A 288,358-nucleotide genomic window follows, 5' to 3' on the forward strand; every position below is an offset into this window, starting at 1 on the left:
TTATATAACCTATTCCACCTTTAGAATGACCTCTCTTTCAGAAGGGGTATGTCTAGAAAACTACTAGATATCTCCATACAACCATTGGTTATTTTTTAATTTCATCATAGGCAATGCAGTACCAGCATATTTGACAGGAATTAGTTTTCTTTTAAAGTAAAGGAATAATAGGTATGTTTAAAGTACTATATTTTAGTAAATTACAAGGACTCTTTGGTGATGTAATGCAGACACCTGGTTCATAACTCGGCCCTCACATCTACAGTTTGGGCCGCTACGGGGCTCTCAGAGCCAAGTCACACCGCCGATCCGACCAATATGCCCATATACTGTATGGGCGTATCAAAGGCACCCAGGGGAGAAATCGGTGGTTCATCAGCAGCAGATACTGCACTGGGGGTACTCTGTAACAATGGGTACAGCCAGTACTCTGACAACAGGTACAACGGTACTTGCGTGGTCCAAAGTAGGCCTTTGCCCAAAGGACAGAGAGAATGTGTACTGATTTGTGAGTTTTGGACAAAATCTGTTGGAGTAGTTTTGAAGAAAATGATAAGTGGCGGAAAATCTAATCAGGCAGAAATGGGCGTGGCCTATATGGGCGAGTTGTGTCATGATCCAAGTAATTTTTGATTGGGCGACCTACAGTTCAAGAGTTCTAGGCCAAAATGTGAAGCAGCCTGTTATAGCACCATTATCAGGCCGATTTGAAAGATTTGGGGTAGAGGTTCTTCCTTGGCCTACTTGGAGTGTGCGTGCAAAGTGTCACAGAGATTGGTCCATTGGTGACGGAGATTAGTTGCTCACAAACAGACACACATAGATGGACAGGGTCGGAAACACAATGCCCGCGCTAGCCCGCTCCCGGCTCTAGCCTGGCGGAGACAACAAAAAAGGAAGAGGCCAAACACATTAACGACTTTCATTAGATAGCTAGATTTAATCAGCGACTTTTAATGAACAAATATAACTGTACTTATGAAACTATAACTTCTTCAGTAAACAGCAAAGAAAGCCCCATCTCCTCCCATCTGAGTGGTGTGTAACATGATCCATTTGCTGTGCCAGACAGCTGTTCCAATTCCATTAGCCATTTTCAACCATAACCACTTTAACCCTATATACAGGTACTTCGATGATTAGGGTCCCCCAATGGGCGCTGTACTTGATCCCCTCCTTTTTTCCATTACACCAAATATCGTCTGCGAAAATAGCCGATCTACAAGTTCACAATACATTGCAAATTAACTTGTAGATTGGCTATTATCTCCCCCAGAGTAGGGATGCTAGATGACATTGTGATGATGTCACAATGTCAGAGCCTATATGACCCCAGCCAGGGCCACTCCAGAGCCCCCATTATCTCCGCCAGGAGACGGGGATGTTTAAGAAGCCACTTTTTGGCACTGAAATCTCAAGGCAGCATTACTTTAGCTTTTTTTTTTCTCCAATACTGCTTCCAATATTCTTAATACATATATTGATCCATTTATACACGAGAATATACAAGCTTTAAATGATTGAGTTTATCTATTACCCATTAACTCATTTATTCATTAAAGTTATAAATTATTAACAAAAGCCAACTGGAAAAAAAAGAAAGAAAGAAAACATCCATTCCAAGCTTGAGTATCGATATAAAAAGATGTATCAAACATGGTTTGGGTATAAAAAAGGAAAATGGATTTTAAAACAAAACAAAAAAATACAAAATAACAAATGGGCAGTTTTACTTCATTATACAACACAGACAGTGACTTCTTTTTCTATACCCTTTCATTTCTGATATGAACAAAATCAACTCATCTCATAACAGTGTGTATATTTTGGTATGCAAGGCTGGACCAGTTCTGCGCTTCTGGAGAAAAACATTTTAATGAGGTATTCAGATTATATGTAATCGGAATATATAACAACATATTCAGAGTTTAACTGCTCAGCACTTGTCTGGGTAACACTGAAATTACTTAAATTACACTGCAACTTCTGTAGGGAGACAATGGGACAACAAATATTCTTAGAAAAGTATTACACTAGACTCACAATCCTTGTGCATCTAGTGGTTTCCAACAGTCCTGAACACACCATCATGTTAGTAAACAATGTCACGTTATCACTTTTTCCTCCTTAATTTTTGCCGTTAAACATTTTATAGTATCATTTCAGCCCCCTATTATCTTGTATGCAGAGATTTTCATTCTTTTCATAAGAGCAAGAGGTGATAATGTATCAATGCCACCTTCTTTATGCAGGCATCTCACTCATAACCTGTGACAACCACTCTACTCTGGTGTCTCTATTGTTAATTTACCAACTACTCACAGTACTTTTCTCGTTATGTTTTGTTGTAAGAAACCTACAATTAGCCATATTGATTTGAACCAGAATTGTCCTTTTGTTTAGTTATACTGTAAACTACAACTTCCAATAAGGTTCATGTGAGTAAAATAATAACTAAATAATAGCAACCAGCCTGTACTCACAGTTTATGTTCAAATTGTAGCCCTGTTTTTATTAGAGTACTATGTATAAATCTGTTATGTTAAATTCTCTTCTTTATAGAGAAACCAAGCATTTCTCAGTCAATTGTGAACTGAACCACTCTGGGGTGAAATCTTGGAGTTTCCTTTAATGTACAGCGACATCTAGTATTTCTTCTTTTCATTCTGCTGTTGCGTGTTCAGGCTGTGTGTCTGGTGGTGACCTGGTGGTGCACCCGGTAATCTTGCAAGCTGTGCAACACAACTGCCAAGAAAAACGTTGAAGTGAAAGGGCACAAGATCATGTGAAGCACCTTGACTTCTTGAGGTCAACTCACTTGGACATGTGGAAAGAACATCAGTCTATGGATGTCCCACACTAGAGAGATCAATGCATTCATCTGTAGTCTCTTGTTAAGCCCTCAGTGCTTCCTCTCTCTGTGTCTGTGTGTGTGTGAGAGAGAGAGAGAGAGAGAGAGAGAGAGAGAGAGAGAGAGAGAGAGAGAGAGAGAGAGAGAGAGAGAGAGAGAGAGAGAGAGAGAGAGAGAGAGAGAGAGAGAGAGAGAGAGACAGACAGAGAGACAGAGAGACAGACAGACAGAGAGACAGAGAAACACTTGGGGTAATAACTTAGTAGGCTTGATGAATGAAACCAAGAGGCTAGAGGAATAACATTTATGCGCTGTCGGACGGTCCACCATGAAGAAAAATGACATGCCACACAAACGTATCAACAATAGCACTCCCACACAAAGACAACCTTCAGCAGTTCCGATTGATATCCCACCCCTGCAATACACACATATACACAGGCTACTGGCTAGACAGACCCACAAGAAGCAGAGAGGTCCCACTGAATGGAATAACTCGGAAGCAGGAAGTGGCGTGTACCTCCACATTTGCCGATGTCTAGACTTTACAAAAAACATTACAGAGGAGAAACTCGTGTCTCTTTGCAGTAGAGGTTGTGGTTGTTGTTGCCATTGAAGATGGTTTGGCTGTGTCCGTTTCCTGCCCAACCCCCCACCTTGCTCACACAGATATCTCGTAGGTGGTGCCTCCTACCCCAGTGACCTTCTTGACATTACTGTGGCGACCAGGGCTGAGTGGGGTGCCCTGGGCACTGGGGTGACAGTCCATTTGCCCATTAACTTTAATGGTCTCTCTGAATGGGAAGAAAAAGACAAAATGAGTTAATACAAAGAACCAGTACTTGAAGAGTAGATAATATTGCATGCACATTGAGAACAGATAGAGAAAGTATTAGTGGGTTGGTTGGTGTCACATGCATATTCGGGTGTAAGTTAAGCACAGAAGAGCTACGTAAGTCTTGTGAAAAGAGACAAACATGCCAAAAGCCTGTGATTCGTTAATGAAGTCTGGAGGAGTGCATTGGATGAGTGGGTTGAAAAAGCATGCAAGGGAAAATAATATGAGTGTAGTCAAGTAACTTTATTTTTCTGACAGCAGATTTAGAAAACAGTACAAATGTTTTAATCTTTTCCTATGAAGGCAAACGTTTAAATTCATTTGTAATACACCAAGTAGTTCACAAATCACACCAGATCGAACTTAACTCTTTAACTGCCAATGACAAGATTTCTCGTCATATTTTGCAAAAGCTCAGACTGCCAATGACGAGAGTGACGAGATTTTGTGTTTTCAGTGGTTTTACACTAGATGGCGCTGTTCTCTAACCTATGAGTCACCATTTGACTCCCAGTGAAGCAAAGAAGCAGCAAATCACGTGATGGCAAAAAAACAGCCACACTCACTTCCATGTTAATTAGGGGTGTGCCGATACACTAATTTCACCAAACGATACGATACGATATTTGGCTCACAACTTCGATACGACATCGATACGATACGCACTTTTTTTATTATGAAAATATATGGGGGAGGAAAAAAGTAAATGCAAACAAATAATTCTGTTTTTGCATTATTCAGACATGCAAACTTGTAGCTTTTCAGCTACAATAGCCGTTTTCAATCCAAATAGGGCAATAGTGTGACACCTGACCCGAAAAAAAAACAACATGTTGTCACCCTTTTCACCTCGGGGCTGTTTGCATGCCTGATTATAATGATTGTAAAAAATAAAAAAAAACGTAGAAAAAAAAAAAAAAGTTTTTTTTCAAAACGATATTTTTTTCCCCCAAAACGATACATATCGTCACGAAAACGTATTGCAATATATCGTGGGACGATATATCGGCACACCCCTAATGTTAATGGATTTGGAAAAATGGCTGTTTCTCTGCTTTCTGTTGCTTTTTGGCAAAAACAACCTACATTCAACTGCCAATAATTATGGATGATCGCGACGGCACGCCCCTGACCCCCCCCCCCCCCCCCCCCCCCCGATTCTACGAGACTCGGATACGTCTTTTAAAGCGATCGGGGGATCGATCATACTGGAGATAAATATTCTATGATTTTTCAAAGGTTAGTGAAAAAACTTCAAAATCGCTGGCAGTGGCTTAGCAAGTTTTATTTCTGGCAGTCAAAGAGTTAACAATGATGGTCTGGGTATGATGGTCTGACAAATACTGTACACATAAGTAGGTTACAGTATGTATACTGTGGACATATTATACACGGCTATGCTACATGTGGACTAAACCAAAGTAGACTAGATGCCCACAACTCCCCGGCTCCACTCCACAGGGAACAGAGCTTCCAGCTGGAATTTAATGCCCCCCCCCCCCCCAAGGTCTCCCTCTTCTGCCCAATACGTTACATGCAGTCCGACAGAGAGGTATGTTACGATTCATACCTGGGACCCCCCAGGTGGGGTGAGTCTGTCCTGTCGAGGATGTAGGAGAGTTTCTGATGGGTGTAGGATGGGGATCGGGGCATGGCGGGGGAGTGGTGAGGCTGGTGGCCTGGGGAGCGGTAGGGGGGCTCGTGGCCCTGAATGGCCCTGCCCTGGCTGCTGTTCGAGCTACTGTGCTCCGTGTGCAGTGAGCTTGAGGAAGTCCTGGGGGCTCGGCCCAGAGCGGAGCCCGCATGGCGCAGCACAGGGGTCCGCTGGCCATACCCTACCAGCCCAGCCCCCATCAGATTGTCCCTGGATCCTCCATAGGCTGGAGGTGTGGGGCCCCTGGAGAAGGGGGGACCTCCAACGCGGGGCCCGTCGGCGTAACAGACACTGGGGGGCAGGCCGTAGCTCCCAGGGCTGTCAAACACTACGCCCGAGTCCTGGCCGGCGTAACCATGCGAACGGCCATGCAACATCTGCATCTTCTCCCTCTCCTCTATCTCTTTCCTCTCCTGGATGGAGGCCATGATGGTCTGGGAGAGGTTGTCGTAGCGCACCGGGGAAGGGTCCCTGTCCCTATGGTGGGGCGACTGCCTGCCCATCCCCCTGGCTGACATTACTGGGCTATAGGCTGGTGGCACCTGCTGCTGCCTCTGCAGTTCGGGCCCCCGTCTGTGGCACATTTTGGTGGGAAGGTAGGGTGAGTGGAAGCCCATGGAGGGCATGCTGGGGTGGGCCATACACTCGGCGGCAGTAGCTGGAGAGATGGTGGGGTTCAGTAGACTGTCATAGGACAGGCTACCGTTACGGTTGGAAAGTGTGTTGGGGGCAAACACGCTCTTGTAGGGGGTGGATGTGACTGTCTCAGGCTGTAAGGCTGACAGATGGCCCTTCTCTAGCCGGCAGTGGCTCTGCTTCAGGCTGAGCGAGCGGGAGTTGATCGGGTAAGAGTCCAGCTGGAAAGGCGAGGACTGGAAGGTGCGGTGGAGCGGAACGTTGCTGTAGTCAGGAAGGTCCAGATTCGGTTCCGAGCGATAGTCGTGACCGCGCACGCCCTCTTCCAAAATGGCTGATGTCTTCCGCTCATCTGGCATCACGATCTGAGGGGCAAACAACGCAACAGACATTGTACACACATGTTTCATTCAAATGTCTGGGTGTGTATTGCACGTATTAATGTATTCTGAAGTCACATTAGAGCAAGTAGAGGAAGAAGACTGCATGTTTTTTCCACAATTTTTGAAGCTTAATGTTTTTAACGTGGCAATTTCTTTTATCATTCAAATTTAGCTGGTTGGTTAATAATCCATAATTCTGTGATGTGACGAACTGAGATTACGTAATTATTACATACTGATTTTTACAGCCACTTTAAGACAGAAAACTCTGCAGTCTTGGGTGGGAGGGGGTGGATAGTATGTGCTAAAAGCCTAATGTTCTTCTACTGTGTATCCTACCTTCTCTCCAGTTACGTGGTAATGGACTTTCGGCATGGTGCCGAACGATGGTCTGAACTTGTACATGGCCGGGGTGGACGGGTGGGTTTTACCTGATAGAGAACTCTCTAGAACACACAAAGAAAAGAGGGACAAAGGAATAGAAGAGAGAGAGAGGCAAATTAATGATCATACATAGGATGAAATGAGTAACAATTCCAGGTTATTCCAGGTCTATCATTTCATTGGTTTATTTTGAAATGCTTTTAGTAAGAAAGGCCTAAAGGAGGCCTTTTCTGAAATGTGGGCGACCTTTTAGCAGAACATTTGGTCTGCTGCTTAGCTCTAATAGCGGAAGTCACACATAAAGAGGTTCTAGGTATTGTATAGAAGTATTTTAGTTTTTGTTCTGGCTAAATGACCAGTAAGTGGGGAGAATTAAAGGACTACATGTGTACAATTTAATACTAAGCAGCAGATTAGAGACTCCTCCTGGGACTGGATTAAAACACACTTCTCAAAAAGATGAGAATGAGACTTGGCAATGTTCATCATTAGGTACTTGATATGCATACTGTTTTAATAAGGCATATATACTAAGAAACTGAATCAAAGTTTCATGGTGGCTAATATGGAGAGAGTATTATAAAATACAAACAGACAGTGGTGAGAAGTGAAGTAACCCAGCTAGCGTTCTCAACAACTGCAGTACTGTACACTGCCACCAGAGAGCAGTAGTATTTCATAGAAGAAAAGAGTGTTCCCTCCCTGACATAATGCACCATGACAGTATATATCTTCTGTATGGACCTGGCTATCATAGGTTCTATAGGACATGTTATACACATGTCACACTACCTAATGCAACAGTCGATTGCAGCCGTTCTCAACCAGTGGGTCTTGACCCAAAACTGTCTCGCAAAATATTCACACAGGGTCACAGACTACGAGAAAAGGGATCTTTCAGTTTTTTCACACACAGGATCAGGATTTAATGGAGAAAGTCAAATTTTGGTCCTAAGAAAACGCAACTGAGAACTCGTGGTCAAACTCAACACACTAGCAACCAAGTGAAATGGCCCTGGGCCATCTAAAAGCAGCCCAGTCATTCATTCGGCATTAAACACCAACTCCTAGTTCATATTCCTCTCCTCTCACTCCCTATTTGGCAAAGCTCCAATGGTACACATCAGAATGCAATAGGCATTCATTCATGACAATTGGAATTAATTTCCTCTGTTGCTCCACACAACCTCTGTCGCTGATTCAATGTGAAGGGCCCACATTGCTGAGGTCTATGGCCATCATTGATGGCCATAGACCTCCCCATAGATTTAGATAGATTTAACGCATACTGGCACGCACAGTGATTGAGAAGAGAATTTAGAGACAGACAAATGGTTTGGTGCAGACGTGTCAGGTGAAAGAGGTAGGGGATGGAGCGTTGCGTGTGTGTGTGTGTGTGTGTGTGTGTGTGTGTGTGTGTGTGTGTGTGTGTGTGTGTGTGTGTGTGTGTGTGTGTGTGTGTGTGTGTGTGTGTGTGTTTGTGCACGCGCACGTGTGTGTGTGTGTGTGTGTGTGTTTGTGCACGCGCACGTGTGTGTGTGTGTGTGTGTGTGTGTGTGTGTGTGTGTGTGTGTGTGTGTGTGTGTGTGTGTGTGTGTGTGTGTGTGTGTGTGTGTGTGCGTGCGTGCGTGCGTGCGTGCGTGCGTGCGTGCGTGCGTGCGTGTGTGTGTGTCCACTTTGAGAGAGACTAAGATGGAGATAGAGTGAGAACAGATGAAAGACAGATGGAGAAATGAGAGGGACCTTGTGTATGCGGGTGAGTGCAAATGTGCATGTGACGTCACGTGTGTGTGTGTAAACATGTGTGTTATGTATGTGTGTGGATGAGAGAGAGAGAGAGAGAGAGAGAGAGAGAGAGAGAGAGAGAGAGAGAGAGGGGGGGGGGGGGGGGGGATTAGAGAGCACAAAAAGAGAGGGAGGTGTAAAAAAAAGATATTTTTGAATTAAATCACTGGAGAGAAGGGGCAGACAGAGATGGGGAGAGAGAGAGAGAGAGAGAGAGAGAGAGAGAGAGAGAGAGAGAGAGAATAGAGAGATGGTATGTAGATTCTGTTTATCTGTGTGTGTGTGTGTGTGCGTGCGTGCGTGCGTGCGTGCGTGCGTGCGTGCGTGCGTGCGTACACGAGAGGGGGAAAATGCCAGTGAGTGAGTGGGGGATGGAGGACGGTGAAGGCTGCTCACACGATGGCAGAGGGCTAGTTAGCTAATTCCTGTATCTCCTCCTTACCTTCACTGGATGTCAGCTGGCTTTTCAGCTGGTTATACCTGTCAGCCTTGGGAGGCAGCGGTGGCTGGGTGTCTTTATCGTCCAGGCCTTCCAAACTGCTCTTTGACTGCAAGGGGAAGAGACATAGGAAGAGGTTGCAGTGGGGAGATTACAAATGAAGCATCGCGTTAGTCCATGCAGAGCACAGGAGTCATACACGCCTCAGCTGTAATCAGCTGTCAGTCTGCTCCTGAGGAGCTGTACCGCCTGTACCGCCCCAGTTGAGAAACACTAGTATACATCTTTGATGTACATATGGATCATTTCAGTCTTCTACTGTTACAATCAGTAAAGGTAAATGGTAGAACTCCCCCCCCCCCCAAGCGCAGGTACAAGTGTCTCCACGCTCGTGCCCACATGGTGAGGATGGTCCCGACACACACACACACACACACACACACACACACACACACACACACACACACACACACACATACTATGGCGCTCGATCCGTGCCACGTCAAACCTTGACGCGTCACATGAACGCGTGATTTTTGTATTGCTCTGCACTGTACCGTGTGAACTTGTTATTATTTTCCCATTGACTCACAATGGGTACGCGACGCGATGGGACGTGCATGCGTGCACGCGTACCCTTCCCCCGTGCCCTACGCGGGTTACACGTTAACACTTAGTTTATGCGTTTTTAGCGAACGCACGCATCAACGCATGCATTTTTTTTTGGGGTCACGCGACTACAGGAGGCAGGCAATGAGGGCTGCACAAAATCACACGTGAATATTGTTGATGCACAGCACCGTGCGTGCGTGTGTGTGCATGACAGATGACTGTCAAATAAACCGTCATGGTGATTATAGCGTGTGTGTGTGTGTGCAGTGTTATCAAAATAGACCGTCACACGTGATTGTTGTTGTTTCACAGCACCGTACGTGCGTGTGACACGTTCTATATAAAGTAGCTACACTTTAATACGAATAATAAAGATCATCTCTCATCATAGGCCTACCTCATGAATGAGTTTGTGCGCAGATCCAGGCTCCATTAAAGGCTTGCATTTATTCTATGATGCTTTTTGTCCCCATATAGAAGCTATTAACTGTATTCATCTTTAAAACTCGTGTGAAACTTTCATCAGAAGTCCATCATTTGGGGTTTATTGGTCAGTCAAAGAGACAAGGGCCACATGGGCAGACCATGAAGTGCTGTGGGCATATAACTGTCATTGCGCACGGCGGCCTCTCCAGCACCTCAGGTTGACACAATTATAAATAATTATAGCCTATAATGAAAAGCTATGCAGATGGATGGATCATGGATGCTCTATTGATAATCAAAATGCGGGAAAACTTGCGACCAGCGGTGTCCACAATCTCCACATTATCCCCCCTCATATAAACTTGGGTGCAAAATATGGCATAACTGACCGGTGATTAGCCTACCAAGTCCGATCCAATTCAAACATGTCTGCGACTGCAACTTAATTTGGTTCATAAAAACACAGTCTAGGGGAATTATGAAAATGTACTTAAAGTACCAAAAGTAGGCTAGAAGTAGGCTACCCATTTCACAAGTTTTCAAATAAAATATAAAAATCAGCAGATCTACAAGCGGAGGGTCACTGGACATGAACGCGGCTCCTGCCCGCAACAAAAAAAAAGACGAGAGAGAAAGGGGAAGAGAGAGAGAAAGATAGAGAGAGAGAGGGGGAAGAGAGAGAGGGGGGGAGAGAGAGAGAAAGAGAGAGAGAGAGAGAGAGAGAGAGAGAGAGAGAGAGAGAGAGAGAGAGAGAGAGAGAGAGAGAGAGAGAGAGAGTCACGGCCCTCTCAATCAATCAATCTCGAAAGCAGTCCAAGTTCATGTTCAGTTCAATACCATTGCTGTTGCAAATTCCAAGCCATATTGAAGTATAGGATAATCCACAATGAAATGATCGTCCCGTGGTGATTGATCACAGAGTAATATTGTGGCTTTTCCAACAATCTAAAACTAAAGCCACAGTTTTTGATCAGGGGGCAGGCTGGCAGGGGATGTATGTATAGTCTCGTGTCTCGCTTTGTTTAGGCTATACAATTAATCGCAGAAATCCAAGAAGTTGCATCAATCACTCCACAATGCGTCGAATCGCCATGCATTGTGAGCTTGTAGATCGGCTATTTTCAAATGGCCGAAATGTGTATAGGGCTGAAGTTAGCCCTGAAACATGACTGTCATACCATGACAGTCATGGTGCCATGTCCCCCCAGTTTATAGCGGTGTTCGGTTTGTTTTTACATTGCCAACTCTCACATGTACACAAACGTTCAGATTTCAAATATAAAGTGCTTACCCCTGAGCCACGGATGTTACAGGGCGATCCGGACCGCGATAAGTACCCGTATCTCCCGTATTGTTAAATAAAAAGCATTTTATCCCATCGCCAGCCTTTTCCTTTTTTTTTTGGTAATGTATCAGAGTGCAATACACCTCCCAACCATTAGTGTCGCATGGTTGAAAGTATCGGAGAAGAATTGGAGAAAATGGCTGGCGATCGGATTAAATTTTTTATTGAACAATACGGGAGATACGGCTACTTATCGCGGTCCGGATCGCCTTGTAACATCCATGGCTCGGGGTTAAGCACTTTATGTTTCAAATCTGAACGTTTATGTTCATGTGAGAGTTGGCAATGTAACAACAATCGAACACCGCTATAAACCAGGGGGACATGGCACCATGACGCTTGCGTCATGAGAACCATGGCGAGGGCTGAAGTGTGTTTTGTGATAATAACCAATTACCAAGATATAACAAGTAGGCTACTAACTAAAGTTTTCAAATAATTATAGTGGAGTAGGCTAAAAAGTACAATATTTGCCTCTAAGATGTAGTGGAGTAGGAGTAAAAGTATTGAAAATTGGAAATATTCTAAAGTAAAATTACCTCAAGATTGTACTTAAGTAGGCCTACAGTACTTGAGTAAATGTACTTAGTTAGTTACTTTACACCACTGCGAGAGAGAGGGGCTCGAGTCGCAAAGCGAGTTAATTCAGCCAAAATCTGTCACTTGCGTTTCAAATTGTATTCTTTGATCGGCTGGTGATATAACGTAACTGTCACAACTTGGTATTTATAAACATACTTGTGTGCGGATTACGGAGAAATTTGAATGAAGTCTTGATCGGGGAGGCTCTATATACGCACTTATGTTATGGATATCTTTATGTCAGTCCGTGCAACGTACGGTTCGCGGCCCCGGCCGGAGCGGCTTGGAGCGGCAGCCGGTCATTGAGTAAATGTAGGCTACTTTATACTTTACAGGAGGAGGAGCAGTGGTGAGCTGTGGATTTTTGAACTATGGGTACTCTATTTTATGACGTCACGTGCGCGCGCACACGCGCGGGCACGTGCGTGCGCAAGCATGTGCACATAGCCACTCAGCTCAGTGCTAGTTGAAATACTGTATTCAACATGTGATTATTAATGTATTTATATTTCTTATTATTTTGTTGCATTGTTAATTTGTTGTTTTTATTTTTGTTTCAATTAATTAATTATTTTATTTTCCTTTTAGTTTTATATAAATGCCCTTTACATAGATTCACCCACACATAAGTGCTTAAAATAATCAGTCAACTTGTCTTTACTTGAATTACTTTTTTTTAAGACTTACATTGCTTTCAAAACAGTGTTTTTTAAAACACGTTTAAAAAAAAAAATACCCTTTTGCTACTCACCAAAACAAAGACGGTTTTATGGAGTTGAAAGCCTACTTTACTAAATGGGAACACTGTGAGCCCCCACCTCACGTCTAAAATACACTTTTTGGACAGAAAAGAAAATATTTCACCGGAATTAAAACCTGTTTTTGGTTACTCCACAGTGCCCTCTACAGATCTGGTCAATGGAATTTTCCTATTGACCAGATTCTTCCTTCCGGTGAAATATTTTCTTTTCTGGCCAAAAAGTGTATTTTATACGTGAGGTGGGGGCTCAGAGTGTTCCCACTTAATAGAATAGGCTTTCAACTCCATTAAACCGTCTTTGTTTTGGTGAGTACCAAAAGCGTTTTTTAAAATTTTACTACAGACGAGAGGCTGCGCTACCGCGGTACGAGGGGAAAGAATCTAAAGTACCATAGCGTTAAGGAGAACTCCTTCTAACGCTATGGACCAGAGCTAGATAAGGATGCATTTGTGAGTGTCTGGTAGGCTACCAGCTCTTGTTATGCAAAGCAGCCAGGTTGAGGCCATTGTTTAAGGTGTTAAAAACGGCTGTTGTGTTAATGATTGACTTCTCGCGGGCGGCTGACGTGTGTGCTCGCGAGTCCAGCCCCCACAGTCTCAGAACTAAGGGTACGCCGTACCCCCCCGTACCCCCTACAGCTCAACCCTGAGGAGGAGTACTTCCAATTTTCAATACTTCTACTTCTACTCCACTACTTCTCAGAGGCAAATATTATACTTTTACTGCACTATAATTATTTATTATATATATAATTATTGTTTACAAAACTCACATTAACCACTTCACACCCCATATAATATACAAGATTTGTATTTGTGAAATGGGACATTCTGCATAATGAATATTAGCCTACTTTCTACTTTTGGTACTTTAAGTACATTTTGGTGCTCCGTGGCGGGGCGGGTTATGAAAAAAACCTGACCCGCGCATCACTGCCCCCCAGAGGTGTCCCCGGACCCCACTTTGAGCACCAATGCGCTCATCTTCAACAGGAGTTGGATGGGATGAATACATAATGAATACATAAACGCATTTTGATTGGTCAAAGGTCTAGCAGTCACCAGCGAATTTCCGCAAAATATGACTGCTGTCCGAATAAATAAAAGACGCATTTTCGAATTAATGAGGCCATAACATAACATAAATAATGGGAACAAACGATACCGAACAAACTTCAGTAATATTGCTCTGGCGGAGCTGCAGCTGATATAGATATAGAATGGCCACTCCGGTTGGGTCTCAGAAGTGTGTGAGTGATAAACGTAAATTATATAATTAATTTGGCCTGCAATTATCTAATGCTGCCAGAGAGAACCACAATGTTCTCTATTTCTCGCAAAAGTCTAGAAAGACATGTGTCCATGGCACGTCAGTGCGCCCCAGCCATGATTTTTTATTGTATAATAGAAGGCATGGGCATTTTAGCATTTTTGGTTGTGCATGTTATAGTGCCCTTGATATCAAAACGTTTCCCCGTTAGTGGTGCGTAAAAGTGTGGTTCTTTTCGGTGAAATGACAATTGTGCGCATCGGGCGCATCTGCTTTCGGGGATTTGAGTCAAAAATTATGATTCTGGCATTTTAGGGATGAGATCTGATTTGACAACTGTTTGTCTTATATTAGGAGGATGTTTGTAGACAACTCTGGGCATGTCCTTGAAAGTAGTGGCCAATTTTGGGTCGCTACTGAGGATATACCAATGTTATTTTATTGTGCGTTCAAACTCCTTACCGGGCTGAATATTGTACAATGCATAAGGGAGCGTTACATGGGGAGGCGTCCCGTTCGGACTGTAGGGTATAGTCCGAACGAGTCTGTTTGGTCTGGAGTCACCTGAATACAGGAAAATTAACTAGAGAGTTCACAGAATAAATACAATTTTGAATTAGAGCAATCTCTTGAGAAATGACATGGTGTCGGGGAACTGAGGCAAGAGGAGGCATCATAACATACACCGGACCCGACATTGGTATCATAGGCCTACTGTAGGCATAGGCCTATAGCTTTGTATTGCCTTGAAATAAAATATTATTTGACAGACATGGCTATAGCCTACATGTTACTGATTATTTGGAATGTTATATTATTGCAACCGCTGCAATATTGATTGTAATGGATGCATAAAACTCAATGGAGGGAAAGGGCGCGCACAGTGCACCATGCGTAATGGAGGGAGTGCTATGACATATAACAATGGTAATAACAACGGTTATAACAACGGACTAATGTTAAAGTCCGTTGTTACTCACACCATAATCCTCTCAGGAGCATTGCATGTAAAATCCAAGACATATACAGTCAAATAGGCTGCTTTTAAATCTACAATAAAATGACAACGGATTGTCCCCTCTCCTGCTTGTCGTTCCGTGATGATTTCTACTTTTTTCTCACCATCATGCACTCTTATAATATCAACCATTAAGCACAGTCAGCCTATACTCAATGACAGCTGCATGGAGGAGACTCAGGAGAGTAGACCTCAAAACAATAAAATAACCAAATAAATATCCTAGGCTAAATTTCGTATATCGGGCAATTATATCAATGAGAGAGCGAGAACGAGAGAGAGAGAGAGAAACGGAGCGAACGGAACCATTCAACACCATACAGGTTCGGTTTAGCTCAGGATAGACAATTCATATTTTTTTTCCTGCCCTTTGATAGGCTATACTGAGAGAACATTAAATTACAACTAGATAGATACAGTGAGTGTGTCCAATCCTACTACAACAGCACTACAAGGGACATTCATTCCAATATAAAATAAAGTTGCAGCGGGGATATCATTAGGCCACATTAGAGCCAGCTGCGCATCATTGTTAAAGTAACACATTTAACATAAGCCCAGATGATTCCAGCCAGGAGGAAAGAACTGGAGAGTAGGAGAGAGGAGAGTGAGATAACAATGGGAGAGAGAGAAGGTATCAAATGCTTTTCTTTTCTTTCTTTCTTTTTTGCGTGTTTGCGCAGCCCGCACCATCCCGCCCCGCGATAAGTGCGGGTCCAACCCGCGCATCACTAGTGCCGAGGAACACCTCGGTATATGGCGCAGGGTGGATGGACCCATGAACTTCGATGCTGTCTCTCCCTCTCTCTCTCTCTTCTTTCCCCCGACACGGTCGAGGCAGAAGGCCCCCACCCTAGAGCCTAGGGTCTGCCTGACGTTTCTTCCTGTTGAATTAAGAGGGAGTTTTTCGTTGCCACTGTCGCAAAATTGCTTGCTCAGGGTGGGATGTCGGGTCTCTTCTCTACATGTAAAGTGTCTTGAGACAACTTGTTGTGATTTGACACTTTAATAAAATTGAATTGAATTGAACTGACGGCCCCAACGGAGGTTGCACCCTCCGTTTTTAAAAAGAATCCTGCAAGGATGACAGACCCTGCATTCAACCCGTGTGTGCACCGTGCGCTACTCTGCGCAGAAAGAGGGTTATCGTCACAGTGAATGAGTTACAGCATGTTTCAAAGCTTTTTCATAATAATACAAGAACAACGTGACATTCGGCATAATGAGTAGCCTATACGTTCTACTTAAGTATATTTTAATGCCAATACTTTTGCCATAAATGAGCGTGCCTTCTTTCATAGACTGTAAGTGTTGCGCTCTCTCTCTCTCTCTCTCTCTCTCTCTCTCTCTCTCTCTCTCTCTCTCTCTCTCTCTCTCTCTCTCTCTCTCTCTCTCTCTCTCTCTCTCTCTCCATTTATTATAATGACCATGAGCGGTCCGGTGTTTATGTATTATTATTTATTATCATAATGACCATGTGCAAATGCGCAGTGACGTCATCGTACCTACATGAGAAATGTGACAAGTATTATAGGCTAGTTTTACCGTGTCTGGTACCAATACAAAAAAATAAACTGGTCTGAAATAGATAAATATATAGCTTACAATGGCGAAACAATATTATTTATTATTATTAGGCTATTTAGTTAATTTAATGCGGGGTATTTAGAAACAAATATTAATATCTAAATTGTATCAATGCCACTAACCTGGATACATGCATGTGATAATAATTTTATATTTTTTAGGCTACACGATCACACAACGCGATGCAGCACATATATCAGGCCTCAGGCGTTCACATGATGCGGTGCAGCACACCACAATAATCACGCCTGCTTTCTGCGCTGAACGCACGCACACATGCACGCACGCACGCATAAAAAAAAACCAAGTCACATTACACGACACGTTCACACGCTGATGCAACACGTCACGCTTGCTTTCGTGTAGTGTATGCGCAGAACGCACGCACACACGCACGCACGCACGCATTAAAAAAAATCACACGTTCATGTGACGCGTCAAGGTTTGACGTGGCACGGATCGAGCGCCATACACACACACACACACACACACACACACACACACACACACACACACACACACACTGATTCGCACACTGATGGCGGGAGGAAACCATGTAAGGCAATTAGGGATTAAGTGTCTTGCTCAAGGACTCTTCGATATGCATCAAGGAGGAGCCAGGGATTGACCCCGGAACCTTCTGATTCCAAGACTCTAGTGTACCGCCTGCGAGTCTACCTCCTGAGCCACTGCCGCCCCAGTTTTCTCTAATAAATCAGGTATTAAATCAGGGAGTCAGCAGAAACAACAGGGTGCAACTCTCTGACATTAAACAAGAACCTGACCACATTAACCCTCGAGTCCCTAGTTTGGGCATGTCATTTTAGGCAACATTTTTAAATCTTATTAACCCATTCAATATGGGAATGCATACTGTGTCATTTTAGATTTTTTGCTATAACCATTATTTTATACTTTGGGCTATTCAAAAACAGCAGATATACAAGCTCGTAGCCCGTGAAAGATTTGTGCACATGTTTGAATATATATATATATTTTGAATATAATATTTTTTTACTCAAATCTTTGCTTCTGGGATTCCACAAATGTCTTCTAAATCCTAACAGTTTTTTTGCTATAATATCAGTGGTTCTCAAACTTTTTTCATGTGAAGGACCCCCAAAATGATTAAAAAAAAAATGTTCGCTTTAAAAATATTTATATATATTAAAAGATTTGCACAAATTCTCACGATTTAAAAATAATAGCAGATCTACAAGATCATAGCTTGTATATCTGCTATTTTTTAATAGTCAAAGTATACAATAATGCATATAATAATTGCACAGATGCGTTCCCGGTTTTAATGGGTTAAACAACCTTCAAACGTTGTGACACATTGTTGTGAGCTTGTAGACTGGTTATTTTCGCTGTGCGACACTGTCATACAAAGTATAAAATAGGGCTCAAGTGGAAGAGCAGATGATAAGATTGGACGAGGCAGAGAATTGATGAAACGGGGACCGTGCTTCAAGCAAAATCAATGTTAAAGCAAATTTTGCTGGAGAGGATGCCAAATCTTAGAGACGGCGTGGACTTTGAAAAGCCAATCACTGGCATATACTGTATGTTGGGAGTGTCTCGTGATAAAAACCTTTCCGGGCAGAGTTTCAAAAAAGCACTGAAAAGCATATTTAACACCGATCTGGTCTTCCAATTTTCCAATATTTATTTATTTATTTAGTGTGTGTTGCCTTTTATGCTTTATTCCAGACGGATACAGTAATTAGAGAAACGGGAAAGGTGGGATAGAGATGGCGGTATGCAGTAAATTGCCTTTGGTTGGATTCAAATTACGAGCTCACAGTGCAGATTGTGAGCTTGTAGATCAGCTATTTTTGAATATCCTAAGTATAAAATAGTTAAAGTGATAACAATTATTTGCTATATTAACTGATTCTGTCAAGGGCCCTAATTCCCTCAATGTCCCTTGGGTCCACACACCCCACTTTGGGAACCTGTGTTCTACAGTATAAACATCCACCTGTGAGCTACTCACCTTAGAACGAATGATGGTGCCATGGATCCCATTGTCACTGACTTTGATGACGATCTGTCTGTCAGAGAGATCAGGTCTGATGAAAGGAGGCTGGATTTTCACTGAGGGTTTCTTCCTAGGGTCCAGTGTGTACCTGCACAGGAGGAGTTCATTTCTGTTTTTACTTGAGACTCATACTTCGTCTTTAAAGACCCTACATACCAACATTTTCAGCCCAAGGACCCCCTAGCTGAGAGAGAGATGAAACAGGGACCTCCACTACATATTGTATAAAATGGTGTTGCAGATTAAACTTTTTCATAGATTTCATCGACAGCTTCATAGACTTGTCTGACAGCACTGCCATCAGTGTATGTTGGATTCATGTTAATGTGTATTTTCAGGATGAATACAGGCCATTATAACCACTGACAATGAATTGTTCGTATTAATCACAGTCAGAATATGTAACATGTATTTCTAATGTTAGTTATATACACTGGATTGTTCAATTACATTTATTTATCCACAGTCTCGTGTAAATGTGAAAACATGAAATAAATAAGGTTACACAAACCTAATACACATCTGCACATGAGCATCACATTTCAACTTGTAATGAGCGATCAATATATATATATAGTTATATATAGATGTAGTCATAGTTGTATCTTTGTTATTAGAAATATGTGCCTACAGTATATAGCCCTTAGTGTTAATTTAACTCGTTAATCTGCTAATGGAACCAACTGGACCCATACTGGTCCATTTGGTGACTCTTCAAACACTGGGATTTTACTGTGTGACAATACATGGTGAGTAAACCCATCACATCACAAATGTCCATTCAATATATGGGCATATACATGCACCCACTGCAGAGGTGCAACTTGACCCTGTCTGAATTATGGTCAACTAGACCATACCCGGTGAAGGGCGCATACGAAAGTAGTAGCAAAGTCGGGGTTAATGCACGTCCTGTCGCGCGGTTTCTCCCCCGCGCGCGTCCCGTTGTGGCGGCCCCCCCCCTCCCCCCCGTCGCTCCCGTCGCGGCCCCCCCCCCCCGACCCGCGGTCAGCCCTCCCCACGGGCGTATATATATATATATATATATATATATATATATATATATCAGCACGGAGAATGGCGTAGGCATGTTACTCGCCCGCCCCGGGTCCGTCTGGTGTGTTTACTGTCCACAGAAAGAATTGTAGGCAGAGAGTGGGCGGGGTCTCGGTGTTGCCATGTCGGCGTACTGTAAGCGCTGTAGGGCCAATGTTGGTGGTATAGGGTTCGTTTGGTTTGGCCTCGTTTTCATAGACCTTGCTGCTTGTTTCTCTCGCGAAACCTGGCAACGACGCATGCGCAGTTTGATGAAGAGTCCACCCAACCAAGTCACCACCACCACCACCACCGTGAGGTTACTAGAATTATAGTAGGATTGGAGTTGGATTCCGCAAAAACCTGACATCTTAAAAAGAAGAAATAGAAAAATGACATATTGTCCTTTCCAAGTAGATGTCTTACCTGGGAGCCAGGGGAGCACATAAGACATACTCCACATTGCCACAGCAACCCCTGGTGAAGGGATTCACTCCTCCACGGAACTTGCCTGTCACCTGAGAAATACAGACACTCATTTAGCGTTGTAGGGAAAAGATATGTAAGGACATCGCGTGCACGCACGCGCGCACACACACACACACACACACACACACACACACACACACACACACACACACACACACACACACACACACACACACACACACACACACACACACACACACACACACACACACACACACACACACACACACACACACACACACACACGATGGTTTAAGGTGGTGTGAGTGAGTGAGTGAGTGAGTGAGTGACAGACAGACAGACAGACAGACAGACAGACAGAGAATGTGTGTGTGTGTGTGTGTGTGTGTGTGTGTGTGTATGTGTGTGTGTGTGTGTGTGTGTGTGTGTGTGTGTGTGGGGGGCTTAAAATGACCAGTGCACTTAGTCTGAAGCAGTATAGGATTCAGCAGCTGTCCTCCAAGCTTCCAAATGTCTCACCTGTTCGTTTGTGGTGCGACCTCTGGTCACCAGCACCATATGAAAGCCCGTCAGGCCCATGACTGGGATAAAAAACAGGCCTGCTATACACATCACAACCAGACTGGACACATGCAGGGTTAAGGAAAACTAGAGCAACATGTACATCTTTGGTTTACTCCCCATCACAGAGTCAACCAGCATCCAGGTTTATTTACCAAGCACTTCTCAATCGTGCATGAACATGTATATCTGACTAGGCAAAGAAATAAAACACGCCCAAGGGGCAGTTAATATCCATGTTGTGTTGAGCTGAAGCTCTCTACTATTCAGACTTTGGTAATCTTCTACAAGGTGTCCCATGAGCATATGTTTGGCAGAGACAGGGCTCTAGAATTCGCTCATTTGGCCCAATTTAGATTTTTTGTAATGGTGTCAGTAAAATATTTAATTACGGTTATGCTATTTTGCCTCCATAAATTATTTAACTAACATGTTATGGTACTTGAGGACATAACCTTGAATGCTCTCCTGGTGTAAGGGATTTTGAGTGTTAGCAACAGCTGTAGACACGGCCAGACTCAGGGGGCACCTTTACTGGGTGATAGGTCACGTTAACGCTTAACATTTTATTGTATTTGATTAATATTAATATGACGCTGACACAACCTCCTCCAGAAAAGTGTCCTGACTAAGGAAGCTTGCTGCCAAAACATTGGCCTTACTTAGTATGTATAAATATCCCCCATTGTTTTTCTGTAAATATACTTTTGTTATTGATATCAATCAAAAACCGCTGCATAAGGGATAGGCTACTTTGTATGTAGTCTTTTATATATAAAAACATATTTACAAAACTTGACTAGTAATCATTTGTCCAAGTTAGAAGATATGTCACCAGACCAGTCCTTTGGGCTAGTGCCTAAAATCCTTAAATTCCACTCATGAGCTGACTATATAGATATCTTACACACTTGCTCTGTGCACAAACACTCACACAATACCCCAACTCATATCATTTACATGCAAGTTAAAGACTAGGCTTGTCTAGTTCGACTTGTTTACTTCAACCAAAATGAATAAAGAAACACAATTTAAATCACGAGCAGCAGCAGCTCAATCTGTGGGTGGTGGAAGGATACGTGACGGTGGTGTGCAAGGCGGCCAGCCGCTCCCGGTGATGGAGGACGAAGAGGAGGCCAAAGGAAAACACACCCACCATGTGGATGCTCAGAGACAGCAGGAAGAGGAAGAAGTAGCGATAGTTCCTCCTGCCGATGCAGTTGTTCACCCAGGGACAGTGGTGGTCAAAGTCCTGGGGACAGACGGATCAAGGTAATTATAGTTAAAAAATGTTTTTAGAAATGTATAAAACATTTGGTTGACTGAAATAAAAATGAAAACAAGGCTGGGAGGAAAAGATAATTAGCTGAAACTGTATTGTGTGTTTACAAAACAAGTTTTAGTCTTTGTAAATATTTCATACTTAAAGGGATTGTAGGCAAGTTCAGAGATAAACAAAGAAAAAAACTGCAGTTCGTTTCCCCGACCACCAGGGGATGACGCAGGGGGGACTTCCATAGAGTTAAGGGGACTTCTAAACGGGCCATGCCGAAAATAGGTTGCTTTATTCGGATACAATGCGTATTACTGCCCGCCCCTGCTGGTTCTCTGAATTTTTATCTTTAAATAGGCTCTTTCATGATAAATTGACCACATATATGAAGTTAAACAACTAAATTCTATCCAAACGCTATCTTAAAAGTACATTCTGTGACTCAAAAAAGATGTTTGAGAGCGTTTTAAAACCAAAAGTAAAAAGTTCACACGGACACGGACGCGCACGGACGCGCACATGCGTGCGTTAATTTACGTCCCAACAAACATAACATAAACAGTAGGGAAAATACGGATTTCAGAAAGAGGACTGTGTTTCAATGCAGGAAAACACCCCAGCATCATTATATAGTGGCTGATAGAGGGGAAAAAATGCAAAAAAATATATATATAAATATTTTTTAAATTTAGGCTTAATGTTGCCTAACATACCTTTAAGCCTAATATTTTGGAAGGATGTGAAACCTTCCAATGTTTTTAGCTCTGCCAGTTTTAAGCCTTTGTGTTAAAAACAAATCGAAAGTAAACTGAAACTGAGACATAAAAAAGAAAAAGAAAGAAACAATGCTAAACTATAATAACCTTGAGATGGATGAGCGTTGGTTGGAGGAAGGGATGGAGGGAGGAAAGCAGGCAAGGAGGTTAAGGGGGGGAGGGAGGGGAAAGAGGAGGTAGGGAAGTTTGTAGGGAGCCGGCCGGACGACACAGAATGGAAGGGGAGGGAGGGAAGGAGACATGGAGAGAGAGGGAGGTGGAGGAAGGCAAGATGGACAGGGAGACAGAAGAAGGAGGAGTGATATTTGGAAGAAGATAGGGAAGGGAGACGAAAAAGATGGATAGAAGAAGTGAGATGGGGGATAATGGGGTGCAGGGATGGGGTGTAAAATTATAATGGCTGAAATATATTAGTCTTTTCTATTTTTGTTGAGACTTGTATACTTTCTGTTGTTACATTTACGTATACATATTGGCAAACCAAATTTCCCTTTAATTACTTTTTACCTCACCTACCATAGCGTACGTTATTGCACCTCAACTTACTAAAGATCTGAGTACCACTACACTACCTCGTGGTTAGTTCAAAGCCATATATATATATATGACCCCTTTCATACTGGGATGTGTGGTGTACATGAAAGCTCTTAGGCAGCTTCAAGGACAGCAGCCCAGCTGGAGCGAACAGCTTCAAACGCCACAAACCAAGTAGGGAAAACTAATATTGAGTCTCAGTGGTGTGCAGTCATGTGTCACAGAGGGCCACATACTGTATGCGCTTGTTTTCATTCCAGCCAAACGGTACACCCATTAATTAGTTTACACCTCTGTGGTTTTAGATGTGTTAATTAATTAAATCACCTGGTGCAGAGTTAATTGGACACCACACCATCAGTGGTCATGATAAAAATAACAAGGATCATGTGTGATGTGATGAGAAATATATAAAAGGTGTCTCAAAGACTGTATCTGTATCTGAAATCTGTGTCTGTTATTTTGTTTTAAAATACAAAATATGGCAATGGGGTGTATGGCCATCTCCAGAGGACCAGTCACTACTCCTTAGCACACAGTGTTAAAACACTATCCCTCTGCTCTTGCAATGAGTGTGTTTACTGTTGAAACACCAATCCTACCTGTATTACTTGTCTTAAGGCAATACACTGGTTATTGAAATGGTAAACACCATTGTCTGGTTTCCGAAATAATCAGATGAATTGGGGAAAGCCAAACCTAAGTAATTATAAATGCTTTATAATGTGTTGTGATTATTGTTATAAAGCATTATGAGTATTTATGAGTTTTTATAACTATAATTAAACAGTGTTATAAGCTTATTATAACGTATGTTCATAATGCATTATAGACATGGGATGCATAACAACAAGTGTTAATGTGAGTTTTAGTTTGAATGCATTTGTATGTGTGATTATTTGTGTGCTTCAGTATAAAATGCAGCTGTGTATGCATTACTACTATGTGTATTTAGTAGTAATTAAGAATGGCTTCACACTGGGACCCAATTTTTTACCTTTAACATAAGGTTGTATTGTATGCTAAAACGTCAAAAAAGATTCCTCTATCAAAGATCTTATTCATGATATCCAGTGGTTCTCAACCTGTGGGCCAGGGCCTAACCCTAAACCATTTTTAAAATATATGATATATTTTCTTTCTTTCGACAAACGCTTTTGAGATTTTCAAGTGGGCTCCGATCCACAAAAGGTTGAGAACCACTGCCCCTATCCAAGCATCTTGTTGACCACATTTTGGCACCAGCAACACTGGTTGTGTTCATATTGGTCCTTAGGCACAGTGTGAATGTCTTTCTCACCTCCACACAGTTGTCACAGACACTGCAGTGGGAGCAGCGCGGTGGCCTGTAGAAGTGACAGGTGGCGCACCACTTCATCCGAACCTGGATGCCTTTGATCTCCACATTCTTGTAGAGAGGCGCCCGGAAATCATCGTCCTTGTCCTCGTCCTCGTCCGCTGTAGAGGGGACACACAGACAGACAACATTGTGGTGTGGACGCTTACACATAGACCACTAGACCAGCAAACAAAATGATAATTTGACTAATGTAATTACACAGAGAGACGCTCACACATTATGTGTAAGGACATGCACTTTCACTCCATCTCTTACTCACTCAAACACACATACAGAGTGGTGATTTATAACTATATGAGAGAGGAACAATGGGGAACCGCATTAAATTAAGAGCAACAATCAATTAAATGGAAATTTTATAAATAACTTCTGTGTAATTTTAACGATGGGACTTACTATTAAGCAAGGTGAATATCTTAACCCAGGGAAGAATCTGCAGTCAGGTGTAATACAAACTATTGACATGGACATGGTGAATCCCCTACCCATTGAGTCACTGAGGAAAGGAACCCCAACCCCTGACATGTAAAAATAAAACTCTCCCAATACAGCAGAGCACAACAGCAACAAATACAATTGACAGTATTCTTGGGCAAGGGATTGTATCCTTGCACTAGCGACCCCTGCTGGTTGGGTTGCAGTCCCCTGTTTAGCAGGGAGGGGATCTTGGGGGAGATACGCTCTCGCTGTGAAACTGAAAAGTGGGACTGGGACTGGCAACTCCATGTGTATCGGAGGAGGCTCTTCCCCAGGCCAACAGTGGGTGGTAGGGGGAAGATTAAACCGAAATAAACATGAAACAAAAAGTGGAGAATCTTGCCTTATGTGGAAAATATTCTTATGTATGATGACTGGTGAGAATAATGACTTTCCCACGCCTTTACATGTTGCTACACTAGTTTTTTTGTGGATGTTTGCACGCAGCGCCACAACACAGTGAGGGCCGTGTTGTTCTGTTGAGACCAAGGAACAAAACCTTCTTTCAGCTGATCAAAGAGCTCATTCAAACTGAGAAAGGATCAGTGTAGGGCACCATCTTGAAAAATTATTTCACACTCCCTCAGTAAAATACCTGGAGGGAAACAGAGGCAGCTAAAGCACAGGTGGAGAGAGAGAGAGATACAGAAAGACAAGGAGAGAGAGACACACACACACAGATGGCAAGAGGAAAATGGGGAAAAACACATCAAGAGAGAACGAGCTTGAGATAAAGAGAGAGAGAGATTTAAGGCGGCAAATAGGGCAGGAAAACCGACAGAAATGGAACGAATGAGAAGAAGCAGAAGGAAAAATGAAGGAGTGGCAGAAATATATAGATATAGACAGTAGGAGAGAACAGAAAGAGAGACCACAGGAATACAGAGTCCCATAGTCTGAGAGAGATTACTCTGTCATTATGGCACTACAGCTTCTATAAATAGATTTCAAAGGTACACCAGCTGAAAAATGCCAAAAACATATGCACTCGTTTGACAGCCCCTGGTCTACAATCTTTTCTTCCCTAAATGAGAGATGGCAGTCCACTGAACCCTGCTACAGTGTATTATTTTATTTTATTGAGATTGGCAATGGGAAAGCGGGAGATTGAATATGACAGGCATAGGAGAGAAGGATCAGCTGGGACTCAATTTAAGGCCCACAAGAACCCTATTCATGGGCAAATGCACAGGCAAAACTAATTTAATAATAATCATAATAAATCAATTGTTATTATTATAACTGATCATAGCAAGTAACTGAGATACTGGGCCAACATACTGGATAAGGGAGAGGGAGCATCTGCTACACAGTGCATTAAAGTAGATCATTTCTGTTATTAAATCATCATAATCTTTATAAGAATAATTATATAGCACCGGCTTGTCTGTGTTCCAAGTACCTAATGAGTACCTAATATGATTATTAACCATCCTCTACAGTAAATTAGCAAATCAGACCTGAGTTGCACTTTGGTACACTGCTTTTTCACTCTACACCAAATCTTTTCACCAAAATTAGCCAATCTATAAACTCACAACGTGTCTCAACACGACACGTTGTGAGCTTGTAGATCTGCAGTTTTTGGCAAACATTCCCCCCAGAATACGGATGCTGGGGATCAAGTGGTTAATTACCATTTCTTGGTACCATAGAAATATTTCCAACAGTCCATGACTCAATTTTAGTACCTGACTCACTTGCAAAGGTACGGAACACTATTTCAGAAAATATAATCCCCTTGTGTTACAGAAAATACGACATCTAGCATGAGATCACCACCTAATCCGCGGTAACGCCAGTGTATGACGTCCCAGCATGATGTCATATCTTTATATATATGTACATAGTGAACCCTGAACCCAGCATACAGATACAGAACTACAGTTATGAAGATAACCAGAGATATAAGAACAGAACACATACAATAGAGTAGCGAAAGCAGCTATAAGATCATCCTCATATCAGAGAAGCTCCTCAGACCACAGGGATACTGAAACTTAGCACAGTCAATCATATCTCCATGGCTAGAGGACAACTTCCTACTATTATCCACAGAATCTTATTCTTCTATCATTGTTCTGAATATTATGCATGCTATCTTTTTTTAAACATCTGACATTGAGTACTTAAGTGACAATTCACAACCCAAACCAGTGCCTAAACGCATTCTTCATTACACCTTGGATGTTAACATCTTTAAGGTAATTCTTTCCACTGATTATGTGTGATGTACCAGACATTTTGTCCCATGACAAACATTTATTTTCTCTCTCACTCAGTCTCCAAATCTCTCTCGCTCTCTCTCTGCTCGTTTCTTCATGACTTAGTGTTCGTCTCTCTATCTGTCTATTTCTCCGAAGCTTTGACATGAATGTCTTTCTTCATCATGTCTCTGGATATGTATGTCAGCACGTGCACTGGCAGATCACGAGGACTGTATTGACAGAGACGACAGAGATGTAGTGAGCCCCACCAGAGGGCATATCTACTAGAAGGAGGGATTAGACTGCATTCATTTCCCATACATCAGTGTGAGTGCACGTCCCATTTGTGTGTGTGACACACACACACACACACACACACACACACACACACACACACACACACACACACACACACACACACACACACACACACACACACACACACACACACACACACACACACACACACACACACACACACACACACACACACACACACGAATGCTTGTATAGCGTGTGAATGCTTTAAAGTGGGTTTAAAGATTAAGACAGCACAGCACAATACTGATAAAAAAATAAACAGATTGTTTTCCCAAATATTAAGTGTAAATGTGCTAAACGCCCCCCCCCCCCATGAGTTGCATGGGGGGGAATCATTTTCAGTGTTTAGGGCTCACACATTATATATACTAACGGATTTCATTCCTGCTACACAGTATGTAGGGCAGAGACACGCACAACACCAAATACCTTGTTTTACCAGGCCGTTGGAAACACCTTTCACTATGATGAAATGTTATGCCAGTAATCTGGAGCCACACTTAACCCACCTGGACTAAGATCAACTCACACCAGAGCCTCCTCTCCTGACTCTACTTTCCTTGCTCTATCTCAGCTTTCTTAGACAGTAAAATTGAGTTTTTCAAAAATATATTTTTGGAGCTTTTTGGGCTTTATTAATAGTTTTGTTTACAGTAGAGACAGACAGGAAACTGGGAGTGAGAGATGTGGACAGACATGCAGCAAAGATCGTCGTGAACGGGACTCGAGCTTTGGAGCCTAGGTGCCCGGACCTCTACGCCAGCAGTCCAGGCCTTCAGAGTGTTAATTTAACTTGTGAGAGTCAAAGTTACTTTAACACTTCCCACTTACAGATTTTGCTGTACGGTTTGCAAAAAGTACTAATACCAATAAAGGCTTATATACTGTCATAGTACAGTAATCAGTATTGCAATTTTGAATGTTCAGTATGCAATAGCTACAACTCATGCTCTGCTTACTGTCCCTCCCTCCTTTATGAATTCCCCTGTTCCTCCATAAAACTCACAGCGGGAAGGGGCAGAAGGTCTTCATTATCCTAGGCCATATGCACTGTAAAGATAATTACTCCTTTATGGGGGCCGGAATGCACTTCCTAAACACAGGCGCTTATCATTTACAACCATCAATACAAACACTAACCTGGAAATTAGTTCAATGATTGTTACTAAACAATCAGCTTGTGGTTCTGGGGACCCTGACTACCATTCTGCCAGGCTAGAATGAAAACCAACAGTATTAGTTGAGAACCTGACATAAAAGAAAATCTGCAGAAATGGAGCTATGAATCTGGTAGAATGACTTACTGGTGTCCTGGGCTGAACCCCAAAATATGTGGTATGGTGGATTGTGCAAAGTTTTAGAAGGACAAACAGTTGAGCGATCCTGAATACATGCCCACAAACAGTAGAGCTTCCAGCATGGCTCCATGGAAGACCTGGGGGTAAATCCCAGCCTAGATGTATGGAGGTATGGATTTGAACAGGCTGATGAGGGGAGATAATGGGATGTTGAGAAACAGCTTTGTTGTGTGGTGATGTGAGCTCTGGTGTATATACAGTACATACGATTACATTGCCAAAGCAAGTGTCAAAATATAAGTCACACAGAAATACAGACACACGCACAGTCGCACACACAAGTGGACAGGGACGAAAACAGAATCTCCCCCTCCCGGCCTTCTGGCCTGATAATAGCACATTGTCAGCCCTATAGGCACCCTATAGGCGACATAATAGGGCGCCATCTAGAGGGGGCGCCGAATTGGGTGGTGTAATATTTCGATATGAATGATGACACTTGCGCGATCCGTATTCTATCACTCGTTTGCGAGTCACATCACTGTGTGCATGGGTGAATTAACCTTGTGATACTGCCTGTCTGTCTGCTGCCTGGAACTGGGAGCCTATGCAGCCTGGCTGAGCTGCGGAGGGAGGGAGGGAGGGGCGGCTGTTAGACTGACAACGTCACAGCGCACCTCTACCACATTGTTGAACAGCTAATGTAATTAGTAAAACCAGTCTGTCCCACACACTACAAAATGTTACCAAATAAACCACCATCAGTGCTGCAGTTTAGAGGAAAGAAGGTGAGAAACGTGTGCTATATTTTGTTATAGCCTATGTATATAAATGATTAAAAATAAAGACTGTATGGCACATGATTGATCATCACAGTCATTGATTGAGCAGCGATGTGACAACGAGCGAGAGTGGAGTAGGTAGGCCATGTGTTTAGACTCAAGTGGAGACTGACTAGACTAAAAGAAAATGAAAAGGCAAAAGCCATCTGAGACATTTGTGAAACATTTGTGTGTGATGATGATCCGTGGTGAGCTTGCATAGAAAGGGATGGAATGCCTTGGTGTTGTCTATGCTGAGTGTTTTTCTTGAAGGCGGTCGGCGGGGCCACCGTGGCTCCGCGACGCTGTCAATCTCAGGCTTGAGACACCTGGCTTGATATTTTGAGGGAGCTTGCCTAGGGCGCAAATTGGGCTAGATCCGGGCCTGCATATTGATAAGCTGGCAGATGATACTACAGTGATACATTTGGGCTAACGCTACTGGGACACAAGCCGGGGTCTGATCAACCCTGGTTGGGTCACCTGAGGGAGGATGTATGATGTTGAAAGACCCGAAACGTCCGGTGATCTCAGGCACACATCACTGATGATGTGTCCCAGTGCATCGTAAGATGTATCTTTCATTCAAATAATTTGGCAGTATGATAATACTGACTAGACACTAAAGAAATTCAAACAAAGCCTTTACTTCTTGTGCAGCACTATTAGCAACAGAGAGTGGCTATTTTCACTACGGTACACTGTCATACTATGAAGAATATGGTAAAAAAAATATGGAGATACAAGGTTTCTACCTGAAAGCAATATTATTGTATGCCGTTTGTCATATTATATGTAACCCAAGCAGTAGCTGCATTTGAATACACTGCACACACACACACACACACACACACACACACACACACACACACACACACACACACACACACACACACACACACACACACACACACACACACACACACACACACACACACACACACAAACACACACACATAAATATTTCTGCATTAGTTACTGCAGCCAGAGCAAGATCAGCTCCAGGACCCAGTAGAGTACCCTATAAGGTGTACAAGCGCTGCCCTGAGCTCCTTAGAATCCTCTGGAAGATCCTGCGTGTGATTTGGCGCAGAGGAACTGTAGTGGACCAGTGGAGGCAGGCGGAGGGTGTCTGGATACCCAAGGAAGAGAATTCCACCAAGCTGGATCAGTTCAGAACCATCTCGCTTCTTAGCGTTGAGGGGAAGATCTTCTTCAGCATTCTTTCCAGAAGGTTGACAGACTTCCTCCTTAAGAATGCCTACATTGACACCTCAGTCCAGAAAGGTGGTATCCCTGGTGTGTCAGGATGCCTAGAACACACTGGAGTAGTTACCCAGCTGATCAGGGAGGCGCGGGAGGGTAAGGGAGACCTCGTTGTGCTTTGGCTTGACCTTGCCAATGCCTTCGGCTCCATACCCCACAAGCTCGTGGAGACTACCTTGGACCGACACCATGTACCCAGGAAGATCAAGGACCTCATCCTGAATTACTACGGGAACTTCAGGCTTAGAGTCACTTCTGGGAGTGTAACATCAGACTGGCACCGGCTTGAAAAAGGCATTATAACTGGGTGTACAATCTCAGTTAGCCTCTTTGCCCTTGCCATGAACATGGTAGTCAAGGCAGCGGAAACGGAGTGCAGAGGCCCTCTGTCCAAGTCAGGCATCCGGCAGCCCCCCATCAGAGCCTTTATGGACGATCTCACTGTCACCACAACATCGGTGGCCGGTGGGAGATGGATACTCCAGGGCCTGGAAAAGCTCATCTCCTGGGCAAGAATGAGCTTTAAACCAACTAAATCTAGGGCCATGGTTCTGAAGAAGGGAAAAGTGGCAGACAAGTTTCGCTTCTCTGTGGATGGCACGGCAATCCCATCTATCACCGAGAAACCGGTCAAGAGCCTTGGCAAGGTCTTTGATTGTAGTCTCAGGGATACTGCAGCAATCCAAACTACCATCAAGGAGCTTGAGACGTGGCTATCGGCTGTAGACAAGTCTGGCTTACCCGGCAGGTTTAAGGCGTGGATTTACCAGTATGGCGTCTTACCCCGGGTACTCTGGCCGCTGTTGGTGTACGAGGTGCCCCTGTCGACAGTAGAGACGCTGGAGAGGAAGATCAGTAGCTACCTCCGTAGATGGATGGGCTTTCCACGCAGCCTATGCAGTGCAGCACTGTATGGGAAGACCAACAAACTCCAGCTCCCTTTCAGCAGCCTCGACGAGGAGTTCAGGGTCTCTCGCACAAGAGAGGCTTTGCTCTATCGGGACTCCAAGGACTCGAAGGTCGCATCAGCGGGCATCGTGGTGCGAACTGGCAGGAAGTGGAGGGCTCAGGAAGGTCTGGAGGTAGCCGAGTCTCGGCTGAGACACAGGGCTTTGGTGGGCACGGTGGCAACGGGTCGTGCAGGGCTCGGTGCCTTTCCTCAACCTCGCTACGAGAAGGCACACGGCAAGGACAAACGCCAGCTAGTCCTGAAGGAGGTGCGGGCCGGGATCGAGGAGGAACGTACCAGCAGGATGGTGGGCATGCAGCAGCAGGGAGCATGGACAAGGTGGGAGGGTGCGCTGGAGAGGAAGTTGACCTGGTCTGAGATCAGAGAGGCAGAACCCCAGCGCATCAGGTTCATGGTTCGTGCTGTTTATGATGTCCTACCCAGCCCAGCCAATCTCCATCTCTGGGGTTTGGTTGACTCTCCAGCTTGTGCTCTGTGCTCCAGGAAAGGCTCTCTGGAGCACATCCTAAGCAGCTGCTCGAAAGCCCTTGGGGAGGGCCGCTATAGATGGCGGCACGACCAGGTGCTGAAGGCAGTTGCTGAAGACATCTCCAAAGCTGTGGCCAAAAACAACAGCAGCAAGCAACAACATGGCAAGAGAAATATCGCCTTTGTCAGGGCTGGAGTGCAGCCGCAGTCACAGCCCAAACCAGCAGCTGGCCTTCTCACCTCAGCGGTGGACTGGGATCTACGAGTTGACTTGGGCAAGCAGCTCAAGTTCCCAGACCACGTTACAACAACTTCCTTGAGGCCGGACATTGTGCTTTCGTCAGTTTCTTCAAGGCAGGTGCTACTGATAGAACTGACAGTTCCTTGGGAGGATCGCATAGAGGAGGCGAACGAGCGGAAGCGGTCAAAGTACCAGGAGCTGGTCGAGCAATGCCAAAGAGGAGGCTGGAAAGCACGCTGCGAGCCCATTGAAGTGGGGTGTAGAGGCTTTGCTGGCCGCTCACTGTGCAAGGTATACACGCTACTTGGCATCACGGGGGCTGCAAAAAGGAAAGCCATCAAGTCCACCATGGAGGCGGCAGAGAGAGCCTCCAGATGGCTTTGGATCAGGAGGAGCGATCTGTGGGCTAACGCTACTGGGACACAAGCCGGGGTCTGATCAACCCTGGTTGGGTCACCTGAGGGAGGATGTATGATGTTGAAAGACCCGAAACGTCCGGTGATCTCAGGCACACATCACTGATGATGTGTCCCAGTGCATCGTAACACACACACACACACACACACACACACACACACACACACACACACACACACACACACACACACACACACACACACAAACACACACACATAAATATTTCCACAATCATTTCAACACAAACCTCGGGGGAAGACTCCAGGGTCCATGAAGGTAGCCATGCTGAAGTTTGCCAGAACAAAGAGGAAGACGACGCCATTATAGAGAGGCACTGCAGCGGATATGGCCTTGGTCAACCAGGGACACCTGGAGAGAGAGACACAGAGAGAAAGATTAAAGCAATCATCAAATTTAAAGATTCCCTTAAAGAATTATGACTCTGTCCTGGTGAGACAATCTATTTAAGATTCTAAAGTGCTTATAATGTGTCAGTCCTGCACACACTCTCTTGCCTGTAGCCATATCTACATGTACACATCATTATGTGCAATGCATGTGAGCTGTGTTACATTTAGTACAGTACAGTAATGCACATACTGTGCAATCAAATTGCACTGCTGGCAAATAAATACCCACTTTTTACACCTTCTTTCCACATGCCACGCACACACAGTGTGTGCGTGCGTGCGAACACACGCACGCACGCACGCACGCACGCACGCACGCACGCACGCACGCACGCACGCACGCACGCACGCACGCACGCACGCACGCACGCCTCTCAACTAGGCTGATTGATAGCACAGAGCAATGAGGATATGGCTATACTAGGGCCAGCAACACTGAGCTATATTACAATGTATGCTAGCCAAGGCATTTCCTGGAACAAGCTGGAGGCTTTCAGGAAGACTCGGCATACAAACAAATGCATAGACACAGACAGACACACACACACAATTTAACTATGAGAGTGAACAAATTGAGTTACAAATGGATAAATTAACATTTCACTGTGTATAGATGTATACCAAGTTTCTTCTCTCTGTCGCTCGTTTCTACATTAGTAATGTAAAGTACTAATGTAGAAACGTAGAAACGTTCGTCTAGCGTGACGCGTCGTTCACTTTGCAGTGCCGCCTTACAGGATCTGACGGCATCCTAGAATTTATATAGAATTTATAGGTAGGATGTGATGTCATATTTATAGGTAGGATGTGATGTCATGCTGTCGTGAGATTACGTCACACTGGCGTTGTGTCCATATTCGGGACGACCGTCTCATCGTGATGTCAGATTACGTCACACTGGCGTGATGTCAGATTACGTCACACTGGCTACATACAACGTTACAACGTACATACTGACAACCGACATGGCGCAGGATTCAAATTGTATACTTTGCAGTGCCGCCTTACAGGATCTGACGGCATCCTAGAATTTATATAGAATTTATAGGTAGGATGTGATGTCATATTTATAGGTAGGATGTGATGTCATGCTGTCGTGAGATTACGTCACACTGGCGTGTAAAGTATGTTTTTATGTCCCAATGGGCAATTTGGTTTGCAACAGCAGTAAAAGAAAATGAAACAATACATACAATATAGATGTACTGTGCACACATGATTCAAATAAAGCCTTCCAATGGTTATGTACATTTTCAAGCTCACAGGGATCAAAATGTAACCATTTATGCCCTATTTCAAAGATGTTTTTTAGAAATTGTTTGATCATTATAGTATATACAGTAATGACATGTCCAAAAAGGGACACCAGTTTGAAATGAATCAACACAACTACCTGTTGATTCATTGGTGAGTATTTATAGACAAAAAAATTACCACACTATGCCTGATGTAGCTAAGTATAGGGGACTCTAATGCCAGCTAGGGTCAACCTTCCCTACAGTGCACGAACGCCCTTGTTGTTGCATTTACCAATACACAGAATGCGACCCAACTCTTCCTTGTACTATTTACCAGTTTCAACCGGGTGTCCCTATTTTGGGTATGTCATTATTGGTGAGAATTGTCAATAATGGTCTATTTCCAGTCTAGTTAGAAGGCTTTTTTTTGTTGTTGCTCGCCCTCAGTTTGTTGTGTGTGTGGCTGTGTGCATAATACACCAGGGTAGCAACTAATCTTGTATGTGTGCAGTCCCTCTAGAATAGATAAAAGGGGGAAAAACGCTATAATGAAGCTGTGTTAATGAATAAAACTGGAGACAATGCAGATGTCCAGGGGAGAGACTGACAGAGCTCATGAATTAATAAAGAGTCTCCAATGCAGCTCCCTCTGCCTGGAATAATGACAGATACATTTTTCACACATGCACATGTACACAAACACGTACATGTGCACACACACGTTTGTATAATGCTTGTGTGGAAATCAACATTTTTTTATTAATTCATTTTTACACGCAACTACGCATAAATCAGACGTAACTCGTGCGTGCACGTGCGTACACACACTCGCGCGTTCACGCAAGGTCTGACGTCAGTCGATTTCCTGGTACCAGTACCCTGAAATGATCTTCAATCTTTGTCGCCCCGTTCCATCCTGCCATGGGTGCTTTGTTGAATAATTCAGAGCAGTGGCTGTAGAGAGCTGGACTGCTGTACTTACAGGCCTGAGCTAGTGGGACAGTTAAAGAGGACATTTTGAGAGCTCGTTTAGGCCTGAAGATATTGAACTTGGGCTCAAAGCTCAGCCTTAATCACACCAAACCTTCTCACTGGCTAGACCATGAGATGTTGCCTGATGAAGACCGACATGGTGGAAACGTTGCATTTAAATATTTGTTTGGGAGCTTTAACTGTGTGCGGATATTTTAAATTCTCTTAGACTCTGAGAAGGCAATAAATATGACTTATGATACTGAAGTGGAATGATCTACTTTAGCACTTTGAGCTTAAATTAGCGCTTTTCTAATCTCATAATCTTTACAATCTCAGAATTAAATTTAAAGATATTACCTGAGCACTATGGTTCTGACATTGTACTCCTTATTATCGGCTACTAGGAACCATGATAAGACCCTACAGTACTAGGAACCATGATACCAAGACCCTACAGTAAGTGCCTCTAAGGAACAGTCTTGATCCTTAACTTAAACCTTTAGCATGCACGCTCCACTACAATCCCTAGACTGTCTTTAACGCCATAATCCTCTCTACAGATTATAATCCTCAACTATACCTCAACTTCTGAACTATGACCTAGCTGTGACCTAACTCACCCAGCTCCGAGCCAGCTGAGAGGGTAAAACGTTGAGTGGTGGCCAATGCTGGTCTGGGTGAAGTGATACAAACTATGGCCGACAGCCAAGAGTAAGAGAGGCAGAGAGAGACACAATCTGGATCATTGTTTGTGAGTAGAGCAAGGCACTGGAGACATTGGAGAGACATTATTAAGGAGGAGAGGTTAACCCAGGGGCGCAGCCATGGGTGGGCCTGGGTGGGCCGTTGTCCACCCACATAGAGAGCTGGCCCACCCAATCGATTTTGCAAAAACATTTTTTTGGGGGAATTTATTTTTTTACATTTTTTTATAATTAATTTTTGGATAAAAAAATCGGTACAATCAGGCAAAAATAAGAATTAAATAACATAACCCTAACCCAGCCCTAACCCTAAAACCGAAATAAAGTAACAAAAAAACGCCCCAAAACGCCCAATATCCGTGCAATAACCGCAAATTTGGTTGAAAACCACTGGGATTTTCCACTGGGATTCCACTGGGGCACGCATGCGTGCCCACCCGCTTAGCTGCTCAGGCCCAGCCTATACAGTACTAGTGTTCAGGGGGCCCGGTCAATGAAGTATATAGAGTTTAAGTGATTGGTTGTATTTAAAGTTCTTGTAATTTCATCATCGTCTTTTTTTGCTTTTCTCCATTTCATTCCCAATTTAAGATGTTCCCCCATTTGTACTGGTGCTGTTGTGGCCAACCCCACGACTGTTGGTCTAAGGAGGGTGTAGACTGCCATATGCCTCCAGTGATACACATGGAGCTACCAGACGCATATTTTCACCTGACCATGAGGAGTATCACTGGGAGAGCATAACACAGAGGTTCACACCATCTCCCCACTGTGTCCCCAACCGACCAGCAGGGGTCTCTATTGCAGTGACAAGGACAAGATCCCTCAGCGGCTTCTCATCCACTATAATGTCACTTTGTTGGGAGTGTCTGGCCAAGCCAGCAGCACCGCTGCCAGGAGTTGAACCCAGGTCTCTGCGGAGGCGGGAGAGTGTTTTACCCGCAACAGTTGATTCACACTCAACTGACCAGACTGATGCTCTTCTACAGCAGTACCCTGCTTCACACTCACATCTGGGAGATCCCCCAGTCCAACCACAGTGTTCTACTGTTTCAACCAGGCTACTGAGTGAGTACAGCTGAGTACAGGCTACACACTACAGTGTAGCTCAACTGGTGTAAGTGAGCACCAAGTGTTTTGCTGAAAGACACCTGTCCTTGACAGTTGTTGAGGGAGGATTTTCCAAGCCAGTCCAGGTATTCAGAGAGGTCAGAAAATTGCTCCTCTAACCATAACCCTACAAATAATCCTTTCCCTTGATATTCTGTTAACCCATTCAATCCGGGAAAGCATCTGTGTCATTTTAGATTTCATAGTGTGGCACTCTGTGCCGCGCTATGAGCTTGTAGATCTGCTATTTATTTTTTACATCTTGAAAATGTTTTAAAAATATATTCAAAGATTTGCAAAGTGAACATTTGTAACTCAAATCTTTGCTTCAGGGGGGGTCCCTGGAACAAAACATTTTGAGATGGGGGTCCGCGGACAAATACATATCTAAAAATGATTTCTAAATCCTAACAGTATGTTGCTATATCACTGTTGCTCCAACTTTTCCATGTCAAGGACCCCCAAAATGATATGCATTTGGCCGCGGAACCCCATCTCAAAATATGTTGTTCCAGGGACCCCCAGAAGCACAGATCGGAGTTAAAAATTTTCGCTGTAAAATAAAAAAGAATCACGATTAAAAAAGAAATAGCCAAATAAATCTTGAAATGACACATGCGGGATGTGTTCCCGGTCTTAATGGATTAAGTAAAATATTGTCTACCTCTACACTGATCTCCATTTTGAGATCACAATGTTAGCTGTCACCAACTCAATTTGTAACATTACTTTACACGATATTCAAACTAATCTAAATCTAGTGTAATCTAATCCAATGTACTCTCATTTTATTTCTGGACTGATAGTTCTTCCTATACAAATGATGAGCTTTTAGGTTTATTCCCACTACATCAGAGTGGTAGGCCTACATCCACACTGACTGGTACATGCTTGATGAAGATTGTGTATTCATATTGCACAGGTTTTGGAGACATTTTCTATTAGATAAATCCCACCCAAATAGAACAAGAAAGCAATCAAAATTATTACCATAGTTAATTACCAGTTGATGAATCCACTACCTTACAAAATAGCAATTTTAACATCTGTCAGTGAGTGTGGCAAAATGATGCGTTGAGCTAAAGAGAGAAACAAATGCAGTATAATTGACAGCAGCCATTTGCAAGATCTATAAGGGTTCATTTGGGTCTGTTTTCACACTTCAATTAACACAGGATTTTACAGCGTGGGAGCAGACAACATGGGAGGGAGAATGTGACAGGGTAGACTAGGGTGATATTGGCCAATTGTGTGGGAACAAACAAATAACCAGCGGCCACTTATCATGGCCGTTTTACAAGTCACTTTTACAGCTTATGTAACCGTGATACTATGGCGGGGAGGGGAAGCATATAACTCGACAAAAAAAGAAGGAAAAAAGTTTGGACAAAAGTTTCCTGACTCTTAGTGAGTGAGCCAAAGGGCCAAAGGGCCTCTTGCTGCCAAACAAGCAGTAATGTAATGAATTTGGTTCTTTGTTGGATTCTTGCCCCAAAGCTGGCCACCAAAAGGCCTGGAAACTCTGTAGTAATTAAAACTGCCGAAAAGAGGCGTGTGTGTGTATGTGTGTGTGTGTCTGTGTCTGTGTATGTATGTGTGTGTGTGTGTGTGTGTGTGTGTGTGTGTGTGTGTGTGTGTGTGTGTGTGTGTGTGTGTGTGTGTGTGTGTGTGTGTGTGTGTGTGTGTGTGTGTGTGTGTGTGTGTGTGTGTGTGTGTAGCTACAGTAGGTACTGTAGAAATCCTTCAGGCCCACGAGCCAGCATTTGGGAATCGTGCCACAAGTTTTCACCTTCTTTGAAGAGTCTGCATGTTTGATCTCACAACAAAAGAACAATGATACAAATGTTTCAAGCTGTTCTATATTCTCCCCCAGATGAGTTTGAAGCTATCAGAGCTTCTATTAAATAGAAGCAAAACAGCACTCAGCTATAGCTCCTCAGAGCTGTCAGAGTGGGCACTCGTGTAACCACACATACCGTACATTACATTTACACAAACACACACAGATACACAGGCATACACACACGGCTCCCCACACAGTCAGACAGACCCGTTCGCACGCACACACACACACACACACACACACACACACACACACACACACACACACACACACACACACACACACACACACACACACACACACACACACACACACACACACACACACACACACACACACACACACAACCTCAGCATTGTGATCAATGTGTCAGGCTGCAGGCAACATTCAGAATCTCTACACAGCAGCTTTGTACTTGCAGTATCAGTATCTCATATCAGAGTCACAAGACTGGGGCTGGCTTCTGACTCGGTTTCTTCGCTACCTCCCAGGGAATTTCATTTCCTCAGTCAAAGACGGTTCATTCATTCTAATATGACATGTTCCACTGTCTTGCAATGCTTTTATCCAAAGTGCCTTAAGTACAGTGTTTATAAAAATGCTTTTTATTTTATTGATTTTTTTTATTAATGACAATCAGGAGTGACAAACACCAATACAGTCTCGGCCATACCTTTCGGCCTGAGTTTTTTTTACATCAAATCTAAGATTCAAATTGATTTGAAGATTTTTTCACTTTTTTTCTAATACTGAAATGTCTGTCAAAACATCACTAATTGTTGGGCTAGGACTCTCCAAAATCACAATTGGCATCAGACCCAAAAATCTGCCATAGGTCGGGCTCCCCTCCCTCAGTATGTTGCCAGGACTACACATGGAACACTCTGGCTAGCTAGAGAAGTTTTCTATCGATCACTGCGGTGAAAGTCACATCCTGCATTACAACGGGCAAATCATTAAATCTCCACGGCTCTTTCGTTTCCGTACTTGACTCCATTAAACGTTTCAGTACCATAGCTAAGACCACAATGCTGTTTAGATTTAGAAGTGCTTTATACAGCGAAACAACAAGCGAGAGTGAGTTGGTAGGTTGAGTTATGCATAACGTTGCACTGCTGCTTCAAACATAATGGAGACATATGTAGTGCATATGCATGAAATGTACATTGTACACACATGCATACTGTATTGTTATTTAGAGAAACGCCCCCTGGTTGTCTAGTGACAAGAGGCCAGCTGGCTGGCTACAAAAGCCAGGCACAAATCCTGCTTTAAGACCTCCACTGATCATCAGTGATCCTGAGAAACCTTTTTGAAACTATATTTAAAAAAAAAAATCTAATCCAAATATTGTGGAAAGCCTACAAAGCAAAGAAAAAAACATTGTCGACTTTTGGTGGAGAAAGGCCTTGCTATAGATATGGTTGGATGCTACGCTTGCAGTGCAGGGTGAAATGGGGCAATGATATCAACAGGATCTAACACTAACACACAAAAGCATGCGTGCACACGCACGCACACGCACACACACACACACACACACACACACACACACACACACACACACACACACACACACACACACACACACACACACACACTTTCTCTCTCTCTCCTGGAGCTATTTAACTACTCAAATCTGCCAGTCCTTTATTTGCTTGCTTTTGGATCAGGGCAGAGTAGTCATCCCCGACTTTGAAACTGGCAACTGCATGCTCTCACTTGTTCTCTCACGCTGCAAGAAATTACCACCCTTAAGGAGCTTGTCCACTGAGTCAGAATCTTTCCTGTCAACCAATTATCTTGATACTAATGGAGAGCTATGCAAAAATAATATAGGCCTACATCGTTTCAGGAAGTTTCCTCAAAGAAATGTAATTCTCCTAAACCCCTGGCAGATAAAACTGGAAATACATAAAAGTACTGTAGCAATTTTCTTTGGTGAAATATTAAAAAAGGTAAATATATGCCTGGATAGAGTGAGATAAAACAAAAATGTGTGTGTGTGACCATTAAATTGTCACGTAGAATTACAAATGATGCAGTCGAGTCAACAAGTATTTTATTCCCGGTGTCGATTACCATATTGGCTTCTCAAATGGAAACTACTAAAACCCACACATTTCTATGCTTGTACAATAATGTTTTATTCTACTCCACAAACACAAGTCACTGACTAAGTGTTGGCTTTGAAAGTCTGTTTAACCGGGGTGGTCAGACATGCTTAATGCGATTTTAGTGAAGAAAATCTGAATTCATAGTCAGTTTGGATTTGAAAACTCATATGGTCTGAGTCCGCCCTGTCAGTGTTACAAGGAATTCTTTGCTACCTTGTATGACACCTGTGACGTCAGCAGGTGTTTGCGCTTCCATTGGGCACAATTAACGATATGGTATCAGTCGGGAGTTGGGAGTGTCCTGCTATTGGTTAATTCGTTCAAAGCTGTGACCTCCCAGGGTGACACAGATGGGAGACATATGTTCGTCCAGGCTGCATGCTGATGCCCGCTGATCCCAAAATGCCCTGAGAGAATCAGGCCATGCCACCACACAAACCACCCACTGGGTGTGATGCACAAATATAGAGATTCTCTTCAATGTAGCAGCACAAGTAGGCAGGGCTAGTTTATACACATCTACTCGCATGTGTGTCTGTGTGTGTAAAAGATATAAAGTGACTTGTACCAGTGGCAAAAAACAATTCCTTTATTTGTCCTGTGTCTGCAAATGCTGGTACACAGCCAAATCCAGAACATAAATTTAACTTTGAAAATGTAAAACTGGGTCAATTTGTATACTTTCAGATTTAAATTAACACTGTTTTTTGCTGTGTAGACAAGTTCTCCTCTGAATCTCCACAGGACAAACAGCAGTAAGACCTCTGGGTCTCTAATGCATACACACTTCTGACTGAGGCACTGTGCTCACTGTTATTAGTATCACACACACACACACGCACTCACGCACGCACGCACGCACGCACGTACACTCACACGCACGCGCGGGAAGACCACCTCCAACCACAGATGTACTATTATATTACTAATTACAGTTATACTCTACCATACTGATTGGTTAAAATATAATTGTATTCATTAAAATAGGTTCCGGATTGCAGCTTACCAGTTACCAGTTAACCAGAACCAGACCCTCGCAGACCAACACAAGGCTGAGGCTCTAGTTCATCTGATTTGTTTATTATTAACTGGATTATTTAACTCACTGAGTGCCATTAACGTGTTTCACGTGTTTTTACCGCTATGGCGCTGGGTGCCATTAACGTGTTTGACGTGTTTTTGAAAAAATAGTAAAAAAAAAAAAAAGAAAACATGTTCAGAACCCAAGATATCATCATCTGAAGATGTGCAGCTCCATCCACTCCTTGTTTAACTTAGAACTGAAAAAGGCTGTATCTCGCTTCCTAAGCACTTTTTGTTTTCTGTGAAAAACACTCTGGCACTTTTCAGAATCAATTCTGAAATAATTCTGGCAATCCTGGCACTCAGGGAGTTAAGTACGGACTTATTTGAGTAGTAAATACTAGTATTTAATATGTATTGCTTTACTAATGTATATATTTCATGGGACTTGTAACATAAACAGGTGGAGTGTCAGGGAACTAAAATAGAGTATCCAAGCCTCTAACACTATGTTCAGACTGGCATACATTTTTTGGCCTATCCAGATTGAAATCACATTGTTTTCATCAAGTCAGAACAGCAAAAAAACTAAAACAGATTTTCACAAATCTGATTTGAGCCACATTCCTAGGTGGTTTGAAATGTGATTCAAATCTGATCTCTAAAGACGGGTGCTAAAGCCAGATTTATACTTCAAATAGCCAATCTACAAGCTCACAAAGCGATGTGTTGTGATCTTGTAGATCAGGTCTTCGGCAAGCAAGACATTTGTTGGAATACCAAAATTCGATCTGATCACTTACAAATAACAGTGTGGACAGTCAATCCTAAAGATCAGATTCAGCTTTGCCTGCAGTCTGAACAAAGCCTAAAAGTCTACTTACAGTTGTATTTACTGGTAACTAGACAGGCAACTGAGGTGTAAGATCCACAGCTGCCTGATGCTACACTTCATGCATGGCTGTGGCTCAGGAGGTAGAGCGGCCGCTTGGGAACCGGAAGATTCCCAGTTAAATCCCGGGCTCCCCCAGAGTTGGTGTCAAAGTGTCCTTGAACAAAACATTGAACCCTTAATTGCCCCCGATGAGCAGGTTGGTGCCTTGCATGGTTTCCTCCGCCATCAGTGTATGAATGTGTGTGTGAATGGGTGAATGTTATGCACAATCATTGTAAATTGCCTTGGATAAAGGCGCTATATAAATGCACCATTTACCATTTAAGTGCAATTCAACTGAGGGGCAACTCGTTTCACTTTTACATGAATGCATAAGAGGCCCGTTTGGAAAGGGAATGAAATGTTTCGCCCTATGATGGCCTTTTAACTCAACATTTACATATTTATAACTCCCTTTCCATTTTCATCAGATTGTAAAGTGAGACAGGAAAGGAGGAAAGGCTGTCCTAGGCATTGCCACAGGTCATTTCAATTTGTCAGATTCAGCATGTTTTAGCGATATGGAACCAACTGGCTTACTGTCCTGGAAACGCAAGAAATTAGGGGAAATATGCAAATGTATTATTCTCTGTTACCACTGATGAACACAATTTTAAAGGGGGGAATTTCATATTTATTTTTACCTGAAGTAAGAGTAACATTTCATGTCCTCAGGCTCAGGGATAATCTGCACAGTAGACACACCTTTTTAATCTCTACTCATCATTAACAAAGTATCTGTCAATCTGTCACACACTCCAATGAACCCACAATAAATCACAATGTGACAATACCTGCTGACGGAGCCCCTACCCCCATACACACACTGCACTCACATTAACGTGCGTCTATGAATGGAACCACACACAGTCACGCACAGTGCAGGCTTAATGGGGGCACCAAACGGTGGGGAGAAAGTGAAAGAAGACTCAACTATCGCCGCAAGAGCGCCGACATTTAGAAGCAAAGGCTACAGAAGGAGCGCTAAAACTGTGAAATGCGTTCTCCCCCCCCACTGACAAAATGAAATGGGTCGTAGCACCACGAAGGGTTAATCCGCCCCTGGCCACGCGTGCTCTCTCTCTGGCTAGGTTTTTGCATGGTATTGCATTAGATGTTTAACATTTTTAATTACATTTACATTTAGATTGCACCTGACCAAGACCTTGTGTAGGTCAAAACGTTGTAACTTGTCTAATAAAGTGTATTGGGAGCTTAGAAGACGGTGTGCATATATTTTCTTCACAGTTATCCAGCACCCATTGCAATTATTTGTGGATGTGCGTGCACCTTCATTTGTTGAATTACATTTAAGGACCACCGCAACATGGACACTCACACACAAACCAGTATCCATACTGGTATGTAGCATAATCTCCCTAATAGGAAATGACATATGGAAGCATCTGGAAGAGCCTCCAGTGATCAGGCTAACCGTGGGAAATGGAAACCCACTACAGTGCTAAGGGTCAACTAGAATAAGTGAGGGCTTAGGGGGTCAATGACATTGGGGCTTAACCACACTAGTATCTGTGAGTATTTAGACCACGGTAGCAAGGTCAATCACAATCTGCAAATGCAACTGTTACCACTGAGCGTGTGTGTGTGTGTGTGTGTGTGTGTGTGTGTGTGTGTGTGTGTGTGTGTGTGTGTGTGTGTGTGTGTGTGTGTGTGTGTGTGTGTGTGTGTGTGTGTGTGTGTGTGTGTGTGTGTGTGTGTGTGTGTGTGTGTGTGTGTGTGTGTGTGCGCGCGTGCGTGCGTCTGCAAACATAGTATGTACATGCACACGTGTGCACATGCTAAGCAATGCATAGTGAAATATCTGTGTCCGAAAGGAACCCTACGTATATGGGTCTAGCTTATAGTAGGATGAGTGGGAGGGGAAGGGAGGGGTGAGGGGGTCTCAGCTAATATGGCCGTCACCTTGTTCCAGACAAACACTTGGGCCTCTTCCAGTTGCTAGGTTGAAATGTGGCGAGTCTGAGCAATGCATATCTGAGTGGCAGAAGTTGGCTTAGTCTGTGTTACATTCCTAGCCTCTCTTATTTTAAGTCCTGAGTGCAGTTGTTGGGGGCCTGCATGTGTGGGCAGAGGGCACCGTCACCCTATGACACATTTTCGTATAGTACAGTATATTGGCTGTGTTTCCAATTCATTGTAAATTAAGTATTAAGTGGTTAAACGTTAGGGAGACTGACCTCTGAACCTGCAACAGAAAAGTCATACTGTAGGTTAAATCCCAGGGAAAACACACACATACGCTCAACATAGGAAAGAGTCCTAGAGCCAAACAACACACAGCAGGAGTGAGACAGTTGTCCATCACTGGCCATCCCTGGACCTGGACTCCCATGCCATGTGTCTCAGGACCCCTTGGGCCACCACGGTGTCCCAACCACCCCTGCTCTCCATTCTGCCCTTATGGACCAGATTCATGCCCCTCCCTCCCTTACACAGTCATGAATGTTTTGACTGTTTATCTCCAAGCGTCATCAGCGAGGTCAGTCCAACTCTACACTCACTTCCTGCAGGAAGCCAGGGTTTAACTTGGACTGGGCAACCAGCAGCATGCAAGCATACATGCATGTATTTATGTGCTGTATGCATGGACCTGCAAATGCATGCAAATGTACACACACAAACACGTGCAACACGTTACTACTACTGATGTGAGGACCTTCCATTGACTTCTTACCGACTGCAATCATTCAACTACAAAACCTCAAAACTGCAGGCTTAACCTTTAACCCTTTCTTCAACCTTCCTTGGTCCAACTCTAAAACCGACAACCAGCAAAACGGCTGCACAAAATATCTTCCCATCCCTGTGAGGGCATGTGATCCTGTCACAAGAACAGAGGTAAAGGAAAATGGATGCACAAACTCATACTGTGTACACACGGCACGCTGACTGTTCCCCACAGTGACAAGAGCAGTCCTCTCTGTCTGAAACAGACACCAGATGTTAGTCTCTGTCCACCGGGAAACAAAAATAACACACTGGATTTAAACAGATGGGAGGAGCACTGGTCATGGCTGAAGTTCCTCAGCATCTACACAGTACTGAACTGTTGAGGAGGTGTGCTTACACCCTACATATACAGTATACTTCGTTGACTGGAGTCCGCCAGGCGTCTATATTAAGCACCCTCAACCCCAAATATCTTTGTTGAAAATAGCTTATCTCCAAGCTCAGAACGGGTCTTGTTGTGACGTGTTGTGAGCTTGCAGAACAACAATTTTGGCTCAATGTTCGCCCCCAGAATAGGGACGCTGGGTTTCATGTGGTTAACTCCCAGCTGCTCCAAAAGAGGTGCTCAGTGGTACAATGGTGAATAGTTATACAGTACACTGCCCAGATGTGAATGTGTGTGACTATGAAGTGAATGTGAAGTAGGGCATTGAAAAATACCTCAAAATAGTGTACATGCTCAGCCATCCATACACAGAAAAATACTATGTACACTCACATGTTCCTGTGCTGGCAGCATCAGTAGGTGCTGATGGCTCAGCGCTTTGCCATGCCGTCTGGTGCTGGTGACATTTACAGTGCAACACACTCCCTGCTTTCCAAAAACACAGATTAAACAGCTATACGGTGCAGTTCTCACCACTGAGGCATGTCCTGCCACAAAGCCATGGTCCAGCTTTACATGCATACAAATCCAGGAAGAAGACAAAGTGTACAGTATGTGTTCTGTACAGTAAGTGATCCTTGGTGCATCTAATGGCCACTTTGTACACAGGTTTACTATGTATTTGTACCAGAGTTGGAAAATCAATTTGAAATCTAGAACTATAATAATAATGATTGTAATGTTGGAAATCTGCAAATTAAAGCAACTCAAAATCGTGTTTGCTAAACATCTAATAATAATATTATTAGATGTATATTATACATTTAGATAGGACAGAACAATTAATCGAAACCTTTTGGAAATCCTGATTTGTGTTTCACAATTATGTAATTATGAGACTTGAAAATGAATTTAAAGACCTTATTTAGTTAGTTATTGCAACTTGCCCTCATCTCCACGCCGTTAAAGCCATCTCTCCGTCAAGCTCAAAGAGTCACAGTACAATCATAGATACAATTTGACCTAACATGTGGCACGGATAAACAACGAAGGCATTACAAAAATTATACAATACACTGTGATTACAATATCAGGCTAAATGAATGGAATTATAATTTTAGCCATAATCGTGCAACACTGAAGTAAAATTCTATCACTCTAAACATCAACTCGATACATCCATGCAATCACTTCCCACAAGTATGTATGTAAGTAGGTCGGAGAGGCTTATTGTCGTTAGCAGAGAACGCGGGGGTCTATCCCTGCTACAATGCGCTAGACCCCTAGGACATGGACATGCTGAGGTGGAGCGCCACACCTACGCTCCCGATACTTACTGCACCCAAGCTGTGCTACTTCTACGCTGAGTTGGCGGTGCCTGGGATCGAACCCATGACCTTGTGGTCCAAAGGCGAGGGCTCTACCGACTGAGCTTTTCTACACTAAAGTACTGTAAGGCAGTCAACTCCTTTTTCTGGGAGGGTAGGTTCTGGTGTCATTTAATTTTAGGCACTGCAGCTGTATAGTAATCTGTAACATGGGCACTGCAGTCATCTGTAACATGGGCACATTAATAACTCACAACGTTTCGGCCTCTGCCCTCTGAGTCCTTCATCAGGTGTACTGACAGAGGCCGAAACGTGTTATCTATTCTGATCAAGCACCCGTCGAAATAGCCGACTTGTGGATGTGCGTGCACCTCTTGACCGCTATTGACACATTAATAACTCCTCATTTCCATACATCCCTCATTGAGCACAAAATGCACAATTACAAATGGGTCTGTAGAGTCATATTAAATTGCTGGCACCGAAAGCCGGGTGAGAGCATGGCAGATTCTTGCTGTATTTCAAGTCCACCATGTCTTACAGAGGGAGGCCGGTCCCTGCGGACCCCATTGGCCTAATGAACTGATCATTAATCAGTTTAATGCACACACACACACACACACACACACACACACACACACAGCTGAGATCAGTGCTGTGTGTGTGTGTGTGTGTGTGTGTGTGTGTGTGTGTGTGTGTGTGTGTGTGTGTGTGTGTGTGTGTGTGTGTGTGTCAGCACTGATCTCAGCAGCCTCTGTCAGATACAAACAGTAGAATAGTAATAAAACTGTAATAAAACAGAAGGGAAATGTCCAAGCATATTGTTTATGCTCCAGATGGCCCTTATGCCGGGTTCACACTGTGATGTGTATGATGTAAGTTTATGAAGTCATTTGATTTATTGGTAGCACTTGCTATGCATCCCATGTGTATAACGCATTATACACATACTTATAAGGCATTGTAATGCTGATCATAATCCTTCATAATTATATTTATAAGAGCTTATAAATAATCATAATGCTTTATAACCATAACCATAACACATTATAACGTTTATTATAATGACTTATAAGTTCAAGTATAAATGCATTGTATTATGCTTATAACACGTGATGATTAGAGTTATAAATATTCATAACGTATAATGCAATCATAACACATTATACAGCATGTTATGAACATACAGTATATAAGCTCTTATATACTGTATATCTGATTATACAGGGTTATTTATGATCAGCATTACAATGCCTTATACGTATGTTCATGATGCGTTATACACATAGGATGCATAGCAAGTGCTACCGATTTATTTTACATTTGCATAGCTGGAATGCTGGTTGAAATCAATACAGTAATGTCCAGTTACCGTGCGTGCGTGCGTGAGTGCGTGCGTGCGACAGAGAGAGAATTATGAAGCATCCCGTCTTGCACATGGTATCACATCATTTCAAATCAACCGTCTGTCAAAATTTGACAGACGCTGGCGATTCGGAAAGAATAGAATAAAAATATGCCTATTTTATTCATCCCTACTTGATGCGCTCATAAAATAAAACAAACATGAATGCAATAAATATATGATTAAAGAGACATTATGCACTGGAATATAAAAAGCCAAAAGTATTGCATGTACAGTACGTGTATTGCACATATGTATATTGCGTCTGTATATCGCATCCTGGTGTAATCTTGCAATGTGTGATCCCCTGTTTCCGATCAGTCACACTGTCTGGAAACCACAACGATTTAAGTCAGCCGATTTCAAGAATGACAGCAGTGCAATGTGAGTGTCTTATGACTATCTGATGACTTTGAAAGTTGGCCAATGCGTGCCTTTAGATCAAATGTAGGGTAAGTTGATATGGCCAAAATGAAAATCTCATTAAATTGAATTTCCTGCTTTTATAGTAGCGGATGTTTTATTGACAGCTGCTTAGAAACACCCAACCCCTCACCGAACCACATACACACGCAACACTGTCAAAATCAGACTAGAATTCCTCTCTTTGAGCTTTACTGTACGATCAGCTAACACCTCTGGGATATTTCATTTGGAGAGATTTGGCCGTTCATTCATCTCTGATGGATTTGACATCGTGGTCAAAGTCATCACTGGATATTCTCTGAGGACAGATTTATGAGATATTCAGGGCCAGACCTGCAATACGAAAACCATAATCCCAGGTGATAGACCATATGTTGCTCGGAGATTGAATCTATGTGCAGGCGATCGACTGCACATCACCAATATCTCTGCTGCTCGCACACATGATACCGTGAGACAATATCCTCAGTGGCTCTGGTAGGCATGATTATTGAGAGAGAAGACGAATTATTTGTGATACAAGAGGAAGTGCGCTTTTTTTATAGAAAACCTATTTCTTCATAAAACAAACTTCACCTTCCCCAGTAGATTAAACAATTTGCTTAATACCTCTTATGACAGAAAGAAAGAAGAGAAAGATAGACAGAAAGAAATGCAGTGAATTAATTTGTAATGAAATGTGGGACACTGAAATGTACAGAACAAGCCAAGCATGCATAGAAGGACAAAATGTCCTTCACTTTAAGCTTAAACCTGCCCACCCACCCGCCTCCACCTCACTCTCCCCTCCCTCTTTCTTTTTCTCAGTTTCACCTCTCCATCCATCATGAGGCATGTAGCTGAGGCAGGTGCATTCAGTAAACCTCCCCAAACACCCCCCCTCCCATGTCACAATTCCATGTGTCTCTCTCACTCCCTCTCTCATACAGGAAACTCATCACTGGCCCTTTCAGATCTGCAGGAATCTTAATTGTATATTGTCAGACAGGGTTCTTATCCAGCCAAGTGGGCGCATGTGCGTGCATGTGTGTTATGTTGAGATCTGCATAAGCTGCGTGACATGAATGCATACTCCCACACACACACACACACACACACACGCACACACACGTCTACAAGCCTACATGTATACCACACGTATTTATTTGCTCATAAGGTTTATGTGCATATACACACACAGAGACATAAGTATTTTACGTTGCACACATACATGCATACTGTACACATATGCATGGAAGCATGCACACACGCATGCACTCCACCATCTCTCTATATTTGTCCCCTCATAGTATAATGTATGCTCCCTGCATAACCCCCCCCCTCCCCCACTCCCACCCCTGTCCTCATGTCTCTTCTCTCCAACTCAGCGTGGCAGCTCTCTTTAGTTGTCCGTAGAGTTAAGCATGACAACTGACAACCTGCTGGTTCTCTACGGCTTCTCCACCAGCCTCACAGAAGCCACGCAGATACAGTATGATCTGCTGACTCTACGCTTTCACAGAAAACACCACTATGACATGTCATTGTGGAGTGAACTTCCATCCCATTTTGTGACGTCCCAGGTTGAATTGAGGGATGGGGAAAGAGGGAACAAAGATTTCCTTTGATTTAGCAGGCTCCGACAAGACAATGACCGCATTTAGCAATTAAGCCTGGCAGCGCTGGGGAGGGGCTCCTGCCAGTGTTCTCTGGGAATTGGCAGGACAAAGAAAGGGAGAGATAAGAGGGTAGGCAGGTTAATAAACTGGGTTGACCGGCTATAGGCTACTGAAGGGGGTCGGACGGACCGACAGACGGACCGACGGACGGACGGGGGGTTGTGACGTACCCAGTTCCATGCGGGAGGGGGGATGTCCCTCCCACTTTTGAGAAGAAAAAATCTATAAAAAACTTCTGAATAAAGAACTCACATGGATGAATGATGGATTAAACACAAGATTTATGTTATGAACTTAAACATTTTGGTCATGGCCGATGTCTTTTCTCTTTATTGTCTTGGACCAGTACTGGATGTGCAGAATATAGCAGATAGTAGAATTAAGCTCTGAACTGTAGCAACTTTACTACTAAACAAGGGAAGAAAGACAGACAAGACAGATGGGTAGACAGACAGACAGAGCTTCCTACGCGCATGCAGCTGATTTGAACAGATAATCATTCATACATTCAAGTGGTCTGATCAATAGATGTGTTTTATTTTGAAACAAAAGCCTTGTTGTGTGGTTATTTAGCATTTCTTTGGGGCATGGTTAAATCAATTAATTTTATTTCATGGTCAGTCACTTCATCCTGGTGCTGTAGGCTATAATAGTTGGTCAAATATTATCCTTGTGCCAATGCACACAGCCTGCAGTCTGATGGATTAAAATAAGCCGCTGCCATCATATGTAATTCTCTGAACGGATTGATTGCTTTAAAATGCCAAAAAAACATATTAATATGGCTCTGTTGCACAGTATGTGCTCTAAATCAGAACTAAAACACTTGCTGCTGTAGCCTTCAGTTTTTGTCATAAAGACCTCTATATATAAAAACAAATGATTGGATATTTGCTATACTATAAAGCCAAATATTACAACCTCAAATAACATTTGTTTATTAACACTTTCAGTTTTGCGATTAAAAAAAAAAGTTTCTCTACACCTTCAAATCAAGACCAAGTCATTCATAGCAATTTGAGAACAGTTGCTGCCTACAAACAAGTTGTACTGACGGTGCTCTCTGGCACCACCAACACCTGCTTCGTTGAGAAACCGCCTGGTATTGGATGGATGTAAATATAGGGCACTTTGATGTTAATCCCTCATGGGGATAGCCAAGCCCCCCCCCCTCTCAACCCACTCCAACCTCTACCTTCTCCAAAAAAAGCATGTCATCAAGTGTTCATGGAGCGTCTATCTTCTCCAAGGTTGCAGTGCTGAACCTGCTGTGTCTACTGGCTGAAACATAAGAGGGATAGATTGCACAGAGAAAGAGACGAGCTGGGGCTAAATCTGTGTGGATGGCAGTGGTGATGGTGACAGAGAGGTGGCAGGCAATAGTACAGTAAAATTATATTTAACCAGCAAGGACTGTCAAAATTATTACATAATCGCCACGTTGTGAGCTTGTACGACTCACGACTCAAATCAGCAGAGTTTATCCTCCTGGGAGAGAAGGTGCATGGGGAATTATGTGGGAATCAAGCCATTGAGATACGTTTTGGTACCAAAGTGTTGGAAAGATGAACAGACCAACAATTCCATCATTAGAGCCCTGCTGTTAGCAGTGCTAAAAATATAATTAATCCATTTAAAAGCATGCAGTGCAATTGCTTCCCTTATTGAAAGGATTCCACTGGGCAAAACTGCAAGTCTCCCCTGACACTCACATCACCCCATTTACTCTGGCTGTGCGGGGAAGTTTATATACCACTGACAGGGTCCTGAGAACTGCGATTCCAAATGAAATTGTGGAGCAAAATGTAAAGGCCTGATTGACTTAGGGGAGGGTGCCTGCTTGATGTCAGTTCTCTGCTAATTCAATAAAGCGCAAACTCTAGACTGCTATGTCAAGCTTTAACAATAAGCATGCATTGAAGGTTGTGGGATTTAATTATGATATTGTTACAGTAAATGATTTCTGGGCACAGCCTCTCCTGCTGGTGAGAACTGATTTCACTGACAGCAGCAAGCGACTTGCCAGTGTGCTGAAATGAAGACTGATGATTTTTGAACAAGATAAACTCCAACAATATCAACCTATATTACTACTAGAATGCAGTCCCAGAGAAGATGACATGGTTTAACTGTAAATGCAGCCACTGGAGAATTCACACTTTTCACTCAGTGCTTGCCAGGGTATAAATATAGACAGTGCAGGCAGTGTGGTTGCACTGGGCCTGTGGTGCGGGGGTCTATCGAGAGAGACCCCCAGCAATGTGTTGGGTGGAGAATGGGTCCAGCATGGCCAATATGTCTGATAACTAAACCTTATAAGCGACTAAATAGATTTTAACAGGAAGCTAGATAAAAGCTATTGCCTTTGACCATATGGTGTCACTATTTACCCTTGGAGTGTGTAATAATGCAATAAAAAACATATGAAATGGTTTGGAAATATATTACTTTCGCGATCTTCATTAAAAAAAACAAAAAAAACACAAATTCTCTCTCCCTCATCTCTCACTCAGTCACTCACTTGCTCAATCACTCGCTCACTCACTCACTCACACAGTTTGATTTACAGTCTATGGTTTTCCCTCTGCCAATTACTGAAAGATTAGGAATGTAACCTTGAATAAATTACTATACGCAAAATACTGTACAAATGATTTACACCACGACACATGTGCAATAGAGGATTTACTGCATAGTTTGATTGTTACCTCTTTGAAGGTTTACATCGCCAGAAACAAAGATTTCTCCATGATTTCTCAATCATGGAGCTCAGCTGCGTTGATCAACCCATCTCCGTTCTGTGTCGACAGCAACAAGCAATTGGTTAAACTGAATGCAGAAACAATTTATTGATGTAAAAAATAAACGTACAGTCTCTAGTCAATTATGCTATTTATAGCAATGTTTAGGCTAGTTATCTACTACTAGACCATACCCGGTCGACGCATCCGTGGGGGGATTTGCGCACATGATCTGGCAACCCGGGAGGCAGTTTGTCCCATAGCTGGGCAGCCCCGTAACCATGGCGACAGTGTTTTACACTAAAACGCTAATAAGAAGCTGAGATTTGATGAAAGTGCAAAACGGGCTTCACAGTTAAGTTCAGATGGTAATGGTCAATGGCTGTGTGCAAAATCAGAGCAATTGCTCCAGCCACTGAGGAGAACCGGGTAGCTTCACGTACTCACGTACTCACCTACTCACCACTACAGACAGAGGTTACTAGAATTATAGTAGGATAGGAACTTGCCTGTTAATTGTTTTTTTTGTACCATCCCAATACTTACAGTATGTAAATGTTCCAGCTATAGACCTCTTAACAGACGACGTCACACTGATAAGAACCAGTATGCGTGCAACCAGTATGCGCGCAATGAAACCCATTCTGTCAGGTCCTGTTAGGACGCACCTCACTAGCCAACACACAAGAGGGTGTTGCGGTGTGCTGAAACCAGCGCACCCCAAAACAACAGGTTGAGAATTGATTGCGTGAAATAATCACCTGTGCACCCAGTCTCAATGTTGGTAAACAAATAATTGGTCTATAGTTTGTTTATTAGTTGACTTGTTGATTTGATTGACTGTATGTTTATGCTACCGCGTGTCAGACCGCTATCCATGGTTCTGATAGCTAGCAATTTCCAAAAGCATAAGTACATCCTTAATATCCAACACATTGTTGATAAAATGCACCGTATGCTTATTGTGTGTGTGTGTGTGTGTGTGTGTGTGTGTGTGTGTGTGTGTGTGTGTGTGTGTGTGTGTGTGTGTGTGTGTGTGTGTGTGTGTGTGTGTGTGTGTGTGTGTGAGTGTATGCGTGCAAGTGTGTGCTCTTCAGGTTTTCAAGGTTATCTGTCCCAAGCTGGGCAATTTGTACTGCAGCAAATATAAAAACAAGAAACATAAAACATACAACAAAACTAGAAACAAATTTCTTAAGAAAATTTAAGTGTGCCTGCAGCTGGCTGGAGACTCAAAATAGTGTCACTACAAAGTACCACCAATCTACTCAAAATGGCGTAAAACTCCTAACAGGTTTTCGGGTGGTCCATTTTAGTTAAAAAAAAAGCAGCAAAAATAGAATTGAAAAATCAATAAAAAATAAACCAAAACTAGGGGTGTGCCGATATATCGTCCCGCGATATATCGCGATACGTTTTCGCGACGATATGTATCGTTTTGGAAAAAAAAAATATCGTTTTTGAAATTTTTTTTTTTTTTTTTTTTTTTTTACAATCATAATAATCAGGCATGCAAACGGCCCCGAAGTGAAAAGAGTGACAACATGTTTTTTTTTTCGGGTCAGGTGTCACACTATTTGGATTGAAAACGGCAATTGTAGCTGAAAAGCTACAAGTTTGCATGTCTGAATAATGCAAAAACAGAATTATTTGTTTGCATTTTCTTTTTTTCTCCCCCATTTATTTTCATAATAAAAAAAGTGCGTATCGTATCGTATCGAAATCGTATCGAAGTTGTGAGCCAAATATCGTATCGTATCGTTTGGTGAAATTAGTGTATCGGCACACCCCTAACCAAAACCTAAAAAAGGAAAATAAAAAAAACGAGAAATTTAAGGAAAAAAGGAGCATCTAAAACAATGTTTGAAAAAAATCTAAAAATGTTCTTTTATATATAAACAATTACTCAAATGGTTTCAAGTGCTTGATTCACCCACTTCTGGTGGTCTGAGGCAAAAACTGAGCATTTTGTATTTGTTTGCAGACCCCCATTTAGGGGGGGGGTACGCGAAGTTTCGGAGCATTTTGGGCACTTTTTAAAACCGTAAGTGAATAAATCCACTTTTGGGTCTGATGCATTTGTTCGCAGACCCCCATTTAGGGGGGTAGGCGAGGTTTCGGAGCATTTTGAGCACTTTTTAAAACCGAAAGTGAAGAGATCCACTTCCGGGTCGCACCATTGAGCTCCACACCCCTCAGAGAGTGTGTGGGTGAAAAAAATTGGGGGGAAAAAAGTTCAGGAAAAAAAATGTAGAAAAAAAAAAGTTCAGGAAAAAAAAAAAGAAAAAAAGAAAGAAAGAAAAAGGTCCACCCAAAAAATTATTTCCACCCAAAACAAATGTCCACCCACCAACCTGCACTCTTAACCGGATCTGTAACCGTTAACATGGGTTTGAATGGGGGACTAAAAGGGGGCGTGGCTACGTGGTTGGGGGTCCCCGGACCCCTCTTTGATAACCAGTTGGACGTGTGGCCGATGAGAGGAGAGGAGATCAAGGCCACCTAGAAGATGATGATGATGAAGGCTTATTTTTGAGTGGTGCCAACCACTCCTATATCTGACTTTGTCTGTGTGTCCGTCCGTATGTATGTCCAATAAACAAACATTGATGACAACACGGGTGATGACAATACGGGGCTCATCAAAGGCACCACTCTCTTCACACAGGGTGTGATTTTTTAACATGAGTCTGAATGTGGGACCAAAAAAGGGGCGTGGCTATGTGGTTTTGCCGATTACGTCGCCGTGGTAACGCGAAACGGCGAGAAAAGTAATAGCCTGGTTGGCCCGGTCGTTCCGCACGTTTTGATGTATACAGTGCCACTGACGTGTAAACCGTGTGGGAGGAGTAGCATTTGGCGCGCCGCGTGCGGCCAAAAGGGGCGGGGTTTCGTAGCACACGATTCCCGGCCAAGCCGCACGTTTTGATGTATATATTGTGGTGGTAGTGTAAGCCGTGCGGCAGTTACGGAGCGGCGAAGTTTTCCAAGGATAAATAAATATGAATTCATAAATATGAATTCATAAATATGGCGGATCTCAATAAGTGTTTTGCCATTACATGGCAGGCACACTTAAATATACCACACACTGCACCACAATACAAAATATCAGAGGATCAGTGTACACAGCAACCAACCACCCTCCTCCAACCAAGAAATTGGCAGACAAACCATGGCCACTATTGCTTGGTAAACTAAAGCAGCACTTTTGCACCAGTGACTCCCTATACCAAGAGAAATGGTCAGGAAAAGTGGTCTGCATTTTCTATTCATGTAGCGCCTTTTTTCCAAGATGGTTTATAATGTATGTGTTAACTTAAATTCACCTATTCACTCACTGACAACGGAGGCAGCCATGCAAGGCACCAACCGGCGAAGTTCGGTTTCAGTATCTTGCCAATGGACACTTGGACATCATGCTAGGGGGAGTGGGCACAGAGTCGGGAAACTACAGATTCTCAAAGCCATAAAAGGAGTAATCAGGGAACTAGTTTATAATATTGTCTTTGAATATGCTAATGTGGTTCTACTCCAACACAGATAATTATCTGGAGTAGACTACCAATGCAGAATTAACAGATAAAAAGGTCCCTCAATGCAGTAGGTAAGCACTGCATATACTGTACACAAAAATGGTGCTGCATTCGAATGCACGATTTTTGTTCAAAACCATTCAAGCCTAAAATGAGAACTCCCACAGTTCCATATTTTATTTTGGACAATGGTCTAACTGAACATTTTAAAAGGGACGTTTAATGAGGGTAAACAAATGTTGCCGTTTAGCAGGAGGAGGCCCATCCAGGCAACTTAGCCGGGCTAACTCTGCTCTGTGTTTAACGTGTTAGGAGAGAGCCAGAGTTGGGCTATAAATACACACACTGACCCAATTATAGGTGGAGTAGTCATCTGTGATTTAGATTGTTTTTAAGCCAGCCAAAAATCCTCCCGAGTGGGCTGACAGGGTGTGGCCAGGCAAGACTCTGAAAACAATGAAGGTGGGACGCTGGGGATTTTTTCTCTTTCTTCTCTCTCTCTTTTTACGGTTATTTAAAGAAACATTTCATAACTAGTTTAACTGTATAAAGTTTTGTTCTTGAATACTTTCACTTATTTCTCTGCCAATCACAAGATCATGTGTAAAATCCATGGTGAAATTATATTATACAGGGATCAAGCCCAGAGGGATGAAACCCTACCGTTTTTGTGATAATCTTTCTTCTTCTGCTGCGGTTTTGCAAATACCCATGAAATGGTAGAGACATGAAGTTTTCACCAATAATTGGAAGTTGTCTTCCAATCATTGCATTACGATTTACACAATACTTGCAACAGACATCCATTTTAACTCACTCATTTGCCTCAGGAACTATTAATTGTATTTCTTCTTTTTCTTTTTTTTCTTAAGTCCGATTGCTACCACATTTCCTGTGGATCATTATTGGAACAAGCTAAAGTAAGTTCATTGTTTTAAAAAGGACTTCATGGGTCATGTTTACGGATTCGATTTCTTTTGAGCAAGGGTCACCTCGTAATCCGTATTCTACAAAAAAACAGATTTTGTTAAGACTCGCACTGAGCTTTGAAGCCATATTCCCACTTCTCACACAGTTCCAGCACTTGGTAATACTTCTGCCCCAATGCTGAGCTCTCCACGCATAATGACTGCAAATCACAGCACAAAAAGTCCCAAGGAATGAACATACCCGAAAGACATCAGATCACCACGTACTAGTGTGTGTGTGTGTGTGTGTGTGTGTGTGTGTGTGTGTGTGTGTGTGTGTGTGTGTGTGTGCGTGCGTGCGTGCGTGCGTGCGTGCGTGCGTGCGTGCGTGCGTGTGTGAGTGTGTGTGAGTGAGTGTGTGAGTGTGTGTGTTTGCCGTCACCCAAAAAGGGAACTTTCCCACACTGTGACCACCAGTCAGAAGAGAGGCTCTGTTTTGACACCCACGAAAGCCACAGGCACCAGAGTATGAACATCCCCAGCAGACCAAAATAGAGTGCAGCTTCCTTGTAATCCCAGATGAACAGGTGCTTCTATCTAAAGGATCAAATCCTCTCCAATCCACTCTGGGAATCCCGAACCTTCCTGACTTTGTCTTTCTAGTTTTTCTCTCTGTAGAAGAATTCTTTTTTTTTTGTCTGTCTTGCTATTTTTCTAACACTCTTTCTTTTTCCCTTCCACTCTAGTCTCTGTCTCTCTCTCTTTGTTTCTTCTTAGACAGGAGGAGGTAGAATTCTGTATGCAGAGAAACAATGGCCTTCATTCCTTGATTCATGTAGGAGTATTGCACATCAGGAAAAATCACTTACAGTGGGAACCCACAGAGTTTACCACCCTTCCCTCTGTGAAGAAGGCTGAAGCCTTTGACTGATCATGCCATGATCAAGTGCAATTATGATTAGCCTGAGTCCAGCTTCTGTTGATCTCTTGCCTGTGCAAACCCATCTGAACTGGCTTACAGAGTGACCAATCAAAATTGGATATGCAAAGGCAGGAATGGTTGAGAGAAGAAGCAACTAACATGAAAGAAAAGAAAGAGTACAGCTACTGTACCATGCTCCACAATTGGCTGTTTGTATGCCTGTTAGTGGCACAGTGGTAGGGAATGTCCATCTCTAGACACTCAAAACGTCCCTATGGTAGAATGTCCACCTCTAGACACTCAAAATGTCCCTATGGTAGAATGTCCACCTCTAGACACTCAAAACATCCCAATGGTAGTCCCGGTTTCACTCTCTCTCAGTCTCTCTCTCTCTCTCTCTCTCTCTCATTGAATTGCCTTGTTGTTGAAATGTGCAATACAAATAAAATGGCCTTGCCTACACACAGTCCTTTTAGCGATTTGTTATGCATGGGTGGATCTATGGGAGACAGTCAAACAGTTCATTTAATTTTCACATCTGTCATGTTCTGTGTAGTGTCTTTATGTAGCCAGACTATCTCTTCCACAATCTTCAGGCTACACAGAGAGTCTGTAATACTGCCTGGTAAAACTGGAGAACAGGAAGTTCAGACTGGAAGGGCATGCTATTCAACCAATCAGGGTATGCTATTCAACCAAAACTATCTTTTTGAATTTCCATTTCTCCTAAGCAGCTAGCTAGATAGTCTTCGTCTTCTTTGATTTCCAGTAGGACTATTATTTAAGCGACTGCACAGGCTAAACGGAAGAGGGGAAATGACGCGACATCCACTTTATTTTCTATTAATTTCAGAGCTTCCAAAGTACAGACTGTTAGGCAGAAGCATTTCAAAATTATGTGAGCCAACGTTTGTCTTGAGAGACTATGTTCTGTGGAAGGAAATTAAGAGATCACTTCTCATCCTTGCATCTCTCCCTCGCATCGTTAAGTCGGAAGAACTAAGACGTGTGCAGTGTGCACACTGTACCTGGGCACTACCCCTTGCCTAAACTGAACAGTGTTTCCACTTTCCAGTATGTGAGAAGTTGAACACATCTGCCACGGACGAGCTCCTGTTGGGTGCTATATGCGTGAAAAGGCAACTACGGACAACTTGTTATACAGTCATCGAGAGGTCTTATGTTTATGCTCTTAATTTTAATGCACCTTGTTAATGATCAACTTTGTAATCAAATTTGTTCCGTTTACAGCTCTTGAGCACAAACTGCATTTTCTAAAGGAGTTGAGACATTTATCAACTTTATCTGTAGTCTGCCTGCGATTCCAGTCCTACTCTAACGCTTTGAACCTACCAAAAAAGTGCCCTCACGCGTGCTTTATTGCGCGCGCAGGTTTGTGCCAAGTCATTAAAATAAAAAAAAGTCAGGGCAATGTGGAGATTTACATTTCTTCTTGCACAATGGTTGACGAAATGTTCTGGACAGGTTCATAAGGAGCGCTGACAGAAAGGGGCGTAGGAAGGGCAGAGAGAGGGATGGGTGCACAGGAGCGACAGTTTACTTTGGGTACTTCTTTGTTTTGTTTTGAACAGCTGAGAAGATGCCAAGGCTGCACTGTCAGCACCCGGGTAAACAGTGAATGACAGGACATTATGATTATTTGGTTTTGTCTGGTTTTGACGGGAGCCACAAATGATTCGTCCCCACTCCTCAAGTGGTGGGCCATCAAGGCAAAAGCACAGTTAAGGAGAAGATTAAGAAAAGGCCTGGAGCTCCACCGAGCTGAGAGTCTCAGCTTGCACTAATTACAAGCACCAACCACCCCCGGCTACTGCCATTTTCAACAACACCACACAGTAAAATCCTGAGTGAACTGAGATTGTAAAAATGGTCCTGGACCAGTTTTACACTTGGAGATAATTAACACTCAGGATTTTACTGTGCAGGTTTCCTCATAATATGTTAATATAATATCAGTATGGCTCTAAAAGATGTACGTAATAAATGAATACAATAAAATAGAGGACCTTTAATGAAAACAGTTTATTCTAAGAATGAATGGGTCTTGGCGATGCAGCCCAGAAAATGCAAAGACTGTAATCTCTGCTCTGCTTGCTGTTACTGTACGCAGGAGGCGAGGCCAGGGAATATACACAGTCATAAATTGGATTGCTGTGGTCTAAATGTGTTATGTTATTAAAAGGGGGAATAAGTTTAACAGGCCCCTGGGGCCAAGTCGGAGTAGTCTGGCTATTCACTCGGGTAGAATGATGACCTTTGGAAATATGAATTTTATACGACCTGTGTGGTCTTGGGCTTTTGTCAGAGCACAATGAGATACACATCAGCTCAGTAACTCGCACAAAGCAAGAAGAGGCCAGTAGTATCTGGGCAAAGGACAATGTTCTGAGGCTTTTAAAAGAGCCCTCCTTTTCTTTCCTTTTGCTGACCCATTCTGACATACATTACTTTCACATGATGTTCACACAAAGATATTTTTTTTCTGCTACAAATTAGCCAAAATGGCACGAATTCCATTGAACTGTGGAATTACATTGAACTGTGGAACAAATGATGCTAACCATGTCTGCAAGGCTCAGGGGTTCCATTCCCTGGCCTGCACCATTCACGACTTATCCCTGGCATTATTAGTGTTACCTATTTAGATAGATGCTATACAGTACATGCAGATTGCCTACTTGTTCAAATATGCCACTTCGGCTGCCGTGTTAAGTGGTCAGATGGGTGGGCATTTTCAGAGGAAGTTTATTTTAGGATAATCTTTCAAGGTTTCAAAGAATCTTTGCAAAGAAAATATTCACACATGCACTTCGTCCAGATGCAGGTGCGTTGGACAGTGACAGTAAAATTCATGAACAAAAATCCTGCACCCTGCTCTTGCTCAGCAGCATCAGTTTTATTCAAATTGACAAAATGTTAAAGAAAAAATACCACAACATTTTTTTTAAATGTTTATATTAATGTTATATTATCATTCAAATCTGAATGTTTTGCCATTTTTTGGGGGGCCCACTTGCACTATCCTCACGGCACCAGTGGGCCCCGGCCCACAAGTTGAGAATCCCTGATTTAAACAGACGCTACTGTATGTTTGATGTTTACACTAGTTACTTAATTGTTTTCTTTGCACTCTCTTTGCATTCTATTTACTTGTTGTTTGTTGACTATGGTTAATGCCTTTCACTTTATAAGTCACTCTGGATAAAAGTGCTAAACGTCTAAATTGTAAATGTAGCTAGTTGAGCATGGCATTAAAATACTAGCAGAATTACACATATTTTGATTCCCACTTTGTCCACCAGTATTTTTAGCCAAAGAAATCTTAAAATCACACAGATGCGTTCCCGGATTGAATGGGTTAAATGCACTACTTTGAGGCACTATGACCAAAACTGTAGAGCATTTGCAGAGGATGAAGTCAAGCTCTATGAACACCAAAATCATTTGAACAAGAATCCCCCGGTTGATTCTTTTGACTTGCAAACAGACACTGCTGATATACAGCATCTAACAATAAGCTCTCCGAAGGACCCACAGCCAGCATCTATCTCATCATCGCAGGGTGTGTGGCGCTGCACCCTTCATGACTTGGCAGGAAAACACAGAGAGCTTTGTGACCTCTCTGTCTCTGTCTGGCGCTGAACCGCGTCAATACAAAGCCCCAGCAATTGACAGTGTAAACACAAGGACAGGGTAGAGTCAGAGACCTTAACCCATTCAATCCGGGAACACATCAACAAATGTCTTCTAAAACAGGTTTTTGAAAAACGTATGTTTCTATATAAATGGTTCACAAACTTTTTCATGTCATGGACCCCCAAAATTATATGTATTTGGCCGGCAACCCCCATATCAAAATAGTCTGTTCCAGGGACCCCAGAAGCAAAGCTTTGAGTTACAAATATTCGCTTTAAAAATATATATATTCAAAGATTTGCACAAATGTTCACGATTCTTCTAAAAATAGTAGATCTACAAGCGAGTGCATTTGAGCAAATGAGCTATGAGCTTGTATATCTGCTATTTTTGAATAGCCATAGTAATAATGGTTATAGCTAAAATCTAAAATGACACAGATGCGTTCCCGGGTCTTACTGGGTTAAACAGAGAAGACACAGGGAAACAGAGAGATGAGTGACATGGATGACGTGATGTGGCAGGCGGGGCGAGAGCCAGGGGACAGAAGAGCCCATCACTTCAGATAGGTGCTGACATCTCAACCACCAGGGAACCAGGGATAATGAATCAGTCAGAGTGTGAGTAGTGTTGGACTGCATCACAGAGATAAACACTGGCAATCATTGTCAGAATAAAGAACATTTGATTTTTCAAGCACTGCGACTTCTTTCCTCCTCTAATTCTGTGTTATCTGTGTCTCTAAGATTACGTACCCAATTTATTTAGTTGGGAAGGAGTGGGGTGGTGTCGAAGGGGGTCGATTTATTTTTGTAATTCGAATGCAATGTAATGTGTACAGGTCTCTCAAGCACTGTATCTGTATTTTCCTTTTTTTTCTTTTGTTGATGTTGCTTCAGGACTCCATTCAGAGTTCTTGCGGGAATCGGCCAACTGGTAAGAAAAGATACAAGTCTCTACGTCTTAGCGCCATCAAGTTATGAATTCTCCATATCTCGTGACAGTGGAAAAAGCCAAATATGCTAAATTCACCATTACAATACAGAGTAGATTTTAAACTAGTTGAGTGAGTTTTTTGTCTAGATGTCAACGGTTACATGTCAACAGTTAACGCTCAGTTGACCACTGTAACATGACCGTCAGCGTAGACAACACTCCTAAAATCAATCACCGTTCTACTCTGCATCAGTGTGAAACATGAGCCCTCCAACTCTGTGAAGTTGTCAGTGATCCAAATTGAGCTGTCTGCCATCCAAGTCCTGAGACCAGCACAATCATTATAGGAGAAGAAATTCTAATTTCATTAGGCCTGACACTGTTCGTACATCCCGTGACACTACACCAGGGGAGCGGTGTTATGTGAGTGGTTGACGTTTTACATCCAGGAGATTTACTGGCTAGGTCTAGGAGGTCATGAAGGCTCTATAACAGAATAAAGAAATGTTCTCTGACCACAAATGATTATCGTGGTGTTGATGATGAAGTTCTCACACTTGAGTTTTCAAAATCCTGCTTCTGATAATCTACTGGTGTGCTGAAACCCTCAGACTGATGGAGATAAAGACAAACTTAGTGTGTGAAGAATCAACATGAGGAATCAATTTGGAATCTCATGCTCTGTGAATTTACTTGGAGTTGAGACATACTGGGCCCTGTTCCTGAATGATGCAGAAAACAAGACACACAGGGCACTGAGGGCAGATTCTGATCTCACTTCCAAAGAAATCAGTCAGTTACTCAAAATGTCCACTCACTATGGACTTGGATAATGTCAAGTCCTTTCCTCAACACACAACGTCCTGGGCTGGGGCCCATATGCTCCGCTCTTTGTAATTTCACTCGCATTTGCCCAATGCGAACCAGATAAATAATTTGGACGGCATGCACCAAGAGAGAGAGAAAAGATGAGAGTGAGGCAGAGAGCTAGCGTGTGAGAGAGAGAGTGAGCGAGCGAGACGTCACATAGTGCTTATGGTTGCATGTCGCATTTAATCAACTTCTCATGCCAGACAACGGTTCTTCTAGGAGGTGAGTTTATTTGTGACAGAGCAGTGATTATTATGGAACTTCTGGTAAAAGAATGTCACTCTCAATATCAATGTCAATGTTGCAGACGAACGAATCTCAATAGTAAAACTTGAGTGTGTTGAACAACCCAAAGAGCTGCATTCATTACAGGGTCAGCCACCTTTTTGGAAGGGTATATCAAACATTATAACGGTATTCATTCATGTATTCGCCCATATGGGAGAAGATTTAATTCCTCTCAGGCCGGTGCAGAACAGCGCCATCAATTGACTGTCAGCTGTAGTCTGCGCAGTGTGTGCGGGAGCAAATTTTAACACCTTTTGACACTGATGTCTGCCAATCTAATTTCTTGACGTAGTCTGTAATAGTCAGGATAAGTCAGTTTGATGTGTTCCGACCTTTACATTTTGAAGGCTTGTACTTCTGTATAAACTTACTGTATTCACCACAGTCATTTTAAGTTCCTCTAGATATGAGTGGCAGCAAAGTAAGTGCCATGTATAATCACATTCTAGTCTCCTACCCACCATCCTACAAGCAGAGTATGCAAAAAGAAATCTCTCTGGTCTCTGAGAATTTTAAGACTATTCAATCAGAAACGAGACAACTAGATGCTAACTATTATTTCCCTGGGGGAGACATGTCAGACATCAACAGTTTGACGTTTGCATGGTGGAAAGGGGTAGACACAAATGACAGGCACATTCTAATTCTCAATTATGGTGGAAGAAATCCAGCTGAAGCACAGACTGTAAAGACATGGGGGGGGGCAGAGGGAGATGGAAAAAGAAAACGAAAATGAGAGAAATAGAATGAAAAGGAGGTGGCCACAAGAGTTACTAGTGTATGTCATGATTGAAGGTCTCTTTGAAATGGAAATTGTCTCGTTCTTGTTTCCGCTACCTGGCCACGCTGGTCTATAAATAAACTTGGGCTAAATAAGCTTACTGTCCCACTTTTCTCCACAGACAAAAAAAGGGAAAAAAGAGAGAAAAAAGAGAGAGAAAAAAAGAGAGAGAAAAAATAGGGGAGAAAAAAAAACACTTTTCCTGTTTATTGAAGCTGGTCATGTTGTTGCATTTAATATGGTTTATTAATTGGTCACACAGTGTCTCATTCTGTGTGCATGGGGATTAATTATAGTAGGAGAGTAAACTCCAATTTGCTCTGCTGTCATCCACCTAAAGACAATACAATATAAACCATAAATCATAACAGAAGGAAATAAGAAGCAGCCATGCACAGAGAAGAAGTGTGCAGGGTAAAAATCTATTTTGCACCAAGATAGCAGTGGCAAAACTCTGTTCTGAAGGCATTAGTACCGGATTGTGATGGTGTGTGATTGATCTTACATACTGTATCAAAGACAATACATGAATCTCCTTCACATACAGTACTATAACTAAATGTAAAGCAAACTCCAGATTACAGATATGTGAATAAACTAAGACAGGATATTCTTACAATAAGAAGGTGGGGAAATCCTTAGGAGAGCATTAACTTGCTCATCAGTTCATGGCCGACCAAGACTAAAATCTAAAAGCCCTGCTAGCGCCCCCCAGAGTTAATACTCCTACTCATACACCCTTGATATCAGTTACAGTACATGCCAAGCTGTCCATTAGATCTTGAGAGATCTTGTATACAACTGGAAATTGTGGCCAAAGCGTGGCACTACAGGAAAGGCAGTGGGGTCACCAGAGAGCATGAAGGTGTACAGTAAATCCAGCCAGTAGTTTTCAAGATAAATCAGTTGGAACTAAGCATTGGACAGACGGAGCAAAGTTGCCATCCTTACAGCCACGCAGCAAAGGCATCAAAGGAGAGGTCAGTCAGTCATACAGTCAGCACATGAACGTCAAAGGAGGCTCTCAATAAAGACACCCACAGACAGACCTAGGCCTGTCTCTCTCTCTCTCTCTCTCTCTCTCTCTGTGCCCAACAATGACACTCCTTCTTTTCATCCAATCCACAGTCAGTCCCCAGGGCCTGGATTATAAACCAGCTCGGAGCCCCAACTAAATCTCTCCTGACCAATGAATAAAATGAACAGTTTATGAGTCAGTCACACCTATTCACTGGGAGAAGAGAGGCAGCCGTTGACTTGGGTCCGCCCATGCCTCCCTGCCCTCATTGGTTCTAGTGAATGAATGGAGGCACTATTGAGCCTGGGTTGGCTTCGCTACTATGGCCCACGGTGGAAAATATGACCGGCCTCCTGCAGGTAGGAGACAAGAGGCGGCAGAGAGAGCGCTGGTAGGAGGCATGCAACACCAATATTTACCCCCATTTTAACCCTTTAAGGCCGGGAAGGGAACGCATCTGTGTCATTTTAAGATTTATTTGGCTATTTTTAGAAAAATCCTGAAAATGTGTGCAAATCTTTATACATTTTTATGTCAAATCTTTGCTTCTGGGGGTCCCTGGAACAAAATATTTTTAGATGGGAGGGGGTCCGCGGTCAAATACATATTATTTTGGGTGTCCTTGACAAGTTTGAAAACCATTGATAATATAGCAACAAAGTTGTAAAAATAAAATAAAAAAAACTTTCGCTTTAAAAAAGTATATAGTATTCAGACTAAAGATTTGCACATTTTCACGATTTATGAGCTTGTGAGCTTGTATATCTGCTATTTTTGAATAGCCAAAGAAATCTTAAAATGACACAGATGCGTTCCCGGTCTTAAAGGGTTAAACACAGCCATGTCTCATTTGATTTGAGTTATGGAGGTTACACCATAGACATCACATATTTCAATCAGGGCACTGAGTTACATTGGGGGTCCTTGATTAAAAAAAAAAAGCATTATGAAAAGCCAGATTGGGGCACACTCTATTTCACATTTAGAATATTGTATTTAGAAATAATCTTAAATGAAACTTAAAATTTACATAAAGGCATTTAGCTGTCACTTCCACCACGATTGATTTGTAACCAGAGCGACAGAAGAACAGTAAAATAATAATATGCAGAATAAGCCTCAATTCCAATTCCATTAAACCAACAGCAAGGAGCGTAAAGGTCAGCCACATTACCATAATAATGGAGATAAGAAATACTGCTATTTCATTTGCATGATTATGTATGGTAGAAAGTTTTACTGTAGATTAAATTAAGTATACCCAGGGTGAACAGACACCTCAAGTATATTAGGCTATAGTGAATGCAACATTACAAACTAGAGAATCAATTTCCGGCATTAGCTGATGACAGCTGCAGGTAATGCATAGCTATGACATCTCTGCATTATTCTAGCAGTGGTTTTCAACCTTTTTCATGCCAAGGACCCCTAAATGGATATACATTTGGCCGTGGACCCCCATCGGAAAATGTTGTGCCAGGGACCCCCAGAAGCAAAGATTTGAGTTAAAAATGTTCACTTATATATATACATATATGTTCAAAGATACGCACACATTTTTCAAGATTTTTCAAAAATAGCAGATCTACAAGCTCATAGCGCAGCACTCGGTGCCGCGCTATGAGCTTGTATATCTGCTATTTTTTAATAGCCAAAGCTAAGTGGTTAACACATTTTGCTGGGGACCCCCTGGTACCCCCTCAAGGACCACTGGTGGTCCCCGGACCACTGGTTGACAACCACTGTTCTAGAGGGAAACACTGGGGTTATTGGCCGGTCATAGGAAAACATACACCTATCCTTTATTACTCTCTTTTCCTTACCACTTTACATTACATTCCATAAATGCATCTGATGATCTTTAAGAAAGCGACTTAACAACTGCAACTGTGGAATGAGCATTAATTCTTACATCATCACCCAACATTGATTGCAATCATCCAATCACAATATCCAATGACTTAGCAAGTGCTATCAATGCACAATAGTCGCACACATCCAAATATCGTTTAAAGCAGGTGCTGGACCTAAAGAAGACAGCAATCAAAACATAACAGATGATGACAGGCAAAGGGTCACACTCAGAATGACATCATCAAAGTTTCTTTACTTTTATTTCTCCAAAGCCTTAGTAACAACAAACGTTTCGGCTATCCAGCCTTCGTCAGTGTGTGGAAATAGAACTGTTTGTTTCCTTTTAAGGAGGAGGTGACAAATTCTGACAACGTTAAGGTGGCAATCATTGTTGCTGATCACTTCAATTTGAAGATGACAGCCACAATCAAGCAATCAAAACATGAGAGGTATGTGTACACTGTAGCTCCCTTAAGTGCAATTTATGACATTTCAACCCAATGTTCTTCTAGTGTGGACCGTGGAAATCTTTTCTGTCCCTTATTGTAATGATCGGTTGCTGAGGAATCTGGGATTCAAGACTATGATCATTTATTTATTATTTTTTTGCAGAATGCAGCACTGTCTGTGTATACTATAGGCACACAGTCCCAGAGTTTGTTTGTTCGTTCTTGATCGATCAATCAATCAATGCTGCACTGTGTATGAATAGGCACACAGGCCCAGTTGATAAAACCCCTCCCTCACATCATATCGTAATAGGTCGTATCATCTTCTACTTGACCATATTCACATGCAGACATTTTGCTATTATGTCATACTAGGTGGGTGGAAAACCCCACCCCAAAAGGTCAACTGTGCACAAGGGAGACAAATTGAGCAGTACACTGAGGGTTGTTAAATATTTAGAGCTGCCCTACTGGCTGAAGCTCTTGGGATTCTGCAGGATTCCAGGTCATGTTCCATTTCATGTTTCTATGTCACTCAAACTACTATGGGGACATTTAGGACTACAACACACATTATGTCTCTGTGTAGGGAATGCATGCCCTCTTCACTGGCCTTGTTACCCAAATTCAACACTAATGGTCCTTTTTTTTACTGGACCACAACAGCGAGCAGGCCCATCCCCACACATGCAAATGTCTTTGATTGAATGACTGACTTGACTGACAGACTGACCGTCCGTCAGTCCCTGAGGGATGAAGCTACACAATTTGTCAGCCGATTGGCCGTTCAACAAGCTAGCCAAATCCCTCCAGGCTAAGGGATGTATCAATTACGCCAGTGGTCGGCCTGTTGGCCCATCAACACACTAATTGCAGAGCAATCGTCCAACTTCACTGCTTGTGCTCGCATTTATAATCTTAATGTTTCACATGTCATGTCAGTCATACAGTTCAAAGATGATGATTTTCTGTTTAGTAGTATCCCAGAGCAGCTGGATCATTGTATTGATAATAGGGGTCACTAGAGGTTCCAATCCATATGTAGCTCAATGGGTTGACCATGGAACCAACACTGTCAGGATTAGGGGTTTCATTCCTGGTATAGCTGAACAGATAAAGCAACAAGCAAGGCATTATTACTGCCAGGGTGAGGAGTCTGGTCCCAGTGCCATTCCTAAATCAGCACTGTGTATGAGTTTCATGTCATGTTTCATGTCATGTTCCAGAATATCAATGCTGAAAAGGTTACGGTTCAAATCCCACTGCGGAGAGGGGGGTCATCCTTACTCAAAACATATGCACTCATTCCATTGTTGGGACATTGTTGTAGCATGCACTGCAGTAGATGTTTGGGACAATGGAACAGAGAGTGATACAAGAATAATAAGTGTGCTGTGATTATGGAGAGAGGCTCATTCTCTGAGATTTCAGGATCACATCCTGGAAGAACTAAACAGGGAAAGTAGGTCTTTAGTTCACAGCCACCTTGCCATGACATTATATTCTCTTTTAGAACTCCCTGTCTCTCACATGCACACGCACAAACGCACACATGCACGCTGTGGCCTAAACAGCAAGCTAAAGCATTGGCTTAGCACCTTACCCTCAACTTGACCCCACATTGTGTGTGCGGACGCCTGATTTTGTAAACGTCTGTGCTTGTTTGGTCTGCCTATTATTCACATCGTATTCAGACACACAGAAGGAGGAAAGTCAAGTTATCTTTGTGTTTAAAATGGCTATATTTGGAGTGAACGCACAGCTGAATGGACAAATGAGGTATCTTCATAGTGCTGACTCAGCATTCCTTTCAGTCTCACAGCTCATCTGTGCCCAATAGGGGGTCTACAACAAATGCTCCATATGTGACCCCACCTCACCCTTCTTAACCAGTCACTATTCAAGGACAGGCTGGGTATTTTGTAGCCTGCTGTTGATACAGCCATATAATGCCTTTTTTTGTGCTGAGAAAGTTGACTTGACAAATGTTGACAGAATGGGAAAACGGCATTAGGCAGCTGTCCAACGCAAGCAAACAGATAGAGGTATGGTTCTACTGCCACTGTGTATCTCAAAAGTGCTGACACACATACTGTATATCCACATACACACACGGATGCTCACACAAACACAGGCAGACTAGACCTACAGCACGTAAAAGGATTGCAACACTATCAATGCAAATACATTTCACTGCGATCTTGTGAAGAAAAAAAAATCCCCAAAGACTAACACAATGATAATACATTTCACAAGCCTGACACAATCAATGATGCTGTTACCTGCTTTAAGCCAGCATTCCTTCTCTCTCACTTTGTTATGCCCTTCGCTGTTTCGCTGTTCCCAGAAATAGTGGCCTCTGTCCTGTGCACGTGCATGTGTGTGTGTGTGTGTGTGTGTGTGTGTGTGTGTGTGTGTGTGTGTGTGTGTAATGTTAGACCTGGAATAGGTGTGTGCCTGACTATCACTATGGACAGATCTGTGCATGTGTGTGTACACTTAACAGGTGCATTTGAGTTTGTGAATAATGTCTGTGTAGTGTGTATACGTAGCAAACGTGTGTAGGTAGCCTACTTACAGGATGTGTGTATGCGTGAGCAAGGGACAGGTGTGCCTGTGTGCATGGGTCTAGGCATGAACATATAAACAAAGCTCTTCCCACAGAGGCATCAGACAGACAGACAGACAGACAGACAGACCTCTCACAGAGCCATTAGCTGATCCTGACTTCCTGACTCAGTGCTTCTCTCCAGTGTTGGGTACTCAGTCAGTGCCAGCTGTGGTATGAAGCATACCTCATTAGGCCTTGGCACAGAAGACGGTGGCAGCATCATAGTGGTGGCAGAGGCAGAACTCTGCTTTCAGAAAACCATGCAATTAAATTTGACTTTGAAGTCAACTTTTTTTCATTTATTTTTAATGGGATCTTTGACTGGTATATTTCTCACAATAACCATGTGTGGAGTGGTGAACAGCATTAAACACAATTTCCAATCTCAAGTGTAGGCCCCTGCCACCGGAAATGTACCGGAAATGTATTTATGTATTGTAAATGTATGTAAATACATACAATATGTTTTTGACGAGGTTTTGTTACGTTCCGAAACGTCCTCAGGTGCCACAAACTTACAGCATTCATTTTTCAGGGTTTCTTCAGTATAGACAAACTCCATGCTGAATCTTGTGCTGAAAATGTGACTCCAGGGATGTGTCACTGGGGTACCTCCCATGAAGTGACAACTACAACACTTAACTTACTTACAGTTGTTTTGCTGCTATACTTGGTGGCCGTGACACTGTACTTGTGTGTTTTGTTTATGACAAACTAGTGATCTTGACTTCAGAAAATATCAGGTTCAGGGCAGGCTGATGTAATGGCAGCCACAGACCCTATGGGTGTGCCAGGCCGACGCTTGCCTGCAAAATGCATCATGGGAAATGTAGGAACACGGAGTACCATCAACATGATAAGCATTACATTGGGAAAAGTGCCCATGCCAATGACATTATGTATGTACAAATGACAGTATGTACAAAAAGGGCATGCCTTTGGTGTTTGTGTGTATGTTGGTCCATCATCTTGATGTGTGGGCTGGTGTAAGTACCAGTGTGTATGGTCTGTGTGCCATTATCCATGTTTGTGAAATTACAATTATTGCTTGCATCTGTAAAAAGAAAAACAAAGACGATTAAGCTTGGACATTCCACTTCCTCCTAAGCGGGAGAAACCGGAGAACAGAGAACTAGAGAGAGAGTCCATTACACGTCTAATGAGGAAGTGGAAGAGTATCCGCTTGATTCCAACTATGCTGTGTCACAGCCTCCTCAGCACAAATTGCCTAATTTGTTAAACTGTCAACGGAACTTCTAACAATAGATGATACTATAGTCCACTGGTATTACAATCATGCACACTAACACATTATAATGAACCATTATTTGAGGTTCATACAAGCCACTTGGTATAGTTATAACGCAAGACAGATAGTGTCAAATTCATCCCACAAATATTCTGTGATTTTCGTTTAGGACTTGCAGTCTAATAGTGTTGTATCAACTGATTATGCCCATCTGGTTGGGACCCATAGCCCTCCTCAGCCTGCCAGACTGTGTGTGTGTGTGTGTGTGTGTGTGTGTGTGTGTGTGTGTGTGTGTGTGTGTGTGTGTGTGTGTGTGTGTGTGTGTGTGTGTGTGTGTGTGTGTGTGTGTGTGTGTGTGTGTGTGTGTGTGTGTGTGTGTGTGTGTGTGTGTGTGTGTGTGTGTGTGTGTGTGCGCGGTGGCAGGGGTACCTGTATTTGGATCTCTGGGTCAGGTGCATGTGTTATCTGTGCTTGTGCCCGTTTGCATCCACGCGCCTGTGCATAGTGAGGGTGTGTATGTGTATGCTCACGGTGCACATCTCCAAGAACAAGAGGACCTCCTGTGATGCACAGGTGTCACCAGCAGAGTCACTTCCCCACTTAAGCCCCGGTCCATCTGTTCCATTCATTCCCAGTGGCACCAGGCCGTGGGAGCAGCCAGCCATGATGAGCCGACTGACGATTGGAAGGTGTTCAGATTTTATGTTGCAACTCGTCACACTGAATATTTAATAGGCACCGCAATAAAAACAACTTTGACAAATCACCTGGAAGTGAACTTTCAAATAAAGGTGAAGAAGAGCCTTATGATTGTTTGCAGATCTTGAGATTAATGGATGTTTGTGGATCGCTTATCCCCCCCCTTTCCTGAACTTGACATTGTGTGTGAGGGAGGAAGACTTCAAGTGGAGGAACAGATAACAAAGTTTGTCTGAGCTGTTTACACAGTTCGGCCGACCAGGCCTTCTCAGGCTCTTAAGTTTGTTACACTGCAGGACGATAAAAATGTCCTCTGAATGGGGTTTGAAGATAAGCACTGGCAAGGAGCCAAAACAGTAAACGTCCACAGACACTGCTGGGATTCCTGAGTCCCACAGTCAGACGAGGCCAAGCAAGGCCATACCAGCTTCCCAGCTCTCATCACACACACAAAAAATAAATCATGGTTCTTCTGAAATGCCCTGTCCACATACTGTATTGTGGTTTATATGATGCATTCAGTCCGATTGATGCCTGTCTACCCCTTAGCCATGTTCCCTGTTTCAATAAGAGAGCACTGTGCTCCAGTTACAGAGGAGTGTAAAAATAGGCCTCACTCAGTCACCACTTAACCTGCCAATGTGGAGAACAAACCGTAAACTAGAAAAGTGTGCTCCTCTGGGTACAGGTCTCCGGCAGGCCAGGTTGCCTGCCTGACTTACACACGTTGTAAGTCAGTCATAGCCAAATTAAGTCACTCAACAGAGTCACAACACGTACACACACAGATCAGTGCCCGAACGTCCTCTTTCCCTCTCTCACTGTGTGTGTGTGTGTGTGTGTGTGTGTGTGTGTGTGTGTGTGTGTGTGTGTGTGTGTGTGTGTGTGTGTGTGTGTGTGTGTGTGTGTGTTGTGTGTTGTGAATCTGTTGAGTTACTTTATTTCTTTGCCCATGTAGGCAGCAGTAGGTACGTGTGCATGGACGGCTGGAAGCACACAAACAAATAGTAGAAGCTCAACACTTTGCTCACAGGGCAATAGACAACCACACAGTATTATATTGCTTGTTAAAAAACAACTGTGCAAAATTTGTCTACACTAAATGGCCATATAACGTAATTACTTTTGAAAACAATATGTCAAACAACATTTAAGCATCACCATTAAAAGCAACACAAGTGAATCTACTGAATTGCTCAATATGTGGTTCTATGAGCTGTTAAGGTAACAACGCACCAAGTGTTGGAAAGCGTCTATTGCCATAAATCTGCTGTTGAATGAGCGGTGGGTACACTGACGTGTCGGAAGTTGCAGAGGAGCGTCTAAAGCCGACTGAGTAAGCTTGATCGTATACGGTCGGCTTTCGACTGTCGGGTATCAGCGGGCTGGTGGAGAGGAGATAGAGCTCTCTAGTTGGCTGATATAGGGACTCTTTAAAAAATGCGGTACATTTATTTTGTCTGAATACAGCGCATATCCATGGTATACATATTACTACAGCTCAAAATGCACACACACAGCGTGGGACTGTGTGCGCACGCGCAAGTGTGGCTCGTCTTCTTCAAACACCAGCTGAAAATTATGATGATTATGATGATGAAACGTTGGATTACATCGTGGATGCACAAGGCTCATGTGGTGAGTAACTGTCTATTCTCAACCAATCACATACTTCACTTCATAATAGAACACCCTATTTAAATGGGGAAGTTGCATTGCTCATTCCTTGCTTGCCTTTTGCTGCTGCCTACTGCTGTGCTGCTGATGCTTGCTGCTACCGCTTTAAAACTGCCTCCACCATCCTCCACCACCCCAGCTACCACCTGTCGTTTTGGATCCCTATTGGTAGGGAGAAGTAATATGCTTTCTCAGAGTACCTAAAAGCAGATTTGTCCAATTCATCGTTAAACCAAAATAAATATATTGCGTATTTTATATTCAATAAATATATTTAACCATTCATGAGTTGTCCTGACTGAAACGTGTTTGTTGTTGAAAAAGACATCAAGCCATAGGCTATTTTTTTGCAACAAAGTAGCCGTCTGTCGGTGTCTGCTCTCAAGTGCATTTAGCAGCTTTTTTTCTCCACATCTTCCAACCGACTGATCTCCCGACTTAATTCGACTGCCAGTAGTAATCTGTAGTAGTCTAGTCTGTGGTGGAGAGCTACCTTTAGATAAGGATCAACAGGAATACAGGAGCTCTTGACAGCCTCTCAGATGCCCTAACGCCTGAAGGTTGCTTTTTTCTAGTCTTCATATAATTGGTTCTCACTAAAGCTCATTATAATATGGTACCGTTTCTGTCTACTCACTCTGTCTGCTTCTCAGCGGTAGGCTGTGGATAGCTATAAAATCTTCTTCATCATTGGTGGTAATTTAAAAGTTTTTATTTTTATTCATTTGTGCAAGAACAATGGCTTCTGTTTTAGCAAGCAAATTCTCCAGGAAAAGAAAGGCTGTAGTTTAGCTTGGAATCCCCACGTTTTTTTTTGTGCAAATAATAGTTGTGCAGTGAGGTAAAAAATCTATCCAAACAATAAATCATATGTGACAACATAAAAGATGTAATAAATGAAAGGAAAACAGCCTTCATAAACAAAGATTTCGGTGCACTTAAATTGACAGAAAAAAAGCTAAAAACCAAAATGTACAAGCTCGATGCAAAGAGTTGTGAGCTTGTAGAAGAGCCATTTTTGGTGTGGCACACCGTTGTACAACCGAGTATAAATCAGGCTTAATTGTGTACATAACAGCGATTCCCAACCTGTGAACCAGGGCCCAATGGTCGGCTGTAAGGATATTGTCAGTGGGCTCCCAAATCATTGGCAAAACACACAGATTAACAGAATAGTGCAATAAAATAAAAATAAAACATTTTTTCTTTAAAATCTTAAAAAAATGTGTTATTGTGATACCGATAAATAGGAACTTAACCCATTAAAACCGGGAAAGCATCTGTGTCATTTTAGATGTAACGTTGGCTATTCAAAAATAGCAGATATACAAGCTTGTACATCTGCTATTTTTTTACATTTTTGAAAAATCTTGAAAGAGTGAGAACTACCGAATCCGATTTAGAAGGCATTTGTAGAATCGGCCTCAGGTCTTAATGGGTTAAAGTATACTACGTTGGTTCCATTGATCCAAGCGGGATGACCGAGTGTTCAGTAACATCAATGTTGCATTCATGATCTGTTCCCATTCTATATCTCCTGTAATCAGAAAGTAATTAGACCAAGCCTCATGCATAAGTCATAAGATCAATCTCCTCATTCATTCAGACTGTGCTTAATGAGGCAGCCGTCTTGACAAGGACTTTGAAAAATGTGTCAAGCGGCAGGGAGGGGTTCAGTGTTTTCCTCAAGAACACATCCACCGGACACATCGGCGGGAGTTGAATGTGGGCCATTTCCGTTAAGATACAATCACTCGAACCATTTGGCCATCATGCTAAAACTGCTGGGTAGCGTCACGTTTGCAGACACTTTTATCTTCGTGCTGCTGACTCAAGGAGTGAGATAAGAGTTATTACAGGACACCAGTGTCTGCTCTGCTTAAACCAGAGTGGCAAGCTACACTGGGTTACTTACAAGCCTGTGAGCTAAGAAAAAGCAATTCATAACTTTTAACCTGGCATCCTTGTTTTGGCATTATAGATTCCATTTTCTCCCTCAAGCACACCCGCCAAAAAAGGGGGGGAAAGCACAAAAAAATAAAATAAATATATATGTATGTATGCGACTGCAGGACACCAAACTAAATAAGTCGCTGAGAGGCGATGAGGTGGGCCATTGTCTATTGTCTGACGCGCTCCGCTTAACAAAAGGAAGATTTGCTGGATCCAAACAATGCGTTTTAAGGGGTTATATTAAAGCAACAATAACTTACTTAAGGGTGCTCAGTCTGCTCACACTTATAGCAACATAATCACAGCGATCAAAACAAAGCAAAACAAATAAAGCAAATAAAGTGGTCAACAACAAATACGGCTTCCCAGTTCCCACACACCCCCCCCCCTCTCTATGTCTGTTCTCAGTAGGTGAACAGGTGATGCTTTTGAGGTAACAATGTGTCCGCCCCTATGCCTGTGACTCAAGTATCCACCTACCCCAGTGCATTGACCAATTATATAAACAAACATAAACATCATAACAATAAACCCATTCATGATTGCAATAAACCAATTCATGGCTCCTACAATGTATATATAGACTTTTTTTCCTTCTTTTTTTTTTTTTTACATTTGCCTATAATGACAAGGACTCAATGTTCAAAGTGGTGAAAGATATGAGACAGCACAAGACAATATAAACACTGACATCCTGACCCTAGCCATCTCTCTTTCTTTACACGTGTTAAAAGTGAATAAATACCATGAAGGCGTACAGTACATTCTCACCATTTTCAGTCAAACAACACAGAAATCTAAAATATGGACTGGCTGACATGAGAGGTTACTACAAATGCAATGTATCCTCACTAAGTTTATTAACCTCAGTTGCCAATATACTTGTTCATGATTTTTGTTATAACATATTAAATTAAACATAATAAAAAATGTAATAAAAATATCAAATAATACCAAGCAATAGTAAACATGTCGTTCAGCTGCTATAATACATTGGAACTTCAAACTCTGGGTCTGTTATTGATTATAAACAGCAATCAAAATGCTCTCTCTCTGTGTGTGCTGGAACAGTGACAGCTGGATGCGTTGACATGAAATAATAAAAATACACAAAACGGACATGTATAAAAGGCTATACATAAGCAGTAAGCACAATAAACACTTAAATGCAACTTAATTAAAAGTCACACAGACCAAGCGCGCGCGCGCACGCACGCACGCACGCACGCACGCACGCACGCACGCACGCACACACACACACACACACACACACACACACACACACACACACACACACACACACACACACACACACACACACACACACACACACACACACACACACACACACACACACAATAATAGGCTGCCTGCACAACACTCAAAATGGGCATGTAAAACTCCAAAAGCCACAGATGCTACCTGACCGTACCGTTTGTGTTATGTAATATTCTGTATAGTTTAATCCGTGCCTGCATGTCATTGTATTTCCTTGTTTCTATCAAGTATAATACCGGATTTCACCTGCTGCAACAATACCACTACACTCATTGAGGAATACAGAACTTCCAGCACAGGCGGGATTAAAACACCTCTTTATGGAGACTAATACACGGTACACAAAGGACCCATACAGTCAGGTAATGTCTGTGGTTTTAATAGGATAACTACTGTATATTTCTTGAATTCGCACATTTATGGAGAAGTATGGGCATTAAACACGGAATTGCAGTGGCTATTTGGGGAAGTGAGATACACAAATGTCAAAATCAATAAAATAAATCTCTGAAAGTCTTGGCCCAAGGGCAAGGCTTCCCCTACTCCTTAATAATCACTGTCAGGGCTGTGCTATGTTCTCCTGGGAACCCAATATATATATATATATATATATATATATATATATAAATAGAAATATTTACATATAACTGTAACTATACAATAACTGTCAGTAATACAAATATGATTTCACAAAATGTTTGGAGAATAATTGACAAAAGTACCACCAAGTCCATAGATTTTATGACTTACAGATCGTAGTGCTGAAATTATGTTGCATTATTAAAACTGTTCTGTGACAGAATTATTTGACAGCTGTACTTGTTGTCCACCATTTATTTACTTGATAGAAACCCAGATCACTGCAGACTGCACCACTCTCAACAATTTGTTCAATGTTTAGATTCTGGCGCTACCAAGGTGTGCTTTCTGCTTGCTCTGCATTTTCTGCTTGTGGGAAAGGTTGATTTAGATTTAAAATCCAATAAATCATGAGGTTGCTGAAGGGAGATGCAGTTCCATTACTGGTCAGTGCCTGCACTCCCCCCACCGAGCTCTCACCCTAGCAACATAATTATAGCCCTCAATCACCAAAGCCATGTTAAGCTTAACTGAACCGTTACTTCGTGACTATCACAGAACCTGAATGGGAACATTGAGGATTTTGAAAAGCCAAGTATATTGAGTGCTAATGAAGACCAGCCTAAGAATATTTAAAGGGTTCTTTACACACCAGCATTGAGTTATGCCATACAAAGCCAGAGCATTCAATAAATAATTATAAATGTGTTTGTTGAAAAGTTCTTTTCCACTAAATATATTGTTTGCCATTGCTCGAAAAATGTATGACAATGAATTGCTTAAATAGTAAAGCATTTTCTTTTTAAATAAATACAACGTTTTGAATGGTGAGTGTTACTTTAAAATACTGACTGTACTTATGAAATACAACTTCAATGAAGTTATGGTAGGCACCCATAAACCACAAATCTTCAGAAGATCTTCAAACAGAAAATGAAGACAAAATTGCACAATGCCCTCTTGGTACAAATGCTTATACAACACAATGTAATACATGATAAGCTGCACCTTACTAAAGTCATACTACTGTGAATTCTGAATGTGCAATACCTGGGGTGTTAAAGGAGGCTGAAATATGCTTAGGGATGGGAAACGTTGTGAGCTTGTCAAAGATGAGCAGCCAAACCCTGAACGATTTCATTAATACAGAGGAAATAAAGATTGTATAAGGCAGACCCACAGGCACATACTGTAACTGAGGGGATTTAATAGGGCTCAGGAAAAAGATGAACTCCACATTCAGAGAGAATTGTCTAACAAAGAGCAAGTTTTGTATAAGTGGCAGTTTCTACAGACTTTTGTTTCACAAAGAGACACACATTAGTTCTGTCGGTGCAATTAAAGGAACTATGCTATGGGCTCACACTTTGTGGATCTAGAAGAGCAACTGCATTGCTTGTGTCATTTTAGATTTTAGCTATATATATATAGCACATTGGTTGGCTATTCAAAAATAGCAGATATACAAGCTCATAGTATGAGGTTGTAGATCTATTTTTGAAAAATCTTGAAAATGTGTGCAAATCGCAAATAGGCGTATATACCGTATACATATATTTTCTAAAGCAAACATTTTTTTACTCAAATCTTTGCTTCTGAAGGTACCCGGAACTAAATATTTTGAAATGGGGGTGCGCGGCCAAATACATATACTTTTGGGGGTCCTTGACATGAAAAAGTTTGAGCACCACTGATATAGAGCAACATACGATTTTCAGAAAACTGTTAGGATTTAGAAGACATTTTTAGAATCGGCCTCAGGTCTTAATGGGTTAAGCAATACAATTCAAGACGAATACAGCATCCTATTATTCTAACCACTAGCCTCTAACCACTGGCTGGGATCTCAGACAGATAACAACTAACTTCCAGAGCGATCGGAGAAGTAGGTGGTGAGAGAAATGTGAGCTGACAGTAACTGGCGGTATAAGTGTCAAGAGTATACGTTTGGAAAGCGTAAAATAAATGTACCGGGGCAGCAAGCACAGAGCTGGGTTGTTATGGTCTTGCATAATGTTCAATAAAACACACTAACTGATATGCACAAGTCATTTTGACTGATATTCAGTGAGGCTAAGTGCCTGAGTGCAGAGGAGCATTATCCAAATAATAACAGTGTAGGAATATAAGTTCCACTGTTACTATCCGCCTTAAGTGGGGCATAGAAACAAAGAGCTGTATAGACTGAGAGTGAGAAAGAGAAAGAGAGAGGAGAGAGAGAGAGAGGAAAAAGAGAATGTAAGATGTTCAGAGGGATGTGTAAATATTAGACAGGGCCTCTAATATGTGCTCTGGTAAGCTTTGCCCTTGAGGCACATTAGGCCATGGCAATGATACATCACACAAGCTGTGGCTCTCATTGTAAAGGGTGGTACTCAGAATACTGAGTGGTGCAGTCTGGAGCTGGATGACATCACTACACATCCATGTCCATGAAAACCTGGCATGAATGTCACTGAATTTAACTACCAAGTTGTTATACTTTGATAGCTTGCATACTTACTTGGTTAAATGTTTTTGGTAAAATGACATTGGATTTGAAGCAGCTGTACTGATAGCAGAAACCAAATGATTGTGCACTGCATTTATGCTCTGCTTAAGAAACTAAATCTTCTCCACATGTTTACACTCCTACACAGAGGTCTACGTCACACAAACGGAGAGAGCTCTGTGAGGCCTGTATTCAATATTTGCACTCATCGTTTGGCTGCAGAAGACTTGGATTATGTTGCAAAAGCTGTCATTCTTTGCCCCGTTTGAAACTCCAAGAACTGGTCACCAATGACTTAATTTGTTTTGAAGAAAACTGCAATGACGTTTTGCTGGCAAACTCCTTGTATTGTGTTTGTGAGGACGAAGAAGACACCTTATCTGTTTCAACTGGCATGCAAGTTAGTAGACAAAGATAGAATTCCGATCAAAAAGCATGTTGCTGAGAACAAATACCAAAATGCTTTAATATTCCCCAAAAAAATCTAGAAATGCTGTCATCTAGAATGATGGTAGAAGTCTGTCAATGAGACAGATTTGACACTGTACAATACTTGCTTGTTTTGGCTTTGGCCTTTGTTAATCCCTGAACTAGTGAAGAATTAAAAAAGTGCTCAAAGTGCCACTTTGTCAGTGGTGGTTTGAGCATTGTTCTGTGAAATATACAGTACCGGTACATTTTGTGAAAGATACCGTATGTTTTTTTGTATGTAGAATGTTCACAGTTAGAGCACATACCATATAAATAAGGCTAGTCATTGCTGCAGCTAAGCCCAATTTGAATTCGGCCCGAGGCACTTTATACCACTGTCTCCCGCCTTTCCTGTATCTCTGTTCACTGTCACATCGAAATAAAGCGGAAATGCCTAAAAATAATCTTTAAAAAAGAAATAAAAACAAAAAGGATTAGGTGTAAGAAGACTGGAACTCAGTGAGGGATATAAATCATGTATATCATCCTTATTAACGTATTGCTTCCTTCCAACACAGATGGGATTTGCCGAAAGGCCAAGAGGGTGAAGAAGAAGGGCAAGATTTTAACTGGCTTATCAAGCAATGACATGCGGCTCAAACATGTCAGAGGAACACCCTTGAGTCCACTGAGATTCCTGGAACATATAACTGTGATTTTAATTCCAAGCATTTATACAGCGTCAACTGTTATACAGCGTCACATGCAGGTGCCCGGACCGCTACGCCAGCGGCCCGGGCATTCTATGATCAAACCAGGCCAATCTTCTACTTCATTTAACAACTTGGCATCCCTATTTTGGTCTTTATATAGGCAAATATTTTACAAACAATTTCAAATATTTTCAAACATGTTTGAAGACTGCAGATCTACAAGCTCACAACCTGTCACAATCGTCTATTTTTGCTATTTTAAAGTAGGGCTTAAGTGGTTAATGGGTCATTTCCCTGACTATACAGTTGAGATCAGTCCAGACTTGGTAATGAAGTTCATCATCTACAGGCGGAGAGTAAGTCCACTATTGAGGGGACGGCTTTGGCAGGCCAAATAATGGATCAGTTTAATCAGTAATTTAGAGATAATTCACATTGCTGGGAGCCAGAAGGGCAGTCAGGATAGGGACAGACTTTGTGAGCAATAAAAATGGTCGGTAGCTTGTTTCAGCTCTGATTAAGTGGATTGTGATGCTAAACAAACGTCTCATAACCAGAATTAAATCATGACAATGTGTGCAGTAAAAGAAAAAAGTCTTCTTGGATATAAATTGGCTGTTAATTTGTCTCACTGAGTGGCAGTGAAACCAGTGTTCATGTTTAACACACACACACACACACACACACACACACGCACACACGCACACACGCACACACGCACACACGCACACACGCACACACACACACACACACACACACACACGCACACACACACACTTCATTAGTTGATGGCTCGACTTGGCTCGTTGCCCTTTGATATTTAGCACATTAGCTGTGAGCCTGTGGCATAGCTTTTTCTTATGTTGACTTAGTAGAGTAGACAGGAGTGTTATAGTTGTTTCACAAAAACCCTAACAAACTAATGGTCATTGGTCTCCTCCAAAAATAAGAAAACCAAAAATATAATTAACACAATAACTGAAAATTAAATAAATAAATAGGTCACACTAATTTAAAGGTCATTTACAGTAATAGTATGGAAATATGTACTATTTTATTTAAGTTAGTGATCCTTACATTTTGCTTACACTACATTACATTTTCAGATGTATGTACAGTACGTCTGCAGGAGTCTTCATATTGATGTGTATGGCTGACAGACAGTTGCAGCCCTGTATCAACAGATAAGAATACTCCAGTGAGTTTCCCAAATAGGACCCCCAGCCTATAGGAGACCCACAGCACAGAGCAGGCTGCACTATCAGTGTAGCCAATGGCCACTTGGTCACTAGCCAGCACGGTGCATTCATCACATTGCTCCCAGCCTGGCTCAAACCACACTATGTGACCACAGAATCTACCTTATGGATAATGGAGAGTTAAAATCCAGAGCTATTGTTCTTTTTTTTTTATCCCACGATTTTGTAACCCCATTTTTTACACCCAGTGCCAATTGTCTATGTAATCCTGGGCACTACCTTCCCTCTGCCAACCTAGGGAGGCCAGGGCCGAGCTCATGCCTCCTTCAATGCATGAGAGCCAACTGACCTTCTTATCACCTGACAGGGGAGAGTTTCCCTGGTAGGACGTAGCGCGTGGAAGGAACACGTTATTCCAACCAGTTCCTTTCCCCTCCATCAGGCGCCCCAGCTGGCCAGGGGGAGGCAGTATAGTGACCAGGATTACTGCATGTTTTTGTGAGGGTACCTACCCTAGGAGACACGGGGAGAACATGCAAACTCCACACAGAGAGGCCCTTTTTGCCAACCCCACCTAGGGTATGGGCACTGATGACGCGGAGGAGAGAACACGCCCCCAGCGCCCACAGCGTCCCCTGCGGGAATCGAACCCAGGACCTTCTAGCTGTGAGGCGACAAGCTATTGTTCTATATCAAGCACATTAGCCTTGCTGAACAATACTACAGCGGAGTAGTAAATGTGGACTTTTTATATATTTTTGGCAATACACCCAATAACCAAGTGACATTGGTGCGCTCTCAGATGTTGTGGATTTGTAAACTTTCATCCCCTAACATCACAAGAAATTAATTCAGAACATATATTTTGAAAACTGAAATGTCTAAAAATATCATAATAATTGCGGATTACATTTTGCAGGCAAATACAGCAACAGCCAAGTGAGGCAGATGTTAGTGTATAAACAAATCCTATTAAACCAGTCTGTGTTGTGATTAACAACACCTCCCACTCATCTTTCACAGCGCTTGTATCAGATGTGGGCATTGGCCCTCATCCACAATCAGATGGAAAGTAAACCAAATTATATTCTGTATTTGATTGCACATCCATCCAAATGAGGTTGCACAGTCAAATCAGCCGATTTGCATCGTCTATGCCTGTATGCAACTTCTGGCCCTTTTCAAGACATGGAAACCAACATTAAATGCAGCCAGTGTGCAGTTTCACAGGAAACACAACTACTATGCCCACTGAAAAGTATGCGTTTAATATTTTTTCATAAAACGTGATGCCACATGTTGTGAGCTTGTAAATCTGCGATTCTTTCTTTTTCTTTTCTTTTCTTTAATGTATGGAATCTTTGAAAATGTTGACCTATAATCACAAGCTCAAAATAGGGACGCCAGGTTGAAAGTGGTTGTGTTTTATAAATATTGAACCAATGAAAAGTAAAACAATACACACACACAAAATTGGACCTACATAGTTTCCACTTGACGATATTCTTTATGAACTGTCATGAAAGGTGTGACAGCCATCACAGGATTACCCACATAAACCCAAAAATATGTGATCTGCTACACATTGTGAGCTTGTAGATCAGCAGTTATTGGTGAAGAGATATGTTGTAGAGCCAAAAAATAAGGGGACAACTATAGACCCATGGGTCTATAGAAGTATATTATGTAGGGTTTAAGTGGTTAAGGATCGTCAGTGGTACACTACAAAGGAAGTATTGTTGTAGGCAGCGTAGAGGTACAGTATAATAATGGTATCCATTTACAGAAGTCCTTCTTCAACCAAATCAATATGTTGTAAGCTGCTTTGTTGTAAACGTCCCCCTCAAACAATTCCTACGGCAGCATTGCAGTAAAATGTGAGGCATCTATACGGGCTACTGATGTATCTATATAGAGGTTGTATAAAGGTCAGGTCCTCCCTGCACAGTAAAATCAAAGTTCAGCCTACTATGGTACTACAGATGAATGAGTGGCACCTCCATTTGATGTGCCACAGTCATGTCCAGAGATGATTTCTCCGCCTGAAGTGCTGATTTCTGAGAAGTGGGCATAGATATTATGGTATGTCCTTATAATGGCTCAGTCAGCCCAGTCTCCATCTCAGTCACCCATGCTCACGGCTAAAGCTCTCTGGAGCTCTCTCCACTCTACAGGGATGACAAACTGTAGCCCCCCCCCCACACACACACACACACACACACACACACAGAGCCTAGAATACACAGCATTCTTGATCTCTCCGAAAGCCCCTCTAGTGTGTGCGTGTGTGCACGCGTGCGTGCGTGCGTGCGTGTGTGTGTGTGTTTGCACGTGGTGAGAGGCGGCAGAGCTCTGTTTCTACTTATTCCCGGTCACGGTCTCCCTCTGACAAAACAACAGGAGGTTAAAACAGGGTGGAGACACCCAGGGAGAGAGGGAGAGGCTGGAGGGTCTAAATCAATCCCACATGTTCTACCAAGAGGAGGGTTTTCCAGGCGCCCCCTCATCTCAAACAACCTGTGCGCGCGCAATAGTTTAGCTGTGTCCCCACTTGGACAGAAAGTGGAAAATTTGATCTTTGTCAGTTTGTCTTTCTTCGCTTTTCAGAGATTGTGGTTAAGGTCAGTGTGGAAGGTCACAGTTTGGCTTAAAGGGTTGTGAATTGTGATTTAATATAGATCGATGAAGTCACAAGTATAATACAAAACTCTGTGTGTGTGTGTGTGTGTGTGTGTGTGTGTGTGTGTGTGTGTGTGTGTGTGTGTGTGTGTGTGTGTGTGTGTGTGTGTGTGTGTGTATGGAAGGGCTTACTCAATACTTTTCCCGCAGTTTTCGCACCCCCTGCACCCCACACACACTGCTGTGTGTACTCTACTGTAGCTCATGGCTGGCGTAAAACAGAACACATGGATCCATTTTATTCTAGCCATTGCCATCACAAAGGAACAATTTTATTTTTGGCAGGCAGCAGAGTTCTTCAAAAGAAAGTCACTACTTAAAATAAATAAATAATACAAAAAGTTATGATGCCACATGCCGCAGTGGGGTACAAACTGAAATATAAAATGTTTGTCCAATTCTAAAATAAATCAAAACACAGATGGTAGGATTTGACACATTAAAGATAATTCCTCCCTGGTTTTTGAGGGATATTAAATTTGTCATCTGACTGTGAATGCACAATACAATACACACTCAGAACACTTAAACATGTGGTGGGTGTTGTGTATGTGTGTGCGTGTGTGTATGTGCGCGACGCGTGTGTCCTATGTGGGCAGAAGGCTTCAGAATGCGTGATAGAGCCAGGTAAGTGGATCTGTCAGCATTACCTTAACCCAGTTGTCAGGCTATGACAGGAGGACTGAAAGTTACTGAATAAGATTAGACGACCTGGTCCATTATCCTGGGAGCTGTGTTCACTCATCAATGGGAGCATCCTGTCTGTCTGTCTGTCTGTCAACAAACTGTTGGTTGGACCTGGTTGTGTCAGACAGCAGGAGAGGTAACAGTAACAAGTAGGAAGAGGAATAGTGTGTCCAACAAATGTCATAACCAATGCTTTCAGGTTTTTTAAAGCTTAAAAGACGTAACACATTTTATCTAACTACACTAGTAGACTCTAACACTTAGAGACAAGTGTACCAATGTAACCAAGCGGACTAATAAGGGTCCTTTGGTTACATTTGTAGTACAGTACACTGCCTGGGTAAAACTTAATTTGACTGTGCAGAGCCTAATTGTAGTCAGTTCTATGCCTTTAACTATACATGGTTTCATGTTCTCCTTGTGGATTTATCTGTTAGTCAGTATTCATTGTGAAACTCAAATGTGTTATGTCTCTGCAGCAGTGTCACCAAGACAAATAAAACAAGCTTTCATGAGGAATTCAATGTTATTCTTATTGCACTTAGTGCTAAAAGTGTTTCAGATTCGTTCAGAGGTCTAGTTGTCCTTGTAGCCTGTGGTGATGGTATGAACCTGTGTAAGCTGTCAACATCTCTCTGCTCTGATGTCACCACAGTTATTGTGCTTGGGAAATGATGTGATTCTGGTCCTTTATGGGAGCTATGGGTGTCCTGGAGCTTGAAAAGAACACTTGGCTGTGACGAGGGAAGGAGAGGTGAGGAAAGGAAAGAGGTTGTGCCACTGCAATGCACGAGTACTACTCTGAAGAGATGGAACAGCTGGAAATACCTTGGTTTGGCAGGAGACAGGGCTGATATATGACATCTCGCCACCATGCTGCATTGGCTAGGTCTAGCTATCGAGTATGTGTGTTTTAGGGGTGGGAGGAGCAAGAGTTTGAGATGTAGGCCTACACTGAAATATCCTGGTTGTTGAGTATATAAATGGACCCTTACGGGTTCAGACTGAGTTACATTAACACTCCAGATTTTTCTGTGTGTGTGGTGGTATTCTAGAAGACCATATGGGTCAGTGAATGAAGTGTGACACACGTTAGCTGCATGTTATTAGTTTGCCCTGATTCAACCCATCAGTCACGTTTTGAAGTCCCTCGAACACAAACTCCCTCTTTTTATCAGATACAGTCTAGTCTGAAGACTGAAACATACATGAAACATACACGAAGCTCATTACTGCTAGTAATGAGCCAGCTAGAAACACGTAAGTGCCAAAATCCATATAACAGACAACAACCGTGATGTGTGAGTCTGTGAGACATCCTTGTCTCTGTTGTTTGGAAATACAGTCCTTACATAAAAAAATCATCAACAGATCACATTTAAAAACAGTACTATTTTCTTGATCATTACTATTCTCACACATTAGTGGAAATTCACTGAACTGATAAAAAATCTCCTTCACTGTCAGTTGCTCGATAACCATCCTGAATTAACATGTTGTATCGTATTGAAATTTGAAAAGTGGAGTGTGGATAACGGACAATGCTGCATTAACATTTTGTATCATATTGAAATTTGAAAAGTGGAGTGTGGATAACAGACAATGCTGCATTAACATATTGTATCATATTGAAATTTGAAAAGTGCAGTGTGGATAACAGACAATGCTGCATTAACATTTTGTATTGTATTGAAATTTGAAAAGTAGGGTGTGGATAATGGACAATGCTGCTGGATTGAAAACAGACACTGACAACATTGAAGTGGAAGAAAAGCATACTTTTCTCATTACCAATGCTGTGTGTGAACCAAGAGCAGCACCAATTGCTTTTGATAAAATGTTAGAATATTTCTTCACCCGTTGAGACTCGAGAGTACAACAGGAAGAAGATAAGAGCACAATGGGATAGGAAAAGAAAAAGAGTGAATGAGAGCATTATGTTGATACTGCATGGTAGCAGGGAGGCCATGTGGTATGGTCATAACCATAAGGTACCAGGTTTCATCTCTGGACATATGAGTCCATCACCAGCTGGACGTATCCTTGAACAATACACTGTGCCTCTAGCCGTTTCCTCATTGTGATTGGCTCTGGATAAGAGCATTAGCTAATTGCCTAAAATGTAAATGATCTCTCCCCTCTAACTAACCTTGGAACCAAGACTCTTGACACGTGATGTCATACAGCATGATGTTGATTGTTGAGTCACTGTATAAGGTAAAACTATGAACACAAAATGAAACATAGATATAGCCACACACAATTTCAACTGCAGTCATTCTGTAATCTCCTACGGAGAGGTCTACATCACACAGAGTGTTCAGAAAGTCAAAAACTGGTGTAACATCCAACCATCTGCATAGAGACTAGAGAGTGGTCATTTTGAGAGTTATTTTTTAGAGATTCACAAAACGTCAACGTTCTCTGTGTTAACCACTTTAACCCTGTGTCCCAATTTTGGGCATGTTATTATAGGTGCGAAAAACAAAATCCAATCTAAGCTTGTAGATTGATATTTTTGAAATCATTTTGAAATGTTTTGTGGTATATTTTCTGTAAAATACTGTTTAAGAGCAAAAAGGGGAAAAAGCGATACACTATTTAATCTGCCAAAAACACACAGTGTTTGCAGACTACACAGTCTGCACAGATCTACTGCTGGCCTCAGTGGAAAAAGGCCCCATTTATCTTCACAGGCCAGCAGAACACACCATGTATGATGTGATGTTATGAATGGCTTAAGGCATATTTTAGTCTTGTCCTACTCCTGTTCTCTTCTCACTGTTATCACTGAAGCATGTGAAGCAAGTATTCCTGACCACCTCTGGCCTTAGATGTTTTCAGTCAGATGATCATTGTTTATCCTTACGTGACGTGAACAAGACAGCTCCATCCTTATCCTGCACCTCAGCTGAGGGCCTCAATGGAGAGATTGTTGAGGCCTGTTATACAGTATTCAAAGCCTACTAACATCTGTCGACTCAATGTGGCAGTGTGTGAGTAAGGACCACTCAGGGAGTTCAACAATAGCCCTAATTATTCTGTTTGGAACAATTAAATGAAGGCTGGCTGGCAGGGGGGGGGGGGGTCCCTACATTTAACTCATGGTCAGCAGTTGGATCTCGATTAGCCAAACATTTACTCCCATATCCTATAGTCATGAGCAAGAAAGAATGCTAGGCTATAACATAATGTTATAGCTGGCCTGGCTTTGATTTTGACCCAAGGCTCTTTGCTGCATGTCATCTCCCCTCTCCCTCCCATCGTTCCTGTCTCTAGCTCACATTGTAGGCTACATCATCAGCATGAATTCACCGTTTAGTTTTGGTACTGTGTTTTAGTTTAAGTAGAACAAATTTGCTCATGTTCCCTTGTACTGAATTGTCTTTAATAGGACATTTTTATGCAATGAAGTGTCAGTATTTTACCTTCAATGACAATTGAAAAGAATAAGCTCACCAAACCAAGATAGTATATTAAAATAAGGCAGCTAAGACAGCCCAAACACCAAGTAAAGACACTCTACTAAACCATGAGTTTCACAACTATTAGCAGCATAATAGAGAGACAAATGTGACAACAGGGAGTAAGTAATGGACTCTAATATCACACAGAACCAAGATCATTAACAAACAGGAGCTTGAGTGGTTAGTGAAATCCCCAGAACAAAAGCTCCGCCTATGAAATCACTCTCTGGATGCAGATTAGGTTCAATGAAAACAGACATTCAATTATGCTTTTAAACACCCTATTAATATGACACAGATTACCACAATGTTTTGAAACACCACAGTCAAGAGGGCATGGCGGTGAGCAGCACTTAACGGCTATAATCTCAGGGATAACAACCACATGTGAAAGCACTAATATCTCACTGTTAAACCAGGGAGAAAAACACATTTCACACACTTAAATTAAAACATTTGATAAAATATTTTGATCTCTTTTTGTTCCCTTAATTTTTCTCCCCAATGTAGTAGTTATGCAAATGTGCATGTGTATAATAGTTCCAGTCTCTGCCAACTAGGGCTGTCACGATTATGGAATTCTACTTGAAGATTTGACAAAAACTTAAACAGAACACAAACACAAAGAAATGACTGACAATGACCAATACCAATAATCAAAATATATAACTATGGCCAAAATACGGCAATTTAATTTATACTCTAAATGTATTATTTGACGTAACACTCATGATGCGACGTGTTGTGAGCTTGTAGATCTGATTTTTCCACTATTTTTGAAAATGTTTCAAAATGATTGAACAATTAAGTAATAATTGTGACAGTCCTACTGCCAACCCCTCTGTTTGGTCTGAGGAGGGTATAGACAACTATGTCTCCTGATACACATGGAGGCACCCGACAGTGAGGAGTTTCACCATGCAGGAACATCCCATCCCTCCCAGTTTTGCTCCCTGCTGATCAGCCGCCCAGAGCCAACCAACCTGTAGGAGTTGCTATTGCAGTGACAGAGATGAGAGATCGCACTCCCCATACCAGCCAGTTCCCCACCCACAAACACGGTTAATTGTGTTCACTGGAGCACCTGGCCTTGCCCGAGGCACCGTAGAGGAATCAAATCCCAGTTTGTCGGGTCAGCCCCGCGGTGGTAGGCAGGTACTTTACCCTTATGCCACCCGGATTCCCACAATTACAATCCTCTTTATTGTCACATCATCACAGGTTTGCAGGTGTAAAGCAGGGGGTGAAATTAGTTTTTGTGCAAGCTCCATCGTTTTTGAAATAATTAAATAAAACATGAAACAATACATTCCGCCGGTATCTGAATTGAGTCCAATTCAATGGATCCATAGTGAAAAGGAGGAAACAGATGTGGAAGTTGAAGATTAGGTTCCTGTCAGTACTGGTTCCCAGCTCTCCTTTCAGAATTTAAATGCCACAACTAACAGCCTCTTAGTGAATGTACTGCCATACAACCAAAAAATGCTGAGCAGATGTTTCTAGATGATCGATTGATAGTTTCCACACATTTATCCATGCCTACTCTTGAAATATGGGGTTATTGGGCTTGAGAGCAAATTACAACAGTTGGCCACCCTGGTTATTTTGTTTAGACAGCTGTTACATTCAACTTGTACTGTGTAACAACACAGAGCTGGCTATAAACAGTAGGATTTCTATGCTAAAAATAGTAGATCAAAACTAGATACAGTTGGGCATCTAAGCTAGATATAGCAGGATCTCATTACAGACATAGAATATGGTGGGATAATATTATAGATGATGTTGCCACGGCCAAAGGCTGACTTTATCATCAGTTTATTACAGCCGAGTTGTGGTCATGCTGTGCAGATATTAATAATTCTCTACTAATGTGTTCTAATTCTATCTCAGAGGGGAACACAAACTGTCAGGCATCAGTAAGCCAGGCACTGACACTGTAAGAAGTGTGCAGTGTGCAAGCTTTGGCCCAAACCATCTTCCTCCAGGTGCCCAATGCCATATGACATCTGCTGCCACGGAGCTCTGGTACCATGGCATACAGTAAAATTCTAAGTGTTGGTTTAACTCTACATCCCTGTAACACCTTTGCACAGATACAATGATGTTGAAATAAGAATATAAGCCTCCTCCACTGTTACACTGGAAGAAGTCATCAACTAAGTGCCCCCAAAAATATAATGTAAAATTAAATGCAACGTGTTATTTTGATAGTTGTAAAGCTCAAAGGCTAACAGTCAAAGACTGGACATGTGTGGATTGACCAGTAACAAATGCAATAGTGGATCAGAATAGAGTGATGTCTCCGACTGGACCTGTATCTCCCCAGGGGGTCCCAATATATCAGCCTCAAATCCTTTGGGCCTTTTTACTGAGGGAAACAAAGAGCACCAGAGTAAAGACTTAATCTTCTTCACCCCCGACCCATCTGCTAGGCCAGGGGATCAACCCCAACATATTCCTGTACAGTTTAGCTTCTGGACCTTCTGGACCTTCTGGACCTTTCAGCATACACAGCAATACTGTAGTGTCAAAGTATGTATGATGTTATGATAAATTCCTCATGGAGTAATTCTGACTTTAAATTGGTACAGCTTTATTTCACTGCTGACAGTAAAAATAAAAAATAGCATGCAACAATGTCTTACGAAACACTACATCTTGCAAGACTAAGTTGTGTGGTGTCAACTCTGTGACATCTCAAGCACCTTCCAGATAGAAAGACTTACTGAATCACATTCACTGGGTCAATTTTCGAGAATAAAGATACCAGCCTTGTAAATCAGACCATTTGTTTGTGAAATGCCTCTAATAGCAGCCAGCAATAGTTATTGGCCCCAATAACAACAACAGATAACAAAATGTACTAGAAAATAAAAGCTAACCATGGTGTATAAGGGCCACTGGAATCTTTCCACTTCTAATCAGCACCTGCATCCGCAGGACAACTAACATTCTAGAGTCTAGACGAATTGTCATGTGGTGAAGCAGGAACTACACTGGTTATGGATCAGTGATAATAATAACTTCCTAATTGACTGCATTGCTTTGGCAAATAAAGCTATTGGACAAGGTGATGAGATCAATTGTGTCTATCATCACATTATGAATATGCCATGACACACACTGCTAACATGTCTAGTCTACTGAGAAGCTTAACCAGTGACAAGTGAGATGGAAGAGAAAAATATCAATTAATTTCTTCGCAAAAGGATTAAATGAAAGAGCAGATAGGAGAATTCTAATGAGGATTATCTGCACTGACACTCACTGACAGTCACTGTGTGTGTGATAACTGTGTTACTATGTAACCATCCTGAACACCAGAACAACCCGTGACAGCAGACTCACTCTGACTGTCTGTCGGGACATTGTAACCATTTTAATTGTAGCAACTGCCTGCAGGCATTTCTTCAATAGAAAGCAGGAGTCTTCAACGTTTTTCAGGCCAAGGACCCCTTAGCTGAGAGAAAGAGATGAAGCAGGGACCCCCCCCACTACACATTGTATAAAATTGTGTTGTAGATTAAACGTTTTCATATATTTCATAACTAGCTGCATAGACTTGTTTGACAGCATTATCATCAATGTTGTGTAAATTACACAACATTTTTGTTTTTGTTTACACATTATCTTCTCTATTAATATGTTGTATTCATGTCAATGTATATTTTCAGCCTTTTAAACCCTCAATATTTAGTAAACTTGACCGTTGACTCTGCTCTTTTCCCCTCTACACCAACTCTCAGAGCAGATTTACAAGCTCACAACTCTGCAGGCGTTGTGAGTTTGTAGATCTGCTATTTTCGGCAAATGTTCCCCATCACACAAAGATTTGGCGGACCCCCTGTAGTTACTCTGAGGACCCCCTGTCGAAGACCCCTGGATAGAAAGTGAATAGCCGCGGCCTAATAAACGGTCGCCTCCTACACACGGTCCTCAGCTCAGTGCCGTTTAACTTGCACGGCATGAAGTTTGCCTGCAGACATTACCGTAAGAAATGCGATCCGTCTGACTTGGACTTGTTGTGGAATGACTTCAAACGGTTCAGAGATTCCCCGAGTTCGATCGCTATGTTAATGTTTAGGCCGGGACAATTATTCTATTAATATCACACATTATATTAAATAAGACTCAACCCGTACACATGATGCAAAACTCCAAACTGCATTGATTTGCCTCCAGCCTCTGTAACGTAACGCACACAGGTTGATGGAAACGGTAAAACGCTCAAAAAACAGCAACACAAACTTACGTGAAAACGAAGAATAAAGTGGTCGATCCCACGAGAAGTGTGGCAGCTGTGGACACCGGGATGTATCTGGTGGGTTTAAATCTCTTTCCAGCGCTGTTGGGCATTCTGTAATGTCCACATTCCTCACTTATTTATTCCGATTGGATTGGAGAGCGCATGTAAACATCCAAGTGAGCGATATTTAGCGGTTATTATTAGCGATTGAGCCGGTCCGTGTGTTCGCTACGACGCTACCGTTAACCCGCATATAGTAGATCCACAGACAGACAGACAGACAGACAGACGGGCAGAAACACAGCTCTCTGCTCCCCGAGCCTGGAAATCCCACCCTTACGATCCAGCCCACTGGTGGTGAGGTCACTCAGTCGGCTTGAAAGGTGGAGCCTCCACGAAACCCATGCAAGAGGGTCTTTATAATGACAGCATTATAGTTCATATATTGTGTAAAAAATAAAATCTGTGATGTAAAAGTACCAGTCAATTTGCTGTTTAATAAAATAAAAAAAAGAATAACTGGGCCCTGTGGATTGTTTTCCAATAATGTTGTTAATTAGTTACTTACTTACTTAGTTATTGCATGTAGTAATGGTGACTTTTGAGGTTTTGGTAGGAATTATGGGATAATAATTTGAGCATGGATTAGATTACTAATAGGCTACACACACTACAGCCCGTGTCACCCGGCTCATCTTTATAAGCTCATAAGTAACGGGCTCCCTCTAGCGGCGGTCTGCGTGACGTATGAAACCCATAGACCCGATTTGACCTACATGGGACACCGTATGAGGACACACCGTGTACTGTAGAGTCAGGAACATTAGCGAGCTAAAGTTGTCTCCTCCCCAGCCGCACTATAACGGTCTGATCATGGTCAGTGTCATTTAAATTCGCGTTTAAAGAGTTCGCATTTAGATATCCTGGACCCAGAAATCGCATTACAACACCAACCATCTGCTGTTTTTGGATTGTCACAGGAAAGGGCGCATAATAAGCCCAAGTAACGCGTGTTTGTGCGTCATCATTTGCTAGCTAGAAGAGAGGAGATCTAGTGGATCTAGTGAGTGGGCTAGTGATCCATCATCCAGGAAAGGTAGTGTAGTTAGAGAGATCTCCGGCATGTCATTCAGGAAAACGGTCAAACTCTTCTGCGGCTTCGCCGGAGGATCCGCGGTGTTGGTTTTCGCGGCCGCCGCCGCCGCTGATTCTCGGGGGTGTTTGGGAGATGGAGGACCAGCAGGTGTCTGGTGGAGCAGACTGACTGTCCTCCAGGCAGCACAGCCTGCGTGGACAGCGGCCAACAACCACACTCCTACACCCACTGGACACGCATGGGACTTCAACTGGGATAAGTATGTGTATTGTTGTGTGCTGCACCTATACACAGTTAATTTTAGCCTTGGATCAAGACATGACAGTCTTGTATCAAGGCTAATTTTTAACTTAGCCTTGGATCAAGACATGACAGTCTGGTATCAAGGCTAATTTATTTACTTAGCCTTGGATCAAGACATGACAGTCTGGTATCAAGGCTAATTTTTAACTTAGCCTTGGATCAAGACGACCATCTGTCATAATAATTATATCAAATCTTACTTGTATTAAGGCAAATTTTACGGGTCCAGTTGGTTACATTTGTACACTCTCAGAGTTACAATTGGATACATGAACAATTTTACTATCTATCTATTTCCCCCCATCTGTATTCTGTGGAAGTCTCGTCTGTCATCCTAAGTATTAACACTTTAAATGGTAGCCTATGTCCCTAACATAAACAAGGTCAACCCAGTAGGTCGGGTTTTGACTTAACCTTGTGGGAGGTGTCGTGAGGCAAAGCCACTAATCTCATCATCTCTTGTCACTCTGTGTAGGAGGGACCCGGCGACGCTGACTAATGGCACCAAGAAGAAAGAAACCGCAACCGAAGACCCCAGTTCAGAGCAGGACAATGGCAAACCTAAAGCTACACGCAATATCCTCCTCATCCGACACTCCCAGTACAACCTAAGTGGAAATGGAGACAAGGAGAGGGTCCTCACACCATTAGGTTAAATAATCTTCTACCAAATTGTTCCTTTTGTGTTGTTGCGTTTATTCATACAGACCATTGTAGAGATACAGGAATTTCAGCAAAGGAAGAGAGGGGGATGACATGCCACCATCTCCAGCTGGAAGCCAATGGGGACGTGTAGTAGTTGATGACATTACTGTATCTCCGCAGGGGCCAATACTTTTATAAAGATAAATTAGGTATATTTCTATTGTTTACTTAAATGCATTGGTTGTAGGGATTGACACTTAGCACCTGCCAAGTGGAACACATCTTAATTTTGTTGAAATGACTTTTATGTGGTGTACACTACACTTAAATTATGAGGTACTTTTACCTATATTGGTTAACTACATGGTTTCAGCCTGAAGAAGTTCTCCCATACTTTGAAAGAGACAGCATGTATTGGACATTGCATAACATTGTCCTAAATGGACCTTACTTTATGTATTATGTCAGAGCTAAAGTTTAAGTGTTCATTCTCATCTAGGTCGGGAGCAGGCTGAGCTGACCGGCGAGAGACTGGCAGCCCTGGGACTAAAGTATGATGTACTCATCCACTCGACTATGAGCAGGGCCACTGAGACTGCACACATTATCAGCAAGTACCTCCCAGGTCAGTCAATCCACACTACAGAGAAACATGTAGATCTTCATTGTTACAACATCAAGAGCTCCTGTTCAGGTCTGGAATGTCATCAAAGTATAGTGATAACTGAATAATTTACAGGCCTAATAATAATAATAATAATAATAATTTACAAGGAATACTTCACTCCCAAAATGACTTTTCTATCCATTACTCATCCTGTGAAGACTAGAATTGAAGAATATTTTTTGTTTTTGTCATATTCTTTCATGGTGAATAAAGAATAAACAGATTTTTGATATAGTTTTGCTTTTTATGATCTTAGACCCCTTTTTTCTTAAATTCATCAAGTATTTTCTTAGTTTTTGGATTATTCATTCACTGTAAAGGAAAGTGAGAAGAACTTAAAATTCCCCATGAATACACATTTTCACAGTGTGAGTAATTGATAACAAAAAGGTAATTTGGTGACATATTCCTTTAGAAGAGTTTAGATTGTGTACAGATACAGGAAAAGGGTGGAAAATATATATTTGATTCCAATACACATGTTACTCAATGTTGCTCCCTCTCTATATATACATATGTGCTGCTGAATTGAAAATGTCCTTCAAATCAATACATTTGATCCTATCTCATCTCGTTACTGGTCAAGGAACTGAGCTGCTGAGCTGTGATTTGCTGAGAGAGGGAGCACCTATTGAGCCTGTGCCACCTGTCACTCATTGGAAACCTGACGCTGTGGTGAGAGAAACCACGCCCACTCTAGACTAAATGTTGACAGATGGTGTGATTTCCCATGTTCCTTTGCAGTTGCTAAGATGAATTTCAGCTGTGTACAGTGTACATGCAAATGTCTTGTCCAGTGTGTGTTTAGGCACCTGAAGCTACCCACACACAAATAGCCAATACAACAGTGTAAAGCGATGGGAAAAGCGTGAACAAAAAAGTGATACTTGCCCCATTCAATACCACCAAATAACAGAGGATACAGTCTCTGTAAGTGTTGGGACTTTATCGTTTGAAAAGTACTATATATAGTTATGTTGAAGTTCAAGAAGACTTTTATATCTTCATAACACATGCAGGCTTACAATAGACGGCTCAGCCTTCAGGTGATGTGGGTTAAAGGACCACATTGGTGGTCTGCCATATTTAGTCCATGACACAAGTAATGTCACAAGTATACTTGTCACTAGTGACCATTTTCCAAAACATCCAAAGCAAATTCACAGGATACCTCGTTTAAAAGTGCAGCTTGTGAATTTGACATAAAAAAAATAAATCTAACATTTGTATGTCCTACTATGGAACAAAAGTCTTCACATTCCCTGCAATGTATTGGCTCTTCATATGAGGAGCCTAAAGGACTATTATTCTCTTAAGTCACACATTTTCACCTGACACGGCGGCTGTCCAACCCTCTGTACCAACCTTCAGCAGTACCATGAAGACGGGGCTCGGATAGAAGCTGCCTTCCGCCGCTACATCCATCGTGCTGACCCTAAGCAGAAGGAGGACAGCTATGAGATCATCGTCTGTCATGCCAATGTCATCCGCTATTTTGTCTGCAGGTGTGTTTTGTCATGTCAATTTCCGGTGGGTCAATATTCTCCCTGACTCATAGCTAATTTATACTTTGTAACAGATTTTCAACTGAAAAATGCAATGAATCGTGTTTTTAAGTTGAACATAAGTTGTTTTTGTGACTATCATGGTCGTACAACAAAGTATACTAGAAATAAGGCTTCAGGTGGAGAATTTGTCTGACCTTTGTTTGTTGAAATGTATTGCTGCCAATTGTTTTGAATAGAGTAGTACAGCTTTGGCATAGCTGTTTGTTGTAAGGGTTTCTAAATGAATCTGTGCTTGCTTAATTCCATCACAATATGTGCTTTATGTCAACATTAAAATGCTTAGTTATTTCATGTAAACTTTCTTACCTGCTTTGTAAACTGTTAAAATACTTGTTTGGAGTGGAGTCACTGCCAATCCGTGTATGTTCAAAGAGTCATTTTATAGGCCATACCTATACAATTAATGCTTGATCGTCTAACAGACTCTGTTAAGAATTTAACTGTGGTCACAAGGGTTCATATCACACTTGTAATTAGTTTGCCAAGAGATTGTGGCAACCACACTTATAATTTGTTTGCCAAGAGATTGTGGCAACGCCATTGTCATTTCACTTGTTTTGTGTGTTTCTCAGGGCTCTCCAGTTTCCACCAGAGGGTTGGCTACGCATGGGTTTGAACAATGGCAGCATCACCTGGCTCACCATCCGCCCCAGTGGCAGGGTGGCCCTTAGGGCTCTGGGAGACTCTGGCTTTATGCCCCCAGACAAACTGACACGGACCTGATGCACTCATGTACTCAGCACAAGGGATGTACTCAAGATGGTTGTCATTCGTTTGCTGGCTCACAGTTTTCCTCAAGTGTCTTCTTGACAGTAAATTGTTCATTACAATTGTGTATAATTTAACCAATTACTATAATGCCATGGTAATTCGTTAAGTCTGTGTGGTATTTTGTTGCGATCACTCCAGTGCCATAGTTTACCACCTACAGTACAAAGGGAGAATACTGCACAGAGGCCCAGGTGTCTCACTCAAGGATCTGACTGCCAACTCCTGTCCAACTGCAGATGTGAGGACAACCACTTTGGAGATTCCTCCTGAATGTAATCTGAGGACTTTTACACTTAAGTGACTAAATGGTTTTTAAACCAAGAATGTTTCTACGTAACTACATGTTTATTAACCTCTAAATGAGGATTTCAAATCTGTTGTGTAGTAATACGCAATAAAAGTGAAATTGATTTCATAAAAAAATTAAATAAAATCATCCATATTGGTCTTGATATATGGTCTGTTGATTACTTAATCCCCCCAATAATTGGGGAACACATTTTTAGTTGTGCTCTTTGAATCAGTTCCCTATGAAATGTTTGCCAAAATGACAGCGGCAATATGTATGCACAATTTACTGTGCAGTTCTAACACTTAAAATTATAAAGACAGGAATTATTTGTAATATGAAGGTAAGGAAAATCAAATTGACACCTCAGCAGCCAAGTAGGAGTGACATTTTTATTGATTAGTTGAAAGTAAATGAGTCTAGACATCCAGAGAAAGGAGATAATTCACCATGTTAACTTTTTTTTAATAAAGCACAGAATGCCCAAAGCACAATAAGCATGACTTTAAGTATTTAGGTGCATTTTTGCAAAGTTCCACATTCATAAACATTCAGAAGACCAGAATGAGATCTGCTGTTTACACCTGAGAGCACATGTACAATACAATCCTCTCCAGGAAGTTAGGTTGTGCTCTCCAGTTAAGGTATAGCTCAGGGGATTTTACATTCACAACTTGTTTCCTCTCACTGACAATCTGTCATACCAGTCATAAACCACTTGAACCCTACCATCCCCATTATGGGGCAGACATTCGGTGAAAATGGCCCCCCATCTACAATCACAATGTTTTGCAACGTGTAAGGTTGTAGGTTGGCTATTTTAACACAAGATATTTAGTGTAGCCCATGGTAATACAGTCACTTAGTATATGCCCCATGGGAATATAGTCAATGAGGTTTACCACTTAAACCCTAGACTTAGTTGACCGGATTCCCAAGGGCTCTATACTGGACCTCCTCCCATTATCGCTCTACACTAAAAATCCTTGCCGAAAATGGCCGATCTACAAGTGTGTAGATAAGCTATTTTCACTGAATGTTAGTCAGAACAGGGATGCTAGGGTTCCAAGTGGTTTGACTTGACTGTTTTCCCAACATCAGATTAGTTGACAACCTCTTATACAGCAGTGAATTAACCTCTAAAATGTTATTTCTTCTCCATACAAGTTTGGCTACAGCATGTTTTTGCACATTCACATTTGACCGTTTACATGTTACTAAACTTGCCTTTTGTAAGCACTGCAAGAACCTGTTATGTACAGATTTAGTTCTTGCCATCAGCCAATTTAAAACAAATAAAAATAAAATCTAGCTTTGAGATCTCAGACTGGATGGTTTTCCTTTAGCAAGATGTGCACTAATGTTACACTGAGGATTTACTGTGTACTCACTCATTAGTCATTCATGTCTGAGTACTGAGTGTGTGTGTCACACAAAGTCACATGTGCTTTTAGAAAATACATGCAGTCTGAGGTCACCTTATAAGCAGAATGAAAGACGTCCTTAAATGTACAAAAAACACGTAAAAGAAATGACCAACATTTCAATGAAATTAACAAAAGTATCTGTAAAATTCACATATATTTATTAAATAAAATAAAACTAAATTAAAGAAATATGGAAGATCTCAGTGTACCATTGCTTTCCCAAGTTTGCAGTTGTCACCTGTGACCAACACGGCAAACAGAAGTTGACATTTTGGGGATTTTTCTGTTTCAAACGGGTTGGACAGCATGTGGCAAACTCTGAATGAAGACTGGTCCATCACTTCAGAGAAATTAAGGCAATTCCCAAACTGAGGAAAACAGGAACTGGCAGTCGGTTTTAATAAAAACATTGAATTCTTTGTGCTACTGACCTGACATACAAAAAATAATTCATTAAAATATTGACATTTATTTTTTTAAACGTTTAGTTTAAAAACACCCATCAGTGCCTGAATCCTGAAGAGGATTCGACACCGACACCTTTAGTTAAGAACTAGCTTTTTGGGGGGGATTGACAGATATTCAAAAAGTTTAGACTCGAGCTATGATACAGGTGCTTCCACAATTGCCACAAATAACACCATTACCATTGAATCAACATGGCTCACAGCCATACAGTACATACATTGTCAAGGAAACTGGCTTCTTTTTTTTCTTTTTTCTTTTACTTTTGTGTGTACATCACAACTGAGAAGTGAAGAGGACTTCCTGTATGCAATATATACTGAGTAGTACCATACATCATTTGATACAAGTCTTTCCAGACACTTTGTGCATATTTCTGTTGTTAGGTATGTGGTTCTGAGCTCTGGCGTACCGGCCTTAACAAGGCTTGATCCTTACTGGCATACGAGGTGTGGTAAGGAGCGAATGGGGGCGGGGGCGGGCTGGAATTAGATTGGCGGCTCACTGAAGTGCTTGAGGCGCAGCAACGTTGCTGGGTTTTCAATGTAATGAGTCCCGGGACCCACGGTGGTCTTCTGTCTGGGTCCCCAATAAAAGTTGTAGTTAATGACAAATTGCTGTGTTTAATCTTAATTATGGTTATATTAATGCATGTTTAAAATGTACCTGAAAAAATTTAACAAACAAAATCCCAAATCTGACAACTTTATTTTCAAAAGAAAACTATATACATAGAACATAGAAATAGCACCAAAATAAAGTATAAAATAAAGACTAGAAGGGTGTCCTGCGTTAAGAAAGTAAAAGTAAGTCCAGAACCAACCACTTAATTAAAAGGGTTTTGACTTAGAGACGCGGGACACATGACTAACAACATCACTGGAGCCGTATTCTGTGGATGAAGCTGGCATAGGCGGGGCTGTAACGGCTAGGGCTGAATTCTGGAGAGGCAGCCGCATGACGGACAGGGCTGAAGCGGCTGACCGGGGATGCCAGGCTGCTGCCTGCGGGAGAGCCAGGGGTATGGCTGTGGATTTGGAGGCGAGGCTTCACCACTGCGGGGCTGGGCCAGCTGGAGGAAACGTAATAGATTATATTACTATAGTAGTAACAGTAGTAGAAGTAATATAATGTAAAAAATAAGAGTATGAGTACGGACAGTGTCAGACATTTCTGGAAAATGACTTTCAGCATTTGCAAGGTTATACCCCTTTTCTTTCTATTGTGCTTCTTGTGTAGTCAAGGTAAATGCAGTTTTTATTAGTTTTTTTTCTATAATTTATTTGCCTGCAGTTAATTTCTGACCACCGCTCCCGCACACAACAAAGAGTTAAATGCCATGCAGTCCCGCATAAACCCGCAATATTACCGCCCAGTGCGCAAACTGCGCATAAACCCACAATATTACCGTCCAGTGCGCAAACTGCGCATAAGCTGCAATATTTCCACTGAGATCCAAAAACACACACAAGAGAGTTTATATTTGCGAGGAGCTGCACAGCGGGAGAACAGACACTCTAGAGAGATAGGCTACTTAGCCATTACACCTCCACAGAGACTCTGTGGTGGCACCGACAGCAGGGCTCGGCCGGACTTACTGCTTGACAGTAGGTTGTTAAATAGATTCATTATGCACATATCGGACTGCCCTCAGTTTGGTCACCATCTCTATCCTATTATCGCTTCTCTCAACCAGATCAAATAACAATGCATCACATAAAACACAAAAAGGCCTACCAACCTTTGCATGTCTGATGTGGAGTATTTTTCCATTGTGCTCTTCCACTTATGAATGCAAGGATATTTTTGAGCGTCAATGTCTATGGCTTCAATTGCGACCAAGACCTCTTTGTCCAACTTCGTAGGAGACTCCCTGTGAAAACAGGAAAAGCGATTGAGCACATACCCTTATTTTGATGAGAAGGTCTGTTTTTAAAGCCCTTATCTCTATGTTTTTCTCCAATTAATGATAAGTATTAAGTAGCCTTACTCAGAACTCATGATCTCGAATAGGGGAAGGTAAGTAGAGGACTCACTTACCCATCTAGGAAAAGCCCTTTCCTAATGCGCGGCGGTGTCCTGGGTAAGAACTCTGAGTTGTCCAATGACTTGTAGGACGACCCAGAGGATCCAGAGCTGCTTAGATCCCGCCCACCATGGTCCCACGACTTGGACCTGGCACAGAGCGTACGGCCAGACACTGGCCCCCTAGTCCTCTGGCCTCCCAGCCCATCCAGATCTTCCGTGTCAAAGTACTCCTCCGAGCTTCCAATGCTACTCACATCCCCATCCTCCCCTTCACTTCCTCCTCCCTCGGTCCTCCACCCAGCCATCTCAACAATGGCCTCCTCGCTGCCTGTGACAAACACGTTGTCCTGACAAGTGTGAGCCAGTGCCAGCCGGCCCAGCCCTGAGCTCAACTCTATGGCAGCGGAGCTGTAGTGGGAGGGGGAGGAGTCCCGTGCTTCCCTGTGCCTGCTGCCACCACTGCTCCTTCTCTCCCTGATGACGGGAGGGCCGTCGAGTGAGTCGGCAAGCGACATGCGCTCAAATTCCACCATGAGGTTGGAGATGGGAGAGAGGAGGCAGGAAGCAGAGGAGATGGATGAAGTGGAGGAGCGGGGGGACACTTTGTCCCCGTTGCGAGTCCTGTCTCGGGAAGAGGAGGACGGGGCAGTGGTGGAAGGGCATAATCCGTTCTTGCAGACCGCGGCAGGAGACAAGAGGTCGTTGTCTTGGCAGCAGCACAGCGGATCCTGCTCGGCCGCCGCCTCGATGAGGTCGGCACCACGGTGGTGGTGTAATCCCGCGGCGATGGGCAAAATGTGAAATTCGTGGCCGCCCATGGCACCCTTCAGTGAGCCACTGTCCTTGGAGCGCGCCGAGGAGGTGATGGTTCTGGTTAGCGCCGCATTCTGCCTGTTCTTCATCTCCTCCAGCGTGATGTCATCCCCTTCGTCCAAGAAGGCACCCACAGAGATGGAGTTGCAGAATTTCTTAGGCTTACCTGTAACCACAGGGGGGGGATTGATTGATGGATTCATTACAAGTACTGAACCAATGTTTAGGAGCACATTCGCTAAATGTATAGTACACTTACTACTGTTAAAAAAAAACATTTTTTATCTTAAACCTGGGGCCTAGTTTTTTGATTATTTGGACAACAACTTTAGCGTCACATCACAGGTTTACAGTTATAAAAAAAGTGGGTGAAATTCTTATTTGTACAAGCTCCCATCATTTGCAGTTTTCAAGAAAGGGCGAAAGAAAACAAGGAAAACTCGTCAGAAGTGTAAATATTCCCAATAAGAGTAAAGTAAATATATACATAAAAGGTGCATGATTAAAAGCAAATAGCAATAAATATATTGGAATTGGTCCATTCCGTCGCCTCCAGATGTTTTGTGTCTGGAGGGCAAAGCAGGTAAGTCAACCAATGCGGAAAAATCTTTCCGCATTTAGGAAAAATCTTCCTAAATGTAGAAATTGTCATAGGATTTCAAAAGGACCTGCTAACTCTCGTGTACGGAAAAGACCTAGCCTACCTGGAGAGGGGGTTCTGAACCTGTTGCTGGTCTCGTTCTCCCCAGCCTCCTCATGACCCCGCTGGCTGAAGTCTTTATTGTTGAGGTAGTCCTCAAGCTTACGCAGGCCTTCTGCTGATGAAAGGTCTACAAAACTTTGAAGAAAGTCCCAATACTCTGCCCAAGGGTGCCCCAGCTCACGAGCCAGGTCTCTATGGTAAGACAGGGTCAGAAAATGTTTTAATTTTTTATATATTTCTTTCTTCCCTTTTTTTGTATTCCTTCACACATCAAGTTAGGCCCTGTGTGTGTTATGGCTTGTAAGTAAAAGTTGACATCAACGTCTTGATACTGTGCCATTTACTCTAAATATCCTTAGTTAAACAATCCAACAATGTATTTAGGCTTATACTTGAAAGATTAAATTGCAAGGGAAAAGAAATGGTTTAGCAAATTATTTCCCCTTACACTGTTACACAAAGTTGTAAATTACAATATTTATGAATGTAGAATTGTTCTTATAATTTTCTCCCACGTTCTTTAAAGTCAACATCAACTGAAATGTCATACAGACTGTTATAAGCACAAATACCTGGCAGTAGAGAACAACGAAACTATTTTTAGACTATTCATTGGCTACTGAGTCAGATGTCAGTCTGGGTGACACATGGCACAGAAAACACAATGTTGGAGTAGCAGATGCCTATTTACGTGTGAGAGAGCTGTGGTAATCTGCCCTTGTGTAATATACTGCTCAAAGAAATGAAGGGAACACATTTTTTCCATTTAAATGTTTTTAGCAGTAAATACAGTATACATACATACAGTACGGTACATACATACATTGAGCATCAAAACTGCTAAAACAAATTAAGGGAACTTTTTTTTTGCAGTATGCAGCTATATTGTACCAACATTTTGGTTGGGGCAAGTTTGTTGTCACAACTGCATCTATATCGTACCAACATTTTGATTTGGGCAAGTTTGTTGTCATAATGTAGGACAAAGAGAAGACAGTATTTTACTGCTAGTCCTTGGTCAAGACAGCTGTACTCCAAAGATAACAGGGCAGTAAGGTGACCTAGTCAGTAGAGGAATTGTCATAAGTAACCAGTAACCCCACATGGTCACTGGTTCAGTCCCCACACCAGCAGTGAGACATTACCCATAGCCAGTCCGGTATTTCAAACCTTTTGGCCTAAGGGGGTGACTGACAAACTCCGCGTTGAAGCCTCAGCGTTGAATTCAGGCACACAATGCATTTGTTCATGTTTTCTGATGGGTTAGGAGAGCATGTTTACACGAAAAGAACATGATAAACGTTTATGCAACCACTGAAAACTATTTTAATTCTGGCGAAAACCGGGACAATTTCGTAGTGAATGTTGAAAACCGGGACATATTAGTGTTTTAGAGATATTTGTCGGGACTCTGGACACCGAGCTTGAAACCGGAACAATCGCGGCCAAACTGGGACGTCTGGTCACCCTACCCAAGGCACAACAATGGTGAAGTTAAAATCTCAAGGTACACCGACATTTTCTTCATAGCAAAAATATCAGAACTACGAACTCACAACGCGTCGCATCATGACGTGTTATGAGCTTGTAGATATATATGTATCTTACAATGAAATAAATGGGCGAAATCTCTGTAGGTCCGAACTGTCTGACCGACCAACCGACTTCAAACTCGCATAACAACGACCTGAAGGAGTGCCACGCCTGGCGTCAAATCGGTTGGATGTCCAGAACTGCAGATGCGATCGCTACGCCCATACATGGTCAAGTGTATACATGGGACCGACCTACTTCAAACTTGCCGTGCAAATCGGAGAGGACTTGGGTGAGTGGGGTGCCCGGCATCGAGTCGTGTGGTTGTACAGAACTGCCGATCCACCCATATATGGGCATACACTGATGTTATGTTTTATTTATTTGATATGGACATCACAATTACATTGGACAAAACCAGATGCATTGTTTACAGTGTATATAGCACGAGTGCTAATTTTCAACACCTGTCCACAGGAAGCTTTTCTAAAATACAGTAATACCAATCTAAAACCCAATCAAGTACAACAAAATAATAATATATATATATATATATATATATATATATATATATATATATATATATATACACATGTATATACATATATACATACACATGCACATGCATATACACATACACATACATATACACATGCACACATACATACATGCACTAATAATTAACATCATCAAAATCAATATTTAGACCCAATACATTAACCAAACAAAAGAAGACATAATCATTCAGATAACCAATCAGCAACTACTGTATACGTGTGAGCACATTTGATTTGATTTCAACCATAATTTGAGTTCTCTGTTAAACACATTACCATCCGTCTCTAGTTTTAGAACCGTAGGCAAAGAGTTCCAGAGGTTTCCCCCTTTACTGAGAAGGCAGACTGCCCGAAGGTGTTTTTGCTTTTAGGTACAATACAATCACCATGAGTTGATGCACGTGTGATTGCTCTACCAGAGCTCTGACGCCTATCAACCAGTCCAGAAAACAGAGGTGAAACAGGGACTCGTGACAATGGGTAATGCATAACTGAGTGGGGACGCATGCATTCCCAATTAGGCCTAGATGCAATTACATCCTTTTTTGTATAGTTGTATATCTGTGACTGTGAGGTTGTTAGAAAATCCCACGGCAAACCTGGACTTGAGGCACATAAGTGTGCTTCAGCACACCGTTTGGAAACCACTGCCCTAAACAACCAGACACACTCCAGCTGGCCTTGGGGCAAATCTCACCACAACCGTTTCTTCTGTATCATCCCTATGCTGTCTCCCCAGTCTCAGCTTTTCTATAAAAGGCATGATTGTGAAGGGTTTCAGAGCTGGACCTACCTGCCCACTCTCTCGGCCCCACGGTCAGGGTCTGACTTGAGGATGTGGTGGAAATGCTCTGCTCTGTCTCTGGGCGGCGTTTTCCATGCCCGGCGGAACTCATCTGCCTGGAGGAAATCAAATGTCACTATTTCAGTACAGGTTGGACTTCAGAAGTATAAGTCGCCCCCTCCAGTAAATTTCACTTATCGTTTTACCTACCTGCTTTTCTGAAAATTGCACACAGTGTTGTGGTTTGAAATCATAGCAACACTACTGACTATATTATATTCACACAGCGGCCATTTTACTCTCACGTCATAATTGCGGGTTGGGAAGAAATAATGGGGGTGGCATTATTTCATGAACTTAATAGCAAATACAAAAAAATCTGGTGAAAAGACCTTTCTTGTCTGAGTCTACAGCGAATGGCAGCGGTTTCTAAGCTAGCATTGGACAATCACTATTGGGGGGTGGAGTTTAGCAAAAGGTCTATTAAGAGATCAATAAAATATTGTCTATGGTGCCACTGGAATCCATGTTTAGCACTACAGGTTGGCAAAGGGAAACATTTAACAGCAAAAATGTATAAAATAACTACTGGAATAGGGCTTTACAATTACATACGAAATGTTAATATATAAAGTAAAGCCAGCCAGCCACCCTTAGGCATAAAATCTTTTTTCTGAATGCTGTGATATGAAACTGCTTAGAATTGTATTCAGTTTGTATAAAGTAAAACAAATATTTTGTTATTACTAGGACCACCACAACAATGAAATCTCTTGTTTAGGAAGCCGTGTATAATAGCTTTAGCTATGAGTAAACAATGCAAAACATCCCAGTAATTCTTTGCTTCTGTTTTTTTGTTGACATTTTGTTCCTCTTTAAGAAGACTCTTGACAAAAGACAGTCCTTTAATAGTTCACAATTTATGATCCTACATGTTGACACATCAAGAGAGAGATGGAACTTGCCTTAGAAGGGCTCAGCGGGCCGGCAAAGGCTTTGACTGCCATAACTGGATCCATGGGACTTCTTGTACATTGTGGGGAGAATGAACGAGAGCGACTTTCCAACGGCTCAGGGGACCAGGGTGCACCAATCACAGGCTGAGCAGAGTTGTCCGTGGCCCTCAGTAATGGTATATAGCAGCGGTCTGAGACACATGAGTCATTGTTTGTACACCTGATTACAACTGAAAATGTCTGAAACTGAAATTGTTTTTAAATCACTATGCATTTACTAGATTCAACTGTTGTGTGTAAATAAACTAAAACTTTTGTCACACACAAAATCACAAACAAAAGGGCACTGAACTAGACCCATTTGTAATTAGTATATATAAATACATAGTTGGTGCACTAACCCCATTTACACCTGCTTACGAACACTCAACTGTTTTGAATCGTCATTTGGTTGCACCATGGTGATGGTGTCATGGTTCAATGAGGGAGTTTGAGCCAGTACCAGACACCGGCAAAATGATCCCCTTTATTTACATTAGTATTTTTGGAAAATACTAATAAACGTCCAGTAGACATTTCTCATTAACTCTAGCGTTTATTTAATAACGGCCTGAATCGTGGGATGTGCTAAATCCCCCCCCCCCCCCCATATTTGTGCTGCATGAAAAAAACTCAAGCAATGTGCTTACCTTCCAAATATTCACATATCTTCTGCCTCACTTCTTGAGTTTTATTTTTTCTGTCACAAATGACCTGAAGAGAAGAGTTAGTTAAATAAAAAGAGTGAGGTGTGAGCTGATGGCTCATTTAGCATGCCTACCACATAAGATGCAAAGAATAGCCATAAATACTGTATATCTTCTAACAGTCTTGTCATAGATTGAACCATTAATTGAAACAAATGGAATGCAGTTTGGCACTGATGGCTCTGCTCTTAAGATGCTCCTTAAATCAGCCAAGCCGCATGTTAAGCTAAATCAGGGAGCTCCCCCCGTGGATATACAAGAGCACGCCACAAGCAAGACATTGAATTTCAACTTTGAACCATGCACGACTCTGAAGTAGAAAGGTGGAGGCTTGGGTGGCGGAGGAAAAGCGTTGCCAGCAACAGCATGTGAGGCAGGATTGGTGTAGCAGAATTTGAGTGAAGGAGTGTGTGTGTGTGTGTGTGTGTGTGTGTGTGTGTGTGTGTGTGTGTGTGTGTGTGTGTGTGTGTGTGTGTGTGTGTGTGTGTGTGTGTGTGTGTGTGTGTGTGTGTGTGTGTGTGTGTGTGTGTGTGTGTGTGTGTGTGTGCGCGCGCGCGCGCGTTGGGGCAACTCTGGCCAAATTGTTCAAACATTAAGTTGAGTTACAGGACAAAATGTTATCAGATTGTTGGAAATGACCATGACAACCCAGCAGGATCCCTCAGTCATGGGCAGGAAGAGGGGTGCAGGGTTATAGGGAAGATGAAAAAAACATGGGTAAAATTAAATGGGAATAAGTCTATGTGGATGTTTCTTCCAGTGACATAGCATAATGGATTTATGATGAACATGTGATTAATGTGTTGACGATTGTACCCCCAATAACATGACTGTACTTATTAAGAGAATGTTAATGTTGATGAGAATAAAAAAAAGAAATAGCTTACTTCACAGGGCTTTTGGTCATACTTGTTCTTGCAGTTCTTGTCGATGTCAGGGTGTGAGCAGAGAATATTAACCACATCTGGACAGCCAAACTTGCAGGCAAAATGGAGAGCCGTCTCAAAGCCCTGAGACAGAGCAGAACAGAAAATATGAAGAACACGGGTATAGATTTGTTTGGGTCCTCCTTTTGGAGCCTGACCCTGTATTTATTTTGCAGACAGTGAAGGCACAGGGGTGAGGCACTGTTGGTGTTCAACTGCTAAGGATACATGTGGAAGCAACAATTAGAGCTACTGAACAATGAGAGCTAATAACCTCATCAAGAGTGTTGAGGTATACTGTAGGTCTGCAATGCAGGGGACAGGTTAAGGTTACTGATGTGTGAGCATCAGTGGTGTGAAGTGTAAACTCACAGCCTTATCTGGAGTGTTGAGGTATAAGTCGACAATGTAGTGGATGCGCTTTTGAAGCATAGCATCCTTATCGTCAGGATACATGAGCCGCATGAACTCAGGATTTTCCAGAGTGTCCAGTAGCAGCTGGACAATTCCCGCCTGGTTCTCCTTGGCAGCCACATGCATCACATTGTAACGACAACCCTCCTAAGCAGAGCATAACAGCAAAAGGTTGTTTAATATTATGACTTTATAGATGGCCTTAGGATGAGTATATTCTTCAGATGTCTAGGAAATGTCTGTTCATTATAATTCTTGCATCTAGAATCAAATCCGTGAAACATCAAAATATCAAATATGGTGATTAAAAGGACTGTTATGAAATAATCAAAATACACTGTTATTAAATGTTGGGAGAGGGGTTACCCATTGCTCTAGCCCCTTTCGGAACCCTGTATACCTTTTTTGTATATGGTATCCAGGCAGGGTCCCTTGAAAGTCAACGCATTCTCTCATTCACCCGCTGGTACCACCCTCTGGTCTCGGACAAATATAACGTCTCTAAAGTCAGCTGTATTATGGTCCCGTGGAAACGTGTGTTTAACGGCGCTAATCGGCGTTGCCATTAAACATGACAGGCCCCATTTTCACCAGTGCCTTACCCATTATCCCTAAACTTCTTTGCCATTTTTTACTATTTTTAAAAACATTTACAAATAGTTCAAATAGCCAACCTACGAGCTCACGTGTCAATGTAGATCGGCTAGTTGAACTATTTGAAAATGTTTTTAAAAATAGTAAAAAATGGCAAAGAAGTTTAGGGTAAATGGGTAAAGCACCGGCGAAAATAGGGCCCGACATGTTTAATCCATATCTTAATTTTTTGCTATCACTTTTTTTTGCTATCACTCGCGCACCATGTCCCGCCTCCCCGCCTTGTGATTGGCTGGAAATGTGCATCTAGCCAATCACAAGACAGGGGAGGCGGGGTATGGAGTGTGCGATTAAAAAATAATTGATTAAACCAGTTTAATGGCAATGCCAATTAGCGCCGATCCCTAATGCAGTTCAGAGAATCTTTGAAATCTCTCTGCAAAACTTTAGAGACGTTATATTTGTCCGAGACCAGAGTGGTACCAGCGAGTGAATGGGAGAAGACATTGGCTTTCAAGGGACCCTGGATACCGCCTTCCAAAATACAAAAACAAAAAAGGTATACAGGGTTCCGAAAGGGCCTACCATTGCTCCAAAGGACATCATGCCACCATGTTGGTGTGATAAAAAGAAAGAAAGGGCTGCAATGTCACTACCCTTTGATTTATTTTTGTTATTTTAGATTTCAATTTTTTAAATATTATATACGTATATGAAATTATGTTACCGTCTTTTGTTAACTTCTACCGATCTCTTTTCTTCGCCGTTATTTCCATTTCATGTCTTATTATTTCTCTTTTAAGGCCAGTTCTGATCAAAGATTCACAATCAGATGCGAAACTTACAAAAGAATGCCCAAACGTTTTAAAACTGGTCAATTCACAACAAAGACATATAAGTTGTTTACGTTACATCTCTTTCCAATGTCTTCTACTTCCTAGTTGTTGTGTTTACATGATACAGTTGAATCACTGCAGCTTACATTGCTTAAAACGGGAAGCACATAACCAGTAAAACCACTGAATTGGCAGCCATTTCTTTCCTACGAAGACATGGCCAACCTACTATGTTCACATAGATTGTAACACCTTTCGCATGATGTTACCTATACCAAATGAAAGCATTATTTGTAATTATTAAGCTTTATTTTAGGATACACTGTTTGATGCTAGTTGAAGAAGAACACTGTTATAATTCAATCATGACATTAATTATTATCTATATCTATAATAGTAGGAACTGGACAGACACACAAAACAAAACCTCTTGAGGTGCTGACAAGCAAAAACTAAAAATAAGTTACACACTGCATAACACTTGTGCACTTTTTTAGTTTTATTTTGAGGGAAATGGGTGATAGCAGTGACAGCAAGTGGTTTGCTGGCTTGTCAAAGATGCAAACAACTTGGGGCTGCCGTAGCTGAGTGGGTTGAGAGGCCGCCTGGGAAACAGAAGGTCCCCAGTTCGCGTCCCTGAGCAAGACACTTAGCCCCAAACTGCTTCCAGGGCGCTGTTAATAATAGCGCTCTATAGGATGGGTAAATGCAGACCACATTATATTATTATTACTATAACTTGGAGGCTGAGGACTTTGAGCCAACCATGGGTGTTATAATGGGGTTAGTGCATGTTACATTCTAAAACTCTTGACCTCTCACTTGACAAGTTCAGCCTTTCCAGACGCCAAGAGTCGCCAGCCAAAGGCTTCCAACAAGGGAGTTCACACGACTGTGAGTCGTTCTAAAGGGGTTTTTCTAAAGTGTTGTTTTGTGAAAGTTTGAGCTGAACTGGCCTTTATATGAGGATTATCCATGTACTCCTCCCTACTGGCTGATGGTAATATTACACTGTAAAAGCCTGAGTGTTATTAACAGAGTGGGCAAATGTAGCCATAGCGATTTGTACACTGTTACCAATGGATTAATGAACACAGAGGACTTCACTGTGTAGTCATGTAGGAATTGAAAATATTTCTACTGGAACTCAATCTGGATAAGAGTGCTATGTAAATACATACAGGAAAGAAGAACATTTTAATCCACTGGCAAAAGGGAAGGATAGGATAAGGAAAACATTTTTGTCTACAGAAGACGTGAGATGATTGTTCAAATTCACCGGCAGCCTTTATAGAGACATTAAGGTCAGGAATGATACTGGAAAGAAGTTGATATATCAACAAAGTGCCACACTCAATTCAGACAACACACCACCAAGTGTTCATAGCGTTAAAGACTGTATACTCACCACACTTTACAATTTGTTGCATGACAGAGAAATAAGACGACATATCTGGTCACTATATGGGCTAGGAAGACATAATTCTAAAAAGCAATAACCTTTTCTGAATAAAGTTTAATTCAAATTTGTTCCAAATACTTTTGTTTCTAAGACCTTTTTCCTCCAGTTTGGAATCTGCCATTTTCCATAATAAAGATGAATTTCCTTGTGTCAGCATAATGACCTCATCAGGTTGTCATAATAAATGTTTTAAAGAATAATTTTCTACTTTTTAACTAATAAGTAGCTTGTGTGGGGGTTAGGTGTAGATTAGCCCTATCCAACACATCTACCAAAGGTTTCCATGTCATCAGTGGGAGATTACTGCACTTGCCAATTAAAAGCTAACATCAAATATTTCTCTGATGTAAAACGCTTGTATTATCAGCCTTTTGTATTATTTAGTCATATCTGTGTGATAGATTGTAAATTTAGCTCATTCCACAAACAATGCAATTATAAGCAGTTATCTATTATATGGTTTAATGGTTCCGATCTCATTTGTGTTGTAGAGACATTTATGTGAAAAACTGTAATCAAATGTGTACGTATCTGCTCACCTGTACAATTGTAGGGTTGTCTCCAGAGCCAATGAGATAGCGAGGGTTGCTCCAGACTAGCTCACTGAAGGCTACCTCATCTCCTTTCTCCACAGCCTTCCTCAGCTTGGCAGTCAGGTCTTGGGTTCGGGGGCTCTTGAAACTGTTGGCCCGCTCTCGATTGATGGTGTCCACTTCCATGTTGTCTGGAATCAAAAGGAACATGATGACAATGCAGGCGTGAAGCTTGAGTGTTGAACTTCAGCAGACAGACCAGAATCATTTAGAAAATGCTTTTAACTAGAGCCTGACCGATATATCAGTTAATTATTTGACTTCTTTTCACAATATCGGCAAATAATGCAGCCGATTGGTCCCGATTTTCAAGCTGGTATCCCAATTTTGGGCATGCCATTATAGGTCAAAAATAGCCAATGTACAAGCCAATGCCACATGGCAAAATCGCTAATCTAGAACTCTCCAAGATTGGGAACAACATCAGTATCAAACATTGGTATTTCAGACTATGCGAGCAATGATCCTGAACAAGTCTATTGTTAACATCTGTATTTAATAAAACTATCATCACAACTTTTACATTCACTGTGAACAATATTCATCAGCATTTAGTCAGTTATCGTTAGCCTGGCATAGCCAGACTAATATCACTGCGTAGATATTCGTCTGGAATCACTGGAACCTGCATTTCCGAGGGGCAAATTCCAAAAATGCCTCTGGTGATAAACCCACCCCATATTTGCATACTGGGCCCTGATTGGTCCCTCACAACTACGGAGGGAGAGAAATACCATCTCTATTGAGAGGGGCCAGACCTAATCTGCCAAGGACATTTTTTTTTGCAATGGCAGATTTGTTTGTAACCAGGCTAAGTTATCGTTTCTCTCGCCTCGTGATTGGGAAAGCCACACAGTGGAGAATGAAAAGAAACAGGGAAAGAGTTGGGGAGTGACACGGCACGGGAAGTGAACTACAGTGGAGCCTTCGGGCTTTCTTGTGAATCCAAAAGGATTTTTGAATTCAGATGAATTTGATCCTGCGGATTAAATACATTACAAACCATTCTACCACCATTGTTGCAGAACAGTTCTCTCACCCATCTGACCTTACTTACCCTTACAGACTAGTCCTGGTTTTACTGGGGAAACGCAGGACATGGACTTGCTGGGAGATGGGTAATAGTCGCATATTCCCTTTGCAAATTTCTCAGCATCCTCCCGGTTGGAGAAGGCTTTGAAGCGGGCTCCCTTCATCATCTTTACCACCTGGAGGGCCTCTTTCTTATCTGTATACACATGTGCTCTCTCTACACAAAACAAAGAAGATATTGAGTTGATGTTTGTGGTTTTTAGGTGTAAAAAAAAAAGAAGAGACACTGAATGCAAAAGTGTTGATGCTGTATTTGTCTCATGACTATGTGCTCTACAGGCGAGCCCCCGGGACACCCCGGAAGCCTATTTTTGACATTAATTTTAAACTGTCTGACTAGGTAGTAAAAAGTAATTAGGAGACCTCCTGTTATTGCAGTTGCTAGCAACATGTGGTCTGATACAATTACCTTAATCTAACAACTCTACTCTCAAGAAGTAAAATGAAGTGTATCATTTTTTTCTAGCTCAAAACTTGCCCACATCATTGTCTGTGCTATTTCAGAGGTTAAGCACATTGCTTAACCTCTGAAATAGCACAGACAATGATGTGGGCATGTGGCTGATGTGGCTGCCCTTGTAACTCATCATCACACCAAAAATAACGCATGCGACTAAAGCCTGATTTATACTTCTTCGTACAATGGCACTTGCTTTAAATAGCCAATCAATAAGCTCACGATGTGACACATTGTGAGCTTGTAGATCTGCTATTTTTGGTGAGTGACATTGTCCTACAGGAGTTTAAATTAAGCATCAGCTTATAGATCAGATCTTTTCAGCAAGTGACACAGCTGTGCGATGAGGTATAAATTGAGCCCAAGCCCTTCACAGAATATGGATGACCTATTTTGACAACATCAATCACCCTCACACTACAAGTTGCATTTAAATTACCCTGGGAGATCATGGCAGTCGTCATGAGTCACTAAACAAACAACATTACACTCTCAGATAAAGTGGTCTGTCATCTACTATCAGCATGTCATCTACTATCAGCAGAAGGACCAAATGTTAACATACGAATGGGTCATGATGACAAGTTATAGCTGTAGTAATGTAATGTTCCTAGTTCCTTCACATTAATAATTGTCAGACTAGTCTAAAAGTTAAAAAGTAATGTCTCATAAATCATAATAGTAAAGTATCAGGTTTAATTCGCATCTTAATGTCAAGTGCCATTCAAGTCACTCACTGATCTATGTCAACAGTCCAAAACAGTATACATGTATTTTGGCATTTCAATGTATCATTCTGTCTCAAGTATTGTTATCCTTTGTCAATATAAGACAAATGACACTACTATTCTCATACATGAGTATAGTACATGCGTTTTTGTACGGTTAACTATTACTTTTCTAAATTGTGGTCTTATTTTGGAACGGTCACATTTCTGAAAATACTGTACATGATTCTCTGCCCCTTAATTTTTAGATGAAAACATTTGGCTTGATGGTTAATATGATACATTCTGATAAGTGAAATGTCATGACTGTCAACTAAGCCATCTATAGCTTAAAGGAGTACTTCACCCCCAACATAGCTTTTCCCCTATCAATTGCTCACCCCATGAAGCCTTGAATTCATGGACATTTTTTTGTTTTTGTCACATTCCTGAATGAAGAATCCGAGAATGTTTAATGAATTGAAGAATAGGGGTCGAAGCTTAACAGCAGCAAAACAATATTGAAACAAAAATCTGTTTATAACCTTCAACACTTTGATTACACTTTGAGAGTTGTTTTGGAGTTTACAAATAATTTTTAATATAGCTTTGCTGTTAAGCATGGCCCCCCATTTTTTGATTCTTTATTCAGGAATGTGACGAAGACAAAACAATCTCCATGAATTCCAGCATTCATGGGGCGAGTAATTGATAGAAAAGGGGTCATTTGGTGGGTGAAGAACTCCTTTAAAACGTTTTCCCACAAATGCCATATTACTACCATAAGACTAAATGACAACAAGCTGTGTCTCTCTTACCATTTCGAGCAAATACATCCTCCCACATCGGACATACTCCAAAGAAGATTTGAGACGCTTGTTCGTGCTTTGAGGGGGTGTCAGGACAAATGTTTGAGGTGGTCCTTGACTTTACTGAGATCGCCTCTTCCTCAGGAGGGTTGAGTCCCATGCCATACCCAAAGTCCACATCTTCACTGGCGGCCTGAGGAGGGCTGGTACTGCTGGTGTTGTTGACAGTTAGTGCACCTGCTGATGTGGTGCATGGTGCCGAGTTGTCCTGGTCAGTGCTGGAAGAGGCTGCACTACCTGAGTCGCCTGGAGTTGAGCTTCCGTCCGTTTCTGTGCTGCAGCTGTCCTCTGACTTTGCAAGGACTCTGGCCAGCTTCCTCTCAAAGATGGCCCGGGTGGTGGCTGTGATGGGGCCACACTTGAGGTCCGCCCTGGCAAACTCCTCTCGCAGCTCGTCAGCAGTCAGCCCCCTCAGCCTGGTCAGAACCGCCTCCATACTTCAGCTGCCTACAGTACAAACCAAATCACATTTCAACAACCATGCCAAATAGTCTAATAATAGTGCCACTTGTGCACACCTGGCCAATAAATGCTATCCATTCAGAGACAGTCTGTAAATACATTGTCAGATAACTAACGTTGCCCAATATAGAATGGTTTCAGAGACAAGTAAAGCCATGTCATTAAGAATGTCCAAGTAGGTTGCCCAAAACTAGCATGCTACAAGAATTGATTATTAGCTGCAACCCCCAATGACATACTGTCGGTTTCATTAGAGCTTTGTTCTGTAAACTATAGCTAAAGTGTTATTTTACGTTTAAAAAAACACGCCGCCTAGAATGTTAGAGGATTATCTTGGTAAGCTAGCCACAGTAGCTAGCTAACCAACAACAAGTACCGCCAGCCGGGATGGGAGTGAGCAAGCTCAGTAACAAGAAGACTAGCCCCAAAACATGCTCGCCCCCATTTTTTTGAGGACCGCTCGCCCTGTGTTCTTGTATTTGTTTTTACTGAAAGGATACGATTAGAAATACGTTTAGGGTTAGCCATAGTTTTACTGTGGTTAAGATGTTTAAGAATAAGGTCAGGTTTTAGGCATAGTACCGAGGTTACGTTTTAGGAATACCAGGTGGCGACCGGCAACCGTTTTGGATTTGCCCCGGGGCGACTGTGTTTTGGGGCGAGTGTTTTGGTATTCAGCAGCTCTCATGGATGGCAGGCGGATGAAAATCTACAATGTGACACACAGTAGTATAACCTAAAAGAAAACGCTACATTCCAAAATGGCAAGCAAATATATAAATAATAATAATAATCAAACCGTAGTAAGGAAAAAGGCACATCAATAATCATGTAACAATCATATCAGACAATATAATCGCACGCTGTCACGCCCAAGTGATGGTCTTTTCACGCTGTAACAACAATATTATGATGACATGATGTTGCTCTAATCTACATATGACATCTATTGACAAACGCATCTCACTACTTACCGAGCATCATCTTTTATGTCTTATGATAATCAAAGCTGTGTAAAGTCGTCTTATTTTGCCTGCAGATCATAAACTGTTGGGTGTTAGACACAATGCTCGAGACGGTCTGGATCTGGAACAGTCTCATTGTTTACAACACGTTGTGCGCATGCTCACTTCCAAGCAGTGGTGGAAAAAGTACTCAAATGTTTTACTGAAGTAAAAGTATCTAATACTGCAATGTAGAAATACTCTGTTACAAGTAAAAGTCCGGAATTCAAAATGTACTTGAGCAAATGTACAAAAGTATTGGTAATGGTATCAAAATGTACTTGAAAGTACCAAACGTAGAAAGTACTCATTATGCAGAAGATTGTACCATTTCAGTTGTCCCACTTCAGTTTTCAAATGTATAAAACCCTTTGCAAATATCAGATCTACAAACTCTCAATGTGTCGCATCGCAATGCATTCTGAACGGCTATTTTCGAATAGCCGAAATATATATAGGGCTTAGGGGGTTAATGTATTATTATTTTTTAAATAAATCTACAAAGTAACTATAAGTAAAAGTGCAATATTTGCCTCTAAGGTGTAGTGGAGTAGAAGTAAAAGTACTGACATTGGAAATACTCCAGTAAAGTAAAAACACCTCAAAATTGTACCTAAGTACTGTGTACTTGAGTAAATGTACAAGTTACATTACACCACTGTCAAGGGAGGGCTCGTGCTGCTGACACATCTACCGTAACCCTGCCGTTCTCTACATGAACAACATCCGTAATATTTGACTCAAAACGCCAATTTAGTGCTTTCTTTCTTTCCTATTCCGGTTGCCAAATGTCTGAGTTTAGCCACAGTTTACGTACTCATTATTAGTTGTGTGCGGGTGTCGCTCACAACGCGCTTGTAGATCGGCTATTGTCGTTGCGCGACACCGGCGCCAACCAAGTATAAAATAAGGCTTTTTATCGAACATGCTAACGTTAGCATCTAGGCTAATTGGAAAGCTAGTAGTCACTCAAGCTAAGCTAACCGTTAGCACACATTAATGCGTCACTGAAGGGTTATATATATATATTTATAAATAGGTTTGTCATTGTCTACTACTGCAGTGAAGCCGTACTATCTTTGTTTAAACATAATGCCCACCTCCTCCTCTCTCTCCTCTGGCTACCAGACCAGACCAGTACCACAGATAGCTGCCTAGCTTCGCCGCGACCGTTTCAAAATGTACAGTGTGGACCCTAAAGACAGCCAACACAATGCCTGAATGAAATGGTGTCACAAACGTTTAAGCCAGTGGTTCTCAACCTGTGGGTCTGGACCCCCAGAGGGGGTCCCCATATGTTGTTGTTTTGTCATCTGGGGACAATGAAGTCACAACAATATATACATTATAACACCTTTTAATACATCAAAAAGAAAAATAATAATAATAATATAAGAAAGATGCAAATATTGTGAAAATAGCCGAGCTTGTAGATCTGCTATTTTCACAAGATGTATCTGTGGAACCGAAAATGTAATGCCTCAACTCCTACAATTTCAAGTGCTTATCGGGGTGGGGGTCCCCAGTTCAAATATGATTATTTTTTTTGGGGGGGGGGCGGGGGGGGGGCGGCCTGAAATGGTTGAGAACCACTGGTTTAAGCCACTGTTGCCGAAAACAGTGGGTCGGGACTCGGGACCCATGTCTGTGTCACGATCAATTTGTATGGGTCATCACAGACAGTCCCCTATTATTTCATTGTGTTGCCTATGTCTGTATCTGTTTGTTTGTTGATGTGGGCAACGAGACCAAAGGTCTCCTTTTAGTTTGCTTGTGTTTTTATATTGCTTGTCAGAATTAACTTGTCAAAATATCAACTGTTATTCCCTTATAGGATTTTTTAAACGTGAAGTTTTATTTGACCGTACTTATGTATTTTATGCTCCAACTGCTGTTCAGCACTTTGTAACTCATGTTTTGAAAAGTGCTATATAAATAAAGTTATTAAAATTATATTTTTCATTTCCTACGTTTAAAAAAAAAAGGAAAAGATTGAAGTAGTGAAAATAGCAGATCTGCAAGCTCACAATGACAGAGCTCTGCTATTTTCACTAGTTTGGGTAGTTTCTTGGCAAAAGTCTAATCTCACTTTTGTCTTGAGCTAAAACGTTTGAGAACCACTGGTTTAAGTTGTACTTGACTTCAGCCTCATGACTAGACAGTAAAAATGTAAAATAAAATAAAATTCTAAAAACATGTGCCCCCCTAGCCTAGGGTTAAAGCATCTTCTGAAGTAATAGTGATGTGTAAATATTTACATAACAAAACACACATGCACTGGTTGATGAATAGTGCAATTTTATGAGATACATACAACGCCATCTCCCATTATAAACGTTAAACATCGGAATGAATAACTTCCAACCATAGCAGATTAAAAGATCGAACAGCAAATACAGCAAGGTTTATGCATATAGAGCTCATGCTCCCCGTCACACTTATCAAGTACTGGTAGCTTATTACAGTGAAAGTAATTTGGAAGATGCATCTTGTCAAAATGAAGTCCCCAAAACACAGTTCAGAACACAGTATATTGGTATGTTTGTGATTACCAGATCCAGACAGAGCACTCCTCTCCCTTATATTGTATGCTGTCCCTTTGGAATTGCACGAGCATACAGTGTTGTTAAAAATAGTCAAGACAAGCAAGATATTTAAATGTACAACAGCTCTTGCAGCACAATTGCATGTGCTGCAAGCTGCTGTCAGATGAACCAACTACATTTGTAAGTCTGCAGTTCTGTAGTAATTAGTTTACTTTGATGTACAGGTTACTTTTGACAGTGTTGTAATTTATCCTCTTTATACAGTTAATCAATAAATGCATTTACAGTCATAGAAAAAAAAGGCAAAAACAATTATGTTCATATATTAACCTCTGCAAAACGTATTTTTTTTTCCCTTTGACAATGAACAAACTGCAAAAACTGATTAGAAGGGGGCATTTTCTTCAAGTATGAAGTAATGGTAATCAGAAAAAAATGATTAAAGGTTTGATTACATCTGATTGCAAATCACTGAAAACTATAGTAACATTTATGCTTCTTAAAACTCTGTCCCAGTTCTGCAAACTCTTTTTGCATCTTGTATGTCAGTTGATGCAGCCCAAATCTATATATATATATATATATATATATATAAATTACAATAAACCATTCCATGAGCTTGTAACCATAACCATTATTACAATAGACATATATTACATCTTGCACACGCTCAGTCAGTAGAAATAACGTTCAAACCGTTTAGTCCTTTTACACCATAGCAAAGATTCCTTAAGGCTTTTTCATGTTATACACATTACAGTCCAAGCCAGACAACAAACTTCCATTCATAATTGAGAAAACGTTTCCATAGAGTTAAACAACCCACAATGGTATGGTTAATAGCAAGCATAAGAAAACAAACACTGCATTTCCACAAGAGGCAATAAAAAGCAGACCACTAGTGAGCATGACAATATTGAAATCCATAGAAAACAAATAATTTTTCATTGCAAATTGCTAGAATGAAAAGCAGAGGCATAATTGACCACTTGGGTAAATCACAGAATGAATGACATACCTCCTACATAGTCAAGAAATTGACAGTGGGGAGGGAATACTGCGTGTAATAAAGCCAGACATTTTCTACCAGCCTGAAAGCAATTCATGTAATATTACCTGCAAGATCAATTAGTAATTTGTAGTAAGCAAAACACCATTATCCAACTGCAGACCAACTGCTGCAATGGAAATGGTTTTACAACCAGGCTTTAATTACATCAACATCACCTCTCATAGGGACTAATATTAGAGGTTGTAACACAGGTCCCTCAATGAATTGTTTGGATTAGTTACCAATGGTTACCATGGGACATGCGACCATGTTTGAGTGACAAAAAATATAAACATGACATCACCACCTCGTCCTCTTTGTCATCCATTTTCACTTTCTAATAGTACAACTTTAACGCCCGATCACTGAGCAGAATTTCTAACTTCTTTTTAACAACTAACTTCTTTGTTAGTTGAGCCACAAAGCAATTACAAAATTATTGTAATGAGGCTTTTTGCAATAACAATACGCAAATTACAACATAAGGCCATAGAACTTCATACTATATTAGATCTCAATATCCATCAGACAAACATGTCACTATCGGATATCTGTCAATATCTGACATACTGTATGGTGCAATTTGGTGGTTTAAGATCAATGATGAGTTTACGATATAGGCTTTTATTGTGCCCCCCCAACAATGGTGGTAGACCAATTCTTTGAAAATAACATAACACTCTCAATTCTCAATTATACAATGAAAACTGGGTGGTGGATCCTTAAAGTAGTAAATAATGAAAAAGAAAGACTATCACAGCACTCTAAATGGACTTACTTGCCACAAATTGCTGTCCTAGTCTTTCTTTTTCTTTATGAAACGGTGACATTTTTCCATTACTGAATTGTAAATAAATAAAACATAACGAGCAGCATCACAAAAACAGAAAAAATAATAATAATCAAAATAAAGAATAAAGCTATGGTATATAACTTATTACTTTGCGTCAGCACTCTTGTGCTAACTAGAGAATGCCAAATGTTGGCAGCAATTGTTAAGAAAAGAGAAAGAAAATAATGATAATAATAATAATAATAATAATAAAGGTGGCTTTCTATTTTTTTAAAAGTGCCCTTGTGGATAAAACTCCACTCTCTGTCCGTTGGCCTGAGAATTTTTTTTTTCTGCATTACGATGGCTGTGCCTCCTCTTTTGCCGAGTTGTTATTCTCCACCACATTGTTGTTTAGCAGTGTTGATGATTTTGAGACGTCATCCCTCTCGCCCAGTCGCACTAGCTCCTCCTCCACGCTGGTCAGTGAACTCATGGACTCATGTACCGTGACAGTATGTTCTTCCATCTGCTTTTGAAGGCTGTCCATCTCCTCCCTAAATAACAAAATAATAATAATAAATTCAATACAGTCCATTGTGATAAACAACAACTTACTAGACTATTTTAATGTGATATTCCATACTGTGGTATTGGGATATCAAAGGTCTTCTGGTTATCGTGATGTTTATTTCTCCCACATTGCCCAGCCCTACCAGTCCCTGCTTTCTGCCCGACAAGACCCAGCATGCTGTGACCCTGACTTCGATCAAGCAGGTATAGAAACTGAAAAGATAATGTAAATGAATGACTCTGTAGCAGGGGGGGTGTCTTACTTGAGCTGCCGTAGACAATTGTGCAGGTTATTGAGGGGTTCCTTGTTGACAGAGGCTGAAGGTTTCAGCAGCTCATCCAGCAAGGACGCAGGCACAGGGCAGTCAGGGATCTTTACCGGCGTCACAGGGTTGGATGGGTTCCCCTCCATTCGCTGCTGCTCCATAGAAGCATCCACAACACCAACAGATTGAGCACACATCAAAAACACACACGACAGATAACGTTTTTTTTTAACTTATTATATTATTATACTTATAATTAAGTATTCAAGTTGGGCAAACACATGCCCTGAAAAGGTGTTCCTGAGGCCAGGCTGCTGGTTTTAATGTCAGGACCAAAAGTCAATGAAAAAACCTTCTTAACCCTCAACCACCATCACCAGTTGAACCTGTGGAGTTGCTCGTCAATCAAACAATATTGGTTGCACCTTGCAGCTCAAATGCGTGAATATGTGCAACAAAAGCAGGCCATTGCTGTAAAACAGCATTCATGCTTAGTATATTAGCCTTGCTTAAATCAAAAATGTATAAATGAATATGTAAATAATAAATAAATGCCGACTTGCCTTCCTCAGCCGATTCTGTTTGAGGTCCTGTTTCAGTTGCTGGTTCTGCAGCAGTACCGTCTTCATGCTGTTCCTCAGCTCGCCCACCTTGGCCTGCAGCATGAACTTGTCCTTCCTAGTGCCGTTCAACTCCTCCTGGACAGACTCCAGCTCTACTTTAATAATCTGAGACAGACACATCTCTGATATAGAACCCAGTTTGCACCAATTAACTCACCATCACTACACCTGGGGCACAACAATTGCGTTTATCTTTACAAAATTAAAAACATTTAATAGATAGAATCTATTTATTTTACAGCAAAATAGACCAAAGTGAGTGTAAAATTGAAAAAGTGTAAATTGATTTCTCATTAAAATAACACCAAGGACCCAAAGATTAAATACAACAAAATTAATGAATTAAAAAAGTTAAATAAAAAATACACAACATAAATCATTCCAAATGGGATAACATTTTGTAATCTGGAGGTAGAACCCGCACACGACAAAATCTACACACCTTTATTGATCAAATAAGTCAACATCTCAATTAAAACAATCATATTTGATAAATGAAGAAGTCTAAATTATACATTGTGTGCACATTCTATTTCTAAATCATGCACTGCACGATACTGCGTATAGTTAATCCTCTGCATAAACATTAAAGGGGAAATAGACAACATTCAGCCACTAGATGTTGCTAGGGGGGGATTATATTTAATTATAAAAAATATATTTATGCAGAGACAAATATGTATTTTAAAAATACATAATATATTATACCTGTAGAGCTGTGTGTGTGTTGTCCAGCTCTCTGTGGTGACACTGATCCATCATCTCCAGCTGCTGTTTCTGGGTCTCGATCTCCCTCTGTCTCTGCTCTACCTCCCACTTCAAGTCCTCCACCTACCGGACAGAGTATTTGTCACAGAGGTAGACATCAGGAAAGAAACTTGTTTCAGGGTTAGATTTCAAGCACATTTAAAGTGCATAGTCTTAAAAATATATATAATAATAATTGAAGGGTGATTTCCCCCTTCTGCACCACTTGGCCAGCAAATCGACATCTTATTCAAAAGCCTTTGAGAGAGCGTGGAAAAATTATTATTATAGTCATTACTGAAACCATCCAGGCAGTCATAGTGCTGGCTGTAAAGCTCTTTGAGATGCATTCTATGTATGAAACGGCTAAAATAGCTTTTTTTCAAAAGTCATTACTAGTAGGAATATTAGTAATACTAGAAGTTAGGGTTGGGAACACTCAAAACTGTGAGATAATTTCACCAAAATGTACAATCTGAAGTGTAAGATTGTGACACATGCTCATCTGAAACATTTGTCCATTTAAAAAGCATGGCATCTTTGAGCCACTTAACTTGCAGTGACAGTTAAGTAGCCAGTTCCTCCTCAAGTTAAGTTATGCTAATTTAATTTGCAACAGTACAAAAAAAACATTCTGTGAAGCCAAAACTTAACATTCAGTGCTATAGTTACTACAGGTCATTGTTTTTATTAGCCCTGCTCATGATACACACAGTGTCTTGTAGCGCTCCATCTCCCTCATCTATCTATACATGTGATGTTCCCAGCTCAAGCCTTAGTTGTACTTTGTGAGCTTAAGATCTGCTCATTTCGGTGTACCACACAATAAAATGAGTTACAGAATAGTGAGCATGTAGATCTGCCATTTTCAGTGTGCGACACCAGCATGCAACTAAGAATAAATCAAGCTTCATCAATTTACCTATAAGATTTGATAAGTCACTCAGATTCAGATTTGATACATGGATTTGGATCCAGACTCAGATTCTACAAAATGCCTTCAAACCCCAACCCTACCAGAAGTACTATCACTACCTCTTGGTTGGTGAGGGGCTGTTTGGACAGCTCCTCATCCAGTTGTTTCTGCAGGGCTTGGAGCTGGAAGTGAGCCTCAGACAGTTCTTCCTGGAACCTAGACACCTCCTGAGAATGCTGCTCATCCTGAGTCCTGCAGGGAGACACACACCAAACAGTAATGCAATTATAATGACAAATTCTCAATGACGATGACAAATTCCTCTTAAACTTAACTGGGTTCCTTGATTTAGTCATTTTGCCCCCAAATGATTTTCTCAGACTAAAATTCAGACCAAATGGGCTTGTTGACCATGTTTATGGAGCATGGAACAAAAATATTTCTACAAGTCAAATTGATTTAATTCAATTCCCACAAAGCTATTCCCAAATGCAAAAGTAAAAATAAAATGTCTGTTCCTTAAAGAGGGAAGTGGAAACTTGTTGTAGACGTGGCAAACATCATAATCCACACAGCAATCCTTTCTGGAAAATGACAGAATCTTTCCAGGGCCTTTTATCAGTGCTTCCACTAAGCCATCTCAATAAAAGGAACCCATACAAACATGAACTACCCATATCCCTGTATGCAAATCGGAAATGTGAACATACTGTAGTTTTTTTGCTTCGTTGTGCAGGGCTTTCACCATCTCTTCTTTGGTCTGCAGGTCTTTCTTGATCTCACATAGCTCCAGCATTGCTGCCCTGTAGTGTCTTCTGTTGTGGGCGGCTTCAGCCTTTGCTGCTGCCACCTAGAGGACACAACACGCCATTATACCATTTAAGAGTTCAAAGGAGCACTGGGGTAAGAATCTTGTAATAAAAAAAAATTAGCACAAAATAAATAATGAAATTATGTAAATAAAAACTCTGTAAAATGTCTAAAAATATCATAATCAAACTGATCTGTTACCTGTTCTTTGAGGTCCTTGACTTTGGCTTTCTCCTTTTCCAAGGCAAGCTGCAGAGACTGAACCACCTGTTTCATCTGGTTATCCTCTTCCTCTTTGCGTTTCAACACAGCTTGAACCTGAAGAGAAAGGTTAGAAAGGTAACAGTGAGTGAGTACTAGAAAAGGGAAAAACATACTATTCACAATTCCATAAATGTGGTGGTACTGTGACAAGAGCTGGTACAGAGAACTTCCATCAACAGATGAAACCTAAACCAGATTCAGATGCAGAGCTTTGCAATGCACATAATTGGTTGAGATAGAAGGGCCGTTTACAGAATTACATTTTCTTCCTGTATTTGAAGATTTATATCATTATGTTTTAATGTGATATATGATGATGGTGGCTGGATATGATCATCATGTCAGCTTACTGGCTACGGTCATTGTGAGTGAAGAATAATCCTCCAACAATATGTGCAACCTTTTTGTACAATCTAAACATTTCAAGATCTAGAAATGCTACCTAAAATATTCAACTTCCATATCATCATTGTAAACTAGCATCTTCAACCAGACAGTGTTTTATCCTATACTTTATCTCATATCACAATTTGCTAAAAACGTAACTTTTCAACTTATAAAATGTACCTGCAAGTTGAGTTGGACAAGATCTGCCTCTCGCTTAGCTAAGGCTGTCTCCAGAATGTTAGTGTGCTCCCGCAGTGTATTGTGGGATTGCCCCAGTCCGGCCAGTTTCCCCTTTTCGTGCTCCAGCTCTAGGGCAAGCTTTTTGTTGGCATCCTCCAACTTCCGAATCCGCCTCTTGAAGCACCGGGATTCCTGAAGCTGTGAAAGAATTTGGTAATGGTTAATTCTGCAAAAAGGTATGTGAATGGATAAATAACATAAGTGTATGTCTGCTGCATGTTGTGATCAGGAATAAAAAGCAGTGGGAAGGAATAAAACAGAAATTAACAGTTGTATGTAGGCAAAAAAACAACACAAAGACCAAACAAGAGACAGATCTACAGAAATAAAACATACAGAGAGAACCAGATAGGCAAACTAAGACAAGGACAGACAGAATGCAAGATAGAAATGGATTGAATCCTCATGTAGCACTAGCAATTATTTTGGTGATGTATAAATTCATTCCACACCTCGTCCTCCAGCTCCATGACCTTCTCCTGAAACTCTTCCAGCTCTGTGGAGGTGAGGGTGATCACCTCCTGAAGCTCCTTCTCCAGCATGGCCTTACTGCGGCTCACAGCCTGGAGATCAGCCTGCAGGGCCTCGATCTTATCCTGGACAATAGACAAGCACATACAGGGTTTCAAAAGGCTAATTCAAACACCATTCAGACAGCCTCAATGTTAGAGTCAGAGTTACTCCAGCATTTCCGTTTCAGTATAGTATATTACAATCCATTAGTCAGTGAATAGTAATTTGGAGGTAATTTTCAAGCACTATACGTTACAGCACATTTTATACACAGAGAAACTCAAAGTGCCTTTCAGGAAATACATAAAGGGCCCTCTCTGTTACCTGTAGAGCCTGGTTGTTCCCTCCATCCGAGACCTGGGCCTTGAGTTTGACCAGTTCTGCCTCTGTGGTCTCCTTGTCTGTCAGGGCCTCCTGGAGCCTCCTACTCAGGATGCCCACCGCATTCTCATAGGCCTTGTGTTTGGCCCTCATGTCCTTCTGGGCGCTGGTCAAATCGGTCCCCAGACGCTTCATGCGTACCTTCTGCTCTGAGATGGCTCTGTTTGAAAGCAGAAGAGCACTGATTAGTGCTTCTACGTCTTATATAGCCTGGACTGCACCAACACAGAGTAAATAAGGTGGTTGAGTGGAGTGATAACAACGCTCTTATCATTAACACAAAAAAGACAGAAGAGATTGTTTTTGGTGCACCACTGGAGATACACAGATCCCCCATCACTATCCATCGTGAACAGATCAACCAGGTATGTTCGTATACATACCTAGGAGTAGGAAAACACTACCCTTCCTCTTTGCCTGGCCTACTTGTTGTTAACTAGTTGTAGGAACTATTGTTGTATTGTTGTATTGGATCTATTAGCTCGTGCTCATTTGATTTGGCTATTTTATCTCATGTGTTTATGAAAGTAGATAGCTGATATATTGCACTTTTACCTTAGCGCTAGGTATACTCTTGGTTGCTTGTTTTTACGGGAAATGCACTTACGACCTCTGGTGATTAGTAGTTTCGTTCCCTACCTATGTTGAATGCACTTATTGTAAGTCGCTTTGGATAAAAGCGTCTGCTAAATGACTGTAATGTAATGTAAGAGTAGTAGACCATCTTTTGTCATGGAAAGACCAGATTGAATCAGTGGGTAAGAAGACAAAGCAAATAATCTATTTCCTTTGCCGTCTGAGATCTTTTGGTGATAGTAGACAGATTCTTTTTTTGTTTTTCACTTCTGTTATTATGAGTGTTCTTCAGTACTGTAGTACCACCTGGTATGGATGTCTGTCTGTAGCCTTAAAGTCTGTTGCAGCAACTGAACATTGTTCAAAGATTGTTGGACAACCACTTCAGAGGCTATATACATCTACATATAATAACAGTATGCTAAGGTTGGCAAGGAATATCACTTCAAACACTAGCCATGTTTTGTATGGAGAATATAGGTTGCTGCCTTCAGGAAGGAGTTACGGTGTTCCAACTTACAATAAGGTCAAACTGAAGAGGTCCTTTGTCCATCAGACGACATTGAGGCTTAATCAGGAGTTTAGGCCAGGGGTAGGCTGAGTGGTGGACATTGCTCTTATTATGTCTTTATGTATGTATTTTTGTTTTTTGTGTCATGTCAAATGTGTGTACCGTTTATGTGTTGCATACATGGCTGATGGCTCGCAAGACACATTTCAGTGTGAACTGACAATAAAGTATTATCCTATCTTATCTTGTGTGAGTTTTTTCTATTGGCATCACTTTCTTCCCAGTTGTTTTTTAAGTGGTTTGTTACTTGGTCTGGTAGTCATCTTCTTACAAATCTAACCCATTTTTAAGCAGGAGTCTCATAATGTTAATAGTGCTCATTGATGTGCTTTATTTTCATGACAAACATTATTGCTGAAGAGTAGATATCAATATGTTAGGCATCTCTATTGGGATGAAAACAAACCAAACTCTGTAAAAACAGAAATATTCTGCATGGATCAGGCTGGGTTTGGGAACAATTCTAGTTGCCAAAAAAAAGTCCATGGCGCCTGTGACTCACTTTTTGGCATCAGCTTGCATTTGCTCCACCTGCTTCCTCAATCCCTCGTTCTCTTCAGTCACGGCTGCTAGCTGGCTCTGGTCAAACTGTACAGTCTAGGGAGAGGAACCAAATCCAACAAACCACATCACATCACACCACACTCCATACAAAATGGCAGATAGAAAACTAAACACAATGCAAAAGTGCACACCGGTATATGCACAGTAAGAGGCTAAAGTGTAAATATGCACAGTGATAGGTGTGTCTATCCATGTCCTGTACCGTACTACTATAGTGACAGAAAGGTCCCGTTGTCAGCACATAATGTTATGGGATTGTCTACTCTACACCAATGAGTAAAATAGCTACACTTGCACTTTGGTTGTACTCAATATTTTAAATATTAAACACTAACGTTCCAAAATGGATGAATACTTTGGAACATAAAAGCATTGCAAATTAAATTCAGTGCTATCCTACACACAGGAATTGAGATTTGGGCAAGAATTTAGGTTGGATAATACCAATAATATTTATTTATAGGCCTGATAATGTCAGTGAGAAAATAGTTTGCAAACATTAGATCTAAAAACAAATGTTTTTTTGTGATCATTATCTGAATTGAATTTGTCTTATGCTGCATTTTAGGCCACTGTATGTTATCTACACCTAGTCCTTAGATGCAGTCACATAATTCCCCCTGCTGATCAATCAAGTTAATCTCATCTTATACAGTATAGATGCAGGTTTCAGGCTGTAAACAATAACACTGCTGTCCTGAAATTCTAATTTTGGGAACTTCCTGTTTGTAACCAAGGCTATGTAGAGTAAAGAAGAAACGGTCTGATACGTATACATTAACATGTGATATGTCTACTCCTCTATAATTTTCCTGAATCGTAGAAATAAAGATAAGTGTTTATTCACATGCCTCCCATTGAGTTCAAGGCATTAAATAAACATTTCGGCTGCAGTTTGCCTCCAAGTACGGAGAAAGAAGGCTTATAATGAATACTGTGACCCCTCTCCTTCTTTAATATACTCTTTGTTTGTAAACCATTGCCCAGGGAAATAAACGACTAGTTAGCTAACGAGAAAGCGTACAAAATAATCTCCATACGATTTTTTAATTAATTATTATTATGCTTTAAATTTGCTAGTGGTAATGTTAACGGCTGACAGGACAAGGATTTCCTAACATCGAAAACATTCTATACCTGTAACTGGGTCTCCAGTTGGTCCCTCTCCTTCTGCACACCTTGCAGGTGAGCCTCCAGGCTGTTCATCTGCTCCTGGACCCTCACCACCTCCTTCTGCAGGCGTGCTTGCTCTAGCTCAGCTTTCTCCTTCTCTCCCTGGATGTTCAGCACCTCCTGTTTCAGTTCTTTCACCTCTGCCAGCAGACGTTTCTTGGTTGCCTTCAGCTCGCTGATCAGCTGCTCCTTTGAGCTGGCATCTCGCCGGTAGGCTTCAACCATTACCTTTGGTGGACCAAAAAATATATATTTTATTTGAAGTCTTTTATCAAAAATAGTTTTACTGTTTAACTTTTAGTGTTGAACACTCAACAATTAAAATATATATATATTGTATAAGTGTTGACACAAACAGACATCAAAAGAAACATTTTCCATCAAAAGTAAGAAGAAAAACAAATTGTCACCTGTGACAATCAAAGATGGGGTTTTATAGCGGAATGGGATGTGAACACCATCTTCCTGATGGACATGCAATCTTACCTTTTGCTGTTGGAACTGCTCTTTTAATTTCTGTGCTTGTTTCTTTAGGGAATTGTTTTCCTTTTGTAGAGTTTCAATCTAAAAACAAAGCAAAAACCAGTGGTCATTTTCAACATTTTCTCCTGTAATTGACTTAATAAATTATATATATATATATATATATATATACACTGGGTCCACACAGCAATATTGACAACAAAGTCAAACAGAATAAAACAAATATGAATCCTGTTATAATACAATTATGATTTATTAATGACCCTCTTGGCACCTCCACCTGTTACTGACCTGCGAAGCTCTGACCTGGACTTCCTGTTTTAGTTGGTCAAGGACGTCCGCTGCCACCAGCACACCCTCGCTCAGCCGCTCTGCCCCCTCGTCCAGCTGACTTTTATCGGCACGGGCGGCTTGCAGTGCCACCTCCAGGACGATCTTCTCATTCTGGAGGAACTGAATGGTGTCGTCTTTAGCACTGCCATCTGTCTGCAGTTCACCGAGTTGGGTTTCCAGCTCCAGGTAGCGGGCCTCTAGCTGGTTGATGGACTGCTCTTTGGTTTGAAGGCTCTCCTGAGTGCTGGTCAACTGGCGCATCAGATCCAGGTGTTCCCTCTGCAGGGACTCCAGCTGCACGTCCTTCTGAGAGAGGGTCAACTTCATCTGGGAGAAGCAGACCAAGGAAGTATAATTTAGAATAGAATAGCAAAGCATTGTATGGTGAAGTATTGTATAGCATAAATCCAAAAAGAATAGCAAACAATAAAATGTTACTGCCTATAATGCGCTATCAACTGTATTGAATGTGAAAATAAACACCACTGAATGTTAACCACACCAAAACCCAAGCGTAAACATAACCACTTCCATCATGTGTCTTATGGAAGATGCTCCCGGCAAGTCCCTTAGTCTCCACCCCGTTTATGCTACATTAGTTTATGCCCGGAGGTGGCTCCGTTTCATGATATCATACACGTCCTCTGTGCTTCTGTGATTGGTCTACTTTCGAGGGGACCGACACGCATAGATACAGAAAAACCTTTGGCAGAGGTGAAGGAAATGAGCATGATTGATTACCTGCTCTAGTTCCCTCTCCAGGGAGCTGGCTGTGTTGGCCAGTTTCAGTAAACGATCACGCTCTTCCTCAAACTCCTCCAGTTTATGTTGCAGGTCATCCTCCACCATGGTCTTTGCATCCTGAATCTGCTGGTAAGCTGCCTCCTGGGTCAGCATGTCAGCCTACAACATCGACAAGGAAATTCAGAAAGTGAACACATTGAAAAAACAAGACTCTTGCAGCGCCACACCATAAAAAGACACAGTTTTTATTAACTATGCTATAAGATGCAACATTCACATTTTAGACATGTAATTGGAATCGAAACGTTGCTGGTTCGATCCTCGGCTATCCCTGTGTTAGTGTCGAAGTGTCCTTGAGCAAGACACTGAACCCCTAACTGCTCCCGATGAGCAGGGCGCCTTGCATGTTTCCTCCGCCGTCGGTGTGTGAATTGGTGAATGAAATGCACATAGTACAGTGCTTCGGAGATAAATACACCAGTGGCCTTGCGGTTAGAGTATCTGCCCTGAGATTGGGAGGTCGGGTTCGATCCCCGGCCGGGTCATACCGAAGACTATAAAAATGGAACTCAATGCCTCCCTGCTTGGCACTCGGCATCAAGGGTTGGATTGGGGGTAAGTCCCTGTGACATACTAGCATCATGTCCAGGGGGTGTATTTGTACATCAAGCTGCCTCATGCTACAGAAACAGGAGACAGGCTCCTGCCCTATGAGTCACATAAGGCTTACTTACAGTACATAGCCAACATTACAAGTCATATCTTGCACCGATCAACAGCACATTTTATGTACACTAACAGTAGGTCTACTTAGAATCTTCATGCATTTTTTATGCCTACATCAGCAACAGCAGAGACATTATGTTCAGGAACGCATTGAGGGAATTTCATGACATTGGGCACAAATGTCCACTTAGACTCAGTGATGAACTGATACACTGACAGAAGTAGGTGGTCAAAGCTCAAGATCATGACCTCATGTCTGTTCCATTCTTTTAAATGCGGTATTTCACGACGCCTTGAGGGAATTTCATGACATTTGGCACAAATGCCCACTTGGACTCAAAGATTAACTTAAAAAGGTCAAGGTCACTGTGATCTGTCCCAACTGTGTGGACGCGATGTCTCAGGAATGTCTTGAGGGAATTCCATGACATCTTTACAGAAACGTCCACTGGGACTCATGGATAAACTGATAAAATGGTCACAAAACATAACCATCCCTTCAAAGTCTTCATTTCACTACAGTGCCATTGCGACTCAGCGTGAACATTGTGCCACTCACTCTTTTCTCTCTCTGAGAGAATAAGATTCTCACCAACCCTCTCCCTATAACGGAGCTAGTTTTACTTACATTGTAGTTGGACAAGCCATCCCCATGCCACATAATATGCATTCTCTGACTTATGTCAACATTACTTTGAAGCATTTTTGTCACTGAACAGTTTTGGCTACAGGTACAGGCAGCACGTCACACGCTCTCTCTGTCTCTAGCTATTAACTTAAAGAATGCTGGCTCTATCCAAAGTGACGATCGTGCTCTTTGTTAAAACCAATGCTCAATCAACCACGTTGACTCCCTCTCACTCGACACTCACTTTCTCTTTGTTAACGTCATCACGCTATGCCAGTACTTTGATATCAAGCATTTTCACTATAGGGACATTTTTATTCCGCCAATACATGCCAGAAATATTACTAGGAAGCTTTCCGAAAGTTTTTGACCACCAAAACTGCACCCATACAATATCACATGATGAGAACCACACGGGAGCAACACCATTATTAGACCCCGTCTTGTTAATTAATGGCTTACATGCCATTCTAAAAGTTGGAGCAACTTCTAAATGAATACAGTGAATATATAATAAATGTTTTAACTTGATGATGCTCTTATTCAGACTCAAGAGGGCTTTATACCTCAATGCTCTGCAGCTGGACAGCAATGCGTTCCTTTTCCTTAATGGAGCGGTGTTGTGTGTCATTCAGCTGATGGGACAGAGTCACATTCTCCAACTTCAGGTGTTCCAGAGTACCCATCTGGTTCATCTGTCCAGCCTGGAAAAAACAACAAAGAAAATGCATGTCAACTTAATTGAAATGGCATTAGAAGTCATTGTTTACATCTCTAGAGTATGCATTTCAAACATCACATGGATGCAACTGGGACGTATCATCAGTGTTGTAGCCTGGGGTCACTATGGTCTTTCACAGCAACAACCTGCCTCACACTCACAATTTACAATTGGGAGCTGCCCAGTACAACCATAGTCTTTCTTGCCTCAATAATAATTGTGTGTGCAACTGTGCCCACTACTGTGCCCACTCAGTTTTTCCCAGCTGGTCAGGAGGACCAAAACTGGTAACCTTCCAGTTGTCCACTTCTCTGCTCTAACCACTTGGCTACTGTGAATGGGGCCTTATGTCTTATGAGTAAATCTGAAAGCAGAATGCATACCCAATGAGAGAAAATTTTCAATAATAACGTATTTCATTTATAATGAAAAATCTAAAAGTGCTACAAGAACAGACAAAAAAGCAACAAAAAAGACGCTACAAGATATGAAAAACTATTCTGAAATTCTATGCTTTCACAACAGTAACCTTACCTGCATGTTAGCCATTTCGCCCTGCAGCCGAACCCGTGCCTCCTGTGCCAGCGCCAACTGCTGCTGGTACCACTGTCGGACCTGCTGCAGTGAGTCAATCTCAGCCTGGGCCGTTTTCAGCCGGCTCTGCAGGGTGCTGCGCTCCAACTGGACCTGCTGGAGTTGTCCCTGGAGCCCACCCATCTGCTGACGCAGCTCCTGGACTGTAACAGCGGAAGACCAGAAACATAAGACATTAGGTCAAACACACAGTCCAAAACCAAGGAACACTAATACTACTAATACAATGACGACGACTACTACTCATGTTCATTTGCCCCAATGATAGAAATCATGCAACGGTGTGCAAGTATTGGGGGGGGGCTTGTATACTTATAGTGTCAGAACACAAACCACTCGCTCAACTACAGACGAATAGGCGAACTAATATTTGAGGGGCGAAAAAAACATCACTGCTCACTTTGCCGTCAGACGGAGAGACAAAAGGACCGCTCTGAACAGAGCACGAGGATGTTTAATTGTGTTTATGGGGAGATGTAGCATGTTGTGTGAATAGTGAACAAACAAAAGGTTGATTCCAGTCTCTAAAAAACCTTCCAGAAAGAAAGAAAAAACAACAAAAAACTGCAAAAACGACTTGCACATCCGGGCAACCATAAAGCAAATTGCACTGACCCCAATATCGTTTTTACTTGCCCCAGGCAATCAGGCAACTATTGGTGTCATGGCTAAATACAATGTTCATACCTTGTTTTATTATTGTTTTACAATATACTGTAACAGATATAATCCAACTCTAGCATTAGTTGCTATATTAGGATTCTGTTAGCAAAACATCAAGTTAGCGGCACTGCGTGGCATATTATGCGTGATAAAGTATAGCATTATTATTGTCACAGCTAGGGGGTTGATGGCTAGATAGCATCATAATGAAGAACATCCCATAGCCATGACAATATTCAAGATATACCACATTTTCTCAGGTCATAAGTTCATTAAGTAGCCTGGAGCTTTCTTATGTTAGTTCATGTGTTCATGTGTACAGTCATGCATCAATGTCACAAGACAAATTGCTTAGCAGCCTGTCAGCCACTCTAACCGATTCTGATCCAGACAATGGGTGCATTCAGCAAATGGACAGCGGTTAGCATTGGTAATGAAGAGGTACCTCACCATGTTGTACTGACTGTACTAAAGCAAACATGTTAATGTTAATGCCTATTCCTCTGGGACAAGCTAGCTAGCTTCTTTGTGGTTGTAAAGTATTCAATTATTGACATAACACATTAATGCTAGACTGCCACCTGTTTCTTTAAATGTTACATCATAACTCCTTGATGAAGCCCTGCATGGGCGAAACGTTGTTGTTTGGTTAAAATAATAAAGAAAAGACGGGAGAGGGACCCATCGTGTGTGGACATTTCCTTTTTCTTCACGTGATATTTTTTGGGTCCAGCACCGTGTTTAAAGAAACTGTGGGGATGTGCATATCCTACTCCTTTTTTACATCATAACTCCCATAAGCCAAAATTACATCAGCTGTTGTGGGGGTTAAGTGGCGTCTCTATCACTCACCAGCGGTCTCCCTGGTGGACATAGCCTGCTGCATTTCCTCCACCTTCCCCATCAACCGGCTGTACTGCTCCTCGGCCACCTGCAGGTCATTGCCGAGGGAGGCCAGGCTGGCGTTCTTGCTCTCCAGGCTGCCTTGCAGCTCCACCATGGCCTTCTCCAGTTGGCCGCAGTTCTTCCTCAGGGAGCCCACCTCTGCAGTGAGGGCGCTCTGCTTCTCTTGGCCGGCCCTGGCCTGCTCCTCCTGAGCCCGCAGCTGGGCGTTCACAGTGGCCAGCTGAGCCTGCAGCTCTGTCTTCTCCTTGAGTGCCTGGACACAAAGCAGGGTTCGGTATGGTCAGAAACACTACTTTTAAAAAAAGAAGGGGAAATATAACGCAGTCCATTTTTAATAGCAGAAAGTACTGCTTCTTGTCCCAGCTTTGAAAAATATTGCGGTCTGTAAAATGAAAAACCTTGTCCGTAGAAAAACACAGACCACTTGCACCGCTAGTCCTCTCTGTGTTGGGAGTTGAGGAGAGAAAATCTCTTAGATATATCAACGTTGTTTTTGTGGAGCAGTTTTAACTAGGTTTTTAGTAAAGCACCAGTATTTATAAAAGGGAGACATGCCAACTGTAAACCATGGACTGAACTAATTTAGTCAACACCAAGTATATCTTCACTTTACTGTGTCATTGGTGATTTTTATAATAATTGTCAAGTATCTTTCTTAACACCGAATGCTCATAATAGATTAAAAAACTCCAAATACAGAGAGGACCAGTGATGGAAGTGGTCTGTTTTGTGACTTTTTTCACAGACAAGGACCAGGCATGTATAGTCTAGTTGCAGACTAAAGATTTGTGACAAGCCGAGTTGCCAACTTATAACAAGTTGCAACAGATTCCCCAAAACGGTGGTTTGCAACATCATAAAACCGGACAGTCCACATCCATGTGCCGAGCTGCAACCGGTTGCCATTTCCACAGCAACGATACTGTCACAGTACCTCCAGGATAGGGGATATTAACAACAGACAGAGGGGCCGTCCCTACTGGACAGCGACAATCCACATCAAGGCGAGACATCAAAGAGACAGTTTACCGTTTCCACAGCACATCAACCTATTATAAATTATTATTAGAAATATTAAATAGATAAATAGGCCTACGCTCTCCCTCCTTTTTCTCATTTGTGCACTCTTTTTCTCTCCCTCCCTCTCACAGGCAGGGGGTTCAGTAAAAAGAAAAGAAAAACTGACTCACGCTTGACAGTGTATGTTTGTGTGGGTGTGACAGAGAGAGAGAGAGCAAGACAACATGTTGTAAAGTTACAATGGCAGATTAGTGTGGACAATTTGTTTGTGATCAGAAATGTTTGCAACTTGTTGCTTAAGATTGAACAAGTTTAATCATTTGCGATTCAATGAGCCAGCCGGCATGCGTCGACCTGCAACAGGGTAATTCAGACCGCCGCAATCGTTTCGTAGTGACGCAAATCTTTAGTCTGCACTAGGCTAAACAGTACTTTACACTATTACAAATTGTCTGTGTGACAGTAGGCTTTTCACTATTAAAGCTGCTCTTTCACCTGATTGGCCTCAGATGACAGTGACTCCAGCTGGCCCTCCAGTCTCATCTTCTCCTTCATCACCTGAAGCATTTCATCATGGCCCATCACTGAACTCTCCAAAGAAATACTGGAGGAATCAGAACCAGTCAATGTCACAAACATCATCATCAATATTATAATATTATTCTCCTAGGAACAACAAAGACATAATCAATAATACATAAAAAATGTATTATCTATTAAGTCATCAAAGAAAAGCCTACAATAATAATAATGCCTAGGACTGAAACACACACACACACACACACACACACACACACACACACACACACACACACACACACACACACACACACACACACACACACACACACACACACACACACACACACACACACACACACACACACACACACACACACACACACACCTACTGCTTTACAAAAAAATCAAACTATCACGATTCATATTTTTCATGACTAATCTTAAAAGTCTAGACTCTAGTAAATCTAGTCCATCTGATAAATAACAATTACATTTTAGTCTGATTTATTGACACAGCAAATGACCATTCAGCGATGAGCCCCCAAAGAAGGGGGCTAGGGTAAGTTAATTACTATTATTGTGTTTATCATGGACTTTAGCTTGGGTTGATTGCTGAGTAACTGAATATAATGTCATGTTGAGTCAGAGTATTGAAGAACTGCTGTACTTCCCCCTCTAAAATCATCCTAATTATTGCTAGAGTGCTAAATTCCTTCCAAATGGAGCAACTGCAGGTAAAAGCTGTATATATCTATCTGGTGAAATTATGTAAATCATGTTTGTTTTTTTTGCAATAATATTGCAAAAAAAATAAATATATCGCAGTCAAAATTTGCCCAATATCATCAAGCCCTATTGCAAGCAAATGCATACTGAATATTACTTCAGAGTGTAAACAACTATTGGTTAAGATCACATTAGAAAACCTTTAGACAAGTCAATGATTAGACCACATGTAGACCACCAAAGAACACATTTATGTAATAATATCTATGTCGATCCAAACCTGCTAGAGAAGCTGTCCCTTCGGCTGCGCGGCTCAGAGGTTCCCTCCCTTGCCTGTTCGAGCTCCAGCAGCTGCTGCTCATCGCTGGCTGCCTGGAGGACCTGCCGTAGGGAGGGGAACTGGCCCATGGCCTCAGGGGCGATCTCTCTGCCCTCCACCGTGTAGTGTGCCCCCCTCTGCCTGCCCACCACAGCGGACAGCATGCCGTACGTCCCCCGCGTGGACGCGCTGCTGTAGGATGAGCTGTCACTGTCCTCGCCATCGTTTCCCAGCCTGGCACCCGACTCACTGCCGTCAATCTCTGACGCGTTATCGCCAGAAATCTGGAGCGGGGCGACACCGAGCTGACCCTCGACCTCAGAGGAGCAGACGTCTGACGTTACGCTGACCTCGGACAGGGTGGAGACAGAGCTGATGGTGGACTGGAAAGAGGCCCGACCGCCATCTGACGCCATCATCATCCTCCCATCTTCCCCGCCTCCACCTCCCCCGCCGTTCTCTGCAGACTTGTAGTCAGCTAGGGAGTGGATCTTACTCGAGCGGGGCGAGCGGGATTTCTTGTCTTTGGGAGGGGGGATGCCTGGGCCCAGGCTGCCCAGTTTGGGCCCCCGGGGAACACTGGTCCTCATAAAGGAGTACTCTGTGGTCATGCTGGTCGTGCTGGCCCGCGGCAGAGCTTCTGGGTGCAGCATCAACTCTGGGTCCAGAGTGCTGAACAACCTGCTCTTTGGGACGGTGCGGTGAGACTGGGCAATGGAAAAGGATGACAGGTGAAGGAAGAGCATAAATTACAATATAATGTACCTTTGTTTCTCCCCTTTTGACATTTGGCTCTTAACTTTTCTAAGCTTGTTAGCACTAATGAGGAGTTTCAATGCTCTTTTCTATATATGTGGTACTGCTGTCCTGTCCGGCTCTCCATTATAAGAGATCCTTACCCTCAAATGCACTAACCTATAAACAAACAATAATGTGCTTTACACATATTGGTAATAAAATTGCTTAGCATTACTGACTGAAAATTTAAACCAGGGGTGTTTACTTTTGGAGAACTGAATGGAAACAATTCCCAAGCTGCGTTACCCAAGTAATATGATGCTTTAGCCTGGGGGATTCTACTCAACCAGACAGCTTTATTTGTTCCATTTATGTATTTTCAAGATTCAAGATTCTGCTTAGTGCTTTATTTCACAATGTAGAAAGGGTTAGGGTTAGTGAGGGGGGATGACATGAAATACAAGTCTTAAGCCAGCTGTGAACCCAAGCAGCTGTGATCATGTGGCCCCATGCATGCTAGACTTAATTCTTTGCTGCAATCTGATGCCTGGTCAAAACTGCATCCACTCACCTTATGCCTCTGCACCCTGTACTGTTTGAGCTGCTCTTCTAGGCGCCGACGAGCGTCCAGACGAATCTTTTCCTCATTCTCCATTTCCAACGAAGGTTCTTTGTTGGCTACAGGGAAAAGATTTTTAGAACAAAACAGAGGAATCTTCCATCTTGGACCGTAGATATAGGGCTGCACAATGATGGCTGACAGTCACAGTTATTATGCCAAATACTATGCTACTGTGAATGCAATTACACTCAGTGGCCAATTTACGTATGTACACCTATTGTTCAATATAAACAACCTACTCCTCCAAATAGAGTGATGTGGTTGCAACACTTCCACTAACATCAGAATGAGCAAGCCACATTATTTAACTGACTTTGAAAGTGTTATGATTGGGCATCAGATGGGATGGTTTTCTGAAAACGTTCCTCTGTTCAAATAACGCTTGCCATGCCTTTTGCTACATCTGTATGAATACTGTTATGTAATGTATGATCTATGATATCTGTGCTCCATACCATGTGAACATGGTCGTGAGTAAAATAAATGAGGATGATAGTTCCAGCATCTCAGAAAGAAATACCCTCCTGTACAGCACTGGTTCTCAATGTGGGGGGACCCCCTCAAGGACCCCCAGAGGTCCTTGGGGGGGTTCCAGGGTGTCAGCTCCTTGAGTGTACAATTGTAACCAATTTGTTCCATTTGTACACTCAGAGTTAAATTAACACTGTGGAATTTACAGTGTAGATGGGTCCCAGAGATAAAAAGGTTGATAGTCACTGCTGTACAGTTTGCTGAGAATGAATAAACCAACATCGAGTCACCCTCTTAATGAGAGGTTAGAGGAGAACCGTCTCGTTGAAGCTAACAGGAGGGCCATGATATGAGGCTAGGGTGCTGAGTAGCCGAGTAAGCAGACACCAGCTCAAGAGGACAACTCACTCTCAGTACAAGAGAGGGGTGCAGAAGGGCATTTCTGACTCATCAAACTCATCAAACCTTGAAAAGGACGGGGGAAAAGATCAGGGTCCTACCCAACTGGTAATCAGTAGTGGAGGTGTGTACCTAATAAAATGGCCACAGCAGAGTGTATTATAATATATGTGATGACTAGTCTTTACAATTTGATGATCAAAACACCATTGTAGTTTTACATCTATATAAACATTTCAGGTCATTTAAAAAATAGAAAACATAAATGATATATTTATGAATTCTATGTAATAAATCTGACAACTAAAATTGATATCCAAAGAAATATGCCAATTGTGCAACCCCCAAAACATTCCAGGCACTTAATATCATCCAAGTTCCAGATGTATCGGATAGGAAAACATCCAACGATCTTGCTAAGAATAGGCCTAGATCAGGCACAACCATAAGCCATAATATGGACACACAAATGTATAACTGTGTTTTTACATCAAGAGTGAAGCTGCATGCAACCCAGCCCTCAAACAGCCACTAAAGATAATTTGTCATTCATGTTGTTTTTATGAAGTTCTGTGGGTTAGAGCCAGGGCAGGAAACTAACTTTTTACCAAGAGGCCACAGTGGCTAATAAGCCATACATTATATTAGACACTTTCACCATTTTACCAGCCAGACAAGAATTTCAGCTTAGAGAGAGAAACAAAACTCGAAATGATGGTTATTATCTCCAAACAGGCTGGTAGGGTAAAAGATCTAATCTATGGGACAACATGGTGTTAATTTCTAGCCCTGGGTCCCTTAACCAGTTAAGATTAAAAAGGGAGTGTCAGCCAACCTGGTTAATTTGCACACAACAGACCCTTGTCACTGAATGTTTGGAGTAGAGAGTGATTACAAGGACACGCCAACATTGAAAGAGTAACGATAAAAGAAAACATAACAGACTCCTCCTTCCTAATCTGATTTGTAGAGGAATCTAACCACGACTGCATAAAATGTTAGCATTTTCTTTTGTTTAGGAATAATGTTAAGTCTTTGCATTATGTTGTCATTCCTTCAACATGGTGACATGTCCCTCTTAACCAGTAGAATCCTCCATTACATTCTGTGACATTTGTGTTAGCAATCTTGGCCTCAACCAGGTGCCAGTCAGTACAAGAAGTTACAATGAGAACTTCTGGACAACAGCAACACATTAAAGTGGATCCGTCTTGACTATGTGGGAATCTTTGTGTAATAATTAACATACACTATTAAGCCAATAGTGGTCATAGCATAGTATTAAGTCTATCACAACAACTCAAATTGACCAAACCACAACCACAGCTCTCGGAAACAGGCTTGAAAACATCACATTTAACGAGGGACAAAATATTGATAATCTAGTTATTCAAGATATTGAAACACCACCAGAACACAACATAACACAGGGATTAGTTCTAAAAAAAACACAGCCATTAGTCCAGCTACTATTCCAAACAAAGCACCACGTCCCACACCGACGCCTAATCAAGCAATGAAACACCTCAGGGAGTTGGACATACAGTACAAAGCAGGCTCAAACAAGTAAAGCTGAATCCATCTGGTCAGAGAATGCACAGGCGATGGGTGTTTAAAAAAAAGACTGTACACATCAGCCATTAAAGACATCCAACAGCAAAAGGGGGGTTAAATACACAATATTTGGGGACTCATTATAAATCAGGGTTTTTATGCTTACACAATTCAGTCTCCTGCATAGGCATACTTATTCTGAGCGATAGCAACGCGTCACCCTTGTGAACCGTGCCCTCAGCACTAGCTTCCTCAGACTTCTCTAGCATCATGGGAGGGAAAGCAGCCACACCTGGGAGGGAGCGCTCTTGGCTCAGAGACTGGACAGGGACAGGGGTGCTGGTGCTCTGGGGAGGGGCAGACAGAGGCATGGGGCCATTCAGGTGACCGTCCCCTGCACCGCCCGGGCGATCCACTGCACCGTCTCCATTTGGCACCACATCTCGATCAACAGGACCTGAAAGGAGAGGAATTTGAGTTTCTGTTCTCTGAGGTTAGGTTAACCTACTTGGTAGTGGTACCATGGTAACTAATGTAGCATTGCTTTCATGAAACCGAGTCATGGTTAACCATATCCAGGATAACTGGCCAAGTTAATCTGGCGAGATAACTCAGCTTTCATGAAACCGATTCATGGTTAAGCTAAAAATAAATTCATCCAGGATAACTGATAAATCCTGGGTTAATCTGCTATCTAGGTTTCGTGAAACGAGCCCCTGGCATCCTACAGTGTGTATTGTTTCAATGTACTGTTTATTGATTTTATAATTTTATATTATACTGTTTAGACTGATGATAGGTTCTTAGGTTAGCTTACCTATAATCTTAGATTACTATTTCTATGCATTTGACTATTACCTTGTGTTGTACTTGCTTACTGTAAATCGTTATGGATTAAGAGTGTCTGCTAAATGCCTAAATTGTAAATTGAGCACCTGGTTGTATTGTTTTTCCTCTGTTTTCAAGAGGGAGACCAAAAAAAAGCCAATATGGTTTTAAAGGCATTTCCCCTCAAAAAAACAAAACAATTGGAAGAACAAAGGACTGTGTCTGCTTAGGAGGTTTAACAGTATTGTTTGGGTTTACATTTCACTGCACAATAAAAAAGGAAAGTGATATGCTTAACATTAAAGTAAAACATTCAGGATCCTGTTAGCATGGCTGGAAAGCTCTTGTCATGTTCTTGGTAAACTGGTCCAACAACTTTGTCAAGCTACAATGGCTATTCTGTGTAAGCAGGAAAGGGTGGATGGCGACAATTCAGTAGCCACGTGTCCCTATAGTTGGTCCTGTTCTCAATGTCAAGGTGCTGAATTACCAGGGCTAACTCCCGATGCAAACAATTTGAAATGCAAATGGTACATGTAGTGAAAACCATGTAATCATATGAACAGTGGAGTGCAACCACTTTAATAGGGCATATAGCATAATCCTAAAAATGAACTCCAGATCCTACTGAGAAAACTGAAAAATAGTTATTTGACAGAGGACGGCGGAGGACTTTCAATAATTTCCACATGCCTATATTTTTAGGACTACGCACGATTCTTTTCCTGAACATGCATCTTGGAATAGTGGGGCAGATGAAGTTGAAAAAAGCCAGTAGGTTAGGGACAGTCTCAGGCCGACACCGACAGTTTATGCTAATTGGTTAGGTCAGGCCTGGGCTCGGAAAAAGAAAACGAAAACAAGTGCAAGCACTGAACGAGCGTTTGAAGTTGATGACAAACAAGGTTCAAAATCAATATATCCATAAGCATGAGTAGCAGCTTGCAACTAAGGCTGCAACAACTAATCGATTAATCGAGTATTAATCGATTATCAAATTAGTTGCCAACTATTTGATAATCGATTAATCGATAATCGATTAATCGATAATCGATTAATCGATAATGGAATATCATTAATATAACAATTAATTCAATGTAAAATTGGCTATTTTATCCAAAATGTAAAAATAAATAAATGAGAAAATGTAAAGTAAAGTATACATGATTAGAACATGCTTAAACATTCGACAATTAAGGTCTAATATTACAGAACTACAAATTGATACAAAACCTACAGTATATATCCAGTTGTTTTGGGGCATAAACAAAAAGTTGAAGGATAACATTAAGTCTGATAATGATGTACCATGCATGTTCACATCAAGTATACTTTACATTACTTAAGACCGTTAAGTGCCCACCTATCCTGTATCCCATTTTTTTTTATCAAACATTTGCATTTGTATAGTACTGTACTGTTACCTGTACTGTTACCCTTTAGCCTAAAATATGTTGTTTTTTAATCAAATCAAGCAGTCAGAAGAAGAGAAAAGCTACCATAAGGTGGCTTTTATTTATTTTGATATATATTTATATATTTTATAGGTAGTAGCCTAATCAGCAGCTGAGCAAAATTGTATAACATGTACTTTTAAATTAATTATTCATCTGTATTGTCTTTATTGTTAGATAGAACATGCCTAAAACAACATAAAATCAAAATGATAAGGTAATTGCTTAATAAGTGCGCTAATCCGATTAATCGATTAATCGTTAAGATAATCGACCGATTCATCGATTATGAAATTAATCGTTAGTTGCAGCCTTACTTGCAACAACCCAAAAAAGCCCTGTACAGTCAGTGCAAGCCACATAGTATGTGTCTTTGCCATTTTTCTGTTAATAATGTTGTGGGGTTCTATTTCAAACTCTGGTCAGTGAAATATACGCATAAATGGAAATAGAATTACCAATTGTGCACCCTTGGTTAAGCTACTGAAACTGTGAAGGAGAGAGAGATAATAAGAGCGAGTTTTATTAACTACTTAACATCAACCTAACAGAGCAGGGAATGTCTGGTGTGCATGCTGCCTGCCTTTGTGACAGAGATGCTCCATCACAAATAAACTCACACAGAGAACCGGTGTCTGGCATGAGAAATGTATTAAATGTACCACATGACAAGCATGATGTGACACATCAACAATTATTCTCTCTCTCGCTCATTCCATTGTGGCATGTGATTTGAGCCACCGCCTACATAACTTGGGCAGCCTTTACTGGCAATAACAGACTTTTGTTTTGTTTTGGAGGTTTTGGTTGGCCTCAATACTGTATATGTTGACTGAGCTCTGGCTTCAACTCACTTGGATCGGTTGGAGTTTTAATTTTCGGACTCATTGAGAAGTCTACCACAAAGGTTAAAGGAGAAAAAATAAATAAATCTCCCTCCTTTAACAGTTGGTGCTAATTCTGGAGGCACTACTCTACAATTGTTCAGATGCCAATTGAGTAGTTGGTAGTTGTAGTAGATTAGTTGTACTGGGCAGCTGCAAGTGCATGAATGTTGCAGAAAAAGAACAAAGGTGCGGAGACATCTTTCTCTGATTAAGAGTAGACTCCACACTCCTGTCATTGCACTAATCTGTGTGACCACTGAAACAGGTCACATATAGCAGCAAATGGGATAGTTGTGAAAAAAAAAATACAAAGACAAAAGAAAGGTAATGTGTGATATGTATTGGTTAAAATAAGTGTTAAATAGCTCTATATTCCTAAAGCAATCATTGCTATAGAGTGTTTGTTCATTTACAGGGTTCTCCACCTTCCTCCAACCCTTTAGTAAACAGAACATATATTTTCAGGTATACCTATGGAATATATGGAATACCTATTTTATCCGATCAGGAGAGAGAACTCGTACATGATACAGAATTAACAAGTAAAATTGGAAGTGAAGGGGAAAAAAGAGCAGACAAAAAAATGGAACTGGAAAACTAAAACTAAGAATACGTTATCTTAATGGGGTTCTCTCTTCTGATTGGATGAAATTGGTATCCCAAATCTTTCTGTTCACTGAAGAGCTGGAGAGATGGGGTGACCCATGTTACTCAAAACTCTATAGCAATTTATGACCTATTATATGTGAACTCCTCCACTTTCTAGCTGTGGAGCTGTGTTATAACAAGGTAGTGGTTATTTACACATTTTACATCTGCAAGAAACTAGACTATAAACAAAGCAACCCAGTCAAACAAACAGAATCAACACTAACCATTATGAACATCTTCTGCTGATGTAGGTGTCATCTTCTCCAGCCCTGGTTTCAACGGTGTTCCACTGTCCACAATACCCGCTTCAACCTCTTTGGATTTTACAACCACGTCTTGTTGTTGAACCTGCATTTCAATTACTCCTTCTGTGTGGTGGTTATCCATTTCAATTGAGAAAATGAACACACGCTGTGGCGCCGGTGTCCCTTTGGAAAGAACGTATCAGAGCATCTTCTTGTCCCGTTGGAAAGAACGGATCAGAGCATCTTCTTCAGGTGGTGTCAACAGTTAACTCCAGATGGATGAACTAGAAACGGTAGAAAACATGTGTAAGGCTCGTTTTGCAGTAGCTGCAGGATTCAAATGAATGGCATCGTAGGCATCACGTGTGTGACCTGTGAACACGTCTGGTCACAAGACGGTAGACACAGTGTGAGTGTAAGCAGAGTTAAACTAACCATTGGGAATTTTCAGAGTAGAATTCAACTTCCCAGGCCTGGCAAATCAGTACACAACCACATTGATGATCAGTACACAACCACACCAACCACACTGATGATCACATTCAGTACACAACCACGTCACCAACCACACTGATGATCAGTACACAACCACACCAACAACACTGATGATCAGTACACAACCATACTGATGATCAGTACACAACCACACCAACAACACTGATGATCAGTACACAACCAAATCAATCACACTGGATTAAAGACCCACCCTTTTCATCCAGGAAGAACAACGTGTTTAACCAGTCTATGGTTTAACCTGTATTGACGTTACGCAATAAACAGCCAATCATAAGTGGATTGTGGTGTTTAGGCTTAGCCAATTATAGGCTAGCTAACTAGACAAGTTATCAGCTGCAGTTAGCATTAGCTGTACGTTATGCTAGCTCATATCGAACATTCGCTGCTAACACACTAGCTTTCCCCTAACTAGCTATATCTGACGTTAGCTTTGGTGAAAGACGGTCGTCGAGTTGCCGCTGTGTCCGAGCATGGCGTTTTATAAACGGACTGGTTGGTTGGTGGATCATAACAGCTAGTTAGCTAGCTGTGTTGTTATCATCTAGCTGCGTTTACCCAGTGTTTACCACCTACGCTACGACCTGCAAAGCTAAGCTCTACACAGGCTAGCTAGAATAGATTGATTCGAAGACTCGCCACAGATCTCGTGATATCAGGCTTGTGTGGCTTTTTAGCAAATATCCCAACGAAACCAACACACCTGGTTACATGGCGTGTATGCGTTACACGTCTTACGTGCAAATCACGAGGTGACAGTTTGTGTAAAGTGTTGAATTAAAGCTTTAAACGCAAACCTTCCAAACGCTTCGGTTTCTTCTTCTCTACGTGGCTATTTTGAGTCCGTCCGTTTACTGTCCTCCGACTAGAAACAGAGCGTACTGGGCGTTGCCAATATTGTTAGTTCCGTCTGGAATAGATGGATCATTTATTTGGCAGTGGTGGAAAAAGTACTCACAATACTGCAATGTAGAAATTCTCTGTTACAAGTAAAAGTCCGGTATTCAAAATTTACTTGAGTAAAAGTACAAATGTATTTGCATTAAAATACTGAAGACTGAAACTAAGTAAAAGTAAAAGTAGTCATTATTATGCAGAATGTCCAATTTGAAAATCTTCAAGATCTACAAGCTCACAAAGCAACGTTTGTGAGCTTGCAGATCGGCTATTTTCAAATAGCAATGGGCATGGCTGAAGTGGTTAATGTACTTTACAAAGTAACTAGTAATTCAAGTTTTCGAATGATTGTAGTGGAGTACAAGTACAATATTTGCCTCTGAGATGTAGTGGAGTAGAACTAAAAACATAGAAAATTGGACATTGATACTCCAGTAAAGTAAAAAATACATCAAAATGGTACAATACTTGAGTAAATGTACTTAATTATTTTTCACCACTGGCAACAGACATTAATTTCATGACACAATACGTTCTTTCAAAGATAGCATTAACTTCATTTAACGTAATTTAATTGGTGTTGTGGACGTGTGATCAAAGCGTCAACATAGCTCAGTGCTGCTCTCTTGTGGATATATTGTAAAAATGCGCCCTACTTTTCTGGAGAGAGAGAGAGAGAGAGAGAGAGAGAGAGAGAGAGAGAGAGAGAGAGAGAGAGAGAGAGAGAGAGATAGAGAGAGAGAGAGAGAGTGTGTGTGTGTGTGTGTGTGTGTGTGTGTGTGTGTGTGTGTGTGTGTGTGTGTGTGTGTGTGTGTGTGTGTGTGTGTGTGTGTGTGTGTGTGTGTGTGTGTGTGTGTGTGTGTGTGTGTGTGTGTGTGTGTGTGTGTGTGTGTGTGTGTGTGTGTGTGTGTGTGTGTGTGTGTGTGTGTGAGAGAGTGAGAGAGAGAGAGAGAGAGAGCGAGAGAGAAAACTTCTATATGAAAGCTGACAGCTTAAAAACTTTCTAATGATGTATTGACACAAAGCTCTTAAGTACCCCTGGTTTTCAACACAATTGTATTTAATACAATATTTCTATTATTATTAGTAGCCTATTATTATATTCTTACTATTTATTATCACATTTTTGCAGAACAGGTCCCACCAACATTTCGCTGCTAGTACTTATAAGTAGGATAAGTGACAAATAAAAACGAATACCAAAACTTCTCTTCTTTTCAGTTGACGTCGTTGACTTTTCATGTTAAGTCATATAGCCCATCGGTTCTCAAAGTGGGGTCCGGGGACCCCCAGGGGTACTTGAAGGGGTTCCAGGGCGTCCCCAGCTAAATGATGGATAGAAACCATATGGACCCTTATGGGTCTGTAACTCTGAGAGTGTACAAATGGAACCAATTTGGTTCCATTTGTACACTCTCAGAGTTAAATTAACATTGATTTTTCAATATAAATTGGGGTCCCAGGGATAGAAATGCCATTAAATGAGGGTCCGTAGCCTAATGCATGTTCAACTGGGGGTCCTTGAAATTAAAATGGTTGAGAATCACTGCTAGAGAGCCGTAAAAATCTTCTCCTATGGGGGTCCCTGGCTTATATTTTCGAATGGGGGTCCGCGGGCTAATAAGTGTCAATTTTGGGGGTCCACATGAAAAAGTTTGAGAACCACTGATATAGCCTACAACTACATGTTTTATCAGTAAACGGTACTGGCTAACAGGGCTGTCAGATCAGATGATGTGTTGACAACACTTAGCCCTGTGAAACCCCAGTGGACTGATCGTGCACGCGGGTCTGCCCGTGAACGATGGAAGCGCGCTCCCGAGCCTTCAGGTGAATGGAGAGAGAGAGTGAGAGAGAGAGAGGGAGAGAGAGAGAGGGGGAGAGAGAGAGAGCGAGAGAGAGAAGAGGAGCGGGTTAGGGTTCAGTGTAGAGCGTTGTTGCAGAAAAGGAAGAAATAAACAAAATGAGTGTCATTGCGTCGCTCGGGGCCCATGTGTTGTTGACAGTGTGTCTGCTGGTCGGGACGGGATGTGTCGCGCAGAAAGTAAGTAATAATGTGACTGATCTTTGTTCACTGACTGAATCATTCATAGATCTGTACGACCTCCTGAAAACAAACGCGCGTTGGAAGCTTTTCGCCGTCAGATCACTTTCTTTTGCAGCTTATTGTGACATTGCGAAACTTCTGGGGAGTGTGAATGTGAAAGCAGTGGTGGAAAAAGTACTCACATTTTTTTTTTTACTTAAGTAAAAGTATCTAATCTGCAATGTAGAAATACTCTGTTACAAGTAAAAGTCCGGAATTCAAAATGTACTGTAGTAAAAGTACAAAAGTATTGGTATCAAAATGTACTTGAAAGTACAAAAAGTTGAAAGTAGTTATGCAGAATGTCCCATTTTCCAAGTTAAAAATGTATTCAAAAATATATTGAAAATAGCCTATCTGTAAGCTCACAATGTGAACTTGTAGATCGGCTATTTTCAAATGGCCGAAACATATGTAGGGCTGAATTGGTTAATGTGTGTTTTGGTAATAATAATCAAAATATACAAAGTATCTAGTCACTAAGTTTTCAAATAATTGTAGTCGAGTAAAAAAGTACAATATTTGCCTCTAAGATGTAGTGGAGTAGAAATAAAAGTACTGAAAATTGGAAATACTCTAGTAAAGTAAAAGTACCTAAAAATAGTACTGAAGTACAGTACTTGAGTAAATATACTTAGTTACTTTACACCACTGGTTCGCCCCTTGGTCAAACTAAACTACTACTGTAAATTAACTCAATTATATTGAAAGGTAGGATTTGCATCTTCAAAGGGTGAATTTCTGGTCCAGTGTCGTAGATCACTTGAGGAAGACAAGTATCAATGTACAGTAATCCACACCGTGTATAATCTTACATTATTTATGTTCATATTTATTACATCATTGTACATGGCTTGAAGTTGGCCAGTCTTTCATTTAGTGACACGTTAAAAAGAAGAAACAAAAAAGAACTCTGATAAACCATTTCCCCAGATGCTTCCCAAGGTATGTTTTGATGTTACTGTACTTCAGAGTTGGGAATGGTATGCAGAGTAAAAACTAGTGAAATGAAAACCATATTGAGAACATGCTAACCCCATGTTCTGCTGCTGATGTGACCCAGACAACTACCTAATCCACATGTTTAGAGGATGCTTGATGCTTCATTATGATTGATTTGTTTTGGCTTCTCACGTGGTGTAGAATCTGCATAACAAATGCCAATGTTTGCACAAATTAAGAATTCAGTATGTTGCTCTTGTGCAGCGTATAATCCTCACTGTTAATTTATGCATTTGTAACTGAGAGTGTACATTTTGTACACTCTGAGTTAAATGAACACTCAGAATGGATGGTCATATATCGAACAGAACTATAAAATGACTGAATCTTATGAGTTTTATAAAAAATTAGAAAATGTAAAAAAAAAGAAAGGAAGAAAGATTCAAGTAATAGCAAGCCTTCTTCCATGTCAGGGGGTCATCTAGCCATAACTTATCATTGATGCCGTTATCATTATTTTACTGTTATTCAGTTTGATAAGGATGCCTGTATATCCTAATGAAGATAACAGATGCGATTTTCACTTAATGCATTGCTTAATGAATTGCTTATCAACTTTGTATGATATTCATAGCCGCTGGTACCCAAGTGCCCTGGCTGTTGGTGCAGTAATTGATAAATTATACCTGCCATGTTTCATTTAGAAAATTATGGTTAATAAATAATGCTCTTCTTGAAATGGGATTTGATCTGCATTTCATGTGTATGTCTATAAGTTGGTTCCACAGTCCTAAGTAGTTTTGTGATTTGGCAGTGTTGATCTAGCTTTTTGTATCAGGGAAAGCCCTTGGTATTCTACCTTATCCTTCCAGATATGGAGGCAATATGATGAGTCCATCCAAGTAATCCTGTTCAGTATGTCACTCCTGTAATTAAAGAGTCAACATGAACAGCTTTCTACCAAATAAAGAAACTAGAGAAATAAGACTTGTATAGGACCACCTTGAATTTGCAAGTCTTAGTTCCCTGTTCTCTAGACTTAGGAGTGAGCTTTCCATACACAAATATTCTAGACCATACCAATGAAATATGCAAGTTAAAAATGAGTAGTGTCCTCTGGTATATTTCAACCGACTGTATTTGGGCAGGGATATCATAGTGCGGCTTCTACACAACACTCTCCACCTACTCACTTCTCTTACCCTTGTGCAATGTTGCCGTGATCTGTGAGAGTACCGCGTGTCTTAACATCAAAGGGATACCGTTGTCACAGACCTCCCCTCAGGGTGTCAAGAACAGAACGTAAACCAAGAGAAGCTCGAAGGCTTCCAACTGTCAAAAGTCGTCCCCGTCCACTAGCGGAGAATGGTGGATTCAGCAGCGCAGTTCTTAGAACTGCACAACAAAAGCCCTTGGTATATTGAAATGTCAGCGTCCCCAGCTTTAGTTTGTGTGTGCATAGGGTGCTCACTATCTTTGCAATTATCTGCCTGAGGGGGCACGGTAAATGATGGCTTTGTCCTCTGGTCCCCTTTTGTATTAAGTTGATTTTTGGAACAGCGTAAACAAGCTTGGAATTTGTTACACTGCTCTCCAGAAAAAACAACTACTTTTGACAGTCCTCAAATCAGAAATGTAGACAAGCAAGAGTGACAAGTAAATTTGACCTTTGGTTTGTTATTTCACACTGTGTGAAACTACAAACCAAGGATGGATGTTTTTTTATTTGCTTTGTATGGAGGGATATTCATGCCTAATTGAAGAGCTGCAGAGCCTTAATGAACAGTGAATTCACTTATTCGTTCCCTGAATAATTCTGTATTCTGTAAACAGAACTTATAAACAAATAAACATGCAACAATAAGCAGTACTGTGACTTTAAAAGGGGTGAGATGAATGGTCAAGCGGAAAGAGTGGGGGAGAAAGGGGGTTGTTGTCATCCTACAGATAGGTCTGGCCAAAATTTACAATTGCTACATTTCCTACTTGTTGTTAAGAGAAGTGCACAGATGGAACTGAACACAGTATTCTGGAGAAAGAAATCCCTGGCATACAAATCAAATTACTCATTAGAGAACATCACATTCCAATACACAGTCAAATCCGGAGTGTTAATTTAATTCAGAGTGTAAAAATGGACCTTCACAGAGTAAAAGTTAACACTCTACTTTTACCTTCCAAAAACATTTTTGACAGTGTTTCAGGTTTTGCTAACAAAATAACTGCCTGCACATCTTAATTCATATTAAAACTGATTCTGACAGTCAATCCATTGCAGCCACACAGGTGGGGGTGGTGGAGGGGGGGGGGGGTGTTCAGCTGTTGCTGAGAGACATAATTACCATGGATGCGTTCACTGGATCACATTCCACAATCTGGAAATGATTTTTCCAAACTGCTTTGGAACCACCAGTGGAGATAAGCCTGTATTTCACCCACAGGGGCTCCACAGGCCTGCTCTTTAATGGCCACAGAAGCAGCTTTCCTTCTTCCCGAGGAAATATGTTAATTGGTTTGTACCACAAACATGGAATAGAGGGAGAGAGAGTGAACGAGAAAGAGAGAGAGAGAGAGAGAGAGAGAGAGAGAGCACGCCATCCCTGCAGCCATCCACTTGCCCACCCAGTCACATATCTGTGAGTGTGGAGGCGACTGCCGCAATAATCCTAAACATTTTGCTTATCCACAACTGGGCCTGCAGAGAATGTCCTGTCCCAGTGCTTGAGGTCCAGTTAACTACGTAGCATGTTGATTGAACATGCATGGGTTCAATGAGCTTTTCAACAGTTGGGGCCATGATGCACAGGGATGTGCCGAGTCAGCGTAGCAGTGATGGCCAATGAGGTCGACTGTAGAAATGCCCTGGGCTTAATCGTGCTGGTGCGCCAGTTGTTTGTAAACTCATCCAGGGTGAAATGTGTGGGCACTGACATAAACCCGGCACAGTGAGAGGGGCTGACATCACAGCGGAGATATGTGATAAGTCGCAGGCTCGTGTATCAGTGCCTTTCACAGCTGTGGAGAAAGACATTAAGGATCTTCTCTTTGCCACTCTTGTCTCTCTCTCTCTCTCTTTCTCTCTCAAATCAATATAGTGCTGTTCAAATCAATACAAGTAACAAAACAAGGTCTATCAACCTGCAATGTCCTCATAGTGACCCAGGAGAAATTGAGCCAAAATGACCCATGGAGAACGAGAGTAATTTGTACTGCATCATCAGTGGGCCGGTGTTGTGAAAGCGAAGCGTTAGGCTGTGAAGCCGTGTCACTTTTCTTCTTCAGTAAACAGGGCCAGTGAGGATCCCTGCCCCCTTTTGAGGGGCCCGCCTGCCTGTTTATGAGCCAGTCAGGGGCTGTTTGTGCATGTGAGGGGAGAGAGGGAGAGGGTGAGAGTGAGAGAGTGTGAGGGAGAGTAACAGAGAGAGACTGTGGGGAGAGAAAGTTGTGTGTGTTTGGGGGGAGAACGTGTGTGTGTGTGTGTGTCAGAGAGAGAAAAAGAGTGTTAACAGGACTTTGGGAAAAGCCTGCCTCAGTTTTCGCCATGGTGTCGTCAGCCTGTGTGGTTAAAAACAAAACAAAAAAGCACCAGTTCAGGGAAGAGGTTGGTTCTTAGGGATATGACATTTGGATAGAGCTGTTGGAATTAATTAGCAGTAGCTCAATTGTTTTGAAACTGTCAACACTACAAAACTTTTGGATTGTGAAATTTGTTTTTATAGATCAAAACTCTAGCACAGTAATTTAGGACACAAAATCCATGACCAAAACATTGGGCTATGACATAACTATCCTGACAAGATACTTTAAATAACTTTTATATGCACCAATAGATATATCAGATCACAACATTGCTCCGAAACATTCCTATAATTTCAGTTGAGGGCAACAGAACTTAACTCCATGTTAATTAGACATACAAACCGCCTTAAGGAATGTGACCGGATGCAGCTTTTCTGTAGAGGTAGTGACGCAAAGTGAAAATGATAGAACAATACCATTTGTCATGGGGGCCTCTGAGTAATGACTGCAGGTGGCCTGACGTTTTCACTGAACACAAGTCAGTCATTCCAGACAATTATGTGTTTGGTTGATCTACTTCTGTCTTCTGTCCAGGGCAGCGGGAAGGAAGCCCCCATCACCCCCATGGGGTGGTCACAACTGGGGTGCAATGACCAGCATGCTGTTATGTAAACCCACAGCTTCAGCCTTGAACTTATTAGCATCACTCGCTTCATTAAAACATCAGACCTTAACAGAGCGCAGAGTGAGTGGTCCACCACCAGATGACACCATGGTCCTCATTGTTTTGGCCATGAGAAAAAGCATCCTTGAATAATTAGCGAGCCTGACAGTCCAGTGGGAGCAGGCCTGGCTGTGATGTAACAGAACTGGGATGTTTGGCATTATAAGAATGTCCCATTTCCATTCGACACTGTGGCACTTTGGAGGCCCTTTCATGTGTAGTCTAGCATGCACAACATCACAGGGTGCCGAAAGGTTTCATCCTTTTGCTGTGGGGAAGATGAAAGTCCTTGTCTGTTACACAGTTGTCGTTTCATAAGATTTAGGATTCCATACACGATGCATATCAAGAGTGTATGTTTTCCAAGCTGAATATTAATCATTATCTTAACTATCCTGAACCTCATTTTTCTTCTAAAATTATTTTTAAATTGTCAAATTAAAAGTATTAGCATGGTAGGCTCTGAAATGTAACCTCGCTATTTTAGGACAGAAAAAGTGCTCCAAAGTAAAATTGGAGAGCATACAACAATGTGAAAAAAAGCTTGTCTCTGTCTCTCTCTATGAGACATATCCACCTTCCCTTCCCCCCTTATAATGCCCCCATATTGGGAAGTGGTTCCCCCTTCTAGCAGGTTGCGTAACCCCACTGAATCACTCGCAGAGCGAAACCCAAAATCGGCTTAGGGGAAGAGGGAATGGCATTTGCCCAGTTCAAATGTCATCTGTGTAATTCTTTGGAACACATGGATTTTTCCTGCTAAGTGCTAAGGTTATTGTTACTAAATGCCACACAAGGGGGGAGGTATCCTAAGTGAATTATAGTGGGGATACATTAAACTAAAGTACAGTGTGTTAAAGGTCTCCTGAATTAATTAAAGTCTGATTTTACAGGACTATCTGGACTATCTGCTTTAGTACCGCAATTAACTCACTTAACAATCACAGTTAAGGTAGTGAAAACTATGTATGTATTTAGTATATTATTATAATAATAATAATAATAATAACTTGAATTTATATAGCGCCTTTCAAGAGACCCAAGGAGGACGCTTTCATCAACAAAAAACAAACAACTAGCCTGTGTGAACAAGTAAAAAAGTCCAGGGTTGGCGCATGGCGAATCTCCGTGAGAAGTGTGTTCCAGAGGGTAGGGTATATATAAGTTATGTTGCTAAGTTAGGTCATTAACATCAGCTTTAAAGTCTGTCGCTCTGTGTAATTTAAAAGGAACACCCTATGCGTTGTACTAGTAAGCGGATTAGTGTTGTTGCTGACTGCACAATAGCAGTGGTTACTCAACATACATTGGCTTTACACTTGTTTTCTTGGAAAGCGTGTCAAATGGAGAACCGTATTTGTGTTATCCCTTAAACTATCGGAAAAGGCGCTGATGTAATATAAACACTAATGCAACTGAAACTGAAGGTCATGTGGCGGTCAGAAGAAATCAAGGCCAACTAAAGGTTTCCCACCAGGGCTGCAGGATTAAATCTGAAATGATAATCCTGATTATATGTAGCTAGATATTGTGATTACAATTGTCAATCATTCACAATTATCAAAAAAATATATATAATTGGAACCTTTTCAAAACTGTCTGCACAATTTAATGTCTATTTTGGGTTTTAAAGTATATATATTTTTTAAAGTATTAAAAGTATAAAAAAAATATATATATATATAAAATATATATATATATATATATATATATATATATATATATATATATATATATATATATATATATATATATATATATATATATATATATATATATATATATATATATATATATATGCATGCTATATTATTATTGTTGTTTATTATTATTATTTAATAGTCCGTAGCACTTGCTGTTCTCGATATATACACAACCATGTATAATTCTTTTTAGATTGTATTTATTTATTTATTATTGTTGTGTGTGTGTGTGTGTGTGTGTGTGTGTGTGTGTGTGTGTGTGTGTGTGTGTGTGTGTGTGTGTGTGTGTGTGTGTGTGTGTGTGTGTGTGTGTGTGTGTGTGTGTGTGTGTGTGTGTGTGTGTGTGTGTGTGTGTGTGTGTGTGTGTGTGTCCTAATTTAACTGACAGTCTTTTAGGCCTATTAGAGTAACTCAAATCAGCTGCAACCATGGAATAAACTTCACCTCCTTTATCACAAGTAACCTATACTAAGGAGCACTGAGCGGGCAATATTACTGCAACGGTCCAGAGCTACAAAAGAAGAAAGAAAAGAAATAGAAAAAAGTAGATGATGGAGATGTGGCAGTGCGGATCTGATTCAGGGGAAGAGCAGGATGCAGAGTTCTTATTGAAGATGACACACACACACACACACACACACACACACACACACACACACACACACACACACACACACACACACACACACACACACACGCACACACACGCACGTACACATTAATGTACGTAGTGTTAGTGTATGTAGGTCACACTGCCCTCTTTGCCCTCTTTGCCCTCATTCACCTTCCATGTGTCCATATAACAATGCTGTGAGGCCATCAGCTGTATCAACTATGGAGGGGGATATTGGTTTGACTCCGAGGACTTGGGGCCCAAGCAAGCAGTCGCCTCTCCCAGTCACAATTCAAAAAGTACATCTCGATTCTGCTACTTAAAATAAACTGGTCTAAGGAATGCCTTTGATAAATGCATGCACATGGGGAGAGATGGCCTATAGAGCAATCAAAGAGCCTGTCTGGCTCTGTGTGGACCCTGACTTCCCCCCATGCCGTGCCCCCATTGCTCTCTCTCTCTCTCTCTCTCTCTCTCTCTCTCTCTCTCTCTCTCTCTCTCTCTCTCTCTCTCTCTCTCTCTCTCTCTCTCTCTCTCTCTCTCTCTCTCTCTCTCTCTCTCTCTCTCTCTCTCCCCCCACCCCAACTCTGACTGCCTTTTTCACGGCCTGTTCCCAGTCTGCCCCAAGAGTCCTACTGTTGCCTTAGGATGTTGCTTTGTTACCTGTCTGGTGGTGCAGTCTGCCAGTCTGGGTCATTCCCACAGTCCAGAACCAGGAGCCAACAGGAAAGCTCATAAACACAGGCCCCCTACAAAGGTCTGGTCCTAAGTTTGCCGGCCCCATCCACACATCTGCCTCTGCTTAGGCACCCCAGGTCCCCCTCTGCATCCCCACACACCTGGGAAGAATTACAGCCAGCATGGTTGAAGAAATATCCTCCCCAGGGTTACCCAAGCAGGCCGAACAACAGGGCAAGCGCTAGCTTTGATATACTGGCAAGGTTGCAAGGTTGAATAGTTCAGCTCCAAGCTGGTTTATGTCGAGGCAATCAGAATGCAACTCGGGTGTATTATTTGCTTGTTTGGGTACAGCCATTCATTATCAAATAATATGATTCATGTCAGAATTGAAGCAAATTGTAGGTTTGCAAGGATTGAAAGCTGCTTTGGAAAAGTGATATCCAACATAATGCGGACCTAGAACGTTTGAACGAAATGGGAGCTGCCTAAGTTACTTTGGTCAAGTACACTAAAACAAGACTGGGATTAAATCCCAGTTGGTTAGGAGCTGGCTACCTGCGGTATGTGGATCTCTGACATCATGTTGATTATGGCATATTGATGGAGGATAGTGAGTAATATCGTGTACGCTCTGTGTACCCGGTGGGAAATCTTTTGGGGTATGATTTGTAAATCCCAGTTAACAGCTGGCTAACTATTTTGGGAGGGAAAGTCCCCCCCAAAATACAATATTGATTTAAATATATTGTTTATTATAGATTCAATTGATTAGTTTCTACTACTTACTACTTCTCATAAACCACGATCACTTAGCTTTCCCTGAGATAACTATGCAGTACATACTATTTCCTAAACCCTTGTCCCTGAGATCACTATACACACATCACTCAACCAACCTTAATCTGTGTATTATTGACACAGTTCACTGGCATGTAGTATTTTTTTGCCAGCCTGCTTCCTGTATCAGGTGCTAGCAGAAATTAAGATACAAAAGAACTGTCCTATACAATATGAATGAAAATTAAGGCCTGTAACAATTTTAAACATTTAACTTCCTACACAGTTAAATCCAGTCAATTAGCAACCAGTAAATGAATCTACTATGTAGAATAAAACCTCTCAGTCAGTAAGAACTTTATGATGCCGATAGAATCACCCAAACCTTTAATTCATGAAACCTGTGTCTGTCTGTCTGTCTGGGTGTCCCGGGCATAACTTGGGCACCGCCCGACCGAAAGGCCTCAAACTTGGCATGTGTCCCATATGACCTGCGGGTCTGCAAGTGGCAATTTGATTGGACCATCCGTTTATGAGAACCAAAAAAACACGATAACCACTATATCTGTCTGTCCGCAGGTCTGCGGAGGACACACCGAATCACTGTATGTTTTGGAGGGGTGCTGGCACTGGCTTCCCTGATTGGCTAACCAGACCTGTCGGCTTCACTGATTAGCCTCACATTTGTACTGCTCCGCTATTTTAAGTGGCAGCGTGTGAGATAAGCCTCAGACTCCAACATGTCAGACAAAGATTACATCAGCTTTTGGAGTATTGCACAAACGGGTGGGCATACGTATTCTCGACTTGCATCGTACCAGACTTGCGCCCAAGTGTGTGTTCAGTAACAAGGGTCTCACTGTCTCTCAGCTCTTTAGTAAACAGATTTTCAGGGCGGATACCAATTTCATCCAATCAGGAGAGAGAACTCAAACAGGATATAAAAAAGTTAAATTGAACGTGGTGGGGGAACAAAATGACCCACCTGAAAATGTGTTTTCTGTCCTGAGCAATATCAGAATATAGAGCTTTAACCATTTAACAAGAACCTTTTGGTTTTCACCCAAAAATATCACTTACAGCACTCTTAATACTTAAACTAAACATTAGCACTGTAGTACTGTTGTTGATCTTTGTGCAATGTGTCGAAGTGTCCCTGAGCAAGACACATACCCATAACCGCTCCCCGAGTGCCGTACTAATGGCATTCACTGCACTTAGAAGTTATAGGATGGGTAAATGCAGAGGACACATTTCACATTATGTGCAAATATACAGTGACAAAAAAACTCCCCAAGGAGTGGGGACCAAATTATTATTATCGTTATGTCGCTGGCGGCGCATCTTGAAATTCCCACTCACAGCAGCTCTATAAATGAAAGTTCTTCCAACAACGTTTTTACGGCTGGAATGGAAACGCTGGGCTTCTTTCCGCCATGGTGCGTCCATTCACAGAAGCTTCACTACTGGTTGTGAAGCTTCCACTGCTCTGATCGGTTTGATTTTCAGGAATACATTTCTCTGATTGTTTGGCAAAGGTTGGTCCCCAGAGATAGTGCCCATGGCCTATTCAAATGTATTGAAACATCTGTCAAGGTCAGTTCCCCTGAAATCTCCTGCAGTCCATGGAAATGCAGTGTAACCAACATCCCATCACTGGGAGAGAGAGTCGCCACAGAGTTTCCTTTCAGGGCTCTACACTAGAGCTGCCCTTTCAGGCAAGCTCTAAAAATGCCATACAAATAACAAGGGCAACATAATGCATAGTTAGGCCGTGTGGCTCATTGCCAGATCACCTCAATGTCTGAATAAATGGCTTGAGAAAAGCTTTCAAATGCAACCTGTTCATTTTGGTAGTCTTCTTGGCGACACCTCTGGTAGCTCCGTTTTCATAACAGCATTTGTATGGAATAAGTACTGCTCAAAAAGGCATGCTGCAGGGTCCTATATACGCCAGAGGATATAATGCAAAAACAATTTGGAAAAAAGTGGAAAATAAATAAATGAATACATTTCCAGTACATTTTGTATGAGTATCTGGGGCAGACACTCGCAAATAAAAATGGTGTGTAATAGTGTTTAGAGAAGTTTTCAAAACCACACATATGTGGAATGGTTATTGTGAAAAATATACCAGTGAAAGATTAAATCAAAAATAACTTGTTTAATTGAAAAAGTTACAATGAAACGAAGTTACACGGTATGAATCAATAAATGACCTTGACCACCAAATTGTGCCATGTCAGACATTGAGCTATAGATCTATTTACAGTAATATTGTGAAGTTTCAGGGCCTTCTGTTGGGATTTGGTGATGCTACCGTGTATTGAGTCATTGCGAACAGAGTGACATAGTATGCAGTAAAGTAGATAAACAGACAGCCTCATTACAGTGGTTTCACCATCATTTCATAGCCCAATTGATGAAATAATACAGCAACCTGTTAACACATACACAGAAAAAAGAACATTTAACCTGAGCGCGCACACATTTTTTGATTTTTTTTTCCCCCTTCTTTTTGCTAACTAACTTTTCACATTTCTGACCTAACTTCTATTGCAGGTCTATTTTGACTGTGGTGCGAAGGTAGACGTAGTGGATGTCCAAGGTCTTATCCTGTCCCCTGGCTTCCCTTACAACTACTCTTCTGGGACTCACTGTGTGTGGCAGTTCTTTGTGCCTGTTGATCACCAGCTCATCTTGGAGATTTTTGACTTTGATGTCTTTGAGAGCCACGACCCTGCTGCTGCTCAATACGTTGCCTTCTCAGACTTCGAAGAAGACATGGCAGATGAGGAGGGGACTTTCACAGCTGGTGATTTATCAGTGAATGAAAACTCATCTGTGGCCAAAGACTCTCTGAGTGCGGGGGATGCTCCAAAGATCCTGCAGTCCTCCCAAAGTGGTGAGGTCAAGCAAGTGGTGGTCCAAGAACAATCCACAAAGATGGAGATCGCCAAAGTTTCCAACTCTGCTAAAAGATCCGTGGACGCTTCCTCTGACCTGAACTCTGCTCCTCCACCTCCTCTGCTCCTCCCTGGAGCCCAGTCTCCAGGAGACAAGGCCACCAACTCTGTCTCCTCCTCTGCTCCCAGGGCAGACCCTGACCCCAAACCTAACCCCAACCAGCACCCTGGTGCAGCTGTGGATGAGACCACTCCAGTTCTGCGACTACCCACAGATACTCCAGTCATGACCCCAAGCCCTGAAACCCAGCAGTCGGTGCTGGATGCCTGCCCTCATGATGTCCTCTACATCTCGGACCTCATCACCTTCTCCTCCAGGTTCTGTGGCTCCAACCGCCCCCCCAGTAGCCAGCTGGTGTTTGGCTCCAGCCAGGAGATGGTGGAGGTAATCATGGAGCTCATTACAACTACCCATTGGGGCCGTGGCTTTGCCCTGCTTTTCCACTACCATAACCGCACTGAGCCAGGCGGAGAAGAAAGGCGTGCCCATGCCCTCACGGCCAGCAAGGTGGATTCTCTCCTCGCTGCTGTGAGCGGAGCTGCCTTCTTCGCTATGATACTCACCAGTGCCCTCTGCATAATCTTCAGGTAAGATTAGGAAGGGCTGCGTGTTTCAGAAAATTATTCTTACCAATATGACACTATTTTTGGCGTAATTCACAAACAAAAAATATTTAAAAAGGATCAAAACCAGAAAAATCTTCCTTGGCGGCCTGAACTCTCCCTTGGCCCAAGTAAAGTAACTAACTAACTATTTAATGCATTGGGTCCTCCAACTGTATCTTCTTCATGTTCAATGCAAAATTCAGGCTCCAGTGCAAAACCAGGTAAAAGCTACTGGGATATAGGGTTAAAAGGCAACAGAAGTGGATCACACAACGATTGAAAGTGATACATCACTAATTAAAGTATTTGATGGGGTTTCCTCAAAGATTATCTAGATTAGATCTAGATTCCCTGCACTGTTTGTGAAATCCAATGCTCCCTTTATAGTGGAGTCATCACAAACAGCTTCCCCAGAGAACTGACAAGACTCTCCCATGAATGAGAAAGAGTTACTGTAACTCTGTCACTTAACACTACACACACTGTACCATCAGTCACTCCGATGCTTTTTTTAAATACACGCATATATAAAACATTCCGACATACGGTATGCTGAAGCACACACACACACACACACACACACACACACACACACACACACACACACACACACACAAATCTGCCCACAACTACAGTACGTACAAATTAGAGCTGTGTACCACTCAATTACTACCACTCTCTCTCTGTCACTCACTTAACTCGACCAACAGCGCAAATGAACACACACACACACACACACACACACACACACACACACACACACACACACACACACACACACACACACACACACACACACACACACACACACACACACACACACACACACACACACACAGAGCAATGTGTCTTGTTGACTCAGCTGGAAGCCTCTGTCCTGATGTGGTGTCCCTTGATGGTTAATTGGGTTTGGCTGCGACCGCGCGGCCTCCTTGATGTGGAGAACTCTCAGCGAGGACAGCGGGGCGTAGGAGGTACAGCACCTGGCATCAATTCCAGCCCAAAAGAACAGAGAGAAGCCCCATGAAAAGTGAACGGGAGGAGAATGAATGAGAAGGGGACAAAGAGAAGGGAAAACTGAATGTGTCCTCTGAGCTCTATAAAGATACTAATCGGTTTGGTTTTAGACCATTGAGTTCACCACATCAAAAGGTGTTCCCACATGTCCCCCCCTGGGGACAACTCACACAGTCAGTCAGAGGGTTTGTAATTGTAATACGATCTGTTCTGACAATATTACTATTTTACTTTACAGTTCCCGACACATTTTAAGGTCAAGGGAGATTCATGGGCCACATTGGTGGAATTGCTCATCGAATTAGAATATGGTAAAAAAAACACACGGGAGAATTGAAGCTGTTGTAAAGGTGTGTGTGTGTGTGTGTGTGTGTGTGTGTGTGTGTGTGTGTGTGTGTGTGTGTGTGTGTGTGTGTGTGTGTGTGTGCGCGCGCCGCGCATGTTCGGGGATACATATGTGTATGATTTATATTAATTTGAAATGAGTATATGTTTTACTTGTTCATATTACATAATTCATTCCATGTATCATAATACGATTTTACAACATCTCAGTCTACTGCAGTCGCCACGGTCAACTGACATTCAATGTCTCATACTCATCTGTCGAGCACAATAACTCCTCCGCTTCTCACTTTTAATGACGGGGAAATTGGAAACACATGTTCAATAAAATGAAAGTGCAATTAGCAAGAACAACAACACAAGTCATTTGTAAGCCAGGGAATGTAGCACCAAAAATGTCAAAGTCCTTTAGTAGCTGTTTAGATTGTTTTTTTTCCCTCTTCAAATTACTGGCCATTACTGTAATGAGTTCATAGAACTACTCGTGGAACAGCTAACCTTGAGGGCCAAGCGATATCTCCCAAGATTTGTGACTAACTTGCAATGTTCATTTTCAACTGTTGATTTACAATGAAATTCTGCGATACCTACTTTCTCTCTCTTTTCTTTTGTATCTTTGTGGAAATAAGCCCTATGCCCTGTGCCTTAAGTATATGCAACTGAAAAGGATTAGTTTCAACCTATCACTAGCCACAAAGTACTGCAAATCTTTACTGTAAAAGTTTTAAGAAAATGGAAAAGATGACAACAGCAAAGATCTGAACGCCCTGGAGTAGTGATTTCTCAACCTTTTTCCTTTCAAGGTCCCCAGTTTGATATGCATTAGCCACGTACCTTCATTTGAGACCATCTTTAACTCTGGGACCCCAAACTACACTTCAAAATACTCAGTGTTAATTTAACTCAAGAGTGTACACATGTTGTAAGGGACAATGTCCACTTTTACATTTTTGGTCCACTTCCAAACAGGGGAAGGGGGCCATACTTTTGAGAAAACACTGCTTTTAAGAAAGCCCTGTCAAAAATGAAAGGGCGAAAGCCGTTCCAGGACATTGATTAAAGTTGGTTTTCAGACATGTCAGTGATTCTTAACATGCAGTGCGTCCTTGTTTTCCAGACCCAAACTATGTCCGAAAAGAGCCAACTCCTCTTCCTCCGCAAACTCTGAGGTACATGAAAAATTCTCTTTTTTTCCCTTCTCTTTCTCTTTCCAAACTGGTGGACAGCATTAGTAATGTAAGCTCTACTGATCAGTATCTATCCAGCCATCTTTCTGTCTGTGGTTGTTTCTATCCAAAATGGAACACATTTACATGATGTTGGAACAAGAGCAACGTCAGAAAATGTGATCTTGTTACTGACACATGTCTATCTGACTGTCACTGCGTGCGTGCGTGCGTGCGTGCGTGCGTGCGTGCGTGCGTGCGTGCGTGCGTGCGTGCGTGCGTGCGTGCGTGCGTGCGTGCGTGCGTGCGTGCGTGTGTGTGTGTGTGTGTGTGTGTGTGTGTGTGTGTGTGTGTGTGTGTGTGTGTGTGTGTGTCCTTCCCTGTTTGTCTATGTATAGTTCTTTCTAGTCTTTCTAGTTGACTTTCTATGTATTTAGCAGACATTGTTAACGAGAGAAGCTTTACATGTGCACAACATTTTTGATCTACTGTAATGCCAGGACAAGGCAAAAACTAAGGAGAAAATGTTTTACTTCAAGGTTAGGGCATGGTAAGATTGAACAGGAAAAGGGGGGTCTGATTCAGGGGTAAGGGCACGGTCACACCAAAATATGTTTGCCCACTGTTAAACTCGGGTTGTGCACGACAGTGTTTTTGCAGCCAGTATTGTATGGCATGTACCAGCAGGCATATAGAGCACATAAACGCAAGATGTGCGCGACATGCGGAAAGATGCGCAAGACCATGAATCCACACATTTGCATTGACAAAGCATTGGCAGATTCTGCCCCATAGGTAAAATAAAAGTGCGGTGTGACCATGCCCTAAAGGTGAAACATGAGGTACTTTATGAAGAGATAAATGGCTCTCTGTTTGTGGTGTCCCAGACATTCTCCCAAGGCAAAGCTCTACCTGGGATCACAGGACATTTTATTCAATATCCTCTGCCAGTGGACCCAATACCCTCCACTGCTGTTACCTACTGTCATACCACGGGGAAGCTCTCTGCAGCAACCCATGACACACACACACACACACACACACACACACACACACACACACACACACACACACACACACACACACACACACACACACACACACACACACACACACACACACACACACACACACACACACACACACTGTGTACTACTACAACCCTATACACAGCTAATTCTGCAACCTATTCCAGGCCAAAGGTGCAGAATACATACACACCCCTTTTCCAGTTTTCCAGGGAATGGACCCCAGTCCCTATCTAGCTTAAGGGCGCGCTCCCACCGCACTTTTATTTTACCCCTGGGGCGGAATCTGCCAATGCTTTGTCAATGCAAATGCGTGGATTCATGGTCTTGCCAAGAATCCACGCATTTGCATTGACAAAGCATTGGCAGATTCCGCCCCAGAGGTAAAATAAAAGTGCGGTGGGAGTGTGCCCTAAGACGGAAAGATCTCCCTGTAAACAAATGCTCACAGGTTCAATTCCTGCAACAGCAATTGTATGTCTTGGCTCTGTCAACAGCTATGTATCCTCATCATTATCATAACCTTTATTTAAACTCAGAGTATGATTGAGGGGCAGGCCCTCATTTTCAATGTAGCGGAGGTAACAATACAATAAAAACATACTACTCCACCTGGTAGAGTCTCCAGTCAAATTAACAATAATTGTAAAAGGCATGAATCAGTAATAACATAGAAAGTACTTAAAAAATAATATCTAAAACAGCCTTCAATTCCTTCAAACAGATACATCTCAAATAAAAGTGTTAAAAACCATTGCCCTGAACTGACCTAATGATGGTAGGGAAGATTTTTTAAGCTCATTCTATATGGGGCACTGGCAGAGAATGCTGTCTTGCCTAGATCTGACTGAGCACGAGGAGCCTTGAACATTGAAAAGTCACCTGGGGGTCTGATAGGGACTAGAGAGTTCTGTGTCAACATAGGACAAATATAGAGAGGGATCCTTGATGCAGTGGCATTTATCAGGCCTCTCTGTCAGAGAGGATATTCCTGCATTCACATTAAGTGTACAGTGATGGGTGCCATAACTATCACCAGTGATCCATCATACTGTAAGGCAGAGTGATAAACAGTGTCAAGGCGCTTTAAAATTGAAGGAGCAGCAGTCCTATAAATAACATCCTCATAATGTAAGACTGAGAGGAAAGTGGATTCAATGATCGTTTTTCTTTTCCTTTTGTTTGTGCTGGATACAGGAACATTTGATTTATTTCTACAAAGAATTCACATTTTTTGTCTCAGTTTGGAGACAAGATCATCAACATGGAATTGAAATGTCAGTCTCATCAAGCCAGATACCGAGGTACTATTTGTATGCAGAGCTGGCCTTCTCAATTGTAGAATATATTGATTTTTCTTGAGCAATGCCACTGAACCCCTGCCTGCTGCTGGCACAGAAGCCCTATTTAAGAAATATCAAAAATAGCCTATGCGACACGAGAGCTGGTAGATCTGCTATTTTTTGAACGTTTTTGAAAAAAATAAAATCGTGCCCAAAATAGGGATGCCAGGTTGAAAGTGGATAACGTTTTCAATGGCCACAAATAACCAGTATCTGTGAAGAGCCACGCATCCTGTCTGTGGACATGGCCCTTGAGCAAGACACAATCCCAACCTTTTCACTCACAGTAAACCAATGGATAATTGTTAACCAAACTAATTGATATAATTGATTACAAAAAATAATCAATCACTGGTTTAATAAAATAATCAATTAATAATCGATCCCTATGTCATTGTAGGCAAAACGTTGAAAAAAGGTGATCTACAAGCTCACAACGGGGCATGATGCAGTGTGTTGTGAGCTTGTAGGTCAGCTATATTCACTATCTTTGCATGACACAGTTGTGCGACGAGGTATAAAATAACACTTAAGTGGTTACTCAATTTGTTGATATATATTTACATAAATATATAATATTATATATATAAATAAATAATCGCTTCTCGATTATCGAAAAAGTAATCGATAGAATAATCGCTAAAAAAATAATGGTGCAAATAAAGTTGCAGCCCTATTGTGAATGTGTGCTGGGTTTCAGCCAGTGGTGGAAAGTAATTAAGTACGTTTACTCAAGTACTGTACAATTTTTGCAGTATTTCCTATTTTCAATTACTTCTACTCCACTACATCTCAGAGGCAAATATTACACTTATATTCCACTACAATTATTTGAAAATGTTAGTTACTAATTACTTTGTAGATTTTTATTATTATTACAAAACATACATTAACCACTTCAGCCCTATATACATATACTCTGGCTATTTGAAAATAGCCAATCGCGTTGTGAGCTTGTAGATTTGCTATTTTCAAAAGGTTTGTATACATTTTCAAAACTTAAAATGGGACTTACTGCACAACTTTTCCTTTTGGTACTTTAAGTACATTTTGATGCCAATATTTTTATACTTTTACTCAAGTACATTTTTAATACCGAACTTTTACTTGTAACAGGGTGTTTTTACATTGTGGTATTGATACTTTTACTCATCACTGTGTTTCAGCCAGTAGACCGAGTGGAGACCAGAGCAGCTGAGGCCAGTGAGCTGCAGCTGGTGGCTGCTAACCCAGCCGGAGGTGTGGAGGGGACCACAGAACAGGATCGCCACAGGCTTAACTACACAGGTGGGGAGAAAAACACGGCAATATAAACCTAACCATAATGTGGATACACAGATACAAACTTGAATATGGATACAATAACCAACACATACACACACATAGGGGTGCAACAGTTAATCGAACTTATGAATTTAATGGATTATTTAAAAAAATAAACGATTATCGATAAGTTAATAAGATAGTCGATTCATAATATATCCCTATTTTGGGCATGTCATTATAGACGAAAAGTCTAAAAATATTTCAGAAAAACTATAAAATACTGAAAATAGCCGATCTACAAGCTCGCAACACAACGTGATGTGAGCTTGTAGATCGGCTCTTTCCACTATCAGCGCAGATCGGCTATTTTCAAACGTTTTGCGGCAAAGAATGCTTAAATGTTTAATCAATTATTTGATTATTCGAAAAAGTAATCAATCGAATAATCGCTAAGTAAATCTATAGTTGCTACACACATACTGTAAAATCCTGAGTGTTCATTTAACAATGAGTTACAAATGATTTTACAGTGAGAGTGCACACGCACACACACGATGAAAAGTCACATGCAAATAGACATACTGTACACACACAGGCATTGGTGAATATAACATGTTCACAGACACCTACAGTATGTACACATGCACATGAACATGTTAATGGATACACAAACACACATACATACCAAGCCATTTGGTGTTGCATACAAAGTGTCATTGTTGGTGTGAAATCATAAGTGCTTTACTGTAACTTCCACTATGCGTATTATTACTGGCATCAACAATCATTACATTATTAGCCTATTTTAGAACAAAGCTAAATGAGGAGACCGCAAACCGCAGTTCCACTTAACTGTGGTGCAGAACCAATGACATATGGTATTTGCAGCACAAGGATTTGCAATACAAGGATTGGCCGTCATTTATCAATCTAACATAGAAACCAGCACTAATCCAACCGCAGAATTCATCTCACTACAGTGTTCTTATGATTTATGAAATGGTTACATCTCGTCAGTCACAGCATAAGAATGGTCTGGCATTGATAAATGTGGCGGCTGAAAATGATCGTTATTTAAATATCACAGCCAAAAATATTCTTGGTTAAGAGGCTTAGCCCCTAGAGTTTATGACATGAAGAAGCGGAATACAGGCAATAAGAGAAACTTCTCCGAAGTGGGGATAGCTATTTTAACATTTCAATTCCAATCGAACCAACTAATAAAAAGTGGCAAAGGAATGCAGAAGAATGTGGTCTCTAAAAATAAATCACTGATGCGGTCACTGAATAGATACAGTAAATGGCTTACTTCTCGCCATCTACACTTAAAGAAATAAACTTAAACCTGAATCTTGCATCACATAAATAATATCTGACTAAACATTCCAGTATTGAATAGCCTACTTGCCAATTTTGAAGCGATGAATGAGATCCTGTCTTCATCGTAGAGCCCTCAGACGGGGCTGTGCTGTCCACAACTCTCTCTCTGCATCGGAAACATCCAATGGCTCCCCGTTATCCTGTGCAATGTTCTGCAGAACCCCACAGTCCAGAATAATGTCACATATGTTTTCTGGTGCGTACAACAGAGTTCCCCCTGCAGATCCAAGCAGCCCTTTGCAGCTCACCACCATGATACTGCGTTCCTGCTCTGTTGCAGGGTTTTACAGTGGGGTTACCAGGTATTCAATGAGGGGATAACATTTGTCACCTAGTACATGAAGCATACCAAAATGTTCATCATTGGACTATACATCATTGGAATACTTTCTGAATATTAATGAATGCATCACAGAGGAAATCCTAGAAATGTGTCCTATCGCTGAAAGGTCCTGGTGGCCAAAAACAGAGCACCTGCACTGGTACAGGTATGGCATTCTGGCGGTACTACTCTATTTGATGTGTGGGCGCTAGTATTCAAGTGGTACTACTCCATTTGATGTGAGGGGATTGGTATTTAGGAGGTACTACTCAATTTGATGTGTGGGTGCTGGTATTCAGGCGGTACTACTCTGTTTGATGTGTGGGCGCTGGTATTCAGGCGGTACTACTCTATTTGATGTGTCGGCCCTGATATTCAGGCGGCGCTACTCTATTTGACGTGTGGGCACTGGTATTGAGGCGGTACTACTCTATTTGCTGTGTGGGCACTGGTTTTCAGACGGTACAACTCTATGTGATGTGTGGGCGCTGGTATTCAGACGATACTACTCAATTGACGTGTGGGCGCTGGTATTCAGACGGTACTCATCACATTTGATGAGTGTGCTGACTGTGTGTGTGTGACTGTGTGTGCATTGTTGGCTTGTGTGTGTGTGTGTGTTTGTTTTTACGTGGCTCATGTGTCTCCTGTTTGTGTTTAATTAGTGTAATTGGTGGCATCTTTGTGTTGCAATCAGCTGCAGCTGTTTGTGTGTAATACTCAATGCAGAGCATTGTGTGTAAATGACCATACACCCACTTTTCGGTCATGCGTTAGATTAATAAATGAGGGCCAATGTGAGAGCTTATGTGAGATCATCACATTGGGTGTAGCTGGCATTGATAAGAATGCATGCACTCGCAGGACGCTTCAATCACGTTGATCTGCTTCAGGAATGGGATCATTCAAGATCAATGTGATGGAAAAGTCAAATCGACAATAAATAAAAGTTAATGGAGCAGTGTGTAGACATTATTATTTTATGTTTCTGGGATTGAACCTGTGATCTTCTTATTCTGAGACACACTTTACATTAGTCCACCCTGTCATCTTCCCCACATGACTGAGGGGTAATAGTGGGCAGTTAATTTGTCCCTTAACTGAACTTAATGTGCTTGGCATAATTGGGACACAGTTAATGCATTACACCTATAGCAAGAACATCAAACTCATTAGAGCCTCATTATAGAACCTAACTGTTCCCTGGAAACACTGACAGACACACACACACACACACACACACACACACACACACACACACACACACACACACACACACACACACACACACACACACACACACACACACACACACACACACACACACACACACACACACACACTAATGAGTATATTTCAGGCAGGGTGGCCCTACCAGAGTCAGAGGGAAACACTAGTGTGTACACACACACACACACACACACACACACACACACACACACACACACACACACACACACACACACACACACACACACACACACACACACACACACACACACACACACACACACACACACACACACACACCTCAATGCTACATGATTCTGGCATCCTACAAATAGTCTGGATTGTGTGAGAAGACCTGGAGCCAATTCTGCATGGTTCTGTAGCCACCGTACATGCTGTCAGATGGAATTGGACCGAAAACGGCACAAAGTGTACAGCCTGTACTTAATCATAATTAAACATAATAATTAAATATTGTGCTCCATTTTGGGAGAGTTAGTCCATTCCAGCGGTCCCCTTTCACATTGTAGTAATTTAGCAGTGTCTTTTTTTAAATTCACTAGCTGCCCCAAATACAAATGGCAAACAAGGTTTGATCGACCTGGATGATGTCATGTTGGCCTGGCTTGCCTCAACAGAACTACAGGTCTTAAAACTAAGAGACTAAGTAAGCAGGTGGGGGTTTGGTATCTTTGACATGACACAGGGGCTGTCAGCCACTACCTTATCACTCAAACAACTTGGCCATCCCCTTTTATATTTATCTCTCCCATTGCCGACATGCTGATTTATGTCCGAATTATTTTATTGATCACATGGAGAGATGGAGGTTGAAGTGATCAGCAACAGTTGCACTAGTGATAGAAAGAAATACCTGTTCTGTGCTCAGAGATAGTGGTTGAGAAATGGAAAAGTGTGCTCCTATGGAGCAAATCTCAGCACACCTTTCTCTTCTAAATTGTCTCTCAGCTTTACTCCTCCATCTCAAAAGATAAAATACAAAGGTGAAAACACAAGTTCCAAAACTGCCCTTCCATATGGACTATAAGAAACAGATGAGGTCTTCAAATGGACAAAGCCCTCCAGATTCTGTTGACAGTGTCATTCACTCTCTACAATTCCTTCCACAGAGAGACAGTCTCTCTCTCCCTCTCCTTCCCTCCCATGCACAAAATTTGTGGGTTTGTGGCATTTAACCCACAAAGCAGCCTGGGAGCATTTTCAACAACAGGGTAGAGTACAGTCCCTGCTCTGTGTACAGTATATGCTCCAGTCATGGTGTTGTGAGTTCACACCAAAAGACTGAGTTTGTTGAAAACTGCAGTTGTGTGGGTTTCTCTGCACCACTGAGCTGGAAAAGCTTAAATTCGAAATCAATTGAGCCATCAAGTACATTAACAATACAGGAGTCCGTCTTATTGACACGGGTGCAGCAATGTCATGACATCTCACAGCATGGCATAAGCAGTACATACTAACCCATATAGCAAAGCTATAACATTTCACATTGAAAAAAGCATTACAGTGAAGTGCAACACATGATAACACAGTGAACTGCAAACAAGTTATGATTTATGGTTTTAGAATAAATGGCTTTTGGTTGAAGCATTCCAGCATGTTTTCAGTACATATTAGTTGTATAACAATATTTTGCAGTCAGTTTCATAGTGGACTGTCTATACTCTGAAAATCTAAGTATGCATGGAACATCATGGGACACAATCTACTTGAGCAGTGGTTCTCTAAAGTGACTGCCACGGTTCCTTGAGGGGGTTCCCAAATGGACCCTTACAGATCTGTAAAATGGAATGGAAGCAAGTGTAAGGGTATATTTGGTTCTTTGAAATTAAAAGGTTTGAGAACCACTGTACTAGAGATAAGTGTTGGACCTTTTCATGTTCTCTGTTTTTTCTTCACTTGGATACATGAGCTTGTTTAAATTTAGAGCACTATGACTGATTGACATACAGTACTTACACAGTGGTTCTAAACTTCTCTCTCTCTTTGCCTCTGTTTTCTCAGTCAGTGCCAGCGGTGACACTTCCCAGAATGCCGAGCTGGAGCTCTCGTCCAGTGGGCTGGCAGAGCTGGACCTGGGAACAGATGAGGTGTTCATTGTGTCATCAGCCCCTACCCCATCTCCCACCAGACCACCCTTCTCCCCCCACACCGTAAGACACATTTCTGTTTCTGGAGTGCAAGTTTTAGACCAGTGGTTCTCAAAATGGAGTCCAGAGATCCTCAGGGTTCCTTGAGGTGGGTTCCAAATGGACCATTAGAGGTACAGTATGTAACTCTCAGAGTTATGGGGGTCCATTAAATTAAAAAGTTTGAGAACCACTTGTATAGACAATGTAGGTCTTCATAGGGTTTTGTGGTGATCATATGCATCCCGATGGCAACAATATAGGATTGTATGTACAGTAAAATGGTTGGTTCGATTTAAATTCTTCATCAACAATAGCAAAATTACACATGTACAGCATACAGTATAAATGGATACATATTATCCTTGGATCAAGACTATCATAGATGTATTTTATCGAGTCTGACTTTTGCTTTCGTATTGATGATAGTCTTGGTCTCTTGGTTTATATCGAGTGTAATACAGGCTTTCAGGGGAACTTCTGACAGAATCCGACACAGGCGGGATAAAAACACATCTATTGAAAAATACGGACTAATACAGTGCACACAGGTTCCGAATGTCGAGTTGACATCCGTGGCTACAGGGTTAGAACTTTATATGTTTTGTTTGGTTGTTTGTACATGTACGAAGAAGTACAGGCTTTGCGCGCAGATTTCCAGTGACTATAGGGCGATAGAGACCAAGACTGTCATAGATACGAAAGCAAAAGTCAGACTCGATAAAATACATCTACGATAGTCTTGATCCAAGGCTAGCAAGGCTAGCAAGGGTCTGTATGGCAATGATGTAGGTCTTTTTATCCGTTATACACCTCTCTATGGCAACAATATAGTTCTGTGATGACAATACAAGGCTGCCCATTTTGCCTCAAATAAGGCTTTTCCACTTTACAATAGAACAGTTCCAATAGCATTTCCATTTGCCGATGGTTTGCCCAGTTGGCACGGTTAGTGCAACCAAACATTCTGGTGGGAGGGCTTGACGTAGTAGGTGGTATTACATTTTAGGCCCCACAGTGAGAAAGCACTCAGAGTCAACACAAAAGGCTGCTCCAAATGCATGAATATTTACTACTGTTGAGGAAAGACAATAATATACACCAGTCCCATGATTCATTATAGATTACAGTCGTTGTTATAGACCCTCAGTTGCATATTATCCCATGGTTGATTACAGGCTATTCAGGTAAGTAGGTTCTTACCAGAAGAATTGTTTTGCAAAAATACAGACCTGGATCAGCACACCCCCATTCCAATGCGAAACTAGGGTCAACACGTATTTAAATTTGGTATATTTTACCCCATTGTGCTCCACTATCATATAATACAAAGACTTTACCCACAATTTACAACAGCGAGGGAGAAATGTGTTTTCTATTCAGCAGTGGCTAAAATGTTGACCTGTACCTCATTCTATCGTTTGACCAAACTTAATCAGATGTTGCTGTTTAGAGTGCTGGTGAAGCTTGCACTGAAACTCATCTCATCTCGAAAACACAAACATGTACAGTTCCTGAACGAGCATGCTAGATTTTAAAACATTTTGGGTGATTTGATTGGGACATTCCTACTTATCTTAATGTTTCATGTTGCTTCATATTGTGTCATACACAGGTAAAGAAAGAAAGTCGTCGCCGCCTTTCATAAATAGCTGTGGAAAATTAATCCTACATGCCATTACTATGGACCTGTGGGAAGCAATTCTATAGGAGGAGGTTCTGTACAATTGGAACAATGCCAGTTTGTTTAACAAAAAAAGCCAAGCTTTTGGTCAGACGACCTTTGTCAGGGCAAAGAGAAGCCATTCTAAAAATTACGTGACAAATCCACACACAATATATCAAAAACTGATAGGAGAAGAGGTACAGGCTGAATGTATGAACATTATGGGGATATTTGTGGGAGGGCTGGGTTGGGCAATAGCGAGGAAGGTGGGGGGCAATGATGAGGATACAAAGAGTTTGACCCAGCATTTATTTTGCTGTGCTCTTTTGTCTTTTCTTGGAATAAGAGTTGGCATAAGGCAGTTCTGGCAGCTTTTAGAAGGAGAGCTTTTCACCAGCCCCGGCTAATGGCCGTATTATCTACGGAGCCAGATTCCCAGCTCCAAATGTGTGTTTGTGTGTGAGTTTGTGTGTGTGTGTGTGTGTGGGGGGGGGGGGGGTAGACAGACAGGCAAAGTAATAGAGGGTGTGAGTGAGTGTGAGAAAAAAAGCATGTGAAAGTAGACACATGCACGCGTGTCACACGTCCTTCTGTGCGCAGTGTGTGGTCCAACAGTGTGTGCCCTCTGTGCAGCAGTGCAGTCCATTTGAATAGCATTGGAGAGATATCCATTTACTGTGGAGTGGGTAAACCGTTGAAAGGGTCAATTAAAAACACTAAATTGCTCACATCTAACTCATCTCCCCGTTACCACTGCCTTGTGCCACTTCTGCACCAGCCTGGTTCTTAATCAATCTGTGTTTCAAGTGACATTGTTTAAGGAGTTCTCACCTTGTGTGTTGTCGTTTTTGGGGCTTTAATGACCAAAAGAACATTTTAATTAAACCCCTCTCCCTAATTCTTGTCTAGACTAATCTAGGCACAAGTGATTCTCTGAGAAGGATTATCTGGCCTCTCTCTCTCGCTCCGTTTTGGATGGATGCAACTCCTGAACCCTAACACCTCCCCTGATCAACAGCAGGTGACCAACCAGGAAGGATATATGACCCTAATTTGGCCCTCACACATTAAACATGTCACTTCAAATTAGTACGGAGACTCATGCTTGATTTATACTTGGTTGTGTGCCGTGTCACACACCGAAAATAGCCGTTGTGAGCTTGTCCTGTAGAACTGCTATTGTCTGTGCGTGACACTGATGGAAGTATAAATCAGGCGACAGCATCCAGCTGCTCTGGGATATGTGAACCATACATGTCCGTATCTCCTCCTCCAATGGTTAAGTCTTGGCTTGATAGAAAGAAACTTGGGTCTTCCATCATGGAAGTTCTGGGTTTGAACCATACAGTAATTTAAGGGAGAGGAATGAACTATACAGTATATGTCTATATATGGGCATATCGGTCGGATCGGCAGTTCTGGACAACCGCCTATCCGACCACTCCCTCAGGTCCTCACCGATTCGCACGTACACACACACACACACACACGCACGCACACGCACACACACACACACACACACACGATTAAGATGAATGAAAGCATTCTACAGCATCTACTGCAGTTTGTGAATGAAGCTGGTTACATGAGCCACACACACTCACAAGCTGACTGGCTCTGTGACTAAGCTTGCCAAGCTAATCAGCACCAGTTCCGTCTTTAGGGAACAATTGAGGTTGGAGTAGGAAATCAAACATGTGCCAATGATGGCTTGATGGATTATCTTTCTCGCTCTTTTGGTCAGCTGTTCACTTGTAATATTCCCCCAAGGACAGTGGGCTCGTTAGAGAGGAGCGAGAAATGAACTGAAAAACCTGTTTTCAGTGCCAATACCGATGTCAAGTACTGAACTTTAAAGTATCAATCATTCAACTGGATATCCAGTACACCTGAACATTGTACTATGATGATATGACATGCAATGTCTTGATTCATCAAAGGAGGGGGTGATTTAGGGAGTGTGAATGGATATAATAATAATAATAATAATAATAATAGCATAATGCAACCTCTGATGTGCAAGTCAATTTGATCTTTTATTACACAGATTATTTAACCTCTCAATCATATAGTGAACATTTTCCTGTGCACAGTTTTACCCAGCTTCTTTCCCATAGAGTTACACACTTGGGAGCGGCTCAGTATAACTTAAGCCTGCTACTCCTTTTAGAATGCTAGTCAAATATTTCACTTCACCATTATTCAACTGAATTCTCCATTGTTACTTAGCAACAGCCGTAGCCACTACTTCTTTGTCTTAACACTGCTAACTAAGACAGGGAGACAAAGGCCCCGACTGCTTTTAAAACATTTGTCAATTTTAGTAGTAGCAAGTAGCAGCATTGTTAGTATTTCTATTAATCAATTTGTGTGTTCCTTATGGACCAAGCAACGGGAACGGTTCTTACACCACAGTGACACCGGCACTGGCCCAGTGAGCGACTGGCCCTACCCAGACCCCGACACCGCTTCTTCTACAGGGGCCAGGTCCTCTAAGGATGGCAGCTGTGCCCAAAGACCAAGAGCCTGGAGTGTACGCACCTTCCAGGACTTTCTGCCTCCTCTCCCACAGCTCCATAAGAAGTGGTGCAGCTGGAACTCCACCAGCCCATTCACCAAGCTGGTGGACAGCGTTAGTATTACCTGTTCATGTCTCTCTCTCTCTGCAGCACAATATGTCCTATCTAAAATAATCTGTTCTATTCCTTCGAACTCAAGGCATTTATGTTCAAATGTACACATTATGCATAGAGTTGTCATATCTAGAGTTACTTTGAACCAAATAAGACTAGTACACATGCTTTCCTTGGAGGCAACAAGTACAAGCTCATGATCTTAGGGCCTATATAAACTATCTATAGGACATAGGTCTCTAAAGTGCATCGCTGTTGAGAGGAAACCTTTTTATGCCCATGTGATCGCTGATGTTATCAGCATATCTACTGTATATGCATTCCCCTTTTGTGCCCATATATGCCCATATATGCTCCTCAGAATCAATCAATTATCCACAATAAAACAGACCAACAGTTATTCAATTCAAACAGTGGTCTCAAGAAAAACGACCATGTCTCCATCAGCACTTCCTTTATGATGCTTACACATTGTAGGAGCTGGGCGTGAAAATTACAACAGCGTCGGTTGTAAACCAGCAATGACACTTGAGCAAAGTTGTGTTTTGCGCCGGCTATAAGATATGGCCCTTAATGTCAGATATGTTTGATTGAGGTATTGCAGAAGCAAGACTAAAGTTAAACAGTTTTTTAAATGTACAGAAAATATTTGACACATAATAAACGATATGAATTGCAAAAAATGACCAAGAAATTGGCAGAACATGAATCATGTAGTTGAGCAGGTTCATGGCATTTGATTAATGAGAACTTCAGACTGTGTGATGTAGGCTGTGGTTGCCAGAACTGGCAACCTGAAGGCAGTAGCTTAAAATTTGTCCTAATACGTTTAGCTTGACTACATTATTGTACAGCTAAATTGATAGTCTTTGATATTGAGATAATGATCTTCACAATTATTAATTCTAATAATTTGGAGGACAACATAATTGTACTGCAAGTTTTGATTCTTATATGAACACAGTGTAAGAGAATAGGAATTCCCTGCTCAAAAGAACTAGAGAAGAGCTGCAGTCTAAATCAAAAGGTAAAACATTACACTCTCTCAAGGCCAAGTACATTTATTGATGTTTCGGTCTCTCAATCTTCTATCAACAATGTGAACATTTAAAATACAGCAAAATTAAACTAGTAAATGAAATCACTGAACATTGTGAATATTGTGTGATTATTCAGTGAGAAAGCACAAATTGTTAGAGAAAAGTATCATAGTTTCTCACTATCAGCAAAAGCAAACACATTTACAGGTACAGGGATATATATTACATACAATATCTTACTAAATAATCAAGCTGTGTCTGCTATATTTCAGAGCATAAAACATCTGTGTCATTCCAGGCTCCAGCCAGCCTTGCGGCCAACATCCAAGGAGACACCAGAAGGGTGTTTTCTGATGTCCACCTGGAGGCTGGCCCCAGCACAGTCTCAGACTGTTCTGTTAGCAACGCCTCCTACCCCCTGACCCAGCCCGCACACAGGCAGCGCCGCCTCAACTCCACCAGCAACCTGCGACGCACTCGATTCACAGGTAACTGCTTCGGCCTTCTCTCTGGGGCTGCCGAATCCAGCTCTGGGGGTCCCCACGCCATGGCCTCCCCCTCGGCGTCCGTCAGCCCTACGTCGACTTCGTCTTCCAATCCTTCCTGTCAGCTTCAGGGGGAGGGCTCCCTCCTAGCTGGGAAGCGACGTGATTTCCCGGCCGACTGCGATCACGTCAGCGTACAGGTGTTTGCCATCTCCGAAGAGGAGGACCGACAGCCTCTGGTCCTGGCCGAGCACGTCGGGCCGGCCTCCTCCACCGCCATGCTGAATGGACTGGTCAGGGGCGTGTATGAGGGGAAAGGTCTCGTCGTGGGAAGCACTGGGCTCGGCTCCCAGAGCCAGGCCAACGGGCCCCTGCCCCAGAGGGCCTGATCAAGAGTGGAGGCCATGGGGGGGGGGAAGTCAGACATCGGGAGGATCAAGTACTGCTCTCCCTTCCCGCTCCTCTAACGCTACCAGCGATGAGTCAAAGCCTGCCTTTGTGCACAGCACTGTCAATGACGCCTAATATTCCCGCAGCCAATCAGCCTAGCCGTGCAGCTTTGTCTGGAAAGGACTGAGCGTTGGGACTCTTTGGCGGGGCATTAAGCCTTTATGAACTCAAGTTAGCGCCACTTTGTCAAACAAATATCACCTACTCTTGATTTCCGAAATAACTTTTTTTATGATATTACATGTATAGCTTTCCATCGGCAAATGTTCTTGTCCTCACTGTAGTCAGTCTATTTTTTATAACATGCAAGATGAGATGTATTCAAAGAAGGTATATCATGCTGCTTACTATGCCAAGGCACTGACTGCTGTGGTATTGTATTAGAAAAAAATGAACAAAAAAATAAACATATGTATTTGTAAAGTAAATAGGCCTACATGACTCCCCAACACGAGCACTTTTTTGTGAACCGGTATGGTACTTTTCAATGAGCTGCGAGGTCCCAACACGTGCACTTTGCCATTCAGTAGCTCATTCTTTGGACTCTGTGCTCCCCTGTGACAACTTCTGCCTTTTGTCTTATGTGGGTCCTGATGCAGCGCTATTCAGCACAGGCTAAGACATGCTTATACAATTGCTAAATACCCGAGAAAGTGTTTCACAGAGCATAGATCGTATAGATTTTAATGCTGTGATAATGTATACATATGTATTCCTGAAGCCAATAACTGGATTATAAAAGGGAATTGATCATTGTATAAAGCATTTACTAATATACAGTATTAGATACAATAGTATAAAAAGAGAAGTAGTGATCACTATTAATGAGTCAACTTGTTGGTTGGGAATTAATGTCAAACTTTAATAAAGGCTGTGTCATCAATGCTTTTGATTACTGTTTTTACGTAATGACAGTATTGCACCATAATGTTGAAAATAAAGACTTGATGCAAAAGTGGTTCTGAAAGTTGAGACATTTTAAAACTGTTTTAAACCCACTACATCAGTTCATGGGGAAAAAATCCCAGGATAGAAGAATTAACTTCCTACTCCACATCATCACTCCATCACCTGAACACACTAAAAGCAGGGCAATCATTTACACAGACAAAGCTATATCAATCTTTTATTAGTGCACGTTACCAGGCATGTTAAAACCATATGCATTTAGAAGACATTTTAGCATGGCTAATACAATGTACAGGGACCAGGCATCGAACCAGTGCCAATGTCCATTCCTTCAAAAAGTCTGCATTTCTACTTTGTCTCTAGTGCTATTCTAGACTATAGCGATAAAACGATATTAAAAGTTGATTTGAGTGACTAATTGCTCAAATAGTGCAGTGCATAAACCATGCTATCCCCAGACATCAATAGGTGAAGACTTGGGAGTCTTGTGAGAGCGCTGTGCCCGGCCTTGAATTACAGTCAATGCTGCTCTACGTGCCCAATCTTTCCCCGACTCACGCACGTCTATGGAACAGAAAGTTCAAATCGGATTGTTCTCCATCTTCCTCAAGGAGCTAAAATGAGGTAGAATTTCAAACTACTGTTAGGAGCAGAGCTCAGTCCAGATTTTCTCACACAAAAGTGAGTAAATATTTGCCCCAGGATGCGGTGTATTTCCCCTCTGGGCGGGGCAGGGGAAGAATGCAATGAACCCCTTCCAAAGCCTCCTAACACCCATTCCTGATCGAGGCGGCTTGGGGACTGCTGTTGGCTTAGGGTGCCCAGATCTCCTCCTGTAGGGAGTAATTAAAACTCAGCTGCTTCCAAGTAAGGGGAGGGAGGAGGCAGTGAGAGGAAGGGGGCAGAGCAAAAGCTGCTGGGCTTGTGTTGATGAAGGCCTGAGCTGCTAAGGAATGCCAGTGTGAACCCACCACGAACTTGGGGGGGTGGGGGGGACACTACCACCTCACAAATTAACTCAGGAACTCACGCTGAGGGACAGGAAAGAAGTGCCCATTCTTAGCCCCCACCGCACTCTACTTCACCTTGCCTCACCCTTACATCCCACCTCTTTTTACCCACCCCAGAGAGAAATCGGGTTGTGATTATTTCCACAAGCAGGAAAGGACTTTAGGGGCTCCATTTCAAAAATGCTATATTATCCCTTTTTGTGAGAGGGGTAGAAAAATTACCTTAAGTCTCATGACATTTTTCTGAAGTTGAGGGGACCCTGTCTTATCAAGCAAGGACTTGAGTTACCTTCTACCCCTTTGTTACGATGCCATCAATTCCTCCACCCACATTGGCCACAAAGATGGATCCAATTACAGAATTAAACTCTTTGCATTCTGTTACAAACTAGAAAACGGAGAGCTTCAGCTCGAGTATAAGGTTCACATATACTGCAAAAGGAGCTCTCCTTGTAATTGTTGACACACAGTCAAACAAATCTCTACCATGCTTTTTACAAAAAAGATCATATTAGGACGTTGAAGACATGAATGGAGAATCCCAGATGGTATGTGAGCTGAGTTATGCACAAATGCCCTCATTGTATGTAAACACGCATCTTGCGAACAATTTAGACATCTTGATCTTAACTACATCTTCCCCATCTAAAAATAATTACGTAATGACTCACAATAAAGAAAATCAAGATATTTAAAAAGCCTTGCTATAACATATGACATGTGGTACATATACAGCTATACAAAATGTACTACATCCCATTTAAGACATCTATTTTTGTTCCAACATGAGTTTTTTCCTGATCCCAACAGCTATCAGAGACTTGCATATATAAACACTCCAGTATCATCTACCTGCTTTCACTAATAATTTACCGGGAAGAACCATATTTTATTGTAAATATCCTTTTCCACCCCTCATAAAAAGAAAGTATCTTTAAAACATCTTGCCATTCTAGCTAGCCCAGAATAGTCCAGAAACAATAGGCTGATTTTATAAAACAAGTCCAAATCAGCAGGACACAGGTTTAATAACAAGGGTTTTGGAGGTATGAACACGCTCGGAAAATTGGAAATTGTGTCATACAGATAAATCCAGAGGAGAAAGAAATGTATGCCATGAGAACAGTGTTCGTTAACATAGAATTTGGAACACTGACACGTGGAAGAACCACCAGCAAACATCACCCAGTAGAATACAGTTATACAAGACCCATGGAAAATGGATTTGTTTTAAGTTAGCATTTGACCTCTGACAAAACCCATCAAAATCATTACATCCACTAATACCATACAATCCAATATTCCAGTACAGTGTTTCTCAACCAGTGGATTGGAACTCAAAAGTGGGTCACAAGACATTCCCACAGGGTCACAGACTAATCCTGCGTTCATGTGGTGTCGGGTATATCATACGAACACATTTCCAGGAACCAGGAAATGACACATAAACGGGCTTACAAATTAGATCAACGGTGTTAGAAAGACAGAGAAATCTTTGATACACGAGTTGCAAAGTTATGACACAAGTTGTAATCTTTCACCTCTGTTGGACATAAGAAATGTGGAGGAAAACAAACAATTGCAAACATTGCAAAGGAGCCGTGGACATCAGCTTTTTAAATAAGGTCCATCTTTTTTCTCTCCTCCCGACCAACTGCAAACAACCACTAGTGCCAAGTCAGAATAAAAACATCAGTTCAAACATCAGGCCTAAAACCTCAAACAGAGTTCACGTAGTGTACCATAGGGTTTATGCAGAAAATAATGTCTGTGGTCCCCAGGACTTTTTCGTGTTATCCTTTTAGCCCATGTGTTTTACTGTACATCCATTCCGTTTACATTTTTTTACTAATAAAGTATTCAATCAATCGATCAATGGTTAACCACTTGAGCCCCAGCATCCCTATTGTGCGGTGTGTGAACCCATGGCAGAAGCAACTTGTGTGTTGGCCAACGAAAAGACATTTTGCCACAGTTGGAACTTCTGAGTTCCCGAGGACCACATGAACGCAGCATAAGAGCAATTTACACACTGGGTCATGTACTATAACGTTAGAATTTGGGGCATGACATCATCGAGAGGGTAAAATGTGGGTCCCAAGCAAAACTTGTAGAGACCCACCCTCCTACTTAAAAAAAATAAAATATATACACACTGGAAACATAGAAATACCCCTGAACATAATTTTACCTTAGAACAAAAAGCACACCAACTGTGCTGAGAACACCATTATTTGCTTATCATATTGGCACATACGAATTCCTGAACTGGAGTTTCAGCAAGACAACCTGCCATTGCAAAACAACCTTCCATTCCTTGTAGTCTATGCAACTACAACTAGAATCATCAGATCAGCTGAAAAATCAACATATTCAACCAATAATTTCCTCCCAATAAGAGCCTAGTTCAGTTACCTCATAACTATTCTATGCTCTTTAAACAAAACTGTACATTCTAAACAGCCCTGGCCCTTACTACTACTACTGGGGTGTGAGAAAGTGACTCTTTTTAATGCGCTACTCTAATCAGCTTGCAGTTGATTATCCCGAGCAAAGCATACAAGCGAGGGCCTCCCAATGCTCTCAGATATGACTGCAGCCATTTCAACACATTACTCTGATCCCTCTTCTCAGACACAAAATCCTACACAACTATCACATGGGATTGCCTGTCTATACCCTATTATGTATGTTTGTGGGGGGGCTTTGAGCTTCGACATGGATTTTCTCCCCTTGTCTGGGAAAGCCCATGTCCCTCAAGGGAACCTCACCACCACCAATAAAACAGGTGAACTCCATAAAAAGTCAAGACATCCTTTTCCTTGTTAATAGATTGTTTTAAGTGAGCAATACTGGTGATGTTAGCAGCTTGTGTCTTCAGAAATAATATGGAGTTACTGCTCTTCACATTTGAATTGCAAACATCCTCCAATCCGCCTAAATGCATAGAAAAAAAGATGTGCTTGAACTCCTCGTTATGTCCTCAGGAATATGTCTGTTGTAGGAAGCCCTAGATTATTGTTCCAAATGAAAAATTCTAATACACTTATTATAACATCACAAGTACAATATAATTACTAGATTGTTCATTTTCATAATCTCAACTACTCAGGCACAGGAAGACAGAAAAGTATATAAAACAGCTCAGTAGCATGCCTTTCAATACACATAAGATGGCCTTAGTCCATACAGATTGCTTTTCTCGCTTCTTGATAAGTTTTGATTTAAAACTTACAGTACTTGTCTTTTGCGACCAGGTGGTTAAGGTGTTGAAATTAAAAAGGTGATAGGCCACAGTCTCAGCCAAACAAATTTCCATCAAAAATTCTTTGCTGGTTACCTGCCAAAGTGAGGGACAGTGCACAAAAATATATACATGCCACTGCAAAAAATGACTAGCCTTTGGGGCTGATGGCTGGTGTTAATTCCCCACACCTGGTCTCAATCATGAGCAGCTTTAACTGTTTAGGGTCCATAGCATTAATTGACATGCCCCAAATTGTATGCACATTGGTTGTAAGTGATTGTAATTGTTGCAACAGGTCAATGCATAACAGGCAAAACGCCCTTGGAGGCATTTTGCCATTAAGTATAGTACAAATCTATTAGATTTAATAAAGAAAGAAAAACTATTTTCTCATTGCTCTGCAGCAGATATGGACTACGGGAAATATATGTACATGTAGGTAGGCCGTTGTGCTTCGATTTGTTGGTGCACAGTCCTTGCATTACAGTTTAGTCGGAAGAGTGGGTTCACATTAGACACTGACACCACTTTAACAAGTGCTTAATATATATTTTATAGCACTGATGAAAGCTTGGGCCAAAATGGAACTACATTTGTAAAAAATATTCTCGCTGTTGAATGACGTCCCTTTCTTCTGACTACATGAAATATCTCTTCCAATGATTAGTGGGTAATACTGGAGATTTGTCTCCTTCAGGCACGGTCACACATGTGCTACATATGCATCAAAAGTGTCAGCTTCCCCGTTCACTTCAATCAGGAAAGAAGTGCCATTGTTGACCCCACTTGGCAGACATTTCGCTTGTAGTTTTCTTTCAGTGAGCCAACCACTCCAATGTGTAAGTCAAAGGAACTACGGTACACACCCGAAAACTGACACTTCTGCAAGACTGACACATCTTAAGCCTTGGCTTGTGTTGGCCACAACGCATATGAAGCACATGTGTAACCGTGCCCTAAAGCTGCAGAGATGTATTGAATGAGTTGTCCTGTCCCTTCAGCTCTTGAAGCGAGTCTGCTCACATATATGGTTGAATTTCCTGAAATCAAACCGAAGAAAAGGAAATATTTTAGAGCCTTGCACGTCACAAATCAAAACACAAAAGCAACAGAGAAACAGTTATTCTCACCATTATACACTCTTTTTTTTTTTTACTGATTTAGACAACAATGGCAGACACTCAAGTAAAGCACATTACAGGTTTGAAGTGATTATGCTTTTGAACACTGCTATATTCTCTCCAAAATACACACATATTGTTTTGGGATTTCGTATTGAAATGCAAGTAGCAGCTTCAATACTCCTCTACCACAAGGTTAGGTTTGAGGTTACTGGAACACAGGTGGAATGTACCTGACCCGGGGGAAAGAGTATGGAAAACTAAGATGAGAAGCACTTCAGTGCTTATGGTGACAGCGCTGCCACCATATTAGTGTGAAAACCTGAATCTACATAAACAAAATTTCAGAGAATTTCTGCTTTGATTCATTCGTACATTTGATTTTAGTGAGTAAATAATTATAGTAGTATGCATTATTTACAATATGTTTTCCTTGTTCAATACAGACCATTTCAGTAGAGGCATTAAACATGAGGAGCTCTACTGCCGTGTGCTGTGTTGTCACAGAACGACCAATTTTGTGTCGTCTCTTGGGGTTCTATACTTTGTTCCCGGGTAACAAACCAACAGTAGCATCTACTTGAGCCCACATAACTAGCTTGCAGGTATGGAGGAAGCAGGACCAATTGATGCAATGCCTCCCTCTACTGGGGAAATGGTTTAACGACCTGCAACATTCTGAAGGTACCCATTTAAACTAAAATAATGTATTAACCTTTTTATGGTGTGGCCTGTGTGTCCATGGCTGTCTGCACAGTATTGTATATCCGACTGTCCCTTACAAATTAGACAAATCACTGCTCATGCTGCACTTTTGTACATATAGATTAAGTATTTATAAAGATCACCATTTCCACTAATGGACATGCTCACAGGCAGCCAGGCTGTATAGTGCGTCTTGGCCACTCAACACTTTTATAGTGTGGTGTAGGATGTGAGCCAACTACTAGAGCATCTGTGTGTGTGTGTGTGTGTGTGTGTGTGTGTGTGTGTGTGTGTGTGTGTGTGTGTGTGTGTGTGTGTGTGTGTGTGTGTGTCTGTCAAATGTATTGTGCAAGCTGCTAGTAGGCCAAGGAAGTACCTCCATGCATTTCTTTTCACATGTTCAATATATTTTTTGAAATATTAAATTAAAATCATATAATGTAGGTCTTGTCAATGATGGTCAGATCGGGCTGAAACCTTGCCAAAATATGGAGTCATACGTGTCTGACGTCTCAGACTGGAACAATCTGGAATTGAACTTACGTGGCGTGATGCGCCTTCACCTGTGTGCGACAGTTCCGTCCCCAGTAACAGTCAGGACGAGATGTTACAGATGCTGGCAATCAAATATTAAATCAAGTCATTACTCAAATTCTAATCTAAATCAGACACATTTAAAGTGTATGGCTCACGACACACCTAGGGTATATTACAGCCTTTACAGCCAAGTGAAGGCTAACAATGTTTTCACCTGAGCTCAAGCAATTTATAGTGATACAAAAAAAAATATATATATATAGTGTACACCCTACACCAGGATGGTGTCATCCTCTGCGCTGGACTATTGGTTGTTGTTCATTTTGGTTTAACCCTGTACATAGGGAATCTTCTACTTACACTTTATAGGCATAAGCCTTTGTTTGAGGGGGTGTATTTCAAGACTTTTCAATCTTTCTCTTATATTTAAAATACCTGGATATTATTAAAATTTTCATTTGTAGTTTAAAAGGAAGTACCACAGGCTTGTAATGTGGCAAATTCAAATTCAAAACTTGGCATAATAACTGAACCACTAAAAATATCTTCAAAGCATTTTAGGAGAGCAGGCTCAACCAGTTACTGTAGTGTGCCGACTATTACTGTGGACAGTGTAAACTCTGACTTTGATCTGTATGACATGTCACTCTGCTTCTCTACCAACTCTGTCCTGTCTCACTCCACTGTACGATCTAAAAGAAATACATGCATGCCTTAATTAGAACACAATACTATGGTGTCTCCTACCTGGCAAGTCAGAAGCAGGGATGTTCTGTCTGTATTTGTAGGCCAGTTCCTTGAAGCCCCGCAGGCCACAGCAGAAGCAGACGGTGACATTTGCATTAATGCGATAATCTGAAAGATCCGAGGTCACTTAAGTGAGTATTTTACAACATAAAATGAGAAGACTTACTGTTTTAAGGGTGCAACAATTATCGAACAAATCCATTTAATAAATTATAAAAAACGAATCAATTTAAATAAAATAAATACAAAATAGCACATCTACAAACTCACAATGTATTATGATACAATACAAAAACAATTAAAATTGTATGTTGATTCATTGATATAAATGTTTTTATTGTAAACAACATTAATCAAAAAAGTTATTGATAGAATAATCACTAATAAAATAATCAATAGTTGCAGCCCTAAACATTATACAGTACACAAAAGGGGGGGGTTGAAGGCTGTGAATGCCATCACCTTTCTATGGGAGAAGTGAGATTTACCTCCCCCTTTGGCCTCCAGAAAGGTGGATTTTCAGGCCTGTTTTAAATGAAACTATACTCCATTAATTCACTCCTTTTTCTAATAGGGTACATCAGTATACAGCTTTGTAAAAGTATAGCGGATCTCTGTTAAATATCAATACGATCTTAAAATGCCACCAGGACTCCTACACGTTATTTGATTAAGAAATAAAGATTTGTTACTTTCTTACCAGACAGATAGTAGATTCCTTGTTGTAAACCCTGTAGGGCCTCCTTGAGCATGTCCTTCCAAGACATCCCTCTGGAAGACAGGTAGTTCTACAAGGACATACATTTGTTTTTTTTCCTTATACACAGTATCTGAATAATAATATAATCGCAATATATAACAACCTGTCATGACTCATGAGTTATTGCTTAGCTCAGACAGTGGCATTGTTAGCAGTGCTCTAGCCACTGACAGTGGTAACTGTCAGTGGCAGTAACTCTGACAGTGACAATATTAGCCCCATGCTCTCTACCCATTCAGCTAGACAGGATCACGATAACAATCAGAAAGAAGGTCCGACTCACCCGGAGGATCTCAGACTCGTAGTTATTGCTGTTCAGAACACCATCTAGGCATTTATCTGTTAGATTGAGCTCTGTAAAAGAAATAATGGGTTAGTTGCATCATAAGACTGTAATTATAATCAACATGGATTCCATGTATAATCAACAGGACCCTCATGTTGAGAGGCCACTATAGAGCACACCTCCAAAAGCCCTTTCACTTCTGCCCATAACGGGCACCACAAATGCAAACGTACAACGTCTGTTGTACAACAAACTATTCCCACCCGCAGCTTCCTCATGTTCACAGCAGCACCCCACGACTGACACAGCCCTGGGTAGGTAACCTGGCATGGCACAGATCTGCGCTCTGTGCGCAGTCATTTAGATTTGGAGGGGGGGGGGGGGGGGGGGGGGTAGACTTACCGCTAAAAAGGGCCAGGCAACCTTGACAGCCAATCCTCTGGCAGCCCCAGTAGATATGACAGAATGGCCGCTGGCACAACATACCTACAGAGTACAGACACACACAAAACATCGAAATGAGGGTAATGACAACTATGTACTGTAGGTTTGTTCGTCAGGGAATGCAACAGGCAGGAATACATAAGTAGAAATGGATACAGACAAAATTTGACCAATCAATGTCAGATTTCTTTTTAACACTGCCAGTAGGTCAAGAAGTTTAACTGAATAGTTATAGCTGTTTTGTTATAGTCTTCACAGACAAGCTGTCAGAATACTTTTCAGTCATGCCCAAATATGGAGTCCCACTCTGGTGACATCAATATGACCTCATCAATATGATGTCAGAGATCCACAGGGAAGCTATATGCCGTTAGACCCCAGTCAAATTCTTTATCTCAATGTTGCTACCAGCTGTATTGTATGTGCATGTGACAATAAACGCCTTGAACCACACGCACACATTCAGTCAACACAATCGGCCCAGACACTCACATTGCTGAGCAGGGACCTGCTGGCTGCCGAGTTCACCACGTCTGTCTGGCATCGGCTGAAGGCAGCAGGTGCAGATGACGTGGCAGCCCTGAGGAGGACACCTGTACTCCTGAGGAGCAGTGTCTGAGGCACACAAGAAACAGGCTTCAAAATACATGTCATAATGCAAAAGGTGGAGGGGAGTAATTTTCCACCTCAAAACTATGCGCCGAGACGTCGCTGTTCTATGATTTCCCTTGCGAGACAATCAAGATTTGACCTTGAATTTCAACGTCACCTTTGTGTCCCTGTGAGAATCAAATCAGACCATTTGTCAGACAAATAATTGCAATTAACGATTTAATTGCGTTTTTGGCAGTGGTTGAACATATTAATAAATATTATATTTCTGATTGGCTTTTAGGCTTCGTAAACACAAATTGCACAGGGCAGATATGACAAATAAACAATATTAAAAACAATGACCGATATATTTAATAACTTTACACATTCCCCAAAAAAATTGTCTATCTACAAGCTTACAATGCCTTGCATTGAGCTAGCCTAGTAGAGCTGCTATTTCCGCTATTCTTTTTTAAATATTTGAAACAAACAATATCTTGATGGAACGATAATGCAAAATTGTAATAATCTCAAATCATTGTGATCATATTATATGTAATAATTGTGACAGGCCTAGTTGCCATAGCAGCATGAAGTATGATTTGGTGAGAATTAAACGGGCAACAGGAAGTAAAATTGCATGGAGGGTGACTTTAGTTTTACTTATTTTTCTACTGGAATAACCTACATATATTGTCTGTCAACTGAGTAACATGTTGGTTGTAGTCAAACGCCTGCACAAGTGTAAAATGCAAAAACAGACTTAATGTATTGAGTGGATAAGTAGAGGAGCTGGAGGATGCAGGAGATTCTCTGGATTACTGCAACAAACTAAGTCCCATGTCTTTTGGCCTGAAATCAAATATTTTTCTACCGTCAACCCCAATGTGGTCTTCTCTCTGATTTCATATCTTCCAAGTGAATAAAATCCCCAATCGAATGTTTGTACTTTCAAACTGTTGTTGGCACATTTTATAGTCTTCCATATTTTGTATGCTTACGGTACTTTTTATGTTACTGCGCCATCGTGTCTTTATGCTCTAGTCTTTGTGGAACACATTCCCTTCAAGGCAATAATGGTACGTTAGATATTATAATGGGCATATTATAATAATATATAAATAGTGTGGTACATTGCCCTTGTCATCTTACAAAAAATACAGCCTTTGCATGTCCGACTCCTGACTCTCGTTTCCACGATAAATCATTGTCGAAAACCAAGCACATCAGCAATAAGGGAAACACTTCATTTGGAATCGTTGCTGTTTTTACAAATAGCCTGGATGTTAAAATAAAACTGCAGTGAATGCAATAAAAATAATTCTTACAGGCAAATTCATCAAAACCAAATAAATACATTATATCTTGCATAATAATGTGTTTATTTTAATGTTTATTATTTTAGAACACATTTTACAACAGCAAATAAGGAAAATATGAAAGAAACAACTGGTATCCAGCAGGCCTTCAACAGGAAACATACCTGCAGTGACCTCGGAGGAGGTTGACGGCTCTTCTCCAGTTCGTTTCCCAGGGCTCTCTTCGGGGCCTTGTGTGGCGGCTGTGGCCGTCATGGTGGGTGGAAATGAGAGAGCTGGCGGGACAGGAGAATCAGCGAGCCAGGGGAACAGCAGTTGATGGCTGTCCTTCTTGTAGCCAGGACACTGTCTGCATATCATAAATTGCTGACTGGGGTCAAGACATACACAGAGATTATCAGGAGAGAGCTTATCAGGAGACCTCGGTCACTGAAAAAGGTAGTTTGCTTTAGTTGGAGAATACAATAGTTTATCAGTGCAGAAACCAAAGTGATCAAATGCTAGGGCTGGGTATTGGCAAAGACCTCATGATTTTATTCTTCTGTATTGCTTTACTAAACTTCTAGTCAAATGTAAGATGTTTTTGTGAATTTAAATACCAATACCATAGAGTTAAATATTATCATGAGACTCAACTCATTTTATTTGCAAAGCCATAAAACACAGCATAATGGGGCAATCACATAGAAATACTCTAGCGGCTGCTGTTTTAATTGTCATGGTGTACCTGATCTAGTGTGCATAAAATTAACCAGTGGCATTAAATAAATAATGAGCTGGTCTCTGTCCACAACAGTCGCAGATGGCGTATGTCACACAACAATTGTTGACCTATCAACAAATGTACCGCTAGCAGGGTAGCACTTGCTATGCATCCCATGTGTATAACGCATTATACACATACTTATAAGGCATTGTAATGCTGATCATAATCCTTTATAATCATATTTATAAGAGCTTATAAATAATCATAATGCTTTACAAGCATAACCATAACACATTATAAAGCTTGTTATAATGACTTATACGTTCAAGTATAAATGCATTGTATTATGCTTATAACACGTGATGATTACAGTTATAAATATTCATAACAACGTATAATGCAATCATAACACACTATACAGCATGTTATAATGACTTATAATGTCAAGTATTATAATACTTCATAATTGCTACCAATATATTTTTTTGGCTTTTGCTTCCTTTATTGATAGTACACAGTAGACTAACAGGAAACGGGGAGAGAGAGAGAGATGGCGAGTGACACGCAGTAAAGGTCAGGATTCGAACCTGTGACACGCGGTCAGGCTGCATTAGCAGCCTGGGTCACCACTTTTGATGTAACAGTGTAAACACAGCGTTTGGTATTACTGGTTTGTTTTGGTATTTAATTCAATACATTGGTTTCTATTTACACTTAGGGATTTTGGTTGCACATGTGGCCAAAGATCCATCAAGATGAGACTGTTAACTGCATGTGCATGTACATGTATGTGTGCATGTATGTACGTACGTACACACACACACACACACACACACAAGAATCAATCTTTATCGTCACATCACATTACAAGTAAGGTGGATGAAATTCTTAGTTGTGCAGGGCAGGCTCATCATTGCAGTTAAAATATATAGTTAATAGTCATCTCATAAAAAGAGAGAGGCATAAAGTGCATAATATATGACTAATCTGCATAATACAATTAATATGACTAAAGTCTCACACACACACAGACAGTATACTCTGTGTGTGTGTATATAAATAGATGAGAGATTTTGATTTGTTTCTTTTAGTACAGTTTCTTCACTCCGCACCAACAGATAGTGTTTACCTGATGTCTGAGGCGTCACTGTCGTTGTCAGAGAGCTCAAAGAGATAGTCAGAGCTCCCCTCCTCATCAGAGAGAGAGCGCTCCACCTTCGGCTGCAGCATGTCCTGAGTGATCTTATTCCTGCTGTCCATGCTCTTCAGGTCCTCCTTACTGCGACACTTCTCTGTGACCGGACATACACACAGCTAATAATTGTCCACATCCAAACAATACAGATGCAATCAGAAAATAAATGTCTTATTTGTAGCACACTAACCTTCACCGTTTTTAAATGTGCTCTATAAATACAGTTGGAATGGATAACATGCATGGCTTCATGTCGAACTTGCAGCTACTTAGTCCATGAGCCAGAGCCCCAAAATTGAGCAATGATTATCGAAAGAGTGGGCAAAACCAAACCTATATTAAATTGTTCATAGGGTCAATACGAGTAAGTAAATATATGATAACCTTTCCACAGGAGTAGCTTTTTCATGGTTATCACACATTTTGTTATTTTCCCCATACGTACATGACAGGTGAAAAAATGACAACATTTTAAAAAGAGTTATCATAATGAAACTTCCTGAGTTGATTACTTACATGAAGACAATGATTTATCGTATTACAAGTTTTCTGAAATTGTATATTTAAATATGAAAATCACACATTAGGAAAATATGCCCACATTTGCATAACTTTCCAGAATCAACATTGGAAAATTGGACAAAGCCAGAGTCAACATACTTATTTCATTTTGTTAAGATGTTGGAGTCAAAGGCTTTTAACACTTAACCTGCCAGAGTTATTTCAGATTTTTTGCAGTTTTCTGCCAGAGATTTTTCATTGAAATTAAAAAGTACTCAGGAGCCGAGATACAGAATTTTTAAGTTTTAAGTTAACAAGGAAGTGGATAGGAGTCTAGATCTTAGAAAAATCATATCTCCTTGGTCTTTGGGTCAATTTTTTTTCTAAAAACGCATATATGCGTTATTGGCAGGCAAGTGATGGATTCCAAAGAACGCATATATGCATTATTGGCAGAAAATGAGTTAACGAGGGAATATTCAATTCAATATCTGGCTCAATTTTGGGGCTCTGGCTCATGAACTAAATGCCTAATTTGCATATTTAAATATACAATTTCAGAAAACTTGTAATACGATAAATCATTGTCTTCATGTAAGTAATCAACTCAGGAAGTTTCATATAACTCTTTTTTAAATTTTGTCACTTTTTCAGCTGTCATGTACGTATGGGGAAATAACAAAATGTGTGATAACCATGAAAAAGCTACTCCTGTGGAAAGGTTATCATATATTTATTTACTCGTATTGACCCTATGAACAATTTAATATAGGTATGGTTTTGCCCACTCTTTCGAAAATGAAATCTTGTCTGGCTCATGGACTATACTCTACATAAATATGTACATATATGCAGAACATCAATCCCTCAAATTATATATTCAATTGGATGTTGGCCCATGTCAACATAGTCATAGACAAATAACATGAACGTAGTACACTATGAATTTCAGGTTTCTCTTCTACTTTATGTCGGTTTGCTTAAAAAAAGAAAAAGAGAAAAAAGAAATGGAAGCATTCATTAAAACATTTGAAACATGTCTTTGTCCTTGACAGTTTAGTATATCTTCACTAATTACACAAAGTAATGTTATGTCATAGCCTATTGTAGGGATAACGATAGACCCAACATATTTTTATTAATATTGTCGCGACACGTAAACACGTTGCAACCTATTGTGAGCTTGTAGATTGTGTATTTGTGCCGGACAATATTTAATGTAGAACAAAAACAGGAGGGGCCCCTAGTACAGAGCCCTAGGGGAGTCTGGTCAACTAATAAGGGTGGTTAAAGAGTACAGAATCTATATTAACCAGGGTGCTGGATGAGGTAGGCCTCCACCAGGTTGTTGAGGATGTGGTTCTTGCGTATCCTCTCCACAGGGCAGCGGCAGGTGGGGCACAGAGACGAGCGCTCCATCCAGCCTGAGTAACAGGCTGCACAGAAGGTATGCATGCAGGGCTGCAGGCTGGGGGACAACAGTAGACAATTACAACTTAACCTATTAAGACCGGTAAGGGAACGCATCTGTGTCATTTTAAGATGTCTTTGGCTATTTATTTATTTTTAATCGTGAAAATCTTTGAATAAATACATTTTTTAACTCAAATCTTTGCCTCTGGGGGTCCCTGGAACATCATATTTTGAGATGGGGGTCCGTGGCCAAACACATATAATTTTGGGGGTCCTTGACATGAAAAAGTTTCAGAACTACTTATATAGAAACATAGGTTTAAAAAAAATAAAAATGTTAGGATTTAGAAGACATCTGTAGAATCCCCAGAAGCAATCGCTTATATAAAAAAATAAAATAAAAATAAAAAAAAAAATATATATATATATATATATATATATATATATATATATTCAAAAGATTTGCACAAACTTTCACGATTTAAAAATAAATTGCTATTGCTAAAAAACAGGATCTGTCTGGGAAAGTGTGTAAGTGCATCCATCTACACATATTCTATAATACATATCCATCTACCTACATATTCTATAGTAATCCATCTTTCATTTCTCTTTTTACAGAGAAACAAGCATGCATAACTGAAAAGAAATATTGTCAGTGATTATGAAATGAGATATTTCAATATTCCAGTCATACCAACATTCTTCAACTGAACTAGGAAAACCATAGTTTCAGTATATATATTTCAGCCTGGTGTAATTTTGCAGTCATACCTGACACAGTCGTACAGTAGATCCTGACAGATGATACATGTTAAAGACTCCTCCATCTTGTCTGTCTTGGTGCCTTCCACTGGAGCCTTACCCAGCAGGTCCTGAAGGCTTCCCTTGGGTGGACCTACAGCTTCAGTACTGGATGAGTGTGGGAGGCTCAAATCACAACCCTTGTCTGGAAAAAACAACAACAGAATTTAGTTATGTTGGAAGAGCGGATATTAACTGTGTATTTTGTAACAGTATTATTTGTCACTTCTTTTTTCTCTGTTTTTTTAAAAGACATTTTAACTCATTCACTGCCTGAATTATTTCTGGCCGCGTTTGCCCACTGCCAGAGATTTTTCATTGAAAAAAAAAAAGTACTCAGGAGCCGAGATACAGAATTTTTAAGTTTTAAGTTAACAAGGAAGTGGATGGGAGTCTAGATCTTCGAAAAATCATATCTCCTTGGTCTTTGGGTCAAATTTAAAAAAGAAAAAGAAAAGTCGTTTTAGTCGTTCTAGGCAGGCAGGGCTTAGGGGACAAAAGTCGTTTTAGTCGTTCTAGGCAGTGAATGAGTTAAATGGTTTACAAACAAACAAACAATACAGAACGGCAAAAAGAATCTGGTGGGTGAATAGCCACCACGTATCCCTCCCCCAACACCACTGAAGTTGACTGAACCCTCAAACTGCTCCAGTGGAGCTGCTCAGTGGCCAACAGAGTAAGACTGTGGTTGTACTGGGCAGTTCACGGGTTTCATGCGTGTGTGTCTGTGTGAATGTGAAGCATGGCGTTTAAAAAATATATAATTAACATACACCTTAATCTTCAGACGTAATAAACTGACCGTTGCTTGTTTTCCTCCTCTTCCTCTCTGGCTCCTGGATATCAGTGTATTTCTCTTGTGCAGGGACAGGTTCTTTAGCTTGGGGAGACAAATTGAATATTAATCCAAATTCAAAAGTGACTAAAATTTTAAGCAGTTAACTGAAGCTTTAATCCACACTGACTTTAACCAAGTGAACAGATAATAAAGTTCAAGGTCTTGTTCAATGACAATTGTATGATCATCTGTAGCAGGATTTGAACATCTAACCTTATGTTTAAAAGATGACATCTCTAACACTTTTAATATTTTTTTGCCAACTTAGATGCACAGTAATGGAACCGTAACGGTCCACTTGGCTACATTTACACTCTTTGAGTTGAATTAAAACTGATTCAGTGAGTGAACCTACCCGAGGCAAAGGAGACAGTGTGTACAACAGGGCCAGCTGCAGCAGGGCAACTCATGTGCAGATGGGTAGAGGACGAGGTGGAGGGCTGGGGTTCCTCCTGAGTCTGTTGCCTGGGGGGTCCTGCCAAAACCACCGGCTCCACTGAGAAAGACAGGTCTGGTGATGGAACAGTATGTCTGTGGGACGACCTCTCGTCCATAATGTCTGCAGCATTTGGTCCAACACCTGCTAAATACAGATTACAGTGTGCATTTGGTCTTTTGACTTGTGGCTGATTCCATTTTCATTACTACTTCTCATTCATCAATTTTGTCTTTCTTCCACCACTCGCTTAAAGCTACCCTCTGTAACTTTCCCGGGGTTTTAACCCAGGTCTCCAGTGCTAATAGAGCCTGCCTCCTTGCTCAGAGGAGAAATAAAAATTTGACCTGCAGGTAGTACCACTTGTCAACCACAGGTAGACCAAAAACAACCACCCCAAAAGTATTTTGTATTAACATACTCCACCATACAGAATAAATTGGACAAAATAACATTGAAATCTCACAAAAAGTGTTGTTAAGAGTGAAAAAAAGAAAAGTAAGTTTTAACTAATAAGTAAAACTGAATTAGAGGTGCTTTCTGTTTGGAGTTTGCATGTTCTCACAAAAAACATGCAGTAATCCTGGTCTCTATACTGCCTCAGCCGGGGCGCCTGATGGAGGGGAAAGGAACTGGTTGGAATAACGTGTTCCTTCCACGCGCTACGTCCAACCGGGGAAACTTCCCCCTGTCAGGTGATAAGCGGCTTGCTAGCACCTCATGCATTGAAAGAGGCATGAGCTCAGTTCTGGTCTCTCCCTAGGCTGGCAGAGGGAGAGTAGCGCCCAGGATTACATAGGCAATTGGCACTGGCTGAAAAAATGGGTTACAAAATCGTGGGATAAAAACATTTTTGAAAAAAAATAAAGAGGTGCTTTGTTTTGTCATCTCAATATATTAGACCAGACAAGCCAAAATAACTGTTGAATAATAGTTATACCCTGGCTGTTGAGCGAAGTTAAGATGAATGGCTACTTACGTCCACTATCTTGTGAATCAGGTTGCTCCGGTTTAATGGAATGGTAAACATAGGCGATATCTAAGGAAAAAATATATTTTCATTGATTATGAAGAGCTGTGTTTTTATGCAAGATATAAAATCATAAAGATATCAATAATATAACCTAATCATAATCCCATTTTTCTTTACATAGTTTTATTCTGTTTATTCTGTTTGCGTAAAGCGACTTTGAGTACCTAGAAAAGCGCCATTATAAATTGTTTGTATGCATCATTATCATTATACAAAACAATGGGGATACAAAACACATCGTTTCATTTATCTCAAGATTAAATTATATTATTCATGAGTGATGAGTGAATTTAACTAACAATATAAATATTTTATAATTAGCCATAACGTTATGGCGGGAGTCAAATTACGTGAAAGCATTTAGCTTTAGTGTCTGCAGTTTAGAACTGATATAGACAATGCCTTCCCATAAATCTACAGCACAGTTTATACACTGACACTGAGGTGGTTTTATTTAACATTACATGTTAAAGGTAGGGGGGTAAGTGATATTTTTTGGTTAAAACAAAAAGTATTTTGTTAAAAGGTTAAAGCACTATATTCTGATAGTAATCATTGCTATAGTGTGTTTGTTCAGTAACAGGAGTCTCCCCGTCTCTCCAGCTCTTAAACATAATAAACAGAAAATACATTTTATGGTAGGTGTCAAAATCTCAGCCAATCAGGAGAAAGTACCAATTTTTAAGCTTAATTTTTATAGTGTTCCAGTTCCAATTTTGCCTGCTGATTTCTTAGTGTCATCACTTCCAATTTCACTTGTTTATTCTATATCCTGATTGAGTTCTCTATCCTGATTGGATAAAATTGGAAATGAAACTGAAACTGAAATGAAAATGCATTTTCTGTTTTATAAAGAGCTGGAGAGACAAGGAGACACCTTTTACTGAACAAACACTCTATAGCAATGAGTACTATCAGAATATAGAGCTATTTAACACTTATTTTAATCAAAGAAAATCACTTACCCTACCTTTAAATACATTAAAAGCTGTGACTTTACAGTTAAATATTTAGTGTGAATACTGTATCATTAAGCTTTTCTCAGGATATGTATGGTATTGTGGTCTATCGTGCCTAGAGGCTGTGGTACTACACAGTCAAAGTTAATAAAAAAGACAGAAAAAAAAGAATATCACAATCTAACTTCAGGCATCTACAAGAGTGGGTACAGTCACCAATAATGAACAACTCTTCTCTTTATAGGAGTTATCAGCAAAAAAAGAGAGTTTTTTGCCAATAGCAATTGGCTAAGGTGCAAATGCCACTAAAACACAAAATGCACTCACTTTGTTCTGGCTCATTTTTCCTGTACACAAAGTAGATGACATCTCCATTCTGCAGCACGTGGGTCTGCTTCTTCACCAGCTGGGACATGTTGATAACAGTGCCATTGGTGCTAAAGAAAGACACACAAACAGTTCCATATATCATAGGCTAACAGCATTTAAGAACAAATTACAGAATGATGTCTAAGGTAAAGGTAATTCATTAACAACTAGAAAAAGTGCTCCTCCGAGCACAGGTCTCCGCCAGGTGAGGTAGGTTATTATGGCCTTCTGGTGGCACTATAATAGGCCAATGGGAAAAGAGTGCCATTTCTTCTTTGGCCTTTCACGGCAATCGGATACTGCATTGAGGCATTTTGTTCAAAACGCACCTATCCTGCAAACTTTGGAAAGCAATGTTGGCCAATAAAGATGCAATATGAAATATCTGACACATCCATCTTGATCACATGACTATAGAGACACTGTGTACCGATTTGCGTGATTTTTTGACAGAATCTGAAGGAGTAATAGCAAAAAATGTGTTTTACAAAAGCCAGCCTCCTGGTGGCGCTATAACAAGCCAATCTGAAACATTTGGGGCAGAGGTTTGGGTTTGGCATCCAGGGAGTGTTTGTGCATAGTTTTGCAGCGCCGGGCCAATAGTGCCAGAGATTAGCTATTCACACACACACACACACAGGGTGCAAAACATAGTCTCGGCCATGCCTTTCGGCCTGGCGGAGACAATAATAGTTTGGAACTATTCCGGGAATAATACACAACTTGTTCAAATTGATTAAACAGCATGTGTAAACTCAATAATAATCATTAGGAAGCATGAAACGATTTGTTACCAACAAAAGGTGGGCCAGCAACAATAAACAAAGAGTAAATTCTATACCAAGGTGTGGATTGCGTGTATTTTGAATGTGCATTTGCATGCATCTCATGTGAAGCACATCACTTTTTCTTGCGTCTGAAATGTGTTATACCAATAAAGTTTGATTTTAATAACAGGCCTAAAACAGAGTATTGTACAGTCATAATTTGTACCACATGTGGAGTTAACTGTGGAGTACAGATTTCAACATACCTCATGTCCTCGAGCCACACCTGCCCTGAGCGCTCATCTTGTATAATTTTGCAGTGATCCCCTGAGACCAGTTTGTTAGCAGGAAAAGATAGATCACATCCTGGCAAAGATACAAAATGTCCTTCAGTTCTTGCACATACTGAGAACATATGCAATAATGTTGTATACTGTATCTGATCTAAAAACCTTTCTTCTTCCTGTACATGGTTATTTTTTTATAACGTATTGTATTTTATCCATTCCATTTCCTTGATGCTGCAATAATGTTCCATTTATTTAACATACAGGCAAATGTGTATATGTACACTAGATGTCAATTTTTAACCTAAGTACGCCCAGACAAAATACTAAAGACTACTAGTACACTAGTTTGTACGACAAATAATACATTATTGCATATTGAAACATTTTGAAAGCTGCTTGTTTTTAATCATACGTCAAAAATAATTATATGTCAAAGCTCATTAATAAATGTTTCATTCATGTCATTTTCAACTACCCAGAGATAGCCTACTAGGCTACTTAACTATGGCCAGTTACTTTGTAGTGTGGTAGCCTCCTGAAACTGAATACAACAGAGCAGACAAAACCAATGGAGATATAAGCCTAACCTTACCATGGGTAAAAATCCATACAAAAAAAAACTACTTAATATTCGGCACACATGATCGCAATAGACTCCTTTGTTATCCTCAGAAGGGGGTGTCTAAGTTTGGTGAATTAAGAAGGCTTTGTGTCTTGAATGCGTGTGTGTGTGTGTGTGGGGGGGGGGGGGGGGGGGGGGGCTGTTAAATGGTCCAGACACTGGCAGACTAGACTAGCTATGTCTGTGATGCAGTAGTAGGACAGTGCTGTCCAGACTTTTATGGAGCTTTTATGAGAAAAACAGGTTGAAAACAAATAAAACATTCCAACGGTCAACACTTTTTTAGGCTATTTATTTTCTGTAGTTGTGTTTGCATCTGATTATTAAAAAAATTGCTTCAAATATTTCCCACACCGGGAAAGCATCTGTGTCATTTTAGATTTTAGCATTGGCTATTCAGAAATATCAGATGTACAAGCTCGCAGCGCAGCACAAAGTGAAGCGCTGTGAGCTTGTATATCTGCTATTTTTGCTATTATAGCCTATGCTATTTTTAAAAAATCTTGAAAGTGTTTGAAAAATGTGTGCGGCCAAATACAATTCATTTTGGGGCTCCTTGGCACGAAAAAGTTTGAGAACCAGAACCACTGATTTAGAAGGCATTTGTAGAACCGGCCTCAGGTCTTAATGGGTTAAAGAGAATACAAATATTCTTTAACCCAGAAAACAGATTTACCTTTCCTACGGCCAACCGTGCATTCCCTGTTGACCAGCAACACCTGGCTCTCACAGGAGTCCACTCTGACCAGCTTTCCCCACGGTCGGCCTCTTCCAACACCTTCCATGTTCCAAATAAAATCTGATGTTCTGAAAGAGTGACAACAAACAACAGAAAACAAAACAAAACAACAAAAAACGTTGTAGTCATTGTTTACAGTACAACCAATAGAATGACTGATATTCCAATACATAGGCTATAATTCCATGCATGCAATACTATGTAATATCAGTCATTGTAGGGCTTCACTACATCATTATCAGACTTAATTTTATCCTTCAACTTCTTGTTTATGCCCCAAACTGATTGGATATACAGGTATTGAGAGATTGTAGAAATATTTGACCTTATTTGTCTAATGTTTAAGCATGTTCTAATCATGTATACTTTAATTTACTCAAAAACATTTTCCAAATATGTTATGTTTTTACATTTTGGACAAAATAGCCCATTTTACATTGGAGGTGCCCAGATGTCCCTATAAGTGCCCACCTAGCCTGTTACCCCTCAGCCACACGTAAAACAAATTAACTTGAGTGTTTTAAAAAACACAGTGACATGTTATTTAGTAACAGCTAGTGATTATGCCTAAAACAATTAATTCATATTTGCGCGACGACACTTTTTTCAGTTGAAAATATGCTGTTTATTTTCAAGAAGGAGGGGACGTCGCGCGACGATGTACATAACCACCGTTATCAATGTATTATCTTCTTTACAACAATGAAACAACCATCCCATGAAGAAGCTAACGATAGCTGCATAGCTACAGATAGCGAGGTTAGCTAACGTTACACCATGTCAAGCTGGAAAAACACGACATGGAATCGTAGATCTATCAAAGCTATCGATCTCAGGAGCTAAATAACACACACACACTTATATCACCACCACTTAAGCTGGTGATCAACACGCTGTAACGCAGCCGCCAAACAACAAACACAACAACTTTATTTACTAATAATAACGCAACGCTACTTAACGCTATCTTGAACACTTTGTGTTGGTATAGTACCCGCTCACGTTAAGGATATACACAATAACATTATGCCAATAGCAACATTTGTCATACCATTACATAATACAACATGTATTATTACCATCAACAGTGCAGGTTGCTTTGTGCCAGACCGTGTTGTTGGTTCCACATTCTGCTCTATGGGTCCAATCCGTGCACTGATGTCTGCTTCACTTCCTGACGAGCAGCTCAGGCATTTATTTACCCACATCAGCTGATGGAGGAGGGGCGAGCAGTGAGGGTATATAAAGCAGCGGTTCTCGAACTTTTTCATGTCAAGGACCCCCAAAATGATTTGGCCGCGGACCCCAATCTCAAAATATTTTGTTCCAGGGACCCCTGCAGAAGCAAACATTTGAGTTACAAATGGTTGCTTTAAATATATATATATTCAAAGGTTTGCACAAATTTTCAAGATTTTTCAAAAATAGCAGATCTACAATCTCATAGCACTGGGCTCGGTGCCGCGCTATAAGCTTGTACATCTGTTGCTTTTGAATGCCAAAGTATAAAAAGGTTAAAGTAGTTAAAATGATTGTGATGCTATATTAACACATTTTGCTGGGACCCCCTGGAACCTGGAGACAGGGAGACCACTGTTACTGGACAAACAGTATAGTAATGATTACTATCAGAATATAGAGCTATTTAACACTTATTATTTTAACAAAATAAATCACTTACCCTACCTATAAGTAGGAAATGGAACCAAATGGACCCATAAAAAGCTAGACAGTTTTGTGTCCCAGGCTTTGCCCTTTACCTCCAGAAAGATCTCTGAGTTACACCACTTTTGCCTTACAATAAAGTGCCATCCACAGTCCATTTCAAAAAGGGAGACTGAAGATAATAATAGTAGTAGTAATCATAATAATAAAAATAATCATGCAAATAATAATAATAATAATAATAGTAATAATACTATTATTACACTGTTGAAATCAGGGGACTTTGCACATGTCACATGAGAGTGTTGAGAGAGTTGATTGATTAGATCAGATAAGTAGCCACTGTTATAGAACAGTGCTGGAGCCTGAGTTTCATCATTTAGGACAATACACAGATCACATGTCTAATCAACAGATTAGAAGGTACACCCACATGGGTAGACCAAACCCATATAGATAGAGTGGATGCTCCCTGATCAGTACGAAGTGTCCTGCAGGCATCAGTGTTACTAGTTACCCAGGGTGTTATTGCTACGTTTGTCATTTTCCATTGCGAGCTCCGAGAGACTGGCGGTAAGAATTGAGAGTGTTTACATGACGATAAATGTATGTATTTCTGATATGTTTAACAGTTTTGTGTGTATATCGCATGTCAGTAATTTGTTGTTGTGTTGTTGTTTGAGTTCACATTCCTAGGTTTATAAAACCTACAAGCTCACAACGCATCGCAGAGCTTGTAGCTTGTGAGTTTGTGTCAATTATGTTGCAAGGGTTGACTGGGAACACAAATCAACCTGGGAATACGCTGTCATTATATATATATATATATATATATATATATATATATATATATATATATATATATATATATATATATATATATATATATATATATATATATATATATATATATATATATATATATATAATGACAGCTGCCCCATATCTGTCCAAATTGACATAATATTGATGGCACAGTTTTGCACTGTCTGGCAGAAAGAGAAACTGAGGACAAAAAAGATCACAAAGAATGTCTAAGTGACCGTAACATTTACATTTGATAATTTTATAAATATTTTAATAATCAAGTATTAGTGCATAAAATCAAAGCAATAGTGCACAGGAATTTAGTAAATGTAGGCTATTTAACTAAAGTGCACAATGCAAGGTGTAACTTAACCATAAAGTCACAGTGTGCTGCTTGTGCAAAGAGATGTACAAAGATGTTTGGGAAAGTGAAAAAGTAAAGTGTGCTCTGTTGGTGAGTGGGTATATATAGGTTAAAGACAGTTATCCTGGCAGTTGCGACATTGTTCAGAGCTCCGATAGCCTGAGGGAAAAGCCCTTTCCGTGTCTCTCTGTAGTGGGTTTGTGACCATGCAGGCTTTTGCCTCACTGCTGTGGCACAAACAGTCTATTGCTATGGTGTGATGGGAGTCCTTCAAGGGGATCCTTTTAGCTCTACTTAGGAAACTCCTAGAATACTAGTCCTACAGGGAGGAAAGTAAAATCCCCATGGTGTGCTCGGCCGAGCGCACTACCCTCTGCAGGGCTCACTGGTCCCGAGAGGAGCTATTTCCATACCAGTCAGAATGCTCAGGCTGTGCAGTAGCAGAATAGAAGGATGTCAGGATCTTCTGGGATACTTTGAATTTCCTCAGCTGTCTAAGGTGGTACAGGCACTGCCTAGCCTTCCTCGCCACGGTGTCTGTGTGCATTGTCCATGACAAGTCATCAATGATGTAAATACCAAATACTTGAAACTTACAGTAGGCTACTGCTCATCCTCTTCACTGGTGTCCTGTTTATCGTAGGTCCTCTGCCATTGTGTACAAAACTCCACAACCATCACTCACGTTGGTTTTATCAACGTTCAAGAAAAAGAGTTGTTGTCCTGGCACGATAGCGACAGTTCTGCCATCTCCTCCAGATAGGCCTTCTTGTCACATGTGATAGAGCCCACCACCGTGTCGTCGGCAAACTTAATTTTGGTAGAGTGAAGCAGAGAGCTCAACAAAGCACTGTATGGGGGGCTGTGTTGAGGTTGAGTCTTTTAGAGTTGTGTACTCATCTTGACAACCTGGGGTATGGAAGTCAGGAAATCCAGGATCCAGGCACACAGTGACATTCTGTCCCAGGTTAGACAGTTTAACAGTCAGCCTAGTGGTGCCCTGTTGTCAAGGTGGGAGAGGATGGCATGCATAGCCTGGGACATGGTGTCACCACTGGATCTGTTGGGACAGCAAACTGCAGTGGATCTCAAATTTTACAGAATTTACAGAATTGATTATTTATGAAATTCTTGAAAAATGGTTGAATTTGTTTTTAATTTTGATAAGTTCAGTCACCCGAGAGAGATACTCGGAGTAGAGCCGCTGCTCCTTCACTTGGAAAGGAGCCAGCTTAGGTGGCAGACCAAGGACCAGATGGGGGGATTGCATCTCCACACTGGCCTGGGAACGCCTCGGGATCCCCCAGGAGGAAGTGGCTAATGTTGTTCAGGAAAGGGAAGTATGGAGCTCTATGCTGAAACTGTTAGCCCGCTAATCTAAATGCTTATTGTAGCACTTTGAGATTTACACAAATGTGAAGTGCATTATAAATACAATCTATTATTATTATTATTATTATTATTATTATTATTATTATTATTACTTGCTCTGTGTCTCAGAGGTGGGCTGTGGACAGTTCAGAAACCTTCTTCCAATGACATCATCAGTGGGGATTCCAAGCTATATGAAACAGTCCTTCTATTCCTGGAAAGTTAACAAACTGAAATAGAATAAAGAGGCCTCCGTTGTCTTTTACAAAATATTCGATCTCTGGCCAGGTAATACCAAAGACTATAAAAATGGGACCCAATGCCTCCCTGCTTGGCACTCGGCATCAAGGGATGGACACGTCATGTGCAGGTGGTTACATCAGGCTATATATATATATATATATAGTAAGTAGTATATATAAGTACTATATAAATACAAATATTATTTGTATATTATCGTGACAACCAGGAATAGTTTGGTAACCACTGGAGAGACGGTTGACAGCCGGAATGTAGACGGCACCCAGGAGCAGTATGGGTTAGCGATCCAGCCTGTGTCTTCCGTGAGGAAGAAGCCCAACAAATCCACTGTGAGGCCTTTAAGGAGGGCCATTCAAGCAAGCCGCAAGTGGAGCCTGCAGTACCACCAAGGCCCAAGAAACCATCACGCCAGAATGAAATGTTTGGAATGGGGGAGTCTGGTGCAACCCTCAGGTGCATCCATGTGATGTTTTTCTTTATAACTTGTAATGTTTCTGTTTATGTTACCTGCCTGGGGGCTATACGGATGTAAATTAGCATTCTTGCCAAAATACAGCATGTTTACAGCTAATATTATTTTTATGCTATGCAACATATTCTCTACTTTTAATTAAATAAATGGAAAATATCAGATAGCCAGTATACAGCACGTGTAGACTACACTTTCTACACCACCCATACACTTGAAATAAATACAAATCTTCGATATATGTTTTTATAATTCCTTAATGCTACAACTGCCTACGCATTCCTGTGCACTGCAGAGTGCAGACCCATTCTCAGTTTCCCAGATCAGGTGATAGCATGAAAGGCCACAACAACGATCATGTCAACAAGAGCCACCTGTTTCAGTTCAGAAACAGGGGTTAATCTGTGTTAGCTGCTTCAGTGCTTGGCTCCCTGCACTGGCTCTCAAATTGGATGAAGGGTCCCAGAGGGTCTGTGGAAGTCTCTCATTCCCTCTCTCTCTTCCCTGTCTGGCCTAGATAAGGCCATGAGTGACAGGCTCTTTAATCTCCCTGCCTGTGTGTTTGTGCTGGCTATCGGCTGCTAGGGGCTGGGTGTCATCACCATGGATGGCCCCGACTGACAAATGGAGGGATAGGGAATGGGACAGGGGAATGACAGAACAGGAGTGAAATAAGAGTAATCATACATAAATGGATAATAAATGGAGGACTCAATGACAAATAATAAAACATTGTAGTTCCAAACTACAAATCTTAGGTATATTGATATAAATGTAATCTATATAGTAAATATGAATAATAAGGAATATATATATATATATATATATATATATATATATATATATATATATATATATATATATATATATATATATATGTGTTGCCAGGGTTATTCCGTGGACAATGCGTCACAAAGCGTGTTCAGATTCTTATACAGGTTATTATACCCAGCATTGGCCATCTGTGTGCGTCAAATACGCTCTCTCGCCCTCTCTCTCCCTCCCTCCCTCCCCTCTCGCTCCCTCCCCTCTCACTTCCTCTCCCTCTCCTAATTGGTGTGCAAATGCTGTTCATAGCAGTAAAGTTATACCCCGCTGTATTTTGGACATCATCCTCAGCAATTGGCCTGGGATTACGATTCACATCCCTCGCAAATAGGAGTGTGACAATAAGGGATCCAAAACGTTTCCCCAGCATTTTAGAAGGCTTAATGTGTCTGTTTCTTGTTGGAAGTAGCGTTTGCAAATTAGTTCAGTGTTATGCCAACCAACCAACCAATGGTGTAACTTCATCGGCACCTCAGTCAATAACAGACAGTCATGTTTATACTAGGGCTGGGCCCGCACTGGAGTCAAGCTAACGATTACGAACAACAAAACATGTTTTTTATAGAGTCCCTCTAAAGTCCCTCTAAAGTTTAGAGAGGAATGGGGACAGTATAAAATGTGTTTTTTTTGGTCTAAACATAGTGTAGCGACCACAGTAATTGCGCCAAGGGAGCTAGCTTGCTTGGCGTGGCTTGTTGTGCGCCTGGCTGGTAGACGGGGTCGTCGGGTCAATCTCAGGGCGCTGCACTTGTTCGCTACACTGGTGTCAGAAGTGGCACGTTTCTCTGTCGCATGGCATGAGGGCTAAGCTAAAGCCGAACAGCACTTAGCCACTATAAGCACGAGGATGCGCTTGGATTCGAGGGGGAGAGTGTAGCGACCCCAGAAAAAGACCCAGGCCGCAAATAATTCGCACCCCCAAGGAAGCTAGCTCTTTTGGTGTGGATTGTTGTGTGCCGGGCTGGTAGATACAGGGTTGTGGGGTCTATCCACTGTACTGTTAATACATCACAGAACCATTCTTATTTGGGCTGCCCGAATCTTAGTGAAAATTTGGCTGCAGGTATTTTGCAGAGTCTGTGGGCCAAGAGGAGCTACTGAAAACTTTGATATAGGATCTTATAAACTTCAATTACAAGTGCTCTGATCTATCTTATTTGAGAAACACCACCATGCTTCTGTAATAGAAATAGCAAACGAGTCCTTAATGGAGGACTAATCTCTGCAATTCCCCCCTATTCCCTGGCAGTGCATTATTAATGGAGAGCCATGGAGGCTGATGAGTGCAGGGCCTCTCCTTCACTAATGCATTCATTCCTCATGGCTAGATGTACCAGGCTAGTCTGTCTCTGGACTCTGGAGCAAAGAATGAATGCACATGCGTTGCGCGTGCACACAAGCAAGCACGCACACGCGCACGCACACACGCCCACTCACCAACTTAAATGTAGACAAAACATGTGCATCTATGTAAGCTATGCATATATTTATGCTTACTCTGTCTGTCTCTGTCTGTGTCTGTGTCTGTGTCTGTGTCTGTGTCTCTCTCTCTCTCTCTCTCTCTCTCTCTCTCTCTCTCTCTCTCTCTCTCTCTCTCTCTCTCTCTCTCTCTCTCTCTCTCTCTCTCTCTCTCTCTCTCTCACACACACACACGCTATGACGTTCACTCTACACAGTACATATTGCCTAGAGAAATAATATTATTTTCATAATAATCAGTAGTGAGTACTAAGTGCTCAGTAGATCATGTTGATAAGGTCATGACTCCAAATTGAATGCTGCAGAACGAATCCCACGCACATGCTGTCAATCAGCGTTTAAATTGGATCAAACATTCTACTTGTGGCAGCTGTACAAAACATCAAACGAGTAATTAAATGAAATAATGAGAAAATAAACTGTTAATGTTGCCAAATGGGAACGGAGGGGAGCTCGGGAACGTGGATCTGTTGTGCTTTCGGAAATTATCTTTCCCCCTGCTCGGGCTTAATTGCTGGAGGATGTCCTCTTAACTGAGTGTGAAAAGCTGTGTCTAATTAGTGCAACATTAATCAGGCATTAGCATTAGCATGTTATCACAAGGTTAACTTATCAGGAGGGGCCCAGAGAGAAGGAGCTGGAGGAGAGGAGGCACATTATCAGTGGTCTGTGGTGCAAAGTAAAAGTACATTTACTCAAGTACTGTACTAAGTGCACTTATAAGTACATTTTTTAGGTATTTTTTTTTACTTTACTGGAGTATTTCCAATTGTCAGTACTTTTACTTAACTCCAGTCCACTGCATCTCGAGGCAAATATTGTAGCCTACTTTAAATTACTCCATTACAATTCTTTGAAACTTTAGTTAGGCCTTACTTTGTATATTTTTATTACAATTACAAAACATACAGTAACCACTTTAGTCCTATATACATTTCGGCTATTTGAAAATAGCCGATCTACAAGCTCATGTGTCTGCTATTTTCAAAAGATATTTATACATTAGAAAACGTGTGAAACGGGACATTCCGCATAATGAGTAGCTTTCTACCTTTGGTACATTTTGATACCAATACTTTTGTACTTCTACTCGAGTATTTTTTTTTATTCCGGACTTTTACTTGTAAGGGCGCGCTCTCACCAAAAGTTGGCTGGCCGCTGTTAAACGCAGGTTGTGCGCGGCCACAGTTTTTTGCAGCCAGCGGATTCTAAAAAAACGCTGTGACGCACCTGTCACTCTCACTCAAGACCGCGCCCGTAGCCCGCACCGCCACTAGACACTAGCCACTAGACAAAAAATGTCTTTGCACTTTCACACTTGGGGTTCGTACATCTAAATACACACTCAGATTTCAAATATAAAGTACTTACCCCATGGCCACGGATGTTACAATAATGTACGGGCCCTCATAAGTATCCGTATCTTCCGTATTGTTCAATAAAAAGAATTTTAGTCCAATCAGTGGTCATTTTCTCCGTATGCTTTCAACTGCGCGACCCTAGCGGTTGAGAGGTGTATTGCACTGTTGGTACATTATAACTCTATGGGGAAATGGCCACCAATCGGATTAAAATGCTTTTTATTGAACAATACGGAAGATACGGGTACTTCTGAGGGCCCGTAAATGATTGTAAAATCCGTGGCCATGGGGTAAGCACTTTATATTTGAAATCTGAATGTGTATGTAGATGTACGAGCCCCAAGTGCACAAATCATAAAGTACTGGGTGAGATGCAACAGCTACAACCAGTTGGTCCACTGAGAGCACCATGTTGCTTCCTGAGTCTTGGGACGGTCCGCCTTCGACTCACCCGATTGGACAGAGGGGGAAAATCAGCTCCTGCCTCCAGCAGTTTTATGCTTCTTCGTGTAGAGCGGATAAACGCAAGGTCTGCGCGACAAGCGGAAAAATCTGCTCTTGCGTGAATCAACGCATTTGCATTGACAAAGCATTGGCAGATTCTGCCCCAGAGGTAAAATAAAAGTGCGGTGGGAGCGCGCCCTTAACAGAGTATTTCTACAATAGGGAGGTACTGATACTTTTACTTCAGTAAACCACTGCACATCATCCATGCTGTATTGGGCCAACCAGGCCACAAGGGGTAGCGCTTGTTCTTCAATTGAACGCGCTACTCCGTTCCCATAGTAGCCACGAGCTGAATAGAAGCTCAAGGACGACGACGACCATGTTGTCTACCACACTGTTTCCCAAACAGTGGGTCGGGACCCATGGGTGGGTTCCGGCTAAATTTGTATGGGTCGCGAGTAAATGTCCCCTTTTTTTGTTTCCTACATTTAGTTTTTAATTATTATTTTTTCTAAAATGTTTTAAACAAATTAAAACAAGAAAAACAATTATTTATTTATTTGTAAACGCCATATGTGTTGTGAGCTTGTAGATCAGCTATTTTCACTAGTTTGGGTCCCGGGGAGACATCAAATTTGAGATAAATGTTTTAGATGCCTGGACTTTGGAGTAGAAAAAACCCGAATCGATTTCCCAGTGATTGCAGAATTCGAATTCGAACTTCCATTCGAGTCCCGAATTTTCTTTCATTGTATCAATCTACATTTCCTCCTATCCACCTGCCTCAGATGATCTACCAAACATGACATTGATCAGTTCTATGGTTGATTCAAGTTGAAATCAAATGTAGCCAAATAGTGATTGATTGCATCCTAAATTGCTCCACCAGTGAAATAGTGTTAGTGTAGCTGAACCATGAATGAACTTAAAAACGCTACAAATGCTTATATCACATCAATGGTTACAATTTCACTTAGCAATACGGAACATTTGCAATCATTTAAACGTGCTTTTCTTGGGGGCAATTACAGTAAATTGCTGGGTTTATTTGTATTCTTTTGTAGCTCTTTTCTCATTGTCTATATATTATAACAATAACAACAGCAATCATAATAAACAGCAATATAACATTTAAGATAGGCCTATTTGTGTCTCTTGTTTGTGTTTTGTTTTGTAGCAGCTTGCTACCATAATGAGGAAACAGTTTCATTCAACACAGCTATTTGGCCTGACTTGTTTTTAGTTTTTTGCACACACACACACACACACACACACACACACACACACACACACACACACACACACACACACACACACACACACACACACACACACACACACACACACACACACACACTTTGCTAGTGGTCATGATCATGTGCAGTTTTCAGTCATTGCCCGTATAATGACCTGCCTGTGTGTACATAGATTAAAGGTCTGTTTCTGGCAGCAGGTTAGCCCTGTGCTCCTGACTTTATTACTGGCAGCTCCACAGTCTCTCATCAGGATTCCAGCAGGGCAGAGGAGCGCTACCTCCAGCAGCCCTGCCAAAGGCACTCATTTGTCAGAGAGGCAGGGAGATCACAGGCCGACAAATCTCCCGTGTCTCCCAGGCTGTCAAGCTCTCAGCCTGCATATCAAAGACAAAAGAACAGAGCCAGGGAGCAGAGAGAGGGAGCAGAGCAGCTATTCTCATTTAGAGATGCTATGCCATTTAAAGCCCCCGAGCGTGCCCTTTGAAAACGCCTATTAGCCTGGGTGAGTGAGATTACAAGCAAATAAAATTATGTTCATTGTGATATTCGATTTCATAATGCCCTTGGAATTATAATTACACCACGCTCACACTTTTCATTTAAAACCCATTCTGCCATGACAAAGGATCAAGAGATGGGAATGAGCAGGTTGTGCATCCAGCGAGTGAGGAGACATTATCAGGCCTGTTTCACCAGAAGTAGCAATAATGGGAGAAAAATGAGAGTACTAATCAGAATATAATCAGGTGAGAGAACAGGGTCTAATCATATGGAAAACAGGGTATAATTTTGATCTGTCATTCCCCTGGTAGAACAACACCAGAGCAGGTTAGGAAAGAAAACACAATGTTTTGGAAGTATCATGTTCTCCCCAGGTGTTGCATTATAGAGGAAGAACCAATTAAAGCAGAGTTTGAGATGTAGGAGACCTTTGTTTCTGGGGGGTTGTTTATCCCTTGCTCCACACTATCAGCCCCAAGACTAAAGCATAACGACAGGACTCTGACAGGTCACTTTACAACTATACACACACATAAATAAATGTTTTAGAACTAGGTACCTTATGCAGCACCTTCAATCACCTTAAATGCAAGGACCATTGGACAAACTGTATAATGCTTCTATTCTTTGATCATTCCTTTTTAAATGTCCTTGTTGTATTATTATTATTATTATTATTGCTGCTACAATGTCTGAGGAACCAGAACTGAAATTATTGTAACAATAAAACAATAAAATGGACCTTGAACATTGAACCTTGAACGTTGTCACTGGCTGAATACCTCAGTAAACCAAGCAAGGGTTAAATTGCCCCCACTCATTCCTCAAATGTTACCTATCTGTCAGGGCTGTTCCAAAGTCACAATGCTGTATTATATGGGGAATGTGGGCATATGCTGTCTGGGCTTAAACCAACAAGCAGAGGGGGGAGATAAGATACATTCTTGGGCGGCACAGAAACGAGGCTTGAGAAGGGCCTGCCTGATAGCAGTACTTGTTGTTCTGATGTGTTAAATAGCTGGCCTTCAACACCCCAATCAATTGCTGAGTGAGCCACTGTGTAGCCAAGGGTTGTGAGAGATAGCCAGATGGCCGAAGTCAATGGAGCTTTGCCTGGCCTCTTTTGTGTCACAGAGCGATAATTATAAATTTGGCTGCATGCACAGACTGGACGGAATGCATGAAATATTGCTGTCTGAATATTTTCCTAGCTTGATAAACTCCATTAGATAACAAAATTGGTCACTAATGCACCATCAATTGACGCTCAGCACTAATCAGCCACCACAATAATAACATTTTATCCCCAAAATATTCAGTACATCAACAATAACATGGCCTGGCTTTGGTAGCTATCATGCCGCTTTTTGTTTTGGCTCATAACATTGGCTTGTCTGATGTGATAAGTGCTACTGTAAATCCCGCTGTGTGTAATCATGCCCAAAAGCCATCATCGTGTTGTGTTCGTGCCATTTGACACAGGCACAGGGGAGGCAGCCAATACGCTTACGTGTGCACACAAGAACGTCTGCGGGACAAGGCAAGGCATTTTGAACACACTCCAAAGACCTCCAGAGGCCTGTGTTGACTAATCTGCAAACAATCCACTCTGCAAGCCCCATTGCAAGTGGAAGAGCTAACCCCTTAAGCTGTGACATTAACGAACAGAGCAAGATAAGATAGGGATTGTTATCTTTGGTGCATGAAAACCCCTGCCCAGATAGGAGATAAGGGCCTTTTCAAAGGGTGTTTGCTGCCAGATAGATTTCCACAGACGCCGGGAGAGGCAGGCAGTTGTTTCTCGGGCTGGGGATGGAATCTTGGATCACCCTATTGCTACCCTATTGCTCACTATTTTTAGAGTATACACTAAATTGGCTTATAAGGCTTTTGATAACACATATATGTTTTCAAGCTAGAACAACAAATGAAACTCATCATGTTGTAACACCTAAGAGATTCCTAATACCACTGTATTGTTTTTAATATAACATGTTCCCTTGCACAATGTGAGTGAGTGAGCAATATGTGGTTTGTTGTGAAGGCATAGTCAAACACTACACACAACTGTTTCTTGCAGCCTTGCTAAAATTGTTGTTGTTGGGCTGTGCTGGCAGCTAAACTAATTGATTTCACACTCACAATGTTTGGTTCTGGTTTGGCTTGGGGTCATTCCTCCTCTAGCGTCATAATGAAGGAAAACTCCCCCAAAAAGATACATCTTAAATATTATTGGTTATAAATCCTGATGTTGTGTTGACGTACTTGGGCAGAAATGGGAGACAGATGGACCCGCAGATAGACAGACACATAGCATAGACATTTTGTGCATTCCCATGCAGGATGAAGTGGCTAAGGGAAGTCTGGGGCTGTCTGCTGGAACTGTTGCCCCCTCAACCAAACTCCAGGTAAGCGCATTAAGCGGTTGAATATGGATGGATGGCACTGCATACCCAGGGTCGTCAGCGACACACACGGCAAGTTTGAAGTCAATCGGTTGGACAGTGCCTGAGTTAAGCCCGGAACAGTCACAAACCCGCATGCACGCAAATGCACACGCATGCACATACTGTACGTACGCACATACAGTACACACACACACACACACACACACACACACACACACACACACACACACACACACACACACACACACACACACACACACACACAACACACACACACACACCATGGTCAGTATCATGGTCAGTATCATGTCAGTATCATGGTCAGTATGGCAACAACGCGTCACATCATGGCAAGTTGTTGGCTTGTTGTAGATGTGTTCTTTTCAGCAAGCAACACTGTCGTATGACGGAGTATAAATGTGTCTTTATTAGCCTCTCCAGACATGCTTCCACCTGTACAAACACCATTTAACACTTACAAATCTAGCCAATCTTCCATCATCATCCCAATAAAATAGGTGCAACCACACACAATTCAGAAACCACGCCTGATTTGACTGCAGACGTGTAGAGTTAATGAAACAATCCAGGATAAAATGAGGAAAATGTGCTTCTGCACTTGAATATATTAACTGCCCCCCCCCAGAGAACCCCAGAGCCCCCCTTTAAAAAGCATTTCTTCCAGCATCCCCTAAACTTCTCTGTACCGCCCCTGTTGAGAAACACTACTTTATCACAAAAGCAGATATTCATTAAGGAAATGGGGTAAAATATGAAAAAAATATAACATTTTGTAGATGATATGACGACAGGAAATTAAACTGTATCAGTGTGAAAGTGCTGTCAACTTCATATGTAATTTCAAAAGACACATGTTTGATCCCGCCCACATTGGAAGACCAGCAAATGGCAATGAAATACATTGGCAAAATCCATCTTCTGGAAAATGCAAAACCAGACATGTAATGTAGCCTATGCGCAAACATAATGTAGATCCTGACATACACGTGTATCAGCATGAACGGTTCACAGCTAGCTTTATGTTATTTGAGCATTCAGGTGGTGCAGAGAAGGTTAAATACTTGGCAGTGGTGCCTCCAGCTTGACAGGGTACTACAACAAACACAACTGGCAGCATTCGTTGGTGGGAAGCTGTTGAGTTATCATGTCCTTGTCACTGCACTAGTGGCCTCTGTTTGTTGTGTCTGCCTGTGAACTTCTACACTCCGTTATTAGACTGTCTGAGTTACACAATCGTAATTGGTCAAAACAGACATAGACAAGACATACCCAACCACGGGTGCATTTCTCCTTTCCGACATGTCGCCTTTCCGACGTTAACGAACCCTATACCTAACCCTAACCCTAACCCTAACCGCACGCGGAAGCCACTAGTCGGAGTGGCGAGATGTCGGAATGGAAGGAGCACCCCCCCAACGACAACAAGAAATCCCATTCTATACACATACCACGGTATCCTCCTATAATTTGACTAACCTCTGTGGCGGTGGTGGTGTCTTGGTGCGCGCGCTCGCTCGCGACACACTGTTGCCGTGTTGCCGTCTGCGTGGTGTGTGTGCGGGCGTGCGCACGCTCACTCGCGACGGCTCGCGCCTGTGTGTTCGCGCGACGGCCGTGTGTGTGTGTGTGTGTGTGTGCTCGCGCTAAACTGTGTGCATTATGTGTCAAACAATGGGAGATGACGTTGCCAGGTTTCGCGCGAGAAACAAGCAGCAAGGTCTGTACTTTCGCCTGCGCCCTTCACCGGGGCTTGGGTGCTCATATCCCCCTACGGGTATGGTCTAGTACTGTAATAAATTAACTACAATTGACTCTTGTTTCCTTTAAAAAAAAGTTTTACATTGAAGCAACATGAACCTGTGGTTTGCATTTGTGTGCTTTAAAGATCGAAGGTCATGACATAGGCTATAAGACCCAGACCCTACCCTATGGATTTCCACCAGTTACTGCTTTGTATTTGTTCAACAGTACTGTGGTGTGGACAATTACTGAATGTTCTAGAGAGCATCCTAAGCTTCCAATTTTCTTAGTTGTACAGTTTGTGGATTCATTTTTATATTTAAGCCCAGTTAGTGTCAGGGTTTTGTAAGCTTGACCCAAAAGCAGGAAAACTCAAGAGTCCAAGTGACAAAACAAAGTTTTAATTCTCCAGTCCATACACAAAACCCAGGGTGGCAGAACTGACAACAAACATGGGTTAAATTAACAGAGGATCCAATAAACAATCATAGTACAAACAGGCATATATAGGGTGCGTTCGGATATATAGCAGCACTGAGCGCACTGGCCAATACAAACTAATACGTGTGCGCTCCTGATGTGCATCTCCGAACGCACTCATATAGACAGGGAACTAACCTAGACACAGGTGAAACTCAAAGACAATCAACGCAGGGATTGGCTGGGGCAAACAGCAAATGTGACTCAAATTAACAATCACAAGGTAGGTGAGACAAGACAGACAAACAACTACAAGGGAAGGCAGGAAACACAAAATACACTTCAAAAAAATATACAGAAACACAGATCCTGACAGTAAAGGGCCTTTTTGGGGTCATACAAATCAAAACCTTTCATAGAGTGTTAGGGAATTATTTTATGTGGAAAGATAGCAGGATTTATTTCATGTATTGTGAATTCATATGCCATGAAAACATGGCCCCCTCTGCCCATTTAATAATTTCTCATTGGAAAGGAAACCCTAGCACATGTACTGTATGCCAAGTACTAGGTGCGGCGTGTTTGCCAGCGTCAAACAGAATAAATGCTTATGCATATCCACATACACCACCAAAGGGGACAGACTCAATCATAATTCTCATTCCGTGGTTTTGGAAAAACTTCCGTATTAACTGAGTGCCAAGCGGCTCCGAGGCGATCCCAGCTACAAGCCAGCGACTGCTCTGCTATAACTGAGCTCCAGAGAAATTCGGTCAGGACAACAAGATCCACATTCAAATAAACTGCCTCTCTTGGCCAGCACACACAAGCCGTGTTGTCACCAGCTGGCAGCTTCTTCCATCCGCCCCTTCAAACACTGAGACACTTTTGATTAGCGTCTCAACGGCCAGTCATATGCATTTGCCGTGCCAAATTGGATGAGGCACGTATGTCTTCCATTTGCCTTGAAATAGCTTTCTTCTTTTTTTAATATATTATATATCATTCTACTTCCTCCACAATGGCTCCCCATTCTTTCTCCAAGTTGCCTCTTGTCTGGTGTCCATACATAGAGCAGAAATCTTTGAGGGCATGGCGCTGCGGCTTATATCCCTTGGGCCTTCCTGAATGAGAGGACCACAGCAGCCAGTTTCGTTTTTATGGCCTGTGTATATATTTCTGTTAGTGTGTGGGAGATTGTAAGTCTACACTAAACGGTGGAAAAAACGTCTCAAATTTGAATGAAAGTGGAAAGATTACTTTGGCTGGTGGTGTATGTATATGGACCTCCTCCCTTTTCAGGCTTCCTTCTTTTTGGTCTCTCCATCCTACATCTCGTTTTCTGAGGCTCTTCTGTTTTGAGACGGCCGGGGTTTATTCATATTCTTTCTGGCTGGCTGGGCTGAAGATCTTTGCACAGTCATATACTATATAGCACAGTGGTCATGTTGGTGTGAGATAGTGGGAATATTTGCCATAGGTCCAGAGGTGCAAAGACATTAGACAGCACTTTGTCACCAGGGTCTGGAATTCACACCGTCTGGCTGTGTCTAAGTCAGCCTCTCAACTGCTGACTGGCCTGCTCTGTGTCAGCTGCCGCTCTGTTGACATGGAGGGCTATAAAAAGATGGCCGACCCAATGGAAGGACGCACGATCGCTAGCCTTTTTAGGTGGTGAAAAACAACATGCTCTCCACAATAGCTCCATGACCTCCTGTGACAGACACACAGCCAAAGCCCTTGACTTACTGAGAGCGCTATCCCCTCTCTCTCAATTCCGTGATTCAGATGTAGTTTAGACCGGGGGCCTATTTCACGAAAGCAGAATTAGGGGTTAAACCTGGATTTAACACCTATCCTGGCTTAATTTAGCCAGGATTAGCAATGAATCGGTTTCATGAAAGCTGAATTATCTTGCCAGATTAGTTTAGCCAGAGCACCCTAGCTAAGTTTATCCATGACTAGATTTCACGAAAGAGAATTGAAGCAATCCTTCCTTTGTTACCATGGCAATTTAGCTGTGAAGTTAGCCTGGTCAGGAGCAGGATAACAGCCAAGCTTACTTAATCCAGTGCCTTGTTCTTCAAGTTTTTCCACAGTTAATTCAACACATATGTTTGTATATGGACTCATTTTAATGACCCTGCATTCAAATAAAATGAAATAAATAAAATAAGATATAATCAAATTAATTATATTACTGAAATAGTGTGTGACCATGAATCATAATTATTTCACAATGACTCATGTGATATGTCATTGTCACTGTTAACACAATAGTTCATATTGTTTCATATATAGATGTTTGATAATATATTACAGATAATATATTGCAGATTTTTTTTATATTATAAAAAATGTCTGACATACATATAGACCTTTGTTCAGTTTGTTCACAAACCAATGAGATGCGAAAATCTAAGACCTACAAGCCCCCCAAAAAAGGGCCTTTTTTTTACCCCCGTTACCGCCACAGGGACCCCCGTTATCGCCACCGGGACCCCCGTGGATGGCACTGCAGATATATGAATAGATGAATTCCATGTAATCTCTACATTGCAAAGCTAGTTTAGCCTACTAAAAGAACACTTGTTTAACAGTTAAACAAATGTTCTTTTAGTAGGCTATGCTAGCTTTGAGTTGGTAAAGTCCTTGTGGGGGTTCCAGGGGGTCCCCACCAAAGTAATATGTGAAGTGGGCGGACACCCTTTTAGGAGACCGGAAGCAGGTTGGCGTCCGCCCACTTCACGCAGATAGCTACGCGAGACGCGAGACTATGCAGATACGGGAAGTAAACCGGAGATGGTGTCTTGCCAAATTATGTTGTACGAGTCTTTTTTTTTTTGTCGATCTGCTGTTTTTGCTATTTTAGAATGTTTATGCTGAAAAGTAACAGTATTGGCCATAATGAGGTTTCCGCCCGACAGACAATATATTAATATTTATATTGTACATGCAAAATTGCTGCTATACGAAAACGTATTGTTACTGCACTGTTTCTTATTTTTATTTTCATTTATAATAAAATGTCACTGACATGACAAGGTATTCTTCATTTTACGTATGGAGATTTTTCCCCGAGTACCCGGGGAATCCATGAGCTGCTGCAGTGCTGCTGTTCAGCCACAGAGAAGAACGCCGCTCTGGTTTTGGGCTCCATGATTGGTCAAGTTCAAGGATTCTGCTATCGACTTTCATGGTCTTTTATAGGAATACGTGAAGCCTGGTTTTACCATCCTGGCTCAACACAGCCTGGCTTGACAAGGTCTAGCTCGACAAAGTTGCTCCTTTTCAGCCTGCCTTGGCGTTCATGGAACGGAATAAACCAGGCTGTACGGACCAGACTTTGTCAAACCTGGATTTGACTTAAATCCAGGCTTATTTAATTCTCCTTTCGTGTAATAGGCCCCCGAGCTATAGAATAGTCAACATTAGGGGTGTTTGCTAACCCGCACTGAGAGCTGGGGCTAAACTGGGAGCATAAACCCCAAAGTCTCTCAAATCACCAGGCCCATGCAGCAGAACCCCCAAGCCATAATAATGTGATAGTGACAGGATCCTCCTGTCTCATTACCAATGTTCATTTCACAACAGTCTTCAAAAATGGGAACTAATGCATTAGCTCCTGCTGGGGGAGAAATGCTAGGGACATAGTGCATAGCATCTTAAGAAAACCTTGCATTCATACATGTTTTATCTTTTAGTGGGGGGGGGGGAGAGAAAAGCAGCTTGGATTGAACCATTCATTTCATTCCTTGCCCATCTTATTAGCTTGGCAATGTGTTATTAGCTACCATTGTGCTCCATAAAGCCCCCCAAGGCCTGTTCCACTGTTTGCTGGATCTGTGGTGAGCTCTGTGCCAAGAGGATTTTTTGGAGGTATTTAAAACCATGAAAATCCAATCCACAACCTTCAGCGTCGGGGTTTCTCCCAGATAAATGTGGGGGATTAGCAGAATGAAAAACAATGTCTTACCTCAGATGCTGCTGTATCCTATTAATTGGGATTATTACGCTGGAGAAAAGTATGTAAAAAAAAAAAAACCCTGCAATATTATGCTTACAAGGCACTACATGAAACACTGTTATTGTAATATTGTTTATCAAGTTGGGAATATGTATCAAATTATAAACATTCTACAGTGTAGTCTATGAAAGGTAGACAATTCTATGTTACATTATCCCCTGGAAAAAACTCTATACCGTTGAAAAATCACAGTGGAAAGGATCTGACATCTGCAGCCATTGTAATAACCCATCTTGGCTTGGATATGCTAGGCAATGTGTCAATTGATTCCCATCTGATGATGGACTGTGTACTGAAATAAATTGACCTTGCCAGACAATGAGTGGAATTGATGGAGCCTTTCATCTCTGGAGGGCCGTTCCCACACTCAGCCATAAAATGGATAGAACACGGGCTGGAATAATGGAGTCAGGAGAAAATGTAAGGTGTACGTTTTTCCTGGCACAAAAGCTGACTTGGTAAATAATAGTTACAGGGGGAGAAAAATCACTATGTGGTAATGTGTACGGAGGTTAAGTACCTGCTGTTGACCAGATGATTAGGAGTAAAAGCACACAATGCTAAAGTGAAACCAGCAGATGCTACCCGTTGGAGGAATATGTGGCTCAATTACCGTCTTCCTAAATTGAAAGTGATAGTGATTTAAGTCTTCCCAATATACCCAGCCCCCCTTCTGGCAGGCAGCCTTTTCCAGGAGCCCTTTTAAAGGAAAAAAAGGAAGGAAAAAAAAAACTGCCCGAGAGTGTGTGAGACAGAAGGCCAGCATTGATTTTCAATAACATCCCCTAATGACCTGGCCGCTGTTTGATCCACGCTGTCATTATGCACCGGTACCCTGGGACAGGATTGGTTTGGTCTTGAAGCGTGTGCGGTGGAGAGATGGAGAGCTCAGGAGGGCATTACCAGGATGAATTGGCCGTCTCCGGACAGGCAGCGAGGAGAGGATAGGTCTTGTCAATAAGCGGGATGGGGCGCCTCAGGGCCTCCTGCTCGGTCCACTCTGCATTGCCCTCAGGCCTCATTAGGGAAACGGATGAGTGGAGCGCATGAGAAAACAAGTGGAGGGGAGAAGGAGGATGAGGGAGAGAGGAGCCTCTTCTTCTACACCTCTATCCAATAGTCTGCCTCTCAGGCATTGCTCCCTTTAATGAGTCCAGACCGCAGGTCAATACGCCGCTGGGCTGCCCAGTCAATACCAGTTACCTGCAACACAAACACTCAAAACCTGCTTTCTTACAAAATCAATGTCCTATTAGTCCCACCCTCTATTGCCTTGCCCCAATCTCATTGATTCTACTCTGGAGAGCTCTGCAGCCAATGTATGATATATTAGACTCAAATCATCATCATCATCATCATGATGGCTTAGGCTACAATTTTGCCCAGAGTCCATCGTCTTTGGGATTTCAAACTAATAGCTTTATATGAGATGAGCAAATACTGTAACGCTTGCAAGCTGAGGCATGAGCACTATTGGCAAACACATAATCCACCGTTTCTTCTAGTGATTTATACATTATTGTCACAAGAAAATTCACTCAGTGGGTTTGTGATACAAATTAATGAATTAGATGGATTCAATGATGAAAAATGTACAGGGTGATGAAAGACAACAAAGCAACAAAAGTGTCGAGACATTAGGTCCAAACTTTATTCCTTACATTTTAAACCATGAATGTTCATTTTTGTTTTTTTGTTTTTTTTGCACGCCTAAAACTCTACTTGTTTTGTATACAAGAGTCTAAGAAAAACAACTGCACAACACCACAAGGTCGACAGAGAAAGTCCTATTGCCGCCCGCTCAAAACTGTCCTCCATTTTCTGTACGGGGCTGTATGCTTCTGCGGCCCAGTTCATGACCTGGAAGTCTTTAGGTTTTTAATTCCATCGTTTCATTGGCAATTATAAACTGGTTTTATAATCCTAGTTCCTTTCATTTTCACCAGTATCCACTGTTCTCTCGAGGTGGTCTCTCCATCAGGGTCCTTTGTGGCACTTTGCATAGGTTGCAGATGATCCTTCTAGGCCCCCATATGACACCCTCCTACACGCTTCCCTCCCATTGGCCAGGCTTGTCTGTTACCATGGTTTTTCAACAGGGAAGTGGTTATCCATGTTTAATTTCATTTTGTTTTTCTAGAAACATTTAAAAAGCCTAATAAATTTACATTGTTATTTTTGCAGCAAAGGAATATCAACAAGTTATGTACATGAATTTTCTTTACAGAGACTGAACAAAGACCTTGTAATATATATTTATCTGCATATCTCAAAGGCAAAACAAGTGAACAAAACAAATTGGTAATGTAACATTGTACATTGGCATTATTCATGAGGATATCCTGGTACCATGAGGTTAAATCACTGTTGAGAAAAGTCAAAAATCAAAATCCAGTCTTTACAGTGGGCCATAATGGATTATGTCTCACAATGAACTGGGATTAAATATCGGAAAAAGAGTGACTAATGCACAAAATACATAAAATTCATAAAAAGATGCCTATACACGGAACAAGGATAGGAAAATGTACAAACTCATTTCAGGATCTCTCTTTTCGCACAAAGCCGAAAAAAGGTATTGGATTAATATATTATTAATAATAATTATCAAATACTTAAGTCGGATATAAACATACACATAATTTGTGTTCTCTTCACCGACATTATTCAATCTGCAAGTTTGCTGAAAATAAAATCATGGCATGTGCTTTGTCAGCCCTGCACACCTTTAATTTGTACAATCATACCGTTTCCTCAGAGTGATTTTCTTTTTTTGCTCTTCTCTAGTGAAAAGCAGTGCATTTTGTTCACAATAAGATTTCAAATTCAGGGTAAAGGGGGTGGGGCTTGTGAGTTCATCTTGTAAGCGCTTATGTCATTTTAGTCCAGGAAGCTACCGTGCCTCAACCTCTTTGGGGTTGCGGGATGGAGAGTAGTCCCGAGGGTCCTGTGTGGTGGTAGTGATGGGGGTAGTCCGCCTGGGAGAAGCTGGCCTGCCACTGCCTGCAGGCACAAGGGGAGGGGGGGCACTGAGTGCAGCTGTGGGGGGTGTCCGGTTGAGCAGGCCGTTGTGTACTGCGGAGGGGCTGAGTCTGGGGTATGCCATGCCACCCAGTGGGGACATGAAGGGGGGCATGTGGGCAAGGTGGCCCTCCATGGGCGACTGGTGCAGCTGGTGGAGGCGCGCTCGGTCAAGCTCCTCCCTCAAGTGGAGTCGCTCGCGTTCCTCCGCCTGCTGCCGCATCCTCTCATGCTCCCGGCGCACCTCCAGCAGATGCTCGTGGTGGCTGTAGTCATGGGCTTCCCGCTCACGGTATGCCCGCTCCTGGTCATACATTGTGGGGAAGCGGTGGCCCTGCTCGGCCCTCAGCTGGAAGTCCATGCGGCGCTGCAGGTCCAGGCTACGGTATGCCTCTCTCAGTGGGTCCCAGGGAAAGGAAGGGTGAGGCAGACGCTCCCTCCCTGCCGCCAGCGGACTCACGCCCATGAAGGGAGCCATGCGGGCTCGGTCAAGCACGTTGAGGCTGCCCATCTGGTGCATGGCGCTCATGGATAGGGGCAGCGAGTGGGCCATTTGCATCCCATGGAGGCCCGGCCCCGGCATCTCGTTGCCACGAGGGGAGGGTGGAGGAGGCTGCTGTGTCAGAGGTGGATGGTGGTGGTGAGGATGACTGGGCTGGGAGACAGGAGGCAGGATGGGAGCTGCAGGAACAGGGGGCAGTGAGGCAGGCTCAGAACTGACCACCATTACTTCCTGCTCCTCCTTCCTCTCCTCCTTGATCTTCATGTCGTTTTTCACTTTGTGGAGGATATCCGTTGAGGAGGGTGGAGGCTCTTTCCTTTCGCCATCCTTGAGCATGGGCGGGTGTGGCCCGTTGCCGGCCATCATTCCTTTCATTCCCTGCTCATTGAGCAACACCTTGGAGTACGGAGAGGGGGAGCGGTGTACGGGTTTGATGGGGTCTTCTGAAGATCTCCTGTCCAGCACATCCTTCCCAGGAGAGCGGCTCTCCTTCACTTTAATGTCTGCCAGACCAGAGGTCTCTCGGTGGCGCTCCAGCAGCTCTTTCTCTGCCTCACGGACCCGATCCACACTGCTACGCCCACTGTGGTGTCGTCCCGAATCGCTGGAGTTTTGGCTGTTGGAGCGGATCAGGTTGCTGATTTGATAGCTGACCGGTGCAGATGCCGGAGATGAACGGTTGGAGTGGCGGTTCCGGTCCACCGAATCTCTGCAAAGAAAACGTATGCACTGTTAGTTTACACTGAAATGTTCAATGTATATGCAATTGATTATAAATGTATTGATGCACATTTCACAGCTGCATTTGAAAATGTCAAAATAATAACTTAAAAATAATAAAAATAAAAAGATAGATTGTTAGTATTATAATAATAGTATTATGTAGCAATAATGGGCTAATCAGGACATCATTTCAATATTTAATCATATTTTGATACAATAAAACCTTACACTACAATTACAGTATAATGATTATTTTCCAAATCTAACTCAACCTCACAACCCACCTGTCTTTATCTTTCTCGTCTTTCCCAACAGAGGAGTCCCTTTTCTCTCGCTCCCTCTCTCTTTCTCTCTCTCGCTCCCTCTCCCGTTCACGCTCTTGACTGTTGGCCGACCCGCTTCTCTCGATGTCTGCAGACTTGGGCCACTGGGGCGGGGTGGGGAAGGACGGCGGGGTGCGGTGCAGCCTGTTCCAGGTGTCGTGGTGGGGGCTGCCAAAGTTGGGCAGGCCCCCTGGGCCCTCCTTGGGGCCAAACACACTGTTGGAACCTGAGATGGGGGAGAGAGGGAGGGGGGACAGGGACGCAGAGGCTGTTAGTTCAAGAGAAAACCCAAATCCAAACCTCTTGATGGAGATGAAGGACGAGTGGCAACCAGAGGAGGAGAAGGGGAGGGCAAAAAAAAAAAGAATCAACCACAAAAGCTGCTTTTGTCTTTGACTCTCGATGTTCTCCTGCTGAAGCTCTGTGTACAAAGACCAGTTAGAGGTTAATGGCTTCACCCCTCCAACTTGCTGCTGGACCAAATGGGCTCTTCCCCCCTTCCACCACCCCCCCTATTCATTGCTCTTCATTCTCATGAACCTTTTTTTCTTCATTGGATGAAGGGGTGGAGGGGAAGACACTCAATTGCCCCGTGGGGTTGAGGGTTGTGAAAAGCCAGGGAGACCTCAGCATTCCATAGCGTGTTTGTTTCGCCGACATCCATTTTGCTACAGGGCGGCTGGATTTGGCAGAGAATAGCAGCAAGGGGCGAGAAACGAGAAGAAGAGGGAGTGAGGGGGAGGGGAGTGTGGAGGGGGAAGAAAGTGAGAGAGTGAGAGAGCAAGAGAGAGAAAGAGAGAGAGAGAGAGGGGGGTAGAGAAAAGGAGCGAGTCTTCCACGGCGGTGGTGTGAAGAGGCTTGTCGAATAATTAATAGATGAATAGCGACCAAACAGCGGGCCCTGGAGTGCGCGTTGGCAGTGGTGCAGCCAGATTACAGCCAGGCTTTCAGGCTTTTGGGCCTAGAGAGGCGAGGAGAGGAGAGGAGAGGAAGGGAGAGGAGGGAAGGGGGAGGGAACTGTACTGTGCTGCCTGGATGGATTGGTCCTCCCTAGACTGGGGTTAGGCTTTGGCTTAGAAAGGCAGAGCTAAGTGCCTTGATTTTATTCTTATTTTTCTTTCCCTCCCAGCTCTCCCTGTGGTCTAAGACTGAACTGCTCTGCTCTGTTACTGGCTGACCATGATATGGGACAGGCCCAGTATGAGGGGGGGGGTATGGGTGGGGTGGAAGGGAGGAGGGTATGAGGGAGGGGGGAGGGAGAGCAAGGGGGGGCCAGCGCTTACCAAGCGAGGGGTTGCCTAATCCTCCGAAGGCACTGCTTGAAAGGTTGCCGAGGCCGCCAAAGGTACTGGAGCGACTGAAAGGATCTGCAAAATGCCAAACAGGGATTAGCAAAAAAGGGGGTGCTGTCTAAAGTAGCAGCCCCCCACCCCCACCCATCCACCCACACCCACCCAACCATTTCACTCTGCTTTTTTCTTACAAGCGAGCTGTGGTTTGGCGTTTTTTTTGGCACTCCCTACCGACTTAGCTTCTCTGTCTTGATAATCCTGCTGCATGTATGTAGCCAAGCCTCCAAGACTCTGGACCCCCTCCCACTGGCTCTACTGTGGCTAGGGGCAACACACGCCTGATGGGACAGTGGGGCTTGTGCAAGTTGGAGTGGAGCCAAGAGTGGACTTATAGCTGGGACAGGGAGGATGGAGGATGGGGTGAATCAAGCTGAAGGGACTACAGTGACTTGATTGGAGGGTAGGTTCCACTGGGGGGGATGTTGCAGGGTGTCATACATACATCGGTACAGTAGATAAACTACAGCCTCTGTATGTATGGAGAAAACATACATATGCTCACCTGAGAAATTTGTAAACAATGATTAGGTTAAGATGTTAAGACATTTAGCTGATGATCTTATCCAATGCAGAGACGGAATGTGAACGACATGTGAATAACGGCCTAATACTTCAATTCCAAAATCATCAACAGCCAACAATAATAAAGGAACAGTTTAACCACTTAAAACCTCTAGTAAACTAATACTTTGTTGACCCGGGTCGGCTCAGTACTTGGTCCACTCTTTTCCCCCCTTCTACACCATCTCTTGGCCAAAAACAGCCGATCTACAAGCTTGTTAGATCTGTAATTTAAAGCGAATGTTCCCTCCCAGAATAGGGATGACAGGTTGACTATTTACCCTCAGGTAAACGTAGGTATGTTGAGATGCTACTTGATTCCATGGACATCCAGGAATTGAGCTAAAATAGGTTAAGCTAAACCTTCAACATTCATTCAAACTGTATGCAGAGACATAAAAAGGCATCTATAGGTCTGCCTGGCTGGTTAAGTAGGAAAAAGAATAACATTTCCCTCCAAACAATTGATCTCTTTAAAGTACCAGTTACATGTAGTTTAGAGAAGGCCTACAGTACTGTAGGTAAGAAATAACAACAGCACAACAATGATGAGCTCAAAATACTATGTGGTCACATATCTATACTCAAACAAACAAGGAAACAAATTGCTTCAGGAAACAGCAGTTATACAGGCAAGGATTTAAGGATTTCTGACATCGGTAATGAAAACGGCCTCATCAATAAATCAGAAAAGACAACAACTGGAAAATCTCTCCCAGTCTCACACTTGAATTCCTGGGCAGGCGCCCAAACCCCATCCCTCCCTCAAAGTCTTTCTCCTCTGTGCACCATGTGTTTATAAGCTCAAACTGGATTGACTCAAGGGCTTATCCCGTGAAATCACCTTGCCGCTGCAAACCCAAACAATGTCTCAGATGGAACAGAGCAACAAATTAGAAGAAAAAAAACCCTGACTATGAACGGCAGATTCAACTTTAAAAGCCCACACAAAAACGGAGGAGCATCAAGGTAATATGTCGTATTTGCTGAGGCCATCTTCCTTGCTCTCCAAGGCCATCCAGAGCAAGGGTAGTAAAAGAAGAGAGAATTCTTTTGTCTGAACAAAAGGAAGGATAAAAAATAGGTCTGGACATTGGAAAGACTAGGCCACCGGTGTCCTTCCCCATCAGCCCAGACAGTGGGGTGAAAGGGGGTTATTCAAGGCTGTATATTATGATTCACTGGGGCCGATTTTTACAACTGCTTCTTCTTCCACAACTCTGAAATGAGAGGGAGTGTGATGCCAGCAACAGGGCTGCTACACCGGCCAACCCAGACCCAAGTTTACCTCCACATGAACCTCAGATGAAAGCCGTAAATATTTCAGCTTCAGCAAAACTGTCAAATTACACCTGGGTGTCTTGTAATGTGTTTGAAATATGAGTAAAACAGAAAAGAGAGCAAAAAAAGAGAGAAGAAAAAGCGGATGAAAGAAGATGTAAAAAATGATAGGTGAATGTGGGGTTACTTACACTTACCTGCCAAGTGGCTAGGAGGCAGGAAGCCGCTGGGATGGGGGGAAGGACCATAGGGGGAGGGTGTCGGGTGGCCAGATGCTATTGGTGGAGAGATGGAAAGAGAGATGTTAACATTATCCAATCAGTCAAAGGATGGTCAGCGAGGGATCTCAGTAAATAAAAAACCCTCAGTAGAAATGAAAGAATCCGACATAGTGTGACCTTTGATATTTGGACCCTTATGAGTGACCATGACCTTAGATTCACCCAATTGGGACAGTCACTGTATATGAGAGAATACAAAAAAGCACCCAGTGATAAAAAACAAACCAGTAAAACAAATTAAAAGCTAAACTAGAAAATGTGCTCCTCGGAGCACAGGTCTCCGCCAGTACTGTTCCTGATTAATCCTGTCTTACCTCACTTCAAAAGATATAAATGATCTTTTGAAGTGACACACCTATTTATAGGTCTCTATTTCATCATGTGTCTCGCTAGCCAATCAAAGCACACCCTTTCAACATATTGTCACGTGTCACGTGAAGCTTGACCAATGTTAGCTTGGTGGACACACGGAAGGACGAGAATGAAAACATAGTCTCCTGGCGGAGACAATAACAACTACTGTATACAGAAAGAGAATTACAGAGGGGGTGACCTTTTTGCCGTTTGATAGCATAGAGAAGTCAGAACTAAAAGTTTGTATCATTCAATCAGAGTCAGAGTATCTATTACAGACACAATAAGAACCATGACTAAGTCTAACACTAACCAGTGAAGAACAAATCACAGCTTGAACTATGTTTAAATAATGACTTATTATGACGACCTATTGATGTGCAAGGTTGACCACGAAAAAATGTATCTTAAGCAGCAAAGCCAACATGCTAAAAGCTAATTATCGAGATGATTCACGAAAGGGCGAATATCAGTGGCCTGAGAAGAAAAACTAAACACACAGCATATTAGCTTCTGATATTTCCTGTCTTGTTGCTGTACAGTACGCGTGTGCACGCTTGCAGGGTGCACATCAGTGATGCAGTCAGCTACTGAAACAACGTTGACCCAGTGTTTCCCTTCACCCGCATTTTCATGAATTGCTAATCAAAGAGCCAATTACACGAGTGCTAATGACACGCCACCACTGCATAATTAGCAGGGAAAGGCCGATCGCCCTGCTGTTGCCCTCCAACGCAGGGCACATCAGTCAATTACCGAACACAGAGAACCATCCATATTCATACACATGACATCATCTGAGCCCCATGGTTAGCAAAACATTTAGCGCAACCACACTACAATTAAATGAACAGAACATGAGAGGAGGACACTTTAAACAAAAGAGCAGAATAATGTGGTTTATTGCTGCAGTGAGAAGAACAATTATGACAGCCATACATTTAAAAAACAGCTCGTTAGCATACAAACTAAATTCCCGATGGAGAGCTTCTAAGATGGGAAAGTATCCCTGTGTGTGCATGTTGAAAAGGTTTGGATCAGTTTGTTTTTTCAAGATGTTTTCTCCTCATATTCATTTTATTATAATGTCCTTGCAGACAAACGTATGGCCTCAAAATAAGACAAAGCTAATGTCTCCTCACATGTATCATTTCAGATGTAAGATGGGTTAATATTTGACCGAAAAAAAGGCTACTTACGATGACCTATGTAAGCTAATTTAAAAATGCATTCCGCTTTATTTAGGAGTACAAGAGGGAGCTGTGGCATTAGAATGTTAGAAAAGAAGTGATGCAGATCAAAAGCCAGACCTGATCTGTGTCTACAAGGTACACCCCCCGTAACTGCCGCAGGCTCAACGACACCACACAAATATTGGGTTTTTAGGACCTTTCATTTAGCTTTCTTTGTGGTTGTATGAGAACCGAGGCTTCATCTACTGACCTGTAGAGGAGAAGAGGGGTCGTGCCAGGTCGTGGGGGTATGGAAAGCCAGGCAACACTCCTGGAGCTGGTGGTCGACTGAACAAGTCCAGCTTCCCATTCATGTCCAACTTATGAGGGTCAAGCTGCATTTGCTGAGAGACATGCACCCAGCGAGAGAGAGAGAGAGAGAGAGAGGGAGAGAACTTAGTTTCAAAACAGATCTAATACAAGCATTGATGTATAGTGCAGAAACATTAACAAACACAAGTTGACAAAAGTGAAGAGAGAAAAAGTGAGATAGAAACACAGAAGGCAAAAGACAAAGTGAGTGAGATCAGTAAGCAGTGAATGATGACTACACTTTCAGTCCAGTAGCGTCAAAAACGGCTTATCTCCACACTAAACTGGGTAAAAGATCAGAGGCACAGAAACACATCAACAAAGGCTCTACAGGCCCTAATCCTGGCCCACTGTGTCATAACAAAATATATGTAAGCTGATTAGGGACAGTAAAGCTTAGGGAAAGGGGGGATGGGGAGCTCTGGAGGAATTACCTTGGTGGGGAGAGTCTCATCAGCAAAGGTTCTCTATTGTAAATTTACATTTTCAGTGAGGTTTCAATTTCTGACCTATTTCTGTGATTTTTGTCAGCATCTGTATTTGATCATTATATTTTTGTGTGTTGAAGACCAAATTTTAGGTTGTTCAGGTCTTGTTTTGGCTCACTAAATCTATCCTGTGAGATTAATATCATGAAATGTATAATTTGTATTATTATTCCTTCTAAGTTAAAAGGAGCACTTCACCCCTTTTCAACTTTATCTTCATATAATTGGTCCTTACAAATGTTCATTATAAGATGGCAAAATGGCCGTCTACTCATTGGTGGGCTATGGATAGTTCAGAAACCTGCATACCAACGATATCAATGATGGGGATTCCAAGCTAATAGAAACTAACACCTTTCTCTTCCTGGAAAGTTATTATGGTGAAATAAAAGTCACTGTTCTTACATCAATAAAAAGTAAAAAACAAAACAAGAAAAAACAAATAAAAAGACAGACCAAGTAGACAGAAATGGCACCATCTTATAATGAGCATTAGTGAATACCAATTATGTACTTTGGTTTAAAATGTAAGTGATCCTTTGAATAGATCAACTACCAGTGATGGTTAACGTTAAACACTTGAATCATTGAGACAAATGCAAACAGGAACACTGTCTGAGCAATAATGGCTGTGAACATGTACTTTTGGTGATCTAGGAACGGAAGGTTATCCCAAGGTTGCACTTGTAAACCGCTCCGGGAAGGAGTGCCAAACTGCCAACTATATATTTAAAATATAAATGTAAAAACAATACATTTGGTGGATGCACTTCAATCTCCCATAACACAAATTGCATGGCTCCTCATGGCTGGTCAAATATTAATTCCCTTCACTTTTCAGAGACTGTGGGCACACTACATGTGACCATCCAGCTGGCTCACCTTCATCTTCTGCTGGTGATGGTAGATCTGCCAGGCGATCTGGACATGCACTGCACACCACTTGCCAGGTTTCTAAAGAATTAGAGAAAGTAACACTGGTTTGACAGCTGGTCTTCATATGGTGGACTGGAGTGACCCTAACAAGAATTGGAAGTGTCTGGCCAAGGTTCAGTGTGGCTGTGTTGCTTCTTTGCTGGTCACCCTGATGTGTTTTGTGTCTGTTATTTCACTTTCTGTCTGTTTTCAGATTAGATGCTTTTATAAGTTCCTTATTTATTTGTTTTTGGTAATTTAGTAATTCGTCAGTGTTTTTATCATTGTGCAACTGAACTGAACTAAAACGGAATTTGTTGTATTTCTCACATTAGGATCTGATTGTGAACTGTAAACTACAACGGAGACCCCAATGCCTGAAACTAACCCTAAACTAGGGACTTATTTATCAGCATTTACTTAATTATTAAGTTATTATAGCAACTTATAAAGTATATATTTTTAGTGTCTTGGCCAGAAAGTCAAAGCAATTTAACAGAAAAGGATAAGACAGCCACTTACTCTGACAGATGTCCTGAAAGGATCTGTTATCTGTATGGACAGACAGACAAAGAAAGATAAATATCTTCATCATATGATCATACCACTATCTTCAAAACTTGAACAAATCTTATATCATTTATGCAATGGGTGCAGATATGATATTACACACTTACAAACATATAGCCCTTTTGATGTTTTACTGGTGCAGAGCAGTAGTCAATGATGCTCGCGGTTCAGCCTAAAGCCTTCATCAGTGTCTTTTCAGAGCATAACATTAAAGGAGAATTTTGGACCACGTTTTTTTTTACCTTTTCTATGATGTTATGATATCTTAGTATGAATGGTACTGTAGAAACAATTCATAACTCCAACCCGGGTCCGCCACAGCTTGTGCCAATAGGCCTTGCGTTAGATCGCGTATTTAAAAAAAAAATTTAAGAGAGATTTTTGACGTTCATAGTGACAGAACCCTATGCAAAAAAAAAGAAAATAAAAAACGGAAGTCTTTCTAGACGAGATTGAAATCTTGAGATTGAAATCTCGTCTCGCGAGACTTTTGTTTTCGGTTGCATAGTGTTCTGCCACTATGAACGTCAGATCTTCTGATCTTCCCCTTTAACACTACTAAGGTTGTTTATCCACCTTAAAATCTATGAATTCACTTAAATACATTTGGATGAATAATGTTCACCAAATAGTAACGTATAGGCTTCTAGTTTGAGGACGGTAAAATGCATTTGGCCAATAACTACCCAGGACAGTGTTTTCATTGCGTTTCACAAAGGCAATACGCAAGTTTGATTAATGCCTTAGTGCCTATGAGAGCCACATCTAACTGGGAAACAAATAAGTCTCTCTTCCAATTTATTTGTATAACCGACAAGGTGGGGTGTACAGGATAGGTCGCAAAACAAGCCTTCTCAGCAGTTCCGCTGCTGTGTCAAACTTACAAACTCATAAACTGTGCTGCCGATAAAGATGAATCTTTAACAGCCCTAAAACTATGCTACTATATTTGAACTACTGTAATTATCTAGAGCACTACAGATTGCGATGTACTGTACCCATCTCATGTCTTGATCTTTTGATCCCTTATTTTATAAAAATCTTTATCTTTATTTGTCTTTTTTGCAAGCATCATAAAGTACTCTGCCAAAGGCCTTTGGTGAAAACATGTCATAAATACACTGGAGTTTGTTTCTTTCCACATCCACCAGAGACAGATATTATTTTACCAGAGGGGTTAAGATCAGGGCACAGGTGGACACATGTAGGCTGATCGAACCTGTGAATTTCACTTAGGAGGATTTCTTACTGGTATCACTGGTTCTCAACGTGGGGTCTGGGGGCTTAAGGAGTTATGGGTCTGTAACTCTGAGTTCAAATAACACTGAGAAATTCATAACGTGTATTGGGGTCCCAGAGAAGAAAAAAAAAAAAAGATCAAATAGGGGGTCTGTGGACTAATTCATAGCAAACTGGGGGTCCTTAAAATTAGAGGTTAAGAATCACTGTCCTACATAACCACAAGGCCGCCCTGCCATATCAAGGCTGTAGAAAACTGTCACAGCTCTGGAGCGTCTTACCCTGGGGTCCTTCTGTAGGAGTGTGTGAGGTACTCCACCCGGCCGACCTCCTACATCAATAGGATTGGACGCCTGAAAGGCAGGGAGAGGAGGAGAGATGGATTGAAGGATACAAAGAGAGAAAAACACGGAGAGACTTTCTAGATTTACAAAACAAATCTAGTTCAAACATGTTTAGCCATGTGGTGCAGAAGCATGAACAAACATAAACTTAGAACATGTACCGTACACTCCAAACATTAGGAATAGTTGATTTAACACACAAGGAGACCCTCCAGCTAGCAACACCAGCATCAATATAGCCCAATATCCTCCAACTCTGGGGAAGTATGCCATACTAATCCTCACCTACTGCTACTGTAAGTCTGACGTCAATAGATAGCTCTTAAATAATACCCTGGGCACAGAGCAAGGCCACATTAATACCACAGCCCAAAGCCTTTGGAGCCTGAATGACTAGATCAGCCCTATCCATCCCACTATCCAGGATCAGAGTAATACCCAGGTTACCCTCTACCCCAGCCTCCCTCCGTAATACTTAACATGGGCCTTGAACACAGCAGCAAAGAGCCCTTGCCCTGTTCACCTGTCCATCTGGACAGAGAGAGACCCCAGACAGAGCAAAAGGGATTCCTGTCCGTGACAGAGAGCCTCCTGGGAAGAATTAAGGCCAGATCGGTGGATTCAGGCCAGCTTTGATTGGTGGCTTACACTAGGTTACAGCCACTGGGCACCTGCCAGACCCCCTCCCCAACTGCCTCCCTCTTGTCCCAGATTGTGTCACACACAAACCATTGTTATCTCACTTGGCACGGGTCAATACCACCCGGCATGGCTCACCACGGAGCGTTGTGCAGAGTCCAGGCCAAAGCTGAACCAGCCAGCTTTAGAGGGAATAGGAGGGCAGAGCCATGAGGTTTAATAGGATCCTGTTCTGTTTCCCTTCAGCTACTGCTTCCCCTGCTAGGCTGAATGTTAAGCAAGGCTTTGGTGCTATTCACCCAATGCTGGCCTCATTTCCTGGGTGAAATGGCAAGAGGGATGTGGGGTGATGTTTTGCGTGAAAGCATGTTACTGTGTGTTTAATAAGGTATGAAATTGTGTGTGTGTTTGTGTTCTCCTATGACTGATAGAGCGTACGTGCAGAGTGTATGGGTGCGCTGAGTGAGTTTCTGTTTGTGTTTGCTGTCCTGCATGTAGGACCACAAGAGGGGCTTTCTAGGTTCATGGCTTGTTTTGTGTGTTCTGTGTTTCTGTATATTTTTGTGCTTCTGCATAAGCAAACATATATGTTGGTTTGCATGTGCAGTCTATTTGTGTATGTGTTCATGTTCCTACGAGTTATTACATTTCTTGGAGTGTGAATGCTCCTGGCTGATGTTTTACTGTAGCTAATAGAGCTAGATTGCCTTTGGTGGAGTCAGGACAATGAAATGAGTATAGGTGTATAGGTGTGTGTTAAGTTTCCCTTCTGTTTGCAAAACATACAAATCAGTTTGTGTGTGTACACATTTCTGTACATTGTTGCACTTTTGTGTGTGATCATAATAAGTCTATGCATGTGTGGTTTGTTTGCGTCTGTGTTGAAAGAAAAATAACGCACATCCTCCGTCAGACAAACTGCAAAAACAGAATCATGAAACACAAGAGGGGGGCTCACAACTCACTTGCTCCAAATGCTCCAATTTTATTCACAGCAGCCAGCAGTTTTTTTTACCTTACAGACTTTTTTGCCTGTTTTTGCATCTATTTGAGACTATATGTATACAGTATAAGGTTTCTGTAGTGTGTCATTGCTTGAAAGCAGACCTGCTTTCAACAGTATACATGCCAATTGCCTACCGAGAGAAGGTACTGTAAGTGGGCCAATGTTGTGCAGAAAGATTTTCTGGAATTAAATTGTGCATGTGCTAAATGTGTGTTTGAGTATTAATAAGGCCTTGCTTTGCAGTTGTGGTTTTCAACTCTGGTCCGAAGGGCCCAGAATACTACTACTTGTTTTAAGCCATCTAGTAAGGGACTAATGTAGGCTGGGAAAACCAGGTGGATGCAATTTGTAGAATTGAGGATGATACCACTAGGACTAGAGTTGAGAGCCATTGGTTCTAGAGAGTACACATGGATGCTAATGAAGGGCAAGGTATCTGAGGCTAACCTTGGGCTGGAAGGCTCCTTGCAGCGAGCTGAAGGGTCCTGAGTGTGGTAGCAGCGGGGGCATGCCTGGCATGGTGGGGGGATAAGAGGGGAAGAACTGGGGAGGAGACAAAACCAAAACTCATAAAAAACACACATCATAAGGTATGTGCATACATACACAAACACAGAGCAGTAGGCGCCATTTGAAAAAAGAAAAAGAGTTGTCATGGCATGTTCAAATATGTTCAAATATTTGATTTGCCAAATGCAAATAGCTGGGAACTTGAGTGGGCGAGACTTACGTTTGAATGTCTGATGAATGGATTGTCCAGCTTGGGAGCGTATTTGTCGAACTAAAAGAGAAACGAGAGAAATGCATTAGGGGAAATCACCAAAATTATCAGCAATGTCAAAAGCTCTTCAAAGAAAACCTGCATTAAACATGAATCTCCCATTATTTCTACATCAGAATTCCCAGAGCATATGATTGAGCTCTGGCACCGGTATAAAGCAGAGGGGTTATGATATGACATAATAAGCCCTAGAGTAAAGCAACTGGCTCACATTGGGTCATGGGTTTAACTTGAAGCGCATGGAGAGATAGACAGCTCTAATCACTGACAATTTGACCACTCAGGGGAACTGGCAAGACGAGGCAGAAATATGATTGTTCCAAATGACCATACACACAGCAGCTGGGTATGTAGAGACCAAACTCAGGAAAAAAGGCTCAGTCAGGAACCCAGACGACGAGTTATATTTCTATTAGCTGGAAAATTTGCAGAAATGTGACGCTAATTGCTTGTGACTGCTATGGGGCTTAAAAAAGTTTTTTTCAGTGACAACCCTTTTGCGCTGCTATAGAGGGAAAGACATGTATTGTATTTTTCTCTTAGTTAGGAACCAGGACTTCAAAGAGATTTACAGTCCAACACAGGCCAATTTTCTGTGCATAAAAACATGGAAAGAATATATAGAACCTTGTATGCGAACAGCCTGTCTTTTTATGAGTGAAATTGAATCGGCGTAGACCGCATTCGGTACGGTTGGGAGCTAATTCGGGACGGCACAGCGTGAAACTGATATAACCTTGAAGGACCGAATCAATGTAATGAAACGTTTTCTGAGGCAGAGCCTGCCGTATAATAGAATAATTACATTTGAGAATTTAACATATAAAAACTATAGCCTCATATGAAGTGCTGTTTCTGATCATGAGAGCCAAGACATGGGAATCTAGTTAGTAAATTGAGAAAGAGGAGAGCTGGGGAGGGAGAGAAAGAACATTTTCCCTTGTATGAATGGGGACTTTGTGCATCTGTACGTAAGCCAATCCGGAATCTATTTTGAAACGGGCTAATTGCGACTGACAGTAACTCATTCCTGGTCGGTAAATACACAAACCATTTGCAGGTACTTTTTGCGAGTGTTTTTACAAAGCACCTCTTGGCAGGCGTGGAGGTTTTTTGGTGGTTTACAAAAAAAGAGAAAAAGGGAAAATGAGCGGGTGCTATGAATCAATGTTTCTGTGTGTTTGTCTCCTGTGACATGGGCAGAGGAGTAGAAGGCATATATGAGGGGATATAAAAGTCTCTGGCTACCTGAAAACTGCTGTGGGAGAGACAGTAAGAGAGAGGGAGACCAAAGAGAAAAACAGTGACTCAGTTTGGGTCGGGGCCGGTCCAGTGAAGCAGGGGACACATTCATTCTCATCTGCGCACAAAGTGGTTGTAGCTGCAGTGGTGGTGGTGTCAGTGGCCCAGTTTGTGGGGGCGATAATGGGCCCAAATCAAACACAGACACCCCTGTTGGGGGAGGAAACGCCACGCCAGGCTTCTGAGCTCATTAAGCAGCTTTTCTCTGCCTTCTGAAGGGCTGGCCTGTTTAATGTCTGACACTAGGAGCGGAATACTGGTCTCTTTATGGGCCCTGTAAAAGAAATAATAAAATAAAAACTTTGCCTCTATAATTTATGGCCCCTGTCAGGGGGGTTTATTGCAAACAGCTTTGTCTAATTAAAGCTCAATATTTCATCATATAACAATTAAGGATGCCTCCTTGTCCAAAGACATGGCAGGAGAGCGAGAGGGCGAGGGAGTGGGGAGTGGGGGTGTTAGTGTAAGATGCTCGGTAATGCCATTTGGCAAGCCAGCTGCTTGAGGGCGTTCAACAATAAACAAATACAGAGGCTTCATAATTTCATTAATTACAGCCATTAGACAAGGGCTGTTGCATAGTTGTAATGACATGGGGCATCTAGAGAGAGTGTGCGAGAGAGGGAGAAGGAGTGAGAGAGAGAGAGAGAGAGAGAGAGAGAGAGAGAGAGAGAGAGAGAGCGAGAGAGAGAGCGAGAGAGAGAGAAACAGAAAAAGTTCCAGAGTATTTTATGCGAATTATGATGCATTAGCAAACGCATATTTCAACAATATTGCAAAAAGTTTTAATGCTCGCTCGAGGCGAAGAAGACTTTTCTATAAATAAATTATGTAATAAACAGAGCGATGGAAATGCATTTTCCGAATAAACAATGAAATCGCTTTATTCTACATTCCGGGAACTAGTTTGCTTCAGCCCAGCTGAAGGAGCTACACCTAATTCACTTATTTCTTCTTATTTTTTTGCGGTGCTTGATATCATCACTTTTAAAAAAAATGTTGGGTGGGATCATAGCAACAGACAGTGAGAAATAAGTTGGGAGAGAGAGAGAGAGAGAGAGAGAGCGAGAGAGCGAGAGAGCGAGAGAGAGAGAGAGAGAGCGAGAGAGAGAGAGAGAGAGAGAGAGAGAGAGAGAGAGCGAGAGAGCGAGAGATAGATAGATGCATAGCTGAGTCATCATACTAGGTTCGCCCCTCATGACACATTCAAAAATAACCACAACAATCCGTGTAACTCCTTTCTGTCTAAACAGGCATTAAAGAAAAATAACAACACATTGTTACCAGAAGGAGGGAGAAAGGGAGGGAGAGCAAGAAAGGCATCAGTTAAATATAAACACACTTTCAGTAAATTTGAAAAACGAAATAAATACAGAAGGCATTAAGCTGGTGGTCTCAAATCTCAACAACCCAGCAAGAGACAAGAGGGGAATGGGTGGTACAAGGGGCAGTGGGGAGCATACATTATGGGATGAATAATGTCAGCATTAGCCAGGCAAAGAAAATGACCCCTTTCATCTTTCTCAAATGGAGGGCTGTGGAAAAGAATGCCCTGTCATGTCAAGATTGAACTGGGGAGGTGGAGAGTAGGAGGAGGAGGAGGAGGAAGGGGGAGAAGATAAAAGCCTGTGTTCAGGAACAATCTAAATACTTATTTAAACACTTCCATACTTATCTGAACGCTGAAAGCTTTTGATTTCTAGTGTACAGGATGAGGATAATCTTGGCGATCCCCTTAATGGGCTCCCCTTAATCAGAGGTCACTATACATGACAGATTAGGTCTATTAGGAGGGGGGAAAAGCTACAAATGGTGCCCTCCTGCCCAGGGACGGCTTTTGGAGGTTTTCATGCATTTCAAATTAGGGATGAATAGCCTTATATTTTTTTTTCTTATTTTATTTTAGTATTATTCTTTTTAACCTAGAACACTCCCCACCCCTGCACCCTACCCCCCTCCTCTGTGGGGCGATCTAATGGCTGCCAGTCTATGTGCCTGATGGCAGTCAAAGCACTGAAGCAATTACGACCATTATCAGAACATTTTGTGGTGATGTCATGTCCCCCCTTTAATCTGCTGTGAAGTCACTCAGCTCCAAGGCTCTCAACCTGTCACTGGTGCAGTGTGGCGCACGGAAGCGCGCACGCACACGCTCACACACAAAATACACAAGGTCCTGGTTGATGTGTGCTTTTTGTTCCTTTCTGTGTGCAGGCAAATAAGAACATTCAAAACCATTTAAAACACATCCATATGAAAACCAACTGAAAGCCCTGCCTCCAGGCATTACCCTTTTGTTCACAGGCAAAACACTACACAGCGAAACACGTATGTCAAGTTCAAAGATAGGAAGATGAATGAATTAAATCAACTGCATAGGGTTAGATTGTTTTCTGGACTGTTTGGCATGTGTTGGAAAAAGGAGCCAACATATCGTTGCTGTCGGGTAGAAACCTTCTATCTTTTTAATGTTTTTTTCATAAATGAATGCCCTATTCTATGCTTCGTCACATGGCAGCGCGACGCAAAAAGCAGCGAAAGTAGCCGATCAACAAGCTCACAACGCATCACAATGTGATATGCTGTAAGCCTGTAGATTTGCTATTTTTGAAAAAGTTTGACAATTTTCACCTACAGACAGACTTGAAAATGGTTATATCTGTCTATAGGCTTTACAAACGTTTATTTAACCCATTAACTCCCTGAGTGCCAGGATTGCCAGAATTATTTCAGAATTGATTCTGAAAAGTGCCAGAGTTTTTTTCACAGAAAACAAAAAGTGCTTAGGAAGCGAGATACAGCCTTTTTCAGTTCTAAGTTAAACAAGGAGTGGATGGAGCTGCACATCTTCAGATGATGATATCTTGGGTTCTGAACATGTTTTTCAAAAAAAAAATATATATATATATTTAAATTTTTTTTTTTTTTACTATTTTTTCAAAAACACGTCAAACACGTTAATGGCACCCAGCGCCATAGCGGTAAAAACACGTGAAACACGTTAATGGCACTCAGTGAGTTAAGACCTGGAACGCATCTGTGTCACTTTAGATTTCTTTGGCTATTCAAAAAAAAAAAATATATATATATATATATATATACAAGCTCATAGCGCGGCACCGAGTGCCGCGCTATGAGCTTGTAGATCTGCTATTTTTGAAAAATCTTGAATCTTGAACAAAGATTTTAGATTTTTTTCAAAAAACTGTTAGGATTTAGAAAACATTCTAAAGAATCGCCTCAGGTCTCAATGGGTTAACCAATGAAAAGTAATAGCAAGAGCTTGTAACTAAATAACAACACAATTGAATCCATTGGAACACGGTCTCTTTTTTTTCCAATTCCTGAAAAGTGTTGTCAAGGTTTCCGCCCGACAGTGACGATATGATATATGAAGCATGAGACTTAGCGGTATGATCTTCAGTGAGTGTATGACAAGGTGCAGGCATTTGGTCAACCAGTATGTCTGTTTTTAGAAGATAATGGCAGGCAATGGGCTGTGTATTTCTTTCATCTCAGTGGTTGCACATCAGACGCAGAGCTACTGCTGTAGCTTCTTATCACAGCTGTCAAACGTTCAAGAGTGGGACAGCATATAGGCTAAAGCGTTGGTTCTCAAAGTGGGGTCCGGGGACCCCCAGGGGTACTTGAGGGGGTTCCAGGGGGTCCCCAGCTAAATGATGGACAGGAACCAAATGGACCCTTATGGGTCTGTAACTCTGAGAGTGTACAAATGGAACCAAATGGACCCTAACGGGTCCATTTGGTTCCATTTGTACACTCCCAGAGTTAAATTAACATTGATTTTATAACATAAATTCGGGTCCCAGAGGTATAAATGCCATTAAATGGGGGTCCGTAGCCTAATACATGTCAAACTGGGGGTCCTTGACATTAAAATGGTTGAGAATCACTGCTAGAGCCGTATAAACCTTCTCTTATTGGGGTCCCTGGCTTATCTTTTCAAATGGGGGTTCGCAGGCTAATAAGTGTCAATTTGGGGGTCCTTGACAGGAAAAAGTTTGAGAACCACTGGGCTAAAGAGGCCAAAACCAGAGTAAATAAAGTACTGAAAATGAAAGTGACGTTATCATTATCAACATAACAGATTTTGGATAGGAATTATAGTTTGGGGGGGGGGGGGGGGGGCGTCTTTGGTAGAGTCAAAGAATAAAATAGGAGGGTGGAGTTGGGTGGGATATAGTCGATCGAACGAAGGGGAGGAGGAGGGGTGGGTTTTGGGGTCAAGAGGGCAGTATGGGACCTTTTGTTATGTTTTGGTTTGATTTGTTTTTTCTTTAAATTTGTTTTGTTTTTTTTACTTATCCTCACATTTCTGGCTTGGGTACGCACCATGGGGGGTGCGGTGGGCGGGGCGGTGAGGAAGGCGGCGGGCGGGGGCAGACTGGCGGGAAAGGGCGTGAAGGTGTGCTGGTGGGTGTGTTGGTGCTGGTGCATGTGCTGGTGTTGGTGAAACTCGGCCCTCAGGAGCGACACGGGGGCCAGCGGTGAGGCGGACGGCCCCCGGCCCCGCTCCGAACTCTGAACCAGGAAGCGGTTGTTCAGCTCCTGCCTCAGGAGGTCATGCTCTGTAAGAAAGGAGAGCGAGGGGGAAGAAAACCAAAAAGGGGGAAGAAAAACAAAAAAAAGTTTTGGGGGGAAAAGGGGGGTGGGGTGGGTGGGGTGGGGGGGACACAAGAAAAAAAAAAAGAGGCACGGGCGCCCTGTCAGTCTTCACAACAAAACGTAGAAAGAGAAGAAAAGCGAATAGTCACCTGGCATTCCCTGTTTCTCCAGCTCATGCTGTGAGGGTTTTCTACGTGGGGACTCATTGGTGGTGGTAAGAGAGTTGCCTGTGACAATGTGCCAATCAGAATCCCCGAATGAGGCTGGCAATACATGATTGGTTGGTTGAATGATATCAACAGGCTGGTATCTAAAGACAAGAGAGAACCAAGAGTCATCCCAGCAGAAAACACACTCTCTCACACGCGCACATGCACGCACACACGCGCGCACGCACGCACGCACGCACGCACGCACGCACGGACACGCACACACACACACACACACACACACACACACACACACACACACACACACACACACACACACACACACACACACACACACACACACACACACACACACACACACACACACACACACACACACACACACACACACACACACACGCACTCTCTCTCTCCCTCTCTCCCTCCATAAGGAAGGCTAGCTAACCATAATAAAATAAAAGTTGATACGTCACCTGCATATAGCTAAAAACATTTGCTAATACCCATCATCGCTGGAGACAATTTGCAGTTCTTTTGCCGTTAAATCATTAAAATGTTCATATTCCAGCATGTTTGGAGAAGAGAAAAACAATTTCTCCTTCCATGATTGCATCTGCGGATTTTTTCTCCCCCTTATTTTTAATCAAGTGGTTTGTTAGCAAAGTTGCGAACAAGAGAGCTGTCTCCAACAGGGATGAGTTTCACAAAGAGAGCCGTCACACAATGTTTGGAAAGTAACAATAATTGAAGTTACTCCTTTTGTTGTAGTGGTGTTCTTTGAAACCCTTATACTGTCCTCTTTACACCCATATCTACTATTTAAATGCAATCGAGTTCACTGTATTGTTGCACACTATGCTGTTTTATTTCACTATAGCCTATGTATTGTCTGCAACACATTTGTTTATATTAGCATTGTTGTGCACAATGAGGCCAAGATTTATTTATTAGATTTTTGTTTTCCCAGATATATTTGTTTGCCGCATGTGTCCAGTTGAATAATACACTCAATTAATTAAGGACTGGTTCTGGATTAGAACGTTGGAACTGATCCATACAGTATAGTTTTGGAAACAGCTCCATAGTGCTGATCCAATCAGTTCCTAGACACTTCTGGCAACGTTTTTATAATAAAAGGAAAAAGGCTCAGTTAATTACCCCATTGTTTTTAATAAACATTTTCACTGAACAGTTTGTTACCTACAAATTTGTTTTGACTGCTTGTATTCTTTTTTACGTGACCTCAGAGAAACTTTTGGCGTGAAGTATGTTTAAGCAAGCTACTGTACTATTGCCATGTAGCTTATGTACCTACATTTCTCTGAGGGACAGCTTTCAATTAGCAGAGCTATGGCACATTTATTGTAGAGTATAACTGGTAGCTTTTACAGCACTGGCCATTGCATTGGTAAACATTGTGCAAACATTCTGTGACCGGTCTCCAATGTCTGTTGTGTACTGAACTGTTCCAGTGACCTCATATCCATTTGCAGATTTAAAAAGTTAAGCGATAATCCATCACTGTGAAAGGTAATTCTTGACTTTCTGTTCTTACCAGCCAAGATAAGGTTCAGGTGTGCTTACATCTGGTGCTCCAGGTCTATATGTTTCTGATTAGACTGCATGAAAACTAACTGTTAAATAGTTAATTGTTAATCAGAGTTTATTTTCTAAATTTTGGAATATTCCTTTAACATAATGCAATGCATGTAAAAGGGAAAAGCACCGGATTACAGAATAAGTTAGTATAATATAAATATAAAGGTTTTATATTACTAATTCATGGTTAAGTTAATATTTTGATTGTATATGTAGTCCTCAACAGAACATTTATTTTTGTATCGATTTAGTAAAACTTAGAGCAGCTAATTAGTTTTACCCCTTTTGTCTCCCAATTTAGTCATTATGCCCATTAACGCTCCCAGCACATTTCTATATTGCCACTGCTATTGTACCCTACTGGCTCACCTGCCAGTGAGGAGCCCCCACCGGGAGGATGTAGCACCTCCATCTTACTCCTCCCGTTCAACACTCCCCGTTGACGGGTGCCGCCCCAGCCAGTTGGGAGTCGCTAATGCAGGGACAACCTTCGCTTTCCCTCCCCTGAACATGGCCATGACCAATTGTGTTCATAATACACAAACCCCTAGACCAGGTGTCGGCAAATGAGTTTGGCCTCGAGACAGTTTTAGATGTCGGGCCAGGACATGTAATGAAAGGCTAATTTAAGAAAATTTAAGTTGCATTTTTTACTGGAACTCCACAAGTTGAAACCGCCTTACAAGACATATAGAGAATGGCTCAAAATAGGTGGCATAATAGATAGAGAGAGATACTTTATTAATCCCCAAAGGGAAAACTATAAAAGAGCTGTTTTTCCCCTTTCCATTGAACCTAACCCATTTTAATTATAATGATTTTACATACTCTTATTCTCATAATTATTCCCCCCTTCTGCCACACGTTTGCTACAACACATTATTGAGCACGATTCATCATAGGATGGCTTTGCAGAGCCACAAGCTCCCAATGAGACACGTTGTGAGCTTGTAGATAGGTTATGAAGAAGAGGAGACAGACAGACATCATTCCTCACACAGTGTCAGATTGATGAAGACAGCTTCATTCAATGGCAGCTAGAAAGCGGTTCACAAATGTATAGTGTTTATTGAAAGCATTATGGCTCAGCAGTGAGCACGCAGCCTACAGTTAACCACTTGAGCCCTATGTGGTATTTCATTGTAAGATGCTGTCGTGCGGCAAAACTAGCCAATATACAAGCTCACAAGGTGTAGGTCTGCTATATTTGAAGATTTTCGCCTATAGTGATATTCCCAAAACAGGGACGCCAAGTTACTGTGGATGTCCAGATGTTTAAACAAAGTCTAATGTACTTTAATGATTTTATGTTCATAGATCATACTCTATGAACAGCTAGAAAGCAGCAATGCCGGGAATGTCCAGTAAGGATTTAATGTCTTATGTTAACATTTATTTTACATTTTGTTTTTGGTGGAGTTAAAAAAGTGATTTTAATTGGTTTAGGAACCGTTTTCATGTACATAAATTCAATCGTCTGCTGACACTACAGGTCCCCAGAATTCTGCTAGTTTTCTACTCTAACACGCTGTTATTTCATGTTTCAGGCCTATATTAGTTTATAGTTTAAACTATATTAGTTTGACGACTAGAATAAAAAAACAGGACAGTACTCTGGGTCCTCTGGAGAGCAACTGTGGTACTTATGTGGTAGTGAGATGCAGAATATATTGGTACCTGGGTACGGTGTGCCAGCAGGATGCCCAGGGACCACTAGGCTGTTGGTGGGTAAGGTTGGCGGCGGTGGCAGGGTGGCAGGGGTAGCGAACATGGCCGGATGGCGGTGGGCCTGGCTCCTTAGGGAGGAATAGTGCGAGGTAGAGAGGTTGGCTATGGATAGGGGCAGGGCCGGCGGGGCCGGCGACGGGAGCCCACTGAGGTGGTGGTGGTGGTGGTGGTGAGGGGAGGGGGGCAGGTGGTGCTGTTTGGGTAGACCCACCGGGCTGTTTCTGTGGCTGTGAAGCAGGAGGGAGAGAGAAGTTAATATGGTGCTCTGCACAGACAAACACCAATGAGTGGTGAAACTGAGAACAATCACTGGAAATGTCAAAATCTCCTGTCAAACTCGGTCTTGTCAAAAAGTATTGTTCAGGCCCGGACGGCTGGCGTATCGGTCCGGGCACCTAGGCTGCTAATGTAGCCTGACAGCGTGTCGCGGGTTCGAGTCCCGTTCCCGACGACCTTTGCTGCGTGTCACTTCCCATCTCTCTCTCCCCATTTCCTGTCAGTACTATATACAGAAAGAGTTAATCTGCCATTTGTCACTTATTATCGGTGTAATTCTTTGTAGATATGTCTAAATATATGTCTAAAACCTACTCACGAGTCACAACCTTTGACATTTTTTAATACTGCTACGTACGGGCAGTATTTTCCTATAAATAATAATAATTGCTTGGTTTGTAATGGTAGGTTTGCTCTTATGCTTTGACCATGTATCGTGCCAATTAAGCTTCCTGCAGTGAAGTGAAAAACAGGCAATCTGAGAAAGAGAGATGATGAGAAACCAGCAGTAAATCTATGCTCTAAGCTGTTAATGAATGCCTGAACTACTGTAAGACAGAGTGGGTTACTGTTATAGAAACACGGAGGATATTGTACTGTGTCATATAAATCCTCCTTTCCTTTTTTCCCCTTTCATACTGATTTATGCCTCGAGGCAGCAGTTTATAGAAGCACTTTAAAATGACCTTCAACTGTATCAACCATTTCTGTATTAGCCCTGAAAATATCCATCATAAATAACTTTGTGTATTAGCTTGTGTATAAACGTGCAAAGTACATATGCATGTATTGTTAAGTACACATTTCTACTGGAACATCTTCCTAATACACGACACAATGTACTCACAGTACAAGGATGTGATGCAAATGTAAGAAAATCATATTGATACACATCTGCATTGCATTGTTACACACATGTACTATGTAGTTGTTTGTTAAATGCTAAAACAATACTATTAGGTATTAAAATACTTTTAATTACCTTAAAGGGATAGTTCACCCAAAACAATTTTTTTTTTGAAAACCGGGCCGGTAGGCAGCGGTTCCGGTAGGAGATACAAAGGAGACTCTTTTGTTTTGATGACCGCTGCCGGTCATCAAATTATTGGCTTAGAATGCGACAAAAACAAAAAAATATCCATTAATTCAAGACTCCATGGGGTGACTAATCGATAGAAAAAAAGTCATTTTGGGGGTGAACTATCCCTTTAATAGACAGATTAGTATATTCGAATAAGGCCATTCATTATAAACTATACAGTTGTCGTAAGGGCAACAACCTTTTGTTTGTGGTCTTAGAAACACCTACTTGATGTCGTGGAGGGAGCTGTATTGTAGTGGATGGTGCACTTGGTGGCCAATGACTGGCCGAAGTGCGTGGTGCTGGGAGGGCGGCAGTGGCCGCGACTCCTGGTGTTGATGCGGGTGCGGGTGAGGAGGGTGGGGAGACTGAGGGTGAGGGTGGGGGTGGGGGTGGGGGTGGGGGTGGGGGTGGGGGTGAGGGTGAGGGTGGGGGTGGGTGTGGGGGTGGGGCTGAGCCCTCAGCAGGGGAGGGGTAGGGACGGAGAGAGGGACGGAGACAGGCTGCTGCTCTCGCTTGACGTGGAGGGGAGGCGGGGTGGGGAGGCGCGCCCTGGGAGGCTCGGCAGAGGGAGGCGGTGCAGCCGCCGCTGCTGGCGCCGGGGAGCCCGTGGGGGCCGAGGCTGGGGTGGGGCTGCTGGGCACCGGTGGCGCAAAGGGCACCTGGCCGTTGATGCTCTGCTCCTGGCTGCGCTGGAGCCCCGAGACTTTGGCTGAGCTGCAAGTCTTGGATTCAGGACTCCTCTCATTCGTTGGCGCAACTGGAGACAAAAAAAAGCAGATGGCAAACGTCAGAGAAGGAGTCTTGTCTATAAACTCATTTGTTCGCATCGAGGAAATAATGAGAAAAGAAGGTGTCATTGGAAATGCATTTATACTTTTTGGGACACAAGAGAGATAGGAGGGAGGGGTTGCCATGTCAAGTAAATTGTACGTATTTACAGTATATAGCACCAAATCAAAACGTTATTAAAAAAGTTATTACATGATACTTTACATTACAAGATACTTTACTTTACAAGATATAACCATAGAGACTACTGATATTGTAAATACTGAAACATTTTCAGTTCTTTTTCCATAAAAAGGCAAATGTTAATGTAAGATGAGAAATGTATCAATTATTATTAATTTACCATGATCACTAACAAAATTAGGATTGTGATTTTAGCCATGATAATGCAGTACTGTGCTCTTTCGGGGCACAAATTAATTATTAGTCATTTCAGATGTGTCAAGCCACTTTCTGGTTTGATTTAACAGGAGCTGATGCTAAAAGGAAAGATAATGGATGTATAATGAACTCCATTTGGAACTGCATGTATCTAGGGGACAAAGCTTGGTTCTGGTCTGGTGTAACATGCCCCCCCACCACTTTGTACTTCTGCTCCATGTCTTCTGCCCAAGGTTCCTCTCTCTTCTCCCGTCTCCCTAGGTTTCATTAAGTGCTTAATCAGGTCATTTTCATGCTTGACTATAATCAGATGATCCAATTTCTGCCGGCGATCTAGTCGGTATGAATAAATCACAGCTAATTAAAGTTAAATGTCGGGCCCCCATTCAGGGCTTTGCTGAGCACACAATCTGGCATGAAATAATTATGTTTCAATTGTGCTGTGAAGAGAGATCACGGCCCCTCATCGTGGCCTTTCTTGCCACTACGCCTCTCTCTCCTCTCTTCCAGATCTTTCAGGGGATTTGCAAAGCCACAGCAAAAGACTTTGAACTAGGCCACTTCATCTTAAGCAATTCATCAGGGGCCCTTTCAGCCGGGTGAGAAGCTTTTCACGGCCCGGCATTCCACAGAGCAGCCAACGTTTTGGAGCTTAGCTTGTTGCACTTTAATGACTGTAATTACATGACCGCTTGTACCAGACAGATGGAAGTGGCAGAAAATATCGCTGCATTACCCAGTGTTTTTCTTTTCTTTCTTTCTTAACAATGAGTCATTAAGTACTTGTACCATTTTTACCATTCCTTGAATATCAGAAAAATAGCCAGCTAGAGAGAGACCTCAAAGACCGCAGGGCTTCCAAGAAATACAGTTTGAGGAAAACGGTAATGATGCAACAATGACCACAACAATACAGACGTTAAGCCACTGAACTTATCAAAAGCTGTCAGCTGTGGAATCGTTTAACTATACAAACATCACTTAATCTTCACCAGGAACACAGATAGCGGATGAGGAAGACACAGCTTGTGTCTACAGATTGGGGCCCTCTTATCTGCTCCTAATCAACATTTTATGTAACAAACTAACTACTTCGTCTTTGCTCTCTTTTCAGCTATTAAAGAATTCACCTAACTTCTTGATTGATAGACAGGAGCGTTTCATGTTACTATATACATATGTATGTTGTTGCTTCTATTGTGCAATATAATACAATACAATACAATATAATAACATCTACATCTACACCACCATACAGTAACAAAGCAGGATACATAAAAATGACTTCTACAATGCTACAACTGTATATGGAATTTCTGCAGATTAGCTGTGGGCTAAATACACTAAGGGGGACTTCCATACTGGCTACCACAACACACACTACTGATGCAGAGGCAGGATAAAGGGAACGTCTTCAATGGCTTTCACTGTGTGGTTGGGATACAGATGGACTTCAGTCATAAGGCTTACATCTTCTAGTGCTTTAGCTACAAAAAACACAAACCCCATGTGTGCTCATCCTCAGCACGAACAAAAAACAAGACGAGTCCAGAGCTGCTATTGAAGGCAGTAAGAGCTTGTGTAACACAGGCTGTGCTAATGGGATACCCAGTCCTTATTAACAGCCAGCTTAATCTGTCAAGGATCCTAACACCAATAAAAAAAGACCAATAAATGAGGGGGTGCAGAAAGCCTTTTTTCCCCTTCTTTTTTTAAAACTCCACTCCCAAATCTCAGCCATCACATTTTACAGGGGAATTGGGGCTGGCTGAGGTGTCACGATTTTCAAATGAATTCTGAGGTCTGGGCTTATATAGAGCTACAGATTTATAGGTGTCTGGAATACAGATGGAAGAGTCAGGGCTTTGTCTCTGGGAAGGAACAGAGAAAAAGACGATGGGAAGGAGAGGAAATGAGGACGGAGGGAGGAGGGAGGGAGGAAAGACAAGAGGAGCGACGAAAGAGATGGGGAGTGAGAGAGAGGCAAATATCCAGTCAAAATGTCGCCCTGGGCTGATGTTGCCGTGGTAACCTGCTCTCCCAGACACAATGCAAGGCGAGTGATGGTGTTGGTTAGAAGTCTGGTGTTACAGCCCACTACCACCAGGAAGACAGACACAGAAAGCCTTCTCATGCTCATTGCTCACAGTGGAAGCCAGGCAACAGCAAGGCAGCAGGGAAACTTAATGATGATTCTAATGGGCTCTAATGGGGACAGACCCTGACCCAATACATCATTAAAATTTACTCCAACATACACACAAACACACAGTTGCAAAAATACATACACACCTGCATACTGTATGTGTGTGCACAGGATGGCACATGCCCACACACAGGTAAATTGATACAGATACACACAAATACAATACAGACGCATGGTTACAGCCCTCATGCACGTGCATGCGCAGACACACATAAAGAAATGTAAAACAAACAAATGCAAAGATGCCCTGAATATACTGACTACATGCAAAACAAAACACAACACACGCGTAAACATGCTTACACATGTTCATTTTAATGAGGGCCAGCAGAGTGTGAATAGAACCTAACCAAATCCATTGCGGTACGATTACATAATACTCAATTATCCCCTTGGCCTCAGCACTGGTGACAAGATGCTATCACGGCTGGCTCTTGGTACACAGAGTGTGGACCGGATCATGATAAGGCTTAAAATACAAAGACAATGAACTTGCAGGAAAAAAAAACTGATTGAGTGAGTCAAACCAGGTCCTAACAGGCTTACTTATTTACATGTTAGAGTTCTCTGTTGTGTCAGTGATTTTATAGCATCGGCCGTTTTGAGTGTAAACAACACAGAGCAAGATGACAGGAGCAATTCTCTGGCACATTGTCATCTCACGGCTATATGTATATTAAATCTTTACTTATTCAATGTCCCCTCTCAGGATATTAAAAAAGAACTGTCAGCCAGAGTTTCAAGCGCTTCAAAGAAGCCTTCACAGTCTGTGTGTGCAATATTCTATTCTCTTTCTCCCCTGGGACTTGGAACACACAAACCTCCGGCCCGTGGGGGGGTGGACCATAGGTGAGCCATAAGATATAAGCAATCCTACGAGACCAAAGCTGTGTGAATGGCTGCATCACCCCTACCCACCCCCCTCCCAAAAATGAAAAGAGTACAGCCCTGTAAATCTGAGCAGATGGTGTGAGTGAGTCAAGCAGGTTGGAGGACAGCCCGGTGGTAGAGTGACCCCCCCTCAACACACACACACACACACACACACACACACACACACACACACACACACACACACACACACACTCCTGTATGCTGGATTACTGCACTGGGGGGGCAGGAGGTGGGGCGAGGGGACTCTCTCCCTAGGGAGGTGGTGGTGTTGGCAGCCCCTTGTTCACCAGATGACACTATTGATCTTTCCTGTTGGCCCCTATGTCTGCTTACTCAGGGGATTTCTGTGCTGGGAGGGTGGATGGAGGAGTGAGAGCAGGACGGGGGGATCGAAAGAGGGAAGAATTATGTCAGGAATGGAAGGAGGAAAGGAATGAAGGGATGGACGGAGACTAGAAGAGATGGGAGAAGAAATCACCGTATCCACCCTGAGCATGAAGTAAGACTGCTGTGTGATTATAGTCTATGGAAGAAGGGGGAAATGGATGGAAGGAGAGAGGGAGGAACAGAAGGAGGGAAGGGTGGACAGGAGAGGGAGGGAGGGAGGGAGTGAGTGATGGAGGGACTGGGAATGATGGGTATCAGACAGACGGCAGGCCAGGGGAACATGCAGCTGATGACTGACGTGTCCAGCGGGGACTGTGTGTGTGTGTGTGTGTGTGTGTGTGTGTGTGTGTGTGTGTGAAGTTGGGAGTCACTGCACAGCTGTTTCTGCCTCTCATATCCTTCACACGTGACCCCTGCCTGTCCCTGTGGAACATCTGGAGAGCTGGCACTGGTCTGCCCCTCTGTACCCCCCTTATGCAGCCAGATGGTTCGGTATGGCTTGGAATGGTGCTGAGACTAGTCGGGGGAGGCTTGGCCCTGCGCTGACTTCTGCTGTCAACGAGGGAATATTCCATAAAATACTTCGCTGCGCACATTATGTCCAGATTTTATTCAAAGAGTATACACAATATGCAAATATGAAAAACGGCCCTTTGGTTTTTTTTGTTTGTGTTTTTACATAAAACTAACACAAACAAGACAAATATACCCTCCCACTTGTCCACCCTCCCTCCCACATGAGTGAAATATATGAATGAATAAATAAATAAATAAAAAGTTAAAAGAAAGGGGGAAAACAAAACAAAAAACATAATCCAATTAAGTGTCTATCGTAGTCAATATAAGAGAGAAAAGGGTCACAAATTCTATGAAAACCAAGAAAATACAATAAATAATTTGACCAAGATGTTTTGCCAGGGGGTTAGGACTCTTCCAATGAAGTAATATACGACATCTGGCTATGAGTGAAGCAATCGCAACTAGGTCAAGCCTGACAACTAGTAAACCTGTCCTCAACAGGAGACACACCAAAAATAGCAATTAAGTGACACAGACCATAGAAAGAGTGCCAGAAAGGGACGTCCGAAAACAGGAACGTTTTGGGCAACAAAAAAAAAGTCTGTGTCTGGTCTGCCAAAGAGAAAAACACCTGATACAAGAGCAATCTGTTTGAAACAGTTTACTCAGCTTGGCCCTAGTGTAATCGATCCTGTGAAGCACTTTAAACTGAATAAGACTCAACTGTATGAGCAGTGCACAAGCATACAGTAAGTAGAGCTGCTCCTGTGTTATTGGGGCAAAAGTAGAGTAATTGTTTAGATGTAGTGAGCAATGAAGGTGTTTTTTTGCGTAAAGACATTGTTGTGACGTATGGTTTATTGGCATGTAGTAAATGATGTGTCGGGTCACGTGGTATGAAGACATTTGGGAATCCCTGGCCTATGTTAAGGGAATAAAGTGGTCAAGCAGTTTGAACGTTTTTTTTTAAACTTTTTGCACATGCCCTTGCGTTTTTTTTCCAAACTTTTTGCACATGCGCGCACGCGAGCGCACACACACACACACACACACACACACACACACACACACACACACACACACACACACACACACACACACACACACACACACACACACACACACACACACACACACACACACACACACACACACACACACACACACACACACACACAGAGATGCAATTCACGTAAGTAGACGCTGAACAAATCAAATAAAGCAGAACAATTGGTCAGCAAGTAAAGAAAGTTAAATGAAGAAAAATAAAGTGTTGCTGTTTGACTCCCATGCCTTTATACAGTCTGTTTGGACAACAGACTGTAAGAAGTGAATTTCTGTCTGTGACGTGTTGGTAATTGTTCCTTAAACAGATCGCATCACAGACGCAGAGAGACCGTGGCCGACAGCACAACAGAGCAAAAACAATTGGTTTTAAAGTTATGTGCTGTCCGTGTCGCCGACACTGAGTGGCCGTGGCCGACAGTATGCTGGACACAGCCAGGAGGTGGAGGATATAAGTGCTGAGGAGCTGGACATTTTTTTGTGGGCACTGTAATTCCATAAGGAATCCAGTCTACCGGGCGGAAACTACACGAAGTCGCACCTGCGCAGTGGGGTGGGCATAGTGGGCAAAAATGTGACGCAATACTGAACATTCATACACATTGTACAACATGTAAGTACATTCAAGGCGTTGAAAGCAGCTTAGGTCCTTGCCAGAGTACAGAGCAATATTTGTGTGGACCAGGTTGGATTACTGGTGTGTGTGAGACCCGGCACAAAGCCCTCACAACGCTGAGTGGCACTCCAAGGCCCTTTTCATGGGTTCTAATAGTAGGTTGAGGGTATGATGTTTTACACTGATGTATGTTTGGCTCCAGTACAGCTACAGAAAAAGAAACTCTTTTGGGAGAATGCATCATCCATGCATGCTTGCACTTCAAAATGGCCTGGTGGAGTTTGTTTTGGTGGCTGACATGCAAAACAGTGGCTTTTGAAATGCCCTGCCATCACTTTTAATCCAGTTTTTTATATGTGTCCTTTGTTAAACAATTCAAGTCTGGCAGACACCCCTGGTGACCACATATGATGAAGCTAGAAAATGTTAGTGGTACTTCGATGTGAGACGTGAGAGAGAGCCTCTCTATGCTTCTTCCTAGAGTATCCCTGTCCATTCATCCTGTGACTAAAAAAACAACTATTAGATCTTAGGCTGTGCATGCACGTGTATGCAAATGAAGGCATCCTATGAATCACCTGCCTGCTGCCAAAATAGACAACCAGTATACAACAGAGATAGAACCTGTATGCAAATAGCTTCTTTTCAGATTAGATATGAGGGTATGCAAATTCTTAACCCCAACGTGTGTGTGTGTGTGTGTGTGTGTGTGTGTGTGTGTGTGTGTGTGTGTGTGTGTGTGTGTGTGTGTGTGTGTGTGTGTGTGTGTGTGTGTGTGTGTGTGTGTGTGTACATGTCCAGGTATAGTATGTGGGTGCATGTGTGGGGAATAATCAAGAGGCTATGAAAATCACAAAAAAGCCACTGGCCACGCTCATTTACAAGGCAAACACCTCCAGTTCTCTCACTTCACTGCTTCATGTGACAGTGTAAACAATCTGGGAGCGGCTGAGCAGCAAACAAAACAACATGTGAGTAGATAGATGTTGAATTAAAATGGTGTCTTCAAATAAAGATGTCAGGGTGTGAGGAGGTAAAGCCATCATTTGCTACACTTCGTTCTGGCTCCGTGTTCAGTGACGGCTGACAGGGATATTTTCCTTCTCTTTATATTGTAAAGGTTTTTTCCTTAGAGGCATCTCTAATGAGAATGATTGCCAAAGAGTGGGCAACAAGCAACACTTGGGCATTAAATGGATTCTAACCCATCACATTATAACCATGTCTATGCTATGTGCACACATATATTCCATATGTTCTTGATGATAAATTAACTGAATTTATATAGCGTTTTTCTAGTCTTCCAACCACTCAAAGTGATTTAAAATGCAGTGTCTCATATTCACACATTCACGGCAGAGGCAGCCACCTGCTCGTTTAGTTGGGAGCACTTTGAGGTTCAGTGTCTTGCTCAAGGACAATTTGCTCAACCATGCCAGGAAGAGCCGGAAATGGAACCTGCCTAAAACAGCTACCGATGGCTGAGAGTCACAGAGACTGGGTTACCTTATTTTGTGTCTCTCTCTTGTGTTGAACTGATGTCACGTGTGGCTGTGGGAAATGGTGAACAGATACCGCTAGATGACAGGATGGCTATGGAAACCGACGTCGTTGGTGCGTGGTATTTGGTCTTTTCAAAAGACAACTAGCAGGGCGTTCATTTCCCTCTAAATGATCTTGGATGCGGGGGAAACAGAAGGAGCCTAAAGCGTTGGCCAATCGTCAGTCTAATAATAAAATCACAAGAGGAAATATGCAATGCATGGCTTTCTGCTTGTTGTTATTTAATCTGCGTCAAACATTTCCCAAGCTGGTGAGCAAGGGAGAGACAGGCGAGGCACTTTTTCACAAATTGTTCAGTGATGTTAACTGTGTGTGTCTCTGTGTGTGTGTGTGTGTGTGGGATGGGGTGAGGTATCTGGCCAAGATAGCTAGAGAGAGACATAGAGCTGCGGGACAGCTGGCGCGTTTCAATTAATTCTCGCTTTCCCTGCGTTTCGCGGTTGACAAAAGGAGTGGATAGCAGGCACAGAGCGGGGAGCAGGGTGTTAAGCTGTAACACGTTCACAGCCCAGGCCTGGGCAGAAATTGAGAGAAACCTCTAATGTTCATTTTAGATAGCTGGCAACTCAGGCTGTGTGCATGTGGTGAGAAGATGAATCAGTGCTTCCTCAGTTTATCAGGACCCGATTCAAGCCCCAGCCATATGGCGCAAGGACGCATATGCCACCATTCTCTCATGGCAAGTATGTGTCTATTGTGGATAAGCGATGTGTGTGTGTGCATGCGGGATAGAGGGAGAGGGGAATGTTAATGCACTCCGGTGTCATGTCTAGCTCATACATTCATACACAGTTCATGTTTCATTTAACCACTTAAGCCCTAGCCTCGTTGCCAGCCTTTACTCATCTGCAAAGAGAAAAGCCTGGTCACGACCCAATGCAGAGAGTGTCTATAGGGGAGGGACTTACGTTCTACGTATTCCCCCGGAACTATATTTTTCGACCAATCACAACACTCGGTTCATTCACAGAGAACGTAAACAGATTTGTAAAGCATCAACGTATTTTCCACCAAATTCCGGCATTTCCGTTTAGACACTCAACCGGCTAGGTTTTGCCCAGTGTACCTAAACCATATTTCAAGAAAAGCCAATGTACAAGCTCATAATACGTCGCATCGTGGCTTGTTGTGAACTTGTAGATCGGCTATTTCTGAAACTTTTGTTCCTTGCCTACAATGACATGCCCAAAATGGGGACGCCACAGTCACACACCTATCTACCTACCTACTGCTGTTGTAAATCTATCAGGACCGCCCCCCTCAGTGTTCTTTGGAGAGATGGGGGCCTCTGCTTTTTAACACCGGGAGGTCGTCTGAGGTCAGTGCCATCAGGCTTTCCAGAATAAATAGGGGGAGGACATCTTGGAGCTTTCAATGGAAAAGCTCAAGTCTAATGACCTTCTCCGACATGGCCCACCCTGTCAGCCTGGAATGTGACCCCCTTTCACTGTCATTGACCCCTCACCGACTTTGCTGACCCTTATGACCCCAGCTAACCCTGAGGTCACTGCGGGCAGACAGCCAACAGGCAAGGAGAAGGGAAGTGAGCGAGGGACGGAGGGAGGGCTATACTTTGAACTTAAAGGATGAATCCTGCGTTGAAAGGGATCTTTTGTTTTTAAATACTAATAAGGGAGCCTTCAGGACTTATTTGCACTGCCCGCCTGCCCGCGCGCTGCTAAGGCTTATCGTTTCATTAATTAGCGTGACACGGCAGGCCCGCTGGACTTGAACGCTGCGGCGGCGGCAGCTGTCTCGATTGATTACGGCGGGTGGACGGGGCCGGCGTAATTACCCAGCCGACTGGAGACAACGACTGCCACTTCTAATAAAACCTCCCCAACTTCCTCCTCCCTCCCCCCTCCACATCTCAGCACAGCAGAGAAGGAGGCAGGGGAGGAGAGGGGGATGACAGCACCTCCCTATGAGTCCTCCCTCATACCTCAGAGACCTTTTCAGAGTGACTCTGCAGGCCGCAGTGCAGCCCCGCGCAGACTGTGATTCTTGAGCAGCACGTCAGCTTTGCTTAAGGGGCCCCGCAGAACGGTCCCCGCAAACCATCTCCACAATACTGCTTTGTTACCCTGCAGGAGTGCATCCTCTATTTGGGCCCACCAGCTGGTTTACAAGCCACGGAGAGAAAGGAAGGAAAGGAGAGATGTAGGAGAGGAGGGGTGGTAGTGGTGGTGGAGGGGGTTAGACAAACAGAAAGACGTGGAGACAGTTAATGAGACATTTGAGACAGAAAACAGACACAGACAGAATGGGAGATATGGAGCTAGAGAGAGTGAGAAATACATAAACAAAAGTAACAAAGTGAGATTCCTAAAGCAAAAGACATGGAGGAATAAACAGAGAGAGAGAGACAGACACACACACACACACACACACACACACACACACACACACACACACACACACACACACACACACACACACACACACACACACACACACACACACACACACACACACACACACACACACAGGGGAGAGAGCAAGAATAATAGACAGAGCGAGAAAGAGAATGGGAGAGCTATACCCACCCACCAGCCAGCTTCAAGCCCTGACAAAGACAGAGAGGTGGGGGCTGAGTGAGGGATTGAGAACTCAAATATGTAAACAGAGATAAGACTATACTCCAGCATGAACCTGCATGCAGCCCGAATACCACTAAAGTGGATATAATATTATCTTTCACTGCCTCGCTGATTACTTCTCAATGGAAGCCAAACGGCTGGGTGAAAATACTTCAACGGATCCTAAGTGCCATGACAGCGGGCTGAAAACGCCTGCATGTTTTTCTTTCCCTGCTCTGTCTCCATTTTCACTTCCACCCCTGCTCCGAAAAAGCAAACCGACAATTGCGGAGAGCTGACAGGTCCTAGCCATTTGCCATACCTCATTCGCTGTTTTGACATACGCAGCCATAGCCATTCAGTTACCATGAAAGGGGGGGTTGGATAAACATCTTTTCCCAGCGTATCGTGTTTCGCTCAAGTGTTTCGCGGGACACAGAAGTTTGTCTGTTTGGATGTCAGGCCTGTGTGGTTTTGACTAAGACGTTGCCCGAGATACACACCTGTTTCATGCAAATACAGACAGACGTTTTCCATAATACTAAAGGTAAATATACCCTCTGGCAAATGACAAAAAGAAGAGAAAAGAAATGCTGAAGCTGCTAGCATTTCTATGCTGCGTTCATTTATAACTAGCGTCTACTTGAGAGCGGTAGGCTTATCTTTTTTTTAATCAACCAGCGCCAGGGGGTTGGACCATCCATCAACAGGGACATTTTTCTGTCATGTTTACATGGTGTACAGTCCTGTTATTGCCTGTCACAGCCCCTGCTTTCATTGGCTGTGTTTGATCAAGGCTGAGCTACTGTGCTAGTCCATACTGGATAGGGATGCTCCATCCAGCCCTTTGCCAACACAATACAGAGGAAGTCCACAAGGGCCAGGTACTTCAATGCATACAAGTGAATTATTCAAAAAGAGGATGAACTGCTAGACAAGTTACAATAACATTACATTTAAGAGGCAGGACTTCTCCAGTCAGTACATCGTGTTAACGTTCTATCATGTCTTTAAGACATGAATGCTGTTCGTGTACTGTCAGTAGCATAGTGTCCATAAAATATTAATACATAAAAAGGAAATATTGTTAACTGGTGCCCTGGCTACCAGAAGAAACTGGCATTAAAAAGCACATCAGAACTTTATGTGATTTAACAGTAAAGTTTGTTTGGAATGTAACAGTCAGATTGCCTGGCTGGTACTGCCTATAGTATAAAGCATGTTGTGGGTGAGGTGCCGGGGCAAGGAAGGTATAGGGTACAATAGCGAGGCCATTTGTCTAAAGATAGCGCGTGAGTGTGTTTTAAAGTGCCCAAGCTTAGGTTTCTCATGTCTGTGTATGACCCCACCCCCTGAGGAAACAAGCTGTCCTGGTATAGATAGACACACTGATGTAATCAATGCCTGGCTCTATAGGGGGATCATGGCTTTTTAAACCAGACTGGATCTGCTAAGCAGCTCCCGGAGTGGGATACTGCTGGGTAATTAGGCTTGCAGATGGAGGCCCAGCAGCTGTTGATGACCGGGTTTTATAGGGGTGACCGTTTTCCCCAACAAATGGGCTTGTGCTCAAGAAACAAGCTACCTATCGTCAGCCCGCGACACATTACTGTAATAAAGTTAAACGAAATAGAATGCATTCTACACATTGGAAAATTTGCCTTGGGTATTTCTGTGGTAGTATTAAAAACAAAATGATAGGATAAGAAAACATAACAGACCCTCCAGTACATATCCCAATTCTTCTATTTTCAAAACACGTATTTCAGCTGCTTGTCTGAGCGAATGATAGATATCTGGAAAGGAAAGGAAATTCAAAATGACTCATGGGACAGTCTGGGCTGCAGCGTCGTGGTGTTTTTTTTTCTTCTTCATTTCTGTCTTTCTTTCTTTCCTGCAATGAATTAGGTGTCAGGGCTGATGACATACTTAGTGGCCCGAGGTGCAGATGTTTGGAATAGCTCTCATGCAGGGCTTAGCAAGACAAACACACAAAAGCCTCCTGAACAGCCCTGTCTATCTGGAATCCCCCCACGATGTCCCCCTTTCCAACAACACCGGTGCAGAGGAAAGAACGAGAATGGCTCTGGAGTGTATCAGACTAGCAAACTTCCCTTGTGCTTTCTTGTACCCTATCCATCACTCTTGATTTGAAGGGGTGGAGTGGAGGGTGAGGGGGGGATGAAAGAAAGGGAGGGAGAGGTAAAGAGACAGTGAGAGGAGGAGAGGTAGAGAGCAAGATGGAAAGATATATAGATGGAAGTAGTGAGCGGTGCAGAGAGAAGGAAGTTAATAAGGCGGAGAAGACGAGAGAAAGGGAGCAGAGGCCACGGAGTTGTGTCAGGAGAACTAATGGAGACAAGGCCCAGATCCTGACCCGCTGCCTCCAAGCTCAGCCATGTCTGCTCTCATCTCCTCCAGCCCCTGGTGTCTCTCACACACACACACACACACACACACACACACACACACACACACACACACACACACACACACACACACACACACACACACACACACACACACACACACACACACACACACACACACACACACACACACACACACACACACACACACACACACACAGCTGACAGTGCTTGACTAAGGGACCAATCCACTGAGCACCCGAGTGGACGGGGAACATTTACAAGAGCCTGTGAGCTTCTGGCTGCATTTCACTCTGGCACTCTAAGTGCAGCGAAGAATTGATTTGTTTGGAGTGTAAAGGCAGTTGTGACAGTTGGAGAAGGGTGTGTGTGTGTGTGGGTGTGTGTGTGGGTGTAGGGAGGGCGGTACAGTGAAAAATAGGAGACAAGAAATTGGACTCTGAAACCAGCCAAATCATTCACAAGAACAAACAAAACTATGCTCTGAAAAACACCTTGGTCCTTGAAAGTGTCGTTACAAGTTAGTTGTTTTCGGACAGACTCCGTATTTCAGCTTCCTCGCGACGAAAGAAAGTAAAACAGTGAGAAGAATGAAAATCAAACCTAGCTAACGTCTCTGTTATATATCAATCTGACAACAACAAAATCGAGGAAATCCAAGGTCGAGAGCTGAGATTGCCCGTGTAGAATTCATGAAAAAAAGAAAAGAAAAAAACTGAAAGCATCTGTTTTAATAATCTGCAGAGAGAAGAAAACAACAACACCACAACAAGCGCACACCCATTCACATTACACACACACACACACACACACACACACACACACACACACACACACACACACACACACACACACACACACACACACACACACACACACACACACACACACACACACACACACACACACACACACACCTGTCAATTCTGCTAGCACATCCTCCCTGTGTAATAGCAGGATTATTGTCCGTGGCTGAGCAGTGCAAGTGAGAGTCACACTCCAGAATGTCTTTTAAGCGCCGCAAAGTGGCGAGACGCAGATGGCTCATCCTCTCTTGACGACCACGGCCCCTACTACATCTGCTCTGGTGACACCTGCTACCAGGATTAGCCTGATGCTACACTAGGCAGGCAGGCTAATACACTGTGTTACAGCAGATAAGGTGCCTCAGGCTCTTGAGCACTCCCATGCACTTCACAGCCAGCAAGTCAATAGCGGTATCTTTAGTGATTCTAAGAAAAATATATATAACATATTGATCTGTTTCTGGAAAATACAGGAAAAGCCTGGTTCGGATATAATTGGTCAATACGGCTACTAGGAATAGTAATCTGTGTTCAAATACAGGCAGACACACAGTTGCTCACTCACGTGCACGCACACGCACACGCACACACACAGACACACACACACACACACACACACACACACACACACACACACACACACACACTTCTCCATGGGTCACACAGCACTGGACCTCTATCCCTCTCTCCCTCCTTCTCCCTCTCTCTCTGTGCTTCCCAAAGTAAACATCAGTGAGTTCCCAGTCCTGCTGCTCGCCCCTCTCCACAGCAGTGCTAAAACCAACAGCCAGGGAGGCTGCAGTGAGCCCCTTGGCCCTGCTGAATGGGGCATTACACTGAGAAGCCATTAGGGGGGCCCGCAGCAAGTCCCAGCGCAGGGAATACGCCGGTAGCCAAAAACAACAGCCCAACAGATGACCGCTTGATTAGCAGAGGAGACCACACTGTGCATGCTCTCTCTTTTTTTTCCACTCCCTCGCTCCCTCCCTCCCCCAACCAAAGCAAACCCAAAAGACAGGACCCTGCCGTCATAACGAATTACCGCTTGTCTCTTAACAAAACACCCGGGGTCGATTAATGACACTCCGCCCCCACCCCCCCTGGGTGATATACGGGCCCGAACACAAGCGCTTTCTCAGTGGTGCGTGTCGGGTTACTGCTTTTCACCATGTGTCGAGTTCAAGGCTAATAGCTGGGGTCTAATCTCAAACCTCCGGAACCCCCGACGACTCCCACTCTCTCCGAGTGCGTGTGTATGAGAGAGACCTACTGTACTAATCCAAGCCTGTGGTGCTGCTAGACAGAGTGGCTTTAAGAGGGCACTGACAGAAACATGGATGCCAATGTGCTACACCTTCAGGAGGGGTTTGCGTTGTACTGTACAGTGGACCACCCAGCTCCTGTAAAGAAAAACTTGACAGGGCAGCGGGACATTTCTGTTTGATTCAGGATTTTGCTTCCAAGCAACAATGCCCCCCCCCCCCTCCATTTTCTCTCTAAAGCTGGATTTATACCTAGTTATACACTGCTGGTGGTGTGCATTGAAAATATCAGATCTACAAGATCTACAAGGTCTGCTTGTGCACGACACTTCACACAACAACGTATATCAAGGCCTTAATATGCTCTACTCATTGGTACGCAGAGGAAATTCTTGCACCGCATGTAGATTCGGAGGCACTACACACCATCCCGTCTTCTCGCCGACCAGCCTGGCCTTCTCATCTGTGTAAAAATCCCCCATGTGTGAACCGCTTCCCAAAACCAGTCAAATCCATTACATGCGTGTTTGTAATATACATCTAAGGCTGACGACGCCATCCACCCCATTCCTTTGCCAGAGATTGTGTGCTATCCAAGCGGCGTGTTTTGGCCGCAATCGCCCACCATCTGGCTTTGTCGATGAACATTACAGCCTCATCTGCAGACAACATTGGCTCGGGAAAAGCAAGAAAGCGCTCCACAGATGAGCTTAGAGCAGAGATCTGGGATCTTCTTCAAACAAATGCGCAAATGTGGGATCGAGAAAAAAAAGAAGAAGAAATATGCAGAACCTGCTCGCCCTCGCTGACAAAATGACTGTAGCTAGCTTGGAATAAAGGATAGAAAAGCAACCTGTGAGCGATCACAGGCAACATACTTTATGTTTAAGGCCTGACAGCAGAGATAAGACACACAATCATGAAACAATACAAATGTCGTCTGCCTTGAAGCTGGCTGGAGGAGGCAGCGGAGGAAATGAAGGAGGAATGAGATTATACAAGAATGAGACGAGTGGCTGAGGCAAAAGGATCTCAGGCTAGTGTTAGCATCATATCATCCCTTCTCAACTGACCACTTAAAAAATAAACATTTAAGAACATTTGGGTCTTGAGTGAAAAGGTTTGAGAAACCCTGTTCTAGGACAGGTGTGCCGTCAGATAAGTACAGGGGTGCCTTAGGACACAATAATATTGCAATATATATGATAATATAAAAACGATTAAAAAAATATGAATATTTTTTTATTTCACTATGCACACTCATTTCCCAATACAGAAGCGCACATTTTAACACAAATAAAGATTTACAGAGTAATACAGGTGTGCCTTGGGATGTTGACTTGCCCTTTGGTGTGCCTTGGGCACAAAAAGGTTTAAAACCCACTGTTCTAGGGATAGGAGCAGCAATGACAAAACATGGATAGATGTAACAGCGTTTTATTGAAGCACCAGTAATCCAGTAAAAGCTGAAAGGAGGCACAGGTGCGATTTGACCATAGATCAGCTAAAGGAACATGTGACTCAGGAGGGCAAGCTACATCTTAGTGAACTGCACAGAGAGAAAGCTACAGCTAATGGGGTTATGGTCCTGCTCTAGGGATTTCTCCATACAGTCTCTTCCATTGCTTAGTTTTGCCACTGAGGTTAATCCAACACATTTAACATTCTATGCTCTTACTGTACATGTACAACCATAGTGTACATCAAAGGTATGGTCCTAGAAAGATCATATAATAGTAGTTTTGTTTTAGGATGATGTAATACAGTAAACAGAGGAAGACAGAGAGATCTGACTATCACCCACTGTATGATACAGTCATTCACAGAACCACTCCCTTTTCATCTCTTGAAAAACTTGCACGCTGAGCTAACTCACACTACATATTAAACAATACCTCACCCTCTTGCCTCAATGATAGCAAGCCGATCCGAGGGCACACGGCTCACTTCCCCATTTCCTCATCAGGCGTGCGCTATTGCCCGCCGTGCGCTCAGGCGCACAAATAGAAATGTCAGCCGTGGTATAAGGAAGTGAAGTGCACATGTCGCCTCAGGTCACAGTCATGGCAAACAGATGCGCCTGGTTTTGTTTTCTTATTTCATTTTTCTGATTTGTTGCTCAGCGCTGCCAGTGGCAAAGTGTTGCCACACACACACATGCACACGAGTGCACATGTGTGCACGCGCGAGGTGTAAAGGTGATAGGAATCACACGCTTGGAAAGGGCAGAGATGGCAGTGAGCCGGGAGTTTATCGTTTAACCCCCGACCTGAGAAACAGAGCTGCAGGGGTCTCAGGTGGTCCCTGATACATCTGCTGGCTGGAGGAAAAAAGACTTCTGTGTGTGTGGAGCTTTTTTCTTTTTTTAAGAAAGCAGTGGGCAGTTGACTCCCTTTTACATTTGTACTGTCTGTATTTGAGTTCACAGTTAAGTGAGCAGAATGGAAGACGGTGAGGCGGAGACAGATGCTCTGTTGAGATTCAAACCGAGGCTAGTTTAGCTGTAATAGTATTGTAAACAGAAATCATTTAATGGTACGGTTTAAAGAGAGGCAGTTAAAAAGCTCCAGTCAGGCCCCTGACACCTTCTGCTAACCCTCGGTCTCCTGTCCTTTAGTGATCTTGTAATTGCTCTCCCTACTCCGGAGCTGAACCTCGATCCATATTCAGTCAATGAACAGCAAGCCACACAAAAGGCCCTAATCACACAGCCTTCAGTGACATTGGTCTGTCACAATAGTCCATCACCACCCACAGACCCACTGACATCGATGACAAGATGACAGGCAGCGATAAGCATAACAGACAGGTGTCGGGTTTCCTGACATCCATTGCATTATAGGCAGGGGACAGCAGGGAATACATTGACTAGCGAACTAGAGTGTCAGATCTGAGGTCATAGCAGAGACCAACATTGGCCTGCTACTCTTGCTGCCAAGTTAATATTTTATGTACAGCGGGGGCTTGTCACAGAAAAAAAGCATTTCTCCCCTAATGGAGCTAATAGTTGGTCTAAAGGGGCTGCAGAGTGCACCAGGGCATGGCGTGACATATCAGCAATGACATTACAAGCCAGCTAATTGGCCCGGCTAAGAACGCTGGAATTGACTGAATCAATTACATTTTCTGTCTCAAAATAAGCCTTTGAAAAACAGGTGACTTGTCAGCAGCACGGGTGTAGCTTTCACATCACTTCCTGAACTGAAACACATACCAAAACAAATCCCTCCAGTTGGGCCATTCAAGAAGCAGACAGGCAACCAAGGAGGGATTGTGGGTAATGCGCCCCCACCCCTTCCACCACCCCTCCGTGTACCCTTTGCACGACTGCCTCAGCCCATAAATAGTACATGACGACGTAATCGCAATTTAAAACGCTATAAATATTGAAGGAGAATTAAAATAATTTATGGAATACTGCAGTTTAACAGGGGTTCGTGTGTATGTTTTTTTTTTTTGATGGTGAAAAGGAGGGGCAGCTGAGGTGCAAGCAGGGAATTCTGTAATTGCTTTTTCTCTCCCCTGAAGCCAGCTTCCTGCCTTAAATCAAAAAAGGCAATCTCTGTCAGTAATGGCTCAATTAATAATTAAACGCGTGTCTTATCTCCGCCGCGCTCCAGCCTATTTATTTTCATCTCTCCGACAGGGATGGCTGCACAAACAGCATTAGTGCTATCAATAAAAGGGGCATTAATATTGGCCCGCTTTCTAAAAAAAAACAAATCACCTAGCTCATGAGCGTTCCTGTGACTGTGAACAATAATAACCCGAGGATTAATAAAGAAACATGCCCCCTATTGTTCGCTTTAACTCTTAGATGTATTTTCTTTCTCCGAACATGTACTGTACCTCTTACCTACGCTCCAAAGAAAAACACATAAAGCATTTCTGTCTTCAAGGATTTGCACCTGTTTAATATTTAAATTGAATCAGGGGAAGAAATGAGCTTTGGTTCTGGGCTCAGTAACAGGTTGAGGTGGCATTGGGGAAAGCCAACAGGATTTGCATCCATAACTATTATTACCCTCCGTTCTCAGCTCTCTGTATCATGTACTCTTAAGTCTCCCTGTCATATACGTGTGTTTGGGTGCCAAATGACTAACACCTATGAAGCTAGGTCATAAGTGCTCTGTCAATACCAGGGCTGTCAGTCCCCTAGGTGATAAAGAAAGCATTTCCAGCCAGCCAGCCGGCTGCTGTGCTTTGTCAAACAAACCAAAGAGCTAGGTAGCTGAGCTTCACCAGGCTTAGATTCCACAGCGGTGATGGCTGCTTTTAATTCAGGAGCTTTAATCTGGGTGCGTGAAACAAAGCTCTTGGATGCAAGCCTGCTGCGCTTTTTTCCTCCCCCCCAACCCGTCATGTCCACCCTCTTGCCTGCCAGCAAGCCATCCAGCCCAGGCAGCCAGCCAACCTGCCAGTCAAGTATAGTCACACACTTTTCCCTCTACCACGGAAGTCCCTCCCACTCATTTATCCCATAGTCATCTGGACAGCCAGCCACATTCTATCTACCTAGCAGTCCCACCTCGCCCAGGCAGCCACAATCTCTATCCACCTACCCCTACTTCGTCTGGAGTCGACAGCGAAAAGCAGATTAGCTGGTCAGAAGGTCAGCCTCAATTCATTATTTAATGGGGCAGGGAGGCCACAAACAGAGCGTGCCCCCGGTCGGCCGCTGAGGTTAGCGATACATCACCATGACCTGGTCAGAGTATAGCGCTGCCCCATGAATACGAAACATGCTCTCATCTACTCCATCGTATAGCCCTGACCTGGCTACACCCGATCCTCCGGTACACCCTGCACCCTGACCTCACACCTCTCTCCATCCACACCCCTCTATCATTCCATCCTTCTTCCTTCGTCTCTCCTCTGCCCCTTCAGAGTGGAGGTAGGCCTGCACTTTTATACGCCATGTATAAAATTATTAAATATGTCAAAAATGTCTTTGTATATTTAAGTTATTGTCATATATGCCCTTTGCAATTTGTGATTATTAAGCCTAAAAAACAAAAAAAATAAAATAAAGTTGTATTCATATGTTCCAATGATCAATGCCAAACACACATTGCCAAACATTAAATCGTTAATCGCAATTATTTGTGTGACAATTAATCGTCAACAGACTTAACGACCCTAAGTGGAGGTAGGACTGTGTGTAGTATTAGTACTTTTACCATGCAGTGAAGAGCTTAGTCCCGTACCATGGCTGGCACAACTAAAGGGGCCAGAGGAGGGATGGAAGTGTCTTTCTCCTCCTCTTCCCTCCTCTTGGCCTCCACCTCTCTGGCCCCTTTAGGCCATAGTTCTTTTTATTGACATGCAGCAAACAGCAGCATGAGGAACAAAGGCCACTCAACACCTATTGAGAAGCCAGACCTGTAGACAGGGTGCTTGATTAGCGATTCGGCACAGGGGGGACCGTGGACCGTGTAACACATAATGAGACCTAAGGGATTGAGGCATGAGCTCACTGCATGCATGTTTATGTGTGTATATAGGTAAGGTGGGTGCATGGAAAAGACAGGCAGTAGGGAGGGAAGGATCAAGCATGTTTTTTTTGCCGTTTTGCAGCCTGTGAGGAATCGATTTTTGTCAATAGCACAGTTTGGATTTGCAAAAAAAAAGGCTCCAGTGAAGACAGCGATGATGAGTCCTGGGCAGATCTAAATGCTAAATCCTTATGGTAACCAGAGTATTTGTATGGTACTGTACTGTGTTTAAATATAAACAGTTAGGGAGGATAAAGCCCTCTAAATCCACTGCCAAGCTAAATGGCTTATGCAATTTTTTTGTTTGTTTGCTTGCTTGCTGGATTCTTTCAGCGTCAATTAAGCAAATTGTTCCAACGTCCCTGACGAGCGGGAGATGGCTGAAGCCAGCAATTATTTTTTTCCATACCCGTGTCTAAAGGCCCTCTATCTCACAAAATATGACGGGTAGGCTAACCCTACCTTCACCCTACAAATATCCACTAAGTTAGCGTTTAGCATGGAGGCAGCCGTGCATGGTGGCGGTAGCGTTTGTGTGTGTTTGCTCTCTTTTCCTCTCTCTCTGTCTGCTCGCTCTATCCTTCCTTCCTTTGTTCCGCCCGGCCTAATCCAGTATGTGTGGGCCGGTAAGTTTAATGGAAACAATTTATTAAGTCCGGCTTAAAATGCCATCTGCAGCTAAGCCTCTGCAAAGCCGCTAAGCTCCCGGTTTCGCCCCGCGGCTTGCTGTGTTCACGCTTACTGTAATGCGCTGTTTAAAATGAGCACGACGGGTCAAAATTAATCAGGATTACAAGGGCACAAATCCACTTCAGAAATAGGTTTCCTTTTTTTTTCTCCAGCAATCTTTTCTCCCACTATCCTAAGATGGGCCCAGGTTGGCCGAGACTGATGGACCGCAAACTAAACAGGCGAGGTCCATGCTTTGCAGTAGGTAGAATTCTTTCTGGGCCACCAGCGACCCAAACTGGACTCACAGACTTAGAGTTGCTTTACTTGCAGACATACGTGTGTGTGTGTGTGTGTGTGTAGAACCAAACGAAAAATAGAACCAAACTTTCCCTAAGCTAATATCCGTTTCATCTTCCTCTACATGATATTAGCGCAGAGACATGCATACAGCATACACCATAGAACAGTATATGCTGCCAAACATTTGTGAAACCTAAAACACATCACCATCAAATATACAGTACATATAGGATTCAACATAGCCACTCTATATTCTAGAATGTTCCAGAATTCTCCTCTGATGTATTTCAACAGCTTACGAAGTGAAACAGTACAAATTGACACATACCCTCAGGGTATGTGTCAATTTGTACCGTTTACAGGGTATTACCCTCTGTATGCTATTAGAACAGGACCTTCCATAAAGTACAGAGAAACAGTGCAAACACACTAAAGATAAGATAAGCAGTAGACTATACAAATCCCCAAACCAAAGCACAGTGTTCCTTTTATGAAGCTATGGTAGACGTCTAGACGACATAAAAGTTTATCTCCTGTCCAACCAAAAGTATTGGGTTATACAGGATCATTTATGGTGTTTTTTTTTTTTATCGTTATGAGATTGGAACCCCATTTATGACCTTCAAGATAAACAACTGATGCTTGCCTTTGTAGGGCAGAGAAATTGCATGCCTTAATAGTTATCAATTTCACTATGCGAATCAGGCGATAACTTGCCCTTTTCCATAAGTGAAGCATCCAGAGTCTGATAACCTGCCTACCCAAAATGTTTATCTTGCCTCTGTGGCGGGGTGCCCACACATACATGCTCAGGAGGACTTAAACATCGTCTTCAAAGAACCAATAAAAGGCAGCAGCCCTGAAAAGGTCACGGGTGATCTTTGTGTTCTTACTCAAACACACATCGTCCTACAGGAAATCAATCATTTCCAGGAAAGGAGAAACACACATCACTTGACACCCAGAAGCTGGCATCTGCAAGCTCTCTTAGGCAACAACATCCAGGGAGAATTGCATGGCGCGTGCCTGCATTACGTGCTATTAGACCGCAGTTATAACAGGTTGTCGAGAGGCTAGTAAAACCAAGAAGAAAGACAGGTAAATGTGAGGAACGGAAGATAGCTAGGGTGTCTGGATTTTTGCCCCCGAGCCCGTGTTCTGTGTGAGTAATTACAGCATTCTAGCCTTGGGTTGATTACAATGTAAGGTCTGTCTTCTCCTCTATTAAGCCACCGAACCATTTCATTAACGTGACAGAGTGGAGGGCTGTGTTCGAAACCCTGCGACTGTCTCCGACTGTTTACTAAAAACATAGGAGCTCTGACAGGACTGCAGCTTAAAAGAAAAGCAAAAAGTGAATTCTTGGAGAATACACCTAGGGATGGGACGATAATCATTATTATCGTTTATCGTGATAAAAAAACACTCACAATAATCCTATCGTGGAGATTTTCATTTATAGTGAAATTGTCCTCCGTCATACACAAGGGTTAGTTAGCTTTTGTTGAGCTGCAAATTCAGTACCACTTAAGCCCTCTATACTTACTTGATAAAACAGACCTGTAAAGACCGCATTTGGTACACTCTTATTTCACTCTACACAAATCGATTCACAGGTCTACAAGTGCACGTTGCAACGTTGTGAGCTTGTAGATCGGCTATTTTTGGCAAGCATTCCCCCCAGAATAGGGATGCTGGGTGTTCAACAAAAGTGCCATTTTAGGTTTTAAATATATTTTGATTATCGCGATAATATCATTAATGGCAATGATTTTTGCCACAATAATCGTGAAATGTAATTGTCATATCGTCCCATCCCTACATACACCGTAATCATACGGCAGACATTTTGCTCTTACGTCATACCGTACGTCAAGTATGACGTAAGAGAAAAATGGCTGCTGAGTGAATACAGTCAATAGTGGCTCCTATAGTCAACAGCTGTGTGTTGGTGTGTGTGGTTGTATTTTGTGCATCTATCTGTATGCATGTGTGTGTGTTTGCTTGGGTACGGTATATGTCTGGCTGTATGTGTGTGTGTCTCCTAGACAACAGCTCGACAGGCCTGGTGATCAGAGAGAAGTGGGCTTTCCATTGGTCCCTGGGGAGCTCAAGCCAGACTGGTAATGGGCCCCATACGCTGCATAGTAAACCAGAGGAAAACAGCCTACGGGCTTCTCTGCACTCCATACACACAAACACACACACACACACACACACACACACACACACACACACACACACACACACACACACACACGGTCTAGGCGATTAACAGACACTGTGCAACAACCTATTACATCTCAAAAACAATAACACTGGCAAGAAGAAAGGCGAGGAATAATTCCTCATCATGACCAAATCACTTTGCAAGATCTTCCTAATCCCCATAGATAAGCTTTTATGCTTCTTATCACAGGTGCCTTTTAACACACACACACGCGCACACACACTCACGCACGCACACAGAGTGACAGACATTGCACACACAACCTCATACGCTAATCAACCAGGCGGGGTGCAGTTGATCCATACAACTCTCTGATGGGATTGTATATGGAGTAATTCTCAGGTCCTAATCCTCAGAAGGGACCTGTGAGCACATAGCACTCACATTAACACAGTCTGAGCCAACCAAAGTGACAAAGGCCTTCTCCAGCTGGGAACGTGTGTCCGCATGTGTGTGTGACTGTGTGTGTGTGTGTGTGTGTGTGTGTGTGTGTGTGTGTGTGTGCGCGCATGTGCAAGATTGATAAAGAGACAAAGACCGACAGATGGATAGACAGACAGATGGATGAATGGACAGGACAGACAAATTAGGGCTGCAACAGTTAATCAAACTAATCAGTTTAATCGATTATACAAACTAATCGATAATCAATTTGAATAAAAAAATGTGGGGGGTGGAATAAAAATGTTTTCACGTTGATTAGTAAGTAGTAGTAAAACAAAATTATAAAAAAAGAAAAGAAAAAACAGATAGAGACATAGCTAACAGAGTCTATAAACACCATGGAAAAACTAACATTCATACTCAGACTACTGGGCTTTCTTCCTTCAGCCCATGGACAATTTATGAAAAAAACAACAACATTGTACTACAGTAATAACTATCAATTTTAGAATGCAGCCCTTTTGTCTTGTCTTGTCCTGTTTGTACCTTTGTATGTTATTGTTTGTTTCTTGAAATCCTATTTCAATAAAACATAAGCGAAAAAAAAAGAGTCTCTCTCTCCCTCCCTCTAACAGATACTGTAGCTGCAAACCTCTGCAGTACTGTATGTGTAAGCACACAGTCAGCCATACATTTCTATATGGCTGTGTAGATAAATAACAAGCGCAGCACACTGGCAGCTGACAGCAGCAGCAGCAGCAGTAGTCCAGCGGTCTAGTGGAGCTTGGAGCAGCCTGATGTGGTCTAGTTGCTTTCTAAGTCACGCATCCAAGCATCGTCATACGGCAGAGCTGTCTGGAAGTCATTGTTAAGGGCGAGAAGCAGGCAAACACATGACTGGCTTCATGAGGCTCTAGTCGGTCACAGGTCATCGACGCCGGAGGGTGTCTATCTTCTGCTTTATTTTTTATTTTATTCTTAAGAGGGGGAGAATTCGGGCAGAGTGGATATGGTTTGCATGAAGCAAGTTCGGCCTGTTTTTCTTCATGCACAGGACATCTACACAAAGTCCAATTAAAGCTAGTAGTTAAGCAACACCTTCAGTGGATTTTGTTAGGGTTTTGTTTTTGCCAGTAAATAATGTATTGAATATTGTATAAATTATGTACACATATTCAGCATACACAATGATGGTGGGTCTATTATCACAGAGCTACAGTATGACTATCATGATGAAGATGTTTTATTTTCCACTGAAAAGAAAAAGGATAATAATGCAGGGACAACATGCATCTACTGTATGCTACATTAATACATACAATGCATTTTACTGTGGTCTTATCCAGCAGCACTAGGCACCATCATGACAAGAATGACTTATAATTACAGCTGCATCGTGGCAATGCAACTGGGTTCCACTGAAAGACAAGGAATGGGGAAAAAAATGGATCCTGGAGGCTAAATTGCTTGATATGTCTAGATGGACATCCGGGACCAAGTGTCACCTCTCCAGAACAAATGGGGCACAGGGCAACATATCTGTCCAATCTGTCGCACGGAAACAGATCCGCCCATATCCTGACCTCCATCACCCACTCTTATCGCCTCCTGGGACGGCCACCCTCCTCCTCCTCCTCTTGGTGCTGTAGTCTGTGCTAATGGTCCTACTCCCTGGTCCCTGCCCTGCGGGGCTGCTATCTGTCACTGAGTGAGACTGCTCTTCACCTCCCATCACCTCCTCTTTCCCCTCATCCGCTCTTGCCCCTTTTGCTCTCCCATCCGCGCACCGCCCCCCACGCCCAGGAAGCCGCTCTCACCTCCCAATCACCTCCCCGCCTCATCTCATCTTCTGTCCCAGTGGTTCTCAACCTGTGGGTCGGGTCCCCCAGAGGAGTCCCCACATGATTGTTTTTTTTGGGGGGGGGGTCCCCAGATGACAGTGAAGTGACAATTTAAAGACTTTTAAGACATTTTTAATACTTAAAAAAAGAACGAAAAAAGACCATTACTGCATCAAAAGTGATCAACAAACTATACTATAAAACTGGTCAAACATTGGCCAAATTGTCAAATAATATAAGAGGCCAAAAAATTGAAAATAGCTAATCTACAAGCTCACAACTCCACGCGTTGCGAGGCGTTGTGAGCATGTAGATCGGCTATTTTAACAATATCTATCTGTATGTGGAACAGAGTCAAACAAAATGTAACACCTCAACTACTACAATTCCAAGTGCTTGTCAGGGTGGTTATATTATAAATATGATTATTTTGGAGGTTCGCGGCCTGAAATGGTTGAAAACAACTGTTCTATCCTCTTCTGCACCACTTGGAGGTTGGTCTCACTTCACCCTACCAGACGTCACATCCCTCTCTCTCTCCAGCCAAAACCAGAACACGCACCCATTTTGTGAATCTTTCCCACTTAGATTTTTATTGTTAGCGGCTACACATCTTACTCATGTAACAGCATAATCATCTTAGTTTCCTCTTCTATTTATCCATTATGGTTGGTGATGTGATTCTGTTGGGTTCTTTATTCCTGATGTGTTGACGACACAGGCCACCGCACAGGATTGTTTTGTTTTCTGTATATGATGACTACATGTTTTTTTTGTGTGTCTATATATATATATATATATGACTAAATTACCGTATATGACCATATACTCTGTCACGGTTGTTATCTGCTGCTTTTTGACTGCCTCATTTTATTGATATTTTCCTTAAACCATGCACCTTATGTACAAAATGTAACCACACTCCTTACGTAGGTATATATCATGTAGCTCACAGAATTTCACACTGCCCATATTGATATCTGACCGTTTTTTCTGTTTCTTTCTTTTCCACCTTTCTTGAAATGGAAATGATAGAGCTTGTACAACAAAGATTTTCACCCACTTTTTATAGCTGTAAACTTAATATTATGCACCGAATGAGTGAGTTTCTCCATCACATATCTTCAATAATGTCCACTGTCCAGCCATTGCTCCTGGGTTCGTGGTCTACTTACAGTATACCGTGACTTTGTAACTGCTTTCTTTGTAGCTGCTAGTAATACTTTAACTAAGTATTTATACTCTTTGTATATTCTCTCGAGTCACGTTTTCTTTTCTTTTTTTAGATATTTTCTTTTGGCTTTTATTCCTTTATTTTGATAGGACAGTAGACTGACAAAGAAAGAGAGAGAGATGGAGAGTGACATGCAGCAAAGGTCGTCGGGATCGGGATTCTAACCCGCGACACGCATTGCAGCCTGGGTGCCCAGACCGCCACACCAGCGGCCCGGGCCTCAAGTCACGTTTTCTAAGTACAGTACACTACAAGTCCTAGTTATTTCATATCCTAGTACTGTATCTCATCCATACATTATCCCGATATCTTTCCATCTTCTGGCAGTTCCAGAATACATGTATAATTATGGTCTGCTGCACACATGTCCACATAACCTCCAGCATGGTTGTTGAATAGATAAAGTACGCCCCCACACCCTTAATCTTTAGAATGATCACAATATCTGACATTTGATTGAATTCTACCAACAGAATTCTTTCCATATCCAGGCGCTAGCAGTGTATCTTACATACACATCGTGCCCTTCTCCGTGAGTAATGTTAAGTTCTTTTGCCCAATTTTCTTTATATATAGTTGAGGTTCCTCTAGTCTACATGCAAACAAACCTTCACAGAGAGCCTAGTATACATTTGTCATAATCATTAGCAACTTTCAACTTGGCATCTCTGTTTTTGGCATGTTTTAAACAGGCAGTTTTTTTCAAAATGTTTCTAAAATAGTAGACAAGGCAGATATACAAGCTCACAGCGCGTCACATCGTGACACTGTTTGCTTGTAGATCTGATCTTTTCGCTCATTTATCGTACAAATAAGTATATAGGGCCTCAGTGGTTAGTCAGTACCCTGACTATTTCATTTGTTTACTTGGACAAGTTACTTGGACAACAACCTGTAGATGTACGGATACAAATCAGCATGCTTCTCCAGGTCGTATTTTTCCCTGAAGTTTTGGAAATTCTGACCATTGTACATACTGCCGTAATGCCCCTGTTTGTCCATTGTTTGAGTCCTGGTTTAAATCTGGGCTCATATGCAGTCCAACTTCTTTCTCGTTTCTCTTTCCAGTGTATGTTGTTTTATTACTATGTTCCAGATTTGTACTATAAAGTTAGTGATTGGATCCAGTATGTTTTCCATTTTCATAAGTAACCTCTTGTCTGCTATTAAAGTTTGTTTCTATGTCCTTCAATCTGCGTTACACCAACATGTCAAAGGTCTTATTTGTACGGCATACAATTATTCCTTGAGACTTGGCCGTGCCATACCTCCTTTGTCTTTGGGCAGTTGGAGAGCTGCATACCTAATCCTAGGCTTCTTACCGCCTTCCATGTCCCCTTTATCCCATTCTGTGTACTGGTTCTGTGGTACCATCACCGTACCATCACAGATTCAAATAAATATAATAGTCTCAGCAATATATTCCTTTTAACCATCTCTATTATAAATCAAATCTAAAGTAAGGACCAAACATTTCTCCATGTCTTTTTATGTCCTGATTTATATGTTTTTAACAGTCTGTGCATGCATTTAGAGAATATACTGGTGCAGATGGCACCACTAAGCCTACATGGCGTCTGTGATGTGCACAAAACAGTATGCAAATGGAGATACATACAGTATAACCATGCATGCACCCACAACTGTAATAACGTACACATGTGGACGCATGGATTCCCCAATGCATAAAAAAAAAAACACGCATGTGGGCTTTTTAACCGTAATAATCCTAAGTGTGTATGCATGAGCACACAGTAAGAACCTCAGTGTACATTTAATTCTGAAAATGTACAAATGTAACCAAATGGACCCTTACATTTGTACACTCTCAGATTTAAATGAGCACTCATGATTTTACTGTGCACAGCCACACACTGGATTGTTTTTTGTTGTCTGGGTGGGTGGCTGACAGACCCCTCCGTCTATCTGTCTCGCTCTCTTGCTCTCTCTCTCTCCCACTTGCTCTGTCTCTCTCTCTCTCCTCTGGCGTCCATTACAGGACAGGCCTGCTGTCAGCGAGCTTGTATAGCCTGAGGGGAAGTTCCCATTTTGTGGGAGCATGTGGCAGGGAGCCTCCAAATCTCCTCTAATGAGCCAATATGTAGGAGGGCTAAGCCTTTGGCAGGGGTCGGCCAGAGAGTGCCGCTCCGTGCCCGCACGAAAAACAACACGCATATGTAGCCTGTTTTTCCCTGTTCACTGACATTTAAATCTGAATGAGACTTTGGTGGATTAGGGCAGACGGATAGGGGGTGGTGTTGGTGGCGTGTGCGTGTGTGTGTGTGTGTGTGTGTGTGTGTGTGTGTGTGTGTGGGAGGGGTTGGACCCACTGCCCTGACCACAAGCCACTGCTGTTTACATTCACATTTGCATATTTTGAAGTTTTGATACCTCGCCGTCTCTCACATTTACATTTTGGAGCCATCCAGTCTCGTGCTCTTATTCAAATCGCCTTAACAATCGGCAGGCAGGTGTTCCGGGGTTCACGGTCATGCTCAGACGTTGGTTGACCAAACGACATTATTGGCTGTCGCTGGGCCTTGGCCGGCGTTTAATTTGTGACCTTTCATATCCAGGACAGATACTGCCGATCCAAACCGCTAAAGGCTGCCATGCGTGAATGCAAAAAGGTGGAGGAGGAGAGGGGGAGCGGAGCCGGGTGTTTTTAAAACCGCCCCAAAATTTAGGGAGAGGCATGGGGGGACTTACCTTTGGGTGTGGTGGGGGAGAAGAGCTTCTCAGATCCTACATCGGAAACCTGGGGAACACAAGAAGAAAGACAGATTGTTGGTTGGATTCAGTTTTGTGGACTTGCTTGATTAAGTCGTTGGCCACCATTTAGCCATTTACTAGTATCACTCACGTGAATGATCAAACCCCAAAACACCATCCTAGAGAGTATGCTTTGTTCAACAGCAAAAGAAGACACAAGCTTGTAAGAAGTGTAATAACTATGCAGCATAAAGTATGTGTGACAGTAGGACATGCAACATGTTCCACTGTCTCACTCCTCACTGAGAACTAATAAGTAGCACACACTCAGTAGAACTACTGTAAGTAACTGGCAGCATAGTGCCTACATACAGTACACACCCATTTCTGCCGCCACATAACTGGCACAACCTGCTAACTAGCACAACGTCCTACAGTATGTGGCAACGTAAGATATAGGGCCTTTACTCCCATCTATCTTTTATCATTATTTTGCTGTTATCTATGCTGCTGCATTGTCTGAAGGGAGCCAAACAAAAATACGTTTACTCTTACCTCGTACCTGTACACAAGATGTAACAATAAAGTACAACCTTGGACCTTGAACTGGTAGGAACTAATGCATAGCACTTACTAACTAATGCATAGCACAGAATAGAAACATGGCATTGTCCACACATGTGGTGGTTTTAAAAACAACAGACAATACATGCGAGATCAACAGCACAGCATCACCAGCACACTTTGGATGACACACTTATTCTCCTATCATGATCACAGCTTCTTCTTCTTCTTCCTCAACTGATAGTCTGTCTCTCTGTCTGCCTTCCTTCTTCCTGTGGAGGTAACATTAGGGGGCAGTCTTGTGCCACCTGAGAGCCCTCACACACGAGGCTGAGAGCGGGAAGTCAGCATGTCAGCCATGCAAGATCAGAACACAAAGCCGTGAACGCACGCGCACGCACGCACGCACGCACGCACGCACACACACACACACACACACACACACACACACACACACACACACACACACACACACACACACCCCCCCCCCCCCCCCCCCCCCACAGGTTTACAGGGACCCTGGGCGGAAATCTCATTTTGTTTCTGTGATGTATTTGAGTGGAATAATAGGCTACAGCCCACAAATAGCATCTTGTTCTTTTAAAGTGAGAGCCGCATTTCAGATGCAACAAACATACGGCTGTAAATGGTTTCATCCACTTATGCAGAGACAATCGTTTGACCATTGTCAGGGTTGAACGCAGTTGCTACATAGTAAAAACCTGAGTTTTAATTTAAATCTTAAGTGTGTAAAATGGATTTCTTACAGATTGTTGGAACCTTGTCTGTTCTAGTATCCCTTCTTTTTTCCTATTTTGAAAGATGCTAGAATAATATGCAGATATATGTTGGTTACTTGTTCACATATGTTATTTAGATTTGTTTTTACTTGACCACAAATGCCACGAATGTTATTTAGATAGCATGTCGTTTAGACAAATTCTAGGTTTGATGTTGGCCTGGTATGCTAGTTTCTTTTTAAGTACTAATTTGTTTTCTTTGCTCTCTACTTATGTGACCATTTACACTGTTGTTGGTTGACTAGGGTTCATGCCATTTACTCTGACAGCATTTGTAAGTCGCTCTGGTTAAGAGTGTCTGCTAAATGCCTGAATTCTAAGGGTATACCATTGGTTACAGCTTCACCTAAATGCCAAACATTTAAATGTTAAACGATATAAAACAAAGACATACAATAGATGCACTGTGTTTTTCAATTTCGTGCATAACCGATAACTGATTAATTGCATGGTCAAATTAATACCGATACTGATATTCCAATACAAGTTTCCAGTTAGGGTCTACCTTGTACCTGTTATAACTGTGATTCTAGGTGCAGATGCAGACTTCAACAAAACAATGCATTCTTATTACATGATTCACGATGCACATATTAGTTCAAACAACTTAAATGTAGTAAAGATGTAACATTTATTTTAACCAACTTCCAACTTGTCTGCCTTTAGTTCTACTGTTCTAAAGTAGATCATTTTGAAATCATCCCCAGGAAACAATGATTGATTGTGTACATCACAAAAGGCCTTTTCAGCTTCACATTCAAACCTAAATATTATATTGGCAAAAAAAAAAATCAGGATATTTCACAGATACTGATTTTCGCGATATTGCATTTTTAAGGCAGATATCAGCCGATACCGATATGATGACAAATTACTTGTGCATCCCTGTTCAGAGCAAAATAAACAAATAATACAAAATAACATGCCAGGAATACATCATATATATTCCTGCATATACCTGTATAAACCTATTCTCTTGTAGTGAGAATGTAGCTGAATCAACCAGATGAGGGAGAAAATGGTGTCTGACTATCAATTGTCAGTGGAGTCACCCAGACTAAACACTGCAAGCTATTCTCCTCTCGTGCCTCACATGTGGACATGTGTAAATCCTGGCATATCCTTGCCGAATCAAACCCTCCATACATTACTACAAATATACACAGCTACCGCGCAGCAGACGCTACACATTTTCAACACTAAGAATAGAGTCGGTAAACTGCAGACCACCTGGCATTGTCAGATAATTTATGTGGCGACACAACCTTCTGCGTTTGAGGAAGGTGATATTAACAACAAACCTCCTCCGTAGCCTTTGATCTCAGCCTATATGCGGAGGGATTTATATGTAAACCCATGATTTGACTCCTGCTGCGTTAGCTCCCCTCTCTCACTTGTAAAAAGAGGTAACAGAGGTTAGGAGCTGAACATATGTTCTACCCAAAGAGGGGCCAGGTGTCCTTAACCGCCATGATTGTATTTTATATACAACACAAAAGCAAGCATATGTAAAGTATAAGCAGCGAATCAGAGAGACAGGGAGCACACGAGCACACGAGCACAAGAGAGACGGAGCAAATGAAAAAGCAAACGATTGTGTAAACACAGATGGCTGTCCTTGGCATCCTGCGTACTCCCATCTACAGTATTTTGAGGACATCCTCTTCTTTCCAAAGACCTCACAATAACTCTGTACGCTGTCACTGTTCTGTGTTTGTGGGCGAGGGAGGGTGTGTGGGTATGTGGGTGGCTCTGCGTACGTGTGTGAGCGTACGTGTCTGTATGTTTCTTTGTGCCAACGTTTCGTCTGAGCACCGAACACCACAACCGCACTCAGAAATACAGCAACGAATCTCCCCACCCAGAAGTATCAAACAAGGTCAATACGAGAAAAAAAAACATCTTTAGTTTCGTTTTTTTTTTTTTGGTCTCTGCAAACGTTCGTCGACGAGGGCAGAGGGAAGTGAAAGCTCAGCATAGAGAAGGTGGTGTTTGGTTTCCTCTGACAGTAGACGAGGGGAGAGGCGAGGCAAGGAGACGGGAGAGGAGAGCAGAAGTGAGCAGAGGAAAGGAGAGCCGAGCAGTGAAGACGCCATGAGAGCAAGAGCAAAGGAAAGGAGATGAGAGCAATGGAGAGACGAGAGGAGATGAGTGCAGAGAAAATCAGAGAACAGTATGATGGGGAGGAGAGTAAAACAGGGGAAGCGGAGAGCAGAGGGGAACAGAGGAAGATGGAAGACAGGACATGAGAGGCCAGAGCGGAGACCAGAGTACGAGATAAAGAAAGAAGCAGGGAGACGAGAAAGAGGAGAAGAGAAGAAAGGAGAAGAGAAGACAAGAGAGGAGAGCAGGAGGGGGGGGCAAGTGAGATGAGATGAGGAGAGCAGAGGAAAGCAAAGGCGAGACAAGAGTGTTGTGTTCATTGCCCTCTTTCAGTCTCCCAGAACCGGGGCGCCAGCCCAACAACACAGACTCTTTTGTTAGCTTTGGACAACATTAAACGCTCCAGTACCAAGCCTTAGCACCGCAGCACAGCACAGCACAACCTCAGCCCTGATTCATGGTCCCGGAGGCCCCTGGGTGAAAAAAGAATAAAACATAGGGGGCTCAGGATGAAATGAAGCTTGGCAAATGGATACAGAAGTCAGCTCGGGGGCTCACTCACAGTGGCACAGGGTCACGAAAGCGGAAAAAAAGAGAAAAAAAGAGAAGGGGATCCTTTCACGCGGTAGCCCGCTATGACTGTTAAAACAACTGTTATGACCAGAGCTGTTAACCGAGAGAACAGACGAGACGCAACATTTTCTCCCTGTGAAGGAAAAGGTAAACCATACTTTGGTCGAGTGTACGTCACCTAGACGAACCATGCCATATCTATTTATTCCTGCCCAGACCGCTTTGACTATGCGAGTATATAACCCGTTTTAAATGTTCCCAAAAACACAGCGGCTACACCGACAACAACCGATATTTAGGCTTTTAGCACTGCGTTTTGCACCTGCCAAGTCTGTATGAGTCAGTCAGTATAATCCACAATTACAAGGCTGCCTTACAAGAGCACTTCTTAAAAAGGCATGTCAAAACAAGAGCCCTGATTCGTTGGCAAGCTGTTGCGTGTTTTCGCAGAACTTTTTTCTGGGTTTTCGCCGGCTGGCCAAGTTGACATTTTTCTGCGGGGGCTGTAGCGCTGTTCTGGAAGCTGAGGCTGCCTGCAGTCTCGGCTCACAAAGAGGTCACGTATAACAAATCCTTCACACTCTCTTTGTTGAGGCGAACTCAGGCGGCCATCAAAAACAGACAGAGAGATGAGACGGGGGAGGGAACAGAGAGGAAGAGAGGAAGAGAAAGAGGCAGACAGAGGGGAATAAAGAGGAGCAAAGGCCAGGTTTTCTAAAGGAAACTGGAATGGGGGGGCTCTACCCATAAAAAAAATGAAGGGGGAAATTCAAGCCACATTGCCTGGGAGCCAAAAAGCCCTTGGAGCGAGCCGCAGGAACCCTGACCTTTTCGCGGGGGCCGTCTGCTATTCGAGCCTGGGGCTTGGTGGGGCCATGGGCCTACCTCTCTACCTCTCTGGGGGCCCGTCGGCAGGCCTCAGCTTTCCTTCCCTATTCTATTCATTAGCCATGCTTTATGATTCAGCTTCCTCTGAGCCACACAAGAGCTCCCTGAGGAAAGAAGCCTGAGCTGCAGAGAGAGAGAGAGAGAGAGAGAGAGAGGAGGGGGGTGACAGAGAGCGGGGAAAAGGAGAGGTGAAAAAATGCAACGAGGAGGTCATGGGGGCTCAGTCAGGGCCCCTGCTCTCAGCAGCTGTGAAATCCTCCCGTTTCCTTGTCGAGCACAGAGGGAGAGATGGGTGTGTGTATGTGTGTGTGTGTGTGTGTGTGTGTGTGTGTGTGTGTGTGTGTGTGTGTGTGTGTGTGTGTGTGTGTGTGTGTGTGTGTGTGTGTGTGTGTCTGTGTGTGTAGGTGTGTGCGTATGTGTGTGTGCGTGTGTGTGTGTGTGTGTGTGTGTGTGTGTGTGTGTGTGTGTGTGTGTGTGAGAGAGAGAGAGAGAGAGAGGGAGAGAGGCAGAGAGAGACGAGTGTTAGAGAAGGAGGGTGGTGGTGGTGGTGCTAGGCTAGCAGTAGTAACCCCACCAATGGAGTGGGTCATCTCCCCAAAGAGCCACACGCGGGAGCATAATTCCCAGATTTAGGGAATGGCAAATTACAAATTACACTGTTATTTGTTTTAAAAAGCCCCCACTAGCTCCCCCACACACCCGAACACCAGTGACTTATTGGCTGCATAAATCTCTGGATAATAGCAGAGCGGCATAGCAGGGAGGGGAGGGTGCAGAAAACCCTCTCGCCAGCATTAAGGGAGACATTTACTGCCAGGCATTCTCAGCTTTTGCTGCCACAGCAAAGAAACGAGGAAGGGAAAGAAACGAGGAAAGGAATGGGGGGGGGGAATCTTTGGCAATTTTCACATGTCCACATTGCTTTTACTTAACAACACCGCAAGCTAATTAATTTAGAAAATCTCTCCGACAAGCTTAATTGCATACTATTTTTTTCTCCCAGCAGTTAAAACGGCTTCCATGCTTCATTTCTGCACGACGACTGAGTCTGATTTGAAACACGTTCAGCGACACGAGGGAAGGCAAGCGAGGGCGGTAATCAACCCAATGACCTTCAGGCATGAATTTATGAAAGGCATTGATCAGTGTATGGCTGTGATTTCACTGAGACAGGAAGGTCAGCAATTACCCAGATTCAATTAACCTCATTTAGTGAAAGACTGCTGAGAGACCAATTTCTCTTCACCACCCCCTCACCCCGACTTCCCACACACACACACACACACACACAGACACACACACATACTCTCGCGCACATAACAATGTATGCACGCAGGCACACTAACAAACACACAGCCCAACCCGCTGGGCTGGCTTTATATCAAAGAACCCACACGGCTGGGCAAGCAACTACCTTTTGATCTACAAGCCCCTATTGCATGCTCTGCATTCCTCAGAGGTGAGCGAATTATTTTTACAAAATGTTAGAAAAGGAGAAAGAAGCTAGGATAGAACATATACCACGGCTGGAGGTAAACGCCAAATCTCGAACAAATGGATTCCAAATCAAATATATGAGCGTGAAAAGAAAACAAACAAACAAACAAGCAAACTCCACCCGGCTTCAAAAAAAAAATCCTTTCTACACAAGCTGGCAGGTGCTATCACAACAACAACCACAGAGTGAAAACAAAGGAATAGCTCACGGTGGGCCTTTGTTGTGGGTCTGCGCCTGTGAAGCTGGTAATTATGGTTTATTTCTGAGTCATTTGGCGTGCACTCTTCTTGTTCTTAAGCAACCTGTTTGTACAGAGAAGTTCCTCTCAATGACAAGGGCCGACATTACACTCACTACAACCCACG

At 42.2% G+C, this 288,358-nt stretch overlaps 7 protein-coding genes across 25 annotated transcripts in view; 2 read left to right on the plus strand and 5 right to left on the minus strand.

Moving 5' to 3' along the window:
* Nucleotides 1-937: 937 nt before the first annotated feature.
* On the minus strand, nt 938-95,522 carry zdhhc8b (zDHHC palmitoyltransferase 8b). Its single transcript, XM_084054814.1, has 11 exons — nt 95,245-95,522; nt 33,337-33,458; nt 24,544-24,701; nt 21,740-21,912; nt 20,619-20,721; nt 20,076-20,167; nt 18,570-18,702; nt 8,974-9,079; nt 6,702-6,808; nt 5,260-6,344; nt 938-3,645 (listed from the first exon to the last, which is right to left on the minus strand). Exons 1-11 carry the CDS (start codon nt 95,346-95,348, stop codon nt 3,513-3,515), a joined length of 2,316 nt encoding a protein of 771 aa, XP_083910940.1. The 5' UTR covers nt 95,349-95,522; the 3' UTR covers nt 938-3,512.
* Nucleotides 95,523-96,051: 529 nt separating this feature from the next.
* pgam5 (PGAM family member 5, serine/threonine protein phosphatase, mitochondrial) lies at nt 96,052-100,445 on the plus strand. 2 transcript variants are annotated; one of them, XM_084054113.1, is made up of 6 exons: nt 96,052-96,593; nt 97,113-97,288; nt 97,782-97,907; nt 98,536-98,624; nt 99,321-99,454; nt 100,090-100,445. In XM_084054113.1, the coding sequence occupies exons 1-6, from the start codon at nt 96,361-96,363 to the stop codon at nt 100,238-100,240; spliced, it is 909 nt and encodes a 302-aa protein (XP_083910239.1). In that variant the 5' UTR covers nt 96,052-96,360; the 3' UTR covers nt 100,241-100,445. The 2 variants fall into 2 exon arrangements, with proteins under 2 accessions (XP_083910239.1, XP_083910238.1); XM_084054112.1 differs by having other exon boundaries at nt 97,782-97,906; nt 98,529-98,624.
* A 518-nt stretch (nt 100,446-100,963) lies between these two features.
* Nucleotides 100,964-121,190, minus strand: ankle2 (ankyrin repeat and LEM domain containing 2). Of its 3 annotated transcripts, XM_084054626.1 has the most exons (14): nt 121,106-121,178; nt 119,976-120,034; nt 118,489-118,986; nt 116,472-116,663; nt 115,361-115,545; nt 111,888-112,076; nt 111,477-111,599; nt 110,533-110,596; nt 109,849-110,034; nt 108,897-108,999; nt 106,015-106,205; nt 104,510-105,476; nt 104,211-104,342; nt 100,964-103,541 (listed from the first exon to the last, which is right to left on the minus strand). In XM_084054626.1, exons 3-14 carry the CDS (start codon nt 118,973-118,975, stop codon nt 103,346-103,348), a joined length of 3,015 nt encoding a protein of 1,004 aa, XP_083910752.1. In that variant the 5' UTR covers nt 118,976-118,986; nt 119,976-120,034; nt 121,106-121,178; the 3' UTR covers nt 100,964-103,345. The 3 variants fall into 3 exon arrangements, with proteins under 3 accessions (XP_083910752.1, XP_083910753.1, XP_083910751.1); XM_084054627.1 differs by lacking the exon at nt 119,976-120,034 and having other exon boundaries at nt 121,106-121,190; XM_084054625.1 differs by lacking the exon at nt 121,106-121,178 and having other exon boundaries at nt 119,976-120,272.
* Nucleotides 121,191-122,286: 1,096 nt separating this feature from the next.
* Nucleotides 122,287-149,354, minus strand: golga3 (golgin A3; the record flags this gene model as incomplete). Of its 3 annotated transcripts, none has more annotated exons than XM_084056204.1 (23): nt 122,287-124,931; nt 125,211-125,365; nt 125,777-125,941; nt 126,545-126,667; nt 127,619-127,751; nt 128,210-128,349; nt 128,511-128,627; nt 129,141-129,338; nt 129,653-129,796; nt 130,038-130,254; nt 131,744-131,838; nt 132,943-133,206; nt 133,465-133,542; nt 133,753-134,121; nt 134,536-134,697; nt 136,459-136,596; nt 137,148-137,350; nt 138,723-139,029; nt 140,292-140,400; nt 141,325-142,070; nt 142,673-142,779; nt 145,440-145,604; nt 149,192-149,354. In XM_084056204.1, 23 exons carry the CDS (start codon nt 149,352-149,354, stop codon nt 124,733-124,735), a joined length of 4,497 nt encoding a protein of 1,498 aa, XP_083912330.1. In that variant the 3' UTR covers nt 122,287-124,732. The 3 variants fall into 3 exon arrangements, with proteins under 3 accessions (XP_083912330.1, XP_083912329.1, XP_083912328.1); XM_084056203.1 differs by having other exon boundaries at nt 145,341-145,604; XM_084056202.1 differs by having other exon boundaries at nt 145,314-145,604.
* An 18-nt stretch (nt 149,355-149,372) lies between these two features.
* On the plus strand, nt 149,373-183,641 carry LOC311044541 (uncharacterized protein). 2 transcript variants are annotated; one of them, XM_084056206.1, is made up of 7 exons: nt 149,373-149,505; nt 164,230-165,221; nt 167,719-167,770; nt 171,305-171,425; nt 176,359-176,507; nt 180,539-180,781; nt 182,121-183,641. In XM_084056206.1, exons 1-7 carry the CDS (start codon nt 149,488-149,490, stop codon nt 182,694-182,696), a joined length of 2,151 nt encoding a protein of 716 aa, XP_083912332.1. In that variant the 5' UTR covers nt 149,373-149,487; the 3' UTR covers nt 182,697-183,641. The 2 variants fall into 2 exon arrangements, with proteins under 2 accessions (XP_083912332.1, XP_083912331.1); XM_084056205.1 differs by lacking the exon at nt 149,373-149,505 and adding an exon at nt 152,486-152,666.
* Nucleotides 183,642-183,895: 254 nt separating this feature from the next.
* chfr (checkpoint with forkhead and ring finger domains, E3 ubiquitin protein ligase) lies at nt 183,896-206,290 on the minus strand. 2 transcript variants are annotated; one of them, XM_084055791.1, is made up of 18 exons: nt 206,188-206,290; nt 205,046-205,176; nt 203,724-203,823; nt 202,649-202,758; nt 201,309-201,368; nt 200,249-200,473; nt 199,858-199,935; nt 199,026-199,200; nt 198,152-198,306; nt 196,272-196,434; nt 194,601-194,806; nt 193,016-193,138; nt 192,482-192,565; nt 192,077-192,147; nt 191,734-191,821; nt 191,034-191,141; nt 190,293-190,365; nt 183,896-188,963 (listed from the first exon to the last, which is right to left on the minus strand). In XM_084055791.1, exons 2-18 carry the CDS (start codon nt 205,152-205,154, stop codon nt 188,921-188,923), a joined length of 1,971 nt encoding a protein of 656 aa, XP_083911917.1. In that variant the 5' UTR covers nt 205,155-205,176; nt 206,188-206,290; the 3' UTR covers nt 183,896-188,920. The 2 variants fall into 2 exon arrangements, with proteins under 2 accessions (XP_083911917.1, XP_083911916.1); XM_084055790.1 differs by having other exon boundaries at nt 200,249-200,476.
* A 19,872-nt stretch (nt 206,291-226,162) lies between these two features.
* The window catches only part of fbrsl1 (fibrosin-like 1), a 386,897-nt gene continuing 324,701 nt past the window's right edge, over nt 226,163-288,358 (minus strand). For 5 of the 12 annotated variants that reach the window (XM_084053868.1, XM_084053873.1, XM_084053878.1 and 2 more), the window contains 14 exons: nt 281,565-281,613; nt 251,468-251,999; nt 249,832-250,109; nt 246,092-246,348; nt 240,407-240,457; nt 240,124-240,219; nt 237,969-238,040; nt 236,401-236,430; nt 235,846-235,917; nt 234,375-234,507; nt 232,488-232,571; nt 230,386-230,469; nt 229,064-229,328; nt 226,163-228,765 (listed from right to left, as the gene is read on the minus strand). In XM_084053868.1, coding sequence (XP_083909994.1) covers nt 227,427-228,765; nt 229,064-229,328; nt 230,386-230,469; nt 232,488-232,571; nt 234,375-234,507; nt 235,846-235,917; nt 236,401-236,430; nt 237,969-238,040; nt 240,124-240,219; nt 240,407-240,457; nt 246,092-246,348; nt 249,832-250,109; nt 251,468-251,999; nt 281,565-281,613 — 3,342 coding nt within the window. In that variant the 3' untranslated portion in view covers nt 226,163-227,426. Of the gene's footprint in view, nt 228,766-229,063; nt 229,329-230,385; nt 230,470-232,487; nt 232,572-234,374; nt 234,508-235,845; nt 235,918-236,400; nt 236,431-237,968; nt 238,041-240,123; nt 240,220-240,406; nt 240,458-246,091; nt 246,349-246,534; nt 246,696-249,831; nt 250,110-251,467; nt 252,000-281,564; nt 281,614-284,232; nt 284,346-288,358 lie in introns of those variants that run through there. The other 7 variants (XM_084053870.1, XM_084053871.1, XM_084053869.1 and 4 more) reach the window with 6 other exon arrangements.

The sequence above is a fragment of the Gymnoscopelus microlampas genome, assembly GCF_963454915.1.
Source record: "Gymnoscopelus microlampas genome assembly, chromosome: 4".
Classification (NCBI taxonomy): domain Eukaryota; kingdom Metazoa; phylum Chordata; class Actinopteri; order Myctophiformes; family Myctophidae; genus Gymnoscopelus; species Gymnoscopelus microlampas.

Bases quoted from the DNA above. Each gene is read 5' to 3' on its own strand.
- ankle2 (XM_084054627.1), bottom strand. From the start codon at position 118,975: ATGGAGGCGGTTCTGACCAGGCTGAGGGGGCTGACTGCTGACGAGCTG. The intron at 112,077-115,360 runs GTGAGCAGATAC...TGCTCTGCTTAG, and splicing joins ACAACCCTACAATTGTACAG to GAGGGTTGTCGTTACAATGT. The intron at 103,542-104,210 runs GTTGGTAGGCCT...CGTTTCCTCCAG, and splicing joins TCCACATCAGACATGCAAAG to CTGGCCCAGCCCCGCAGTGG.
- chfr (XM_084055790.1), bottom strand. From the start codon at position 205,154: ATGGAAGGTGTTGGAAGAGGCCGACCGTGGGGAAAGCTGGTCAGAGTG. The intron at 200,477-201,308 runs GTAAGTAGCCAT...ATCTGTATTTAG, and splicing joins TGATTCACAAGATAGTGGAC to CAGGTGTTGGACCAAATGCT. The intron at 199,936-200,248 runs GTAGGTTCACTC...TGTCTCCCCAAG, and splicing joins CACTGTCTCCTTTGCCTCGG to CTAAAGAACCTGTCCCTGCA.
- pgam5 (XM_084054112.1), top strand. From the start codon at position 96,361: ATGTCATTCAGGAAAACGGTCAAACTCTTCTGCGGCTTCGCCGGAGGA. The intron at 96,594-97,112 runs GTATGTGTATTG...CACTCTGTGTAG, and splicing joins TGGGACTTCAACTGGGATAA to GAGGGACCCGGCGACGCTGA. The intron at 97,907-98,528 runs GGTCAGTCAATC...CATCTCGTTACT, and splicing joins TTATCAGCAAGTACCTCCCA to GGTCAAGGAACTGAGCTGCT.
- LOC311044541 (XM_084056205.1), top strand. From the start codon at position 152,586: ATGAGTGTCATTGCGTCGCTCGGGGCCCATGTGTTGTTGACAGTGTGT. The intron at 176,508-180,538 runs GTAAGACACATT...TTATGGACCAAG, and splicing joins CACCCTTCTCCCCCCACACC to CAACGGGAACGGTTCTTACA. The intron at 180,782-182,120 runs GTTAGTATTACC...GTGTCATTCCAG, and splicing joins TCACCAAGCTGGTGGACAGC to GCTCCAGCCAGCCTTGCGGC.
- zdhhc8b (XM_084054814.1), bottom strand. From the start codon at position 95,348: ATGCCCAACAGCGCTGGAAAGAGATTTAAACCCACCAGATACATCCCG. The intron at 20,168-20,618 runs GTGAGACATTTG...TGTATTTCTCAG, and splicing joins GTCGCACCACAAACGAACAG to GTGACAGGCAAGTTCCGTGG. The intron at 18,703-20,075 runs GTAAGACATCTA...CCTCCTGTGCAG, and splicing joins TGTGCTCCCCTGGCTCCCAG to GTACACACTGGACCCTAGGA.